Below are 219,845 nucleotides of genomic sequence, written 5' to 3'. Positions count from 1 at the left end.
TGGTTTCTCAGCAACCACTGCAGAGAGGACACCGCAGCGCGGGGATGTTTCTTGGAAGAGTTTCTTGTGGTCCCAGGAGAGGCACCTCCCCAGTTGGGCAATAACTAAAGTCGGATGGAGTTTACATGTCAGCTTTCTTTCAGATTCATGATCTGCAAACGGCTTTGAAAGAAGGTGTAAACCTGGTCCGTTATCCTTCCTTCCGCATCTGCAGACACCCATGCGCATCTTTCTCACAGCTAATAACTGCACACAGTGGATTCAGCAGGTAGAGGCCCTCCTGTCCAGTGAGGCGCGTTAAGATGTTTTTTGAACACACCCACTCTATGCAAAACATGCTCCAAATGCATAGAGATGGGTAAGGCACAGTCCTGGTTCTGGGGAGCTTGGTGTTATAATTGGCCAATTTACTGTTAGCAAAGTCTAAAATAAGCTTAGCCCACTATCTCTGTAGGTTTTATAAAGTTTACAGGAGTGATGCTTTCTCAGTAAATTTAAATCAGACAAATGTATATGAAAAAAATGAGCTGTCTCTTCTTCCGTAGTACTGCTGCCACCCCAGGGTAGCTCCTGTAACAGTGTGCTTATGTGGTCCCCGTGTTTTCCACGCCCCTGTAGTATAGTGGCCTACTCCACAGCCAAAGTACTGCTGGAGTATTTATTAGGATTTCCTTGGAGTCAGTGGTACTCAGAGGACTGACCTCTTGGTTAGTCTTTCTCTCCAAGAATGTGATGAGTTTATCAGTTTGTCTGTGGTTTAGTGATGTTTATACAGGTCCTGCACTTTTTTTTTTCCTGTTTTTTCTTGGTCTTTTTAGGGCCGCACCTGCGGCATAGGGAAGTTCCCAGACTAGGGGTCAAATCAGAGCTGCAGCTGCTGGCCTACGCCACAGCCACAGCAGCACGGGATCTGAGCCATGTCTGTGACCTACACCACGGCTCATGGCAACGCTGGATCCTGATCAAGGCCAGGGATCAGGAGGTGCATCCTCATGGATACTAGTTGGGTTTGTTACCATGGAGCCACAATGGAAACCATGATTTTTTAAAAAATTATAGTTCATTTACAATGTGCCGATTTCTGCTGGACAGCAAAGTGATTCCGTTATGCATACATAACCCAGGAGATTGGATATAGCTCTTTTCTTCTGTTACATTTCTTAACTGTTAAGTCTGACAAGTTTCCCCCATTTGTTATTAAAGATAATAAAAAGGAAAATCGTATGAAATAGATGGGTTTGATTCTGTTTTTGTCATTTTATTGCACACTTGTGTGTTTTTCTTGTATTTATCTTCTGCATTTTGGGGTTTTCTTTTTAAAAATTTCCTTCTTGGTAATTGTCTATTTGGGAATGAACAGGTCTATCTACTTATAGTTAGTTTTATAGTTTATAGGCTAAATTATGTGATAAGACTACTACTTCTGCTTGTCAGCCAAAGAAAATAAACTGAGTTTATTATTCCATGATTGAGAGAAGAAAATTAGCATATGCACCTGTTCTCATTCTACCTCTCTCCACATACACTGGTATTTTCTGCATGAACATTGGGGTACATGTATGTTTACCAATTAGTGTTTTTGTTTTCTTCAGATATATACCCAGGAGTGGAATTCTGGGGCACATGTATTTCTATTTTCAGTTTTTTGAGAAACCTCTATTATTTTCCACAGTGGCTACACCAATTTATGTTCCCAATAACAGTGTATAAGGCTTCCCTTTTCTCCACATCCTCACCAGCATTTGTTTGTGTTCTATTTGATGATAGCCATTCTGACAGGTGAGAAGTGGTACCTCATTGTAGTTTTGTTTGCATCTCCCTGATGATTAGCAATGTTGAGCATCTTTTCATGTGCCTGTTAGCCATCTGCATTTTCTCTTTGGAAAAATATTTATTCAGTTCTTCTGCCCATGTTTTAATTGGCTTGTTTGATCTTTTGATGTGAAGTTGTGTGAGTTGTTTATATATGTTGGCTATTAGTCCCTTATTGGTCATGTCATTTGCATAATATTTTCTCCTGTTCAGTAGGTTGTCATTTTGTCAGTGGTTTCCTTTGCTGTGCAAAAAGCTTTTAAGTTTAATTAGGTTCCATTTGTGTATTTTTGCTTTTATTTCCTTTACTTTAGGAGATGGATGTAAAAAAATATTGCTGCAATTTTTGTCAAAGAGCATTCTGCCTCTGTTTTCCTCTAGGAGTTTTATAATATCTGGCCTTGAATTTAGGTCTTTAGTCCATTTTTGTGTATGGTGTTAGAGAATGTTCTAATTTCATCCTTTTAATGTAGCTGTTCAGTTTTCCAAACATCAATTATTGAAGAGACTGGTTTTTTCTCCATTGTGTATTCTTGCCTCTTTTGTCGTAAATTAATTGACCACAGGTGTAGGGGTTTATTTTTAAGCTACTTCTCTTGTTCCATTGATCCAAGTGCCTGTTTTTCTTCCAGTTCCATACTGTTTTGGTTACTGTAGCTTTATAGTATAGTCTGAAGTCAGCATGATTCCTTTAGTTCTGTTCTTTCCTAAGATTATTTTGGCAATTCAGTCTTTCTGTTTTCATACAAATTTTAAAATTATTTGTTCTAGTTCTGTGAAAATGCCATTAGTATTTTGACAGGGATTGCAGTGAATCTGTAGATTGTCATGTGTAGTGTGATGATTTTAACAATATAAATTATCCCAGTCTAAGAACATGGTATAGCTTTCTATTTTCTTGTGTTATCTTCAGTGTCTTTCATCATTGTCTTATGATTTTATGAATACAGATCTCTTGCTTCCTTAGGTAGGCTTATTCCTAGATATTTTATTCTTTTTGATGCAGTGGTAAATGAGTCTCCTTAATTTCTCTCTTTGCTAGTTCATTGTTAGTGTAGAGAAATGCAACATATTTCTGTGTATTAATTTTGCATCCTACTACTTTACCAAATTAATTGATGAGCTCTAGTTTTCTGATGGTATATTTAGGATTTTCTATGTGCAGTATCTCTGCAAACAGAGACAGTTTTACTTCTTCCTTTATAATTTGCATTCCTTTTATTTGTTTTTCCTCTCATTGCTGTGCCTACTACTTCCAAAACTATGTTGAATAAAAATGGTGAGAGTAGGCATCCTTGTCTTGTTCCTGCTATTTGAGAAAGTGCTTTCAGCTTTTCACCATTGAATAGGATGTTAGCTGTGGATTTGTCATATATGGCCTTTATTAAGTTGAAATATGTTCCCTCTATGCCCACTTTCTGGAGAGTTGTGGTTTTTTTTTTATTATCATAAATGGATGTTGAATTTATCAAAGCTTTGTCTGCATCTGTTGAGATAATTGTAGGGTTTTTTTTTATTCAATTTATTAATATGATGTATCACATTGATTTGTGGATACTGAAAAACCCTTGCATTCCTGGGATGAATACCTCTTGATTATGGTGCATGATCCTTTTAGTGTGTTGTTGGATTTGGTGTGCTAATATTTTGTTGAGGACTTTTGCATCTGTGTTCATCAGTGGTACTGGCCTGTAATTTTCTCTTTTTTGTGATATCTTTGTCTGGTTTCGGTATCAGGGTAATATTGACCTCACAGAATGAGATCAAAAGTGTTCCTTCCTATGCATGTTTTGGAAATAGTTTCAGAAATATACATGTTAGCTCTTCCTTAAATATTTAGTAGAATTCACCTGTGAATCCATCCTGTCCTGGACTTTTGTTGTTGGGAGTTTTAAAATTACTAATTCAATTTCAGTGCTGGTAATTCGTTGGTTTATATTTTCTATTTCTTCCTGATTCAGTCTTAGAAGATTGTACTTTATAAAAATTTGTCCATTTCTTGTTCATGGTAGTCTCATATGATCCTCTGTTATTTCAGTGATGGTTATAACTTCTTCATTTTCATTTCTGATTTTATTGATTTGGGCCCTTTCCCTTTCTTTCTTCATGAGTCTGGCTAAAGTCTTTTCAAATTTGTTTATCTTTTCAAAGAACCAGCTTTTAGTTTCATTGATCTTTCTTTTTTTCTTTTAGTCTCCAATTCATTTATTTCTGCTCTGATCTTTCTTTCTTTCCTGCTTCTAACTTTAGGCTTTATTCTTTTCTCTAGTTCTTTTAGGTGTAACGTTAGCTTGCTCATTTGAGGTTTTTCTTGTTTCCTGAGGTAAGCTTATATCTCTATTAACTTCCCACTTAGAACTGCTTTTGCTCTATCTCTTGGGTTTTGAATCATCCTGTTTTAATTTTCTTTCTTTTTATTTCTAGACCTGTGGCATATGGAGGGTCCCAGGCTAGAGGTTGAATTGGAGCTGCAGCTGAAGCCTATGCCATAGCCACAGCAACACCAGATCTGAGCCCCATCTGTGACCTATGCCTCTTGCAGCAATGTTGGATCCTTAAGCCACTGAGCAAGGCCAGGGATCGAACCCACATCCTCATGGAGACTGTTGAGTCCTTAGCCTGCTGAGCCACAGTGGGAACTCCTGTTTTCATTTTCATTTGTCTCTAGGTACGTTTTTATTTCTTTTTTTATTTTTTCAGTGATTCATTAATTGTTTAGTAATACATTGTTAGCCTGCATGTGTTTGTGTTTTTTGCAGGTTTTTTTTTCTTACAGTTGATTGCTGGACTCAGCATTGTGGCTGGTAAAGATGCTTGGTACAGTATTGATTTTATTAAATTTACCAAAGCTTGTTTTGTGGACTAGCATGTGATCTGTCCTGGGAAATATTCCATGTGCACTTGAAAAGCATGTGTACTCTGGAGTTCCTATTGTGGCTCGATGGGTTATGAACCCAATTAGTATCCATGAGGATGCAGGTTCAATCCCTGGTCTTGCTTAGGTTAGGGATCTGACATTGCTGTGAGTTATGGTGTAGGTTGCAGACACAGCTCAGATGCTGTGTTGCTCTGGATATAGTGTAGGCCAGGAGCTGAAGCTCCGATTTGACCCCTGGCCTGGAAACTTCCATGTGCCACTGGTGTGGTCCTAAAGAGCAAAAAAAAAAAAAAAAAAAAAAGAAAGTTTCTTCTGCTGCTTTCAAATGGAATGCTCAGTGCTCTCTATATATCAATTAAGTCCATTTGGTCTAATGTGTTATTTAAGATCTTTGTTTCCTTATTTTTTTTTCTTTCTTTCTTTTTTGTCTTTTTGCCTTTTCTAGGGCCGCTCCCACGGCATATGGAGGTTCCCAGGCTAGGGGTCTAATCGGAGCTGTAGTCGCCAGCCAACACCACAGCCACAGCAACGTGGGATCTGAGCTGCGTCTGCAACCTACACCACAGCTCACGGCAACGCCGGATCCTTAACCCACTGAGCAAGGCCAGGGACCGAACCCGCAACCTCATGGTTCCCAGTTGGATTCGTTAACCACTGTGCCATGACGGGAACTCTTTTTTTTTTCCTTTCAAAGCCTTCTAAAATCTGGCTCCTACTCAGCCTCCAACCTTTTTTTTTTTTTCACTTTTTAAAAAATTTTATTGAAGTATAGTTGATTTACAATGCTGTGGCAATTTTTGCTGTACAATGAAGTGATTCAGTTTTATATGAACACACATCCATTCTCTTTCAGGTTCTTTTCTCATAGAGATTATCACAGAATATTGGGAGAGTTCTTTGTGTTACACAGCAAGTCACCATTGGCCATTATTCCATATACCTTATTGTGCATATGCCATTCCCAAACACTCAGTCCATTCTCCCACCACCCCCCAACCTGTCCCCTTTTAAGCTTAAGTTTTTCAAAGTCTGTGAGTCTGTTTCTGTTCTGCAAAGAAGTTCACTTTTATCTTTTTTTTAGCCACATATAGGAGATATCATGATATTTGTATTTTGCTGTCTAACTTCACCTAGTATGAGAAGCTCTACTTGCATCCATGTTGTGCAGATGGCATTATTTTGTTCTTTTTATGTTTGATTAGTATTCCATTGTATATATGTACCACTTCTTCTTAATCCATTCATCTATCAGTAGACATTTAGATTGTTTCCACGTATTGGCTGCTGTGAATAGTGCTGCTATGAACATATGGGTGCATGTAACTTTTTGAATTGGTATTTTGTCCAAATATATGCCCAGAGGTGGGATTGTTAGATCATACGGTAGTTCTATATTCAGTTTTCTGAGGAAGTTCCATACTGTTCTCCATAGTGGTTGTACCAATTTACATTCCCACTAACAGTGTAGGAATGTTCTCTTTTCTTCACACCCTCTCCAGCATTGTTATTTGTCAACTTATTAATGATACCATTCTGTCCATTGTAAGGTGGTACTTCATTGTAGATTTGATTTGAATTTCTCTAATAATTAGTCATGCTGAGCATTTTTTCATGTGCCCACTGGCAGCTTTGGTAGTATCTGGTTTTGATATTAGGGTGATAGTAACTTCATAGAATGTCTTTGAGGGTGTTTCTTCTTCAATCTTTTGGGGAAAAAAAGTTTTTTTTTTGGAAAAATTTAAGAAGGATGGGTTTAAATTCTTCTTTGTATGTTTGGTAGAATTTGCCTGTGAAGCCATCTGGTCCTGGAATTTTGTTTGTAGGGAGTGTTTTATTACATATTTAATTTCATTTCTAGTGATCATTCTGTTCAAATGATCTTTTTCTTCTTGATTCAGGTTTGGTGGGCTGTATGTCTCTGTATTATTTGTCCATTTCTTCTAGGTTGTCAAATTTGTTGACATATAATTGTTCATAGTATTCTTTTATGGTTTTTTTTTTTTAATTTCTGCAGTATCCTTTGAGATTTCTCCTTTTCATTTCTGTGTGTGTGTGCGTGCACATGCGCATGTATGCATGCGTGCGTGCTGTCTCTTCTTGATGAGTCTGCCGGGGGCTATCAATTTGGTTTACCCTTTAAAAGAAGCAGCTTTTGGTTTTATTGATTTTTTGCTATTTAAAAAAATCTTTATTTTATTGATTTCCTCTCTGATCTTTATGATTTCCTTCCTTCTGCTAACTTTAGGTTTTGTTTGTTCTTTTTCTAATTCTTTTAGGTGGTAGGTTAAGTTGATTTGAGATTTTTCTTCTTTTTTAAGGAAGCCCTATATTGCTATGTACTTCCCTCTAAGAATTGCTTTTATGGCATCCCATAGATTTTGTATGTTTGCGTTTTCATTATTATTTGTCTCAAGGTATGTTTAAATTTCCTTTTTGATTTCCTCATTGATCCATTGCGGTGTTTTGTTTTTGTTTTGTCATTTTTTTGTTTTTGCTTTTTAGGGCTGCACATGTGGCATATAGAAGTTCCCAGGCTAGGGGTCAAATCCGAGCTACAGCTGCCAGCCTATACCACCACCACAGCAACTTGATTATCTGAGCCATGTCTGTGACCTACACCACAGCTCACAGCAACACCAGATCCTTAACCCACTAAGTAAGGCCAGGGATTGAACGCACATCCTCATGGATACTAGATTCATAACCTGCTGAGCCACAATGGGAACTCCAACCCATTGGGTTTTTTGTAGGATGTTGTAGGATGTAATCAGTTTTCCATGTAGTCAGTGTACTCCCGGGCAGCGGTACCAATGGTCTGTGTGGCTTTCTCTCTGCTTAGACTGGCTGCTGTGATTTTCTCTGAGCCTTTGAGGTTCCCTCTCTGTCCCAGTGAATCTCCTTATCAGTTAGGTGGACTCACAAGTTGCAGATTCCTTTCCTTTTTCACAGCTCCCTCTCAGGAGTGCTGGTCCCATGCTGATTGCTTTTTTTTTTTTTTTTTTTTTTTCTCTTTCTTTTTTTACCCCTTTGTCCTACCCAGTTATGTGGAGGATTTCTTGCCCTTTTTGGAAGTCTGAGGTCTCCTGCCAGCATTCAGTAGATATTCTGTGCAAATCGTTCTACATGTCGATGGTTTTTTGATGTGTTTCTAGGAGAAGGTAAGTACCACATCTTACTTCTCTGCCATTTTGATCCCATCCTGGATTTCTTTTTCTTATTTGTGTGTGTATCTGTTGTAGATTTTGGCTTGTAGTTACCGTGAGGTTTTGATATAGGACTCTATGTATGTATAAGATTGTTTTAAGTTGCTGGTCTCTTAAGTGCAAACACCTCTCCAGTATCTGTACTGATACCCTCCTTTTCACATGATTGCTGGTTTTGGTGTCATCTTTGTGTGGATGATTTCCTGCATTTGGTATATGTTTGCCTTGACCAGTGAGCCTTCTCATTTTTAATATTTCTGGTTTTGGTCTTGTCTTTTCCACCTAGAGAAGTTCTTTAGTATTTGTGGTAAAGCTGGTTTAGTGGTGCTGAATTCCCTTAGCTTTTGCTTGTCTGTTAAAGCTTTTGATTTCTCCTTCAAATCTGAATGAGTGACTAGCTGGGTACAATATTCTTGGTTGGTGATTTTTTCCTTTCATCACTTTAAGTATATGGTGCCACTCCCTTCTGTTCTGAACAGTTTATGCTGAAAAATCAGCTGATAACTTTATTGGGGCTCCCTTGTATCTTATTTTTTGCTTTTCCCTAGCTGATTTCAATTTTGTCTTTAATTTTCGTCAGTTTCATTAATATGTGTCTTGGGGTGTTCCTCCTTGGGTTTATTCTTTTCTTTTTCTTTTTTTTTTTTCAGGGCCACACCCACAACTTATGGAAGTTCCCAGGCTAGAGGTCAAATTGGAGCTACAGCTGCTGGCCTACACCACAGCCACAGCAGTGCAGGATCCAAGCCACATCTGCAACCTACCCCACAGCTCAGGTCAACACTGGATCCTTAACTCACTGAGTGAGGCCAGGGATTTAACCTGCATCCTCATGGATACTACTCAGGTTCATTACTGCTGAGCCATGGTAGGAACCCCTCTCCTTGGATTTATTCTATATGGTACTCATTGAGCTTCTTGGATTTGAATGAGTGATTTCTTTCCCATATTAGGGAAATTTTTAGCTGCTATCAATTCTCCAGCCCTTTCTTCTGCTTCTGGCACCCCTATAATGTGAGTGTTGGTACATTTAAAGTTGTCTCAGAGTTATCTTAGACTGTTCTCATTTCTTTTCATTCTTTTTTCTTTATTTTGTTCTCCATCAATGATTTGCACCAGTCTGTCCTTCACCTCGCTTGTTTCTCTGCCTCCTGTATTCTGCTATTGTTTCCTTCTAGTGAATTTTTTATTTCAGTTATTGTATTTGCATATCTGCTTGTTTAATCTTTAAATCTATTTCTTTGTTCAGGGTTTCTTGTAATTTATCAATCTTTGCCTCCAGTTTTTTTTTCCCCCATGATCTTGGATCATGTTTACCATCATTACCCTAAAGTCTTTTTCATGGCGATTGCTAATCTCTAGTTCACTCAGCTGTTTCTCTGAGCTTCTGACTTGTTCCTTCATCTGGCTCTTATCTCTGTCTTTTCATTTTGTATAGCTTTTTGCGTGATCTCCTTTTTGCAGGATATGGGGTTTTAGCCTCTCTTGCTTCTGATGCCTGCCTTCTTGTGGGTGAAGTTGATACAGAGACTTGCGGCAGTCTTCTTGATGGGAGGGACTGGTGCCTGCCCACTGCTAAGTGGAGCTGAATCATGTCCCTCTGGTGGTTGGGACTTTGTTCCTGGATGTGATTACAGGCAGTTCAATGTCTAGGATGACTTTAGGCAGACTGTTTGCTGATAGGTGAGGCTATTGGTGTTAGGCTTGGGGCCTCTCAGCTGTTATGGGTGGGGTGAGATTTTTCCAAAATGCAGCCTCCAGGGGAGCTCACACTGATAATTATTCCCAAGACCTCAGCACCAAAGTCCTATGAACACAGCACTTCACAGCTGCTCCCTGCTTTCCCAGAGACCCTCCAAAACCTGCAGGTGGGTCTGACCCAGATTCGTATGGAGTCTCTTCTTTGCCCTCGGACCCAGTGCACATGAAATCCTGTGCATGCCCTCCAAGAGTGGTCTGTTTCCCTCAGTCTTGTGGAACTCTTGTGCACAAGCCCCTCTGGCTTTTACTGCTAAAATGCGGGGCTCCTCCTTCCCTAGGCTGGGTATCCTGACTTTGGGTTCAGAACTCTTACTCCTGTGGGAGGCCTCAGTGATACATTATTTTTCCAGTCTATGAGTCATACACCCACTAGGTATGGGATTGCTTATTTTGCAAAAGTATTGCTCCTTTCATCTGGATGTGGCAGCTTCGTCTTTGGTTGTAGAATATCTTTTTTAGTAGGGTCCTGTCTATTTTGTTGTTGGTTGTTCAGCAGTTGTAATTTTGGTGTTTTCATGAGAGAAGGTGAGCTTAAGTCCTTCTACTTCACCGTCTTATCCCAATCTTGTTTCTATATTGATTTTTCTGTCTGATTTGTCCATTGATGTAAGTGGGGTGTTAAAATCCCCTACTATTATTGTATTACTGTTGATTTCTTGTTTTATGTCCATTAACATGTGCCTTATCTATTTAGGTGTTCCTATGGTGGGTGCATATATATTTATACTTGTTATACCTATTTCTTGGATTGGTCCCTTGATCATTATGTAGTGTCCTCCTTTGTTGCTTGTTACAGTCTTTAAAGTCTATTTTGTCTGATATAAGTATTGCTACTCTGATTTCTTTTGCATGGAATACGTTGTCCATTTCCTCACTTTCAGTCTATGTGTCTCTAGATCTGAAGTGAGTCTCTTGTATACAGCATATATATGGATCTTGTTTTTGTATCCATCAGCCACTCTATGTCTTTTGGTTAGAGCTTTTTTTTTTTTTTTTTTAACATTTAAGGTAATTATTGATTTGTATGTTCTTTTTGATAGATTGTTTTGGATTTGTTTTGCAGATCTTTTTTTAACCTTTTGTTCTCTTGTGATTTGATGACAATATTTAGTGTTATATTTGTATTCCTTGTGTGTATCTAGTGTATCTATTATAGGTTTTTGGTTTGTGGTTACCATGAGTTGTTTTTTATATGGCAGTCTATATATGTGGTTGTTTTAAGTGCTGATCTCTTAAATTTGAAATGCATTTTTAGAAGCCCTGCATTTGTACTCACTTCTCTTCACAGTTACTGTTTTTGACATCATATTTTACATCTAATTGTTGTGTGTATCCCTTAACCACTTATTGTGGATCTATATGATTTTTACTGTTGTCTTTTAACTTCCCTACTCGCTTTGTGTGTGGATGATTTCCTACATTTACTGTATGTTTGCCTTTATTAGTGGGCTTCTTCATTTCATAATTTTCTTGTTTTTTTTTTTTTTCCCTGTGGCTTTTTCTTTTTTGCCTAGAGAAGTTCCTTTAACATTGCTGTAAAGCTGGTTTTGTGGTGCCAAACTCCTTTAGTTCTTTCTTGTGTTTTGATTGCGCCATCAAACCTGAAGAAGAGCCTTGCTGGGTAGAGCGGTGTTGTTTGAATTTTTCCCCTTTCAGCATTTTACATATACCATGTGACTTCCTTCTGGCCTGCAGAATTCCTGCTGAAAAATCAGCTGATAGCCTTATGGGAGTTCCCTTGTATGCTGTTTATTTCTTTTCCTTGCTCCTTTTAAGTCTCTTTTTTAATGTCATTTTGCTTATACTGTGTTTTGGTGTGGTCTTCTGTGGGTTAATCCTGTATGGGACTCTCTGCACTTCCTGGATTTGAGTGACTTTCTTTTCCGAGGTTAAGGATGTTTTCAGCTATTATGTCTTCAAATATGTGCACAGGTCCTTTCTCTCTCTCCTCCTGGAACTCCTGTAATGTAAATATTAGTGTGCTTGATGTTGTGCCAGAGGTCTCTTAAACTCATTTCTCCTTATTCATTTTTCTTTTTTCTTTTCAGCACCAGTGATTTCCACTACTCTGTCATCCAGTTCACAGATTTGTTCCTCTGTATCATTTAGTCTGTTTATTCTTTCATGTGCTTTCCATGTCAGTTATTGTATTCTTCATCTCTGTTTGGTTGTTCTTTATATTTTGTTAAAAATGTGTAACTTCTTCCTCTGAGCATCCATTCTTCTGAATTCTTTGATCGTCTTTATTACTCTGAGCTCTTGCTTAGGCAGATGGCCTGTCTCCACTTCACTTAGTTCTTCTGGGGTTTTATCTTTTTCCTTTGTCTGGAATATATTCCTCTGCTGCCTCATTTTGTCCAAGTTGCTGTTTGTATTTTTATGTATGTGGTAGGTCAGCTGTTTCTTGACCTTGGAGAAGTGGCCTTTTCTAGAAGACTTCCTACATATCCTGGCTGTGCGCCGCCCTCTCTTTACCCAAACTACATGCTCTCCTGGGGTTTTCCCTAAAAGGGCTGCATGGGTCCTTCTGTTGTGATGGGCTGACTATATCAGTGGTCTGGTAGGTTTGGTTGCCCCTAGCCTGGTTGGTTGCCAGGCCCTGCCTTGTGTGGATGCTGCTGGCTGCTGCTTAGCAGGGCCTGAGCACAAGGCCGCTGGCCACAGAACCCTGGAGGGCCCAGGGCTAGAGCTGGCTCACCAGTAGGCAGAGTCAGGGTCCAGAAGATTCCAGAGCTGTCCCACCCACTGGTGGGTGAAGCCAGGTCCTGGGATCAATGTCAGACTACTGGAAGACAGAGCTGGGTCCTGGGCTTTGGCTGCAGGACCTGAGGATCCCAGAGCAGGGTCTGTCAGATTGCGGAGAAATAGGGATGGTGTTGGTTCCCAACAGAGTTTGGGAAGGGGTCTGGTGTGTCCGAAGCTTGTGTAGGGCTGCTAGTGAGCAGGGCTGGGGCCCCAGCACAGAGTCTGGCCTTTTGTGGGTGGACTGGGTCTGCTGGCTATAGAACTATGGTTTTCTTATGACTGGTGTCTGCCCCCTGGTGGCTGAGGCTGATTTAGAGGCTGGTGCAGGCTCCCTAGAGGGCAGGGCTGGTGCCTGCCCACTGATGGATGGAGGTGGGTTCTGGTCCTCTGGTGGGTAGGGCTGTGCATAGAGGAGGCAGTTGGCTCAGGTTTTTAGGCAGCCTGTTGATGGATGGGTCTGTGTCCCTGCCCAGTTAGTTGTTGGCCTGAGGGGGCCCCAGCACTAGCACCTATGGGTCTTGGATGGGGTCAGGCCTTGGCACTAATGAGCTAGAGGGAGGCTCTCATGATGGCACCCACCCCAGTGCCTTTAGGTAGAATGCCCCCCAAAATGGCTGCCACCAGTGTCTGTGTCCCCAGAGAGCTGCAGCCTCCTCCCCACCCCCACCTCTCCTCTGGGGGGCCCCACCCCCAAATGCTCTGGGGACTGTCTGCCTCATGAGGTACCATGAAGCTGGGGAGCCCAGTGTCAGGCCTAGAACTAACTCCTGTGGGAAAACTTTTGCAGTATAATTACTCTCCAGTTTGGGGGGTGCCCGTTCAGGTTATAGGACTTAATTTTATTGCACATCTGCCCCTCCTACCTGTTCCATTGTGGTTCCTCTTTTATGTCCTTAGTTGTAGCAGATCTTTTCTGGTAGGTTCCAGTCTTGTTCATCGATGGTTATTCTGCAGACGGTTGTGATTCTGATGTGCTCATGAGAGGAGGTGAGCGCAGGGTCTTTCTACTTCGTCACCTTGCTGGGATCGCCTATCATCTTTGACAAACTCGATGCAGCTTTTCTTTCAACAACTGTCATTGTTTTGTTGCTACAGTCAGCTTATACATGGAATTAGGTATGTGTTTAGTGAAATTTGCTTGCCATGACATCCTTTCATCCCAGTGTGGCTTACGGTATCCTCATTTTCATGATGTGAAACAAGCTAGGACCTCTGGTAGATGAAGAGGGGTTACTCACTGAAGTGGTTCTATTGCCCCGTCGTTATCATCAAAGAGCCATGAAGACAGCATCCACTCTGACCACCAGGCGTCCACTGGGTGTGTATATGGCTGCTGATTGGCTGAAAATATGGGCAGGACAGCCTCACTAGAGGTGAGTGGTGCTATTGATAAAGTTGAAAAACAGCAAGAATTTCAGTCTTGGGGAGGAGCATCCTGGTGCCTGTCTCTTCTGGGTCAGCAGTTTGAGATCGGAATAAACAGCTGGGAAGGGGACTGGGCATCTAATACAGGTTATCACTGCAGCTGTGAGAAGGCTCCATTTCTGGGGCCTCACACCATCAGCAGAGCCGTCTCTCCTTTCAGGCTCAAACGAATTCTTTGGGATGATCATATCACACAGAAATGAAAAGCAGGTGGAAATAAATGAGCTTTAAAGAAGTGAAAAGGCAGATTTTCCCAGGCACATTTGCCCATGAAAATAATCCTAAGAGAGATGGCGCTTTCAACGAATTAAACATACATCGTACAGAAAAGATTCAACTGTTTTCTCTGAAAAAAAAAAAAGTTTATTGCATTTGGAAGTCAATAGATATCTTTTACAAAAAAGGTTAGAATAAAAGATCTCACATTTGTAAAGGCACATATGAAACATTTGACAGCAATGACAAGGGCAGTGAGAACATAAACAATACACAACTAGGACCGGTATCGAAAGACTTTATAAAAACAGACAGATAGGAAACAGTGCAAAAATACTGTCAAAAGTCAGTTTCCTACACCTCGTAATGGTGTATAAAACTGGCAAGCATAAGCTTATTTACTGATATAAAAAAGCACATAGAATAGCATGCATAGTTTTATTTAAGGCTTTTAATATTATTAAATGGAGAGGAAGTCTATACCATAAGTAAAGCTGACATGACTATTAATCACTCCCCAACTTAGGGAATGTCCTATAAATGTCTTGCCTCCTCTGCCCCCTTAAAACTGTTTGTAGTAAAAAGACGGGACTTCCATCTTTCAAAGCAAGTGGCCACCATGGGGAGAAGACGAAATGTGTTCTCAGGATCCCAGGTCCCCGTCTGGAATGCATTTCTCACAGAAACAGCAGAGCAGGCGGTTAAACATCCAGGTCAGCCCAGGAGAGCCAGCCAGGTCTGGCTGCCACTGCCCCGCCATTCAGCTGGATGTCAGGAGGTTTCTGTGAGCTGACCCCAAGAGCCTTAAGAACAAACTGGTTTCTATGCTGGGGACCTGTCTGTATATCTGAAATGAACTCGTATTAAATGTCAGTTGCTTTGAAAGAGACAAGAAGTCACGACATTTTCTGGAACACAGAACCAAGGAAAGCATCAATACTGAATAAAGTAGCACAAGAGTCCAGTGAAACATAATAGATGAGGCTGTTACTTGATGTAACTCGTTACATAAGATTATACATTTAACAGTCATCTGCATGTGTAAACCTTTCTTTGCCATTTAAGTATCCTCAAGCAAGCTTGCTGACTACTGAAGGAACAAAGAAAAAGACACAGGAAATCATCTCCAGTGAAGAGTAACCTTACTTTTTGAAAGGATACGGTTAATAGAGCTTTGAGATTCCAAACTGGTGAGAAAGTTCAAAGGAAATTGCAGTAACGTTTTACAGTGTTCACGTTGGGAAAAAAAAAAAAAAGCCTCTGAATTACAGCTTTCAGTTCTAAGCTGAAGGTATTAATTAGCTCATACGGGCAGTTCAGGGAGGTGGGAGGTCCCTGAGTAATGCTGAGAACACGAGGCACCTCTGCTCTGCCAGCCAGCTGAGCTCCACTCAAAGCACGATTCCTGAGATGCTAGCGAAATGGTTCCACCCTAAGGCACAGAAAGATCGCAATGCCATGCTTGTCAGTTTTCTCCTGGACACCTTAGCAGGGGACGAGGCATCTGTGTTTCCCTGGAGGAAGAGGTTGTGAAGAAAGGACAGGAAGCATCACAAGACAGAGGTTGAACAGCACATCCTGCCCCTCCCTAGACAGCTGGGAATGGACCACAAGGCAGCTGTAAATATTCCAGGGGCAGCTCGGAGCATCATTCATTTCACCAGATTGGCCAGGCTCTGCAGAGGCGAAGATGAAGGGAACAGGGTTGGCAGGAAGAAGCTAGAAACGGATTTGTCTGACTACACGTTATTATGCCCGATGCAGCCACCATGGAGCCATCTAAATTCACCTCGACTTATATACATACATAGATATGTAAATAACATGTAAGCATGAGGTACTGCTGCAGTCTTTGTTCTAAACAGGACTGATAATCAAATCCAACTTTTCTTTCATCCCTTCTAGTTCTGAGACCTAGTGTCTATCACCAAGGGAAAAAATAGGGTGCGTAAGGTGCCAGCTCCTGGTTGCTGACAGCACCTAGCTATTTTCATTCTGGTTATTTCCATCTGCCAGATTTTATCCTTGCAACTACTATAAATTCCAGATTTTAGTTTTTGAAACGATCAGCTCTTTAAAATTAGATTTCCTAATCCCATAATTTGGAGAGATTTAGGAGAGATGCAGCCGTTTTGCTGCAGGGGTTGCACTGAAAGGACAGGCAAAGAACAGGTCTGCTGCCGAGATCTGATCCACAGAGCAAAGGAAAAGCCAGCAGAGCCCTAAGTGAATGAGGTGCACTTGGAAGAGGGTGACATCACAAAGCAGTCCTGCCTGTGCCCCCCGCCACCCTGAGTGAGACAAGGAACGGCACTTACAGTATTGATATTGACGCGGTTTTTAGAGATACCGCGTGCTAAGAAGGGGCTGCACTCTGCAGCCCCCCAGGAGAGGGCACTGTCGAGGAGCTGTGATTGCTGACTCCAGGGTCACATGGAGGAGCAAAACCTTCTGCAAAACCTGCTAATAAGTCTGTGAGAGCTGTGTGGGTTTGATCCCTGGCTGGGGACATGTCCCAGGCACAGCCAAAAAAGAAAAAAAGAAAGAAAGGGGAAAAGCCTGTGAGGAAAGGAAGGGCTGCAGACAAGCAAGGGGAGCAGATCTGTTTTCCTGAGCAGCAAATGTAGGCAGAGAGCCCAATACCAGGCATTCATCGAGGTCTCTCGCAACAGTGAGGACACAGCTGAACACCCTGAGAAAGAGTAAACCAGATCCCTCTGCAGGGCAGCACTGTCACCTCATTTCCATCCCTCTGGCCTTACAGAAAGGGAATAGAAGCGACATCCCCAAGTTCAGAAAATTGTTTGTGAATCAATGCACTTTTTAAAGTAATTAAATTTGGGGCCTGCATCTGCGGCATATGGAAGTTCCTGGCCAGGAATCAAACCCGAGCTGCAGCTGCCACTTATGCCACAGCTGTGGCAACACCAGGTTCTTAATCCACCTTGCCACAGCGGGAACTCTGAATTAATGCGCTTTTTGAGAGCAAGTTCAGGGCTGATCTAAAACCTCTACTCCTTCCATTTAATAACTCGTCGCTGGGCAAGCTGATGGCATTTTTTGGAAAGAGTGATCCTGATGGCTCAGAGTGTCGCAGAAGGAACAGTGACATCTAGGTAGATCATCATATGGAGGCTGCATCTCCGCTCTTGCCCTCCTGTCATAAAATGAAACGTCCTTGAATTTACTTTTAAAGCTGGCGGGCTGAGCAAAAGCTCCGAATGGTAGGAACTGATGCACATCCTCCTGGTTACAGCACCAAGCAAGAGTAAATTATGCAGACCTATGAAATCGACTGATGCCTGACATGCAGCGCCAGGCTCATGGACATTTTCATAGAGAACTTTTTAGTTCAGCCGTGCAGCTGGATTAAGCTGGAAACGATAAGTAAGGTAGTGAGCTGAATAAAAAAAAGAATGCTCGGCCGTCTGAGTTTCTAAAGGAAATGCAAAAGCTGAGAGCAGGCAGGATAAAGGTGGAGTATTGAGGAAGCATGCCATGGAGTTTCCCAGGTCCCCCTGAAGAACTACGATTGTCAGGGCAACACATGTGAGTTTGCAGAATTTTCTTTTTTTCTGTTTTACGGCTACACCTGCAGCATATGGAAGTTCCTGGGCTATGGGCTGAACTGGAGGTGCAGCCGCAGACCGATGCTGCGGCTTTCCGCAACACTGGATCCTTAACCCACTGAGTGAGGCCAGGGATCGGACCCGCATCCTCACGGACGTCAAGTTGGGTTCTTAACCCACTGAGCCACAGTGGCAACTCCTAGTTGGCAGAAATTTGACTGATGACATCTGCACCTTTTTCTCAGGCATATTGCTGTCACTTTCAACAGGTGCATCTGTGAGGTCTTTTGCCACCAAATGTCTTAGAAGGCACGGCAAAGACAAGAATCATTCTGCTTCATGCTCTGAGTTCAGGGGATGTGTCAAACATAATTTACCATCCTAGAGACTTCCACCCTAAGGGACCAACTAGGATTATTTCATCCCCAGAGAGCCAACCGGTTGTCACGCATAAAGCTGTAGACCAGTGGAAAATCTATACAGTCTCCAGGAAAACCCCAAATATCTCCATTTGGAAGCAGTGCTAGATGTGTTGTTACTTTGCTCACACACAAAAAAGAAATCATTAAGAGTGTCTGATAAAGTCCACAGGCAATAAAACTAAACATAGTTGCAGAAGAATCTTTGGTAAAACAAGAGGAAACCGAACTCCCACAAAGAGCCACCTGAAGAGCCCAACTGGAATTGGTGCTTCTAGAAGTTTCTAACTCTAGGACCCTGACAGTTTCTCCCAACACAGAGGAGGAGTGAAGGGTAGATGAACACTGATATGGCTCTGACCTGGTCCCCACCCCTTGAGTCTAAGCGCCCTGGCACGCCTCTGGGAAGGTCTCTGCATTTGCCTACCCGCTGACTTCTCCCCCCAGGGAAAACCAATAACCGCACTGCCTTCTCCCTCACACCCTACACGGGAGCAGGGAGGAGAATTCAAAAGCACACTCTGCTTGGCGACTCAGATGCCTTTGGGCCCACAGATCATGTTCCATTACCCCTGGGGCAGAGGCCAGCTCATACACACTGAGCACTGGGAAAGGATGGCAGCTGGAGTTCCCCGGTGGCCTCGTGGTTAAGGACCTGGCATCACTGCTGCAGCATAGGTTCAATCCCTAGCCTGGGAAAAGGCGCAGCCCCGCGCCCCCACAAAAAAAACAAACTGAAAAAAAAGAGAAAGGACAGCAGCTGAAAGACCCCACAGCGATGTGCCAATGACCACCCTGCCTGTTAGAATCTCAAGTGTACTCACATGTCGGCAAAGAGTGACTCCAAGCCCAGGAGACAGCCCGCTCACCAAGCGAGGTGAGGGGCCGCTCACAAACAGAGCCACGCTGCCCACTGAACACGCCCGTGTTCGTGTGCATTAGCACCTGCTGGGAGAGATGACACAGGGTGCGGCGGGAGCCATACTGATGCGGGCGGGGGGCGATGGTGGGCGGGGGGAGAAAAACTGGGCATGTTAGGTTGATCCAAGTGAATGCTCCACCATTGTCAATAAAATATGGTCCAAATACTGAAAAACGTCACACGGGTCAGCCCTTTTCAAGCTGGGAGAGATAAGAAAGATAGGCAGCAGGATAAACACGCTGACTTACTGGACCCGCCGGTGTTCATAAGTGAACTGCAAGAGCTACGTAGGCAGGATGAAGGTTAAGTGAGCACCGGGCAAGCCAGCGGGCAGGCCCTCCCCCGGCAGAGCCCACCGAGGAAGCGGCCAGAGGGCCAAGGGACGCGGAGGCAAATGATGCCTGATTACACTCACAAACGCTGCAGACGTAAAAAGTAAAATTCTCTCGATGCAGGGTTCTTGGAAATGCAATACTCAGAATATTCCAGGTGGAGGTGTTTTCCACCTTCCCCAACCCTGGCCGTTCCCTCCAGTAGAGGGGAGACACACTCACTCCCCTCTCCAGCCGAGAAATCAGGGTTTCACATCCCTCCCTAGTGCTGCCAAATCCTCCTTTACTTCCTTTCCAGGGAAAAAGTGGTGCATAAATGTAGATGCGACTCAGAAGAGGTGTCGCCTTGGAGCCCAAGGCATCCATAAGGCTCCGAAGGACAGGGTTCGGCTTTATCAGCTCCGCTCAAGGATGAAGACATCAAACCCAGCCCCCACCTCCCCGCCCACCCCTCCCGGGTCCAGGGACCACAGTGTAAACAAGGCTGAACGCTGGGTCAATACATCCAAATGAGCCTGGACGAAAGAAACAAAACAGTTCAACTGGAAAGCTTCAACACCAGAGGCCTGAAAGTGCTGGATGGCTTTGTTGTGACATGGTATCTTCCCCACCCGCCCCCCGCCCCAAACCCCTGCTCCATTTTTGATTTTCTCCCCTCACATCCAAACTGCAGCAACAGACCCTGACAGCTCCAGCTTCAGCCTTGATACAGCATCAGGAACTCATTCCAAAAGCTCTAACTAGATAACTAATTTAATACACTTTGCTTCAAGGTTTATTCCTTGGCTTGCTTCCCAGATATAAAGCATCTCTGGGCAATTATTATGCAGATGCCACTGAAAGGACTTTAAATGGCTGCTGCTAATTTACCAGGAGATATGCTGGCATTTACTGGAGCTGTGAAAAGGAATGCAAAGTGGGCTGAAGGACCAAAAGCACTTGTTTTTAAAAGCAAAATGGGTGGAATAACTTTTAAATGTTTTCCTTTGAGCTTCAATATAAACTTTGGCTGGGAAATTGGATATTGAACCTGCTTCTTCTCTGCATTCTGTGCATTCAGGAATATTCCCATAGCACCAAGTGGCAACTGGTGGATGAGTTGAAAGGAGGGCTTGAGTGATGAGCTCAAAGAGAAAGCTAATCTACACTCTGCCCACACGAGACATTTGAACAGTGCCCACGCTTCGGCCTGAGAGACAAAAGAGAAATACTGACGTTGCTCATCACACAATAAACCAGTAACTGCAGAGACCAACTGTTAAAATATCCCTAACAGCAGAACGGTCCCGGATGGAAAGTCTCTAGTGAAAAGAAAACAAATACCTCTTTGCCTGTTGGTGGTCCAGAGTTCTGAGCATCTTTAGAGTGAGGGTTATGAGATCTGAGCCATTGAAAATACATGTCATACGCATGGTTTTCTTTCTCAGATAATACACCAAAATTCCAGAATCTCTGCAGCTCCGTTGAAGTTCTCCTTGATGGGTTCTTTAGACCCTGGAGTAGACGGGAAGAGGCCTCCCCATCGCTGGATTCTTTTGAGTCCAATACAGGCCACAGCCACCGTTAACACCTGGCCAGGTGTGCAACCACAGAGATTCAACTTCCAAAGTAGTTCCTGGGGAATCTGCTTCCACGCCCGCCTGTCGGTATGTGGTGCGTGCAAGTCACGAAGGCACACTCTTTTTGGCTGCTTGGATGCCATTCTTTCTTTGCATTGACAGCTCAGAAAGAAAAAAAAAAGAAAGGCAGCAGTGGAGAAAGGCATCATGAAACAGCCGCCAAGGCCGCGTCTAAGAACAAAGCCACAAAAAGTGGCATCCAGAAAAAACCAGGAGTGGGGAGAAAAATGCCCCAAAGTTCAGCAAGAGGGAGAACATGCAGAACATGATGTATCGTGTACTAAGCTACAGAATTCAGGAGGACCAGTGATGGATGAGGGCGCAGAAAGCAACACCGAGAACCGCACTTCTTCCCCCGGAGGGCAGGAGCCACACCACCACTCACCCGAGCGGCTTGTGCGGAGGCAAGGAAACCTGCAAAGCCTTCATGCGAGATAAATCCCACCATCTTTCAGCAAGTGGGCCAAGACTCGGACCACGGGGTCCTGAGTGGGCTTAGCTCTGCTCCTGCAGACCCAACGCTGGGGATGCTGGCGCACAAGAGGAATCGGGTCGGTGTGGCTCCTGCTACCTGAGTGCCAAAGAGCGCCCGGGCCTCAGCTTTCCCAGCTGCATCGCTTTAGAACCTCTGCCATGCCTTAGTGATGGAGGGAAGGACAGAAAGCCCCCAGCACCTCGGCCCTCAGACCCTCAGCAACACGCACGTCCGTTTCAATAAGCAACAGTATCAAGGGCCTGCCTGCCTCTTTTTCCCTCCCGCACTGATACACTGTCTTCTCTCAATCAGGCAAGAGGCCCAGCTGCACAGACGGCCTGGCCCAGGGCCCCAAAGGCCCCCAGACTCGGGGACAAGCAGCACACACGAAGGGAGCAGCCCCCAGCAGGGAAACAGGCTCCGGAGCCCAGAATAAGGAGGGCTTGACAAAGAGCCAACATGGGGGCCTCATTCAGCCTGGGTCATGGCAGTCCCTGCATCACACAGGGAGCATGTCCCCTGGCTGCTCCTGTCCCCACTCAAGCTTGGGAGGAGAAAGGAGACGCCTAAGGGAGAGGGCACAGAGGAAGAAGGGAGAGCTGTCCATCAAGCCTCAGGAGCCCCCATTTATAAGAGAAGAGCGTCTTATCTTCTAGCAAAGGGTCTTCGCCCCTACCTTTCTATCTGAGGACAAATTCACTTTCTTGCCATCTTTGATTTGGACATGAGCAATTCAGGCTGATGAATTTCACGGCTGGCTACCAATCTGGCTGCCCCTTCACTAGAGATGTGTTCCCTCAGGCCTCTGTCCCTGACAGGATCCACCAGGCATCCTGCCTACTGACCTATTACACTGCAGATCAGTCAAGATGTGGTTCAAATGAGAAGTACTATATTCTTGTGAAAACTGCATTACCATGATTCACAAAAGTTACTCCCGGGGGGGGGGGTGGGAAATAAATTATCGCATATAAAATAATACATGATGTTGGTGAATGATCCTGGCTCCCGTCTTCAGGGAGCCAGTGGCTTGCCTGCTCCGGCCATCTGCACCCGGCTTGGGGGAGCAGATGTTGTCTGGAGGTGTGTCCCCATCCGCAGGACGGAGCTGGGTCCCTCTTCCAGGAGCTGAAGGGGGCGGTTAAATGAGTCTGGAGTTCTGGAGGAACTGGATGAGGACCTGGTAGACAAACTTGTACTGAGCGATGGTCTGGATCATGAACATTCTTTGCTCCCTGAGGAGCCTCAGCATCATGGGGACGTCCACCTTCTGCAAGAAAAGAGGAGGAGATTCTGAGATGGGGACCTTCCCTGGGGTCCTTCATCATTCCCTCGCCCAGGAAGCATTCACTCACTGGCCCTGGGGAGGTGCAGGAGAAAGCCAACGCCCCCCTCCAGGTCATCCCAACCAAGAGGGTACCAGCAACAGCGGAAGCTGGTCATCCTATTCCCTTGATGAGATTTTAATACAGACCAGAAGTGAAGAAACACAGAGCGGAGCTAACCCCTGTACTTTCATGCTACCACCCCATGCAGGATTAAGCCAACTTGGGTCTTTGTTTCTTCATCTGACACATTATCTTCTGCATGCTTTGCTCCAATGGCAATATGACCTTGGCCAAGGTAGCGAGATTGCCACAGCAATAACCAGGGGTGACAGACAGGACAGGACCCACCTCAGAGGATCGAATGAAGCCATGCATGTAAAGCGCTCAGCACAGGGGCTGGCCCACAGTAGCTCTTTATAAAGTCTCCTCACGATCTCATTAATTGTAATGAACTAAGAACACTCACACCCATCCTGCTCCCTCACAGGATCGTGGGCATAACCTAGTGAGATAGTTTATGTAAACCTTGAAAACATCAAAGCACAATCGCTGGACACCAGTCACGTTTGGAGTGAAACCTTTAATAATATCTTGGGCATTCAATGAGATTGCCGAAGTATAACTCTCTGAGAATCTCATACAGAATTAATGTGATGGGTCACAGTGCCTGATGTCCCCTCCCTCGTTTCACTTCCATCCTCCAGGACCGGCTGCACCAGAAGTTCCACAGGGTCCATCATGCCATCATGGGCTTGGCACCCTTCCCCCTGCTCTGGGGGCTCTTAACCCAGGCAAACACCCACACCTACGAAGTTATCAAGGACTGAGCAAGCATCGAAAATAATAAAAACTCAGCTCTAGGTGTTGTCTTACTTTACTTTCAAAAGTCATGTCAGCTATTTGCAAACAATGTGTAGCTACGATACCGTACAGGCCATTATTTTAGCTGCTCTTCTCCAGAATGAGTTAAGTAACACACACCCTAATTTTAAAAGGGACAGCCTAAGACCACAGATTTCTGGTGGCAACGAGTGGGTCTGTGCCTAAACTCTACTCCACAGTGACCAATATCAAGATATACAACACAGAGCACCTCGTAGTGAACTTAATTCACAGAATGCATGATGAGCATTGGACTCTGGCAAGCACTGAAGGTACTGCAGAACAAGGCTCTTCCTACCTCATACCCATCAAAGGCTTTGACAAGAGGCAGGGCCACACGGGAGCTAGGAACTCATCTGCCTGTGCCTCAGTTTCTCTTTGTTAGATAAGGGTTCGAACAGGACCTTTCTCACCGGGTCACTGTGAAGGCTACTTGAGCTGTAAGGTTCTTGGCACAGTGCTGGCACACGGTAAACACTGAATACAGGCTAGCTGTGGTTATTATAAATTTTCATTCCTGTTGCCACCACCACCATCACCAGCACAACCATCGCCTCCCTCCATCTCTGCCTCCATCATTTCCATCTCAATAGCCTGTAAGACTCAGCCCCAAGGACAGCATACTAGCTGATGGGGGGCAGTTTGGAGACAAGCTAAGGTTTCCCTGGTCCTCAGTGTGGGAGTCCCAGGTGCCTCGAAGACGCACTCCCACAGGGTCTGCTGTCCACTGTTCCCAACCCAAGGAATCAGGAGGGAATCGATGCTTGTCATCTTGCTTAGAAGATATTTCCTCCCCCCTTATCTCTGAAGGAAGATGAACCAATTCAGAAAAGCAGCCAGATCAAGACCTCTTGCTCTTTGGCTGGTGAGAACTTGACCTTTTGAGTAACTTAACTAATCAGGGACAGGAGGCCGAGAGAGGATTGCAAGCCATGAAACCAGTGCTTTCTGAAAAAAATGTATGAGCATTAAAGTTCCCTGGTGGGTTAAGGATCTGCTGTGATTCAGGTGGCTGCTGTGGCATGGGTTCGATCTCTGGCCTGGAAATTTCTGCACGCCAAGGACACGCCCCCTCCCCCAAAAAAACACAAACCAACGTCACAGCCAACACTCAGTGACCAAAAGCAATGAATCACAGAGACACTCTCAGGACAGCGGGGGAGAGGCCCCACCAGTTCCTACCACATAGCTCCTTGCCCTCACAGTAAGCATCTTTGCTCCAGGAAAAAGAAAAGGCATTTCACTGACAAAATTAAAATTCTCTGGATTACAGATGAAAACATAAAGTACCTTTTTTTGGTCTTTTTAGGTCCACATCTGCAGCATATGGGAGTTCCCAGGCTAGGGGTCGATTTGGAGCTGCAGCTGCCTGCCTACGCCACAGCTCACAGCAACTCCAGATCCTTAACCCACTGAGTGAGGCCAGGGATCGAACCCCCATCCCCATGGAGACGGGTCAGCTTTGTTACTGTTGAGCCATGACAGGAACTCCGAATAACATAACGTATCTTAAATCCAGAAGCTGGAGTTGGCACAGTGGTTAACAAATCCGACCAGGAACCATGAGGTTGCAGGTTTGATCCCTGGCCTTGCTCTGTGGGTTGGGGATCTGGTGTGCTGTGAGCTGTGGTATAGGTTGCAGACGCGGCTCGGATCCTGCGTTGCTGTGGCTGTGGTGTAGGCTGGCGCTACAGCTCCAATTCGACCCCTAGCCTGGGAACCTCCATGTGCTGCAGGTGCAGCCCTAGAAAAAGAAAAAAGAAAAAAATTAAAAAAAAAAAAATCCAGAAGCCATGGAAAGAAAACAGGAATATTTAGACAGGAGAAAAATGGCACACCCAATTTCATGTTGATTTAGCAAAATCTTTGGTTCAAAATATAAACAAACACGGTTCCACGCTTCTCCTAATTATAAGGGTTGGAGTTTTACTAGCCAGGCCTGAAGCAGAACAAGTAGGGAACTTTTTTCTCCTAACCATCTCCCAGTAGCAATTATGGGAAACGGGAGCGATAAGGCTGGCTATATTTGTGCTCGGGGAAGGGAAGTGAAAAACATGAGTCATCTCGCTATCTTTGACTATCAATGGGAACAGAAGTCCTTTTTGGACTGACCACGTTCCCGTAAAGAATGTTCTGGCATGCAACTGGGCATTGAGGAAATCCGCTCTGTCTGGACACACACAGAGGATGGCATCACCCTGAACCCTCCCCACGCCCACGCAGGGCCCTGGTGGCTGGAGGCCTCCGTCCGCTCCACGCCGGCTCTGGCATGTGTTGTTTCTCTTCCACGGGGCCAGGAGAACATCTGGTGATCAATGAGCCTTCATGTCATCGCCTTCCTGAGGCTCAGCCTTTGATGGGTCTCCAAAGGGCTCTCAGAACAGAGCGAGCCTTCGTGTCAGACAAGAAGCGCAGGACAGCCTCTCAAGTTGAAAAGGAGGGAGGGGAGCAGAGAGGCAGTGCAGGGGGAAGGAGGAGAGGAGGGGAGTTGGCAGAGAAAGTGCCTGGGGGGGGGAGAAGAGCTCTTCGTGGGGAGGGGATGACGAGGCCCTTCTTCCTCCCCTGGGGGCCCCTCGGTGCCCCCCCACTGGAGCTTGGATACGCTCGAGCCACACGAGCCAGAGTCCGCTGTGTCTGAGTCCATCGTCCCAGCACCAAGGGGGTCTGAGACTTAGCGGCAAGCTGTCCCCTCTACTAGAAACTTCGAGAGACTCCTAGAAGGAACAGGGAAGCAACCGATCAAGAAATCTCATGTGAGACAGAAAGATAAAACCTCAAAGAAGACGATGACATTTCTGTTATGCAGTCTCCATGGATGCCCCGAAGGGCATATTGCTCTTCAACAGAAGGTCTGTTTGCTTGTTTGTCTGAACGAGAGGCCACTTTTTGGCCACAACCCCTCTTCTACTTTGGAGCAGCACAAATATGCACAGGTACCAACTCAAAGTTTCCAAAATTAGCTTTCTATAGGCAGGGAACGTAAAACCCTTTGAGCAGGTTTGAACTCAGCACTTACTGTTTTCCTAGGAGTTTTTATACAACAAACTCTGTGATGCAGTATTTAACCTGATTTTCAAACCACGGAGGCCGTTGTGTAAACACGTTGTATATACGGTTATATAAATTCCTTCGCGGAACGAGCATCGTAATATTTCCGGATTTTAAAACTCCCGAACCACCTCAAAAGTTTCCTTTGCTTCTCCAAACTGTACAATTTGGAAGTTGCACTAGAACCAAATGACACATGGTGTGTGGAGGCAGAGTAAAAGACAGGAAATAACGTAGGGTCGGCAGGGGGAAACCTCGCTTCAAATCCTGGCACCATTTGCTTAAGAGCCATCTGGCACTGGACAAGCCACTGCCCTGTTTCTGGACCTCAGTGTCCTTATCTGTAAAATAGGAGCACTGACATTTGCAGCTATGAAGACGCCCGACTAAGAACCAAAACAGTGAAAGCCATTTAAAACCGCGAAAGTCCCATGTGAATGGAAGGCAGGAGGATTGTTCTTTGGCCTTTGCTTGCCATTTGCCTCATCTCCACAAAATCAACGCCCCCTCCGTGTAACTCCCTGACCTACAGCAGGAAAGGGCTCCGCTGAACCGCAGTCCGAGTCTCTGCAGGGAGAGCCAATGTCCAGTCTGTGTCCCGAGATGATGCACCAGCCCTGCTCCACCCCGCGGCCACGCTGGACAAGAGCAAACAGCGCCCTCTCAAATAAAACCTCCCTCGGAAGAATGAAAAACGTTTTTAGAGTGTACACCTCTTCACATAGGATTGAGGCCAAAACATCCCAGATTTGAAAGACGCATGTGACGCCACATCCCAACAACATGTGATGGAATAACCGACTGTGGAAAATGACCCGCAATAAAACCAGACTGTCTACAAAACAGACTTCTGGGATGCCTGCAAAGCTCAGACTTACTAAATGTTTCCTTCCTTACACTTTCAGCTCTTCTCTATTACCTGGGGCGCTACACCGAGCAGGGAAAGGCAAAAGACAAGGAAGGCTGTCAAAGTCAGAGCGCGACTAGGCATCACGGGTCTGGAAAGGTCTTGTTGGGGGAGAGGAAAGAATGCCCTGGCAATGGACGGGCACGGGGGAAGGCCTGGGCACGGTGTAGAGGGGTGCCCCCGGGCAGGACTCAGAAGCCGGGAACGACTCACTTCATTATGCTCCAGGCAGTAGATCATGAGTTCAGAAAGGATGACCACGCCCGTCCTTCCCACCCCGGCACTGCAGTGCACCACGATGGGGGGGTGCCGGTTCTTGGTGCCTTCCAGCATGCTGTTGGTATGGCGACGGACCGACTGGATCTCCTCCAAGTAGGCTGCAAGACAAAATGCAAATCTTGTCACTGAAGTCCTACACGGCTTTGCATATAAGTGAGGAGGGGGAAAAAAAAAAAAAGCCCTGATGGTGAATTTTTTTTTAAGTGACAATAATTTACAGTTCTTACAAGACACTAATTATTTGGCTGGTACCCACTGTATAGTCCTGGATCCAGAAAGGACCAGCTGGGAGTCAATTAGTCCATGGGAGAAGTTGTTCTTTAAATTAAATAGTTCTTTTTTTAAAAATTAAATTCTGTTTTCCCCTCTGCAAATCCCAAAGTCCCCCAAGCAGATGATTCTCGACATTACTTGCAGCAATTCCTACTATTAACAGACTGGGATCAGAACACCAGCTCAGTCCCCTTGAAACGCCCGCCTGTCAGAGCCAATTTCTGGTGGGAAGAGCGTCCATCTGCCCTTTCTTCCTCCCCTCACTGAATGAGTGAATGTCAGCCGAGGCTTGACTCCATTTTTATTTTTATTTCTGGCCATGCCCATGGCAGGTGGAAGTTCCCCGGCCAGGGATTAAACCCTCAAGCTTCAGCAGTGACACCACTGGGTCCTTAATTCACCAAGCCACCAGGGAACTCCTTGACTGTATTTTTAGATTTTTAAATAGACCTGGAGGAGAGGGGCTGGTTTTTGTAGCTTGAATCCCATGTGGTTATGTGAGTAGCTCAAAATAACCCCCCTCTTTTGGGGTAACATATGTTTCGGATGGAAATGTCCTGCCACCTCCGTTCCTTTGCAACATCTGCCTGGTCCCACAGGGCTGTGCAGGGCACTGTTCACGCCTCCACTGGGCACAAATGAAAGATTACTCAATACACGTCCTGAAGATTTTTTTTTTCATGATCATGGAAAAAAAAGACGAGTATATACATGTAATCCTCAAATAGTCCAAGAACCAGAAAAAGTCAATTAGTAATTGAGATTTTACAGAAGATGGATGGTTCAGAGAAGCAGATTTGAAAATTCTTAATACTCAGAAAATCTCACCCCTATGCAGGGGGGGGAAACACAATGAGGACGGAAGCTCAAACTGCTGAAGAAAAAACACTGCATTCAAATCATTTACATACAACGAATAGGAACTCCTATCTTCCTTTATAAGCTTAGTTAATTAGTAATCTGAGGTCGTTTACGCAAATAAACGTTTACCACCACCACCAATGATGTAAAATGAGATGGAACGAAACAAAAGAGGGAAGGCATTCTGAAGTGACCAGATAAAGCGGCTGCTCTTGGTACCAGACACAAGCTGAATACCGAGCATGGAATTCCCTTCAGCTTCTGTTCAAAGGGCAAAAGACATGACATTCTCAGATAGCAGGCAATGTTCATACACAAGAGACAAAGTTTTTCTTGTGCTAAATTTAAGACAATTTAAAAGGAATATTGATTGGGGAGTTCCCGTCGTAACGCAGTGGTTAACAAATCCGACTAGGAACCACGAGGTTGTGGGTTCGGTCCCCAGCCCTGCTCAGTGGGTTGAGGATCCAGCATTGCCGTGAGCTGTGGTATAGGTCGCAGACGCGGCTCGGATCCCGTGTTGCTGTGGCTGTGTAGCAGGCCCTGAGGTTCCAGCTCCAATTCGACCCCTAGCCTGGGAACCTCCATATGCTGGGGCATCGGCCCAAGAAATGGCAAGAAAGACAAAAAATAAAATAAATAAATAAAAGGAATATTGGTCAATAAAGCAGATGCCACCATCAAATGGAATTTCCTAAGACACACAGAGACTGGATTTAAATGGATGCCTTCTCCAGCAATCATATTAATAAAATTCCTTAAGCTGTAACTCAGTGAAGACTTCTGGAGGCTGGAGGACAGTTTGACCCAGTTCTTGTGCATCAGGTAATCTAAGCTAAACACGGGCAAAAATCTTCTAAAACTCTTCAAAAGCTAGAGAGCCAACATTTCTAAGACCCTGCCCAGCACACCAGACCTGAGTTTCTTAGAAACACAAATTAATAAATTTATACTGTTTAAAAATATTTTCTACATATTTCAGTAACTTAGATTGGCCTGGCCTCAAAATGGTTCTGATTTAAAAATTTTGAATACATTTTTAACCATTTTGGAGTTCCTGTTGTGGTGCAGCAGAAATAAATCTGACTAGGAACCATAAGGTTGTGGGTTCGATCCCTGGCCTTGCTCACTGGGTTAAGGATCTGGCGTTGTCACAAGCTGTGGTGTAGGTCACAGACACAGCTCAGATCCTGTGTTGCTGAGGCTGTGGCATAGGCTGGCACCTGTAGCTCTGATTCGACCCCTAGCCTGGGAACCTCCATATGCCGTGAGTGGCCCTAAAAAAGCAAAGCAAAAAAAAAAAAAAAAAAAAAAAAAAAAAAAAAATTTGAAACCATTTTGTAAACTCAATCTTTTTTTTTTTCTTTTTTTTGGTCTTTTTGCCATTTTTTGGGCTGCTCCCCTCCCGCGGCATATGGAGGTTCCCAGGCTAGGGAATCGAATTGGAGCTGTAGCCCCCGGCCTACGCCGGAGCCATAGCAACTCGGGATCCAAGCCGCGTCTGCGACCTACACCACAGCTCACGGCAACGCCAGATCCTCAACCCTCTGAGCAAGGCCAGGGATCGAACCTGAAACCTCATGGTTCCTAGTCGGATTTGTTAACCACTGAGCCACGACGAGAACTCCCCAAACTCAATCTTTCATTAAAGCTGTTAATCAATCATTAAACAAACCTACTTTTTAAATTTTTTTTATTCAAGTAGAGTTGATTTACAATGTTGTGTTATAATGGATCTACTTTTGTTTTCATTTTCTGAATCTTGCCTCTCATAAAGCAATGAGCAACCGATGACCAGAAAGGAATAAAAAGAAAACTGTCATCAGGAAAGAAAGTTCTGCAGACATCACTGTGCTCCTTACTAATATTTTGAGCTACAGGTAACTGACCTCAGGCCAACCACTAACCCACTCAAGATCTTGCTCTAGATCCTTTGATTCCAATCATCTTTCTTTCTTTTTTTTTTTTTTTCCTGGCTTTTTAGGGCCTCACCCGCAGCATATGGAAGTTCCCAGGCTAGGGGCCGAATCAGAGCTGCAGCCGCCGGCCTACACCACAGTCACAGCAACACCAGATCCAAGCCGCATCTGCAACCTACACCACACAGCTCACGACAACGACGGATCCTTAACCCAGTGAGCGAGGCCCGGGATTGAACCCGCAACCTCATGGTTCCTAGTCAGATTCATTTCCACTGTGCCATGATGGGAACTCCCACTCATCTTTCTTATTTTCAGTGTCCAGCTCCTCAAGGACCATCATCACTTTAGTGGGAAATGAAATACCTGTGCTGGTGAGTAAGTCTGCCTCGAAATCTCTCTCGGAACGTGTGAAGTGGTACTTCCAGGTACTTGAAAACCTGTGCGCTCTCTCTCCTCCCCCCTCCCCTCCCTACTCAAAATAAAATCTTTCTCTAACATCCTCCCGCTGCGGGGGTCAAGCTCTCTTGCCAGTGGGTGAGTCAACAACACAGCAGGCATAACCAGTGTGCAGGGAACCTTTGGGTCATCTTTTTAGCTGGCTCAGGAAGGAATGGGGTTTTCCACAAGTGCAGGATGTTTCAGGCAGACTGTGGAAAGGAAGGGGGGGTGGGGGGCAGACTGACCGCAGCATCGGATCTCACCCCCGGACTGTGATCATTGGCCTGCCTTCCCCTGGCGACGTGCCTTGAAGACTAAGAGTGTTTCATTTCCGAGTTTGAAGCGCCTGACTCAGTGCCCAGCACGTGGTAGGCACGCACGCAGTTTGCAGTTGTCCAAATACAGTACTGCATACGATTTGGGTGAATTAGTTTCTAAGCTAATGATAATCTTGAAAAACTATGTATGCGTTCATGAATCAAAAAATGATCGTTTCGAACACTACCAACCAATTGCAATAATTCTTAGTATCTTTAATCATGGGTACGAAAAATTACTGACTGGGATTTACTGCTATAGTAAATACGGGGCTTCTGAAATATAAGTGTCCATGAGACATCTTTTTTTACTTGATTGCTCTGTGTTTTTTCTTGCGGTAAAATATACAGAAGATAAAATTTACCATTTTAATCATTTGACAAGTGTACATCACATGAAGTATACATGAAGTGCACAGTGGCGTTACGTATATCATACTGTTGCGCAACCACCATCACTGTCCAGGTCTAGGACTTCTTTGCGGTCCCAAACAGAACTCTGCATCCATCAAACAAGAACTTCCTATTCCCCTCCCGCTTAGCGCCTGGTAACCTCTATTATACGTTATATTGTTATCAAGTTGCCTATTTTGGGTAACTCATATATAAGTAGACTTACACAATATTTGTCCTTTTGTGTCTGGTATTTTATTTAGTATAATGTTTTCAACGTTCAGATGTGTGACATGTACCAGACTAGTTATGTATTAATGATTAGCTAAAGGTCTATATCAAAGGAGAACCAATTAGTTTACTATAGTTTTAGTTTATTGGCATAAAAGTAACAAGAATATGATAAATGCTATGTAGTAGCCTTTGTTCTACACATACTCTGTGAAGTATTACATACTTCAATGTTATGATACTTTTGCCACTTAAGAGAAAGTTTCCTCTCTTTCCATTTCACTTCCAACTGATAAGACCATTGATGCTGCTGCTAAAAATCCCAACGGGGAAGAAAAAACTTACACAAAAATCCTTGGACATCCTCTGGGCAGCCGTGATCTGGCCAGTCAGTGTATTGCAAATGCCACACCGTCCTCTCCTGCCCGGACAAGAGGTGCTTGACCTTCAAGCCTGTGGTTGCATAGCAACCAGAATCTGTTCGGAACTTTGTGGTGACCTTGAACTTGCCATAGGTGGCTGAGCTGTGCTTGGAACCCAGCTTGGGCCAGTATCGGTGGCTCTTGGTTCGTCCGCCTTCCTGAATCACACACAGAAGCAAAATCGGACATGAGTCAGGGGAAGCTCTTAGCCTCTTCCTATTAAAGTCTGAGGACAGCAAAAGATGCAAATGGCTTCTAAGTCACTGACTCAGGAGCATCGGGCAGCATCTATCACAGTAGATCCTATGCATTTTAGCCAAGCCCAATAATAAGATTTACCACACAGTTACGTCAATGGAAAACTTTAAAGACTCACAACAGGGCTGCAAGTGCATGACAGAAAGAAGAGCCAGCACAAAGGACAGAGGCAGGAACAAGCTAGGGTGTTCACAAAACAGAACGGTCCTCAGCGTGGATGGCCGAGAGGGGGTCAGAGGGGCCTCCTGCTCCACAGCACAGGGTTGGGATTTCACGTCATGGACAGTGGGAAGCCACAGGAAGGTGACAAAGTGACCTTAAACAGAAGAGTGACAGGTCCCGGTCATCATTCTAGGTCCCACTTCTCATTCTCCACCGTCAGCCCTGGGCTCCCTCCGCTACACCCCATGGACCGCGGACACGGGCTCCATCCTCTAGTGTCAGTCTCACGTTTTTCAGCCTCACTCGTTGTTTTAGTTCCACTGACCACTGAGGCAGGAGGAAACTGGCCAGGCCCCCTTCCTCACTCCCTCGATTTGATAATCTTTTCTGAGGATGTGCATGCTTGACCATTTACAAAACGGGATCCTCCGTGGTTTTGCGATTACAGGAGTGGGGGTGCGGGTGGAGCGATGGTGGCTTAGAAGAGGGCTCAGGGCAGGACACAGGTGGAGACAAGAGCGGAGGGTACAGAGCTGGGGGAGTGGGTGGCAAGGGCTGGGGCGGGGGCTTGCTCTCCAGAGGCGCCCCGCCAGCTGACCCACTCACACACACAAAGCGACACATCTTCGGGTGGCACAAGGAATCTTCCCTGAGTCTTCTGGTTGAACGGAGTCTTCTTAAGTTAGAAGCCCCCTGCCTCTTTTATTTAATAATCCTGGGAAAAGCAGGTTTATCTTAGGCCTTTAATCTATGCCACTGCTGAGTATCGAAATCAATCACAGATTTCAAAAGACTGGAAGCCTCAGCTGCCTCCCAGATCGCTGGACTTTGTGTGCCGAAGCCTGGCCCCTTCTTGTCATGCAGGTTTCAGCTCATATGCAGCCTCCTCAGAGGGCCCTGGGCTGCCATCTCATCTGAAGTAACCCCCGCCCCAGTGCTCCCCCCATCCCATTGCCTGGCTCCATTTTCCCCACAGCACTTAGCCGTCTCTGAGCTGCCTTTATTTCTCCGCTTTGCACTGTAAATCCCTCTAAGATGCAGGCTCTCTGGGGACAAGGATCAGGCCTGTTGTGTTTACCACCACACCCCTGGGGGCAGCGCAGATGTAGGTACACTGTATTAAGTTGAATGCATCTCTTCCACGGATGCAATTCAATAAAGTAAGAAAACTGAGTTTTCTTTTGTTTTGCTTTGCTTTTTAGGGCTGCATCCCTGGCATATGGAAGTTCCCAGGCTAGGGGTTAAACTGGAACTATAGCTGCTGCCTATATCAGAGCAACACCAGATCTGAGCCAGATCCATGACCTACCCCACAGCTCATGGCAATGCCAGATCCTTAACCCACTGAGCAGTGCCAGGGATCAAACCCACATCCTCACGGGTTTGTTACGCTGGGCCGCAATAGGAACTCCAGAAAACTAGGATTTTTAAGCAGCATTTACTCTCTGTGGGAAGGTGGGATAGAAAATCAGCCTAGAGAAGTATAATGGGCTTTATAGAGCCCAAGTCCTCTCACCACTACCTTCTAATGGGTTGTTCTGGAAAGCACCTGTTCAGAATAGTCCATAAAAGGAAGATTACTTTTTTTCACTTCTTTCTATTCCCTACCCTTTAAAAATTGTTAGGAAACAGGTATGCAATACTATCAGTATGGTTTAAAAGAAGGATGAAGCTTGTCCCTTAAATGACTTTAAAACATAGGTTAAAATTTAATGAAAGGAGTTCCTGTTGTGGCTCAGTGGGTTAAGAACCTGACACAGTGCCCATGAGGAGGTGGGTTTGATCCCTGGGCTCACTCAGGATCTGGCATTGCCACAAGCTGCAGCGTAGGTCACAGATGTAGCTCTAATATGACCCCTGGCCTGGGAATTTCCATATGCCACAGGTGCAGCCATAAAAGAAAATAAAATTTAATGAAAGAAACAAAAGGAAGTGGTTAAAATCTAAAAAAAAAAAAAAAAAAAAAAAAAAACCTGACAAGAGAAGAAACACAAAACTTCTCCTAAAGACAGCAAACTCCAAGCAAACTGCTAGGATGACTGGTTGTATATGCCAGTTTTTGTAACACCACAGAGAGTTCTCTAGTTACCAGCGAAAATTTATGTTTGACTTGGCAAAGGAAGAAAAAGATTTTTTTCCCTCCTCTCCCCAGAGAATAGAGGCTTCTACAGGAACAACCACTTCTGGTCTCTTTTCAGCTGATAAGCAGGATGGCATGTGAGCTGGCCGTGCCTGGGCATACATGCCGGATTATCCAGAGCCGCCCAAAGTTCTCGAACTCCAGTGCAAAGATCAGTGCTTTGTTTGGCATATACAAGTGAGCTGGCTGAACTGATAGCTGGTTCGTTTTTGTGTGTTTGTTTACTTGTTTGATTTTAGCTCATGGTGATCTAAGGATAAGCCTTAAAAGCTGGATGAAAATGGGACACAACAATCAATTACCTTTGGAGAAAAAAACAAAGCTATATGGAAGGAAGGAATGAAAAAAGAGGCAGATCAGAGAGAAGAGGGTTTGCAGAGAAAAGGTGGGGCAGGAAGGAGGGGACAGCAAAGCCGCTGACACAAAGCCCATCTTTTGCCCCCCCCCCCCAAGGGACAGATGGCTGTGCGGCCATTCCCCTTACCTCCTCCGCGGTGACCATGGCGATCACGTTGGCTCCCTGTTCCCACACCATCTGCCAGAAGTCATGGCATGTGTGTGGCAGGGGCCCCTGAGTGGCGATGTAGTGCCATTCTGCCCCACCAACCACCACCTGGAAACCAAGGAAAGCACTGGTGAATAACCCCAAATCCAGGACAGACTTACTTGCTGACCCTGGGTCCTTTTGCATCCACCTAAAAACCTCAGATAGTATTTTTTTAGACCAAATGTGTTATCACTAAGAAACCTGAGACCATGATGGCTAGTGACACATTCTTATACTTTTTGCCACTTAAGTTTATTAAAATATATCTCATCATTTTTGGTCTGAAACCCACAGTAATTATGTGCAAACGAGCGCACACCAAAAAACATATATATGTGGGAGTTGCCTGGTGGTGTAATGGTTAGGATTCAGGGATTTCACCTCTAAGGCCCAGGTTCAATCCCTGGTCTGGGAACTGAGATCCCACATCAAGCCACTGGCCCAAAAAACAACAACAACAACAACACACACACACACACACACACACACCTACATACACAATATTACATGCATATATGTGTGTACAACCTAACAATTTGTTACAGAAGTAAGTTATGTTTCCAATGTGCAATGTACTGATAACTGCCATTCTTTTCTCTTTTTTCTAGTCTATTCCATTAAAAACAAAACAGGAGTTCCCATTGTGGCACAGCGGAAATGAATCGATTAGCAACCATGAGGTTGCGGGTTCAATCCCTGGTCTTGCTCAGGGGGTTAAGGATCCGGCGTTGCCGTGAGCTGTGGTGTAGGTTGCAGACGTGGCTCGGATCCCGCGTTGCTGTGGCTCTGGCGTAGGCCGGCAGCCATAGCTCCGATTAGACCCCATAGCCTGGGAACCTCCATATGCTGCGGGTGTGGCCCTAAAAAGACAAAAGACAAAAAATATAAATAAATAAATGAATGAATGAATAACAAACAAAACAAAAGACGGCAAAACCCAAACTGCTCCTGACGGCTAAATTGATTTCACACCCAACAACCACAGTGTGGTTCACAGTTTGAGAAACGATACGCCATGGCATCCTTTAAAACGTCTACTATGGAATAACACCCCTTTGGGAGTAATGTCTTTCTATCACTGCCCTGATATGTGTGTGTCATAAATCTCTGCTGTACCTGCCACTCTGTGAGTGCCACGTCCAGGAGAGGCACGATGAAGGCACGCAAGCCGATGGTCTATGCTATTTTATCATTACCTTCCCCCCGTGCAGCCCCACAGCGTCCAGGGGAACTCTGGCGTCCTAAGAGGATTTTGGATGAAATCATTACCCCGTGCAGCTCAGGGTGATCCTGGGAGGATAACTCTGTAGCTATAAATAGCCACAGCAGAGACTCCCTGATAAGTTGTGCCCCACATGCTGAAGGTCGTGCGATCAGGATGACAAGGTGGCCCTTGGAGGGACCTTTCCAGGTTTCCCTCGTTCTTGTGCCTGGACATTGCCAAGCAGGCTCCCTTACTCTAGACAGTTCTAGGGGTAATGGAGTGATCGCTGGTCGGAACTTTTCCCCTCATTTATTTTATGAAACAATATACTAACTTGATTTGAACAAAAACAATGTCAGTTATTGTCTCATTACACAAGACATGTTTAGGTCAAAGCTGGCAAGCGAAACCCATTTTCCAAGTACTGGTGGGAGATAACATTCACATATTTGTTGGCTGGCTAGGAGTTTGGCTTATCTGTGGAATTGTGATTTTAAACATTCGCCTCCCTGGCACCCAACATATAGGAACCATAAATACTTCCAGAGCATGCTGCTGCCTGGGGCTTTTCAGCATATTCCAAGTATTGACAGGAGGGTATTAAAAACGGCATTAAAAACACCACTGCCAATGCTACCGAGGTAGATTTCGCAGATGTGATTCTACCTCTGGAGCAAATAAATCTCTGTTCTGTGTTAACGGCTGCTTGGAACCCAGGGAGAAAACATTGGCGAGATATACAGCCCTATTCCAAAAACACGAGGACAAGTTCTTGCAAGCTCTCTGGGTCTATTAAATGCACTCCTGTCTAATCCGGATCCACAGGATGAAATGCGGACGCTGGCGAATGTGGAGGAAGGGACATGTCTGCTAACACACCCGTGGGTACCGCGCACACGGAGTGACAGCTTTTTCCAGAGAGCAGATGGAAAATGGGGGCGGCGATTTGGCCAAAGGAAGAAGATCGTATATTTATAGCTGTGGAAGATTTCTGCAGACACTCCAGCAAGAAGCAGCTGTGTGATCTGCCTCTTCGTTGGAAGACATTATTTTGGTCCTTGTTTCGTCATCTAAACTAAGCCCAGGAAACGCACCACGGTCAGTGTCCTTCGAAGTTTCCTGGGGCTCAGTTTTTATTGTTTTAGTTCTCATTCTCAGATATAAGAGAAAAACACACATCATGACTCGTGACAGTGGTGCCATCCTGCTCCTTCCGACGGGACTTTCTGATGCTTAAAAAAATAAATGTGGTTCTGTAGGCTCTGTGAACAAAAACCATACACCCAACCATGGTACATTTTCCATATTCTGCACCAAATCTGTGAGAAGTGATCACACAAGCCAGACACCTGGCTGTATTTTAGAGGCTCAAAGGAACCTACCTGTAAGTCAGCTACAGTTGAAAAGTCCAAAGAAGGAAGGAACTGATGCTGGGTGAGGCCAGAGGTAGGATTCTAAGGTTACGGATCCTAACAGACTACCGATATCAACATTGTATTGTTGAAAAAAATCCTGTAACAACTGCTTGCACCTTAATATATGAATAATTCCTCTTCTTCAGAGGTCAGAGCATCTGGTGACATTCCCAACAAAGCTGTTCTGCTATTAGGGGCCCTGAGGAAGGTAAGCCATTTAGGAGACCCCTGCATGTACAATGTATCCACAACCCTAAATTCTACCTGAAGGGAAGCTAAGCTGACGACTGATCGTCTAGGAAAGACCGAGACAGGAAGTTTTAGGGTGTCTGAAATAGTAACAAAAGTATAATGACCCCAGTGCACTGAATACTGAGGCAAATCTTGCATGATTCATTAGCAGCTGCACCTTTATGGTCTATGTTTACATTAGCCTGCGCTTCTAAATGTCATGCAAATTTGGGACTTGAGCTGTAAAATGCCCAACTGGTAACATTACAAGGGAGAAATGGTTACGTTTCTGTGGCTTAGAACATCCCCAAAATGCCAGTGACAGAAATACAATGCCTGTGACTTCCAAGGCCTCCACTGTCTGCAAATTACAAACCGAGAGGGACAAGCCTCAGCTTTACTTGCGAGTTGTTTTGTTTTTTGTCTTTTTGCCATTTTCTTGGGCCGCTTCCGCGGCATATGGAGGTTCCCAGGCTAGGGGTCGAATCAGAGCTGTAGCCCCCGGCCTACGCCAGAGCCACAACAACTTGGGATCCAAGCCGCGTCTGCAACCTACACCACAGCTCACGGCAACGCCGGATCCTGAACCCACTGATCAAACCCACAACCCCATGGTTCCTAGTCAGATTTGTTGACCACCGCGCCACGACAGGAACTCCTACCTGTGAGTTTTAGGGACAGTTACCATGCACAGAGAGAAAAAAAGTTAAATCCTCTGTAAGCAAGCAAGCTGCAGAAATGGCTGACCTGATGTCTTCCCAAGGCCACCAGGCTTCTTCCTCTCTGCAGGAGCGGCACGGCCTTGCCACTGACTAAGAAAAGCACAGGACCCTCCCTTGGGATTTGGGGACAAGCCGGGATGCACAGGGGCGGGCGGTAGGCTTTTCTCCTCCCTGCATTTTACGCGTCAGCCGGGCCATCCGTAACCAGCCTGGCCAACAGGCCCGCCTCCTCACCTTGATGTGGGAGGCGTTGATGTAGCCTGTGCTGTTCTCTTTGGTTGGTATTAGTTCCACGCGGTTCTCCTCGTAGGGGACGACCTCGCGGATTCGGCTGCGCTCCGCGTTTTCCGGTAGAGCCGCGGTGCTGAAAACGCCGTTGGCCTTTTTCTTGGGAATTTGCTCGTACTCTGTGAACACCATCCCCTCGTCCAGCTTCTTCTTCAGGGTTCTGAACTGCAACAGAAACTGGTCTTCAGCTCTCCGAATGGCCTTAGCCCAAGCCTCGGACGAAACCCCCCAGATTCCCTAAAATATTGCCAAGGAAAGTGTGTGTTAAGGAGTTTCAGGATGTACAACGAAGGCTTGACCATTTGGGCTCACTGTTCACCACAGGGCTAGTTTCTCTGGTCCAACAGCAACCACCTTCTCCGTCATCCCTTAAACAGAACACATCTGCAAGACCAGGCAAGAGCTAAAGCTCAAAATCAGTGTTTTTTTTTAAATGAGCATCTCTGTTTAAAGGTCCAGTGATAAGGAGACGGTGAATCATTATCCAAACATCCTTTTCGCCACTGACATAACTATTTTCACTGTATTTTAAGATACACTGGCCCACGGTTCTCTAGGTCTAAGGATTAGATGCCCCCTCTCCCCACTCCCCAGGCCAAGTGAGTGATTACAATAACACGGTATTAATCGGAGGAAACGATTCCTCTTAAAGACCCTTCTGGCTCTGAGAGCATTCTGATACTTCATATATGCTGGCAAAAACTGACAACCTCATCTTGTTCGCAACCTGTTTCTTAACCTGACAGCAATTTCAAGAGCTAAAGGAACACGTTTCTTCCTCTGAAGGAAGACTACCATGCAACCTCTGTTTGCTTTCCAAAACCCAAGTTCTCACAGTGCATTACCCTAACAATTATACATCAGCCATATGTTATAGCCACGTAAAGGGCCATAAAAGAATCCTATAAATGCGTGTGCAAAATAATCAAAAAGAATCACCCCAATAAAGGGTATGTGTCCCCCCGCCCCCGCCCAGAGAGCATAGCAATGGAGAGCTACAGCAATAGTTTTGTGAGAAAAAGAAAGAGGCCCAGAGAAATTGAGTGACTGGACCAAGGCCACACAGCTCGTTAGGGGCAGGGCTCTTCAGGTGGTGTCATTGACCCAACCTGACCAAAACCCCATGAGATGTTGGAAAGGATCAATTTTGTGCAGCACAGACCAGGTCTCACTCACCTTCAACGTGAAGAATGAATCCGTCAGAGAAACCTTGGTGCCGGCATGTCTGAACAAGGAGAGAGTGCTGGAATCCAAAGACCCCAGAGAATGAGTCACGTGTTTGACGAGCCCAGCGCTTACCCTCTCGTCCATGGGAACGCGAGCGGCATCAACGCGGCTCTCTTCCCTCCCCGAGCCCCGAGCAACTGAGAGTCCGTTCAACGCTGCCAACATCAGTGGCCTCTTCTGCGCCTCCAGGCCTGCCATCTTCTGCTTCTCTAGATTCTTGCGGCAAGAAAAGGCATGTTTTCATTGTTTGTAATAGCAGGAGAATGCTGGAATGTGTTTTAATCTCCCCAAATCTGCAACTCCCCAGCCAAGGAATGCAGACAATCACCATTAGCGGGGCACATTCAAACACAGCCTTCCCACGGCTCCTCCAGGCCTCCTGAGCTTTTATTTTAAAATGTTGGAAGGAACAAACACACAAACAAACAAGAGCAAAGACTCCCTACAAACACACCCTGCCACGGGGCTCACAGAAAAACAATGCAGAGTGAGACACTTGAGGAAGATGAAGGCTGAAGATGAGACAAGGGAAAGAGAAACGGTTTCAAACCTTATCACAGTGATGGACCTTTTATGCAGAGGAAAGGGTTAAAACCTTATAAAAACTATGTGTTGCTCTTTGAAGACGTGAGATACATACATAAGTGGAGAAAAACCTTCCCAAGTTTCCACTAGAGGGGCTAAGACTGTATTGAATCTGGTCCCCAGGAAATCCTAGCCCCAGAACGAGGGCCAATGTGGTTTAGCAAACTCGCTAATACCCAAGCCTGGGCCCACCTGAGATGACCCAGCTGGCATTACCCCTCCTGCTCCATCCAGCGGGCCCGAAGGAATGCAGAGCATGACCCCTGAGGGCCACAGTGGGCATCACCAGATGTGACTGAGCTGTGGGAGAATACGGACCCGAGGCAGAGCAGAGAGACCACACTGGGAAATGCTCAGAGGCTCACACCTGGCCCTTGCTTGTGGCGGTCTGACTCCTCTCTCTCCTCACCTGCAGACGCCCCGAAACGGGATCAGTGGGCGCCCCGGGTGTTTGGTCTCACGTCCTCTCTGCTGATGGAGGTATGAACGAATCTCCATTTACTCACTTCAGGCAAGGAGCATTCCCCCCGTCCCCAGCACATCATTTTGGCTTACAAGACAGAAGAACACAGGGACTTCATAAAGCATGCCAACAGATGGGTCCTGCAGAGTTTAAGAGTCTGATCCACACGGAAGTGAAGCCAATTTGCGGGGTCCTTTGGGTTCCACGGAGGAGGGAGTCATCCTACCCCTGGTTTCTCATCACACCTTCAGGCACCTTTTTTTTTTCTTTGTCATTTAAAAGTTTACTCCCCAGGAGTTCCTGCTGCGGCGCAGTGGGTTAAGAATCCAACTGCAGCAACCTGAGTCCTCACCGGGGACCACCTCTGGGATTTGGCTGCGTTCAGCATTTCTGGTAGAGCCGCTGTGCTGCAAATGCCCTTTGCCTTTTTCTTTGGAATTTGCTTACACTCTGTGAACACCATTCCCACATGTGGGATCCCTGGCCCGGCGCCGTGGGTTAAAGGATCCAGCAGTGCCGCAGCTGTGGCTCGCATTCAATCCCTGGCCTGGGAACTTCCAAAGACACTGCAGGTACAGCCATAAAAACAAACCAATAGAAATTAAACATTAAAATTTCCTCGCCAGAGAAGCATCTTGACAAGACCATGGTGTTGGTAGATGACAGAGTGGATGATTCTAACCGTGGGTGGAGGGGATTGTGTTATACCCCCCGCAAGCGTCCCTACTTCCCCTCAAGGCACCTACAGTCAGAATGGAGCCCTGGCCTTTGTGAGTGATCCTGTCCGTGAGATGCTTCGTCCAGTGACGGGGCTGAGCCCCATCAGATACAAGGGGCATCTCAGAGGAGGATGAACTATGAGAAAGGGGAAAAGTGCCAATATCGACAAAAAAGTATAATATTCTTAAGAACTGCCCTGGTTTCTCAATCCCAGGCAGCTGTTGAGAATCTGGGGGGTTTTGTTACTTTATTTGCTTATGAGTTTGCTTTTGTGAAGGAGAATCCCACCCCCCACCCCCGTTATCTCTTTAAGCATCTGTTTCACTCATCTCCAAAGTTTTGAGAAAACACTAACTTCGAGGGGGAGGAATGGTTCTAAGGCCCTCCTGACAGTCCTCCAGCTTCCTTCTCACCCCCACCGTAAGGTGACCCCAACTGAGCCCGAAGCAAAAGGCAGCTTGTCTTTCTCTTAGCAGTTCCTCACTTACCCTATCAGCTTATTACCAGAGATAAAAAAAAATAATAATTCATTCAAAGATGTGATCTGGCCTTTTCTCTTCCCTGTACCTGATTTTGAGTTAGGGGACTCCAGACACTGAAGTGTCTTCAAGCAGCCTTAAGAGCCAGAAGAAGGAGGTGTTAAGACAACAGGCCTGAATCGTCCATCAATTGGACAAGCAGCTCCAGAATTGCGGAGAGGTGCCTGCAGGGCAAATTCCCACCATGGCTGCCCCTCCAGTTCCACTGAGTTACACGTTCTCATTGCCTTCTTATGCTACAGAGGCCCTGACAGCCTCCTCTGGGAGGGCAGACAGCATCTGAGATGTGGGGAGGGCATGGCACCGTTTCTTTCTTTTTGCTTTTTAGGGCCGCACCTGCGGCACATGGAGGTTCCCAGGCTAGGGGTCCGTCCAATCAGAGCTACAGCTTCCGGCCTACACCACAGCCACGGTAACCCCAGATCTGAGCTGTGACTGCAAGCTACACCGCAGCTCACAGCTACTCAAGATCCCTAACCCACTGAGCGAGGCCAGGGATCAAACCCACAACCTCTTGGTTCCTAGTTGGATTTGTTTCCGCTGCGCCACAACAGGAACTCCGCAGTGAGTTTCTTGATTAAAGAAAACAAAGACCCATTCCAAGCTTCAGGGACAGTGGCACTGCCGCCATCCTGCCTGGCACACTGGAGCCACTGGCCCCCTGAAGAGCCTCTGAGACCTGCTCTGAGGTCGAGATGCCAGCCAAGGGTGGCAGTCCTTGAGCTCACAAGTGCGTAGAATTTGGGGAAAAGTCAGGGAGGTGCCATAGGGATGGGTACTGGCATTCCTGCCCTAGCGAGGGGTAATATCAACTAGTCTCTATTCCCCAAATGGATGAGATGGGAAAGCACATGCGACAAACAGTGGAAAAGGCTCCCGCTCCTTGGTGACAATGCATGAAGCTGACGTAGGGCGCCAGGGCTCTGAATTTAGTTAGCCATAGGCTTTTGTTTCATACAGGTAACCAGAGAAGAGGATGAAGACAACCAAAATGAGGCTAGGGGACCAAGTAGGTGGCAAGAAATAGGCAAGAGGCAGGGTAATTAGCAAAGCTGAATGACTAGATTGATGAGATTGACAGGTTCTCAATGCAGAGTTGTGTCAAAGGGCCTGAGGCCAAGCAGTGCTGAAAATCCCTTTTTTTGTTTTTTACCAATGATTACTTTTTCCAAACTCGGAAAGCTCTCCCCCAAGGCACCCACCCCCGCATTTTATTCCATCCCTCAACCAAACAGTTTAATTTGCCAGAGGCACAGGCACATCTTTCACAATTTCCCTCTAGGTTTGCGAAAAGTGGAAAAAGTTATGCCGGTACCAAAGTCTTAGCAACACTCTGCCAAAGGCCAACACTGTGAGGCTGCGAATGTTCTGAAGGTTTGTCTAAAGTAGGACGTTGCTATGGGTTAGATTCCTAAACCTAGGAACTTGGCTTCCTTAAAACTCTGCCTCCTTCCTCTTCTTTACAGGTTGATTTTCAGTGGAGCACTGGGGAGACTGAAAAATGAGCATCTAAAAGAACTCCATCAAAGCAAATTTTCAGTTCCCACTGCTCTGTGGTTCCTAAAATAAGCCCTGGCTATCTTATGGTACAGGTGTGGTACCTGCAGAGAGAAGTCAGTCTGGGTTTGAGTCGATTTTATAATGAGAAGATTTCTGTTTTTTTAAGAGAATGAAAATTTCCAGGGCAGGAGTTCCTGCTGTGGCACAGTGGAAACGAATCGGCTAGGAACCATGAGGTGGTGGGTTCGATCCCTGGCCTCACTCAGTGGTTTAAGGATCTGGCATTGCCAAGAGCTGTGGTGTAGGTCACAGACGTGGCTCGGATCCTGCGTTGCTGTGGCTGTGGTGTAGGCCGACAGCCATAGCTCCGATTGGACCCCTAGCCTGGGAACCTCCATATGCCACAGGTGTGGCCCTAAAAAGTGGAAAAAAAAAAAGAAAGAAAAATTTCCAGGACAAGCAACAATGGCACTGTGAAATAATTTTTAAAGTGGGAACTACGATGTAGCAATTTTCTCAGGAGTGAGAGATAAGTGACTTTGCTGTACCAGGCCTCCATCTGTTTCCTGCACACCCTTGCTCTGGCCACACACCAGCCTTCCGGATGACACACACCCTGAAGAAGGGCTACTTATGTCTAATATCAGGCATCCTCACATGTTGTGTGTGCAGGTGTGTGTGTGATTATGCACGTGTGAACTCTTGATAGAATAAGCTCAGTGGTGAATTGAAGCTCAATGCTTAAGTCTGAATTTCTTATAATCCATTGAAAGGAGATTTGAACATAAAGCCAGACACAGCATCGTCTATATCGATGAGCCACTGTGCCATCTAGATCCACACAGAAAGCTGTGCTTTGATGGGATACTGCTCTTTTAACATCACATTGGGGGCAAACATGGGTTCCCCTGACAAAACCAAAACACCCAGAGATGAAGGAAGGCAAGTCCCTAGCGGCTCATGCAATGGGAAGTCTGACCGTGAATAAGCACCCAGTGGCTTGTCCAGACACCAACTGCAACACCACCCACCTCCGAGACCCTAATTCCATCACAAAACCTGGCACCATGCACACCTAGGAGAAGCCATGCATGAGAATGGAATGTGGATTTGAAGGAACAAAAACGAAGTTTTGGGAAATGAAACACTACCCGTCTGAATGCCAAGTGATTTTTAAATCCTTGCCACATGCCCTGAATAAACCTCGTGCCTTTTCCTGGCTGCCAGAGGAGGTACGCTTGAGCCGTGGCAAAGCAGCGGCGGCGGCTGTGCTGGGGGGGGGGGGGGGGGGGAAGGCGGGGTAGACCAGCTGTTCAGCTGTCTGCCCAAAGGTGCCCCGGGAGAGGAGGCGCTTACCCGAATCATCATCTCTCTCTCTATGATGCTGTCCTCCAGGGAGAACATCTCCGACACGGGCCTCTCCTTCACGGGCTCCTTCTTGGCCCGCTCCTTCACGCTCGTCAGGTCAGGCTCTGAGAGGGATGGGCCGAGTGAGGCCCCGTTGACGGCCAGCTGGTCGGCCCGGGAGACACTGATGGCCGTGGCTGGCCCGTGCCTCAGGACCCTGGCTCTGGCGATGGCAGGAGGAAGGCACCCCTGGTCTTGCCGGAGCGCCCCGTTGCTCACGCTTTTCCTGGGCCCGGGGTACTCGGGTGGGGGCTTGTTTGGAATCCGGGCTAAGGCGGCCTGGAGCTGGGCGCTGTACTCCATCTTCTCCCGGAGCCCGGGGATCTGGGGCACCGATTCCGGAGCCTCCTCCTCCTCCTCCTCGCTCTCGCTGCTGTGGATCAGCATCGTGGCATCTGAGAAAGTCTTCTTGTGGTGATACGGGGGCAGCTGGGGGACCTCGTGGCTCGCGGGGACCTCCGCGGGCGGCCCTGGCTCGCGGAGCGTGTTGCGCCGGGCCATGGGGATGTTGAGCGACTTCAAGGTCATGGCCTCCATGCCCCGCACCATGCTGCTCATCACCTCCAGGCTGTGGCGCTTGTGCACCGTGCCGTGGTGCTTGGAGGCCGTGAGGGGCTCGCTCACCTCCTGGAGAGACTGGTGCACCACCGGGGAGCTGTCTTCCTGGAAGGTCTTCACCGACAGCTGCACTTTGCGAGTCACCAGGTCGGGGCTGCTGCCACTGACGTACTTATGGCGGTGGCTGGCGAGGTCTGGGGTGCTGGTGGCAGGGCGGGGCCGTGGATAGGGGGGTGGCGGCCGGAAGAGATAGTTTTTGAGCATATGGGCCGTGCTGTAGTTCTGGGGGCCCTGCAGCTGCATGTTGGCCAACTCGGGGGTGCTCACCGTGTGTGAGATGGCACTTGCCCCCGGCTTGCTTGGCACCGTGGTGCTCTTTGGGCTGATCTGGTCCGAGGGACTGACCAGTTTGTTCCCATAGCCCCCTGGGGGCCCGTAAGGGACAGTGTAGGGGTGCCTCTCCCGCATCTCGGGCTGGCTGTACACCAGATCCTCCGGCTGGTTGTAGGCATGGGTGTTGATGATGTTGAGGTTTCGCAGGGACTGGCTCTGGCTGTCCGTGTGCACCATGCCCCTCTTCATCTGCCGCATGACTGTCTCATAGTCGGGGGTCGGCCGGTAGGACGGCACGATGATGGCGCTGTGCCGGTGGCTCGGGATGTAGTCGGCCCGCATGATGTCACTCCCAGGGATGCTGAGGCTGGAGGACACAGGAGAAGCCTGGATGAAGCTCTGGGAGCAGCTGAGGGAGTTGACGCTGTGGACGCTACACACACTGCCATTGGTGACAGTGCCATTCAGATAATTTAAGTCCAGGCTGTTGTGCGAGTTGCAATACAGGGCTTCTTCATTCCCATGGAAGATGCTGTCTGCAAGAAGTCAGACAAAGGCATATGAACCGCCATGCCATCCTGCTTCAATCAAGTTCATCTTCACCGTCATGGGGTTAATTTTTAATTAATGAAAGTCATAGAAAGTAAAACCTATATGCATGACTGGGCCACTTTGCTGTACAGCAGAAACTGACACACTACTGTCAATTAACTGTACTTTAATAAAAAAAAACAACTTTTTTTTTTTTTTTTGGTCTCTTAGGGCCTCATTCTCAGCATATGGAAGTTCCCACGCTAGGAGTGGAATCGGGGCTACAGCTGCTGGCCTATGCCACAGCCACAGCAACACGGGATCTGAGCCCTATCTGTGATTTACACCACAGCTCCCGGCAATGCCAGACCCTTAACCCACTGAGCAGGGCCAGGGATCAAACCAAGTCCTCATGGATCCTAGTCGGGTTCGTTACCACTAAGCCAAGACGGGAACTCCAAAAAACTTTTTAAATAAATAGAGATATCAAGTGAAAAACATAAACCCGCTGAGCAGTAAAATGAAAAAAAAAAAAAGTGAATCTCAGGTCTCCACCCACAGGTTCAAGGAAAAACTGGTCATTTCTTGGGCAAGATGCCAACATACAGAAGGTACACTTTAAAGAACACTAAAAAGAGAGAGTGAATCTAGACAAAGAAAACGCTATGCACTGTGGAAACATTTCACCTGCGTCAAGTTCTCCATTTGACCGTAAGCTTTTAAATCCGACACCAGCCACAGACCTCACACTGGAAAACCTGTCCTCTTATTCAGACCTCAGCGATAGGACTGGATATTCGGCCCCAAGTCAAGAACTTTAATGGGGCATTAGATTTGAAGTTACTGCTACTTGGAGCTGAACTTCTGGCTTGCAAGAGAAAAGGTCCCTGTACGGGAGGGACTCTGGAGCAGCCATCAAGACCCAAGACAAATAACACAATCAGGATGTCAGCACACATGGCTGCTTTGTTCTGATCAGCGACCAATGGAGGGCAAAGTAAGAATCACACTTTTTTTTAGCCATTGTCTAAAGCCCTCCTCTAGAACTGGTTTCATCCCTCAGGTCAGTTTCATGTGAAAACTGGTAATACTTTAAAGAGGTGCCTAAAGAGATGCTAAGCAGATTTCTCAAGTCAGACCCCTTCTAGGCGTCCAGAGTTCCCTCGACACACAAACACACCCCATACCATGCAAGTGTGCCGCGCGCACACACACCCCTAGGGAGGCAATCCCTTACCAATACACTTTTCTGTGGGCAAAGTATATTCATTATCACACTATAGATTTAAGCATGAGCAAAGCAGAAGGCAGAAAAGGTTAAAAAAAAAAAAAACACCTAGAAGGAGTTCCCGTCATGGCGCAGTGGTTAACGAATCCGACTAGGAACCATGGGTTGCGGCTTTGATCCCCAGCCTTGCTCAGTGGGTTAAGGATCTGGCGTTGCTGTGAGCTGCTGTGGTATAGGTTGCAGACGCGGCTCGGATCCCGCATTGCTGTGGCTGTGGCGTAGGCCAGTGGGTACAGCTCTGATTGGACCTCTAGCCTGGGAACTTCCGTATGCAGCGGGAAGCAGCCCTAGAAAAGGCAAAACAAACAAACAAAAAAACTAGAAAAGGTGACTGAAAATACTCAGCTGTTATCTGAAGAGTAGCAGCACAGACCGGATGAGATGAGATGAGGCAGGCAAAAAAAAAAAAAAAGAGAGAGAGAGAGAACACACGTCTAATGGGGTTTGAAGCAGGGCAACTTTGCTACAGTGCTTATAAAAAGTCCTGTTTTATTCAGAAATAGAGTCACAGACATAGAAAACTTATGGACTCCGTGGGGGCAAGGGGGAGAGAGGGATAAATCAGGAGTTGGGGATTGCTGTACACACACTACTGTCCATAAAACAGACAACCAACGAGACCTGCTGTATAGCACAGGGAACTATACTCAATATTGTGTAACAGCCTATGAGGGAAAAGAAGCTGGAAAAAAGATCTGTCTGTATCACTGAATCACTTTGCTGTAACCTGCAACTAACACAACATTGTAAATCAACTATGCTTTTTAAAAACAATTTTTTTAAAGGAGTGTTTTGCTACATTGAATCATCTTGATTATCTCAGTTTCTGCACTCATACTTCAACAGTGCAGAAAGATTCAAAACAGCTAGCCTACGATAACACAGAAACTAATTATCCATTTTGCATTCTGTCAACATCCAATGTTTGATCCCACCCCTTTCAGGAGATGCAGTTAGGAGAAAGATGAAGAGCACAGGCTTGAGAGTCAAGATACCAACTTTCACATCCAAGCCCCTCCAATACCCTTTCCGTATCCCCGTTTCTTTATCTGGAAAGTGGAAATAATAATAGGACATATCGCACAGGTTATTCTGAGGATTAAATGAGACAACACGGTGCAAGTGCTTAGAACAAATGCCTAAGGAGAGGACTTGCTCTATAAATGCTAACTGCTGAAATAATTTTTATAGGAATGGGTTTTTTCCACACATTTTGCATGGGAGCATTTAGGGAGAAAAAGAGGAATAAAACAGTTTCACAAGTACACGGAGAAAGGGGCTGGTGGCAGTGATGGGAAACAAGAGCTCAAATGCAGGGCTGGGATTCCGTGTGTATTTCTTTCCATTATTCTGGATGCCTGTCTTCTCTGCGACCAGGAAACCCTGCCTGCCTGTTAGAAGCTCTCTGATGCTGGCAATGCGGGTGAAGACTATTCCACTCGGCTTAGCTGTCTCTCTCTCTCTAACCCTCCTACGTGGAGGAGGAGGAAAAAGCAACTGGCTCACTGCCTTCCCCCAAACTCCCTCTACTCGGGAAGTTTACCTCTCAGGGGTAAATGATACTGTCTGCCTTTCGCAAGTCCAAGCTGCTGCCTGCTGCCATTTAGACAAAGAGAAAGTTAACACATCACTGTCATCTAAACTAAATAGCATCAGTAGCAATCACGGGTACTCAGGTGTGCATCGTAAGAAGGGACAACGGCCAGCCAGGATTACCTTGCGAGGTGTGCGTTTCCGAGTAGTGTTCGCCACACTGGACGTGCACGGAGGCAAGATGTACGGCTGCTGCCGGGGCTGAAACAGAGAACACAGCATAGGTGGGAGGCCTTGACACCAAGGCCAAAACTCACGAGAACCAGCCCGTGCCGGGGACAGGCCCCATCACTCACCCTGACTGCGGGGAGGGGAGGCACGCTGTGGCTGCTCCGCCCTCCACCCTCGACCCCACCCTCTGCTCAGCTTCTGCACCCCATCTCATCACTGAGCTTGGGACAGGAGAAACAAGAAGGGGGCTGTGGGGAGGCTGGTTCAAGGTGAGAAAGAGGCTGCAATCAACATGGAAGAACCGATTTATAATCTGTTTTGTGACACACTTGATAAACTCCCAATGCCTTTTTTTGCCACGCCCACAGCATGCAGAGGTTCCTGGGCCATGGATCAAACCTGTGACACAGAAGCAATCCTTGCCACTGCAGTAACAATGCCAGGTCCTTAACCTGCTGAGCCACCAGGGAACTCCCCTATGCCTCTTTTAAAGGAATAAGTCAGAACACTCCCTCCTGGAGCCCCAAGCTCATGACATCGGCACAGCTGTACCTAAACCCTATCTCACAGTGTCACATCAACCTCAAATAGGGACAGGGGAGTATTAACCTGGGCCCAATGGCAAATTTACCCAGAAATCTGAAATGTGACCCCTGACAATGGGATACAGTTCCAAAGACCATGTACTGAACCTCTCATCTCAGAACCAAATGTGGAAAAGCCTCTCAGAGAATCCAGTTCGCCCACCCATCTGCCTCTTCGGTGAAGACTCTTTACCCGAAGACTCTTACAGACTCCACCCGCCTAAGGCCCTGCTGCAGAGGAGAGTAAAACTTTTAGAGAATAAAACCAAAATGCCTAATGGTGTCAATATTTGGGGAGCCAACAAAGGAAAGACGGTAAGTCGCTCATCTAGAGCAAGTCATTTAACGTCAGCAGGTTTCAGCTTCATGTTAATCAAATCAAGCCTCCTCCCTCCCACATTGCCCATTTTATTTATATATTGGGGTTCCAGGTAAGCGTCTGTTTGAAGAAAGAGTTTTGATGCTAAAAAATAAACTTTAAGCTTGTCAACGACCAAACAGGATGATCTTTTATATTGCCATTTGATTATTTTAAAATTAGCTCTATAGAGAATTAATGTACATAGTACTTCTTTGGGAAAGCTGAGATCAAGCCAAAAAAAAAAAAAAAAAAACCCCAAAAACAAAACAAAACAAAAACAAAAATAAAAAACCCCAAAGCCAGCAGGGGTCACACTTTCTCAGAAGAACACTACACAGAATCTGAAGCTGGGTAAATAATTGATCTATTATTTCCTTTGATACAAATAATGTTTAAGCATCAAAAGGGCATAATAAAGAAGGTAATGAAGATAAGAAATCCAAAAACTAAAAAGACTCAGGGGGAAAGAAATAAAGAATTGAAATTAATCTAAAAATACAGTTCAGGGTGCCAAAGAAAAGGTTATTTTATCAGTTTACCTAAATCGGCTCATGGTAAGTTTTTGAGAACTAACTTAAAAACAGGTTTCCTCTTTTGGGTAATATCTAATTCAATTCAATTTTTCCGTGATTTGACAGCCAGTTTTTAGGCTTAAAAAAAAATTCTATACATACAGGATTCATACAAGGGAGTAGAAACACACAGCAAGGCAAAGTTGGCTCACCTCTGCCTTCTTTGCTCTTATTTAACAACAAAAAAAAAAATCCTATAAGTTAGTAAGTAACTATTTAGGAAAATAATAGATAATCCTTCAAACACCATTTCAGGATTATTTATTTATTTATTATTGCTTTTTTATTTTTTATGGCCGCACCCATGGCATATGGTCATTCCTGGACCAGGGACTGATCCCGAACTCAGCTGCAACCTCTGCCACAGCTGGGGCAACGCCAGATCCTTTAACCCAATGTGTCAGGGCAGGGATTCAAACCTGCACCTCTGCAGCATCCGAGCTGCTGTGGTCAGATTCTTAACCCACTGTGCCACAGCGGGAACTCCAGGATTATATTATTGAATCCATCTTTTACATATTCCAATATATTATTCTATTTCTTTAGAGACCAACGAATACAAAAACAAATGAGATGCCACAATATAAGAGCCAGAAGGGCCAGAGTAAAACAGCCATCAGCAGCCCTCGTTATCAGCTAGGAAGCCAAAAGGAAATAATGTTATCTGGTTTTACTCTCACTCATCCCAAGGAAGTCTTGGTAAATAGTTTAATCCTAAAGAGCAGAGGAAAGGGAGAGGCCAGGAGTCTGACTTCTCATGGATCAGCTTCATCCAAATACAATAGGAAAGCCTCTGTATCTTTTCCAGGTAATCAGATGAGATCAAGTCACGAGATAGCCCTAAAATGCTTTGCCTCCCCTGGTGATTCATGGACACAGTGAACATTCATCTCACTAGGAAGACACGCACACTCTATAAAAGGGAAAAGGAAAATAACTTCAACAAAGGAGAAGAATAAGGAAACCACTGCCATCATCGGTACTTGAGAGGAGAAGCCCAAAGCAGCCTTCTGCATCTCTGAGGCAAGGACCTTTTCTGAGATTCTGTGCATTAACATGGAGTTAAAAACATGCACACAAGGTCTCAGGGATTATTATGTGGTGATACGATGCTCAAACTCCAGAACTCTAAGAGTTCATGCCAATGCATTATCCAGAAAAAAAAAAAAACCAAAAAACAAAACCTCAAAACTTTCCTTTTAAAAGACAAGTTAGAACCATACCATAGGGTATATATCGTGCACGAAGAAAGATTCAACTTTGCTGTCAACTTAAAGGAACTGTCCACCTAGAAACATTTAAAGGTTACATGTTCACTTTGATTTTGTGTAAAACAAAAATAACCTAAAACGAAAAGAATTATGACTTAAAGCAAGTAGATACGTTAAAGGAAACCACTTCTCCCACATCTTGCTCTACTATCCTGAAGCTGTTCTCAAAATCAAACGCAGTTTATGGCAGAACACAGACACCAAAATGAGAGCTGTGTTTCCTTACTCAAATGATGAGGCGAGCAGTTAAAAAAAAAAAAAAAAGCTAAGGTAGGTAGAAAAAATGAATCAATTCAAATTCTGTTGGCCTGAACATTAGAAAATGTGCAGTTCACCTACCCCATTGAATATTCTGAGACCATCAACTAGACACATTCAATTTTTGCCCATTTAAAGTAGTCACTGGAGTTCCCTGATGGATCCAGGGTCATCACTGCTGTGGCGTGGGTCGCCGCTGTGGCACAGATTTGATCCCCGGCCCCAGAACTTTCGTGTGCCATGGGCGCAGCCAAAAAAGTAATAATCATTTTCTGACTAGTTTACTAGGCTCTACCTATGGCAGGAAATGCAGAATAATTAGGTGATTATAACTGAAGACAGGTCTATATGCACTAAACAGAAACAGTGATAAAAGCCAGTGGGGGGGGGACCAGTGGAGGTGCATGCTGATGGAATGTCTCATGTCCTGGAGCAGATCCGGGGGGGGGGGGACCCTGAGTCACACTTAGAGAAATGACAGACATGGGTGGGCGTAAGAGGGACAAAACGGGTGTGCATCACACCTGCAAGGCAGACTGATACCCTTCTGTGTTCTCACCAGATCTCACCTGGCCATGATGCCCCAGACACCCCTCCCCTCAAATTAACAACAGAAGGACTCTTGTTCCCCAAGAGTCTGAAGACTTGAAAACAGAAGATTTCATACATACCAGGGAGGACCGGCTCCAGGTGGGCTGGCGTCTGATAGGGGGTGGAGAATTTGATTGTCTACACAAAAAGGTGGAAAAATGAGGATGGTTATTAGTAACATTTGTATTAACTATTATTAACAGTTAATCATAATAGTAGTTACCCTGTACAAGGAGACCAGACAGACAAGAGAGGCAAAGTAGACAAGATGGGTTAAAAATTACAGTAAAACAGAAACAACTTTCTATTTCTGGGTGGTGAAGTTCCCAGGCCAGCAGCAACCTGAGCCACTGCAACAACAAAGCCGGATCCTTAACTGCTAAGCCTCAAGGGAACTCCCCAATTTCCTTTTTTGTTCTTTTTTTTTTTTTTAATTTTCAAAATGTTTGGAACATGCGATGCTTATATAATAAATTTTACAAAGTAATGTTAGAAGAATGAGGCTTACTTCTAAAGACGAATTACAGGGGAAATAAAATTCAATGACAATCTTTTAGAGGTGAGAGAGCAGAGACCTCTGGACAGGGATGCTATGCAGATGCTGCTGATTTCATAGAACTCAGAGGGCTATCTCCCAGGCCCATGCGGAGACACTGAAATTATTTGCAGAGTTTATTGTCTATGTCGGGGAGAGGGGTGTGCTTTTTAGAGAGTCCCACTTTTTTATCAGGGAAGAGGTTAGGATATATAGGAAGACGAAAGGAATGGTTATCATAGAAGCAGAAAGGCAAATAGAATTTCCTTAATTTGCCGTCCTAATATGGGATGCGTACTCATGTAAAAAGAAAAGGCCACAGAAGAAATATAAATACTCAGAAACTTTATAATAAAGCCACGTGCTGAGACATGGTCAAAGCAGAGAGTACAGTTAAATTCACTTCTCAAAACAGTTTTCTTTTTAAATTCACCCTACCCAAGTCAACTAGAGAATTCTTGTTAATATCAAAGACACCCCAACAAATCAAGGCAACAGCAGAGAACTGTAAAGACGTGAGCTACAGGGAATCAGTTAAAAGAATGGCATGTGTGTGCGCATGCGTGTACCTATAACGCAGACATGCCTGCTTAAATTGCTGCTCCCTCATCAGTGCTCTTCTGATTTACATTTGCAAACTTTACTGGCAGACCTAACAGAGTCATCCCTTGGTATTCAAGGGGATTAGTTCCCGGACTCCCACAGATACTAAAATCTATGGACGCTCAAGTCCCTTATATAAAACGGCCCAGTATTGGCATATAACCCATCCATATCCTCTCACAGAATTTAAATCAGCTCTAGATTACTTATAATATCTAATACAGTATAAACACCTGACCGTACATAGTAAATTCAAGTTTCGCTTTTTGGAAATTCCTATAATTTTTTTGTTGTTGTTGGGGGGTCCAGAGTTGGTTGAGTCCATGGACATGAAACCAACAGAGTCAACTATAATTTCAGACTCAAGACTCCGACAGTGACCAATGGCAGCGAATGGTTTGAATGAGCTGTTATAGCATAGAGAGAACAGTCTGCCAGGGTCTGAAGCTCCCGTTCTAAAGCACAGCATTCTGCATCAAGAACTGCTCTAGGACAGTATTCTCCCGCTCTTGATGTGTCCGCTGGGGAAGAGGGAAAGCAGTTCTTCGCTTGCATTTACATCCCTGAAGTTCTTGAAACAAAATTAAGCACTTTGGGCGCCCCAACTGCCGACGCGCTTTGTTGAGGAATGTCTTTTGAAGGCAACCAAAGGCAAGGCAGTGATAGCGTGAGTCCCGGCACGTTCCATCCAAGGTCAGGTCAAGGTTGAGTCCCCTCATCAGACTCCCTTTATCATCTTTATTTCCAAATTAAATTGGAAAAACACACGTGGATTTGTGACATCTATGAGCATCTTCCAAGTCTTCCTCTAATTACCCTGGCCTCTCATTTACAGGCGGGTGACATGACCCGGAGGCACCCGCAGGGTTAGCCAACTGTGTGAGCGACCCGGGGCTGAGGATGATAGCGGCTTCTTCTCTTTCAAGCTGGCTCATCACTGGGCTACATGCTTCTGAACACACTCCACATCTGACATGAAGGGGCACCCTGGCAAATTGGGAACTGTTCGGCTCCTCCGAACTCCTGGCAGAGGTTGGGAGGGCACTGAGATGGGCCAGCCCATCCAGCAAGTCAGGCATTCGCAGTCAATTTGTGAATTATTTCTCTCTAGGTGTATGGACTACGCCTGACAGTTCATCATGAAAGCTCTTTTCCTCCCACCCAGCTTGAGCTCCCCCTTTAGCTTCTACAAGGAATGAGGGAAAAGAGTGAGTGGAAAAAATGGATCTACAACATCCCCAAAGCACAAGAATTTAAACTGATCGAGCCATCCAGAGAGAAGGCAGAAGAAACGTTGACTTACTCAGTGCAGATTTTGTTTTGTTTGTAAAACTTGTGCCGCGTAGCAAACAATCGTGATATGTACTTGGCATTTTCGATATCATCCTTAGAAAAGAAGAGACAAGGGGACAAAAATACACATTGGTCAAGGTGGCTTAATTGTATATGCATTTCTCTAGGACTGTCTCTGAGTGGGGACGCATCCCTTCCCGACTTCATGTCAAGCACACAAGAACCCCCCGTGCCACAAACCAATGTGCTGAAATTCAGCAGCAGCCATGGTACATCTAAGGATAGAGGACATATCTGCTAGAGAATCCTTCATGCCCAAGGCTCTGGGGTTACACTGACGATCAGGTATGATTTTACATAATGCCAAGCCCAGCACTTTAAAAACCAAAACACAAGTCAAGGCAGAGCGTAGTATGTATACCAAGCATCATTAAACGAGAGGCAGGGCGATGCATGAACTGTCTTAGCTCTTAAGGAGTCATTTGGTAGAAGGGCAATCACCCAGTCTGCTTCAGTTTAGGCTTGCCCCATGATGGGCAAGAAAATCCAGATCAGCCTGCAAAAGAGAACACCATGCAGCCAAGGTGGGAGGACAGGGGCTGGGGGAGGATGTGTGTGGGGGGGAGTGGGATGGATTGGGAGTTCGGGGTTAGTAGATGCAAACTATTACACTTAGACTGCATGAGCACTGAGGTTCTACTACATTGAGCCAAGAACTATATCCAGTCTCTGAGACCGAACATGATTGAAGAAAATATGAGAAAAAGAATGTATACCCAGAACGACTGGGTTACTTTGCTGTTCCCAGCAGAAACTGGCACAACATTGGAAACCAACTATACTTTAATAAAAGAAAAGAAAATACCACGCAATATCACGAGGGGTGACTAGTCCAGGGCGTGCCCAATGCGACCCATCACAAAGAAGGCTGGTGGAGGAACCCCAACCCTAGAGTCAACACTCAGCTTGGACACCTGGCATCGTGAACCCGAAGCCACCACCACCCTCTGGAGATGGGTGATGACAGCATGGGGCAAGTACCGGAAGGTCATGGGTCCAGAGAGTATTTCTTCTCTGGAGACATGGAGGCAGGGAAAGGATGTGGCGAGTTGAGCAGTCAAGCGGCAAGCTGCTTGTGGCCCTGCCTTCACCTGTCCGTTTTGCTTACTGTGTGAAAGAGGGCAGTCTCGTCTTTGCTGATGAGCTCCACCAGAATGGTCGACTTGCTGTGGGTGACGTTCCCCATGTCATTCCACCTGTGCAGACGAAATCCAACCGTGTTTACCCAGAGCCGTGCCAGGCGTTTACGACGGCACGGCGGGGCCACGTGCGATCACTGCGTCTCATTTTACAAACTGTGACGTAACCGTATTTTTAAAAGCTAAATGTTCCTTCTCTCAAAGCAGAAAGGGAAAGAAACGGCCACATGCATCTATTTAAGCATCGAAAAATCCCGTGTAGACTGCAACCAGATATTTCCGCTGAGAAAGCCTACTTTCCTTGGTGAGCTAGGAGGAAAGTGTGTAAGAGACCTCAGCTGCCTTGTTCTTCCTGTTTCCAAACTGCCAGAGCACTTCCTGTGATCCCCACTTGATGATGGAGGAGCTTAGTATTTAAAAGTCAAGTGTTTCCAGGAGCCTAGGCTGAGGAATCCACAGCGATTCTGTGTTGAGACGTACAACACAGATTTGGTTGTGTCATTTAGAAAAAAAATGCCTAGGTTTAATGTGCCTACGTTTTTGTGATCTAAACACACACACACACACACACACACACTCACAATTCCTTCTCTGTCCTCATGGAGATTTAGCCAAAATGAGATCCACAGAAAGAACCATCAGACAGGGAAGGGAAGGTCTTGCTTCCCATCCTACTTGGAGCCAGTTTCTCAGCATCTCTAACACTACCTGCGTTCACTCAGTTCCCCAACCTGTAATTCCCTGCCAGGGCCTTTTCTCTCCCTCTTGCTTTTGCTCATCACACCTCCCCTTCTGCCTGCGTGACTTCTTTAAGACACAGAGGGCGTCACCTTCTCCAGGAAGGCTTTCCTCATCCTCAACCACCTACAACCCCTCTACCAGTCACCACACTGTATTACAATTATTTATGTCTGCGACCAGTGTCCTAAACTAAACCAAACTTGGCCATAATCCCATTCGCCGGGCAGAGATTCTACCTTCTTCATCTCTGTATTCCAAGCACCAAGGACCAGGCTCTACACAGCATCCAACAGATGTTTGCCGAAATAATTAAAAGTCCTAACACTGCCTTTCATCTAGAAAGAGTACAGCTCTCTTATCTACTTCTATCTTAGGTAGACAGGCAGTTATTTGCGTTCTTACTTTGGAGGTGAGGCAACTCAGGCACAAAGGAGTACGTACGTGGCTTTGCCTCATTCATTCTGCTCATCAGGGACGGATGGGTTCTATACCCCCCAGGTTTTCCTCGGCTCACCTTGCCCTTGCACGGGTACCAACTGCGTCTACATACATCTGCTGGGGCTGTACTCCCTACAGGTGCTCTGCACAGCTGTCTGCCGACGTACAATGCCATCGGATCGCATCTACGTGGACTCATGGCTACGTGGTTTTCTCTAGCTCTATTCCTTCAAATCAACTGCCAAATTCTGGATCCACTCCTCAAGACTTCACCTAGTGGCGTGAAGAAGACGATACTGTAGCAGAAGTAAATCCTCATCTTTTAAGGGTTTCCAGGCCAGAGCTAAAGGAAGCGGTCTGGAAGCAGTTCCTAAGGAAACGGAACCAAACCTATGAGGGGCTTCCAATCAGGGAATTTTCAATGGCTCGTTTCATCTAACTAACCTCGGGAGCGGGAATGCAAGATGTGTCTATTTTTCCTCTCTACACTCAAGGAGAAGCGTTGATTTAGCTAGAGAGAACCGTGTCGGGGGAAAAGTGCCTGGGTAGCTTTAACCGGGCATAAAAAGGTACAGTTACCACTCCACACATATGTATATATTTTACTCAAGTTGTCAGAGGTATACAGAGTGGACTAAGTGTGTCCAAAAGTCAAAAGGTTTCTGCTGTAGCCCTAACGATCTCTCTCCCCACTCCCACTTCAATAATGTCTCTATTCAAAGAGCAAGAGAAAAATAAAAGGGCAAAAATCATGGCAGAGTGGGGACCTAGGAAAATAAAAGCCAATTAGGAAGCATTTCGTGGGAAAACTTTCTCAAAATGACCTGTAGGACCTGCTGATCCAGAGAGTACAAGGATGGCCAAGAATGCACTCCCAGAAGGTAGACGGTGCTTTGCCTCTAAGAGCTGTCTTTGATCGTCTGCCCTGGACGTGCAGCTCTGCCTATGAGATGCATACCCAGGAAAGCTGTTTTTCCAGTCAATAAGAAGCCATACTGCCCTCGTAAACAAAAGCGAGGATGCAGTTTTTCAGGCTGTTGATACCAGGATGGGATCTGTGGGCACCAATACGAAGCAGGCTGGTTGACATTTAAGGCAAGGGACACTCTGCCACTTTCCTGTGCTGCTCATGTAAAATGGAAAAGAGGGTTGAATTCTCAAAATAGTACACAGTACCAAAGGCCTTTCACTTAGGAGAACGAATTGATTGCTTTTTCAAGACACTTTCACAAATAGCCCTCTTTTGTTCATATAAGAATTAGTATGAACTTTTCTAGCAATGTGGTCAGGCAGAGGGCGGGCAGGATGAGGGAAAGAAGCCAGTTGGGATGTAATGACTGGTCCTGGGTAATCTCACAAAGATAATTCTGTGGGAACCTGACTCCTGGAAGGGCTCCTCGCCAACCAGACTCCTAGAGTTTGGTTCTACTCTTCCGGCTCAGTGGGGGGGGGGGGGGGGGGTCAGCTATGCATTTCTCGGAGTCAGGTGGAAAGAAAGAGCTTCCTCCATCCCCCGCCCCCCCCCAACAAACCCCAGGGAAAGTGGGATGATTTCTCCATAACCACTGAAATCCTGCAGAGGGCTGATCTTATCTGAGTTGAGGAAAGCGCAACTCGGAGCCACGGGACGGACTCTTCGAGCATCTGTATAACCTTCACCCTCCATGGAGTTTTCTAGAGCACCTCGAGGAGAAAAGGGAGAAAGAGACAAATCCGCCTACCTGTATATGACGGCTTGTCTTCCGATTCTGTTTCTCACGAAAATCCCCATGAAGAAAATGCCCAGGTGCACGCTGTTTCCATGACTGTCCTGCAGGAGATCAAGAGAGAGTTGTGACGACACAGATCCCCAGCGGCCTGGCGGTCTGCCCGCGGCGACCGCACCCCATTTCTCACCCGTACATGGAATGAATCACATCAGGGCAGTAAGGCAACTAGGTCCTGGAGAACATCCTAATAAGACGACACAGATCGTGTTTTTATCTCAATCTGTCACGACACATTTCCTGTTTAAGAAAGAATGTCAGGGTTTTCTCGGATTTGTTGGTGGTTAAGGCTTTCTCTTCCAGGAACAATTATTAATGTTTGAACCTTAGTGTTTGTTTTTTAAACTAAAACTATACACACATGTAGTTCGATTGTATACATACATTGCGTATGTGTGATGACAGATGCACACAGTTTGAACTTGGAACATTCTGTAGATCTTGCTCCAAAGCAGCCGCAGATGCAGCCTCACCCTTTCTTCTTCCTAAAAGCACCCAGTCCCACCACTGAAAGGCCTAGTGTGTGTCCATTTGCATCTGCTATGCTTGGCCTTCCAATTTAGAACCTGATGTTCTTCAGTTTGGGGATATTTCCTCAGCTCCCCACCTTCCGTTTCTTCTGTGCACTCCTTCTAGAACTCCCATTATTCAGATGATGGACACCCTGGGCTGGCCCTCTCATTTCATCTCCTGCCTCCCACATCTATTACTTTGTTTTTGGATGCGATTTCCTTGACATCATCTTCTAACCTATCAAATTTTCCCTTTTGGAGCTGACTTTTCATTTCTGGGAGTTCTTTTTTATTTTCTGAACGTTGCCTTTTACAAGCCATCTATCTATTTCAGTCAGGAGGTAAGAGGTTTATTTGTTATCACTGAAACTCATAGGATGTGTGGGGCAGGGGGATCCTTCCCCCTGCAGAATCTCTGCCTCGCTCAGGCTGCTCCTGTCTCGCTGCGTTGACTTCTGTTCTTCCTGCGAGGGCCTCGTGGGGGTGATGAGGCCTGTCTGTCTATGGTCTGGGCAGGGGTGGGGGGTGGGGTGCTAAACACAGGCCAGGACCTTCGTGAGCACAGGGAGGGCACATGGACAGCAGACGTCACAGTCAGGCAATCTTGGGGGCCCGTGTGGGGGAACCCAGAGGTCTTGCCTTGAGCCTGGTCTCTGGGGCCAGTCAGGTCCTTCCAACCTCCTGCCTGGGAGAGCGTCACCCGGCTGCCAGTGTTTCTGACACTCTGAGTCAACTGTGAGCAAACTGTCACCCAGCCCCCTGCTTTCACTTGGGGGACACCCTCTTTGTGCAGTGAGAGGAGGGCCACACCCCACTGGGCCTAAGATGGAAAAGATAAACCTCTACCTTCCACAGAATATGCAATCCCTTTTGAGACCCAAAGGTGACAGTTTCCCTTCTCAGGGGACCTCTTCTCAACCCACCTCCTAAAGCTTCCCATAAAGTAGGAGTCTTCTAATGGAGAGAGAGGATAAGACCACTGCTGGTGGGAAGCAGAGAGAGACAGGACTGGGAATTGAGTGGGGGGGAGACCTCGGTAATTAGGAGACGTGAAGATTCTATTACAGAAAAAGGTATCTGGGAAAAGAAGACAGGCGAAGTAGCGATGGAAAGAGGAAGGAAAATTCTGGGGAAAGACTGGGCACATCGCCAGCAGATGGGCAGAGAGGTTTGGTGGGGATGGCGACATGGGAGGAGCCGTCCACCAGGGCAGGACAATGGGGAAAACACAGAACAGGTGCCAGGCGCTGCATCGCTCAAAGCTTGGCCAGGGACTGAGGCTCCAGACTCTGTCTGACCCATTCTGGAAGGGTTCTTCTCCCCTATCATGTGCTCTGACCATACGAGAATGACGGAGGCTGCAGCCACCCCTGTGTTTGTGGCGGAGGGGAGCACATCTGGCAGGAAATGGCCTGGTACCCACCCTCCAACCTTGAACGTTTTTGAGAAAGCATGCATGGAAAAACTCACGCTAAATGTCCTTGTCCTTCCCTGGGACACATCTTAAGATACGTTTTTAATGTGAGGTGGTCAGTGAGGACCTGTGCTAACCCAAAGGGCCCCATCCCCACGGGCAGTCGGCCCCTGCATACTTTCCTGGCTGCTTTTTCACTTAGTTCAGAGCTGTCCCCATCCCTGCCCCCGCGGGTACAGCTGCCACACCCACCATCCTTGGGTGGCCAGGAGGCATGTGGTCTGTAGGTGGTCACCTTAGTCATGAACAAATATGCGGGGGCAAAGAAAAAGGAAGCAGCCCAGCTAGGTTACACCCACCAGCAGTGAGTCAGCCGTGCCTGTCTGCCCACTCGGGGCAGGCGCAAGGATCCCCTCTGCGCTTTTTCCCACCGGAGGACAGAGCTAGAAAATGCACAGAACCAAGCACAGTGGCTTTCAACACGGTGTCCACTGCCCCTCTTTCCCACAGTTCAGAACTGCTAAAAACAACACAAGCCAATGACCACCACAACAAAACCTCCAACGTCCAGAACCCTGAGAAGTCAGTTTTCTAGACGTGGAGAAAAGTTTACTCGGCTTTTCCAAAACATCATGACTATATATGGGCTGCTGAAATGGAAGTGGGATCCAGATGGCTTCATAAGGCATTATTGCAAGGAAAATGGATTACAATCCTACGAAGGGCAGCCATTAGAGAAGCAAAAGAAAATTAAACAAATCTGAAAAAAGAGCCATTTAGCCCTTTTTGCAAGCTGCGGCCACCCTGCTCGATTCCACTTGATACACATGGGCAGTTCTCATTAAAGCAAATGGCAAACGGTGCAGCAGAGGGGGAACAGAACACGTATAAAGCAGCCAGCAGAGCCAGTGTGAAGTGAGATGTTGAGGCTGAAATTGCAGGCGTCTCCCAAATTGCTGAAATGTGCCAGTCGCTTTAGGTTTCTGATAAAACTCCGTCTTTTGTAAAGTGGGTCAGCAGAGAGGAAAAGGCGTGTGGATGACGGGCTCAACCCTGTAAACGACCATGCACCATGACCCCCAACCACACCCACTTCAGGAGATGGATCTGTTGCAAAGGACGGATGTGCTGTAACAGTTTCCTAAGCAGAGTTTCCAGAAAACACGAAGGGGGCTGGAAACCCACAACAGAGGCTCTACAGAGCTAGAGAAATAAAGTACAACTGCACACAGGAAAGGCTCGTTCTGCCTCACCAACAATTATCACTGCATCAGCCTGAAAAACAAAAGGAAGCACAGCGAAGAAAACTGCCAGGGGGGATCGGTATTAAGGCACCCATGACGCTCGCTGCTCATCCCATCAGAGGCAGCCTGGATAACTTCTGATGTTTGATGCTCACTCAGAAGGGTGTCTTACCGAGGAGATATTCGGCTAAAGACCACGGAGAGCTTCAAAACCTCTCCATGATGAAAAAGTGTTTGCTTTCCTAAAGGAATTTGGACGTGCCAACTAATGCCATGGAGCGATACGAAAGCCAAGCCTCTGGCTCTCTGCTCTCGATCAGCACTGGTTTTCCAAATGCCTGTGCGGTTCCGAGATGGCTAAAGCAAGGGCAGGGTATGCTACCTTCACAGGGAAGACTTCCTGTCCAAATCCATCCAAACGTTCCACTTCGTTGATGTACATAAGCTCAGCTTCTGCTGGCAGGATTCCACTAAAATCAAGAGCATCAAAGGAGGAAATGGTTAAGGGCAATAAAGTCAGTGGATGATCCTACCCTCCTGGTGGCAAATTCCAGCACCTGTGGTTCTATTTCTGGGAAAAGCCATCATCACCCAACTGTGCAGGCATGGTGCATTACTAAGTAATCCATTAACATATTCCCCAGTAGCCTTTCACTCAACAGGGAATAATAACAGAAAGGTAACATATTGAATAAAGAGCCACAGCCCCATAAGTACTAAATAATTATCCCAGACATCCTGGTGAATAATGCTGCCTGCCTTAAAAAAAAATTTAAAAAGTTATTTTTTCTCTCACTGGGGGAAAAAAGTCTCCACTGTTAAGAAAGAAGGAAAAGGGGGAGTTCCCGTCGTGGCTCAGCGTAATGAACCCGACTAGTATCCATGAGGATGCAGGTTTGATCCCTGGCCTCAATCCATGGGTTAAGGATCTGGCACTGCCGTGAGCTGTGGTGTAGGTTGCAGACATGGCCCAGATCTGGCTTTGCTGTGGCTGTGGTGTAAGCCAGCAGCGGCAACTCTGATTCTACCTGTAGCCTGGGAACTTCTATATGGTGCAGGTACAGCCATAAAAAGCATTTAAAAAAAAAAAAAAAGGAGAAAGTTGATGAGGATGATATTTTGGGAGCTAAGTGGCCGAGATCAGCGAGTCTAGGACCGCTGCACTTGTCCACGTGGCCCTGATCATGCTCTCAGCGCTGCCTTAAGTCTCTCTTCCCTCTAGACCTTCACTTTCCCACCGAGAGCAGCTCTTGAGGGCTGCACTCAGCACGTGCAGCCCAAGGCTCTCCACGTCTGGTAACAGAGTTTTAAGAAGGTCACAGAGCGGAATTCCTCTGGCCAACAACCTGCATGTGTGTGGACTTACTGGTGCTAAAGAAAAGGGAAGAAAAAAGACAAGGAGGGAGAAAGGCAAAGAGAGAGCGAGAAGGGGAGTGGGGGCAGAGAGCGCCGTTTTCTTTTTGTTCTTTTTTCTTTTTTCTGCTGTACCCGAGGCACATGGACGTTCCCAGGCTAGGGGTTGAATCGGAGCTGCAGCTGCCAGCCTATGCCACAGCCACAGCCAACACCAGGTGTCAGATCTGAGCTGCATCTGCAATGTACACAGCTCCGGATCCTCAACCCACTGAGCGAGGCCAGGGATGAAACCCCCATCATTACACCATGGAACCGCCCATGGGAAAAAAATAAAAATCCTTATAGAAAGAAAGAAAGAGGAAGAAAGGAGAGAGAGAAAGAAAGAAAAAAAGGAAGGAAAGAAGGAAAGAAAGACAGACAAACCCCACATCCTCATGGATACTAGTCAGGTTCTTTACCCACTCAGCCACAACAGGAACTCTGCACAGTTTTCAAGTCCACATGCACCTCTCAGCACAGAGCTGAATCACTTGCTGTAAGAAACAGAACTGTGCTATACAGCACAGGGAACTAGAGCCAATCATTTGTGATAGAACGTGATGGAAGATGATACGAGAAAAAGCATGTCGATGTGTATGACTGGGTCACTTGACGGTACAGCAGAAACTGACACAACAAAAAACCCAAACGTAACCATGTGGACTCAAGGCAGGGCTGGGGGCGGGGGCGAGCATCTCCTGCCTCCAGGAGGACCGCGGCCGCAGGCTGGGCCCAGCAGCCCCTGCCTTACCTGTGGGCTTTATGCTCCTGGGCCACCTTCTGTGTCAGCTCCTCCAGGACAGCTTCTTCCAGGGCCAAATCCTATCAAAAGGGAAAGCAGCTAAGGTCACACACAACTTGCTGTTTTGCTCGCCAACCTGAAAAGCCCTCTTGTTTCCAGAAGATGTGCCTGGTGGCTGTACTTCCTCCATCTCCCTTTACTCCTTTGAATGGAAGGTTGTCATTTTGGGACAGAGGTTCACTTTTACTTTTGTCACCGGGCTTTCCACGATCACTTGGGTCATGCCAGGGCCCATTTGGGGTGCCCGCCTCAATCCTGGAGGGCCCCGGAAGAGCTTTTTTCCATCGACCTTCCTCTTCCCTAACTGCCTGCCTCTCCCACTCCCCTTAATTAAAAACGTCTGTAAGAGCGTATGTGTTTCTAACAACGAGGGTATACAGGCACCTGAGTTTCCCAGGCCGTCATCCCTTCCAAAGTGAGCCCAGGAAGGGACTGGCCATTTTGTCCGCCAGCACCTTCCCAGCAAACCAACTCAGGGCTACCTGAAGGCAGAGCAGGTTCATGCCGAGGTTTTTCGATGAGGCCTTGGGAGCAAAGAGGTCATGACAGCTAATCTGCCTCCAGGGAGCTCCGGAAGGTAACAGCTGGGGAGCCGAGCAGCTGGTGTCTTGAACAACCGAATCTCAGGCTCCTGGACCAGTGCTGCGCCAGCTTCCACGCATGAGAGCCAACTGCAGCAACTGCTTCCCAGCCGCCCTTCAGCCACGATGGGGCAGGTACAGGCTTTGCGAAACACTGCCCAGGAAAGCGGGATGGAGTCTGGAGAAACAGATCCAAGACGGAGAGACCAACCAGTTCTGGAGACACTGACAGGCGACGTGGTGATTCTAAAGCTCGTCCTGTCCCTTGTGTGTCACTCCAGCCATGGGGCCCGCTGTCTCCACCCTTCCCAGACGGATGAGCGCCAAGGAGGGCACACATGGCTCCAGTTTCCTCGGAGCTCCAGAAGGGAGTCAGAAGGAGCTCTGAGCTGTGTGTTCAGGGAGGCCCTCCGAGGCTCATCACAGACATTAGAGGCGGGAGGATGGGGCTGATGTTTTTGCAGAAAACGCTCAAAATGCCTCACTCCCTTGGTTCTAAAATACCGTCTACATAAAGATTACCTGCAATTTCGCAGCTTTTTGTGAAACACTACCCCCCAAAAGGTACATCCCCAAATGGCCAGAAACACCTCATCCTAAATCATGAAATGGGAGAAAAAAAAAATCAGTATTTTCCAAAGCTGGAAAACACGAGCCTAACTATATATGGGACATTCTACAGCTCTGCAGATGGTCCTGAGACGCCTTCGAGAAGACAGAGGGAATTACTGGGAGCTCTTATTTTTCCTGTGTTAACTGGTTAAGTTGCTGTCTCCTGTTCAGCCACCGCCCGAAACAACTCAAGTCCATGAGAGGAGCGAACTGGCCATTTTCAGGTTCAGGCTGTGGATTCACAAAGTTCCCACATGGCTGGGCGCTCCAGCTCTGTGTGTCTGATCCGGGGATGGAGAAGGAGGGATAACTCAATATTAATTTTGAAAAGCTAATGAAAGGCATGCGGCAACAGACTAACAGAAAGGTAAGTGAGGATCAAAGAAGGTGCCATTCCACCATCACCTCCTCCTTCGAAGGGAGAAAAAAAGGTACCCGATGCTCTCGGATGCAAACCCCCTCCTCCATCAGCTTCGGGAACCTTCCTCAGGCACAAGGCCCGGGGCCGGTGAGAGTGCCACACACGGATGAAAAGCGCGGAGTGCGTGCCTGCACACAGCTGCACACCTGGGGAGGGCCCTGTGAACTTTGTTCTCCGCTCTGCTGCAGAAATGCCGTTTTGACAAATTCGGTTCCTTTGGAAGATCAAACACAACCCTTCGGCCCCCCCCTCCCCTCTCCCACCAAAGGAATGCATTCTTCTCTTGGAAAGCGCTGGTGGAACCAAGCAGAACGTTGACAACCTTCCATGGCTCCCCACTGCCCACTCCCCGAGGTCAACACCTGGGCCTGGCATTCGGACCGTTCTTCAGGTCCTGCTGAAGGGACCCGGCTGTCCCTTCCGACTTCCTCCCTCAAGGGTTCGGGAGCCCAGGCTGCATCTTCCTAACACGGACGTTTTCGCACCTGCACCCACACTCATGGAAGGCCCACCGAGGCCCACCCAGGTGTGCAATGTCACCCCATCCTCCAGGTCCCAACACCTACCTCTCCCTGGAGAGGGCGTCCATATTCCCCCCGGGCTGGGCAGGAGCTCCTCCCCCTCTGGCCCTACCTCTTCCGCCCCGAGCGTGACTCTTCAGTCCTTAGCAAGGTCTGCCTACAGCCTTTCCTACACTCATGTGTGTGCTCATCTCAACCTTTATCCTCACCTCCCTCCCTCCATCCACCCTGCATAGGGCTCTGAACGATGCCAGCTCATACACTCTCAACCTATAGTAGGTGATCAATAAATGCTGACCGAGCCGAACTCAACATGCAAAGGTGTCAGTTTCATATTGTCAAATAAGACATCTGACTTATGCAAAGCCGCTGAACGATCGTTTGTACCCTGTGCGTGTCCTCTGCTCACGTTTCAAAATGCATCCAGTACGGTTGCCTGGAAAGCACATTCCTCAGCATCCTGGTGCCTGCCTAACAGAAAAATAGTGCTGATGCTAATCATAAAGCAGTGATGACAAGGACGAGGGTGACCCCTCACAAACACCTGCTGAGAATGCACCATGTGCCAAATTAAGTACTTCTCATACATTTTCTCCTTTTCCCCTCACAATCAGATGCGCTTGTCATTCTCATTTTTTCAGATTAAAAAAAGGGGGGAGGCTTTGGTTAAACAACTTGCCTAAGTCCGTACAGCCATTCAATAGCACAGCCAGGATATGAGCACAAACCCTTGACTCCTATACTCTAAACCTGATCACGTGGCCACAGTGTATCCAGGATGCAAGGGGGGGGGGGGGCGGAGAAGAGGACACATAACAGACGGCAAAAGCCTAGAATAGTTGAGATTCGGAAACACATGCTGACATCAGCTCCTGCCACAACATCCTCAGCCCTGTCCAATAGGACTTTCTATAATGACAGAAATGTTCTACACCCAAGCTTTCCAGTACCGTAGCCACAGGCCACACGTGGCTGTCGAGCACTTGAAAAATGTAGCTGATGCACTTAGGAGCTAAATCTTTTATTTAACTTTAATTAATTTAAATTTGAATGTAAATAGCTGCCCATCACCAGGAGCCACTACCCCAAAGAGGAGAATTTTAGACCCCAGAATGACAACACTGGTATTGTCCTTGGTGAGATTAACGAGATCTGTGGCTGTTTTAGTATCTGATTTGCTTAGAGCCCGGAGAGACCTGATCTTATTCTGAAGATGGTTTTATACACAAAATAACTCCTTTACAGCTTCACAGCATTTTAAGCTGTCAAGACATTCTGCCATCTGCAAACTCATACATCCCATCCTGGAAATTGTCTGTGAAAACTTCTCTGCTCTTTGCCTAAAGGCTATGTGCCAAAGACCTTTAATGAGAGAAAGGTGGAAAAAAAAATTGTGGAAAATTATCAACTTAATTCACTGTCTCCATTTGACACACACAGAGGCATACTTTCTAAAATTCTGCAGTTCCCATCGTAGGTCAATGGGTTAAGAACTTGACTAGTCTCCATAAGAATGTGGGTTCGATCCCTGGCCTCGCTCAGCAGGTTTTAAGATCTGGGTTGCTGCAAGCTGTGGCAAGGTTACAGATGTGGTTCAGGATCCAGCGTGGCTGTGGCTGTGGTGTAGGCTGGCAGCTGAGCTCCAATGTGACCCCCTAGCCTGGCAACCTCCATATGCTGCGTGTTCAGCCCTAAGAAAGCCAAAAAAAAAAAAAAAAAAAAAGCGCGAAACAAAACTAGCGAAAATAGCAAAAAAGAAGCAGACTCACAGATATAGAGAACAAACTAGTATTTTCCAGTGGGGATGCGGAGGCAGGGGGGAGGACTGGGGTGGTGGGGGTAGTGGGAGGTACAAACTGTTGAGTGCAAGACAGGCTCAAGGATGGATTGCATAACCCGGAGAATAAGGCCAATATTTCATATTAACTGTAAGTGGAAAATAACCTTTAAGAACTGTAGGAAAACTTAAAAATTTTATTTTAAGTTTTGGACCAATTCAGATTCACCCCAGGCACCGACACAGATAATAACTGCAGCCTTGCTCATCCTAGTCTCTCAAAACTTCAAACCTCTGTCATCAGACACTCTACTTTCTCCCATAGGCCAGAGCAGGTTAGATGCCAAGCCCTGCCCATTGTACTTCCCAAATATCTACTGTGTTGCTCTTTTGCTTTTTACAGCTGTAGCTGCAGCACACAGAAGTTCTCGGGCTAGGGGCTGAATTGGAGATGCAGCTGCATGTTTTCCCCGCAGCCACAGCAATGCCAGATCCAAGCCGAATCGATGACCTACACTGCAGGTTTAGGCAATGGTTGATCCTCAACCCACAGAGCGAGGCCAGGGATCGAACCTGCACCCTCACGGACACTATGTTGGGTTCTTAACCCGCTGAGCCACAATGAGAATTCCCTGCTTTCTTGTTTTTATCTTCACTGCCAACACCTAGCTCCTATGTCTTGCCAAGAACACCACAACAGAGTCTCATGCCTGCCACAGAGTCTCATTGCTCCAATCCAGCGGTTCTTGAAGTGTTGGGTCTGCAACCCCATGGCTGGAGCCCATGCATTCTAACTCCTCAGATGTTTCGGCCTGATCCGCCACGCTCCCCTCTGTACCCCTGAGCAGCCATCACACTGGCCGGCTGACTCCTCACTAATCATGCCTGCTGCCTCGCCTCTGCTCCTCCGCCCTGAAGGGCATCCCTTGCTCCCTGCGCTCCACCTGCTGCAATGCCTCCTATCCTTTAAGACACAGCTCACATGCCATTAGTCTTTCAACCTTCCCTTGACCCCCAAACACATGTAACCTCTCCTCACATAAAATCCCGATCAGACTTTATGGCACGTGGCTTCTTTGCATTCGATTTGGCAAACTTCCTATTGACTCAGCTACTCTATCGTCTCCCTGAGAACAAGCATTGTTTCTTATATACCTTCACCCTCAGAGGTGAGCTACCCAGTGCTTTGAGTATGTGTGCACACACACACACACGCAAAATAAGTGGTGAATGATTGTGACTTCTAAAATCAGAGCCAGAATGTTGCAGTGGGTAAAACTTCCTAAAATGCTTTTCACATGTTTTAACTTTCCCCATGAAAACTCTTCTCATTTCCTCCAAACCTACCAAAAAAAAAAACAAAAAACAAAAAACAAAAAACACAAACAAAAATTCCCCAGGGATAAAAACCTAGCCTTATCCCTAATCTAACCCAGGAATAGACATTTTACTTCATGGATGACGTCAACAAGCTTTTGCGAGTGCAAACTATGTGCCAGACAACAGTGGATGAAACAGGGTCCCTGCTTAGGGACCACAGAGCTGACGTTCCAGCTGGCCATGGAGATGAAAGAAAGAATGAGCAGGTTCAGACGCTGAAAGAGCTCTGCAGGACACACAGCAGGCGATTCAGCAGGAAGAGCTGGATGGTGAGCAGGTCAGAGAGGCGGTCAAGGAAAAGGAAGGCTTCCCTGAGGAGGTGACACATGAATGACGGCCTGGGGCCAAGCATTCCAGGCGGAGGAAGCTCGAGAACAAAGACGACGGGTTGGAAAAATGCTGGGTGTGTTCAGAAAGGAAGGGAGAACCTCTTGCTAGAGGGCCGTGTGTGGTGTGAGTGTGTGTGTGCGTGTGTGTGTGGTGGGCAGGCGGGGAGGGGCAGGGAAGTGTCTTGAGGTGAGAAGAGGATCTTTACATTTTTTGAGGGTCTCACCACACTTGTCTCTACTTTATAAATGCAAGACATTCTCCCCGGGGAATACGTGCATAAAATTCTCTGAGATTTTCAAAGGAAAGAATTAAACATTCAAAGCAGGCCCAAAAAATTAATTAAGAAAAAGGAAATCACACTTACCATAGGAAACAGCACATATTCTCGGAGGAAATCTTGAGAATCAAACTGATTATAGTCTCCAAAATCAGCTGAAAAGAAAAGGCGGAGAGGAGGGGAGTATTTATTATGTGACATTAGAGATGCAAACAAATAGGGTAAACTTATCACCCCATTTATTCTTCCCCCCTCATCCCACTTCTACATTATCATTAAATCAAAACGGTGCCAAGAAGGGTTTGATGTTATCACCACCTTGACACGGCAATAATGTAAGCATCAGCACATGAGCCCTGCTATGCAGTCTTCTGGAAGGAACAGGAGAAGGTGAAAGTGACACCTAAGCTATTTAAAAATGTACCACAAACCTGTATTTCTCTTTTGTTAAATAGGCACCAACACACGTCTTAAGAATATCTGCCAAGGGGACTTTTTAACTCAAGGTTGAGCCAAACCCATCTGCCTCTTCGTTTATTTGCAGCTGGAAATTCCCACTGCAAATCACCCTTGGCAAGCAACATTGTAGGTTTTTACACCTCCTAAACATCTCCACATGTTACAAGATGCCCCAAATTCCGTCTGGTCCTGTTCTCATTTCACGATGGTATGTTTGAGTGCTGGCAAAATGAAGACTGGGAGCCTCTATCATCAATCAACACCTTGCTTCTACTCTCGCTTGCTCTCAAAAAATAAAATTAAAAGTAAAAACCGCATGAAATTTTCATTGCATGTAAAATGTTTAGCATCGGTAGCCATGGATTCAGGTATCCTGAAGGTAAGAAGGGCTACAGAGTGAGGGATCCACACAGAAGACCAGGTTAAAGACACACTGAGAAGGCAAAAAGGGGCGCCTACACATTCTGCATGTTACTGATGAGAGGGGAGGCATTCAGGACACCAGAGACGGCCAGCTCTGCCCATTTTCAAGTTCACTCATCTGTTAGCATATTTCATCACAAGTGACATCTCTACTGATGTGGCTGTATGATTGCCTGATACGGCTTCTCAGAAAAATTATTTGACAAATATCATAGCCTGAGATGGTCGCATCAGACTGAACAGCGAGCTTCCAGGACCCTGGGGAAAGGCAATCCAATGTAAGTTCACCAACTTCCTTCAGCCTGAAAGCTATCACCAGGGTCCTTCAACACCCAGGACACCCATAAGGGTGTCAATGAGTGAAGAATGAGGGGAAAGAAAGAGAGTAAATAAAGCAAAAAAAGCATTTTCTTCAAAGAAAGACCCATTTGAAGATGAGGGACACACCATCTTGTCTCTTTTCTCCCCATTAAGGGTGTCTTCTACACTGTTTTAATGATTTTTCCATTATAACCACGGATGGGTCTGCTCCATCCTGCGGCACTGCTCAGCAGTCTCTAGGTGGACAGATGGAACACGACATACTGTGCGTACTTCCAATCACAAGGTCACGAGAAGCTAACCACTAGAGGTGTTACGTCCAACAAACATCTCTAACCTGCTAATACCCCAGGAATGAAAGCAATCCAAAGGGAAGGCTGCCTCTTTAGATATTTTAGAACCCGAGATGTTTAACGTTAATGCAGAGTTGGGAATGGGGAGTTCAGTTCACAGCTTCTAAAATGACCATCCACACAGCAAGGACTCGGCAGCTGGCAGGCTTACAACTGGATGGCCACTCATTTTAAAGAAAAACTGAAAAGGAACAGGTTTCCCTTTAAAAATGATACTTTAAATATCTTGTTTTGCATATGACTAAAGACAATGAAGGCACCGCTTAGCAAAGAGTCATGTATAAATATATGTTTAAGAGTTACATAATATGTTTACACAAGTATATGTAACAATTCAGGGAAGATTAAAAAAAAAAAGTAGCTATCTGGTCAATCTAGGTAGGACAGGTTGAAAGGCAAATTTACCACAAAACACATATGTTCCTTCACATTACAATGATGCATTTTAAATTTCTCCCTTTAATTGTGTCAGAATAAATTATACGGTAATGTCTTAAGCCATCACACTTGAAACTGATGTGAGAGCCACACAGTCATATAGCGTCAAGCCGCAAAATATGACCACACTGGGCAGTGAAAAAAATTCTAAGAAAATATTCCACAAACCCTGCAGTGTAGCTTTAATTAGAGGCAGGATGAAAGCTGCTATTTCTTCAAATAAAATGAAAATTATACCAGCATGAGCCATTTGCAAGCAGCTTACCATCCCGCCACCCAAAATTACCACTTCAGCATTTTTAACACAAGATACCTTAAAATGAGAAGCAAGAGTTACTAAAGGATTGTTTAAGTACATTTAACTTTCCCCTCTGAGAGGCCAGCAACACCGTCATCCAACAGAAGGGGGAACGTCACACCAGGTCCCCCTCTCTCTTACCTTGCACAGCTAAGCCCGCCAGCCGGATCACCTGCTCCAGCGTACACCGCAACCGCCCTTCGAGCACATCTTTTTTGACTTGCAGGTAATACTGATATCTGTTCATGGAAACAGAGAAACAAAGAACCTTAAAAACACATACTTGGAATACATTCCCACGGCATCAATGTCTCTGGGTGCGAAACCTTCTGTCCCCAGCAGGATACACAGGTGATATTGATAAAGGTCTATAAAAGATGGAAGGTGACCTCTGCCTGTGTTTATCTTTGTTTGATGTGGCAGATGTCACATCCCATCCACTCTGAGCTCGAGAGCGTGCTCATCCCAGCATTTCCTTGGGGGCTGGCAGGATGAAGTACTGATCAGGACTAGCTCTTCGTAACAAGAACCAAGAATGCAACTGCTCTTGCACACCTGGACGCCCACGACAACACAGTGGCCAGAGCCACGTTCAATGGTGTGCATTCTGGAAAACATTCTGGAAAGGCATCACTTTTAAACACTGAGGTTTGGAAGCGTCAAAGATAAAGAAGCCAAATCATTGAGAATTCTGCTAATGGATAGGATGAAGCTTTTCAGAGCCAGGTTTACTCTTCATGTCTGCGACTCATAAAAATCAAATTGAATGTAATACTGAGCCTTCCAACCCAAAGCATCTTCTCAAAGCAGCACGGTCAGCCTCAGACTAGACCACTATTCCAATAACAATAAGTGTATTGTTCCCTCATCAATAAAATCGCACTTAGAATTAACCAAGGGTTTAGAAATCTCACCCCAAACTTACTTTCCAGATTTCACTTCTTTTGACCATACTCTTAATAAAACACAAGGCTCTACAACAGTCAGGCTTTTCTAGCATTAATTCTCGGCAAATGCTAACAATCTTTTTGCTCCTGGCAACCGTAATTCTCTACTCTTCAAAACTTTGGCATGTCACCACTATGTTCATAGCAGCACTATTTCCAATAGCCAAGACATGTCCATTGACAGATGAGTGGATAAAGAAGATGTGCTAGACATACATACACACACACACACACACACACAGAGGAATACTACTCAGCCATTAAAAAGAATGAAATAATACCATTTTCAGCAACATGGATGGGCCTAGAGATTACCATCCTAAGTGAGATAAGTCAGAATGAGAAAGACAACTACCATATCACTTATATGTGGAATCTTAAATATGGCACAAATGAACACATTTATGAAACAGAAACAGACGCACAGACACAGAGAACAGATTTGTGGTTGCCAAGTGGGGAGAGGGGAGGGGAGGGAGAGATTGGGAGTGTGGATTAGCAGAGGCAAACTATTAAATCTAGAATGGAAAAACAGCAAGGTCCTACTGTATATTACAGGGAACTATGTTCAGTTTTCTGTGATAAACCATAATGGAAAAGAATATGAAAAAGAATGTATAACAAAGTCATTTTTATAGCAGAAAATGACTTAACATTATAAATCAACTCTACTTCAAGGCAATCATTTTTAAAAAGGAAAAAACCAGGAGTTCCTGTCGTGGCACAGTGGTTAACGAATCCAACTAGGAACCATGAGGTTGTAGGTTCGATCCCTGCCCTTGCTCAGTGGGTTGACAATCCGGCGTTGCCGTGAGCTGTGGTGTAGGTTGCAGATGCGGCTCGGGTCCCGCGTTGGTGTGGCTCTGGTGTAGGCCAGTGGCTACAGCTCCGATTCGACCCCTAGCCTGGGAACCTCCATATGCCGCGGGAGCGGCCCAAAGAAATAGCAAAAAGACAAAAAAAAAAAAAAAAAAAAAAAAGGGAAAAAACCACATCTTTGGCATGTCATCAAGGGAAATCAGGAGTGACCCAATCTGCCTCACTCTCTCGGAGAGAGGCAGTCAGACCTGAGAGCTAATTGCTGCTGTCCCTACCTTGACATCAGGGGTATCATTACATGTCAATCTAACACCTGTCTAACCGGAAGAATCAGACTCTGTAGACGCGTCTTTACTTCTCTCCTCTTGCATCTAAAGGTCAGGATCAAGATAACCTTGCCAGTGTCTGGTGGGAACAACCTCTACTCAAATCAGAAGAACCAACACTTGGAGTTATTTAAAGATTTGTTTTAGTCAAACTTAGGTCTAATAGAAAAACAACCCATCTTTCCTACTGCCATTCTTTCACCTAAAATATTCAGAATCTTTTTTTTTTTTTCTTTTTATGGCTGCACTTGCAGCATATGGAAGTCCCCAGGCTAGAGGTTGAATTGGAGCTGCAGGCCTACACCATAGCCACGGTGATACCGGTTCCAAGCCACCTCTGTGACTTGTGCTGCAAACTTGCAGCAGTGCCAGATCCCCAATCCACTGAGTGAAGCCAGGGGTCAAACCTGCATCTTCACAGACACTATGTTGGGTTCTTAACCTGCTGAGCCACAAGGGGAACTCCTACAATCATCTTATAGGGTCCCCTATTGAATCAATAATTTCACTTTCTGGGGGTTTCTGGTGGCTCAGTAGGTTAAGGATCTGATGTTGGAGTTCCCACTGTGGCTCAGTGGAAATGAATCTGACTAGTATCCACTGGCATGCAGGTTCAATCCCTGGCTTCGCTCAGTGGGTTGAGTATCTGGCGCTGCCGTGAGCTGTGGTGTGGATAGAAGAAGAGGCTCAGATCCGGCGTTGCTGTGGCTGTGGTGTAGGCCGGCGGCTGCAGCTCCTATTCAGCCCCTAGCCTGGGAACCTCCATATGCTGTGGGTATGGCTCTAAAAAGACAAAAAAAATAAAAATAAATAAATTAAGGATCTGATGTTGTCATTGCTGTGGCTCGGGTCACTGCTGTGGCTCAAGTTCGATCCCCAGCCTGGGAACTTCCATATGCCATGAGTGTGACCAAATAATAATAATAATAATAATTGCACTTCCTCTCAACATCAGTTGACTAAATCAATTAATATCTATAACTAGTGTCTTTGCTCATTTTCAGACACAAGTCCCTGGTAAGTGCTAAAAACCTTTGTGTGCACTCACTGCTCTGAGCTCAGTGGATATTGCCCTGCCCTCACCTAGTCATCATCCTTAGCCAGTTAGAGGCATCATAGATTCTAAATCCCCACAAACAGGAAGAGAGGTTACCTGTAAGAACTTGTAAGTCTTATGCTGCTAATGCAGTAGCAATTCCGCTCTTTCTGAATGTCTTCAAACAATACAGAGCAAATACCAGGGAGGCTTCCTTCTTCCCCCTGTTCACTAAGACCAAGTCCCCAAGCTCAAGGATATTTCCAAATGCCTCTTCCAAGGGGAGTTACCATCATGGAAGGGTGGTCACACACCTTCCCATGATCGGAGTGCCTGCTGTTTGCCAGCCTGTCTTCCATTCCAAGGGGGAAGAGACAGCCAGTCTGCACATGGTGCGTGTCAAGAATCTCGGATTCCACGTTTTCATTCAGCAAGCCAAGAGCTCCCACGAAAATGCTTTACATTAGCACCTTTGTTTCAGGGAGTGTGCACCCTAACAAGCAGGAGTTAACAGCCTTACTTAAACAACAGATCAAGGTCTACAAACGTGATCTAATGATGCACACTCTCAGCCTATTTCCTGGGAGAGAGCATGGTAAAAATCTGAAGGAGGAGAGAAAACACGGGCTTCAGAAGCTTTCTTCCGGTGAAGCTACAGCACCTGTTTCCTGTGGTGTCCTCTACGCGTCCTTCAAGGTTCATCCTGGGCACCCTCACCCTCACCCTCTGCCATGCTCTTTCCCTGTCCCCAGCCTGCTTCTGGGTTTTCCTTTGGCACCAGTCAGAGGTGCCCTCATTCATGTGAGGTAATGTTGCCTTCAAGAGACTTGAGGAACTACCTGGAGACTTTTGTGGAGGCTCTTTTATATTTATAACCCAGCCGATTCATGGGCAGGAGCACATCCTCTGGTGGAAACCCAGGCAAGAAAGGGGTCCTCAGTCAAAGATCTTTTAGGTGCCAAAACACCTGAAGATCTGTGAAAGCAGACAGGTCTTTGGAGAGGAACCACTTAGAATCTGAAGATCATACATTCAAAACTGGGGGAAGAAGAAGAAAAGAGGGATGAGGAAAAGTCTTAGCTCCATCCTCCTGCCAGAGGATGCCGTTGTGTCTTTCTTCAGAAAAGTTAAAGGATGTTAAATAACAAAACAACAACAAAAATCAACCAAAGAACTTAAAAACAGAATCTCAGGATGGGCAAGAAAGTTAATGTTTATTGGAGAGAGATACAATGGGATTCTCAAAACAGCAGCAAGAACAGCACACACAGAAAAACCCAAAACCCTCCAAACCAACCAGAAGACACAATTTCAAGGTAGTGAAGTGATGAAAGGTTCACTCCTCCTATTCATACAATGTTGGCAACTCTTCCGTATGCATTCATTCCTTCCCATCCCAAGGGGCTTCCAATTATTTTCTGCTCTACAAGCTCAGGAGACACATGGGTCTTAATGCATATTCATTAAACACTTCCTGAATGTCCATACTGGCTAGACACCGAGGACATCCTGCAGAAGTCCAAGATAGCCTCTGCCCCACAGGGATGCTTACCAGCTCTTGGACCACTGCTGCCATGTTCCTCACCCCAGTGCATCATCAAGGGTTCAATGTTTCAGAACCAACAAGTAAAGTATTTTAAAAGGTGTTGCCTTAGCATTATCTACCATAGCCAGAGCTTTTTTCTATGTCACCCTGGAGACAAAAATGACTTGGGACATACAAAACATAGGATCCAGCAAAGCAATAGTTGTAGTTTTCTTACCCTGCTGATGCCAACTTTCATCTGCCATTACCACTTCCATGAAATGTAAGAGCAATTCTATTACAGATCCACCCATTCTAGGCAACAAGGAATCCCAGCCCACTAGCAAGGAACACCAAGGCTATTCCTGGTCATTTAGGCTATATATGGGCTTGCACTGGGAAACGAAGCCAAGGAGCTGAAGAAGGCAGTGCTCCTTCCTGGAAGCCATCCAGACTAAGGAATCTCAACAGCGTTAGTGACATGGTGCTATTACCATCGGAGATTGTGGATGTTACTACATGAGCCCACAGACACGGCAATGAAATCTGGACCATGGTGGAAATTTTTTGCTACATTTCTGCTCAAAAGGCACTTTTTATAAAATAATAATTCTATCCTATGTGAAGACCAAATTAGAGAAGATGAGCCAAAATTCTACTTCTAGAATGTTTGGGGTTTGCTTATTTCTGATTAGAGATTCAATTCTAACAGCAGTAAAATATAACAGTGATTCCTATTTTGGAAACGTGCAATTTCATGGAAGTATACTCCGCTCCACCCTGTCATAGCTTTGGGTGGAGGGGAAAAGAAAAAAAAAAAAAAAAAAAACAATCCTCATGCCAGGAAAGTAAGTATCTGCCAACTTTCCAAAGGGATCCTCTTTGAAAACCCAAGCCCGCAAGGAAAATTTTAAAATATTTTTTTAATCTATTCAAAGACTTGGAAATAGTCCATCAGACTGCTGAGGTCCAATGAATGGTTTTAGGTGATGATTTTGCTCGCCCTCTAAAAATTGGTGCACATAATTATGCTTGTTGAATAAGGGTAGCATTTCTATTTTCAAAGCTTTTTTTTGTTTTGAATCTCCAGAGCAGATTAATTTGTGGGTTAAATGCAGGTTTCTCTGGGTGAAACAGCAAAGGCTTCCTGATACTCAGTGCTGTTAAACATCAGCCCTGGGAGTTCCTGCTGTGGTGCAACACCAGGACTCAGGTTCAATCCCTGGCCTTGCAACAGTGGGTTAAAGGATCTGGCATTGTCACAGCTGCGATGTAGGGTACAACTGTGGCTCGAATCTGATCCCTGACCCAGGAACTACACATGCCACAGGAAAGCCAAAAAGAAAAAAAAAAAAAGCAACCAAAAACCAAAAGCCATCACCCCTGAAAACTAAGCCTATGGACCCATCCCTAGAAGTCTCATCTATCTGGAATATTTCTGACTTCAAGAAAATAAATGACTTTTCTGTGTTCCTTCCTCCCCCTAAAATTTTGACAAGGAGGTTTGAAAAAAATTCCATACTGAGTTAAACCAACAAAGCATTCAGTCCTTCTGCCACGAGTATCAAAGGACTCTTTCAAAATTTCAGCCCATAGCATTATCCCCAATGCTTATAGGCGCACTTGCTAAGATCCCTCATCTCTGATTTTAATTCATATATGAGGACTTCAGGCACTTAGGCAACGACGTTTCCCTTGTAGGTCTGCTAATTCCGCTCAGATTGGGAAGTTCCATGCAGTGTTCTGGAAAGTATGGACTGCACGGCCACAGAACCACACATAGAGAGAACAGAGAGGCCGAGGACGTGCTGCTTTAAAAATATCCTGTGCCCCCCCCCCCCACCAAAACACACAAATGAAATATTCATTCCAAGGCCAGCACAGCGGAAATCCCTCAAACAGAGAATAGCCTTGAAAGTCTGAAAGCTTTAACATGTGATTTTGGTCATGCTTGTACCCAAGGACTCAACATCCTCGGCCTAAGTTGTGGGATGGTGGCGACAGGAGACTGGCAGGCCATTACCAATGCTCCAAATGCCTGTTGCCGCTCCCCCAGGACCTCGCCTCCACGTCACAGCCACCTACTGCATTCAATCTGCAGTTAGCATTGGGGTCAGTGAAATGGAGGTGGAAGTGACAGGGACAATCCCAAGAAGAAGCCTTCCGAGCCCGCGCCTGGCTCCCGACGCAGTTTCCCTCTGCCCCGAGGCCTGCAGGTCCTGCTGCCTGGTTAGCCTGCATCCAGGGGAAGGAAGGCAGGTGACATAGTGGACACGTAAGGTGGGCAAGAAACCAGCCTACGGTTTTGAAAGCCAGTGGAGAGCTGGAGGTCATATGCTGTGGTGGCAAGACTTAGCCTAAGCTATTGAATAAGGGAAGGATTTCAAAAGAGAAAAAACTCTGTCGATGATAATATAAGAAAATAGAATGTGTACATGTATGCGTAACTGGGTCACCATGCTGTACAGTAGGGGGAAAAAAATTGTATTGAGAAAAAAAATTAAAAAAAAAAAAATTCTGTTGAGGGAGGAGAATGACCTGCCCAAGGTAACACTGCCACCAAAGGCAGGGCCAGACCGAGCAGGGCTTGGCGCTCCTTTTCTGTGCAGCAACCACGGAAGCGATGGTTGGATTCCCAGCCACCGTGGGCAGGTCATCAATTTCACTGAAGTCTAAAAGCAGAAATGAAAATACAAACACCACTGCGGAGTGGTTTTCATGACCCAGCGCTCCCAAGAAAGGGATTCTATAACCAAGCTGCCCTCCCTCCCCAGTCACGTCTGCACCACAACACATGACACAAACAATGACGTAGAAGCTTTTCTATAAAAACTCTTAGGTGATGTGTTTCAGAGCTCGGCCCATGGGTTATTTAGATCTGTTTTTTTCTCCCAGCAGCAGCCTCTGCGATGATTTACTTTCCCTCCCTAGAGGTACTAGGAAGGGAAAGGAGACAGCTACACATTCTAACGCCTCGCTGACAACTTCATAACACGCATAGAGGCGAGAAAAGTAAAATCTAGAGATTGGGGTCTCCACTCATAAGCTCCTACCTAGAAGGAGAGGCTATGCCCTAAGGCAGCTGCAAACCGGGCCCTTGAATTCATATGTTTCCATGTGCAAAGTATTTATGTTTTTAAGATTTTTATTTTTTCTGTTATAGTTGATTTATAATGTTCTGTCAATTTCTGCTGTACAGCAAAGTGACCCAGTCATACACACACACACACACACACACACACACACATACACACACACACATTTTCTCACATTATCTAGAAAACTCTAAGGACGCCACCAAAAAACTACTCAAACTGATTAACAAATTCAGCAAAGTAACAGGATATAAGGTTAACACTCAGAAATCAGATGCATTTCTGTATACTAACGATGAAATATTAGAAAGGGAACACCAAAAATACAATACTTTTTAAAATCGCACCCCCAAAAATTAAATACTTAGGAATAAACCTAACTAAGGAGGTGAAAGACTTACATGTTGAGAACTGTAAAACATTAATCAAGGAAATTAAAGAGGATCCAAAGACACTGGAAAGAGGGAGTACCCTTCGTGGCTCAGCAGTTAACGAACCTGACTAGGATCCATGAGGATCCGGGTTCAATCCCTGGCCTTGCTCAGTGGGTTAAGGATCCGGTGTTGCTGTGAGCTGTGGTATAGGTTGCAGACACAGCTCAGATCTAGCATTGCTGTGATCTGATTTGACCCCTAGCCTGGGAACTTCCAGATGCCATGGGTGTGGCCCTAAAAAAAAAAACAAAATGAAAGAAATGGAAAGATACTCCATGCTCCTGGATTAGAAGAATTAATATTGTTAAAATGGCCATGCCAACCAAAGTATGTTCAAAAAGTAAATAGCAGGACATCATTGGTGTCACGCACAATCTTGACTGCCTTGCATTGAGTAAAGACACTTCTATATCATGGACCAATCTGTTAAGGCATCATTAACACCTGAAGTTGTATGACTGGCACACACCACCCACGCATTGATCTCTTTTATCCCCAGTGCCCCAGGAAATCTGGGACAGGGAGGAAACGGCTCTGCCGGAGCTCAGACAGGTCAGTGAAAGTGCTCTGTGCGCTGTAACGATGAACCTGCAGTGTCACAGCTACCGTCAGACAGCCCCTGCCTGCCGACCCCTCCTCTACAGTTCAAGGTCAGTCAAACCAACTTACCTCTTGCCATGGGCATGATCAGTAGGGAGGTGACAATTTATGGAGAGGAGGCTTATGAGCACCATCCTTAAACTCCTCAGGCTGTGAGGCTTTTCCCTAAAACTATTGGGGTAGGAGGGCCAATAGAGAGAGCACGAGAGACTGTCTTGTCATTGTTATTATTAAGAAAAGAGCGGAGTTCCCGTCGTGGCGCAGTGGTTAACGAATCCGACTAGGAACCATGAGGTTGCGGGTTCGGTCCCTGCCCTTGCTCAGTGGGTTAACGATCCGGCGTTGCCGTGAGCTGTGGTGTAGGTTGCAGACGCGGCTCGGATCCCGCGTTGCTGTGGCTCTGGCGTAGGCCGGTGGCTACAGCTGCGATTCGACCCCTAGCCTGGGAATCTCCATATGCCTCGGGAGCGGCCCAAGAAATAGCAACAACAACAAAAAGGCAAAAGACAAAAAAAAAAGAAAAGAAAAGAAAAGAGCGAGACTTAAAATGTCCTTTTCTCACCAGAAAACTCCCTTTATAATCAGCGATAAGAGAAGAATCTTGTTAGAATGGGCTGGAAAACCAGTCCTCCCAAGACAGTGCAATTGGTCCCAAAATGCTGGCACTGCTTTCTGCTTGATATTTTACTGGGCAAAGGAGGAATAAATGTGCAAGTTTCTCTACTATAAAAAACAAAAAAAAAAAAAAAAAAAAAAGAGGGGATGGAAGACAAGCTGCCCTAGAAGTCTGGGGGACACAGAACGGCAAAGTGCGTAATTCTGACTCTCAGATTGACTGGGATGCAAACACAAGAGAAACAGCACATTCCAGCCGTTCCAAAAGGCAGTCGCAGCTGTAAACCCAGATAATGGACAGGGTGGCCCATCCTGCTCTCTGCCCACCAGAACCAGATAAACAAACAGTACATACATAGGCAAACCTGGGGGCTCCTCTCCCTCGGTCCCCCGTCCTCAAAGCCAGTCCCCCGAGACTACAGTTCGTGATTCTTCAGGTATAATAACGCACTTGGTGCCCGACCCATGCACTATCTCAAATCTTTTCTACGTGATGAATGCTCACGTTGACAGTTAATTAAACCTCTGCATCATCGGGCAGCCAACACAGCCAGCATTCCCTGCAACTAGGCAAAATCGAAATAAACAGAAAGGAAAAGGCTAAAACCATAACTCGACAAAGATAACCTTAAAAGGGAAAGTTCTTCTTGCCTTTTCACACCACAAGCCAACACACGGGCATGCATGGAAATACAAACACATGTGCATAAACACATACAGACAAGACTGTCTTGGGAGACGTTCAAGTCCAGAGGTTTTCAGCATTTATTGATCAATATCCTACTCTGCCAGAGACACCTAACATCTTACAGAGACTCCTTAAGTTTCAGTGAGTCAAAGGATTGCAATTCTTTCCTAAAAAGGATAATGTTTGTTTGAATGCACACAAACACATACAGGCCTTAACTACTAGTGAAAAAAGGCCAATAATAGCCAGGTGTTGCAAAAGAGAAAAGCATGCCACAACCTGATCCCTGCTTTCTGCTCTTGAACTCTTGCATTAATTATAACAAATTACAGGGAATCCAAGTACACTTTATATGCACAATAAACTCCCTAATAACAGCCTATAATTTAATCAGAGGTTCTCTTTAAAATAGGGAAACTCAGAGGTCCCCCTGTGGCACAGTGGGTTAAGAATCTGACTGCAGTGGATCGGGTCACTGTGGAGGTGTGGGTTCAACCCCTGTCCCTGGCACAGTGGGCCAGCATTGCCACAGCTAGGGCGTAGGTCACAGCTACAGCTCAGATTCATTCCCTGGCCTGGGAGCTGCCATATGACACGGTTGTGGCCATAAAAAATAAAAAGAACAGAAAAGAGGAGGAAACGAATTCAACTGGCATCCATGAGGTTGTGGATTCAGTCCCTGGCCTCGCTCAGTGGGTTGGGGATCTGGCGTTGCCGTGAGCTGAGATGTGGGTTGCAGACATGCCTCAGGTCCCGTGTTGCTGTGGCTGTGGTACAGGCCGGCAGCTGCAGCTCCAATTCGACCCCTAGCCTGGGAACTTCCATATGCCATGGGTGTGGCCCTCAAAAAAAAAAAAAAAAAGAAAAGAAAAATTCATTCTCTACAATACATCTTAGAGAGACAGCATGAACGCCCTGTCAGCACTTCTTTCTGTCACATTCTACACTATTGGGTACAGATTCCGTTACAGCAATCACACCGCTGGGATTTAAAAGAGACAATTAGGGTTCACTGCTGTCGGCTGTGAGGCCCTGAACTAGGAAAACATAGCAGCAGCAGTAGAAATGCCCAACCTCAAAAAAAAAAAAAAAAAAAAAAAAAGTCCTCAAGTGTGTGATGTTAAAAAGAGACCCTGAGTCTGTTTGCTCTGGCTTAAGAGTCTCCAAGGACCGGAGTTCCCATTGTGGCGCAGTGGTTAACGAATCCGACTAAGAACCAAGAGGTTGTGGGTTCGATCCCTGGCCTTGCTCAGTGGGTTAAGGATCTGGCGTTGCCATGAGCTGTGCTGTAGGTTGCAGATGCAGCTTGGATCCTGCGTTACTGTGGCTCTGGCATATGCCATGGGAGCAGCTCAAGAAAAGGCAAAAAGACAAAAAAAAAGTCTCCAAGGACCTGAAAAAGTGTCTGGCAGTTCCTTGAAGGTTAAACATGGCGTTCTCATTTGAACCAGCAATTCCACCCCTAGGTACATACCTGAGAGAACTGAGAACACACGTTCACACAGACACTTGTACATGAAGAGCAACCTCATTCATCATAACCCAAAAAAGAGGGAACGATCCAAAGGCCCATCAAGTTATGAAGAAACCAAATGTGGTCTATCCATAAAGAGAATATTATTTAGCCACAAAAAGGAGCAGGACATGATATACTGCTACAAGGCGGATGGACTCTGGAAATACCACGCTAAGTGAAATAACTCAAGACACAAAAGGCCACACACTGTGTGATTCTATTCACATGAACTGTCCAAGGACAGGCAACTCCAAAGAGATCAGAAGTAGATTAGCGGTTGCCAGAGGCCAGGAGATAAGAGGAGGGGGAGTGACGGCTAAGGTTCTAAAATCGGAGAGTGGTGACGGTTGCGCAACTTTGCGTGTATAGTAAAACCACTGAGCTGTACAGGGTAACATGATTAAAGGAGTGAATGTTAGGTTATGCGAATTTTATCTTGACAAAACAAAATAGCCAATGACCCAAATCAGGAAAAAATGCAAACTCCTGATAGAAGCACACCAGGCTCCTCGGGATCCACTCAAAACCACTTTCTTTCTCATTTCATGTCTCACCCCACAGCCCGTCCTTGAGCTGTAAGAAGTTTCCTGTGGTTCCCAACACTTGCCATGTTCCTTCCCGCCCCCTCACGTCTCCTCTGTCTGAAGGCCCTTTGCCCAGCCCCCTCCATGTGGGCAAAATCATCGACTCAGTCTTCAAAGCTCTGTTGACACGTATCTCCATTGGCAAAGCTTCCCCAAACCTCTCAACCAGTGACTGACCCCCTCCCAGCCCTGAAAGCATTTTATCCAGGTCTCCCCCGCTTTGTCATCAGCAGCCCCCCCACCATAAGCTCCTTGTCAACTGCAGACCGGGTCTTAACCATGTGATATCATCCTGGTGCCAACTAGACATTCCATAAATGTCTCCGAGTAGATGAAATACTGACAGAGAAACAAAGGCAGAGAGAGGAAGCAAGACTAGTCACCTCATGGTAAGATCATGGGATGTTATTTCTATGATATAAAAAAGGCACCTACAAGTTTCAGAAACGTAACCCACCACACTACCAAGCAGGAAGCCTTACGGACCTTGTGTTTTTAGGTAAAGGGGAAAAAAAGTTCCATCAAAGACCTAGAACAGCCAAAACAACGTTGAAGAGAAGAACAAAGTTGAAGGAATGACACTACCGGACTTGAAGACTTGCTCAAAAATTACAGTCATCAGGACAGTGTGGTATTGGCAAAAGGACAGACAAATAGATGAATGCAACAGAATAAAAAGGCTAAACACAGACCCACATATATACAGCCAGCTGATCTTTGACAAAGGAACAAAGGCAACACAACAAAGATATTACTTCTTCAAGCGGTGCCTGAGCGATTGTGAATCCACATGCAAAAGAATGACTCGAAACACAGACCTTACATCTTCACAAAAATTAACCTTACAGATCTTACACCTACACAAAAATTAACTCAAAATGCAAAACTCAAAACCATAAAAATCCTACATGATAACACAGGAGAAAATCTCCATGATCTTGGGTATGGTAATGTCTTTTGGGATACAACGACAAACCACGTTGCTGTGTCCCTGGCACAGGCCGGCAGCTACAGCTCCGACTAGACCCCTAGCCTGGGAACTTCCATATGCCGCAGGTGCGGCCCTAAAAAGCAAAAAAAAAAAAAAAAAAAAAAAAAAAAAAAGAAAGAAAGAAAAGAAAAGGAAAGAAACGCAAATTAAAACAACAATGAGACACTACTGCATACCCATCAGAATGGCCAAAATCCATAACACTAACACCACCAAAACCTGGCCAGGATACAGAACAACGGGCACTCTTACATTCACTGCTGGGGGAATGCAAGCTGGCACAGCCACCTTGGAAGAGAGGCTGGTGGTTTCTTACAAAACCAAACACACTCTCACCATACAATCTAGCAATAGTGCACCTTCGTATCCACCCAAAGGAAGAGAAGACTTGTGTGGACACAGAAGCCTGCACAGAGACGTTTGCAGCGACTTTATCTAGAATCGCCAATTTGGGAGAAAGCAGGATGTCCTTCAGTAAGTGAGTGAGTAAATAAACTGCGGTACGTCCAGACACTAGAACACTATTCAGGGTTAAAAAGTTAAAAAGAAGTGAGCTATCGAGCCATAAAAAGACAGAGGAAACTTATGCATATCACTAAGTATACGAAGCCCACCTGAAAGACTACATTTTATATGACTGTAATTATTATGACACTCTGGAAAAGGCAAAACCATGGAGACAGTGAAAAGGTCAGTGTTTGCAGGGAAAGGATGAATAATAGACCCTAGGGAAAGCACACAGATTCTTAGGGGAGTGAAAACACCCTATATGATGATATAATGGGGGACACATGTCCTTACACATTTGTCCAAACACTCAGGATGCGCAATGGCAGAAGCGAACCCTAAGGTGAGCCATGGACTTTGAGTGATGACAACGTGTCGATGTGGGCAATCGCAGCAAAAATTCTGGGAAGTGATCCTGATAATGGGGGAGGCTTACCTATGTTATTAGGGCAAGGGGTGTAGAGAAATCTCAGAACCTCTCTCAATTTTGTTGTCAATCTAAAACTGCTCCAAAAAAGTAGACTCTTACACAGAAAACAAAACTCCTTCAGCATGGGAACCACTTGGGTATGTGTGAATTGTTTAAACGGCTTTCTGAGCTACCAAGCAGCAAAGAAGAAACTTGGGGATGAATTGCAATCAAGGACCAGCAACAGCATGAAGCAAACCCTTGGGAGGGCAAATAGAGCACAAATCAAGAGGAACCAGGCCCACCTGAGTTGCACTCTATGCTGCTGCTAAACCAGGAATGAGTGTCTTAACTCATCGGCTCCAACTACACACCTGTCTGCCCCCAAACCAGGTGTTCATGATGTGACCTTCGGATTGACTGTGGGGAAAAGAGCACTAAATTGTATCTGGAAGCTGGGTGACTCAACTGCCCAAAGATCTGTCCTCCTGATAAAGAGCCAGGTTGGTGGCTAAAACATTGGCATAATAGCATTAACACTTCTGGTGAGCTGGCAGATGGAAGAACAGTACTGTGGATAGCTCTATGCCTGGTCTGAAGGAGAAAATAAAAAAAAAAATCAATGAGTAGGAGGCAAGAATGTCCTCTCTATGGGTAGGCTATCAAGCTATGAAGGGGCCATGGAGGAACCTTAAAGGCATAGCACTTAATGAAAGAAGCCAGGCTGAAAAGGGTAGATACTATATGATTCCAACTACCTGGCATTCTCAAAAAAGGCAAAACTATGGAGACAGTAAAAAGATCAGGGGTTGCAGGGCAGAGCATAGATAAGCTAATCAGAGACACTATCCCTAATTAGAGGGAGCGCCGACGTTGCCACCATTCAGCAACTGCCAAAAGAGGCCAGTTCTTCTGTCAATGAAGTAACACCCCAGAAAGGAGTACGAAATACCAACTATGGGCTTAATAAACGTTTGAGGAATAAATGATGGAATGCAAGTAATTAATTAATTATATATTCCAAGAGACTATGATAAAAATAGACGTCCCCAGCCTATATTAAATCACATGGTTGGACACAGAGGGTAATCTGATGGTTACTGGTGATCAGGAAAGTGAGGACGGATAGAAGCGAATGGGGAGACCACAGGGGACTAGGATTCTATTTTCTTCAATCCACCTTCCTAGCATCAGAGCAGGACAGCGTGAAGAAGATGCCTTCTTCAGCTGTTCTAAGCGAGATGTGCTAGTCTACCCAACTCACACGCACCCACTAGACTCCAGGAACAACCCACTCCAGGAGTTCCTGGTGGCCTAGTGGTTAAGGATAGGGCATTGTCACTGCCATAGCTTGGGTCACTGCTGTGGTGCGGGTCCAACCCTGGCCACGGTACAGATGCCATGGGTGCAGCCACAACAAAACAAAAACAAAACAAAAAAGAAACAATCTATGATTCTATATTGGCCCAAAGTCAAGTGAAAAACCAAGCCTAGGGAACGCCCTCCAGCTGTGGAGACCTCCAGACTTAGATAAGTGTTGGAAGGGAATGATCTGCCATTGATTACATTTTTTTTTTTTTTTTTCTGTTCACAGTGACAGTCTGAGAATCCTTCCTGCCTTTAGTTGTCTTCTGCCAACCTCGTCTCTGGGTTCTGACATCTCTGTCCTCTGTATGATCAATACAGCGGCCACATCCTCCCTCCAGTGTCCCTGCCATGGAAATTATGACCTAACCAGGTTTTGTCCCTAACTAAGAGCTAACCAAGTCTAATTTTACACTCTGGCTGCTGTTTTTACTTAGCAACCAATTACATTTTAAATATTTTTCATCACTGGGCTTTAGGCTTTAATGATTCCAGCTGTAGACACCCACTTATCCCATGCTCTCTTGGTCACTTAATGCATGTTTCCTTGTATTCACAGCTTAAAAATGTCTGAAGACTAACAGAGTGACCCATAGAAAAGTATATTTTAAAACACCGGCAGACAAACAAACAAACAAAAACCCAATAAGCTGGATGGGATATTCATTAGAAATAGCAAAACAGCTACTACGTCTGCTTAGAAGTCAGAAGTATAGGAGATACCTTGAAATTCTGATGGACGACCTAAATTTCCATTGTGTGGACCTTTCGTGCCCATCCCAGCCCACTTTCTGTCTGGCCAGCAAGATCCATGCTCACCTTCTCCCCAGTCATAGCACTTCAATATCACAGACTTTGTATGTTTCTAATGATGACAGACTCAACCATCTCTATCAAGCCATAAGCACTTTGAGGGCAGGGACCACCCCTCGACTATCCACAGACCCAGTAAATGATCCCAGACCCGGTAACTGTGCAAAAAACACTATATAATCATTTACTGACTCAGAGAAGCCCCATGGGTGAAAGAGAATGCTTTTTTGGAAGGTGGCCACCCAAGGAGTTGGCATAAAAGAATAGTAGACTCAGCAGCAAAACAAAACCCGCAAATCACCTATACTCCAGGTATTGCTTAAGATAAAGCCTTTCCCAGCCACCAAAGTGGAATAATTCATCTAGCCTCTGTGTTCTCACAGCGTTTGGCAACTCTGAGGTGGTACTGACGGGGCAATGTGTTTCATTAAGTGGATTTATTTCTGCCCCCTTGGCTACTTTATAAGCTTATTTTGTACATCTTTGTATTTCACCTCAATGTCTAGCATGAAGTGGGTCTGTGCCGCATCTTTACATTAGAGCAAGACATCATGGCAGCCATACATGATGGGGCCTTACCTTAAAGCCAGTTAATTACAGACTAGCTGCAAGGAATCTTTACATTGTTCCTAGGGTCCTCTGCAAGAAATAATAAAAACCCACCGCATAGCCATCAAAAACCATGGAAAATTTGAATTGTCCACAATCGAAATCTTAACCAATTTCTCTAGATGTTAAGAAAGCAGAAGACGCACACAGTCCTTGACTGTAATAGTGCTTTACATTCGTAGAGTTGTTTTCCACGTGTTTCATGTTCAGGATGACATGTCACTTCATATTCACAACCCTCCAAGCCACTCACTACGGTTTCCCATTTACCTGTGAGGAAGGAGAGACCCAGACAAGGCAAGGGGACTTGCCAAGACTCCTGATGTTGCTGTCAAGTGCTCTTGCCATACAACATTGTAGACTGTAGTTTCCCTAAGTCTGGTGCATAAAACTTAAAGGAGAAATTGGAAGGAAGGAAAAAACTACAGAAGGTTGTAAACACATTACAACATGAAGCCACTGACCATTTACTGAGTTTTTACTGCTAGAAATGAATCCTGCTTTTCTTCTGCGGAATCTTCAAAAGCAGCTGAGAATATCAAATGTGGCAACAACTGCCAAAGATAAAATACCAAACCAGCAAACATCTCATTGCCCAAGAATCTAGCATCGTCCCAGGCTGTGCTTTCTGCCAAAACTGTCCTTGATATTTTGAGGCATGAAAATGTCTCTGTGCAATTCTTCCTCTCAAACCCCTTCTGGGGCTCAAGGATTAAAGGACTAGAGATCCCATTTGGTGACTGCAATTTTAAAATATTTTTGGAGTTTTATTTTTCTTAGAATTTTATTTGCATAGAAAGTGAAGTTTTAAACAGAGCTTCTGAATAATACTTATTACAGAAAAACGATTAACATAGTATTAGACGTTCTTTCTTCTTGTAGAATTTTAGTTTCCTAACTGCTCCAGTCTCTACACAACCCTCAATACTTAATAAACTTTAAGACAGGAGCTTTAATTTCCTAGAAGAGAAAATGATGCCCCAAAGTGACAAGGAACTATACACAGGTGCAAAGAAGCCCTTTGTTTAGGTGTGGGGGCAGGGAAGGGGGGCTGTCAAGATGGAAAGTGCAATTCCCACATCAAAGGAAATCCCTCTTGCCTTATTTCTTCTACTTCATGCAGAAGGTGCTAGAAACGCATTTCTCTTTTGCATTCTATGTTTAAGAATTTAAAAGTTATCTCATTAGAAACCAGAATAAAAACACATCATATGTTTTTTTAGAAACCAAAGACCCAAGTACATAAAACTAAGAAAGGTGCCAGTTCTGGAGAATCACTGGCTGCACTGGGCCTGAGGCCATGTTCAATGGACAGGAGTCCTACAGAAAAGTACTCAAACTCTCCCTTAAACAAAAAGCTCAGTGGGCTTCTCCAAAAAAATTAAGACTGCAGAAAATATATGGCCTCCTGTATTTTGTTAATACGTTCATGAAGCTAGCACAAAATCCATTGGTTAGTAATCATAATAAAAGCTGTCAAATTCTATTAATAGAATTTTTTTTTTTAGTCTTTTTGTCTTTCTTAGGGCCACACCCACAGCATATGGAGGTTCCCAGGCTAGGGGTCTAATCACAGCTATAGCTGCTGGCCTACGCCAGAGTCACAGCAACTCTGGATCCGAGCCGTGTCTGTGACCTACACCACAGCTCATGGCAACACTGGATCCTTAACCCACTGAGCAAGACCAGGGATCGAACCCGCAACCTCATGGTTCTTAGTCGGATTCGTTAACCACTGAGCCATGATAGGAACTCCCCTATTAATACAATGATTTCTTAATCTCGTATAGCACTTCTGTTCAAGTGAAGCCAACACAGAATCGATTTTGTAAAATATTAGATATGTACAAGTAAATATATTCAATTATTCATTATCTTTAAAAACTATAAGTATTTACTACTATCAAATGATGTACAGAACCATGCCACATTGCAAGTACATGTCATATATACGTGTAGAGTCTATATCCCCCACCGATATTCCAGTGGCTTCCTTAAAATGAGGGCTGCCCATGTCTCAGGATGTTCTCTTTTAAGACCATGGTGAATGAACTGGAGTCATACGCAGCTCAATGAACTGGAGTCATCACGACTAGATGGAGCTCCCCCACTGCCCGCATGAGGCACAAAGGGACCGTGTTCTCCGCTGTGGCAGCTGTTGGCATGCGTGGGGCTACATTCGTCCATTCAATAAAACTCAACGAGCATCTACCACAGGCCAGCGGTGGTTCTTGGCACTTGGGAGACAGCGGTGCCTAGAAAAATCCCCATCCCTGCTCTTGTCCATGTAGGTTACATTATGGTGGAGACAACAAGCAATAATGAAGTAAATAGAGAAAATCAGAGAAGAGGTACAGAGGAACAAAGGGGGGCAAAAAGGAATACGAGTAGCCAAGGGGAGGTGGTCAAGAGAGGTGTCTCTGATAAGATGAACTCTGAGCAGAGACCTGAAAGAAGTGAGGAGCCAGCCATGGAGGGGCTGGTTCCAAGCAGACAAACAGCAAGTACGAAGGCCTTCAGGAAAGTGTGCGGCGATGTGTACAAGAACGGCAAGATGGCCAGGGTGACAGAGACTGAGACAGGGGACGACACTCGGCAGGGAAGGATGGGCGAAAGACAGGGAGTCGTACAGATCCTAAAGGGCTCCCCAGGCAAAATGTAAGGATTTTGACTATTCTAAGGAAGGTGACAAATCCGGAGAAGGAACTGAGCAAAGAAGCCACATTAACTGCCATATGTTTACAAGGATACTGGCTGCTGCGTAGACCCCGGACCTGTAAGGGGTAAGGGTGGAAGTCAGGACATGAGTCAGGAGAAACGCTGGACTGAGCTAGAAGAAAAGCCCCGGACCTGGAAGGAAGCGGTCAGTCTCTGAACAGATACCAAAGGTTGGCTACAGGGTGTACAAGAAAGAATTGAAGAATGACTGCAAGATGTGGGGGCCTGAATAACTGCAGAAACATTTTCAGATAAAGCCTTCTTTCTGGAAAATTAATAGATTGCTCTTTAACAGCTCGATGTGGGCAAAATGGATTTAACTTTTGGTTAAAAAATTACAATCAGATAATCTTTCCCTATTACAAGCTCTTCAAAACACTTCAAACATTTGACTTAATCTTTTTTTCAGTTTGGAGGAGGTGTCTTTGACATAGGAAGAAATTCACTCTTTTTTCATCATTCTGCTTCCTCTCCCACGTCCCCCCTCCCACCCCCAATCCTCTACTCTGCATGTCTATAGAAGAGATACCTCTACAGAATGAAGGTCCTAGATATTTCCACCTGTTTTCTGTGATGTGCATTTTGAGTTCTGATCAAGAACAGCGAGGAGGACCACGTTTGTAGCAAACATGGATTGAGCAACGGGTCACGTGGTAGGAAGTGAGAAAATAGCACTCTTAACCAGTCTTTGCAAAACCCCTGGGAAACCCAAATCATGGGCACTTCCCATTGATCCCCATTCTAAAACCACCATACTTGAAAAAAAACAAGTTCACCAGCACCACCGCCATCACCAAACTAAAGAACAATAATAATAAAAATACTTCTGCAGTATAACCTGATAAAAAAAACACGTACTAAAAAGATTAGGAAGAGAAAAAAAAAGTTGTTTGTGTAATTAAGAGTTACTAGTCCATGCATTTTCTGTTAAATTTTATCTTTATGAAAACTCAGAGCCACTATCGTCTTTACACTGGCAACTAAGTCCTGTACCCATTCCAAACAGAACTAAGCCCCAAGAATTTTTGCACTTTCTCAAGTTAGGATATTCTATATCTCCATCAAGTCTTACATAAAGGAATGACCAGCACTGTAGACAGGTATTTCCTCATCAAAGTCATAATCATAGATTTAACTCAAGCGTAAAGAGGAATTTGATCAAAAGCTTATTTGAAGAAGTACGAACATAGGGGACCTTCTATAGTTTATTATGTGCACATATGTCTATATAAATACCTTGTATATGCTTATCATCTTCTCTGTAAAGAGACATGTAATAACCATTATGTGGAAAGAAACCATTTGGTGGATATGAACAGCACTGTTTCACAATTTTTTTAGAGAGTTTGGCAGCTGATTTTAATCATTCGGATAACTAGGTACCATACGCTCTTACAAGTCCCAGAATTTTATAAAAGGGAAGGAAACATTCATAAACTACTACAAGTATTTCAAAAATATAAGGTGAATGAGGGCAGAGACTGGCTATTTTGTTAACTGCTGCATCTCTGGTTACTAGAAGACTCATGCCATTTAACAGATGCTCAGTAAATACTTACTGAATGTATTTATACACGCATACATGAATGAATGAACGAATCAATCAAAAATCTAATTGATTGCTACATTGCCCCAAATGGGTGTCTAAGCCAACTAAAATATAAATTATAAATGTGTATTTTTATACTACTACTACTTATCCTACTTGCTCTATGCTAAGGATAAATAGGTGGTATTTAATAATAAAATATTTTTAGGAAGTACTAAAGGTGGATAATTGTTTTCAAAACATAGCATTTGAGGATGAGAAGAAAAAATACAAGTACTCCCATTACAATGAAAATATTGGGTACTCCAGATTTAGAAGGTAATATTTTTCCTTAATGACTTCCAAATTAAAACTCTAAAAAAGAAATGGCATAACTTAATTCCAGGATAGAGAGATTTCATACCAGGAACCTGTGACCTAATTAGTAACAGGAAACTCTTGAACGTCAGGAAATTCTTTCTTCCAAGAAATCATAGGCTTATTCAGAAAGATAGATTTCCAGAAGACAGAAATTTTCAAATTCTGCTGTGGTATAAGGAGATATTATTTCACAGATTAAGAAAATCACAGAGAGGGAGATCCCATCATGGCTCAGTGGTTAACAAATCCGACTAGGAACCATTAGGTTACAGGTTCGATCCCTGGCCTCGCTCAGTGGGTTAAGGATTTGGTGTTGCCATGCGCTGTAGTGTAGGTCACAGACGTGGCTCGGATTCCGCGTTGCTGTGGCTGTGGTGTAGGCCTGCAGCTACAGCTCCAATTAGACCCCTAGCCTGGGAACCTCCATATGCCATGGGTGTGGCCCTAAAAAGACAAAAAAAAAAAATCACAGAGAGGCTAACTCGTTTCACCAATGTCCCACAGCAAGTTACCAGGGGCACGAAGAACAATGCAGGACTGCTGACTCCTGGTCTTCACTACTTCTGGCTGAAACCAACCTGACTTAGTAGAACTCACTAGGTAGCTCTGTCTGGATTGGCAGTAGGGAGACGCGAACCGCATCATCTCTATTTTATAGACATGAAAGTGGTTCTCAGAGGGAAGTCCCCTCGTACCAGCGAGTAAAGTGACGGAGGCAAAGTACAAAGCCAGGGCTCTTTCTGCGGCAAGGAAGCTGCTTCCTACCACCGCAGAGAAGGCCCCAGAGCAAGTTACACAGCAATGCTCTTCTGGCATAGAGTTTCCTCTGCTGGGGATGTTCTCCCTTCTAGATGCTCCTCCCTCACCCATCCGTGAGCACCCTTAGGTACCCTGGGGAGAAAACGACTTACCTCCTTGTCTTCCCTTCCAACCGCCTGGACACACTTACCAAAATCTAATGTCTTCTTTTTTATCACTCAATGAACTATATTACATTTATAGTTGTGCAATGATCATCACAACCCAATTTTATAGCATTTCCATCCCAAACCCTCAGTGCATCTCCCCCACCCCCCAACCTGTCTCATTTGGAAACTGTAAGTTTTTCGAAGTCTGTGAGTCAGTATCTGTTCTGCAAAGAAGTTCATTGTGTCCTTTTTTTTAGAGTCCACATGTCAGTGAGAGCATTTAAAGTTGGTGTCTCACCGTCTGACTCGACTTAGCAGGATAATTTCCAGGTCCACCCATGTTACTGCAAGTGCCCCAATGTCGTCTTCAAAGTCCAATTCAACAGATGCTTCCTGCGACAGTTACCTTCATGTGTCAACTTGACTAGACCGCCCACCCCAGAGGTGTGGCCAAACACTATTTTACGGGTTTCAGTGAAGCTAATTTTTTGATAAGAATAAACCTTGAAATCAGTAGACTTGGATTAAGCAGCAGCTTACCCTCCCTAACTGGATGGCCTCATTCAATCAGTTGAAAACCTTAAGAAAGAGACCTTTCCCAAAAAAGAAGGGATGCTACCAGCAGACCACCTTCACACACAAACTGCAACTCCTCCCCGGGGCTGCAGCCTGCAGGCCTCCTCTGCAGAGCTGGGGTTTGCCAGCCCTCTCACAGTCCTGCGAGCCGATTGCTTAAAAAAAAAAGTCTCTCTCCACATTTATACATACCATGAGATCTGCTTCTCTGGAGAACTCTAATGCACCTTCCCAACCCTTCCCCCTACCGTGTCACCCATGAAAGGGGCCCCCAGGTGGCATCTACCAAGGCGTACTACCTTAGATATTGTTATGTGACCATCGAATCTTCCCCAATAGATTGCAAAACCCCTAGAGGACAAGTGTGCCATCTCAAGCCACTCTGCATTTTAGAATGCCTCATACTTAGGGACTAACCAATGTGCTGAGTGACTGTCCAGAGATGAGTCTAGAAGGCAGAGGAGGCTTCCAAGGCAGGAAGGAAAAAGGAAGAGGGAGATACTTCCAGCACTGGCAAAGAACAGAGGAAGAACTGAGCAGCCCAGGGTATCAAGAAACACTGAATAGACCAGTCAAACAAGTACGAAAGGTGAATGGAACGAAGTAGACGGCAGTAAGGAAGACAGAGCCTTGCAATGCTCCGAATGCCTTTGTATGTCTGTCTTTATCTTCTAGGCAATGGTAAGCCCTTACCTTCTAGGCAATGGTAAGCCCTTATCTTCTAGGCAATGGTAAGCCCTTACACCTTTTGGATGAAAGGAACATGATGAAAACAACCACACTTAAGAAAGATGCTTGCAGTTGGTATGTAAGTGGTATGTATCACACAGATGCGTGGGAGAGAGAAACGCCAGGAGGCCAAATAACCATCATGATACTAGGGTCAGGCACTCTCACGTAGGGTTTTCCATTTACTATCTGGTTTGATCCTCACGAGATCTGTTCATGAAGAAACTCAGTCACAGGGAGGATAAACACCACACCTGACGACATACAGAGAACAAGCGGCAGAGCTAGGACCCTAATCCAAGTCTGTGCAATTCAGCAGCCTGTGCTCTTCACCACGTCACTGCATCCCGGCCAGAAGCAAGAAACCGTAAAGCAGGAACAGAGTAGGCGGGAATGGATAGATGGAAGGTGGGCGGGCACACAGGAAAACATGGACTCTGGGGCCACACTGCATGGGTTTGAACCACTGCTCTTGTCACTTATCCGGGGCAAGTGACTCCACCTCTCTGTGCCCTGGCTGCCTCTTCTGGAAAATCAGAAAAATAATGGTACTAACGCTAAGAGTTGTTGTAAGGACCAAGTGTCTAAATACACATAAAGAACTTAGAATTGTGCCCTGGCACATAGAAAGCATTTAATAAGTGTCAACAGTCGTCATTGTTAATATTTAAAAAGATCAATAATCGTAATGATCTGCAACAGAGTAAGTGCCGGAGCACTTGCTTTTTTATATTTACTGATGTGTCCTTGGGGTCTCAAACACAGTAGGCACTCAATATATACATATTTGCTTAATGAATAATCAATTCAATACAGGGACCAAAGAGAAAGCAAGATCGAGTAGCTAATATATTTCAGCCTTAAAATTTGCTTTTTACTCTAGGTAGTAATACAAATTTTGCAGAATTGTTAGACTAAAACTAATGTAGGCATACTCAGTAGAAATGAACACACCCATCAAAGTGATATGCACGAATGTCCACAGGATGTGTACTAGAATGTCCGCAATATACACACTAGAAACGTTAACAGCAGCACAATTCATAATGGCCCCAAACTGGAGACAATCCAAATGCCCCTACAGCAGAATGTGTAAACTGTAGTATGTGCCTGCACTGGAATATTACACAACAATGAAAAGGACCAAGTTCTAACCATACGTATATTGTCATACGGATGCCTCTCACAAAACGGTGATTAAAGAAGACGTCAAAGAGAACAGACTGTTATTCCACTCAAAAAGTTAAAAAAAAAAAAGGTAAAACTAATCTGTTGTTAGAAGTCAGGATGATGGTTACTCTTGGGGGACAGAGACAGAGAGGGAAGGATGTAAGCGGGTGATGATGTTCCAGTTCTTGATTTAAGGACTTGTTACGTGGGTGGGCTCACTTTGCAAAGATTCAGTGAACTGTACACTTTGATTTCTGCATGTGTCTGTATGTGTCACACTTTAACAAAGAGTTTACCTAAAAAAAGGACTACTGGGGACTTCCCTCTATGGTGCAACAAGATCAGCAGCATCTCTACAGTGCCAGGATGCAAGTCTGATCTCAGCTTGGCACAGTGGGTTAAGGATTCAGAATAGGTCACAATTATGGCATAGGATGCAACTGTGGTTTGCACCTGATCCCTAGCCTGGCATCTCCATATGCGCAGGGCAGCCAAAAAAGAAAAAAAAAAAACGACTATTGATGGAAAAGGTGACAATGTGACTCCACAGGAAACGTCTATCAGAGTTGGGAGAAACAGTGAGGGTCTGGTGTAATAAATGATATAAGGCAAGAGAGCCCCAGAAGACTAATTGTCAATTTATGACAGCGAAAGAATCACGGAGCTACTTACAGAAAACAGGGTATTCAGGCAAGGATTTAAGGTCAGGAGAAAGTAGCAGAAGGGTAATAGTTCATCACTGTCTGCTTTTCTGGTTCCTATGAGAACAGGTTGAGATAGTGTGCAGAGCACCTTGGGTAGAGGTGACCAAGAAACGGTGCTGTCATCATCACCCCAAGAAGCCTGAAGCAAGACGATAACGCAAGCAGAGGGGCTCCCATGAATGCAGGCTTCTTAAGAAAAAGGCTGTATTTTGCCTACACTTTCAGTTCCATGCACATAGCAGATGCTCAATATATTCATGAAATGCATTCAAGACTGTTCTCTGTCAGCAAGAAATCCAGAACAAGATGTAGATACAAAGTGGTACAAAATAAAGATATAGGATAGATAAAGGAAGATATAGGAAGATAACCGCCATCGTGGTTCAGCGGTTAACGAACCCGACTAGCATCTGTGAGGACACAGGTTGGATTCCTGGCCTTGTTCAGTGGGTTAAGGATCCGGTGTTGCCGTGAGCTGTGGTGCAGGTCGCAGACACAGCTGGAATCCTGCGTTGCTACAGCCCTGGCTTAGGCTGGTGGCTACAGCTCCAATTGGACCCCTGGCCTGGGAACCTCCATATGCTGTGGGTGTGGCCCTAGAAAAACAGAAAGACAACAACAACAACAAAGGAAGCTATAGCTGTCAAAAATTACCTCTAAAGGCTGAAGATGACTAAGCTCTACTGCAGATCACATATAAAGGAAAAGAAAAATTTAGAAGGGCTGAGTTTTAGCAGATATAGGATGATAAAGGAATGACACCAGGAGCCCAGGAGGGAGAGAACTTTAGGAGTAGACTTGCCATGTCTAGCGTTGACCGGGAGTAAAGAACAGGAATGGAAAAGTTCCCTGGGTCTGAGGTGGGGTGCCCCTTAGTGAATTTCAAGGGCCCCATGTGACCAAATCAGTGAAGGACATGATTTCTCAAGGGCTCAAGAAGAAATGGGTAAACAAAGAATGATGGAAACAGGTACATTATATAAAACAGAATATAGGCAGAAACACTAGGCACCCAGAGGAAAAACAGATATTAAATAGTAATTAGGAAGTATAAAGGTGTGAAATGAATATTGCAGGTTTTTTTGAAAATTTATTTTACTGAAGTATAGTTGATTACAATGTTATGTTCATTTCTGCTGTACAGCAAGGTGATTCAGTTATACACACACATATTCTTTTTCATATTCTTTTCCATTATGGTTTATCACAGGACACTGACTATAGTTCCCTGGGCTGTACAGTAGGACCTTATTGTTTATGCATTCTATATGTAATAGTTGGCACCTGCCAATTTGCAGTTAATTCTTAAGATAGAAGAAAAATATCTGGTTGGAAACAAAGGGCAAGCAATCTATGAGAAGCAGCTGTCAATGGTATTTGAAAACGACTAGAAACTGGAGCCAGCCTGGGGAAAGCACTGAGAATCAACAGAAAAGATGGAAGGGCTGACCTTCTTGCAGACAGCAGACAGCCAGTCTGTGGACCCCAGTGGAGGGAAGCAGTAGCTAGAACTTGTTAAACCAGGAAGGTGGGCAGGAACACCACTCTGGAAGCAGACGCCTACCTGGGCTTCTTTGCTCTGGATCTGATCAGGCTGGTTTATTTCAAGAGGAGTCAAATCTGATGACTCGTACTCTCCTTTACCATGACAAAATTCTGTGTTTCTTTTCTTTTTTACTTCGTTTTAAAAATTAAAGTTAGTTGATTTACAATATTGCATCAATTTCTGCTTTACAGCAAAGGGACCCAGGCATACATATATTTATATACATTTTGATTTGGTGTTTCTTAAATGAAAACCCTAAAAGAAGAATCTGTACAATAGCAAAATGAGACTGCTTCACAATATTACCAAATATTACTCTAGACAACTGAATACATGTAACAGTATTTCATTCCTGGTGATAAAAAGCTAGAATGAGTCCCTCTCAGTTGTTTGAATGCTTTCTAACCCAGTTTATATTGGGTCAAGGATAAAGGGAGGTAAATGTTTTAGTCCTGGGGTGTGTGTGTGTGTGAGTATTCAGGTAAAATACAAGCATCACAAAGCAATGAATAATTCAACAATCCAACATTACTCTCCTGCAGATGTTCAAAGCTCTAAAAGGATTTCCAGTCATATTGCAGTTATAATTACACAATGTTACAAATTAGCAAATAATCACATTAAATCAGAAAGGAAAAATGTCTCCTTTAGTGTATAATGGTTACATAATTCATGATGCCCTTTTAAAAATGAACCGGGTGTAAAGAATACAGCTTTCCTTTATCTGGTATTTTCCAACTTCCTGTGGATAAAACATTTCCAAGCCATTTTTTTTTTTATAAGAGTGGAATTTTCTTGTGAAAAATTGTCAGAATATTAGCTCTCAGGATAACACTTTAAGTACTTGTAATAAAGGGAAGCACATCAAAAAGCATGGTTGTGTGTGTGTGTGTGTGTGTGCACTTGTGTGTGAGCGTGTATGCAACACAAAAGCTCTCATTGCTTCCCAGAAGCCTTTTGAGAAAATTAAGATAACTGCTTTCTAGAACTAGGCCTTTCTATCATTAAACTTTTTTTTTTTTACTTAAATATATTGTGTTTCTGATGGGTAGCTGGAATCAAGACTTCATGAACCAGTCCAAAAAATAATATCTTGTTTTTAAAAATTGACTATGGGAGTTCCTGTTGTGGCTCAGCTGAAACGAACCCAGCTAGTAACCATGAGGATGTGGGTTCTATCCCTGGCCCTGCTCAATGGGTGAAGAATCTGGCATTGCCAAGAGCTGAGGTGTAGGTCATAGGTACAGTTAGGATCTGATGTTGCAATGGCTGAAGCAAAGGCCGGCAGCTGCAGCTCCAATTAGGTCCCTGGCCTGGGAACTTCCATAGGCCGCACTTGCGGCCCTAAAAAAAAAAAAAAAAAAAAAAAAAAAAAAGTCATGAAAACTTTAATGTTTTCACAACTTTGGAATTTTATTTGGTTGAAATGATTTTATTATTGTTACTCAATTTACCTACTGCTTCATGTTACATTTACCTAAATTCAGTAGAAATTGACAAACCAGAAAAGCCAGAGAATTACTGAAATCCATAGACAGTATTCTCAGTTTTGAAAACAATATTCTCTTTTTTTAATTAAATTCACAATTTTAAAGCCAGGGTAAATGGTGGAAAAGGTTCCATATGAGGGTTTCAGGTCCCAGAGTAGGACAATTCAGGTAAGTTGTTGTTACTACTTTTATTAAGGACGTACATACTGCTAAATTCTTGTGCAATAAGTAATATTTAATAACTTGTTTAGGGATATATCATACATTACATTATGCATAGTCTATTAGGCATTATCAACATTTAACAAACTGGAAGACTAAAATGCTAGACTCTAAAACAGGAAATAGGAGTTCCCGTTGTGGCTCAGTGGTTAATGATCCGACTAGGAACCATGAGGTTGCGGGTTCGGTCCCTGCCCTTGCTCACTGGGTTAAGGATTCAGCGTTGCCGTGAGGTGTGGTGTAGGTTGCAGACGCGGCTCAGATCCCGAGTTGCTGTGGCTCTGGTGTAGGCCAGTGGCTACAGCTCCGATTGGACCCCTAGCCTGGAAACCTCCATATGCTGCGGGAGCAGCCCAAGAAATGGCAAAAAGACCAAAATGAATAAATAAATAAAACAGGAAGTAAAAACTGTGGAACCTTGGGTTCTCCATGGTGATCAGGCCAAGGCCCCCATAAAGATGCCCATAGTTGTTCCACAAATAAGATCACACTATTTTCTAGGTTCCTCAGCCTAAAACAAACTTTGCTATTTTTTTTTTTTTTTTTTAATTTTTTGGCCTCATCTGAAGCATGTGGAAGTTTCCGGGCCAGGGATCAAACCTGAACCACAGCAGCAACCTGAGCCACAGCAGTGACAATGCCAGATCCTTAACCCACTGAGCCACCAGGGAACTCCTGCAACTCTTTAATTCCTTCCCAATTCCTACAATCCATCCTGAGAGAGAATGTCTCTAACATCTATTTACAGACATAAAACAGCAGCTGCCACTGAAAGAACATCAGGATAGAGCTGTCTTCCATTTAACCAAACTTCGCAAGTGTAAGACGCACCTGTGGCGCCAAGGAAAAGATTCTGATTCAGGCAGTCAGGAGTGGGGTATGAGAATATGCATTGTTTGCTTGTTTTTTTGTCTCTTCTAGGGCCGCACATGTGGCATATGGAGGTTCCCAGGCTAGGGGTCTAATCTGAGCTGTAGCCGCAGGCCTATGCCAGAGCCACAGCAACTTGGCATCCGAGCCGCCATCTGCAACCTACACCACTGTTCACAGCAACGCCGAATCCTCAACCCACTGAGCAAGGCCCGGGATCGAACCCACAACCTCATGGTTCCTAGACAGATTTGTTAACTACTGAGCCATGACGGGAGCTCTGAGAATATGGGTTTTTTAAAGAATGTCACAGGAGATTGTGGGGCATGCAGGATAAGGACCCCACTTAAAGATTCGACCAACCCAATATCTTAGTTTCGTCTTGTTTTTAATAGTCATCACTTACCAAGAGTCTATCATCTCTTTAAATAATCTTCAATTGGAATCTGTTTATGTTATTCCAACAACACCCTCTTCAAGTTACAAGCACTGCAAGATTAGCATCAGGTCATCCTGGCGCTTGCTACCGCAGCCAACCTGGCTTCCAGACCCTGAACAGCTGCTCTGACCATCTGTGAAGCTGCAGGGCCAGGCCTGCCTTGTCCTGCTGCCCCGTACTTGCCTGATAACCGCAGTGCAGAGAGGAGGACCAGTCTGGGCCCTCTGGGCAAGATCTGCTCCCTTGCAAAGGACTGGGGTCAGGGTAGGGAGCCTACTTGGGAAATACATGTTTCTGATAACAACATAGTTTTAAATTTGCCTTTGCAACTCTACCTTTGGGAAGTGCCTGAGGAAATAAGGAACAAATTTGAACTTAATTTCAATGCCATCAAATCCTTTGTCTTTCGAAATTTTAATTTCCAGCACTCATGAGTCAGTATCAAATTTATACACAGCAGAGTTTCTAGCAAAGCAGGGTTTATGGCGATTTAGGCTCTGCTTATCATCAATTAGGTGCCAAGCCCCTTGGTGGAACTGTAATGTGCCAACTTGGCGAGGCTGAACTACATTTCCCAGAATGCTCTTCCCAGTATGTTTCCGGCTAGGTGGGGCCAGCGTGGATTCTTCTACCAGGTGACTGACAACTACTGCTCTGCAATTTCTCATTACCACACAGAATATCTCTTTTATTTAAAAAAACAAACATTATCTGCATACCCACTCTGTGCTGAACACAGTGATGGGTGCTTTCTGAGTTAATCACCTCCGACCGACTATAAACACAGAAGCTGCATTTCGGGGAGTTTACAGAGCCTGACCGAGAAACAAACACCTGCAAACTCCGTCTTCTGACTGCACGTCTGTGCTCCTAGTGCAGCACAGTTTTGTTTTTGAACTACATTTTATTCCCAGCTACTATTTTCCTTGAAGATTAGACTGACTACCAGTTGATGCCATCCATGATTGATTTTCCACCAATCATTCAAAATATACACAAATGCAGTCGGGCATCCACATAACTTGCATTGATATTTTCCACCAGCGTCTGTCTGAGTTTTCACAATTGGTCATTTATTTCAAAGATCCAAATCACTGGCCTTGTCCAGTTTTCCTTAGATCTATAGGTTTTGCTCTTTAGTTATTACTGTTAATGTCTTCTGGTGACGTTCTTCAAAACATTTGTTGTCCTGGTCAAAACCATTTGTTTTGTCTATGTTTTCTTTTTTAAAAAATAAATTTGCTTGGAGTGTATGTGACTTACAATGCTGCATTAGTGTCAGGTGTACAGCAGTGAATCATACGCATACGTATATATATCCATTCTTTAGCAGACTCTTTCCCCGACACAGGCTGTTACAGACTACTGAATAGGTTTCCCCGAGCTCTACAGCCGGTCCTTGTTACTGACTGATTTTGCATATAGTGGGTAGTGTACTTGGTATATGTCAATCCCAACCTCCCAATCCATTCCTCCTCACATCTCCCCTTTGGTAGCCATCAGTTTGGTTTCAAAATTTCTGAGTCTATTTCTGTTTTGTGAATAAGTTCTTCTGTATCATTTTTATTAGATCCCACATATTAGTGATCTCATACAATATCTGTCTTTCTCTGACTTACTTCACTTAGTATGATCATTTCTAGGTCCACATTGCTGCAAAAACAAAAACAAAAAGCCACATTTATTTCTAACATTGCTGCACCTCTCTGATTTTTGGTTAAAGTGTCTTGTGTCTGCCTTGCAATTTAGTGAAACATACGTCAAATGTGCTAGGCTCTGCTTTGAATAACGGTTAATACCTTTCTATGCTGGCAGGAACCAGTTTTACGCTGGTGAAATATCTACTTGCTCTCGCCAGCTGCAGGCACAAGCTTGACAGGCTAACCTTGATAGCTGGGCTGCTATGAACTGAAACATGTGGTGACATGTCCCTGCCACAATGACTCCCCCGCTGCTCTCACAGATGACACCAGAAAGCAGCAGTACCATCCCCTCACTGCCACACCTGGCAACTTGACACCTGCTGACACCTTTCTACTGTTTATTTCCAATGTCTCAGTTTTCCACTCTTCTAAAGGGCTTAGTGTCATCTGAAAGCTAGTCACTTTCACTCTGTGCCCAGGGCGGCAGATCACTGATTAAAAAAACCCAAAAAACAGAAACGTTAAATAACACCCATCTTAGTTCCAATCTCCACATAATGCTCACTATTTAAAGGACGCCATTCAAAGAAATGCCTGTTTTCTCTCACTCTTTGATTCTTCTGTCTAAACGACTTCCTTCCCTTGGACAAAACACATCTCTTCCAGTCCCGCAGGGTGTCTTGGTGGTGGCAGGGGGTGGGAGGGGTGGATGGGCAAAAGGCTTTTAGAAGTTTAAATAAACCCTATCCCTGGGCTCTCCCACGCCTGCATTCTTGGTTCACCTAAAACTATCCCAGTACAGGCTTAAGAGCCAGGCTTCTGTCCCTAAGCGGCTGTGTGACTGTGGACAAAGTCCCTTTACCTCCCTGGTTCTTTCTTCATCGGTACAGTAAACCAACTGGACTCCGCAATCTGTGGCATTTCACACCTGCATAAAAAACTATGATTCTAGAAAAGCCTAATCCGTCTCGAAACCGTACTTTGTCAAATAGGCTATGTTTGCTTAAAATTTGGTTTTTTTTTGTTGTTGTTGTTGTTTTTTTTTTTTTTGGCCTACAGGACATTAGCTTTTTGCTGATGGATAGAATTTTCTACGAGTAATCAGCACTGAGGCAGGTACTGAAAGCAATAAGGAGGGAAAGCACGAAAACCTTGAGCCCTGTCTGCACAGCGTCAAGTACAGGAACATGTCATCTAGCACCTTGGAATGATGTGACACAGAAACTGTCAACTGAGAAAAAGGGTACAACCTAAACCTTGGGAGTTATGTTTCATTTAGCAGACAAAACTGAGGACTTAAGCCCGGGACACAGCATCTCAGATAACCCCGAGGGGCTGCTCCAAAGACGCAAGGAGAAGAGCCAGGATATAGGAATCTTTGCAACAAAGACCAGGCGGTCGGAACACCAAAAATCACTGTGAATTAAGGAAAACCAGACATCTCAAGTTAAGGAATGTAGCCCTTTTCTATGTATGGGAAGATGCAAAGCCTGGGCTCATTCCTTTGATACACACCTCAGATATCTGGGGCCAGTATGCTGTTTTCCCATCCTGAGTCTCCTGGGGGCTGCAGTGGTAACTGCTAAATCTCTAGCGGGCATTCTTTATGTCTCCATTCTGAGTTCCCTCGAGGCTCACTGTTGGGGTGTCTGTAAAGTGATGGCTTGATGGCTGCAACATCCTTTGTTTCCTGATATGGCAGGTGATATTTTTCATTCACAGAACAAACTTTTCCAACTAGAATGTAAAGAAAATGATACTGTCATACCCAGCTGGACCATCTACAGTTTCGGGTAGGTGGCTAAAGTGTTAAGACAGCTGGACTCTGAGTGGCATAAAGGCAACAGAGCCAATCCAGAGATGTGGGTTGATCCCAGTACTGAAACACACTTCAACTTATATGGAAAGTACAAGTATTATCGATCACAACCTAAATACCTGTAGGGCCAGCAGGTCACATGAAGGACTTGGCGTTGCTGACTATAACACCTCAAGGAGTTGGGGAATTGGGCAAACTAGAGAGCATGTGCCTCTTTGCAAGGCATCTCAATTCAATTCTTTGAGAAAATGGTCCAGGTAAAACAAAACCCACCAGTAGGTCAGAATCAGCTCTTATGATGCCAGTTTATAATCTCTGACCTTACAGGTTACTTCAGCCCTCCGGGTTTCTTTGCTGGCACTTTAGCAGGAACTAACCCGCCTGTTTCTCTGGTAAAGCTGGGGCGTACAGGAGATGTGCACAGAAGTATTCCTCTGGCCAATGTGAAAGATTCAACTAATTTGATGGATGAAATCTCCACTCATTAGCAATAGAGCTTCTATTAGGAAAATATCCACAGAGAATGATAATAGTGCCCACTTCCTAGGGTTCTAGTGAGGACTGCAAAAGATCATCATCACTTAAGACACGCGGTGCACACAATGCAGATGGGCCAAAGAACACCTGAAAAGATGTTCAACATCGCTAATTATTAGAGAAATGCAAATTAAAACTGCTATGAGGTACCACCTTACACCAGCTAGAAAGGCCATCATCAAAAAGTCTACAAGCAAACACCAAATGCTGCCAAGGGTGCAGAGAAAAGGGAGCCTCTTACACTGTTAGTGGGAATGTAAACTGGTACAACCACTATGGAAAACAGGATGGCGGTTCCTCGGAAAACTAAAAACAGAACTGTAGTATTATCCAGCAATACCACTCCTGGGCATCTATCTGGAGAAAACCATAATTCAAAAAGATACATGGACCCCGATGTCCACTGTAGCACGATTCACAATAGCCAAGATATGGAAGCAACCTAAATGTCCATCAACAGAGAATGGATACAGTAGAAGCGGTCATGTACACAATGGAATACCACCGTATTCCATGAAAAGAATGAGAGAAAGCCATTTGCAGCAACACGGATAGACCTAGAGATTATCACACGAAGTGAAGTTAGTCAGACAGTGAAAGACAAACATCATACGCGATCACTTACAGGTGGAATCTAAGGATACAAATGAACTCACCTGCAGAACAGAAACAGACTCGTAGACTTTGAAAACAAGTTTATGGTTACCAAAGGGGACAGGTGGGGGGTAGGCAGGGATGGACTGGGGGTTTGGAACTGGCACATGCACACTGAGGCACATAGAATGAGTGGTCAACTGGGACCTGCTGTATGGCACAGAGAACGCTACCCAATACTCTGTGACCATCCATGTGGGAAAAGAATCTGAAAGAGAATGGGTGTGTGTCCATGTGTAACTGAACCACTTTGTTGTACAGCAGAAATTATCACAACACTGTAAGTAAACTATACTTCTTTAAAACTTTAAAAAATGGAGGGGGGGAGATACTTAGTGGAGCACCTTGTCCATAAATGCGGGCTGCTCTTATGATCGCTATTGTTTGATTCTATCAGGTGACAGGATACAAACTACCTTCTCCCACAGAACCTCACAGCATTATCATAGTCTCAGCCTGCCTAGGTTTAGAGGTCTTGTATTGGGCCAGAAAACAGCTATAATGACGTAAAGCACAAAAAAAGGATTCTGGGCTTTCTGGATGCTGCTTTACCGTGTGAATATGGCACACCCGGCCCTCCTCCTTCCCCACCCTCTCTGTCCCAAATTAAGGTCCCAGCACAGAGGTCCCAGGGACAAAGGGTTCTAACACATCTACTTCCTGTGCTTCCCCTGCTTCCCAAGACTTTTAAAAACCCCAATGTTGAAATTAACACACCGTTCCCAATCCCACCCATTATAATGATACCCCTACAAATCCCAGGAGTACTTTCTAAAGAAGTAGATGTCTTTAAAAAATTCATAGAGCATAGCCGGCAGGCTCTGACACGACAAAGCACCGCTTCCCATGCTTCTGTTTATTTTTCCCCTCACTCCACCCCTCAGTTAAAGGTAAACAGTGCTGTGTGGGATTATCACGTTCTCCTCGGCTTTTGAAAAAATAGAATATTCTAAAATTTTAGTCCACAGTCCATTATAAATCTTTATTATTTCATGAGTCAAATGTCGGATCCTTCTCAGTCTTCTACAATGTAACTCTGATAAAGAACTGATAGGGATGGAGTAGGCACAGGTAGTTTTAGAAGTCCCAATAAAGGACCACAGATAATGAGGGAAACTTAGGGGACAATTGGGAGATCACTCTAAGTAAATAAATTGCTGAACAAAAGCCATCAGAACAAGGCAGAGCTTCCTTGCCTGCCCGCCTGCATCTCTCACAAGTGTCCTTTCCTAATAAACCTATTTCTTGCCTATCCCTTTGTCTCTCGCTGAATTAATTCCTTCTGCACAGAGACATGAAAACCTGAACCTTGGTGAGTCCACACACAGGGCGAATGATTCTAATTTAAAATGGTGGGTTCAAGTCCCAATCTGGGTTTAGGCTGGGTTCAAGTCCTGGCACGTGGGTTCAGGTCCCCATCTGTGTTCTGGCTGGTTCAGGCTGCTCGTGCTGTCAGTTTCAGAACCATGTGGGATCAGTGAACGAGTGCATACACAAATGAATAAATGTACCTTTGAAAATCAAGGAAGGCACAAAGAACCAAATGACTACCCTTGCCTAAGAAATCAAGTCATTTTCAAAACAGCTCAAGAGAAACACATGATTTTTGTTTGATTTTGAGAATTTCAGACTAGATCATCAAGTACTAATACTCATTAACCATATGATTGAAAATGAGAATTTGAACACTTTAAAAGCAAATGGTTTTGTACAACATTGTAAATCAACTGTACTTCAATAGTAAAAAAAATTAAAATCCACACACTAGTGAGCAACATAAATGGTTTTTTTTTTTTTTTTTTTTGCTATTTCTTGGGCTGCTCCCGTGGCATATGGAGGTTCCCAGGCTAGGGGTCTAATCGGAGCTGTAGCCACCGGCCTACGCCAGAGCCACAGCAACGCGGGATCCGAGCCACGTCTGCAACCTACACCACAGCTCACGGCAATGCCGGATCCTTAACCCACTGAGCAAGCGCTGGGACTGAACCCGCAACATCATGGTTCTTAATCAGATTCGTTAACCACTGCGCCACGACGGGAACTCCCATAAATGGTTATTATTTTTAAGCAAAAAGAAAAGAAAAGAAAAGAAAAGAAAAAAGCAGCAGAGTTTTTTTTGAAGTATATTAATTACTTCACCTATTTTGGGGGAACTTTGCTTTTTACTAATGATTAAAACATAAATAAGCATATCTTGTTTTATAAGGGTGAAAATTAAATGTCAGATGCACTGAAGAACCCTAACAATACATGAAGTCTCCTTTTGAAATTTAGAACTTTTAACACCTACAAGTAATACCAATAATGTCAAGTGATATTACTAAAGAATACTGATTTGTTTTACCATTTTTTTTCACCTGCCTAAAGGGAAAGAACATCAAAGAAAAACCTAGATTGTATCTAAGTGTGAATTTCATTTTATTTGTGTACACCTCATTATTCTCATGGAAGAGGGTTGCCTACATAGCTATCTCCCTACATAGTCTTGCAAATGAGATCTTTTTGCCAGGCAAGGAAAGAGAAGGATAAAAAGTAATTCCATGCATTTGGAAGACTTGGTACAATGCGGCAGACATGAAGGTGTGCCTCTGATTTAATCAGAAAAAGTATAAACTTTGTGGAGTCATCTTCACGGCACAAACGTGAGGAAATCCTCGTTGAGGATTGAGATAAGCGAGTTGGCCAGCTTTCCTAAAGGAGATTCAATTGATTTTGGAGTTCCCGTCGTGGCTCAGTGGTTAACAAATCTGACTAGGAACCATGAGGTTGCGGTTTGATCCCTGGCCTTGCTCAGTGGGTTAAGGATCCACATTGCCGTGAGCTGTGGTGTAGGTCGCAGATGCAGCTCGGATCCCATGTTGCTGTGGCGCCGGCGTAGGCCGGTGGCTACAGCTCAGATTAGACCCCTAGCCTGGGAACCTCCATATGCCATGGGAGCGGCCCTAGAAAAGGCAAAAAGACAAAAAAATAAAAACCAAAGGAAATTCAATTGATTTTATAACAGCTCCCCAGACTCTGCAGGATTTTCCTGTAAGTCAAGTCTAGGAGCAGAAATGGTTACAAGAGCTTTGATCCTATTTTCATATTTGCATAGACAGTGAAAATTTTGTTTGTGTTCCCCTATGGGGGTTTTTCGTTTTTTTGTTTTTAAATTTACTGTTTCTCTTTCATCGCACCCATGATCCACTCAGATACACTTATAGCTAAGAGTAAGTTACAAGGTAACAACGAAACAAGCAGAGATGAATGACCAGAGATGGACGTAGGAGGCTGTCCTGGGAAGAGGATCAGAAAATGCAAAGGCAGGGTTCATTATTCAAATTGATTAAGGATTTCCGAAGGGCAACAGGGATACACTAAGCAAAGCACGGGGCCTTTCTGATGTGGGGTCCTGAGCAACTGACCACAGAGGTCACAGGCCCAGGAAGCTGGTCCTGGAAGGCCCCCCGGCAGGCTCTCCTGAATTCACGAAAACATCTCGAAAGCCTTCTCCGGGAAGTAAGCAACGTCGGCCACGGAGGCCTGACAACCTTAAAGCTCCAATAGGCCAAATAGGTGGAAGCGAAATAAAAGCTGCTTGGAGACACAGCTCTTTTCGGGAGACAGAGGTAGTGAGATCTGTTCATTTTTACACTCCCCCGATGCGCAACGTGGCTAACACGAAATAGGTACGCAAAGCTCGAAATGAAAAAATAGTGCAAATGGCAACGAGCATTTTCGTCACCTAACCTCCTTTGGGAAAGCAATTCCTCCTGCCTTCGAGATGGCTCTGTTTCTGGCAGACAGCCGTTCTCCTCTCTCATCTCATCATACAGGACATCAGCCACACAGAATACTATTTGAGATTAAATCCCAATATATCAACAGCATCTTAAAATATCTGGCAGAAACAACTCTGTCCTCAGCCATCATCAGAGAGAGAACAAATTCCCATTCACCCGCAGGCTGGCCAGGAAGAGGATGTGCCCTACTCAGCAAGTTATATGATCCACGGGGAATTCAGGCTGAATCTCAAATCTGCCTTGAAGGGAGTTCCTATTTCCTGGCCCACTAGGAAACTTTCAATAGCCATTAACATGACATTTCCAAATAAGAAAAGAACTCAGAGAACCGGAGGAACCAAATAAATGCTGTTATAAAAGGAAATGGAACTATTACCATCATTAGAGCTTTTTAAGAGACGTTTTAAACACGGGTGGAACACTGGCTGGTTTACAATAGCACTCGAGGCAGATGGCGAGAAACTAAGGGGGAAACCATAGGTATTTCCAAGGAAGGTATGGTGCTGAAAGCACTTCTAAGTCATTGCAACCACTTCTTGAAACCTAGTTTAAAAAAAAAAAAAAAATCCAAACATCATTTTGACCTTTAGGGGGATGGGAGGTTTCACCTCATCTGGCTTTGCCGTCCTTATGCCAGAGGCCCAAAATAGGTAACAGGAAGAAGAGGGGGGGTATGCACCCACCCCCCCTGCACCAAAGGCAAACAATGGAATAACGTGACTCCCTGGTCCTTCACCGTCACATTGAAAATGCACTCACGCTCTCAAGTTTCCAGTGTGGGCATTTCTTGCCAGCTAGTGGCATGACATCTTGTCCACTAAGTTCTTCCCAAACAGGAACAACCTCTAACATCGGAGTATGCCCCATACAAGCCCATACAGAGATTGGCAGTTTTGTCTGTTTGTTTTTGCTTTTTAGACTCTCACCCAAGGCATATGGAAGTTCCCAGGCTAGGGGTTGAATTGGAGATGTAGCCGCTGGCCTACGCCACAGCCACAGCCACGGCCACGCCAGATCTGAACCACATTTGCAACCTACACCACAGCTCATGGTAACGCCGGTTCCTTAACCCACTGAGCAAGGCCAGGGATCAAACCCATATCCTCATGATACTAGTCGGGTTCATAACCTGCTGAGCTACAATGGGAACTCCCAGGATGAAACCTTTTTTTAAATCCTTCTGGAAAGAGCTGTTAGGCAGTATGAGCAGACTAAACTATAGCTTCACAGTCCAGTACTTTAGAGAAGTTGGAAGATGTACAGAAAACAGTGATTCCCAAGAGCAGAGCGACCCACAGAGGCAACACACTTGCTGGATGGAGGGGGCTTGGAACAAACAGGTCCCGCAGACCTGGAGTTGCCACCCAATGAACACCGTGGGCTAAGACAGTCCGTGGCCAGGAGAGCCACTGCACTGGCCACGGCAGGGGTTCCACTGCTTTGCATCTAAACAGTGCCCACCTCTAGGAGGTGACAGGCCGCCTCCACAGCAGGCTACAAACGTAGCCCTGAAAAGTTGGAAGACGCTCCTGGGCCCTGTGCAGACCGACCGTTCAACAGGGATGATGCAAAGACAAACACATTCTGGCAAAAGAAAAATGCTTCAGAATTGAAATTTCTTTTTAATTTTTAAAATTTCTTTTTGTGCATGCCCACAGTATACAGACGTTCCTGGGCCAGGGATCGAACCTGTGCCACAGCAGTGACCTGAGCCTCTGGAGGGACCATACCTAAGCTTAACCTGTGGCGCGACCAGAGAACTCCCAGAATTGAACATTTTAAAAACCAGGCATGCAGTCAGCAACTTCAACCCTGAAACCAATTAAATGCCCTCTTCAAAAATTACTTTTTCTCGGACAAGTTTTTGCTTCAGTCTTGAAAAAAATGAAAGCGGGACTTCCTCCCTGGAGGAAGTCTTGGAAAATCCCCAGACCTAAACTGAAAGCAGTGATCTTGGCCAGCGGCTTTCTGGCTTCCCCTGGCTATTATTAAGGACCCTTCTGTTTGACTAAGAATTTCTCCACCTCTCACAAACCATCTTTTTTCTTTCTGTGTCCAGAAAAAATGCGAAAACCATGTGTTTATAATGAGCCTGTTGCTATGCACATCCTTAAAACACATGACAAAAATCTTTCCTTTGAGTCAGGAGGAGGACAGAACAGGGGAAGACGGAGTGCTGGCCAGAGTCCCTCTGCCGAGCAGAAAAGCTGGCCAAGAGGCATAGAAGCAGCAAAGCAAAGTGGAAAAAATTATGGTGGTCCCGGTCCCTTGATTCATTTCAACCCATGGGGGAAAGCTAACATTTTCAAAGCTCCAAGGTCATGTATCCCACAGTTTAGAGCAGGACGAACAAATTCCCTTCCTAATCTCTTTAATGCCTATGGTTTCGTGATTCCTCCTCCATCTGTCCACTAGCGCGTCCTTTTTCACCAGCTTTTCCATACTTCTGCAAGAATGTCAGGAGTTGGGTGGGGTTTTTCTCCTTTCAGGTGGACGTCTGTGTGTGTTCTCCTTTGCATATTTTGGTCTTCTCATTCAATCACCCCCTAAATGCTGGTGCCAAACTGTCCATTTGGTCCCCAACTCAACCACAGTATCCTGGCAGATTTCCCTCCCTTATGAAACTATTTGTTCTTCAAAAGTCCCATCCGGGAGATGAGATGAGACGCAGCACATCAAAATTCATGTCAGAAAGACAGGGCTTCTCATGAGTTCCTGCTGTGGCTAGCGGTAACGAACCCAACTAGTGTCTGTGAGGATGCAGGTCCAATCCCTGGCCTCGCTCAGTGGATCAAGGATCCGGTGTTGCCGTGAGCTGTGGTGATCCAAGCAGATGGGGCTTGGATCTGGCATTGCTTGTGGGCTTGTGGCTGTAGCACAGGCTGGCAGCTCTGGCTCCAATGCAGCCTCTACCCTGGGAATTCCCATCATATGCCCCGGGCGTGGCCCTAAAATGCAAAAAGCAAAAAACAAAAAACCCCAGAGCTTCTCAACTGTCTACCTTAAAAAATCTGGACTTGATCATCTTAATAAAGTCAAACACCTTCTTCAACCGTTTGCAATCAACATCATTCTCCAATTTCTGATGCTTTGTTCCAAATACGCTATGGACCTGCAAGTTTTCAAGTGTGGGACAGTCTGAAGACAAGAAATGAAATACACATTGTTTAAACATATTTTTCTTTCACTACCATGTGTCTTTACATGGGTTCACACACACCAAAAACAAAAAACAAACAAACCAAAAAAACCCTCAGAATATTCATTCTAACTTCTCTGTCCTTATTCAGAGAAGAAATGGCTGGATCCAACTAATGCTATGGACCCTGTTTTACTGTCAAAGAGAAGTAGCCAAAACCACTGCTGCAAACATGCGTTGGGTGAAAACAAGTTCGGTTGGCTCCAGACAAAGGCTTATTTTTTAAGCACAGATGGCTGAGTGGTTGCCCCTCCAAAGGGCTGCCCACAATGAAAGACAGATTCCTATTTCCAATCTACGCAAATATCTTACTCTGCAGGGCATCACAAAGACCAACTGTTCTGAGTCCGACTGCGGATCCCAGGTGCTCGCAGAGACGCCAAAGCCCATGTCCACCTGAGATGCCTCGTAACTCTGATAACAGGCTGACTGGCGAGCGAGTCACGAACCCGTCTCCTAAGGAATATGCTGCTGGGGCCTCCTGTGAAACATTTCTCTGGAATTCTGCCCCCTCATCCCGGCCACTGCTTCTCCTTGGCTCCTCTACCTGGAACACTGTGTCAGGATTCGGATGGGACCCTCAGATGCTGCTAAAACCTCCCAAGAAGATTCAGGTTCCCAGGGGCTCCTAATGACTATCAGTGGCATTCTTCAACTTGAACTCAGCTCCTCTGTTTGTCTCAAACCCAGAAATCCTGGGCACTTAAAAATGTTCTTCTGGCCAAACCAGGCCTCCTTTATATTCTAATCTATATGCCCCAAACCCAGAGTAGGTCTCAGGGACTCACACCTGAGGCACTGCTGGTGACCTGCAGCCTGCCCAGGTATATGCATTCCTCTTTTCTTTCTCTATCAATTTCCCTTTATTTACAATCCTTTTCTCTCTTATTTCTTCATCTTTCCAGCGTTGTCTTTGACTTGCTCTGATACCCCTTGGCACATTCCAATTTTAGGGCCCCTTGAGACAACAAAAATTCCTGCAATTTGAAAGGAAGGGCTGGGACCAAGAAAAAAATTTCTCAGGCAAACCCAACTCCGAGCTTTAGACATCTTTTGCCATAAAGAGAAGATTATACCTGAAATCTCCAGAATTTAGTTCCAATGTCCGAGCCTAAAAAATGTCCTTCAAAGTTTTCAACTGTTTTCTGTTAGTTTTTCTGATCAAACAACAGGAACAGGGTTCGCTTCAAAATCCTGTGTTGAAAAAACTTATATCAACCAACCTAATTGAGAGAAAAGAAATTCTAGAGGAAAAGGACAGAAGTCCTTCCTTTTTTTTTTTTTTTTTTTTTGTCTTTTTGCCATTTCTTGGGCTACTCCCATGGCATATGGAGGTTCCCAGGCTAGGGGTCCAGTCGGAGCTGTAGCCACAGGCCCACACCAGAGCCACAGCAACGCAGGATCTGAGCCGCATCTGCAACCTACACCACAGCTCATGGCAATGCTGGATCCTTAACCCACTGAGCAAGGGCAGGGATCGAACCCGCAACCTCATGGTTCCTAGTCGGATTCGATAACCACTGAGCCACAACAGCAACTCCCAGAAGTCCTTCTTAATCTCTAGCCTCAGTCACCACTACTGCCAAAAGTTCCTACTCTAGACCTCAGTTTTTGAGATTTAAACAGTTTTTGATTCAGTTTATGGATGCAAATACTGACAGTCAATGAGGCAGCATTAAATTTACTTCTCTGGAAAATCTAAGACTGTAAAGAGCCTGAGAGGTTAACTGCCTTTTTGGTTCCCAAGTCTGGATGAACATCAGAACCACCTGAGGAATATTGTTTATTTTAAACAATACATCCTCCTGACCCCCAGTCTGAGACGTTCCAATTCAGCCTCCCGGTGTGGCCCTAGAATCCACATTCATAACAAATGCTTCAGGTAATTATGATACAGCAGGCCCTGGTCTGTCTGAGAACCACTGGTGATTCCAACACCCTCCGCGATATGGCAGTCTCCTCTTCAGGACACCACACCGACTATGCAAGGCTGCTACGGCACTTGTGCAGACCGAGGCTCTTGCCCTTTCATAAGCCTGCTTGTTCCAATTTCACATGGTTTTAATGAGTAGAAACTGTGTTCTTATGTTGAGCCAAAGCACCAAAGTCTTTCAACCCCTGGAGCTTCATGATTACCAACCCTCATTCTGTGCTCCGGAGCTGACACAGGGGTCCCTCCCCGTGAGAGTCCAAAGGCAGCTACGGCACCCTTGCAAGTCTGCATTTTCCTAAGCTTAAACAACCTTTTCTCTATACCTTCATAAAGCACAATCTCCGAGTCCCTCACCGTCTCAACTGTTCTCACTCCACAACAGGCCTTACAGAACAGACCTGCCTAGAGGAACCACAGCTCATTTCTTTCTCTTACAGGCTGAACTTTCTCCAGTGTGCATTAACATTTCGTCCCTGTTTCCTTTCATCCTTGTCACTCACGCTCCCGCACGTAATGGTCCGAGGGCCATGAATCACCGGGTATTTATGAACCTCTGCTGGGTTCCTAACACTGTGTAAAGTACCAATAAAGGGTTCAAAAGCAGGAAGAAATCATCTTGATTTGCTTTGAATTGATTTAAGGAGATAATTTCTTGTATAGAAAGGGATAAAGGAATGAAATTCACTTGCAAACAGTGCAAAATGCTATACAATCAAGTGCTTCAAAGGAATGACACCTGCAAGACTAACACAGGTTTCCTGGGTCAGACTGTGCGCTGCCCGTGGCCTCTGCTTAGAGAAACACCAATAGTTTGGGTGAAAAAAGGAAGATGGAAACTCTCACCTTGAACTGTATATAAAGACTTCACTGCCTCCTTATTTCAGAAATTTAAAATCTAAGAATGACACAGGCAATCATCAAGTAGAAGACTGTTCTTCCCACCCAGGCGTCGTGGGCATTGCTTCCCAGCCACGCTGGAGGCCATGACCCAAGTAAAAAGTTTAAAAGAGAGGGTTATTTAGAAATAATCATTTGATGAGACACCCCCCCACCTGCATATTTTAACCAACACCACCAAAAACACAACTGGCTCATTCACAGAATCACAGACTATCAGAATGTTTGGGACTAATGCAAATCCCTCACTTTACAGATGAGGGAGAAATGTCATTTCGAAGCTAGCAGGTGGCTTTCCCAGGGGAGGCAGCCAATGAGCAGGAGGGCGGGGCTGGTCCCCAGGTCTCTCTGCTGCTGGCTCTCCGTCCCCTGGTATTGAACCCACGGCACCCGAACTCTTACTCTCCCAGCAGGTTCCTCAACGACATTCCCATCTTCAGTGACCTTCTCAATCCTCAAACCCAAAATCTGCTGATGCATGTCATTTGGGGACATTTTGAGGGAAGGAATAGACCAAACAATATTAGGTGGTTCCTTTTCCATTAAATTCTAGCATATTTATTTTACCCGTAGTCTTCAACGAATACTTCTATGTTTGCTAGACACAAAATTCCACCTGCCTTAGGAGCACTGCTACCTCACTTGCAGTATAGGGAACCATTGGGTTTAGTCCCATGCATTCAAACAAAAAATCCGAAGGCTGCAAAGCAACTGGGAAACAATCTGCAACAACCCCACCCTCTCCCCCACTACACACACATACACACACACACACACACACACACACACACACACAGGCACCCCTAAATCAACCAGCTCGTCTACTTCATCTGAACCCTCACAGTTAATCCACACCCTTATACAGAACATGGATTTAAAAAAAAAAAAAAATGCACCTACCTCGTGGCCTCTTGCTGAAGCCATGACACATTTGGCACATAGAACATGACTCCAAAGAAAAGCAGAGGCTCATTAGCAAATTTGTCCAGATGCTTCTTCAGAGGCTTCTCCAGCTCCACCCATCGTGCTTGCTGGCTCTTGCTGAGAAACCAAAGGCCGAAGTAGTGCGTCTAGATAAAAGGGTAAAATAGCATCAGTGCACGCTAACCAGGGGCATCTCAAGACCACACGGCAGGTAAGATGCCGGCCCCTTACCTCATCTTTGGATCCCCAGCCCACACACAAGGATCCAACTTTTCCTTTTTAACGATGAGTCAGATGAAAGGAAACCAGAGGCCCACAAAACTGTAACCCACCCTGAGTCTCCAGATGCAGGGCTCTTCCCCACTGCTGCTGTCTGTTCGTGTGGGTGCTGATGCACCTCTGCTAGGTAGGGGGACGGTGCAGAGTGGGGATGGCGCAGACTTAAGTTCCCAAGGCTGACTATGCTGTGCTTTCTGGATGCATCACGGTGGCATGCGGGGCTCGCCAGCAGAGGCAAACACAGCTCTCGCACCTGCTGCAGGGTAACTTACCGCTCAGCTCCTAACATGATACCTTCTGCCAACTTTAAGCTTCCACCCTGTAGAAGATTTTCACACAGCAACAGATTTCGACACAAAGCTGACCCACCCTTTCTGAGCTTTAATGAAATACTTCATTACACAAGAACGATGGCAAATCGCTCCCCCACAATAAGTGTGGAGAGCAGAAGATGCCCCCTTCACAGCTGCCACAGGAGCCCCCGCAGTGGTTGTTCTTGGCAGGTTCTGGGGGGATTTGATAGATGAAAGTGAGATTTTCACCCTTAGATTTGAAGCTACACCGAATTTAGTTTTAAACAATGTGCTCAATGATTAAAACAGGTATTTTTATACATCCAATCCTGTCTTTATATTAACTCACGCCAGGATTTCAGGATTAGCACAACAGTCACCAAAAAAATAGATCACCGCTTCTGAAGCATTCTTTTATATTTCAATTATAGCCTAGAATGGTTTACAGCACACCTGGAAATCTGCCTTCAAAGGAATGATTTCATGACAATGTTTCATTTCCAAAGGCATTTTTGTGCAGACGGTCCCACTCCAGCTGTCTGCCCCCTCAACCACACTACAGATCCATCTCTGCCACCAGCCCCCCCAAATCTGTAAGAAAGCCCCTAGAAAGCCAGACACGTCCTTGCCGACGTAAAGCTGCAGACCCAAATACTCTAAAGGATATTTTTAAACAGGTGTACTTTCAGATGGGACCACACCCTCCAGGACATTCCACAGGGCAAGTCCACACCAGAAACCCTTGTATTTCTGGAGCAGCAAAACACCTACCAACAGAGCCAAGGTTATATTTCCATCAACTCAGACCAACTTGCTTGAGCGAATTCTGACCCTATTGTTCACTTCGCAGCTCCAGTGAGCCCACGCGCTGTTCCAATGGAGCTGATGACATGGAAGAAAGGAAACGGGGCTGAACAGAGTGAAACCAGGCTTGGAAGCCAGCTCACCTCCAAGCTTTTACAGCTCGCTATCGCACTACCTTTGTTTGAGTGACCGAGCCTTCCAGCGTCTCAGAGCTTTCCCAGCTGTAAAATGGGTTGGTGGTTACAACCATCACCCCCAGGCTGTCAGGGGTGTAAGAGCGAATGCCGGTCCACCACGCATGTGCCCATGTGACGTAACTACCTCCTCAACAGCGCTTTCTGCTACTCCTCCCCTCGCCCTCCTCATCCTCAGCAAACAAAAACAGGCAAGCCTCAGGAATCCCTGGCATGAGCACTACCAGCAACCCTTTCAACCACAGATTCAGAACACAGACGTTATCTGGGAATAAACAAGAGCGAGCAGGCAATGGCAGAAGCTGAAAGGTCTATAACTAACATGAAAACCTAAAAGGTAAAAGAAAAAAACAACCACGAAGCAGTGCCTCCCTGAAGATCTTCTTGAGTCTCATTACAGGTGTTTATGGGACGCTGGAAGATCACTCTGATGCTCTCCTAGGGGATCGATGATGTAGGCTTAGGCTAGCCTTCCAACGAGGCAATCTGGGTACTTAATAAACCCTCAGGAAACGGTCCAGGGCGGCTCTGCCTCATACCGAAATCCTCTGCAGAGCACAGTGTCACCTAAGGACTTCCCACCGCAGTCAGGATGGCTGGGAGTGCGTTTGCATACAATAAATGAGGTAATGCATGTCAACAGTGACAGGGTCTGTGATAGTTCTTTCAGTTGGCAAAGGGCCCTTTCATAAGCATGGCTGGAGAGATGGAGGGCAAACGTTGCAATTGCTAAACAGGCCGAAAATGCCGGAGTATCTTTCACTGAGCGTAGTCTTGACATTGGAGGTATGATTTCTTTTTTAATTAAAGGTATATTTGATTTACAAGGTTGTGCCAATTTCTGCTATACAGCAAAGTGACTGAGTCATATATATACACACACACACACACACACACACACATTCTTTCTTTTAATATTATTTTTCAGCATGGTCTATCCCAGGAGACTGGATATGATTCCCTGTGCTATACTGTAGGACCTTATTATCTATCCATTCTACATGTAATAGTTTGCATCTATTAACCCCAAACTCCCAGTCCGTCTCATTCCCTCCTCCTCCCTCTCTTGGCAACCACAAGCCTGTTGTAGATAGCTTCATCTATGCCAGATTTTAGATTCCCCTCTTCTGCGATATCATATGGTATTTGTTCTTCTCTTTCTGACTAACTTCACTTACTATGATAATCTCTAGTTGATTTGATGTTGCTGCAAATGGCATTATTTCATTATCTTCTATGGCTGGATAGTTGGAAACATGACTGCATGACCCATACTTCATTCAGATTATAGCATTCACTCAAACTGGTAACATTCAAACTATACAGAATCCACGATGATGGCATAAACATTCTAAAATTGATTTTGAGAAAAAATTAAAAAAATTTTTTTACTACTTCTATGCTTTGAAGGCCAGTATTTTAAATTCCCTTTTCTTGGAGTTCTCTTTGTGGCTCACTGGGTTAAGAACCCAACTAGTATCCATGAGGATGCAAGTTCGATCCCTGGCTTCGCTCAGTGGGTTAAGGACCTGGCACTGCTAAGAGCTGCAGCATAGGTCACAGACGTAGCTGGGATCTGGCGTGTCTGTGGCTGTGGCGTAGGCTGGCAGCTGTAGCTCTGATTTGATTCCCAGCCTGGGAACTTCCATATGCAGCAGGTGCAGCCATTAAAAATAAATAAATAAATTTCCTTTCCTCATTCCCACCCAATCATTAAACCAGACCTGATCTCCACCCCACCCCACCCTCAAAAAGCACCCTGAGAAAGAATACTGCACAGAGTACACATACACCCACATGCACACATATAAAAGGAGGATGACGAGGGTACAAGAGAAATCAAGGCTTGGTTATAGTCTTGAACCATAATTAACAGTATAGAACTTCAAAGAGGAGTTCCCGTCATGGCGCAGCAGAAAACAATCTGATAGGAACCATGAGGCTGTGGGTTCAATCCCTGGCCTTGCTCAGTGGGTTAAGGATCTGGTGCTGCCCTGAGCTGTGGTGTAGGTTGCAGACGCGGCTTGGATCCTGCGTCGCTGTGGCTGTGATGTAGGCCAGGAACTGTAGCTCCGATTTGACCCCTTGCCTGGGACGCTCCATGTGCCAGTTTAATTAGAAAATTAAACTCCAGGAGTTCCCGTCGTGGCGCAGTGGTTAACGAATCCGACTAGGAACCATGAGGTTGTGGGTTCGGTCCCTGCCCTTGCTCAGTGGGTTAACGATCGGGCGTTGCCGTGAGCTGTGGTGTAGGTTGCAGACGCGGCTCGGATCCCGAGTTGCTGTGGCTCTGGCGTAGGCCGGTGGCTACAGCTCCGATTCGACCCCTAGCCTGGGAACCTCCATATGCCGCGGGAGCGGCCCAAGAAATAGCAACAACAACAACAACAACAACAAAAGACAAAAGACAAAAAAAAAAAAAAAGAAAATTAAACTCCAAATAACAAGGTAAACCACTTCTAATGCCAAAACCCAATTCATGGCCTAAGACTTTTTTGTTGCTGCACTGCAGCCTTTTACAGAGGACAGAGTATTTCTGGGTGACTTGCCATGTGTTTATCCAATGAAACAATTATTTAATCATTCATGAAATGAGATTCCAGTGCAGGGGAGGCAGGGAACCCGGAGCACACCATTTCTACCTACTATGGCCAGAATGACCTCTGCTTAGACGTGCTGGATTCAGGTATCTAGGAGGAAAAAGTCCATCTATGAGCATTCCATTCGCAAAGTCTGGTGAAGCTCCGCCCCAAGTAACCTTCCCCACTCTCCACCCCACCCACTTCCTTCTTCCTCTAGCCATATCCCCACTCTGGAGTACATCGTAGAGGAGAAAGACCCAGTCTCAAAATTCTTACCCTGCTCTATTCAACTTCACAAGGCAGCACAGTTATTCAGCCATGTCTACACAGTTCTCACAGGAAACGGACTCAGAACCCAACCTTTCACTTAAAGTAAAATGTGCACCAATGAATGTCCTGGAATTCAGCCAAGGGGCCATCAATCCCATCAGGCCCAGAGGAGACCACACCAGGCCTGTTGCTGTGAATTCTGCATTGAGTTCGTTGCAATGATAAAAAGATAAAAAAACTGGTTCCCAGCGTAAGGATTCAATTGCTTTGAGAAACAAACAAACAAACAAACAACGTAAGAAGAGCCACACTAACCTATCATTTTCATGTGAGAAGTTTCCTGTTTTATTTGGTTTGAAGTATTGCATTTTAACAGAGAAACATAAATGTATGCAAAAACTCAATAATCTGTTTCTTCAATGGCAGATTGGTGTGCAAATACTTCAGTGTCAAAGTAAGATCCCTCTCTCAGTATCACGAAAAAGACAATAGTGACTAAAGGGCTTGAGAAACAGCTTGGGATGTTTTGACTCATTTGTTCATTTGTTTGTAAATACAGTCTTATCCCCCATAGTGGCTATTACTAGGGAAAGATTTTTTCTTTAAGAGTTTTGTTTTTCTAGTTTTATGACCAATGACACAGCTTTACTGCAAACTATTTGTAAGGGTTACAGACACAGTCTTGGCAATTACCAGGGATTAAATCCACAAACTTATCTCAAGCATTCTGAAGAGTTAATTATCCAGAAGCAAAAGTTTAAAATATCTCACATTAAGTTGTAATAGGTTCCCTGCGGTAGTCAGTATATTTTGGTTGTAAATTAAGAATCAGGAGTTCCCATCGTGGTGCAGTGGTTAACGAATCCGACTAGGAACCATGAGGTTGCGGGTTCGGTCCCTGCCCTTGCTCAGTGGGTTAACGATCCGGCATTGCCGTAAGCTGTGGTGTAGGTCGCAGACGCGGCTCGGATCCTGTGTTGCTGTGTCTCTGGCGTAGGCCGGTGGCTACAGCTCCGATTCGACCCCTAGCCTGGGAACCTCCATATGCCGCGGGAGCGACCCAAGAAACAGCAAAAAGACAAAAAAAAAAAAAAGAATCAGAGGTGGAGGTGCCTCCATATAAAACATACAGGAATTACAAACAAGCATGAACCCTTTCACTGAGGCATGGAAAACTCTTCAAAAGATGACTAGACGCAGACTGAAACAGCACTTCATGCCATCACATTCCAATGCTTTTGGAAAATAAACCCTGTACATCAGTTGGAAAACTGCAGAAAACAACTTGTGTGCAACCAACCTCTGCTCTGGGTAGGTTTTTGGGATTTCCATAACTGACACATCTGTAATTACCAACTGCACCATCTTCATTTTCCTAGGCAATCTCTTCATCAAAGTACAGGAAAAGAAACTGCAGACTGACACTGACCCCAAAAGCAAATCTCAGAGCCAAGAAAAACCACTCTCCTGAGGCTGCAAACATCATCTGGAATATACAAAAAAAAAAAAACAACAACAAAAAAAACCAAGACTTGGGGATAATTTCACCTACAATCTCTGTATCTAGAAACTAGGCCCTGGTGCCAGTTTACCTGATAGAATTGACATGAAGCTAAAAAGATTTCACATCATAATCTTTACAAAGACAAAAGGCAATACAAAATTCAGAAATCGCCCCAACAGACTACTCTTCAATGGGTTCTTAATCATGGCTGATTATTTTAGTCCGCTGCAAATATAAACATACAGAGATATACTTAAGCAGGCTATAAAATACAGCAAATTCCACTATTATCTGACAATGCCAGGGAATGAGATGTTCCATTTAGACGAGTACTCCCATTATCACAGATAAATTCCCAATTCCCCAAAGATTAACATAAAAGCAAGCCACAGAAACATTCTTAATGTGAGTTAGCTTTTCTTTGATGATGGGAAATGCATGTTAAGTTCCTTTATCTTTATAAACCCCAGCCATTACGAAAATAGAAAAACATGAGACACTTCTACCATAGTTGATAGCTGTGGATAAATCAGCTTTCAGCAAAGATGAAAATATAAATTTGCAAAAGAGTAGGGGAATAAATTAGAGAATAATCACCTACCCTGTGAAATAGTCATGGATTTTTTTAAAAAGCCAGGGCTCTTTAGTCTAGCTTTAAGAAAGGACCAAGAGTTATCAAATTCGTTCTTCCTGAAAGTGTTGGATTTCCTAATAAAACAACAGTTCTCTATCTTGAATAGAGTTTAGCCTTGAAGAATATTCTCAGATGCCATTGTTATTTATCAATCCTCTATTTACTGTATTTCAATCAAAAATAGAGCCAAGATTATCCCTAAAGCAAGTAATTTTAGCATGTTCAAATTCTTTGCATTTCTTATTACTATTAACGTGGCCTCCTTGTTTTTCTTAAAACAGCAGTGTTTGGTAGAAGTATAATGTGAGCTATATGTTTGGCATTTTCTAGATCCTACTATATAGCACAGGGAACTATACCCAATCTCTTGGGATAGAACATGATGAGTGCTCACTTCGGCAGCACATATACTAAAACTGGAATGATACAGAGAAAATTAGCATGGCCCCTGTGCAAGGATGACATGCAAATGTGTAAAGCATTCCGTATTTTTAAAGAAATCAAAGACGACACAAACAGATGCAAAGAAATACCATGCTCTTGGACTGGAAGAATCAATATTGTCAAATGGCTATACTACCCAAGGCAATTTACAGATTCAATAAGACCCCATCAAATTACCAAAGACATTCTTCACAGAACTAGAACAGACTATTTTAAAATTTGTATGGAAATACAAGAGACCCCGAATAACCAAAGCAGTATTGAAAAAGAAAAATGAAAACGGAGAAATCGAGCTTCCTGACTTTAGACAATACTACAATGCTACAGTCATCAAAACAATATGGTACTGGAACAAAAACAGAAATATAGACCAATGGAACAGGATAGAAAGCCCAGATATAAATCCAAGTACCTATGGGCACACACTAATCTATGACAAAGGAAGACAGAACATACAGTGGAAGAAAGATAGCCTCTTCAATAAATGGTGCTGGGAAAACTGGAAAGCTACATGTAAAAGAATGGAATAGAACACTATTTAACACCATACACAAAACTAAACTCAAAATGGATTTAAGACCTAAATATAATGCCCGACACCATAAAACTCTTAGAGGAAAACAAAGGCAGAATACTCTTTGACATAAATCACAGCCACATCTTGTTTGATCCACCTCCTAGAATACTGACAATAAAAACACAAATAAACCAATGGGACCTAATCAAACTAAAAAGCTTTTTGCATAGCAAAGGAAACCATTAAAAAAATGAAAAGACAACCCACAGAATGGGAGAAAATCTTTGCCAACAAAGCAATAGACAAGGGCCTAATCTCCAAAATATACAAACAACTCATGCAACTCAACAACAAAAAAAAACAAACAACCCAACCGAAAAATGGGCAGGAGACCTAAATAGATGTTTCTCCAAAGAAGACATAAGGACAGCCAACAGGCATATGAAAAAATGCTCAATATCACTAATTGTTAGAGAAATGCAAATCAAAACTACAATGAGGTACCACCTCACACCGGTCAGAATGGCCATCATTAACAAGTCAACAAATAACAAATGCTGGAGAGGGTGTAGAGAAAAAGGTACCCTCCCCTCCAGTGTTGGTGGGAATGTAGATTGGTACAACCACCAACCACTATGGAAAAGAGTATGGAGGTACCTCATGAAACTAAATATATAGCTACCATATGATCCAGCAATTCCACTGCTGGGCATATATCTGGACAAAACTTTCAATGAAAAAGATACATGCACCCCTATGTTCACAGCAGCACTATTCGCAATAGCCAAGACATGGAAACAACCTAAATGTCCATCGACAGATGAATGGATCAGGAAAATGTGGAACATATATACAACGGAATATTACTCAGCCATAAAAAAGACAAACGAATGCCATTTGCAGCAACATGGACAGATCTAGAGACTCTCATACTAAGTGAAGCAAGCCAGAAAGAAAAAGACAACTGCCATATGATAGTCCTTATTTGTGGAAACTACATGAAGTATGAAATATGAAACAGATGAGCCTATCTAAAAATAACAAACAAAAACCAAAAACAGATCATGGCCAAGAAGAGCAAACTTGGGGTTCCCAGGAGGGAAAGGGGAAGGAGTGGGATGGATGGGCATTTGGGGGTTTTTTTTGGATGCAAACTATTATATTTGGAGTAGATGGGCAATGGGATCCCACTGTACAGCCCAGGGAAAGGTATGAAATTGGGTCACTCTGTTGTACAACAGAACTTGACAAAACATTGTAAATCAACTATACTTTAAAGATAAAAAAATTTAAAAAGAACATGATGAAAGATTATACAAGAAAAAGTATGTGTATATATATGTATGTATGACTGGGTCACTTTGCTGTATAGAAAAGATTGGCATAGCAATGTAAATCAACTATAATTTTAAAAAAATAAAAGTGTTTTAATTAAGTTCCTTCAAAAACAAAAAAAAAATTTTTTTCTAGCAGCTACATTTTTTTGGGTTTTTTTTGTTTTTTGTTTTTTTGTTTTTTTAGGCCATACCCATGGCATGCGGAAGTTCCCAGGCTAGGGGTCAAATTGGATTGGAGCTACAGCTGCCACTCTATGCCATAACCACAGCAACACCAGGTATGAGCCACATCTGCAACCTACACCACAGCTCACAGCAACACTGCATCTTTAACCCACTGAGTGAGGCCAGGGATCAAACCTGTGACCTCATGGATACTAGTCAGATTGTTTCCTCTGAGCCATGACAGGAACTCCTCTAGAAGCTACATTTAAAAAGTACAATGAAGTAACTTTTGCACAGCAAAGGAAACCAAAAAGACAACTTAGAGAATGGGAGAAAATAGTTTCAAATGATGCAACCGACAAGGGCTTAATCTCCAGAATACACAAGCAACTTATACAATTCAACAGCAAAAAAGCCAATCACCCAATGGAAAAATGGGCAAAAGACCTGAATAGACTGTTCTCCAAGGAATATATGCAGATGGTCAACAAGCATATGAAAAAATGCTCAACATCGCTGATTATAAGAGAAATGCAAATCAAAACTACCATGAGATACCACCTCGCACCAGTCAGAATGGCCATCATTAATAAGTCCACAAATAACAAGTGCTGGAGGGGCTGTGGAGAAAAGGGAACCCTCCTGCACTGCTGGTGGGAATGTAAACTGGTACAGCCACTATGGAGAACAGTTTGGAGATACCTTAGAAATCTATACATGGAACTTCCATATGACCCTGCAATCCCACTCTTGGGCATCTATCCGGACAAAGCTCTACTTAAAAGAGACACATGCACCCGCATGTTCATTGCAGCCCTATTCACAATAGCCAGGACATGGAAACAACCCAAATGTCCATCAACAGAGGATTGGATTCAGAAGATGTGGTATATATACACAATGGAATACTACTCAGCCATAAAAAAGATGACATAATGCCATTTGCAGCAACATGGATGGAACTAGAGAATCTCATCCTGAGTGAAATGAGCCAGAAAGACAAAGACAAATACCATATGCTATCACTTATAACTGGAATCTAATATACAGCACAAATGAACCTTTCCACAGAAAAGAAAATCATGGACTTGGAGAAGAGACTTGTGGCTGCCTGGGGGGAGAGAGAGGGAGTGGGAGGGATTGGGAGCTTGGGGTTATCGGATACAATTTGGAATGGATCTACAAAGAGATCCTGCTGAGTAGCATTGAGAACTATATCTAGATACCTATATTGCAACAGAACAAAGGGTGGGGAAAAAAAAATGTGTACATGTAAGAGTAACTTGATCCCCATGCTGTACTGCGGGAAAAAAATTAAAATAATAAAACAAAAAAAATTTTAAAGTACAATGAAGTAAAATTAACTTTAATAAATTTTATTTAAAGTGGTATATTCAAAATAGTACACTTTCAACATACAACATAAAAATGATTTAATGAGGTATGTTAACTATTTTTCGTATTACATCTTCAAAATCTGATGTGTAATTTATACTCACCACACACCTCAGTTCAAGCTAGCCACACACTTCAAGTGCTAAATAGCCACAGGTTGGCAATGGCTCTCATGCTGGACAGCACAATCTGAAATTTAGTAACTCTTCAAGGAATGGAAAGATTTGGGCTCAAGATAAAAATCACAGTTTCTAATGATTAAAGCCATCTAATAACAGAACAAGCAGACTTATGCAAGGTGAGAGCCCAGACTCTGGAAGGGCTAGAGCAGGAGAGTCTAAATCGCCCAAGTGGTGTCTTGTAGGGGAGGCCGCCATATTGAGTGCCTTTTTGTGCCAGGCAACTTTGCAAAAACTAACCCATTTCATCCTCCCAACAATTCATGGAGGTTGCTACTATTACCATCTCCATTCCCAGATGAAAAAGCTAAGGCACAGGGTGGTTAAGTAACTGGCAAAGCCAATCAGTGGCAGAGCCAGAACTCGCACACAGGCAGTTTGCTCCAAACTCACCTTCTAAGCCACCACACACTACTGTTTCTCCATTTTGGATTTATTCTTAAGATATAAGAATTAGTCATAAAGCAACATTATCTTGGTTATTTCTCTCTTAATCCAGGACAGTGGTTTTTCAAACCATGCTGGGGGTGGGGGAAGGGCGGTCATAAGGAGTTGGGGCTCCAGATACCCATTCCGTCAGCAAACAGAGCAGCTCGCTCTATTCACTGAAGTTCCACCCAAAATTTCATTTGGGACAAAGGAAGAAGGTGAAATCCACTCATCCAAATAGATTACCAGAATTCTCATTTTCTGAGCTTCCTGTATCTTTTGAGGCTCTTTCTTCATAGAGTTCCTGGCCAGAAACTCATACCTCATGTTCCTCTGAACTTTTTAAAAATAAAAAAGTTTTTTTCCTAAGGAGTTCATTTTATTTCCTCTTGCCAGGTTATTGCCCTGTCTACCTAATTAGCATCTGTTCCCTCTTGTCACCCCAATTCCCATCCTTTTCCTACTAGTTGGTTCTTTTCCTCAAACATACAGTGACTGTGTCCTACTCCACTTTGAAATCTTTTGATGGCTTTCCATCTAGAGGCAGTGTTGTCTTCCTCAAAGGATTCAATGAGTATTTACTAGAAGGCTAAAATCATTGTGAACCACTGAGCTGATCGCATGTTTTTTTCACACTGCAGAATGTATGAGAGTGTTTCCCAGTGCATCCAACCATGGCCCCTTTTCCTGCCACTACACAGCCCTGGGAAGTCGAGCAGTGGAGGCAGCCTACTGGGGTCTGCACCAGCCCAGTGACAGCACCACACGTGGTCTCCCCGTCTACAAAAAGGGGCAGCAGGAGCCACCACCTCACAGACTCGTTAGAAGCCTTCAATGACTTGAGATAGGAAAGGTAACTCAGCACAACAGGTGGTACCTTGAAAAGTGGCAATTATTTTCAATATTTTTATGGTACATTTTAGAAACAATGTCATACAGAATCTAGTGAAAGCTCCTTAGGCAGTCAATGCAAACCCTTCAAAAGCAGACTCATCTACCTACCCACACTCCTACCCTCCCCACCACGACCTCTACACACACGCACACGCGCGTGCACACTCGCACACCCACACACACAGAGCCATCAGTGCAAACTGAACTCTGCCCTCCCTGAAAATTCCACACCTTTTCCTGTTTCTGTACCTTGGCACGGGCTGTTCCCTTTCTTGTTTTCCTATTCTCCAAACTCCAGGGTTTCTGGGAGGCAGGATCCGGTCATTTCAGCTTCCCCAGAGTGAGTGACTGCATTTGCCGATCATCTGAACCAGGTCAGGCTCTCCGGATACCATTTGAAATGGCAGCACAGCAGTGCGTTCAAAACCAGATTTGACCCTCAAAAAGCTTACCATATGGACGTGTCACTATACATTTGTCAAAATTCACAGAAGGGGTAGTTCCCATTGTGGCTCAGCGGAAACAAATCTGACTAGTATCCATGAGGACGCAGATTTGATCCCTGGCCTCGCTCAGTGGGTTCAGGATCCGGCATTGCCATGAGCTGTGGTGTAGGTCGCAGATGTGGCTCGGATTCCATGTTGCTGTGGCTGTGGTGTAGGCAGGCAGCTGTAACTCCAATGCGACCCCAGCTTGAGAACTTCCATATGCTGAGGGTGCGGCCCTAAAAAAAGGTTAAAAAAAAAAGCGCACAGAATGTAGAACACCAAGAGTGAACCCAATGCAAGCTATGGACTTTGAGTGATAATATGTTCAAGTGGGTCCATCGACTATAACAAATGTACCACCCTGGTCAGTGGGGGAGGGGCAGGAGGTCTCTGGACCTCTGCTTCCCACTCACTTTTGCTGTAAACCTAAAGCTGATTTAACAAATTAAATCTATGTTATCTAATGAAATTAGCAGCAAAATGCAAAGGGTAATTAATGTAGATCAAAAATTAAAGCAAAATGAATTTCCCTTTCCTAACACAGAATCATCATCAAGCTTCGGAGGCACCTGAACCACAAAACACGTCTAACGGCACAGCCAGAGAGTCGCCATGCTCTGCTTTCCTGCCTTCAGACAACCCAAACCTTTCCTTTCATCTTAGATGGATTTTTATTTTCTCCTCCAAAGCACCATCGTATCTGGAAAGTCACTCACATACCCAGTCCAGCGCGTGAGGCAGACCTCGCGTTCACCTCTCCCATGTCTGCTCTCGGGTAGAAAATGCATTCCTCCCCAAGGAGTGGGCAGGCAAAGGAAGAAAGAGTGAAGTATTAGATTGCGCTATCTCATCCCTCAATTCAAGACTTTCTATAGGACTGTTTCGCCTTCAATGTGATCTGTCCTAGAATGAAAGCGTAAAACCAAAAAAGAAAGGTGACTTGCTCTACTGTGGATGCACCTGTTCAGAGAACATCCAAATAAAGCCAGCGTAAAACGCGAACCCCACCTTAGCGCGAGAAGATGGATCATCCTACAACACACACTTGACAGCAGAATCTGGATTTCACTGCTTCAGCCTTTGTAACAACCCAGGTGTAGGGGTAATCCAGGGTTGACCTCTGCCCTCTCATGGAGAGAAGCAATAGTCTGCTGAAAGTTAATTTATTATGGTACACATCTCCAGACACCCTTCACGTGAGCCTTCCATTCTCCGTCTACCTGGTGAGTCACAGAAATGCCTTCCCACCCCTACCACCCTGCAGAACGGTGCCTGATCCTTGGACACCCTTGGATCTTCAAAAATCCAATTTTCCATCCCAAAATGACCAGCCTTCTTTTCTACCTGCTAAACTCTTGGGTATCTTTCAAGTCTCTTTTCAAAATGTGAGGGCTCTGCTCACCTTTCACTGAGGCTTCTTCTCCCGCCGCTAGGGCTGTGGTGTTCAGTCAGGCAGGTTGTGCACTGTGTAATTCTAAAGAGAGCCACTGCCTTTCAAGCCAGCCCCTGCATTGCATTTTAGTGTGGATCATATTCAGTCTTAGCTGCTTTGTATACGCTGGATTCCTCTACTAGTCTGTGCATATCTTGAAGGCAAAAAATTATAACTTATTTATCTTAGTTCCACCAAGTCCTAGGTCAGTATCTGGAATATTGCAGTTGTTCAATATTTTCTTTAATGAAAAAATATCTTCTAAAACTCTCAAATTGGAATATATAAATATATAATATTCCATCTATAAATTATTAGATGCAGCACTATGCATTTGCCACACTATATCTCTTTTAATATTTACAACAGCCCTATAAGGTAAGTATCATTATTCCCATTTATAGGTGAGAAGGCTGATGTATGGAGAAGTCCAATAACTTTTCCAAAGTCAACTAATGATAGAACCATAACTCAAACCCAAGCCCAAGACCCCAAAGCCTGCACTTATAATTACTTAATCACATACTCTACTGCTCCAATATATGCAGACAATACTTATTCTCATTCGAGTTACTGGGAATACTCCAAAGTAAAACTTTGCAAAGGAAAAAACATTTTCAAATATATATACTTTCAAATGATCTATCATTAAAACTTTCACAAGAATTTAGACCAGCCTCCTGCCCCACTAAAGTATTAAGGTTTCTCCTTTCATGCATACGTTTAAATATGTATACCCTAATGTGATCCCAAGAAGCGAAAAAAAAGAGCCAACTATCAACCAGCAAGGTCAGAACCTTGTACACGTTTATTCTACTGTGTCAGCTACCAAACTACATGTATCCAGGGGGCAGCACCGTCTCCTCTACAGGAAAATAAACTTCAAAGGAAGATCTGAACACTGCGACCAAAGTGTAAACATGAAGACCCACGGGAGACAGGGGTGCTCAGTTGCAACAGTTCCCCAGAGGATGAGAGGCCGCGTGTTTCGATGCCAAGGGGAGAGGAAGACCTTCCTGACCCCAATTCCTTTGTGCAAATGGAAAGAGGGTGGACCAGGAGGAGCGAGGAAAGGAATCAAACGTCATCACTTCCAACAGGGACCGGCACCCACGTCCCCATCACCCTGAATCATGGGCAGGGGTGTCACAGGGCCCAGGACAATCACAGAGCTCTTCCTTGCCCTCAGGAAGGCTTGAATCTAGGGGGTCAGCAATTGTTTCATCACTGGCAACCATCCAACCATGCCCACTGACCTACCAGCCCACATGCCACATGGCTTAACTAGTAGATCTAGGATGCTTACCTACCAGCCCATATGCCACGTGGCTCTCAAGACACAAATGCTTAACTAGTAGATCTAGGACAGATAAACAGCAAGGTCCTCCTGTAGAGCCCAGGGAAGTCTATTCAATACCCTGTGATAAACCATAATGAAAAAGAACATAAAAAAGAATATCTCTATGTATAACTGAATCACTTTGCTAGACAGCAGATATTGGCACAACACGGTAAATTAACCAAATATCAATACAATTAATTTTTTTTAAAGACGCAAACATTGGAGTGGGTCTCTCACAAGTTTCTTCTCCTGAATGACTGTAAGACTGAAAAAGAAGCAGGGCTTGCCGGTTACAAAGGGCACCACTGGACTAAGCGTCTCCTCTAAAGAGAGATAACGTGACTGCCTTAACTTGAGGTCAACCCTGGGTTTGCTTAAAGCCCAAAGAAAACAAGGGTCATGAGGAATTTTAAAAGGAACAAAACCCCCATTTTACAAGCTCCCACAAAAGAAGCCTCACTGGTCATGCTCCCTCTAAATGCCTTCTCTTTTTTTTCTTTTTCCTCTTTGGAGAGGAAAATATAGAAACAAACAAAAAACAAAAGCAGCTGCATCTACCCCACATGTAGGAGTTTTCTCCTTGACGTGCAGCCAGAATGACAAATCCCCAGCTACCCACTCTACTGTTTTAAAGAGAGAAACCGCATTGGGGAGGACAGTCTTATTACAACCTCCAGATTGACTGAAAGAAAAGGGGCCCCAGCGGGGAGGGAGTAGGATGGACTGGGAGTTTGGGGTTAGCAGATGCAAACTATTGCCTTTGGAGTGGATAAGCAATGAGATCCTGCTGCAGAGCACTGGGAACTCTATCCAGTCACTTGTGATGGAGCATGATGGAGGATAATGTGAGAAAAAGAATATATATGTGAATGTATACATATGAGAAAAAGAATATATACATACATATATATATGACTGGGTCACTTTGCTGTACAGCAGAAATCAATTGACAGAACACTGTAAATCAACTATAATAGAAAAAAATTAAATCTTTAAAAAAATAAAGAAAAAGAAAGCCACCTCTGCCCCCCACCCCATGCCAGCTCTAGATGGTATCCTCGCATCTCACAACACGAGAGCAGGTCATGCTAAGAAAAACAGGATGCTTCGAAATCAGGCTGAAGCTAAAAAAGCCTGGCAGGTGCCCAGAGAAGGCGGCTGGTCCCCGGGTGCGTTCTGGCACAGCCACCCACCTCACATGCACGCTTACCTCCCGCAACTCCAGCCTCTGGGCCACCGCCTCCAGACACTCCTGCCCTGTGCTCTCCACCGACAGCGTGCACTCGATGACATTGCTGTCCAGCAGGCGGATGCGGGTGACAAAGCAGTTCTTGCTCAGGACATTGTAGCGCCGAGTCCGGCGCAGCTTCAGGCCGAAAGGCATGGCTCTGTGGCCCTGGGGCGCTGCCCTCCTGTCCTGGCACCCACGCCCCTGCGATGGCCTCAGCAGCTTCGTGATGGGGCGACGACACTACCACCTGTGCTCCTCCGGGTGCAGAAGGCGTCCATGCCCGGCGTGGCGCTCCGGAGGGTCGCTGCAAACAGAGAAGCAGCAGCAGGGTCATCGGCTGGAAGGGAAGCTCTAGGCGGCAGAGCACACACTCCCCCACACAAGCACACACCCGGCCGGATGAGCATCCAGAGTCAGAGCCAGCGGACTCTGTCATTCCCAAGCATCTTGGTGGAGCTCACGCTTTTGACCTTATAAAGGTGATCTAAGATCCACTTTATGTCCAGAGAAACTGAGGCTCAGAGATTAAAAGGACTCAGCCAAGAATGCACACGGCAAAGCCAGCATCCAAACCAGTATCTCTGTGACTCTGATTCACATGCTTTTTTCACTGTTCTTTTTTTCCCGGCTGCTCAAGAAAGCAGGAGTGGGAGTTGCTGTCGTGGCACAGCAGAAACGAATATGACTAGGAACCATGAGGTTGCGGTTTCAATCCCTGGCCTTGCTCAGTGGGTTAAGGATCCAGCGTTGCCGTGAGCTGTGGTGTAGGTTGCAGACGCGGCTCGGATCTGGCGTGGCTGTGGCTGTGGCCTAGGCTGGCAGCTCCAGCTCCAATTAGACCCCTAGCCTGGGAACCTCCACAAGCCACAGAAGTGCAGCCCTTAAAAAAAAAAAAGGAATGCAGGAGTGGAATTTGTTGTCGTTTTTTTTTAATTTTTAAATACATTACCTCATTTCAACCTCACTAATAACCCTCTGGTGTAGACTATATGATCCCTATTTTACAGACAGAGAAAGTGGGGTTCAATAATTTAAGCAACTCGCGGATCCTGAACTTAAAATCTGATTTTGTTCCTCCTTACTCTTTACAATACTGCCTCTTTCCTTTCATTAATATCATTTGCCCTTATTTTTAACATTTACACTTTCTTTTTCATTATATTAGACTGGATGATAGACAATGGAGTGGATACACATTTAGTTATTAATTATAAATGAGTAATTAATGATTAACTAGTCAGCAACTTTCTAACTTATAAAAAAAATTTCTAACACATGAATTCTATTTAACGCACTTAAAAAATTACGACACTTTATCTTTTTTCACCAAATATTTAAGACAGGGTGGGTAACCACACGACCATCATTTTGCTTCTTTACAAGATGCTTGATGCAAAAGCCCATCACCAAATCACAGATACGTTAACTAATAAGGAGAGTTACTGCCACCCTGCTGTCCCACCAAATGCCAGAAATGACATTATTGCCATGGAGAACACAAGAATAAAATACCAACCACACAAGCAGCTTTAGCATTTAGCCCTGGGCCAACAACAGTCTCCCCAGGAGGCTCCTTAAACGTATCTTCCAAAGAAGCCAGACATGTCCACACAATCTCTCTGTTCAACTTTCTGTTCTCCATGAAGTGCAAAGGACCATCTCTGGCTCATAAGATTGTTCTGTTAACCTGATCCCCTAAGTCAGGCAGCCTTGATGGCCTCCATCCCCAGAATCACCTCTGAGCCCTCTGACACCTGAATGGACAGGCAGGAATAATGACTTGAAGGAATTCCGAGTTAATCAAACGGCTTCACTATTTCAAAACCACTCCCTGTCAGTACCCCAGGCTTCCCGGAGGTTGTCAGGACACAACCCTACAACACAGCAAAACACACTCCCCGGCCGGCTCCCTTGGCCAGTCTTTGATGCCTGCCCTCGGCACATTCCTTAGTGTGACAGGTACTTGTTTTATGAAGCTTAAAAGACATAGGCTAGAGACTTGGGCTTGGTAAATAGATGAGCATTTCTAAATCACTTTGTGCTGGCAGAGTATCGTGTTTACCTCCAAGAGAGGCTGACCTGATGATCTCCTGATATCAGCAGAAAAAAAAAAAAAAAAAAAAAAATAGGGAGGGACCCACCCAAAAAGGGAAAAAAAAAAAAAAAGTAAAAAAGCATATCAGAATTTTTGTGTGTGTGTCTTTTGTCTTTTTAGGGCCACACCCATGGCATATGGAGGTTCCCAGGCTGGTGTCCCATCGGAGCTACAGCTGCTGGCCTACTCACAGCCACAGCAACGTGGGATCTGAGCCACATCTGTGACCGACACCATGGCTCAGGGTAACGACCTTAACCCACTGAGCGAGGCCAGGGACCAAACCCGCGTCCTCACGCATACTAGTCAGGCTCGTTAACCACTGACCCATGACAGGAACTCCAGAATACCAGGATTTCAATACAGAGCCCTTAAGAGTTTCCGGCTCACAAACTCCCTCAATGTGCTGGAGCCCAGGGCAGACGACACCAAGACTCAATACCAGTAATAGCCAGGGAGCCTGAAAGAGAGAAAAGTATTTGCTCTGTGGGCACAAGTCACATTTCTCATCCTGGGCCGGGCACTTTACCTCTAGGTGTGTCTCATCTGGAACACCTAGGAAGGAATGTGGCTGGCTTGGTGCACACTTATCCCAGCCACGACTAGAAATAGTGCACAGTCCCCAAACCAGTTACTGAGATTAAAAGTAAACTGCACAACATGCAAAGACGATCACAGTTTGTATAATAAATAAACAAAAACACACAAATAAATGGGAAAGAATGTAAGTTCACCAAAATAATTGTTATCTCAGGGCTACGTAGCAGAGGTATTTAATAGAATTCTCACTTCATATTTTATGTACAATCATCCCTCATCCTGCAAGAGATTGGTTCCAGGATCCCCAAACTTGATGGAGGCTCAAATCCCTTATATAAAATGGCACCATGTTTGCACAGAACCTATTCCGGACACTTAATTCATCTTTAGATTATTTACAATAATATAATGTAAACAGTTGGCCAGCATGGCAAATTCCAAGTGTTCTTTCTTGGAACGTTCTAGAATCTTTTTCTCCAAAATTTTTTGTAATCCAAGGTTGGTTGATGGCAAATTCAAGTTTTGCTTTTTGGAACTTTCTGGAATTTTTTTTTCTTCAATTTTTTAAAATCTCAGGTTGGCTGACTCCGCATACATGGAACCTGTGGAAGTGCCAACTGTATTTGTGAGTTATTCTAACATTTGACCACTGTCTTACCTTTGTAAATAAAGATTAGTTTAAAATACATAAACTACAGAAGATGGCTTATCATGTGCAACATAAAATATATGAACTACAGAAAATAGCTTATCATGTGCAACATCTAACAACCTGGCAACACATCTCCTAGAAAAACACCTGACTGTTTGAAGTCTTGGAGAACTTTTAAAATCTTCCATTTGCAAGACACTTGCCAAGCAAGGTATCAACAAAAGGTTATAAGAAAACTGGTCCAGTCCCAGTAAAAGTCAGCATCATGAAACAAAAACTGAACAGGGGGATTGGAGGCAGGCTGCTCTAGAGTAACAGAAATTGTGGAGTTAGAAAAACAAAATGCAATGTTGAACCCTAAGTTACAAACACATGAGACCACAGGGAAGCCTATTCAACGCTCTGTGATAGCCTATGCGGGGAAAGAACCTGAAAAAGAATCGATATGTATGTGTATGTGAATGGCTGATTCGCTCTGTTGTACACCTAAAACTAACATAACACTGTAAGTCACCTACACGCCACTAAAATTTAAAAGAGAGAGAGAGAGAGAGACCATTAGGGAAATTCGAAAGAGCGAGGAGAAGTGAGACGACGTGACTGTTCACCGTGAATTCTTCCTCTGTTCTTAATAGTGAAATCATGGTTATGTAGGAGAACGGCTTCAGGATATATTGAGGACTCACTGGATGGAAGGAGAGGGGCTCCAAATGAGCTGAGTGGTTCTAAGAACCAAAGTTTAACCTCAGGAAACAGAACATGTGCGAACTTTGGTGTGAGAACTGCATTTACCCAGAGAGGCCTGGAGTGAGGGCGGAGTTACTTAGCCTGGCTCAGCCTCAGTTTATTCATCTAGAAAGATAAGACCCACCCAGGGTGGTGGTGAGGCATCCGTGAGAAAGTGCTTGGGGGGCGGGGTACTCAGTAAGGGTGGGCGCGTTCCCTTCCTTTCCTAAGCCCTCATGGTGAGCTGGGTCTGCTCAAAGGACGGCAGAGAAGGTGTGCAAAGGACTTGGGCATCTTACCACCTGCTGCGGACGAAGCCTAAAACAGGCAAAACAAAGAATACATGGTGTAATGTGAAGCAATGAGAATTCCACAGGGAAACCTGACCACGTGTAACACGGGACCACGCTGCTCTCCAGCACAGCTACCGGGCCCTCCCCAGACCGCGACACCTGGAGCAGAAAGGAACCAGTCATTAGGCAAAATGTCCCATTACAAGCCCATCCTCAGGGAGTCAGAAGACTTCTCTCTCTCTCAGTCAATCACATGCATACAGTGTCTGGTCTTGACAACGGGTCTCTTTGTTTTTTTGTAGAAAATTGATTCTAAACCGCCTTTGTTCTTAGAGTCCCCTTGGCTGTGTCTCTATAGCTGCTGGCACATCCAGTCTCTCTGGCACAGGAAGAGCTCCCATAGGCATCTTGGCTCCCAATGAGAATCCTGAAGGGAAAGATCTCTGTCTGGTTCAGCCCTGTGGTCTCCGAGGACCTGAGCTTTGTACATGGCAGGAGGCTAAGTAAATATTTATCGTTATGATAAAAGAAAGAATGAATCCTGAACCTAGCTGAGATTTTGACACCAAGGTAGGAGAGGGGCCTCCAGGTGACCTCAGTGACAGCTGAGGAATGTGAAGCCTCAGACAGACTGACGTGGGGGCACTTAAGAGAGGCTTCAACTATGTAGAAACAGGATAAGAAGTTATTCAGCTCACGGGTGCTTTGGGGGAAAACACTATACTCTGATTTCTAGAAGAACCTGCCCACCACCCACGTCTCCCTTCTCCAGCCCTTGATGTGCCTTATCCTGGGGGGTGGTCTCAGCGGCCAAAAAGATGCCCCATCCCCTGGAAGTTCTTTCCAAAACCTACAATAGAACTGCCAGTGGGATGGTGTGCCCGGGATTGCCCAAAGCAATTTGTTGGGATATTTGCTCTGTAAACAGCGCACTTGAAAGGCCTTTTATGGACGAGGCAACAGTGAGAGAGAACATACAAAAAGCTTCAAAGTCACTTTCCAAACCTTCTCCTGACCAACTCATCAGAGTCCCCAAGTCACCACTGTGTTCCTGCCTATCTGTAACTATCAGCTGTGCATTTCCACTAGCTGGTACTCTCCATTTCTCTTTTTCTAGACGGATCCATGAAAAACCTGCACGGTGAAAACACAAAGCAAAGACAGCTTTCTCCTAACATAGAAAAAATTGTTTGGCTGCTTTAATAAATCTTTAAATACGATAGGTAAAAAGCAAAGGGATCTTTCATCATCTCCACCAAACAGAGCTTAATCTTCTTGACTGAATTACCTGTACAGTCTTTAGAAAAATGAAAGACAAATTAAAATCCACATCTTCACCACAGTCATCACATTTTCTCTTGATTTCCCACGCTCCATTACAAAGACTCATCTTTTTCCCCCGTAAAGGTAAATTCGGAAATCACTAGCAGAAACTAACCGCGGTTCAGCTGCATTCTCTATTTACCAACAGCCTCTGGAATTTTTCCAGCATTCCCTGTTATTACAATCCCAAGCACACCTCACAGAACTATGTAACCCAGGTCTGGGTTTGAGAAAGGAAATCCGATGTAACTCGTTCATCTTGTGTATAAACCTGCACGAGGCACGGCTGAAGTTTTGAAAGGTGCTATGTCATTGTCCCAAGGATATGTCATTGTCCCAAGGAGAGTTTTTGGAAAGGATCAGGTGAGAGCGGATGGGAAAGAAGAGGGTACTAAAAATAGCTTCTCTCCTTCTCCCCTTGAAGCATGGCAGAAAGGAAGTTCATTTTGTTTGCTGAAAAATCAGACTATTCATTTCTACTATAAATGTAATTTATATCCACACAGCAAACTATTTCTAGACAAGGAAAATTTTTGTCCCATGCTTAAAACACAAATCTCTAACTTTCAGTGGCGACATAACTACAACAACAAAAGTAGAATGGTCACTTTATTTATTTATTTATTTATTTATTTATTTATTTTTGCTTTTTAGGGCCGTACCTGCAGCATCTGGAAGGTCCCAGGCTAAGGGTCAAATCGGAGCTACAACTGCTGGCCTACCCTGCAGCCACAACTACAGGGCACCCGAGCCACATCCTGCGACTTACACTGCAGCTCACAGCAATGCCAGATCGCTGACCCACTGAGCAGGGCCAGGGATCAAACCTGCAACCTCACGGTTCCTAGTTGGATTCGTTTCCGCTGTGCCGCGACAGGAACTCCCTAGAATGGTCACCTTTTAACATTCCCTCATTTCTCTCCTACTAACTCACTTTCAAACATTCAGTGGTGAGATGGAAAGAAATGTGTCCAGAAATGCATTTTCCAACTTTCTGGGGTGCGTTAACCATGTAACTGACTTTTCAAGGCTTTCTTAAGCTGTGTTGAAAGTGAGAAGTTCCCACGTGGCACAGCAGGTAAAGGATCTGGCATTGCTGCAGCTGTGGTACAGGCTGCAAACGTGGCGCAGGTTCAGTCCCCAGCCTAGGAACTTCCACATGCCTTCGATGTGGCCAAAAAATAAAAATAAAGTGAGAAGATAGATTCCTGCTATAGGGCCCTCTCACAGGGAGAGCTACCTACAGGAAAGGTAGCCACAGAACAACCACATCTATGCTGAAAATCGCTGAAAATCAGGAAATGGAGCCCAAACATCCTTTGAGTCATCAAGTGTCACAAAGCCTTTAAGTTCAACACCATCGTCAGGAAACAAAAAACCCTGTCACAGTCCATTCACTCTAACCTTGTGTATCTTCACACACCTTGCTTCTTAGCCCTTAGCAGATGAGATAAGGAAAAGCACCTTGACAGGACATACAAGTGGCAATGAGGAAGGTGACAGGTCAACTATAAAACTGAGTCCTCCACAGCATGGAAGGCTGTGTTGAAAATGACCCAGAGTAAACAGAAACAATTAAATAACATCCAGTGTGCTCTGGTTAAGAAGACAGAAAAATAAACATATTATTAAATAGACCCATTCATGGTGGTTAGAAAGAACAACAACAAAAATGGTTCTTGAGAGGTAAAGCATCCGTTACCTAGAATCAGGTTTTCCCCCGAAGGCAGGCTTCCCTATCTTTTATTCCTGCTCTAACGCTCAGAAGCAAACCAGTTCCTTGAAGTAGCAAAGGCTGCCATTTCTAACTGGGGCGTGTGGTTGGGGGAGGTCCTGCAGAAGGCAACTCTGGGAAAACAAGTAGTTCAAAAAGCCTCCCAGGGAAGTGTTAAAAAAAGGAAATCCCTCTCCCACCCCCTGCTTTGAGGATTACTGCCCTGTGGTTTTTAGAGACACAAGCTCTTCCCACCAGAAGGACCTGAAAAGGTCCATTTTTCATGTTGCTAAAACTTTTAAGGCATTCAAGGTACATCTTGATGTGGTATGTATATACACCACATAAAATACTACTCAGCCACAAAAAAGGAACAAAATAATGCCATTTTGCAGCAACATGGATGGAACTAGAGACTCTCAAACTAAGTGAAGTCAGAAAGAGAAAGACAAATACCAAATGATATCACTTATATATGGAAACTAATATACGGCACAAATGAACCTTTCCACAGAAAAGAAAAATCATGGACTTGGAGAATAGACTTGCGGTTTCTGGGGGTGGGGGGAGAGTGGGATGGACTGGGATTTTGAGGTTAATAGATGCAAACTATTGCATTTGGAATGGATAAGCAATGAGATCCTGCTGCATAGCAGGGGAAACTATATCTAGTCACTTGTGATGGAGCATGATGGAGGATACTCTGAGAAAAAGAATGTGTGTATGTATGCGTGACTGGGTCACCCTGCTGTATAGTGGAAAACTGACAGAACACTGTAAACCCGCTATAATATAAAAAATTAAAATCATTTAAAAATAATAGGAGTTTCCGTCATAGCACAGCGGAAACGAATCTGACTAGGAAACATGAGGTTGTGGGTTCAATTCCTGGCCTCACTCAGCAGGTCAAGGATCTGGCGTTGCTGTGAGCTGTGGTGTAGGGTGCAGATGCAGCTCAAATCTGGCATTGCTGTGGCTGTGGCTGTGGCCCTGGTGTAGGCTGGCGGCTACAGTTCCGATTAGACCTTTAGCCTGGGAACCTCCATATGCCATGGGTGTGGCCCTAAAAATACGAAAAAACAACAAAAATAATAACAACAATAAAGACACATGGTGTTGAAAAAAAGAAAATAAAAGGCATATCAGATTAAAAAACCAAGTAGATCTTGAATATTTATAAATAAAATAATATGTCATCTGGGATTTGCTCAAAAGGAGTGACGTGGGGACTGTGCAGGGCTACAGATGAAGCAATACTGGCCGCAAGTTGCCAGCTGTTGAGGGTGGGAGCCAGGATGTCAGGCCTTACTCCACTCTGCAGTTTTGTGTCTGCTTGAAATTTTCCATACGAAAAAAACTAGGTTTATTTATTTATTGCTTAAATACAGAAGTCTTCCTTACATGGTACTTTGTAAAGGAACCTGGTAAGACAGCTAACAGTGCCCCCTTTGCAGCGATATGTGACAGCAAGAAGAGGGTCTGTATTTTCCTTCCCCCCAAACCCCTCTGGCTCCGCCACTGCCAAAGTTGCATTTAACCTCATCAAACGGACAGGAAGATGTTCTATTTGGAGGTAAAGTGACAAGCCAGATACAACGCAGGCAACAATCAATCGGGCCTAAGATAAGGGATTCTTCTCCGTCCAACTTGCATAATCAACTGTATCAAAATACCTGACTCTGGCTTACTTCTCAAATGAGCTTTCTCTGTCGATTCATGCCAGCAATGCTTTGTCCTAAGAGACTCCGCCCTTCTCTGAGAGACCGTAAAATCAGCCATGCTCAATTCCAGTTCTTGCTGCTGTCAAGTGTCTACACCCAGGGTGGTGTGTGTCCTGGAACGTCAGAGCGAATCACAGCCAGGGGCCAGAGGGGAGATGCCTGCAAGGGTCAGCACACCAAGAAAGCAGCGATGTTCAAAGGAGATGAGACGCCAGGACACGCTGCTGAGCTCCATCTCCAACAGCCCCGGGAGACGGCTACTCCTAAGGGCCCATGTCACGGACGAGGACGCCGAGGCTGGAGAGGTTAAGAGCTTGCCCGAGATCACACAGTCACTAAGGCCACCACCTGACCCACCACGTTCTTACTCAATGAACCATTCTAATAATATCCAGAAAGCAGGTGGAAAACTATGACCTGGTGATATAAAAATAACAATGACAAAAGCAAGCCACCACATTCTATAAGGAAGACTGTGACATGCCGTCTGCAATCTGACTGCTCACCCACAATGGACTTGGCTCAGGTAGGGTGGAGATGGACCCCATTTTTAGCCCCACAATGGTCTAGGCAGAGGGCACAACAGCAGCATCAGGGTCCTGTTCGGGCCACAGCGCCTCCCACCCCCAATGCCTCTTACCTAGACGGCTTTCCTTCTACAAGTCCTGGGCTGCGGGCTGTGCCGCCCAGTAGGGTAATGCCGGCAGGTCGAGTACAACCTCTTCAAAAACCACTCTCAGAAAGGATCACACCAACAGGAGAAGAGGTTTTCCAGCCTGGTCATATGACTCACTTGTCAAAACAAAAGAAACTGGCTGACGGTAAACACACCTTTAACCTGCTTCACCCTCCTCTGGGATGTGCGCCCTAAAGGGACAAAGCTGGTGAAGAGAGGGGCTCTCTGTGACAGGCTGCTGCTGCAGGAGACCGCCCTCAGCCAAGTTTCCACACCTCCCTCTCCCCCGCTTCCTTCCTGCCCTGAGTTCCCTCGACTTCCCTCACCCGTCCAGGGCTTTCGGATGGGAGCACTCAGCTGCGTCACTTCCTCTCCAAACAAGAGCAGCGGCCAAGCATCGCTGCCAAGTCGCTCCCCCTGATCTGCCCGCCCAGTGCCCAGCATCCCTGGGTCATCGCCTCGTTCCCTGGTTTTCTCCAGCCCCACCAGTGAGCCTCACCCGATGTGAAGTCATTTCCATCCCTCAGCCGCGTATAAGCTGTATCGCCACGGCTCAGAGCTGCCTCACTGTCTGCATGTGTAATACGGGGATGCTAAGAGCCTCCACACAGAGTTGGTGGAGGAATTAGAGAGAGGTGAGAACTACACAGAGCGCATGGGTGGCACTACGAATTTGTCTGCTCTCACAGCCCTTACTGCTGTTGCTATTTCACTGAGTACTGCAGGAACCCAAGGCAACCCAGGCTGCCTGCGGACTCCCGCAAGGGGAAACACTCCTCTCCAACAAGCCAGTCGTTATAGGATGTTTAAGGTTAAGGCTATTCACCATGAGGAGACAGAACATGAATGCAGAACAAGCAGCTACAGGTCCACTGACAGGGTGCCCAGCGGGTTTCAGATATGTGACCACTCCGGTGAGTCAGGAATACAGCCAAGCGGGTTCTGAAGTGTTATAATGCAATCACTTCTCCGGAGCCAAGATGCTGAATCAGGGGGAAGGAAGAATGAAAACAGGTATGAACTAGTGTCAGCTGTGAAAGAGTTGCATAATCCCAACTGATGTAACCAAGTGTTAATTACCAATGGCAGAAAACAAAGCCTCGAAACAAGACGGTCATGTGACACGCACGTCCCTTCATACAGGAAGACGACATACACACATGCCCACGGGATGGCAAACCCATCTGAACTATCCTTTCTTTTCTTTGTCCTTTGCCTGGTAGACGTAGATCTTATACACACACACAAAGTGGCTACTAAGTGGGTACTTGGTAAAACATACATTGTACAAAGTAGCTCTCAGTGACATTACAAAGAAAGGGCATCTGTCTACAATTTGTTCACATACTAGTATTCCTGTTACCATTGGTGACCTCAAACCTGAAGATGTGCTCAGCTGCCTGCATCTTGGGGAGCAAGTCTGGGCCTCTCTAAACAAGACGCTGGCTGTGGGGCTGGTTCTCCCCCTGTATGGGGGTCATCTGTGCCCTGTGGGGTGTGAGCCCGGGAAGGGCTAGGAAGGCAAATTTTAAGTGCTTCAGCTCTTAAGTGGGACTCTAAGCACTTAGAAATTGAAAAGCTTACACATGCACCATTTCTAACAAATTCATGTCTAATAAAAGCAGCAAAGACTACACAGAGTAAACCTCATTTAAGAGGCTCCCTTTGCCCTCTTGATTTATACATGTTTCAAGATGTTAAAGATTTCAAATGCCCCTGGAAATAAACACCATTTACTAAGATCTTTGTACCTATGCAAAAAAGAAAGGAAGGAAGGGACCGTGGGAGGAAGGAGAGAAGAGAGGGAGGAAGGGAGGGAAAGAAAGAAATCCACCCCTGGGAAAATAAATGCATATCTGTTCTTCCCAGAGATTGTAAGAGGGCAAGAACCAACTGTTTCACACAACTTTTGTAACCCCAAACCCTTCTGCACTGTAATTAACATATGCTCTGACTGAGCAATGCCACTTTGGGGAAACTAATTGGAAATAAAGCAAGGAATCTTAAGGATCACATAGAAAGATGCTGAACTAAACAGCATCTATGGTAGAGGATGGGGGCCTACAAACAACCCTTAGGAATGTCCAAACAAATTTTTCCATAGCTACAATATTTAGGATATTATGCAGTTATTACAAATTAGTCAAATCTGAACCTATGAATAGAGCAATTAAAAATGTTGTCACTGGCGTCCCCGCCCTGGTGTAATGGGGTAAGAATCTGACTACAGAAATTCGGGTCACTGCAGAGGTGAGGGTTGGCTCCCCAGCCTGGTGCAGTGGGTTAAAGTATCGGGCATTGCCACAGCTGTGGCTTGGATTCAATCCCTGGCCCGGGAACTTCCATATGCTGTGGGTGCAGCCATAAAATTAAAAAAAAAAAAAAAAAAAAAAAAAAGTCTGTAACTACTGGCTTGTTGGAAAAGTTGCAGAGTAGTACCTAAGGGAAAAACAAAACAAAAACCACTCATTTCGTATGTGTTCACGCTTACATAAGCTTGGAGAAAGGTGCAGAATATTTCCTTTCTTAGAGAGATGAGAGGGGCAGCAGAACGTCTTTGTCTTTATAGCCTTCGGAAAATTAATATTGTATTAGAAAAAAAATTTTAAACCACTTAACCTCGCCTCTCCTAAATACTATATATAAGGAAATTTGGAAGAAATGACTTGTGGCTGCCAAGGGGGAGGGGAGGGAGTGGGATGGATGGGGAGCTTGGTGTTAACAGATGCAGACAATTGCCTTTGGAATGGATTAGCAATGACATCCAGCTGTGTAGCACTGGGAACTAGGTCTAGTCACTTGCGATGGAGCATGATCATGTGTGAAAATAGAATGTACCCATGCGTGTGTCACTGGGTCATCATGCTGAACAGAAGAAAACTGACAGAACACTGTAAACCAACTATAATGGAAAAAAATAAAAGTCAAGATACAAACTAAATGAATAAATAAATAAAATGCTGCCAAAAAAATCTTCCTTCAGAGTAGCATTGTATCAGCTATCACGTATTACTTCAGCAGTAATATTTTCTGAGTGATCATTATGTGCCAGAATTGTGCTAAAGATTTTTACATGCAATCATATCATTTAATCCTCACAATCCCAATTTACAGATAAGACAACCAAGACTATAAAATCTGGCCAGTCCCAAGACAAGCAGGAGGCACAAGCTCCCTTCGAAGCCCGGTCTTTGTTAATAGATGCAAACTATTGCCTTTGGAGTGGATAAGCAATGAGATCCTGCCTTTGGAGTGGATAAGCAATGAGATCCTGCCTTTGGAGTGGGTAAGCAATGAGATCCTGCTGTAGAGCACAGGGAACTCTATCCAGTCACTTGTGATGGAGGATGACGGGGGATAACGTGAGAAAAAGAATGTATATATGTATGTGTGACTGGGTCACTTTACTGTGCAGTAGAAATTGACAGAACACTGTAAACCAACTATAGTGGAAAAAATAAAAATCATTAATAAAAAAAGAAAAGAAAAACAGAAAAAGATTACACTGTAAGATGCACATTTACCATATTATGTTCCCGGTATAAATATCAATATTTAGAACATTATCTCATCAACCACACAGCTTTCAGCATCATATATAATCATACCTTGACTAATTGCAAAGGCAAAAAAAAAAAAAATCATTTGGGATGAAGTGTTCGTTTTCAAAATTAGAGATGATTAAAGCCACTTAAATCCTGGAACTTGATGAGTTTTCGTTCTTTTGAATCATTAGTTAGATATATGTCATTGTTTTTCTATTTTGGTGAAAACTTTTAATAATCTTCAATACTTTCTGATTATAAATACATTATAAGAAAATTGGAAATTATAGAAAAAAAGGAGAAAATAAAAATTATCCATAATGTCACTACCCAGAGATCAATTTAAAACCTTTGTATACTTTATTCTTTTAAGTATATTTTAAATTTGTTTACATAGTTGGGATTGTACAACACTGATATTTTTCTTTCTGATTCCTACTTCTTATTTTCCCACATTACTGAAAAAGTTTAAAAAACAAGTTTGAACTGCTACATAATATTCTGTGGTATAGATCAACATGCATGTACCCATTCTCCATCGCTGAAACGTCAGGTTGAGTCTGGTTTCTCCCCATCACTCAAAAACACTTGCCTCGGCCTCTGATCCCTTCTTTAGAGTATATTCTTAAGAAGGAGTGTTACCAAGTCATAAGCTCTCCATTTTTGGAAGTCTCACTGCACACTCCTAAATCGATTCCCAAAGGACCGTCAAGGCCATGACAAACTGCTATGGCTTCCAATGCTTAACTTGCAAAATGACAGAAACACAGTGTGTTCTTAAATACCTTAATAAAAAGCTGCAAAACATAAAGTGGAAAGGAATCAAATTTGGAGTCAAAAGAACCAAGATCAAGTTAAAGCTTTTTCCTCTTACTGGATTACCTCTGGCATGGCTCCCCAAAAGGCAGAAAAGCTGCAGTAAAGGAAAACTTCAACCCTAAAGGGATCCGTCAAAGCTCCAATGCCCCACGTGTCAGGAGGGTTGGGCAGAAGAATGCTTCCCCATATCCAGTCTGAATAAATGGGATCCCTTCTTTCCACAGCTACAGTGCTATGTCACACACCACGACTTTAGATGCAGCAGTTATTAAGGACTGCTTCTGAGAAACAGAACACGTTATCAAGTGGTAACTATGGAAATTACTTTGCCTGAACATTAAATGACTATACTTGGTTATATTTATATATCATTTCCTCAAAAACTACTATTCACTCAGCACAGACTACTGATTGTAGGAAATCCCAGAGAACAAGTCAAGACACCCTCTCTGCCTACCTAGTGGTAGGAAATGCTAGGTCAGGGTACAAACAAAGAGTAACAGATGCACTGGGCAGCTGGGAAGGGATTAGTCCAGACAGAACAAGGGCAAGGGGGAAACAAGCCAGAGATGAAAACGCACACCATCCACCTGGAGACTGTTCTATGCTTTCGGGATAACCTACAAAAGGTAGAAAGGAGAGGACAAAGATGCATGGCTCAAGAAGAGCTTCACGTATGGAGAGGTTTCAGCTGAAGTTTATGCCCATGCTCATTTTCATTCATGTGAACAGAATATTTGAGACAGAAGCCATGGACAACCCAAACACAGGTGGCACAAGAATAAAAACTGAAATACTCTATACTACTCAGCCATAAAAAAAGGACAAAATAATGCCATTTGCATTAAAGCCAATGATGCAGCAACATGGATGCAACCAGAGATTATCATACGAAGTGAAGCAAGAGAAAGACAAACACCACAGGACATCATTTAGATGTGAAATCTAAAATATGGCACAAAAGAGCCCATCCACAAAACAGAAACAGGTCATGGTCATGAAGAAAGGATTTACGGTTGCTGGGGGGAGGGGGAGGGAGTGGGAGGGATGGGGAGTTTGGGGTTGGTAGATGCAAACTGTTATATTTGGAATGGATAGCAATGGGGTCCTGCTGTACAGCACAGGGAACTATGTCCAATCTCTTGGGTTAGAACAGGATGGAAGATAGTATGGGGAAAAAAATACTCTAGTGATCTTACCATCCCATGTGATATTTTGACACTGGTCCATTCAATCAAACATTGGAGCCACAGTCAGTAGTTCTCAGGAGTATTCCAAGCACTCAAGTCAGACTGGAAGGTGAGGATTCTTATACAGCAACTAAAATAGGCAATTGTGAAGAATGTCGATTCCACTCTACTACCTGCTCCTGGACCCTCTCAAGGGAGATTGCATTGATCTGGAAAAATTGTAATGGCAATTAGTCCTTACATGCAAGGTTGGAACTCACAGACAGTGGCTAAACACAACAAAGAAAAATTACCCAAGGTGACCATACTTCAGGAACTCATTCCAGTAACAGTCTGTGCTGTGTTGAAATTTCATCTTTGTAAAACATACTTCCATCTCTACTTCTAATTTTATCCATTTCCTCTTAAAGTCTCTCATCTTGAAAAGGGCAACTGGGAACCCTCAGCTCTACATCATACCTTCAAATATTTAACACTCATTATATACTCACTGCCCCAGATTCTCCAACTTAAATAATCTTTCCTTTCTGACCTCCTCTTTTTAGGCACTAGTTCATCATCTTGTTAATTATGTCTGGGGCTCCCTATTAACTGTAAACTCGCCTTGTTTTCTTTCAGTTAGTTGCAGAACTAAAACAAGACAAGTTATTTTTACAATCTCAATCATTGAGATGATTTTATTATTCAGCAGAAAACAGAGCATAGAAGTGGGATTTTCCCATATCTTCACTTGAAGGAAAAAATCTCTCATTAGAAGACTCCAAAACACAAACAAACAAACAAACCTAACCCTGTTCTCATTTGTATCCGACGATAAAGAAGAACAGAATGAAGGAAGAAGAAAATGTAAGATGGAACTGGAATATCTACATTTATTCCCTTTCTCTGCGTGGTTGCTTTAATCTAGCCCATAACGAGAAATAAGGAACTAGAAGCAAGGAGATTGCTGAGTTTAAATGACAAAATAAAGGTTTTACACTCTTTTCTCAATTGAAAAATCATTTTAAACTGAGGAGAGGAACAAGATACAAACGATTAAAGCTCCATGACTGATGAAACTAGGGGATTTCAGAATCCCAGGAGAAAAAAATGCAAATCAGGAGGGGAAACCCTGGGAGAGGAAGCTAAATCGGTCCTTCATCAGCTTAGAGGCACAAGGTACCAGGTGTTTCGTTTTGGGAGGCAGGTAGGTTGTTTTGTTTTGCAAAGTGTGTAGGTTGTGAGTAGGGAAGATGTGAAAGTAGAGAAATTGTTTGAATGTCTTTATGAGTTAGTGTTACTCCTCCCAGTCCGGGAGGAATGGGAAGTCGGGGCTCTACAGGGATGTGTCCAGGAGGGAAGGGGGAAGGAAGTGGGGGGGGTTAACAGACAAGACTGGATCATGTGCAGTTGTATAAGTTTCATAACACAGTTGGAGGTGTGTGGGAAGACTGAGATGTTTAAAGAAAACCAAGCAAAGGAAAAGGTGAAGCACTTGCCAACTCCAGGAAAAACAAAAATCCATTCAGGGAGTTCCCATTGTGGTGCAGTGGTTAACGAATCCGACTAGGAACCATGAGGTTGCAGGTTCGGTCCCTGCCCTTGCTCAGTGGGTTAACGATCTGGCGTTGCCGTGAGCTGTGGTGTAGGTTGCAGACACGGCTCAGATCCTGCATTGCTGTGGCTCTGGCGTAGGCTGGCAGCTACAGTTCTGATTAGACCCCTAGCCTGGGAACCTCCATATGCCGTGGGAGCGGCCCAAGAAATGGCAAAAAGACAAAAAAAAAAAAAAAAAAAAATCCGTTCAAAAAAGAAAATGCAATCTCAGCACCACATTTGGCTTAGCTATGAACATTACTGACATTTATTTTGAAGAGAAAGCACTGCACTGAGCCTAACCATTATATTAGTGCTGCTCATCATCCGGGGGGGGGGGCAAGGAAGATGCAGCATAAGGAGGCTCAAGTCCTTACCTCCCGCCACCACCATCATCACCACCAGCGGTCTAGCTGGCACTAATGAACATTTACTGTGTTTGATATTTTTTTCTTCTGAGCATGTATTCGTTGGCCTCCTGTCTCTCGCAAGAGTCAGGAGGCTGCCATAGACAAAAGGCACTGGGAAGCCTCCCAGACTGCGAAAAGAGGGGTGTTTCCCTTGAATGCCCTGCAGTGCCTTTGGAATTCCCTCAACACAAAGAGGAAGGAGCACCCCACTCAATCTTTGGAAGTCTGTGCTAACTGGCCAGGAGCAAGGCCTCACTAGAGGAGACTAGAGGAAGAAGGAAGGGCCACTGGACACTGAGCTGAAACGAGGGAACCTGAAGAGAAAGCTAAAGTACAACTGACCTACAGTCTCCCAAGGCAATAGAAACAAAAGCAAAAATAAGCAAATGGGACCTAATCAAACTTACAAGCTTCTGTACAGCAAAGGAAACCGTAAACAAAAAACAAAAAGACAACCTACAGATTGGGAGAAAATATTTGCAAATAATGTAACCGATAAGAGATTAATTTCCAAAATATACAAACAGCTCATACAACTCAACAACAGAACCCAAAAAACTCAAATCGAAAAATGAGCAAAAGACCTAAATAGACATTTCACCAAAGACAACAGGCACATGTAAAGAGGCTCCACATCACGAATTATTAGAAAAAATGCAAGGATGTATCATCTCACACTGGTCAGAGTGGACAACATTACTAAGTCTACAAATAACAAATGCTAGAGAGACTGCAAAGAAAAGACAATCTTCCTACACTGTGGGTGGGACTGTAAATTGGTGTAGCCGCTATGTAAAACAGTATGGGGCTTCCTCAAAAAATTAAAAGTAGAGTTATCATATAATCCAGCAATCCCACTTCTGGGCATATAACCAGACAAAACTATAACTCAAAAAGATAATGTACCCCTCTGGTCACAGAAGCACTATTCACAATAGCCAAGACATGGAAACAACCTAAATGTCCATCAGTGTATGAGTGGATAAAGAAGATATGATATGTATATAAAATGGAATACTACTTGGCCATAAAAAGAATGAAATAATGCCATTTGCACCAACAATGGATGGACTTGGAGATTATCATACTCAGTGAAGTCAAAATAAGAAAGACAAATACTTAGACAAAAAAAAAAAAAAAAAAGCGGGGAGTTCCGTCGTGGCGCAGTGGTTAACAAATCCAACTAGGAACCATGAGGTTGCAGGTTCGATCCCTGCCCTTGCTCAGTGGGTTAACGATCCGGCGTTGCCGTGAGCTGTGGTGTAGGTTGCAGACGCGGCTCGGATCCCGCATTGCTGTGGCTCTGGCGTAGGCCGGAGACTACAGCTCCAATTTGACCCTAGCCTGGGAACCTCCATATGCGGCGGCAGTGGCCCAAGAAATAGCAAAAAGACAAAAAAAAAAAAGAAGAAAGAAGAAAGACAGATACCATATGATATCACTTACAGGTGGAATCTAAAATACGGCACAAATGAACCTATCTACAAAACAGATTCACAGACACAGAGAACAGACTTGTGGTTGCCAAGGGATCAGGAGTACGTAGGGATGGACCGAGGGTTTGAGGTTAACAGATGCAAACTCTTATATAGAATGGGTAAAGAACAAGGTCTTACTACATGCACAGGGGTCTATGTGCAATATCTGTGACAAACCACCACAGAAAAGAATACAAAAAAGAACGTACACACATGTATACTGCACCACTTTGCTGTGCAGCAGAAACTAATGCAACATTGTACATCAACTGTAAGTCAATTAAGAAAGAATAAAGTTGAGAATCATCAAAAGTAAATAAATAAAATACAACTGACCTAGACCTCCAACTCCTAGTCTCTGCCACCCAAACAGAAGCTAATAGATTAGACACAGGCTAATCCAAATGCACATACAGATGGCTTTTATGCTGAACCTAAACCCATGAAGGGGGATGACCACGGGGGGCTGAAGACGTCCAGCCTTTTAAATGGAAGTGGCGATTCGTTGAGCAGAGACATCTTACAGATGCTGGCACCACTGTGGGTCAATGAGGGAAGGTCAATGAGTTCCGGTCACTACATGTTCATGGCCAAAAACCAAACCCCTAATTTTACCAGAAATTACAGTTACTATACATGGAGCATTTCTTTCACGGTAAACTCTGTACATATATTATTTCTAGCATTCACATCACCAGCCCTGCAGGAGGCATCAAACCCACTTTATAGATAAGTAAACTGAAGCTTACAGAGTTTAAGTAACCTACCTACGACAACAGCTGGCTGGCAATGGAGTTGACACAGTCTCCATTTGGCCATGTGGTTTCCCATCTTCCATGATATCTTACAGTAGGAGCCTTTATTATGACTTTTCTATAGCATCTGGAGGGATCCAGCAAAGTCAGTCTCTACCACTGGAAATATAATTCAGAGCTCAGCACCTCCTGATAGTATTATATACAACTAGTAAACCCTCTTAGAGAAACACACTCTCTGAGTTCCTAGGGTTAGGACAATAGGGACACAGTTGCCAGATGCCCCCGTGTCAGGAGGAAAAGGAAGCGCCAAGATTAGAGAGTGCAGAGGTCCAGAAACCAGGGTCTTTACTCACACACGCCTGGCGTTTGCTCGAGACACATGCCTGGCATTTACCAGTACTGTTCCTCCGCTGTTTCAAAAACAAAAACAACCTCCCTGGATCCTGACACTCCCCTCCCACTAATGAACAGAGGCCAATCTTGATATTGGAGGCTGGAAAAATAAACCAAAATGTGGGAAAGTTCTCAGATGTGTACATGGCACACTGGCACATCCCAAGTTTTAGCGTTGGCACTTCTCAGGAAATCTGGAAAAGCTGACCCACTGTCACCCAGAGGCACCAATCTGTTCATGTTCACTTGGGCACGCTGGTCAAACTCTCCAAAGCATCTTTTCATTCTACCAGTGGAATAATAAACACCAGATAAATATGTGAGGTGATGGATATGCTAATTAAATAAGGGGAATGTTTTTACAATATACGTGTATATCCAATCATTGCAATGTTCACTTTAAATAGCTTACAGTTTCATACATCAGTTATACCCCCAACAAAGCTTTTTTTAAATTTTAATAATACCAGAATAAACTATATGCTTTCATATTCTCATGGGTAAGTACAGAAGTGAACACAAATTGCACCACACCTGCTCCTCTTAAGCCAATGCCAGAATTAAAACAAATGCAACCAACAAGGGAACTAGACTCAGAATTCTGTAATAACCTATAAGGAAGAAGAATCTAAAAAAGAATAGCTATCTATTATACAGGCATAGCTATATATATAAAACTGAATCACTTTGCTACATACCTGAAACTAACAAAACACTGTAAATCAACTATACTGCAAAAGAATTACAATTAAATTAAAAAACAAATTCAAGTAAATTATGCCTATTTTCTAAGGTATATCCTAAAGTCACTGATTAGCGAGTAGTTCACATATGACGAGAGAAAGGAAAGGTAAGTGAAAAAAGGACCAGGCAGAAAACAACTTACTGAGAGGTCTCAAAAAATAGACTAGACTTAAGGAAGGTGAATGAAGGACTGTGAAATCCAGCTATGAAAGCAATGGGGTGGGGGGGGGTGAAGTGCTTGATCAACCTATACGTTGCAAATAACAAAGGAAAAAGGTAGGAAAGCATTGTGTGGGGAGGTCCCATGCTAAACAGTGACTTAAAGAGGAGCCAGCTTCAGGGAGAGTTTGCTTTCGGACATCCTGAAAAGAGGAGGCAGAGGATGCTATGGGGTCATCTGCAGGCCACCTCATCTGCTATACGGGAGAGAGGACGAGGGGAGAGCATTGCAGGATGGCTTTCCCACTCTGCCACCAACACCCCTCCAATATTCCCGCCAGAGTAACGGGAGCAAACTGATGCCAAGCAAAGCTGGGACCTTAGTCCGCACCCTCAAGCAGGGAGTACGTGGGGATGGTCCGAGGGTTTAAGGTTAACAGAGGCAAACTCTGTCCAAAGACCTTACCTTTACAACAGGACAGTAGTGGGTGACACAGGGGGGAATATAAAAGCTCTGTGTACACCACAGGGTATTTAAGCCAGCGTTTTGAAACAGAAGGGCATTTTTACCCAAACTTGAATTTTGTACTGACCTCCCTCTTGTGAGCCAAAATAAGTAGAGTCCAGTTTGTCGTCTCTTTTAAATTAAGACTATATTTCAAGACAATGTCCTAACATTTTAAAAAAGAAATTCATTACTGCAAGTATTTATCAAAGACCTACGACGTGCCAGGTACCATGCCAGACAGCAGAGAAAAAACTATTTAAAACAGACACAGTTGTGCTGTCCTCAAGATGCTCACCTAGCATAAAAGACCTTCATTTCTAAAACAACTGTCTGTACAGGCAGCAGAAGATGGAAATTACTAAAGTATCCAGGCAGGGCGGTATCACAGCTGAGCACATAAAAATCACCAACCAATGCACGGGCTTAAGTCTTTTTTTCTTAACACTATCTGCCTTTCTTTAAATGTCAGGTACCAGAACATGAAGGAATACCATTAACATGCACTCATTCAACTCATTGCCACTGTGCGACCCTGAAGATGCTGCAGACACAAAGATGAAGACAACTGGGCTCTTGCCTTTAGGAAGTTCATAATCTAGTGAGGAGGAATTCTTAAGAATCAGAGAGGGCAGGGAGTTCCCTGGTGGCCTAGGGGTTAAGATCTGTTGCCACTGCTGTGGTTAGGGTTCTATCCTTGACCTGGGAACTTCTGCATGCAGGCACTGGCAAAAAAAAAAAAAAAAAAAAAAAAAAAAAAAAAAAAAATCAGAAAGGGCAAATAGCATTCTCTGGAAAGAGGTTTGAGTGCTGTGTTTAATAAGATTTTTGCAAAACTGATACAAAGTAATATTACTTCCTTTTTCTCCTTACAAATTTCCCCTCTCTGCTATGTTGGAATGTATTTCATCAAAATGAGTTTGCTGCCACTTTCCAAAATATGAAATGCCCTCTCCCCTCCCACTATGAAATTCAAGGACATTTGAATTTTCTCTGGTCTATCGTGGCTTAAGGCTGCTCCCAAAGACAAAATAAGGTGGTGTGAGGAAGGCCTTTAAGATCTGGTCTTTGCTTTCCCAAATACTGAGGAGGAGGAAAAAGATGTTGATAATGATAACAGTGGTTAATAACTGCACCTGCAATGGATGAAGCATCTAACTACGTGTCAAGCACTGTACTAAGCAGTCTCAGTTCATTGTCATTTAATACTCATAACAGCCAGTGGGACAGGCCTCTTATTTATTCCCATTTTACAGATGAGAACACTGAGGACTGAAGAGATAGAGACTTGGCTCAAGAACACAGAGCTAGGAAGTGGCAGGGCCAGGTCCAAATGCTTACCCAGCATACTAGGTTCTCCCTTAGCTGCCCTTTCCCCACATGCACCACCACCTGCAAGGGGCAGGAATCCCCCACTGCATGCCCTTAAGTGCCATACCTCAGAGAGGTCCTACTTTCCAGCTTCATCCAGTCAACTCCTACCTGTCTTTCAGAACTCACTGGGTATCACCTTTTCAGGAAACTTCTAGACTGCTCCTCTCTCTCTGGATTTTCCCAGCCCTGGGCATGAGCACCGCCCCCCCGCCCAGTACTTATGCCCATGTGCCATTCAGTCATGAGCAGCTCCAGGTCATGGGCCATTTCATATTCACTTCTGGAGCTGCAACAGCACTTATGTATAACAAGCTTCAATTCGCTGGTGCCGGTTGGTTGGACAAATGATTAAAGAAAGAGAACGGAGGGTAAGGGCTTATTCCAGGACATGCTTTGGAACCAGAGATAGCCAGGTTCAAGTCCTATCTCAATTTCTTACCAACTTGACCCACTTACCTAACTTACCTAAACTTCAGTCTCATAATATAAAATGAAGGCTAAGGGGAGTTCCCAGCGTGGCTCAGTGGAAATGAATCTGCCTAGCATCCATGAGGGCGCAGGTTTGATACCCGGCCTCAGTCAGTGGGTTAAGGATCTGGTGTTGCCACAAGCTGTGGTGTAGGTCGCAGACACAGCTTGGATCCCAAGTTGCTGTGGCTGCGGTGTAAGCCGGCAACTGTAGCTCCAATTGGACCCCTAGCCTGGGAACCTCCATATGCCGTGATGCAGCCCTAAAAAAACGGAAAAATAAAAAAATAAAATAAAATAAAAATGAAGGCTAAGGGAGTATCCCTGATGGCCTAGCAGTTAAGGATTTGGCACTGTCACTGCCATGGCTTGGGTTCGATTCCTAGCCTGGGAACTTCTGCATGCCCTAGGTATAGCCAAAAAATAATTAATCAATTAATCAAAATAAAATGAACGCTAACAGTAGCATATATCACAAAAGGCTATTCTGAGGACTTAGATTTGGCAGCTTAGCTAAGTGGCCCAGCATATGCATTCAAAAAATGTCAGCTACTAGTAGCACAGCACAGGTCAAAACCAACCCTCTATCAGTGAAGGACTTCACCCTGGTTCAGAGCCCCTCTCTCCTCTCCAATCTCAAAGCTCTGAGCAGATACAAAGTTCCTCTTCCGACACTGTGGCCACAGGGTGGGAGGGGTCATTTTCACAACCAATCCAGGTCCCTTCCAAAGCTAAACATTTAGCAAGCATTTAGGTTTTTCCATAAAGCTTTGGGGAGGAGGGGGTGGGGAACGTTTCACACCTAACCTTGAATTTAACCTCTTCTCTTAATCCAAGCATTTCCCTAGGAAGTGATGACCTGGCTCAGAATAAAGCAGTTGCTACTGTAACACTGACCTTTGACAGAGCACTGCTGGTAACTGCAGTGCCCTGATCACCAGATCAAAGTTTAAAATCTTAGTCATTTCACGCCATATTGGTCAAAACATCCTGGGCTATATATTAGACAACAGAATTGTTTCCCATCTTGCATGTATAAATGACAATACCATGAAGGATGCCAGAATTCCTAGTTACAGTTATGCTACTTTAAGAAATATAGTTTGCTTAGTATGGTCTAACCCCAGACTCAGTGCCACAGGAACAATTTGCTTTTAAGATTACACCTTAACAGGTTTTTTAAAAAAATATAGATTTCATTATAACCATTACGTAGGACTAGGAATGGCCTGAAAAAATTCTCAAGTCAAGTCTCATTTTCTATGTTCTCATGATATTGTACTGTCATATTAGTTCATGGATAAAACTTCGATGGAAGAGCTCTCCAGCGGCTGCAGAACTGCTGGTGCTGCTGGAGGATTCCAACTTTCATTCACTGGCCCTGAGAAGGCTCCCTCTAGGCTCACAATGAAAACTTGGGAACCTCAGAGTTGGTTCTGCAGAGAGACCAGATGAGATGGGGCACAGGCGCACAGCCTGCCGGAGCAAACTTGCACCTTTTTCTTCCCTGCTTCATTGTTCTTGGACACACCGCCGCCTCCAACAAAAGGCTTATCTACCACAGTGGAACTTAGTCTGAAAAAGCAGAATATGAAGCCAGAAATTTACCTTTAATACCTAATTTTAACCTCCTCAGAGGCACAGTGAGATCAGCGAGGATGATATAAGTTGATACGCTGGCCCCAATGTCAGACTCATGTTATGTACAAGCGCATGACATACGAGTTCACATATACATGATGAAAAGCTGCTTAAATCTGAAATACTGGCAGAATGCTTATCCCGGAAGGCGCTTTTACCGAGCATATTCTTATAGGCACGTGTCAAAGAAAAGAGGAACAACTTCTGGGGTGGGGGCTCTCAACCTCACCCACCATGAAGACAACCAAACAAACTGCCGGGACACTCCACCAGCGTCCTCTTGTCCCATCTGCAGTGCCTTCCTTTTCCTCTTTCCTCCTTCCCTCTTCCCTACATGACACCAGGAGTCTGGGCAGCCTCCTGCATGGTCTAGCAGCCCCCAGGGTTACTGAGGTTCCTGCCATACAAACTTAGGCTTCCATGCTTCCTGCTCAAAACAGGGGCTGGTTACAGTTAACCAGCAAACACTATGCTGCTGTGCTCTCTGCACGCCCTGCTGTGTTCCACCTTCTAGATTTAAGAAGTTAGTGCTGTTCTTTTTCCTGAAGGAGTAGAAAGAGAAGATGCTAGAAAACGGGTCATGTAGGGGAAGCTCTTACCTGAATATGAACAAGGCGGAGAGAATGAAGGCTGACAAAATACTCGGGGGCCAAAAGGAACAAAGACCTCTCCTGACATTTCTAAGGCCAAGAGTCACTACTACACTACCGGATGGAAGCGAGGGGGTGAGGGCGGGTGATCCTGTCCCCTTGACAAGACTCAAGGAAAAAGAGTGAATATAATTAGCAAGATGACCACGTGTCATCTTCGTCACAAGTAAACTTAAGCGAGATGCCTGTAAGACTTGGGATTCCTCTCGTCCGACTCATGAAACTAAACAGGTCTTGAAGATTACTCAATACTTGCTTTGGTCCATGAAACAACTGTCTGAGAACTGGGACCAGCATGGGTGGTGAGATGTTTTCGCCTCTTCTTAGGCTCATTCCAGAAAAGGATGACGACACATTCAGTTACTCATTAAGGTGAAAAAAATCTAAAGACATGAACAAGGGCTAAGAGCTTGCACTCTGAAGTAACAAATTCCTGAATCGGAGTACTAAGTTGGAGTTTTAACTAACTGCAAAATCTTGGGCAAACTATTTTAAACTTCTGAATCTCAGCTTCCTCATCTGTAAAACGAAACTAGTGGTCACCACATTTCACAGGGTTATTCAGGATTAAATGAGACAAGCACATAAAGCAGTTAAGGTATTCAGACTGCACTGGAGTTCCTGTCGTGGCGCAGCACAAAGGAATCTAATACCCATGAGGGTGCATGTTCGATCCCTGACCTCGCTCAGTGGGTTACAGATCTGGTGTTACCGTGAGCTGTGGAGTAGGTCACAGATGCAGCTCTGACCTGGTATTGCTGTGGCTGTGGTGCAGGCCAGCAGCTACAGCTCCGATTCAACCCCTAGCCTGGGAACCTCATCATATGCCACAGGTGAAGCCCTAAAAAGAAAAAAAAAAAAAAAAAAAAAAAGAATTAAATGGTCAAAAAGCCTGCAGTAACTCAAAGAAGTCCAAATAAGAAAGAATGTGCCATTAATCTAACTCTGGGAGAAAACACATTTAAACAAGACTGAAGTTTTCAAATTAAGATAGGGCAGGAGGAGTTTGCACTGTGGCACAGCAGGTTAAGGATCCTGCATTGACTCTGCAGTGGTGGGGGTTCAATCCCCAGCCCAGCAGAATGGGTTAAGGATCCGGCATTGCTGTAGCCATGGCACAGGTCACAGATGTGGCTTGGATTCCATTCCTGGACCAGGGAACTTCCATAAGCCACGGGTGCAGCCAAAAAGGAAAATGTTTTAAAAGATAGGGCAGGAACAAAGCTTTACAACATAGTTATCAAATGCTATTTCAATATATTTTTCACACCCACAGACAAACAACACTTCGTGTTTCTTTTTTAAACACAAAAATAAAACTCTCCTGGCATTCTTGGTCCTAAGCTTAGAACGTCCTCAGTAATTTTCCATCTCACTTTTGTGCTCACAGATTTAGAAATGTACTTCAGTTCTTAACAAAAATATTTATGCTCTGAGGTATTTATTGCTTCGCTTCGCTATACCCCAGCATACAGATAAGAAAGGCATTCGAGAGGAAATGCAGAATAATAGCGCACGAAGTGTTCTAGAGCAGAAGGTCAAGCGACGGAACACACTTCACAACTGTAACAGGACAGGGCTGCAAACAGAGCGAGGCTTAGCCCAGCCCCGCCCGGGAGCCCAGCCCATGTCCTCAAGGGAAGGAATTCCAGCTCCAGGACCCACTGGCCAAAGGCAGGACCAACACCAACGCACTGGAGCCCCCCAGGGGAAATTGGGGTTCTATTATCTGTCGAGTTCCCAAAACTTTATTAGCAAATCACTGGTTTTCTGTTTCTTTTTTAAAGCAATACCTTTCTTTTCTTTCTCCCCCCCCCCCTTTTTAGGGCCACACCTGCAGCATGTGGAAGTTCCCAGGCTAGGGGTAGAATCGGAGCTGTAGTTGCTGGCCTATGCTATAGCCGCAGCAATGTGGGATCCAAGCCACATCTGCAACCTACACCACAGCTTGTGGCAATGCTGGATCCTTAACCCACTGAGTGAGGCTAGGGATCGAACCCACGTCTTCACGAACACTGTGTGAGGTTCTTAACCTGCTGAGCCACAGCAGGAACTCTGACACCTTTATTTTCAAATGAAACATCACAGATAAAAGCAGAACTGACTTTTTAAAATTTTTTTATTCTATTTATTTATTTATTTAGCTTTTTAGGGCCGCACCCATGGCATATGGAAGTTCCCACCCTAGGGGAAGAATTGGAGCTGTAGCTGCCGCCTATACCACAGCCAAAGCAACGCCAGATCCGAGCCATGTCAGTGACCTACACTACTGCTACGGCAATCCTGGATCCTTAACCCACTGAGGGAGACCAGGGGTCAAACCATGTCCTCATGGATCCTAGTCGGGTTTGTTACCACTGAGCCATGAGGGAAACTCCAGAACTGACTTGCTGGCACCCATTTATCCTCTATGACACCCATACCCACAGACTTAGTCCCAAGTCCTAGGATCCCTAAAGGGACCAGAAAACCGTATTTGAAAAGACAAACTAAATGGGAGCTGAAGCAAGATTTGAGGATCCTCAAGAAAAATGTATTTGGAACATGTAAATTTCCCTCATTCAGTTTTAACTTGGTCTATTAATTTACAGAATTGCTTTGGTAAATACTAAAAATTCTATACAAAAAATATGAATGTACATGGTTACACTACAGGGGAAAAAGAATGGTAGAATTCAATCCATCTAGCTAATCTAAATGTAAAATATTTTAAAGGTTATAAATCTGCCAGAAGAAAATACATGTGAAGGTGTGGATTTTTCCTAAGATCCCAGATTTAGAAACCATATCAGATGTCATTATATCATCTAAAATCCCTGCATGGCTAATGACAACAGAGAGCAGGTGAGAAGACAACCACCTGGGAGAAAATACTTGTAACATGAATAACAGACAAAAAGCCAGCGTCCAAGAAACCTTCTTCCCCAGTAAGAAACTACAAAAACAGACGATTTTTAACTTAACGATAGGGCGAAAGAGCATACGAAGACATTCAAACTCATTAACTATCAGGAAAATGTAAATTAAACATGCGTAAGAGGCTACTGTTTTTAATCCTTCAAACTGAAAAAAGAATTAGACGTTGATCATTTCCAGTGCCAAAGAGGATACGGTGCTTTTTGTTGGAACAGACACAAGCATGACGTTTTTAAGGGAAATTTGTCGTTACCTGCAAAAACTTCAGTGTGCAGGACCTTTAACCCAGTAATTCTACTTCTAGGAATCTATCCTACAAGACTCTACATGTATTCATAGACAAGGATATTCATCTCGGCATTATTTATCATAGAGAGAACCCGATACAACTGACACTGGGTACAGAACATGGTACAAACATTTAAAAGAACTGGGATCTAAACATACAAGCCAAGGAAATAGTACCGCACATCTCTGTATGACAAAAGCCTAATTTTGTTTCTAATTTTTTTTTTTTTAAACTTTCTTTACATTTCAGGTCGTGCATATATGTGCATAGAAAAAGTTCCAGGAGGACATACTCCAAATTGTCAGCTGTTGGCAGGGTGAACAAAGGACAATATAAAACTATGTCAGCATGCTGTTACCAGTTTAATTAAACACACACACACACACACACACACACACATACCTGTGCATATGCACAACACAGAAAAAGACAAAAGAGGTGATACAGTGATTATTCACAGGTAGTAGGATTCTGGATGATTTTTTATTTTCTGCTTCATAAAATTTTCTACCTTTCTCACATTGTCTAGAATGATCATTATTACTTTTATTTGCAGAAAAATATTAAGTGTTATAATGAAATGCTTGCAGGGCTTTAAAAAGGTGAGAAATAGCAGAGTATTTATTTCCTGTCCCGAGTATAATATAATAGCTGTAATAGTCATTAAGAGTTCTGTCCCAAGAACTTGACCCAGGGTAAAGTCTTCCTTCCTCTTCCCATTCTATCTGATTCTCCCGATGTGATTCCCACCCACAATACACATTAATTTTAATAAAAGCATATAATTAAGTACAGGCTCTAAACACTGTCCCAGGTCAATAGGACCTAGAAGAATTATAGAAGGTGTCACGAGAAGGCAACACTGAGCTGAATCTTAAAGAATTCAGAGGAGCTTAAGAGAGAGAGGATGTGAATCCAAAGTCCTTCAAATTACCTTATTATTCATCTCTTCTCCATCTGATGGCTCTCAGTGTTGGAAAACTGCCTCAACACCAAGTATCCCAGGAGACGCATATATGACTACAGAGTACTGAAATATATCGAAACATATTTAAACGTGCACACGAATATTTCATTGCGTGTATTTTTAAGTTTTCAAATTCCTACCCCACAGAAAGATTTCAAGGCCAACACTCTGTAAGGTATCCCAGGAACACTGCTGGTGGCGTAACTTTCACGGCAAGCCATTTGGCAACATTTTTCAAAATTACAAGTGTACAAACCCTTTGACCCAGCGATTCTATTTCTGGAAATTTTTTCTAAGACTCAGACATGTGTGAAAAAAGTCTTTGTAATTGCAAAATCTGGGAACAACCTAAAAACCCCATCACAGCACAGAGGTTAAATAGTGATGGGTACATAAAATGGAAAAATGATTGAGGAGGCCCTATGTACGCTGAGATGCATGGCTTCCAGGATAAGAGACACAACAGGAGTGGCATATCAGGTGTGTGGGAACATTTGGGGGGAGGGATATATACATTTGTTCATATGCAAAGTATGTCTGGAAGATCACATTAAAAACTAGTAACAGTTAACCTCTAAGAGGGGTACTTGAGGCTGAAGATCAAGGGTACCTATAAAATTCTTCATTACGTTTCTCTTTCATCCATTCAAACAAAAATACGTATCCCTTAAATTTCCAAAGAAATTTTATCCATTTATCTCTCCCTCCAAAGAAAACTTCAAAGCCAAGACTTTACATAATAAAATAGCCACTCATGTGAACTTGGAAAGTCTGCCAAAGTTCACGGAACTGTCATCCTGTCATTTTTTAAATGGTTAATATGTCAAACTCTCTGTAAAGCCGTTACCTGCTTTCTAGTTTAAGTATAAAATTTCTAAAAATGCCTATGAGACAGCTCCTAAAAAGAAAATAATACTCGGATTTTGTTTGATGTTCTCCAAATACAGAAAACACTCTTCCTATGACAGGAAACTCAACTTCAAAAGCCACTGTGTGGGAACTCTTGTTCCTGGGGACCCATGTGTATTAGCCACTCGGGGAGGGGAAGGGCAAACAATCCTACCTGCCAGTGTGTCTGCCAACAACGCTGTGTGACATTTTCTCACTGCAGGCAACCAGTCACAGCTCTAGTTGATGGTATTTTGGCTTCATACTTAATTCTAAGACATCCCTGAGGCTGCGCCCAAGGATAAAAGTTCTCTGCAGACCATTCTCCCAAATAAGCACCGAGTAGCCATGTGCCGGTGTTGCTATAGATCTGTGGCAATCAGGAAAGACGCCTGAGAAACAATCTTTGAGCAGCTTGGAACAAAGGTGCAGTCAGGCCCCAGCTTCCCAGCTAGAAGGGGCCATGGGGCTACCTCACTCCCTTACCAGCCACATCTGCAATCGCCTCTACAACATCCCCGAGGCCACTCGAATTTTGTTCACACACTCCAGCTTCCCACATTCTTCCATGTGCACAGTTTCACCTCTGCTTGAGGCTTCTCAGAATCAGGGCCATCCTTGCAGCAATGCTGTCTTCCTGCAACTCAGCAAATGACAACGCTTCCTGGGTTCCGAAGACAAGCGGCTCCCTGTATGCAGTGCTTACCCATCTCTCAAGAAGTACAACATCCTAAGGCATCAGGACCACCAAGGGGCAGACTGAAATGAATACTCAGCAGTCAATCCACCCCAGGTCTCATCCCATTTCAGTGTCTAGAAGGAGCCTTGGCTGTCACAGAAGGGGATACGGGATAACTTGCTATAGTCCATCTAAGGTCTTTGTTAGAAAGTCTGAGGGAAACCTGAGCCAGCCAGGACCGCCCTGGTCTGAAAGCACAACATCTGCAGGACACGTGGTACCTCGGGTCTCAGCATCGCTAACATGAGGAAAACACAGATCCATTCCAGAGACGGCGGTGAGCATTAGAGGAGAGACTAAAAACATCTGGCCCTTGGTAATTACGCATTACTGTGAGAAACTGCACAAAACACTAACAATAAAGGATTCACCATGCTCAAGAGTAAGTGGAGAAAACGCAATACAGTAAAGATTAAAATCTATTCTAACGGACAGGCTGTGCAGTTTTAAGTCAACACCAAAGTTCAAGGACTGTTGTGGCAAACAGTGAGATTCGCCCGGCAGAACTAGGCCAAAAGGTTAAATTTTCTTTTCATAATTTAATAATATTACAATGTGACTATAAAAATATTACAGCCTCATAAACCCTGGAGGGCTGGTTAAGCAGAAAACTTAATCAATGAAAACACAGTAAGAATTATATGAATAAGTAGCCATAAACTCTTTTTTTGCCACAGCAACGCAGGATCTAAAATGTCCTGTGATCTACACCAGAGCTCACAGCAACACCGGTTCCTTAACCCACTGGGCCAGGCCAGGGATCAAACCTGTGTCTTCAAGGATACTAGCTGGGTTCATTACTGCTGAGCCACGACGGGCACTCCCAGCCACAAACTCTTGAAGAAGGGATTCTATTCATGTTCATCCCTGTTGAGTTTCCACCTAACACTGCCTGGAAGGTACTAGGCGCCTAACAAACATTTGTTAAGGAAATGAACTGGGAACACCAGGTGTAGTGTAGGAAACATTAAAGTCATTTTTCATGCCATATACTCAATTCTAAGAGCAATTATTGTGAAATTATTTTATTGTTTGGTTGAGTCTGGGCTTGAAAGACGGAGATCTGGGTTCATCCAGTTGTGTCCTTACTAGCCAGGCGAATAGTGTACGCTCGCTAAGTCGTCGTCCCTGAGGCAAGATAAGCTTCATCTTGCCATAAGTCAACTCATAGGATGGCAAGAATTAAGTGAGAAAAGTATATTTGTAATATTAAGTATTTTTACTTAAAAGCTAAGGAAAATGACAGGCATTTTAATCTAAGCTTTGAGGAAATACAGCCTCTGAAGGTGTGGGAATTATCAAAAACAAAGGCAGAGTTATTTGATTATGTGAACGTGTGACATAATGAACCATAGCACAATAATGTTAAAAATAACAATATCGGAGTTCCCTGGCGGCCTAGCGGGTTAAGGATCTAGCATTGTCACTGCTGTGCTGCAGGTTCGATCCCTGGACCTGTGAACTTCTGCACATGATGGGCATGGCCAATAAATAAATAAATAAATAAATAAGACTTAAAAAAAACCAGTATCGTAGAAAACAATACGTGGAAAACATAAATGGAATAGTGATATCATTCTTCTATCAATTACTTACATAAGATACAAGCAGACTTCCCTCAAAGCTTTTTTAACAAGACAGTACAAACATTAATGAGAAGTTATTGAAATTTATAATTTAAAAAACCTCCTAACTACTATATATAAAATAAATAATGAGGTTCAACTGAATAGTACAGGGGACCACATTCAATATTTTTAATAACCTAAAATGTCAAAGTATATATGTGTGTGTGTGTGTGTGCACGCACGCATGTGTAACTGAATCACTTTGCTGTATTCCAGAAACAGAATACTGTAAACCAGCTATACTTCAATTAATTTCAATAATCTATATTATCAACAATCTATATCAGTAGGCTAACTCTACAAAAATAAACAAAGCATCTCAAATGAAAATTCCAACCAAAAAACCCAAAATCCAATTAATGGAGTCACTTTGAGTTTTAAATTCAAACCGTGAAAAATAATCACCTTGATTTCTATTTAGAGAAACATACCACTAAAATAAAATTTACATACTTTGTGTTCAAAACAATACTATTAGCAATAAGATGGCAAGCACTAGTTAGTGTTTACTGTGGCACTATTTTAAGTACTTCATAAGAACTAATTATTATATCTTCAAAATAATCTCCAACGGTAAGAGGTAATCTGACCTGAAGACATACTGAGTGCTGGGGTTGGTGGGGGTTAAGATCTTGAAAGGTATTTTAGACACGGCTTCTTTGACACAGCTCAGTAATCAGAAGGACTAAACCTTATTTAAACACAGCCATAAATTTATCATCAGCTGCCCCCTTCCATGCTTATCTCCACTGTGCAGGTGTGTATTTGCAAGACAAGATAAACTCTACAGTTTAAGGAGCAAAAAATCAAAAACACCTTTGCATGTTCACTTCAAATCATCTCGTTCAGGATTGATGCAGTTCCGCCAACTCCCCAGGAGCCCATTCTTTCCTCTCCAAGTGCAGCACCTCAGTAAGTCTCTTGGGCTCCTACTATTGTAACGTCGATCAATGAACAACCAGTGGGGGCAATCGGCAAAAATCACATGACATATTTAGCTGCAGGAAGAGCAGAGACTAACATCCGCAATGATCATGAGTTATTTCATTTTAGCTGCACATAAAATATTTCTATCTGTTCAGGGGCAAATGTACCCGATGTCACCTACTCCAGTAAGGTTTGCCTTATGTCTTTTCAGTTGTCTATTGTAGTTCACGGTTGAGTCTCTGAGCTTTTCCAGTAAGAATGGCTGGTTTCTGGGACTCTACCAGATTTGAATGCAGCGCATTCTCATTCCCGGGAAGTGTCTGAAATAGTTGGAGACTCAGGGACCTTCCCCCAAATGGAGAACTGGGCAATGGGGCTTAGAATGCTTCCAGTGATGTCACTACTTCCCAGTTCCTTCCCAGTACTTCCAGAAAGGACGGAGGGTCAACGGAAGACTAAAGGCCTCCAACTCACATTGCAGAACGTGCAGCACTGCCACGGGCTCCCCCGAGCCCTGCCTCTGAGATGTTCTTCACACTGCGCTGTGGAAGTGACAAAATATATGAGGACTGTGTCCCCAGGCAATCACCAGGTATCCAGACAGGAACGCTTTCTCTCACTGCTGCATCCAAGCCCCTCGCCCAGCCCTGGCAGTGGGCATCTACCCCAACCTATCATGACTGGGAGCTCCTGATGCCTTAGTCTTCCTGAATCCCTACAGCAAGGTTCTGGAAGTCTGATTTCTTCCCACGGAACCCAAACTGCCTCCTGCCCCCTATCATCTTCCCACAGCTGTCACATCCAACTTAAGGCAACCAGAAGACAGGCCACATGGAAACAGGGCTTTCGGAAACAGGAAGTTCACAGACTGAGGTCCCAGCCCTGTCTCCAAATGTAAAGGGGAGCACACCCATCGCCACGGAGCAGTCCTCTCACCCCTCCACTAGACTGCATATTTCCAAGGTGCTGCTCTGCTCCACCTCGGAGTGGCTGGTGAATGAGGCACAGCCCCAGCCACGGCTGAGTTTCACGGAGGGGAGACCAACAGGTAAATAAGACTTATTACACTCCAAGAAAAGGGTCCAGAATTCTGGAGATTGTTTCTGCAGGAAATAAGGTCCATACTGACCCTAAAGGATAGGAGAATCTAGAATCAGCTTGGTTTAGGAGAAAATAGCTCTCTTAGGGTAAGGAAGGGGGTTTGGTGTTTACACACGTAGGTGGTGAGGGAAGATGGGAGTTCAGGTTGATTCAAGCCCCTAGTGTGTTGACCTCGATAGGAAGTGACACCCTCCCTCCGGGAGGGAACACAGGAAAAGGAACAGGTTTCAGCAGAAAGCCCTTGCATTTTGCGTGTGACATTTTGAGTTTAAGATATGTGCAGTCAACCACATGGAAAATCCAGTGGGCAGCTGGAATGTGGCTGCCTGATGAGAGAGGGGTCTGAGCTACAGACGAGCTTAGAAAAAAGTGTCAGGAGGGCAGAGGATCACAGGCTAGACCACACCTGCATTCAACAGGTGACCAGCGGCGGCGACCCTCAAAGGACAGTGAAAAGGAACATTCGGGGGAGGAGGAACGTCAGGAGAGCCCAAGAAGGGGATGCTTCCAGGAGGCGGGCATGGTCCAGGTGCAATCCAAAGGAAGTGCAAATCAGATAAGGACTGAGGAGTATCCACTGCAGCTGTTAGGAGACGGCTGGCCCCTCGCAAAGGAGAAGGGCTGCCAGCCACACGCAAGGAGCCAGAGCCTGAATGGGAGAGGCAGCCAGCCCTCAGAACTGTCTCAAAAACCTTGGCTACGAAGGAAAGAGCGCCCCATCTCTCCCTCTTCTTCTCCCCTCTCTTTCTAACTTAAGAGTTTGTAAAAAGCATATTTATTCCAACTTGGACCAAACTATCAGTTCAGAACAGACTGACAATGAACTCTCAAGGGTAAATCCAGGTCAGTCAGACACTGACCATATCAGCCATGGATCCTCAGCTCAGACAGCAGACAGAGTACCATGGAGAAAGGAAGTGAAAAACAAATGCCTAGAAGGATCTCTAAGGAAGGATGCCAGGATGCTGATAACCAGTGTGGGACCATTAGCACCATTAAGGACCAACTTCTTAGAACTGGCAAAAACTAAATTTTTTTAAATTTTTATTATATTATTTTTTTTTTAGATAAAGCATTTCTAATGTTTATAGAATGTTCTTGAGCAGGCAAGAGCACCAAAAGCTTCAGGTAAATCTGAAACTGCATCTTCGCGGTGGTGGCATTCTGCCAGGTGACCATCGCTCATTAACCCGGAGTGAGGTGACTGACTCCTTGCAACCCACCCAGCCCAGAGTGGCCCCTGTGAAGGGAGGGAGACCTCAAACTTTTTCTTCGCTCCCTTTGTTTGCTTTTACTTTTTATCTTTTTCAATCCAGATGACTGCTCACCGTAAATAAGAATGTCTCCCTATTACGTGCAGCACAGCAGACAAAAAGTCACATCTGCTCACAAGAGCATGCTTTTTTTTTTTTTTTCCATGTTTTACACCAAGGAAAGGATGGTGCATTTTAGATGGAGCTCTAGCTACACAGCTGTGATTAAATGAAAATCCAGTAGCAATCACTCTGCTAGTCCCGAAAAAAACACCGAACTATTCATGGAGAGCACCTGCTTTCTTTGCAAGGAATGAGTCATAAAACTTCTGTGCCATGTCAATTGTGTTTGCAAAAGGAAGAAAAAAACCTTTCACAGTCTCCCATATTCAAGAGAACAAACTATGGAAGGTATATGGTCTGAGTCAAAGGTAAGGAATGGTTAACCATTATTCATGCTGAGCAGCAGGTCTCATCAAAGATGAGGTGTTATGTCTGGCATGTTGCGGGAGTTAACCATTAACCTTCTGCCTAACAAAAGCCCCATCAAACCTTCCGAGCCCTCCTGTCTGCAAACCAGACAGTGAAAAGGCAGGAATGCCTCCTGTTTCTAAGGCTGCAGATATGGTTAATCCCACAGCGATGTTCTATCAATAAAGAATATCTCAGAAGTCAAGACCTCAACATACGTACCCTTTGTCAGTTATTCCTAAGAGGGTTCACCCTAAAATACGGAATTCTAGAACGAAAATCTCAAGAGATGTACACCTTTTTAACCCTGACACGACAAATGAGCTCTCACGGAGTCAAATTTACTCTTCTCTGGGATTTGGGATTTTAGACATTACCAGGATTTTCACCACACTGATTCCATCAACTTTCTTTTTTCCGTTCATTCAGTGCCAACCAGCAACAGAATAGGAGGAAACATCATTTACTTTCCTCATACGGCTGCTTTAGTTTATCGGTCCCTTCTGAGTGTGCTAAGCTCGGCCACTATGAGATGGGTCAGCTTTGCGGGAAGGGGGGGGCTCACAGTCACTTCAAATTGTCCTTCTTTACCTCCCTTGCCCTCAAAATCTCACCTCGGATTCCACAGAGTAGTGCTCGCAGGGTGAAAAATGACCCGTCTACATTGGGCAAATAGCTAGAGATCCTCTCAATTTGTTTACACAGTTTCTGGGTAGTTGTAAACCTCACCCAGGACACAGGTACTCTGAGAATGAACGATATGTTTTCCAAGCAGTTAAAGCCAGAAGCCAGGGTTCCTATAGCACCAGCTTCTGAAGCTTTAAAGGCTCCTGGAGTTAGGCTGCTTGGCATTTCTGTGCAGAAGAGAACACACCATCATCTTGAGAAAATTCTCTCATACGACACCAAAGCAAGCTCACAGACTTCAAGCTACTAAAGAGTAAACTACAAAACAACGACCAACAAGCACACAAAAAGATGCTTAGCATCCCTGGGCATTGGAGAAAATGAAAACCAAAACCACAAAGAGATACCACCGCTGAGCCATTCAGGTAGCACTATCGAGAAACCAGAAGATGACAAGTGTGGACAAGGATGTGGAGAAAGTGGAACTCTTGGACACTGCTGATGGAAATGTAAAGTGGCAGAGCTGCCAAGAAAAACAGTGTGGCGGATCCCCCCCAAATTAAAAATAGAACACCGGAGGATTCAGCAGTCCCACTTCTGGGTATATAACCAAAAGGATCTCTGAGAAATGTCTGCACACTCATGTTCATAGCAGCACTATTTACAAAGTAATACAAGTAATGCAAGCAACCCAAGTGTTCAGCAGCAGGTAAATGGATAAACAAGATATACAGTGGTGTGTGTGTGTGTATAAAATGAAACATGATTCAGCCTTAAAAGGAAGGAAATTCTGATACGGCTACAACCCAATCAACCTGGAGGACACTATGCAAAGTGAAATAAGCCAGTCACAAAAAGACAAATACTGTATGATTCCACTTACAGGAGGTATCTAAAATAGTCAAATTCATAGAAACAGATGAGGGGTCACCAGGGGCTGGGGGAGAAAGAATGATTGTTTAGTGAGTATAGAGTTTCAATTTTGCAAGATGAAAGAGTGCCGGAGATCCCTTGCACAATAATGTGGGTATACTGGACACTACTGAACTGGAAACTGGAAAATGGTTAAAGCAGTAATTTTGGTTTTTGTCATAAATTTTAGACGATTTTAGAAAACAAACCAACCCCTGCCCCCACCCCCCAAAACAAACAGGATCAGTGGTTCAAACACCAAACTAAAGGGATTTTAACTTTTGAAGTACATCTAATCTTTATATTTAACTAAAAAATGATCTTGTCTGGGACAGGAAACAGCAGAGAAACCTGAAAGGTAGTTGGGAAAAGCAGCAGAGCAGAGGCTGAACACTGGCAGCCCAAGGGTGTAACACAGGCCCCCCATATTCATTCATTCATCTGTTCAACGAGCACTTACTGAGCACCAACTATATGCCATGCACTGTTCCAGATGTTGTGACTATGGCAGAAAACAGATCAGAGACTGTGCTGACATTCTGGGGGTTTTTTGACTCAGAGAGTTTTATTTTAAAATTTGAATTTGTGGCCCCCATTGATAAACTAAGGTGTCTCACCCCCAAAACAATAAATTTCCATCAGCTCTTGAAAAACACACACACACAAAATCTGATAGCAATGGCCTGAAGTTCAGCCTAGCAACAAGGAGCTGGGGCTGGAGTGACTACCACACTGACAGGGGAAGGGCTCTCCGCACTGGCTCTGGTCCCCACCGCTCCCTGTGTCACTGCAGGCGTGCTTCATTCACTTGGTCTCCCTGCCTTCTTGTCTAGCCCCAAAGGCACTGAATCTACAATCTGCACTGTATTTTTGCGCCCAAGGTGCCAGGTCAGACTTCGAAGAGTCTGAATTCCACATCTGCTACTACCTATGTGATGTGAGTGAAACCCTCTGCCTCAGTGGCCACGGAGTGTCCTCAGTGTCCATTTTCATAGAATAGCCTATAAAATGAAGTTATAATAAGGGTACTTACTTCATAGGGTGCTCACAAAAATTAAATGCGACCACATATGCAATGGGTCTAGTTCAGGGTCTGGCACAGAATAACTCCTCATTAAATACTTGCCTTTTTTATTGTTTTTATGGGTTTGTTTTACTCGCATCATCATCACCTAGAAAAACAATTAAAACATGCTGGGAATTCCAGGACCCATCCAGTTGGGAAAGACTCGCTTCTTGCACAACCCTCACCCCCAATAATTTATCTTTTTTGTCCTTCTTTAAAAAAAAAAAAAAAAAAAAAGGATAATTTTCAGAGTTGACTTAGGAACCCCAGCTGGTCTTTTCAAACTGGTTGCTCCTAGATTATAAATTCCAGGGCAGCAAAGCATAGTCAACATATTCAGCATATAAACAGGAGTTCCCACTGCGGCTCAGCAGATTAAGAACCCAACATTGCGTTCGTGAGGATATGGGTTGATCCCTGACCTCGCTCAGTGGGTTAAAGATCTGGCAGTTGCTGCAAGCTGTGGCGTAGGTTGCAGACGTGGCTCCGAGGCAGCGTTGCTGTGGTTGTAGTGTAGGCCGGCAGGGGCAGTTCTGATTTGAACCCTAGCCTGGGACCTTCCATATGACGCAGGTGGGGCCCTAAAAAGAAAAAAGAAATAAATAAATAAAAGGTGATAAACCCGTACTTGAGACAGACTCTGGAGCTCTCTGCGAAGAGATCACAAAGGAACCATGATTTCGGGACAGGCTTGCATATATGAATGAGCCCTGCTGGCGCCTAAGAACCACTCTGGCCACTCCTGCACCCTCTCTCCATAGCTGGGTCATTTGGGGAAAGATCTTTCAAAACTGTGCAATGGGTTTAGGGCCACTGCAGGTAGGGACATATGAAGCAGCAATTTTCCAAGGGAAAAGCTACCTAGGGAGTTTGTTATGCAGATTCCAAGGCTCCCCATCTGAAGAGTATGCTTCCCCATGTCCAGGACCCTTTGCAGGAACCTAAGTGCCAATGAGCTCCCAGGCAGGCTGAGCTGGAACTCCAGTGAAATACCAAAGTGCGCCAGCTCCTCCATCGTCAGGTCCAGCCTTCACCACCCCCACCTCACCACCTGCTGTACTGCGTGCAGAACCACACGCCTAAGACTCAGAAGGGACATGCTGTGTGCCCTCGGGATCTTCAGGTAACAGCATCCCAGGTTCAGCGTGGGGACCAGAGCAGCCACCAGAGGCATTAGAGTAAGTCACACACCAAGCAGAAACCCCTCTTTACCCTCTCCTGCAGCCAACAACAAACACGCACCCTCTCCGCCACCATCCATGAGGCGATGACTGAGAAGAATTAACAGCAAGAAAAGAAATCCTTCCTCCCCCTACATGGTCTACTTTATCAAAATGGCAACATGGCCCGGGGGGATGGTGTCCCTTCAACGCCCTCTGACCAATCACCTCTCCAAAATTCTACAGAATGATCCTTCCTAAAAAGCCTCATCTCAGGGATGAAAAGACAATGAAATCTTACACAGTGTGAGTTTTTTATAAATGTGTTCGGGTAAACCAGCTATAATGCAAAAAAAATTAAGAATCATTATATAAAAAATAATGATAATAAAATAGATAAAGGACTTACTGTATAGCACAGGACAGACACTCTGCTCAGTATTCTGTAATAACCTATATGGAAAACCATCTGGAATACGTATACGTATGACTGATTCACTGTGTTATATACGTGAAACTAATACAACATTGTAAATCAACCCTACTCCAATATTAAATAAAAATTAAGTTAAATTGGAAAAAAGAAATAAAATAGACGTTTGGTTTAAAAAAAAAAAATGTGTTCAGAAATTCCCTCTGTGGCTCAGTGGGTTAAGACTCTGTCTGCAGCAGCTTGGGTCATCGCAGAGGCACTGGTTCGATCCCCAGCCCCATGGATTAAAGGATCCAGTGTTGGTGCAGCTGCAGCATAGGTCCCAGCTAAGGCTCCGATTCAACCCCTGCGCCCAGGAACTTCCATATGCCACAGGTGTAGCCAAAAAAAAAAGGGGCTTTTGAGCAAAACTTTTTTATAAAGAAATTGAAAGTCTGAAAAAAGATGCATTCAGCATACTCTGAATTTTTCACCCAGAAAAGGGATTTTCTGCTTTACTTCCCTCTCGGAGGAAATGTCTCGCTATATCACTGCCCTTGGAAAAGTAACACCAGGAAAAAGACAACTTCTCTGGCCAAACTGCAGTTAGGCTGATGGTCTCCCTCAGGCCTTGTCCTATATCTGATAAAGAGGGCTGTGTCCAACTTTTCAAAGAAACTCCTACTTCTGGGTCTAATTCTCCTGACCTCCTCTTGCCAAACCATAAAAACAGGAAGGACACCTCCACCTCACCCCAGGTTCTCAAGAACAGCCTGCCTTGTTGGCTCACACACAGCTGACAAGCCCAGTCACTAAGAAGACCAAATCATGTGCCTCCCCAGTTTCTTCACCTTCCCTACCACCCACTTCTAACAGGTGAAGTCACAGTGCCGAAGAAGTCATTTCGGTATGATGTTTTCTATTCTGTTTTTGTTTTTTCATGCTGACAGTGTAAGAGGCTGAGGCACGCATACAAATTGAAAAGTCATTCCCAGCGCCTCAGACTACCCTTTGCAAGGACACAGTGACCAATGAATTACGCTGCTGTCCCCACGGGAACAAGTTGAAAAGAGTCATCCCTAGAAAATGTATGCCAGGCAGATAGGATATTTGCCAGAAACCCAGCATTCCTGTTCGACAGATGGTTTATTAAGATATGTCAACTTTCCTGCTGGTCACCATTCTTGCCAGATCACCACCAGGGCAAAACAAACAAGGAGGTTTGGTAAAGTGTGTTTGAAGTTACCTGCTACTAAAAGCTGACCCAGGCAATCCGCACTGAGATCTGGATTATAAGTATTTTTCTCTGGGGACAGAATCACATGGAAATAGAAAGGCAGTTTATGTTTGAAAACACAGGATTGACTTGAATACAAGAAAAAAACAAAACAAAACAAAACAAAACACCTGAGATAGGCAGGTACCAGGTGTCTCATCCAGGAAAATCTGTAACTTTCCAAAAGAAACCTCACACATATTCCTTTGTTACTATCATACCCCAGCTTGAAAGCAATTCCCATTCCCACCCAAGCCCACCCACTCTCAGAACCAAACCATATTGGATTCCTAGCTTCCTGAATATGGCCTGCATTTAAGGCATTCATTCTGTACCACTCTCTCAACTCTTCTCTCTCTCTTCCTGGAGATATTTTTTCTAGTCTTCCCAACAAATACGTCCTAGTCATCCTTCCAGACCTAGCTAGCTCTTTCTTCTGCTAAGGTTGTCTCACATCACCCAGGTAAATGCCATCAGTCCCGCCTCTAAGCCTTCACAATATTTTAATCATGTCATTTATAGAGCGATGATCAACCTGCACATCTTGATCCTGCTGCCTCTGATTCTGTGAAAGCATGGTAGGTGCACTGCAAAAGTTTTCCCAAAAAGCACATTTTATGTGTGCATTACAAAATGCATTAATATTTTCTGCTTCCTGCCGTCACCAGAACTTCAGGAACCTAAATGGAGCAGGAGACCCCTTCCTCAGGTACATCTCATTGGAACACCACCCATCAGGATTAAAACTAGTTAGGAGTCCTCTTGTGGGGCAGGGGGTTAAGGATCCAGCATTGTCACTACAGTGGCTGGGTTACTACTATGGCTCGGGTTTGGTCCCTGGCCCAGGAATTTCCACACACATGTGTGCAGGGGGAAGAAAAAAAAAAAAAAGATTACAACTAGTTAAAGGCAAAGTTAGTCCATACACTGAATCTGAAGATGCTTGAGATGCTGCTGCTAGGTCAACCCCCAAACTTCATGAGGCTAACACAGCGAGAATAGATCAGGAAAGAAATGTCCCTTAAGCACCCACGACCACTTAACCACAAATCTAACGTAGCACTAACCAGGAGACACAAATGAAAAGACACAAGACCATACCAGCAGAATGAAACCTATCTTTCTTCTGAGATCAAATGCAAAGGAAAAAAGAAAAACTGAAGGCAAGGAGAGGAGGGAAGAAAAAAGAGACCTAAAACAAGTAAAGCTTATAACAAAGTCCTCTAAAGAAGGGACTTAGGAGTTCCCGTCGTGGCGTAGCAGAAATGAATCCGACTAGGAACCATGAGGGTGCAGGTTCGATCCCTGGCCTCGCTCAGTGGGTTAAGGATCCGGCGTTGCCGTGAGCTGTGGTGTAGGTCGCAAACGCAGCTCAGATCCCGAGTTGCTGTGGCTGTGGCATGGGCTGGTGGCAACAGCTCCAATTAGACCCCTAGCCTGGGAACCTCCATAGGCCGAGGGTACGGCCCTAAAAAGACAAAACAAAACAAAAAAAGAAGGGACTTAAAATTCAAGAATGTATAATAAAATCCCCTAAAGAAGGAAGCATGCTTCGTTATCTTCTCATCGCCCCTCATCTGCCACTGCTACTTCACCTAGTACACAATAAACAACAAATGTGTGCCACAAGACTGACCTGGGGCTGAAACTAAAAATCCAGCCACGATAGGTTTCTTTTCCCAAGGAACGAGTTACTGTGTTCGGGGAGCAAATGGCAAAGCATCGTATCATGTAAAAGTGTTAGAGATATTTCTATCCAATGAAAATATGACTCCAGCATAGCCAATCTCTGCTCAGCAGGACTAACAAACGACCCATCCCAGAAAGACTCAGGACAGTCTTCTTTGGGATTTGATCATTTCTGAGGACAATACTTTATTTCACTTATGTATTCGTTCGTTAAAGTCATTAAGTGATGTAAATGCTATATGATAGCCATTGTTCCAAATCTAAGTTCTTTTATCTAGAATACTTTTTCTCGTCTTTTTTTTTTTTTTTTTTTTTTTGCCTTATCTAGGGCCGTACCTGAGGCATATGGAGGTTCCCAGGCTAGGGGTCCAGTTGGAGCTATAGTCGCCAGCCTACACCACAATCACAGCAACGCAGGATCCGAGCCACATCTGCAACCTACACCACAGTTCACAGCAACGCCAGATTCTTAACCCACTGAGCAAGGCCAGGGATCGAACCCGCAATCTCATGGTTCCTAGTCGGATTCATTAACCACTGAGCCACAACAGGAACTCCAAGAATACTACTTTTTTTTTTTTTTTTTGCTATTTCTTTAGGCCACACCCTCGGCATATGGAGGTTCCCAGGCTAGGGGTCCAATCGGAGCTGTAGCCACTGGCCTACGCCAGAGCCACAGCAACATGGGATCCGAGCTGTGTCTGCAACCTACACCACAGCTCACAGCAACGCCGGATCGTTAACCCACTGAGCAAGGGCAGGGACCGAACCCACAACCTCATGGTTCCTAGTTGGATTCGTTAACTACTGCGCCACGACGGGAACTCCTGTATTTTTTAAGTCCCTTCTTTAAAGGACTTGACTATAAGCTTTGTGTATATCTTTGGTCTCTTCTCTTCCTTTCCCTCCTCTCCCTGCCTCCGATTCTTCTTTTCCTTTCTTTCACAAAGAAGGAAAACCAGTAGATAACGATCAAGTAATTCATTCACGCAGAGAAGATGAATTTTCAAAAATGAATTCCTACAGGTTCTCTTGAGCCAAGGACTCCAGAGAAACTATCTAAACCAATCAAACTTCCACTGGACCGATGGGGCAGCTGGGTCCAGGGAGAAGAGAACGGGGAAGGGATACAGTTATCTGTTATCTGCTCTGCCTCGAATAAAGCAAACACCTATGCATTCTATTTTAAGTGAAGTTAGATTCAATGACGATGAAACAAAACGAAGTTAAAATTAAAAAGCTCAGCAACAAAATGTATAGTCTTGACACTCAAACAACAAAATAAGAGGTAACCCAACAAAAAATATCCTAAGAATGCCTGTCTAATGTTCTGTTTTATAATCCAGATACGTTGGTCATAAACTACTCTCCCTTTTAGTTTAAAAAAAAGGGGGGGGAGTTCCCATTGTGGCTCAGTGATTAATGAACCCAACAAGGATATGTGAGGATGTGGGTTTGATCCCTGGTCTCACTCAGTGTGTTCAGGATCTGGCATTGCCATGAGCTGTGGTGTAGGTGGCAGATGCGGCTCAGATCCAGAGTTGCTGTGGCTGTGGCGTAGCCTCAATTGCAAGCCCGTATCACATCCTCAACATTCTAGCAAAATGATCTGACTCTGAGTCTGTTCCCCACCCCCACCTCATCGCCACCCCAGCTGGGAGCACCTTACTCATTTTTGCAGCCTCTGCAAAAACACAGTCAATTCTCATAATGTTTGTTGATCCATCATAAACTGAAATAACTTGCTAATATGAATATTTCCCAGAATCAGTTTGAAGAAAGCAATGTCCAAATAATAACAACATCTTATTCCAGGTACGAAAGCACTCTTATTTGTCCAGTAGGCTAACACTAAATTTTTCTTATGTCCTCACTAAATCTTGCCTAGACGTCTTCAGGGTGAGAAAGGTAATTGCTTGACCAAACTGTTTCTCTAGTAGCACATACAATGAAATTGTTCTCAAGTTAATCTGGGTTACTAACATGCATGAAAAGTTTAACTCTTCTACCCCATGAAAACTTGGAGATATCAAAAAGCAGTGCTGTCAGATAGGAATTAATAAAGCCCTGCCCATCATTTGGTGGAGCTGCCATGAGAAGATGCAATGGTAAGATGAACAGGCTGCGAGAAGGACAGGAGGAAATGTTTATCCACCCTAGAGCTTACTCTGTGACTGGCCTCCCGGGTAGAAAATGTGGGGGACTGCTTATTTAGATGCACCAGCCACGTCCCGGTTTTGATTCTCTACTACAAATGTGCCTACAACACCCAGACACATTTTTTAAAATAAGGTAACAGTAAAAATGGCAAAACTTAGAAGGTATCTGAATGCTTTTACTTTAAACCAGCCTGTAATAAGCAATGAAATTAAGTCAGCAACTTCAGCACCCCAGAAAATACAGAATACACCAAGAACAGGAGAAGAGAAGGTTTTAAAAATTGAGAATTGGGGGTTCCGTTGTGGCTCAGCAGGTTAAGAACCGGACTCGTATCCACGAGGATGCTAATTCGATCCCTGGCCCTGTCAGTGAGTTCAGGATCCAGAGTTGCTGCAAGCTGTAGCAAAGGTCACAGATGCAGCTTGGATCCCATGTTGCTGTGGCTATGCTGTAGGCCAGCAGCTGCAGTTCCAATTCAACCCCTTGCCTGGGAGCCTCCATATGCCAGCGGTGCAGCTAATAAAAAAAAAAAAAAAAAAAAAGAAAAAAAAATTGAGAATTTTTAGCGTAACAATTCAAATACTTCTGGATGTCTGGAACCTTAAAAGCAAAATGCCAAGGAGTTCAGCAGCAGGTGGCATCAGAACGAGTCCAATTACATTCTTCATCAAATCCACCCATGCCCACTGTAGCAGAGATTCTGATACCCATCACTCCACAATGGGAGCAGAAAGGCAGGCTAAATACAATCTAAACGCCCCCGCCAGTCCCCACTTTTACTGTTCTGCATGGCTCATATACTTTCCTCCATCACTTTGACTTGTTGAGTTTATCAGGATCAGTCTTGTGATTAAGGCCTTGTAAATAAACACAAAACATTTCACCAGTTCACTCAAATGTTTTACTGCCTGACCTCCTGCTTGGAGGTTACACATGGAGCCGAAGAAAAGAATGTCATAAGCATTCTTTTCTACCCACCTGGACAAAATGGTTATTTACCCCCGGCTAGTGTCTCCTTAAAGGGGCTAAAATGCCTCCTGCTTCATATAATACAAGGGGGAAAAAAACGGATTCACAATGGCTGCTGAGTCCACATGTCATTTCACAGAAGGAATTTTAGGGAAAGAGAATCATTTGTTTCCCTAAGTAGAGTATAAAATTTATCTTTGTAAGTGGCAGTCTTTAAAAAAAGAGAGAGAGAAGAAAAGCAGTCAAAGCGCAATTCTTTAAAAAACAGTTTTGTTGAAAAGGCATGAATCAGTGCAAGGTCCATGGCACACATGGCATGTTAATAGCTCAAACAAAAAGACCTCTCCTATAGGAGTTCCCTGGTGGCCCAGTGGTTAAGGACTTGGCATTGTTACTGCTGTTGAGCCATAGAAGCAGGTTACTCTGTGGCTCAGATTTGATTACTGGCCAGGGAACTTCTACATGCCATGGGTGCAGCCAAAAAAAAAAAAAAAAAAAAAAAGCAAAAACAAAACAAGATGAATAAACAAGAAAACCTCTCTTATAAATGCATAGACATGTATGTCTGTTTTCATAAAATATTTGACAATCCCTTAGTTAGTGGCAAAAGCCACCTACTTTAGCCCACGTATGGAAAAGAACTTCCTGAAAAAAAACAGCTGACAGAATTAACCTACCTAAAACAGTAGGCCTTGCCATATGAGAAAAACACATACGGAGTACTACATTGATGACAGTATAAATAAATAGAAACAAGAAAGAGCAAAAAGAATTCACCAAGAAATCTATTAAAAGAAGCAAAATAAGCATTAGGAACAACACCGATAAGCAGTTTGGGCAACACCGATCCCCTGAATTGTGTCCTCCCAATGGTGTGTCAAAAGCACCTAAAACTATGTTTCGTAAGATTTTTGGTTTGTGTGGTTACTTTTAATTTGCAAGAAAACACAAATTGAAGCTTCTTAGATCACTTTTCTCACAAGTATGAGAGATGTCATATCAGTATTGTAGCAAAGATCCAAAGTAGCTGTAATTAAATATGGGATGGGGGGAGAAATACAATCACTGGTAAGACGAGCTTTAAGCTAAAGAAGTGTCTCCTTTTCAAAAAGTGTAACTTGCAAAAGAACTGCCCAATGGTTCGCTACTTCAACAGACTCAAATAATTCTCCATGTTGGGAAAAGGAATGAGCAGTTATACACACACATCCAGGCCAGCAGACTGTAACCAAGAATGCGTGTGCAATGCACGTTTTATATCAGGTTCTGAAACAAACTCCCTTTCCTAATTACATTTGGCTTAAACCAGCATATAAATAACTAACATTCCTTGAGTCTAAATGGTGCTCAACGGAGAAGGTTGCCTAGAAGTGCAGTTAGCAGACTCCAGGCTATTTTAAATAAAGGACATAGAAAGTGTAAATGAAGAGGAAAAAAATAGTAAGAAAGCTGTAAAAACTTTCCGTGTAAACAAAAGATAACCAGTTGTGGAGGAAAAAAATGCCACGGTGTCTTTAATGATTTACCATGCAACTTCATGTTTAATACTTAATAAAATAAAATTGCCAGTGATACCAACTACAGTTAATACACTGCCAAGATAAGACAGAGGAAACAGGCAACTAACAGACCCATTAGGAATGTGAGAAAAAAGAATGTATACATGTATGTGTGACTGGGTACAGTGGAAAACTGACAGAACACTGTAAACCAGCTATAATGGAAAAAAATAAAAACATGATATAAAAAAAAAAAAAGAAGCAGGGAAATACCAAGGTAATATTTTTTTTTTTTAATTGCAATGGTGATCAGGAGGCAAGTACCAAAATAAGGGAAATTACTCTGATTTGACTTCTTCACACTTTGAGGCGTCTACGCTCTAGGAGTCTAATACACTATTAATCCTTGAATGATCCTGACAATTTCAGTGCAGGACAGACAGGATCTCCTGCACATCAGCTACAGCCCCCTTTTTGGAAATCCCTGACCCCCCCCTCCCGGTCTCCTCTTGCCTCTCTTGTCTATCACCTACTGCTTTCTAGATGAGATTTCCAGCCCAGAATGTGAAACACCCTGAGTGTCTCAAAGTATTTCAAAATAAGTGATGAAATTCTGAAAACAACTCAATGCAATAAGCGTATGCTATAAAGAAATCTGCCCTGGAGAACTTTGGGGGAAACCTAAAACCCTGGGAGACGATGTTGCAATTCCCAAAAGGATACAGATCACAGCTCAGGAGATGGCGAAGAAGAGGCACACATGGAACATCCAGCAACTTCCCCCTAGCCCCCACCCCCTTGCCACACCCCCCTGCCCAACACTTTAAAGATCTACACAGTAACAATACTCACCCTAAACCTCTGAGATTTGGAATCCTTTTCCATAATACAAAGACTTTTTTTGGCTGCGCCTGGAGCATACAAAAGTTCCCAGGCCCGGGATCAAACCCACGCCACTGCAGTGACCCAAACCGCAGCAGTGACAACACCGGATCATTAACCCACTGAGCCACAAAGGACCTCCCTAAGACACTTGGCTAAATTCCACTCATCTTCTTACCCCAATGGTTTCCAAGCTTTGACAGGGCAACACCTAATGCTATCTAAAATGACCTCAACGACTAGGGTGAAACTCTAAAAATACATCCAAGCAAAATTAGTGTCAATTTAAATGAATACACGTACATACAGGGCATACATGATAGCCCCACTTTTCATGGGAAGGATCAGCAGTAAATGCCACAGAGTCATTTAAATAAAATTATCACTGCAAGAAAAAGTTTAATATTTAAATGTGCTCCTTGAATCTTTTTCCTGGACAAAAATAAACCAGGCACAACTAGTAATTTCTTCTGAGAAGAGCAACAGCACAGACGTTTCCTGCTTTGCTCTGACCACAATCCCAACCGCAGAACTGAAGCCACCGAGTTTTCCAGAACTATTAAATGTGCAAAGAAGTGTGAGCCTAGGAACCTGAGAGATCCCACTCTACTAGACCAACCAACTAATGATGAAGGCAAGGAAACTGAGTCATGAGCGGCTCCGTAACTTGCGTAAACCCAAAGAGCTAATTAGTGGCAGAAGCAGGACTCAGGTTTCTGAAATGCCACGGCAGTGCGCTTTCCGCTAGACCACATCGGGGACGAAGGGGGGTGGCTGGAGAGTTTGCAAAAATTCAAAATGGACTTAGCCCGTTCCACATCTGCCCAGTGTGGTTTCGTCTTACATGGCCTAAGAGACGCTCATGTAACAAGCCAGAGTCACTTCATAATGGTGCTGCCTTTTTAATGCATAGTGGCTTTTTCAGACATATGTGTGATCAAAGGGATTAAAACTCAAGCTGCAGTTCAAGTGTACACACACCAAATACCATGCCAAGAAGTCACCATTTGGTTTCCAAGGTCAAACAGTAATATATGGGCAAGTATCATTTTAATGTATTCAATCACCAATAAAATACGCACTATAAGGAAAACTATCTTCAGAATTTTTTTTTTTTTTTTTGGCTATTTCTTGGGCCACTCCCGAGGCATATGGAGGTTCCCAGGCTAGGGGTCTAATCGGAGCTGTAGCCACCAGCCTACGCCAGAGCCACAGCAGCGGGATCCGAGCCGCGTCTGCAACCTACACCACAGCTCACGGCGACGCCGGATCATTAACCCAGTGAGCAAGGGCAGGGACCGAACCCGCAACCTCATGGTTCCTAGTTGGATTCGCTAACCACTGTGTCACGACGGGAACTCCTACCCTCAGAATTTAGTAAAGACTCAAGGTAGGTATCCAGATACCATATATATGTGTATGTATGTATATATAATTTGAGATAGACAGAGCAAACTTTAGCAGAGAAGCAATTCTTTGAGCACAGCTGCCAAGAACAAATCAGCAATGAAAGGTACCCAAGATCTTAACCCAGCACTTACTGGGCCAGATACAACAAAGAAGGGGCATTCTGAATGGCACGCCATTTGAAAATCTAGAGGTTTTTGTTTGTTGTTTTGTTTTGTTTTGTTTTGTTTTGTTTTAAGCTTGAGATATGTGATGAAAGAAGGGAGAAGGCAGACAGAGCAGAGTCAAAGAAAGTAACAAAGTGGTAAAGACAGCAAGCAATGAAGCTGGGAACGGCCAAACAGTGAATGTCACCCAGCAGCGCAGCAGGAAAGTCCTGGTCAAGACAAAAGATTCAGGGAGTTCCCTGGTGGCTCAGCAGAGTGGAGATCCGGAATTGTCACTGCTGTGGCTCGGGGTGCTGTCATGGTGCGGGTTTAATCCCTGGCTCTGCCACAGGTGCAGCCAGAAAAAAAAAAAAAAAAAAGACTCAGACCAAAGATTTCAGGATATCTGGAGATTTCTGTCTGGGTGCCAACAGAGGCTTCTGTCTACATATCAGGTCTGGTCTTTTGTTTGCCTGTTAGGGAACTTGATTTTGAGTTGTACCAGGTGCTAGTGCGACCAAGGACCTAAATGCAGCAAAGAGAAGATGACGGGTGACTCAAAAGGTAGTAGCCACCACCCAAATGCACTCGTATTTGACGACTGAGCACACCAGCATACCTGAGTGTGTTGCCTCTGGGGGATCTGCATTGAGGAGACAGGAGGAAATTAAAGTGGTTTTTGTCACTGCTCCCTCATAAACAACTGCCAGCCGCTCATGGGTATCAACAAACATGCACTAATTACTACATGACAAACAATGGGTTTTAAGAACCCCACGTCTGTCTTCTACCTAAAAAGCATTAGCATTTTAAGTGAAAGAGTCAGCTGGACGCAGGCAGGTTAAAACTGTCTAGTAGTGGCGAGTCTCCTTAGGTAAACAACCAGAGCATTTTGTCTGACAATCACCCATCAGGTTAAGCCGCATGTCTTCGTCCTTTCCAGCTGCTAGAACAAAATATCACAGACTAGGTATTTATAAACAACAGAAATTTATTGCTCACAGTTCTGGAGGCTGGAAGTCTGAGATTAGGGAGTCATCATGGTCAGGCGAAGGCTTCTCCCTGTATCCCTGCAGGGCAGAAGAGGCTAGGGAACTCTAGGGGGTCTCTTTTATAAGGGCTCTAATGCTGTTCCTGAGGGCTCCAGCCTCCTGACCTAAGCATGTCCCAAAGTCCACATCTCCTAAGAGCATCATCCCTGGGGTTAGGATTTCAACAAATGAACCTTGGGGACACATCAGACCACTTCGCTGTCTAAGTAGATTCCACTTTTAGGCCAACACACAGGTGAGGCAGGGAGAAAACTCGAAGAGAAAGGAAAAAGTACCAGGGGGTCATCAGGGTACCTTAATTTGGGGAAACACTATACAGGGTCTCATAGGTGGGACCATCAGCCCAGACCTAAAAGCTATATGCTACACTCTTAGCCCCAACTCTCCCAAAATACAGAAGTTGGTGAAGAGGAACCACTGCAAAGATAGCATTTCTTTTGTCTTTAAAACTATTAGCAGTTTAATGGAGTTCCCGTCGTGGCGCAGTGGTTAACGAATCCGACTAGGAACCATGAGGTTGCAGGTTCGGTCCCTGCCCTTGCTCAGTGGGTTAACGATCCGGCGTCGCCGTGAGCTGTGGTGTAGGTTGCACATGCGGCTCGGATCCCGCGTTGCTGTGGCTCTGGCGTAGGCTAGCACCTACAGCTCGATTGGACCCCTAGCCTGGGAATCTCCATATGCCAATGGAGTGGCCCAAAGAAACAGCAAAAAGACAAAAAAAAAAAAAAAAAAAAAAAAAAAAAAAAACAACTATTAGCAGTTTAAGAAAACATTCACAACCAGCATGACAACCTTTGAGATAAGCTCAGTTGTAACTCTCTGCTTAGGAATTCAACCTACATATATAACCAATATAAACAAGCAACTTACTTTATTGCACTGATTTTTAAAAGCTTCTGTTCTATAATTACTTGGTTTCTTCTATATTAACATAAAGCATCTTGATTCTCAATTACTCTCAGCCTCAGAATCCAGTTTTCCCAAAAGATTGACTTAGTACAAAATACAACCTTCATAAAGCAATGAATTAATCTTCATCTTCCAAAGAAATGTGCAATGGATTCCAAGAAGCCTTATACAAAATGAACTTAAATTGAAAGAAAAGGGAGTTCCCATTGTGGTTCAACAGTAACAAACCTGACTAGTATCCATGAGGACTTGGGTTCAATCTCCAGCCTCACTCAGTGGGTTAAGGATCTGGCATTGCTGTAGCGGATGGTGTAGGTCGAAGACATGGCTCGCATCTGGCTGTGGCAAAGGCCAGCAGCTACAGCTCTGATTCAACCCCTAGCCTGGAAACTTCCATATACCGAGAGTGAGGCCCTAAAAAGATAAAAGGAAAAAAAAAGAAAGAGGAAACTCTCGGGAACAAAAATCCAAAGACTTTCATAGCAAATCTAGCCAAATTCCTATTTCTTTGACATTAATCTGAGTTGTTTCTGGTCACAATGTGAATACCCTCGAGACTCACACTTTCAACATTCTGCAGTCAGCACCTACTACTGTTCAAATAAACTCTGGTTCACACACATGTCTGGTTCACGCATCAACTTGCCTCCCATTGAGTTGTAGTATTTCTTGCAAGCTTCACCAGGCTGTGTCTCCAAACACAGAGAATGAGTTTTTCAGTTCTGAGGATTTTTGACATTCCTCCACTAAATGAGGCAGGAGGCATTTGCACTGCAATGGGAGTTGCAAAATCCAACCTATCCTTCCCAAATCCCCTCACCACTCCCCCTTGCAAAACACACACACACACACACACACACCACACACCCCTGCTTGTTCTCCTAGGAACTCCGGATGGAGTGGCCTGAGGGTTTCTTTATCTTTGCCTCTGCCGTGAGGTCTCAGATCCTTACACAAGAATTATAACCAACGACACTGATGGGCGTGTCTAGATACAACTATTTCTAAGCAGAAACCAAAGACAAGTGCAGCAGCAGGCAACATGACACTTGGAGAGTAAACCAAGGAGCGAGAGGATACATACAATTGGTAACAAAAAGTTTTGGTTTACAGTTTGAGGGGGAAAAAACCTATAGGAAAGACTGGTTCTTAAGTTTTAGTTGGTATTTTCTGCAGCATAAACCCTACGGCCTTAGGGGAATATGAACACCATGGAATTAGAGTGATCCGATGTGAGGCCACAGAAACATCCCCTCTCCTAAGACTTTGAAATATGCAGCAAAATTCAGCAATTGATAGGTTCGGCCGGTTACCTAGTTCCACAGTAACAATGGCGACAATGTGACTCACATCAAATCAAATCAATAAACCTCAAATCAAATACGCTTTCTTTTGGCTTCTGTCACTGCTTTGTTTCAATTAAGAATAAAGATGTATTTAAGAAACAGTGTATGAGAAAAACAAAGGACCAAGAAAACAAAGAGAAAACAAAATGAATTTTTTTTTCCATTGACTTTCAGAAACGAGGAAGGGAAATTATTACGTGGCCCTTGCTTGATTCATTTTAGCAGAAAAATAACAATATAACTTGTTCTCAAAGTTTCTGTTTTAAAATACCATCCTTAAGAAGCACAAAAATTAAACTATGTAAAATTAAGTAATAATGACGGTTGGATGGTTAAATATTGATGATGGCACTAGAAATGGATACCTTTGTAGAAAGCAATCTGGGCACATGTAACAAGATCTACAAGCCATTCATGTCCTCTGACCCAGAGAGCCTATCTTGGAAACAGTATCCCAAGAAATACTCTCCAAATAAATAACTCTAATTTGTTCAAGGATGTTAACTGCAATACTATTTATACTTGTTAAAACTGGAAACAATCCACATACCAAACCATAAGGGAATACTTAGGTCAATGATTGTATAAAAGATGAGATTACTGATCCCAGCTCTTTGCTCCCCCTCCTGTAACACATCCCATCCATGTCCCTGTGACTTGCCCGGCAATTCTGTGAGGTGAACGCAGGTCCCCAGCTCATTGATCTTGAGATACACTTTGGCCAATGCCATGTGAGCAGATGGCATCTTCGCCACCTCCAGGCAGCAGCTTTAAATGGGACTGCACGCTTCTCACTATAGTCCTGCCCTCAGCCAGGAGAAGAGCATGCCTCAGATGTGGACTGTCCTTTACTCTGGGTTCCTGAATAAGAAAACTTGTCTATCGGCACAAGCCCAGTCAAGCCCCCAAGAGCTACAGCATGTTGCACCACCCACGTCACGCAAACAAGGAATACCTGTTTGTTGTCATCAGCCACTGAGATGCTAGAACCTTTTTTGTTACCATAGCAAAAGCTAATACAACTGTCATCAAACTATGGCAAGTTATAGAGTAGCTGATATTAGAAAACATACATACGAAAAAGGTTGTGGAAAAGTAGAAGATAAAGCTAATAGGCATTTACCAAAGACATCTATATGAACAAGCCCCAAAAATCAACTTAGCATGACTTAACAGTTTATAAGTGTTTTTTAATCAATGATGTACTTTATCTTTTATTCCCTTTTAAATGCTACTTTTTCATCCATATATGTTCAGTAATTCTATACAGATCACATTCATAACAGGAATAATTCTATCAAATTTTTTTTTCTGTGTGAAATGATGTAAGGATTAGTGAACACTTATGCTAAAAAGGAAAGAAACTAGTGCAAAAGGTTATTCAGTTTTTAAAGGTATGAATTTAGGGTGCATCAAATTATTTTGTCAGACTGCAAGGAAAGGAACTGTTAAAAAAAAAAAGGGAGCACGAGTTATTGGCTGGGGTGATCATCAAACACTGTGCAAATAAAGCAAAATCTGAAAAAAAATCACCTAACTGAAAATAAAGCTGTCCTACCCTCACATTTATCTTTATGACCTATGTTTGAAATTCCATGACATTTGTATGATGTAAGAATCATGAAAGTGCTCATTACAACAAGCAATCTCCATCACAGAAATTTACCTTAAAATAAATTCCATTAACAATTTCGAAAAAAATTAATGTGAAGGTTCTCACTATCATATCTTTTGGGATAGCAAGAAATGTAAATGTATGTATTTTCAACAACAAAAATAAAGAGACTCATGGGGAGTTCCCATCGTGGCGCAGCAGAAACAAATCCTACTAGGTACCCTGAGGTTGAAGGTTCCATCCCTGACCTCACTCAGTGGGTGAAGGATCCGGCGTTGCCATGAGCTGTGGTGTAGGTCGCAGACGCAGCTCAGATCTGGCATTGCTATGGCTGTGGTGTAGGCCAGTGGCTACAGCTCCAGTTCAACCCTTCGCCTGGGAATCTCCATATGCCATGGGTGTGGCCCTAAAAAGACAAAAAAAATAAATAGATAAAAAAAAAAAAAAGGGACTCACAGTATATCAGTTATCTGTAGATATATAAAATATTAATTATTAAAACAAGAAGTATGAAAAGCATGCATATATGTGAAGGAGCAAACTATACAAACGTGTCTACATATGAACAAAGAATAGAAAAATAAAAAAATTAAATCAATGTGTAAAATATACCTTTGCCAATTTTTTTAAAGTATTATAGTTATGGCGTTCCCGTCGTGGCGCAGTGGTTAACCGATCCGACTAGGAAGCATGAGGTTGAGGGTTCGATCCCTGGCCTCACTCAGTGGGTTAAGGATCCGGCGTTGCCGTGAGCTGTGGTGTGGGTTGCAGATGAGGCTTGGATCCCGCGTTGTTGCTGTGGCTGTGGCGCAGGCCGGTGGCTGCGGCTCTGATTGGACCCTAGGCTGGGAATCTCCATATGCCGAGGGAAGCGGCCCTAGAAAAGGCAAAAAGACAAAAAATAATAGTAATAATAAAAGTATTATAGTTAGATCTAGTGCTCTATTTACAAAATCTGTACTCGCTATAAAATACATCAATGTCTCTCAGTTAAAAGGCAATCTGAAAGACACTTAAGCTTCTAAAATCAATTTCTGATATGTACCTTTTAATTAAGGCAACACTGCATTAACAAGGGGGAGTATTTTCAGCATAATTTCATCATTTCTTGATAGTGTGCAGTCATTCTGAGAAACATCGGTTGTTGCACTCTGTTCCCTAACTCAGAGGTCCTATCTGCCAGGGCTGGGACGTGTGTGTGTGTATCCTCCGTGGGCACTGAATGAATAAAAGAACTGCTCCTGATCAGTTCTAGGTAATGTTTTCTCTTTCGCCTTTGAGAGGCAGTGATGCAGAGTGGTCACAAGTACGTGTTTTGGATTCGTGCCCGGATTTGACACTGAGCTCTGTCATTTACGTCCTCAGTATTTGCATGCCAATGGGGTTACACAGTAAACTCGTATTTACTACTGTAGGATCTTGGGCTGTAGCCTTTTGAAGCCCCAGGTTTCTCATCTATAAAATAAGCCAAGGAGAGTGCTTACTTCACAGAGTTGTTATAAGGATCAAAAAGATAATCCACTTAAAGTGCTTGACAAAGTACTTGCACATGGTAAGTGGTAAATAAATGCCAGCTAACATTAGTCTCTCTCTGCTGGTCAACTGAGGCGTCGTCAAGCTTGCTTCTTACCATCACCAAAAACTATCTCTAATTTCTGTCTCTATCCAGTGTTTCCTCAGTCCTCAGGCATCATTCAGGGGGCTCCCAGGAAGAGCTGGATAACCATCTGTAACAGTCCAGTCCTAAAGAAATACGATGGGGGACCACAAATACAAACCACACGGGTAACTGAAAATGTTCCAGCAGTCACATTTAAAGAGCAAAAGAGAACACGAGAAATACTAACAATAGGTTTTCTTCAAGTCAATATATCGGAAGTATTACTTCAACATGAAAATAACTTTAAAACTCGTGATGCGATATTTGACATCCTTTGCTAAGTCTGCAACGGCTGGTATGTCCTTGATACTTACAGCGCATCTCAACTCAGACTCGTCACATTTCAAATGTCGAATGGGCACAATGTGCCCAGCGGCTCCCTGAGTAGCTGCTTTGTCTTTTACAGATTATGACTGCAGAAAAACACCCTACCTCCTAACATTTCAAAACGCATGTGTGAAACAAACTGTTGGATGGATGAAAGGAAGGGAGGGAGGGAGGAAAAGAGGGAGGGACGAGAGGGAGGAAGGGAGGACAGATGTTCCCAACCTGCAGAGACTTCCAGGCGTAAGGCTGTGGTTAAGAACTTGAGCCGTGGGGCCAGCTGCAGCTCCGACTGGACCCCTAGCCTGGGAACTTCCATATGCCGCAGATATTGGCCCTAAAAAAGCCAAAAACGAACGAACAAAAAACTGATGAAGGAAATGCTGAGCAAATGCGCTTGAGCTCATAAAGAGGCCACGGAAGAGAAAACCTGGTCATGTGACAGTCACGGCACCTTTGTTAAATGCCCGGTTACACAAACCACTGCAACAGTAGCAGCTATTAATAATTGCAGTGACATTTGTAAAGTCCTCATTTCTGATACCGCCTTAGTCTGCCTGCTTTCTTCTTGGCAGTACGGTAAGTAAGGGTGAGGGGGAGCGGGCCGACTGCCAGAATTTGGGGAATCAAGATTTTTCAGTACTGTAAATATTAATCACAGCTCCTGGCCTCAATCAGACAGACTGCTGGATATACCCGGCTCTTTCTTTGAAGGACAAAGTTCCTGTAGTGTCTCAAATTCAATGTGAACGTTATTCTTCCCTGTATTATAAATACAAAAAGTTAGACTAAATGTTTACTGTCCCTTAAACTTTCCCTGAAAGTTGGGTTTCTTCTGAGTAAATTTCCGACACTTTATTTTAAACCTGCTGTTGTTCTGTGGGTCCCTCCACAAAATCTTTTTTCAATTAATAAAAAATACAGAGTTATTCTGGTTTGCTAATGAAGACTTTAAATGTTTACTCATCTTAAGAATGCAAAATACTATACCCTCTAAGTTAGATTTTGAGTTTCTTAAAGACAAGAAACACGCCTTCTCTATTCCAGGGGCCTTCGAAGCCAAGCTTTTGCTATAAAGTATTCTGTAGCATTGTGTCCCTTAAGATTATATACGGTCCATAAAATAAAATTTAAAAAAATTTTTAAAGGTCTTTGCTAAGAAAACATTCAGCTCCAACACATTTTTGTTGGCTGCAAGTCTTCTTGGAGTCTTTAATATGCTCATGCACACAGATTTCAAACTGCTATGCTCTGCCATTATTACCATTTTACCTACCAGTCTACAGATGAGAAAATAATAATGTGACTCAAGAGAATCAAACAACAGGGAAAGAGCCTAATTATCCCCAGAAACAGACCTCTTCACAGACCTTTGCACTGAGTTTCTGGTCCAATGGGCTGTACACTGTGCATTTCTCCCTTTTTATCATCCCTGGTATATATACAGTAATTAACCTATCAGAATCCTCCAAAAGAAGGCACTTTTTTACAAAGGAAGGAGGGAGGGAGAGAGGGAGAAAAAAAGGGAGGAGAAAGGACTGGAGTAGGGAGGGAGGGAGGAGGGGTGACACGTCTTCAAATAACTTGGGAAGCGTAAATAAACATCACTTCATATTCACAGGCAAAGTTCAAATGCCTAAACACGTGCATAAGGATGAAGGGACATGAAACACACAATTGTACTGAACCTAGCACTTGGAAAAATAAGCCTCGTTTTGAAAACAACCAAACAGCTGCTCAGCAGAAGCACAGCACAAATCATCCTTCCCGGCCTTTATTTTTAGATGTCTCTTAAGTAAAACAGTAATTTTCGAAAGAATATAATTAAAACCGGTAGGTGTCATTTCATTATTTTGGAGTTTTAATTCGTTTCATATCAGCCACACTTTTTTCCCCCCATAAATCACGGCATTATGTAATATTCCATAACCAATTCCTTGCCTTTGAATAAAAGAATTTCTATATTCTTTTTTTAACGTGCAGGTTTCAAAACAGCACAATCCACCCAGAAGGTGAGTTAGTGTAATCTACAGATTAAGACACAGGGAGTCTAAATGGCAGCCCCATTTTTCCAATGATAATTTGGAGACTTGTGCATGTCTAAAAAAAAAAGGTGTACCCTCATCATCATGTAAAGCATAGTTTACAAAATGTCTAATGAAAACGAATATGCTTAATAGATCACAGGATTTCATTGGCAGAAACAAATGCTAATTGCCTGCTGGCGTCTTTAATGAAACCTAATTGCTGGCTTGAGCTGTCACCACTGACCCTGCGACCAGCCCAGTACACCCTTCATAAACCTAATACAGCATAATCCTCCTTCATTATGGTTATTATAGCTCTGCAGTGGGACACGTCTGCCACAAAAATAAACTCTGCTGCCTCTCCTCTACAAGGATGTGTCGCTTCTCCATCCCAGAGCAAGCAGTATTGTAGCAGAAGTCATCCGTTACAAGTGGTACCACGTCACAGCCCAGATCTATTTCCAAACCAAGACTCACACACACCCCCGGACACTGCTACAGAAACCACGACGCACTCCCTGGTCATGAAGGGAAAAGGACTGAAAAATAAGAACAAACCAAAATAATACACCATCCCTCATCACTATAAGGTAAAGGGGAAAAGCAGAAGAAATAATTTCCAAAACTAATCATGGGTTTGAATTAGGAAATGCATGTGTAAAATCAATTCAATTTATAGTTTACATTTCTGATACTGATCTCACAAGATATTCCCCCTTCAATGTGCTCTGAAGTTTTTTGAACATGCTCTTTAAAAAAATTACTTCAATTAAAAACATCAGTCATACATCTACTGCTTAACTATTCCAAGCAGAATGGATAAATAAATCACAAGACACGTCCCCAAAGAGCTCGAAACTTTGGAGAGAAAGATGAACAAAGAGCTATAATCCAACGTGATGCTTATCAGTAAAAATGGGAAGAGTACCAAAGGAAGTCAGATGACAATGAACTCTAAGTGATAAAAAGGGAAAGTCAGACAAAACATCTAAGATGTAAAACTTTTTAATATAGACTGTAGAGAGGAGTTCCCATCATGGTGCAGCAGAAACAAATTCAACTAGGAACCATGAGGTTGTGGGTTCGATCCCTGGCCTCACTCAGTGGGTTAAGGATCTGGTGTTGATGTGAGCTGTGGTGTAGTCACAGACGCGCCTCGGATCCTGCATTGCTATGGCTGTAGTGTAGGCCAGCAACTGCAGCTCCAACTGGACCCACAACCTGGGAACCTCCATATGCTGAGGGTGTGGCCCTAAAAAGCAAAAATATACAGATAGAGACAGACAGACAGTAGAGAATTGAGGAAATTATCATGTGACCAGATATAGAAAGGAATTCAAAAGGAAAGTAAGTTATAGCATGAGTCAAAGCTACAATGTTTTGAGTTCCCCTGCAGCTCAGCAGGTTAAGGATCTGCTATGGCACAGGTTGGATCTCTGGCTTGGGAACTTCTGCATACCTCCTGTGCAGCCAAAAAGAGAAAAAAGCTATAATGTTTCAACTGAGAGACATGTTTCCAGCTGGGGCTAGAGGTTAGGTGGGAACAAGAGCAAAGCCTGCAGAGCTAGGAATGCTCTAAAAGTCTGCAATTGACCATGGGCAATTTCATGTGTTGGTGAAATTAAATATTTTAGACATACAGGAGAATATAATAAATATACATGTTCCCACCACCCAGCTTAGGAAATAAAACCACACCACATCCTTCTTTTCACCTCCATCACTACCCCGTTCCCCACATTTGGTATTCATCTTCCTGGCATTTCTTAACACAGCTGATCCTTGAACAAGAAAGTTTGAACTACAGGGGTCACTTGTACTTGAATTTTTTTTTTTTTTGATGGTAAATAACTACAATACTACATGATCTGCAGTTTGTTGGATCTATGGATGTCAAACCACAGATATGAGGGGTACAACTCTAAGTTCCATGAGAATGTGCAACTGTTCAGAGGGTTGGCGTCCCCAACCCAAGCCACATTCAAGGGTCAACATACTTTACAGCAGATACACATATCTCTCAACAATACAAGAAAGATCTGAAGCAAGAGAGGAAAAATATCAGATGTATTTAAAACGAGATTTTAGTGTGGATTGGTCTCTGCACCGGCAGTAGTGAGACAGGTGAGTGGCTGGATCTGCTGAAGGATCATTCTGATGGAGACAGAAGGGGCAGCTGCAGCCTCGGAGGCACTTTCCAGGGCAAGTGGGAGGCAGACCCGAATGAACAGCTACAGGTGACCAGCAGCAGAAGGGAGGTGAGAGTCTGCTGAGCACAAGGAGGAACCCAGATGGGAGCAGTCAGGTGGCTGCTCCTGGAGCTGGGAGGCTAAGGAGAGGGACAGGCAGGTTGAACAGGACACAAACCACCAACAGCAAAGCAGCAGGGGGGCCGGGCCCGGAAGGCTGCCCAGAGAAAGGGTATTCCAGTGGCTTTTGACAGGTTGGGATCCCAGGGCAAGCAAACAGCCTGACCTAACTGTAGGTGGAAAATGACTGGGCCTGTTCAGGAAACCGCTGCAGCTTGGCAGAACCTTGGGGAATAGGGACATAAATCTGAAGAAATCAGAGGCCCACTGGGGGATTATTTTTGTTGAACCTGAAAGAGCAAGCTGAAATGTATATCTTGTATATACTGTAATTCAAAACAAATGCACTTTCATAACTATGCAATCTGCCTTAATCTCTTTTACTCGAGAACTGAAATAATGGCCAGAGCCAATCTCGTGGTCTGCGGGACAGTATCAGTGTTATCATCGCTGCTTATCACCTAGCTCTGTATGCAGGACAGGCCGTCTTGGTCAAGGGTAGGCTGGCATCCTCTGTCACACAGGGTCATGGAGGGCCTCTCTCTCCTTTTTTTTTTGGCCACCCTTCGGCATATGGAGTTCCTGGGCCAGGGATCAGATTCGAGCTGCAGCTGCAACCTAAGCTGCAGCTGTAGCGACACTGGATCATTAACCCACCATGCCAGGACGGGGATGGAAACTGAGTCCCAGCACTCCCAAGACACCACCGATCCCATAGTGCCACAGTGGGAACTCCCTCTTTCTCATTTTATTCATTGTGGCTGTGCCTGTGGCAGGCAGGCTTTCCTAGGCCAGGGATCGAACCCAAACTGCAGCAGTGAAAATAACAGATCCTTAACCCACTAGGTGACCAGAGAACTCCTTTCTCATTTTAAAAACTAGTAAATCAGAGATGGAATAATGAGTGATATTGCCTCTTCCTCTTTAATATAAGGTACAAAAGAAATAATGAAATTATTAAAATAAAGAAAGAAATGAAATTAAGCGTATTCTAATCAATAGCGTATTTAAACTGGTAAAAATAATTTTGTTTTATGCCTTAACTCCCAAAGGTTCCTATTTATTTACCTTTCTGTGATATTTATATTTCCTTGATCTGCATGGTTTCCTAGGTTTTAAAAATGAGAGGAGTTCCCGTCGTGGCTCAGTGGTTAACGAATCCGACTAGGAACCATGAGGTTGCAGGTTCCATCCCTGGCCTCGCTCAGTGGGTTAAGGATCCGGCGTTGCCGTGAGCTGTGGTGTAGGTCGCAGACGCGGCTCGATCCTGTGTTGCTGTGGCTGTGGCGTAGGCCAGCGGCTACAGCTCTGATTCGACCCCTAGCCTGGGAACCTCCATATGCCAGGAGAGCCCAAGAAATAGCAAAAAGACAAAAAAATAAAAAATAAAAAAAATAAAAATGAGAGAAAAAATGATCATGTTTTTGAAAGTATCCAAGTAAAGCCGAACAACATGAAGAACCAGAGTATCAGCAACCGCAGAAAACAGTTTAGGGATGTGATTCATCTCCTCAAATGAACAAAAAAGATGTATATGATACATGGCACTGATATCCATTTAATTTTTTTAAGTCACATATAGTCATGAACATGATATACTCTCCCCAGAGCACCACACTCCTATTAAAGAATAAATAATAAATTCCAAACCCAACTGGGCTCTACATCTTCAGTTCAGCATTTCAGAAATGCATTCATTCACTGATTCTTTAAATACATAAAAAAAAAAAAAACAACTCCGTTTCATTCTCTGCAAAATAGCAACAATCATGGTACCTACTTCACCGATGGTAATACATCTTCTGACATACTGAGAACCCTGAGACAGAGTCACCCACCTCCATATCGGGTAGATATTCTGATTCTGAACCAAATAAAATATGAATCCCGCCAAGAAGCAGCTTGTAACTCAGTAGAGGAGAGAGGGAGGTGAACAGATTTAATGAGGGTAAGACAAAACTTACCAAGACAGCTAAGTGCAAAGTACTCAGTGAGTATGAAGAAAGGAATGGCCTCATGGGATAGAACATGATGGAAGACAGCACGAGAAAAAGCATGTCTATCTATGTATGACTGGGTCGCTTTTCTGTACAGCATGCATTGGCACCACATTGCCAATCAACAGAAAGGAAGAGAGGAAAAAAGAAAGAAAGAAAGAAAGAAAGAAAGAAAAGAAAAGAAGAGGGGAAGGAGGGAGGGAGGAAGGGGAGAGATTGAAAGAGAGAGAGAAAGAAAGGAATGCCTAACCAGTTGTGGGCAGGATTGTCAGGGAAGGGCAAGCTTTAGCTAAAGGCACAGGGGCTAAGCAAGCAGCAGGGGAAGAGGTCACTCTGGGTTGGAATGTAAGCAACAAAGGAGAAGAGATTAAACACCACCACGTCTTAGGGCCCAGAGAGAGGGAGAGGGAGAGAGAGAGAATGGAAGGTAAAACAGCAGACAGGAATGGGGAGGTAGTCAGGCTAAAGAATCCTTATCACACAGGTAAAAGGAAGCAAAATTAGAATTTAAACAGTACAAAAGAGGTGCGTTTTTAAAAATTCTTTGAGGAGTTCCCTGGTGGCCTAGTAGTTAAAGATTCAGTGTTGTCACCACTATGAGTCAGGTTGGCACAGACACACACACAAACACTCTTTGAAAGAGTAGATAAAGAATATATGAAAGCCTTCGAAGCTCTGGAACAATCCCAAGAGGCGGTAGGGATGGAGAGAAGAGAACAAACTGAAAATATTTTAGAGGGGACCTAAGGACTAACTGGGTTTGTTACTGAGGTTTGATGATAGGGGGTGGGGCGCTAAGAAAGAGTGACAAGGTGAAGAGAACTCCAAGGGCCTGGCGTCCACAGGTAACTCAGTTGATGGCACCAAGACAGGAAATACAGAAGCAGCACATCTTGCAGCAAGAAACTAATGATTTGAGACGGGAAGCATCCGGCAGGTGTATTGGATACCCAGACACAAGGAAGTACCAGATAAACCAAACTGTACAGAACCAAGCAGAGAGGTGTGGATGGGAGAGGAGAGCCAAGGAAATTCATTAAAATGGAAACGCCTCATTCATACTCTCCACAGGCCTGGCTAGGGCTACGTGCCCTTTAATTCTTGGCCCCTCCAGAGCTCTAAAACCACCAGAAGTAGAGTCACTCACACCGACGCAGTGAAAAACTGAAGTGACTACCACACCAAGGCTGACAGGGGCGGATGGACCAAAGAGACTCCTGGACTCAGTGATTCTCAAAACAAGGCCCAGGTCAAGGACCAGGAATATCAGCATCACCTGGGAGTTCCTTAGCAAGGCCAGTTCTCCGGCCCCACCACAGACCTACGGAATCAGAAGCTGGGGTGGGCGCGGGCAATAGCAGCAGGCTGTAACTTAACTAGCTGTCCAGGTGATGCTGAGGCTCACTAGAGCCTGAGATCTATTGCCTTAGCTAACACCCCAGGTACTTGAGGGGAATGGACTGTGAAAGAAAGAACGCCTGGGAGATGAATTTCCAAAGGCTCGAGGAAATTAAGTGTTCGAAAAAGATATGCTTTCCACAAAGACAAGCATCAGGAACTTCTGCCAATTTTCAGCACTGAGCCAAGCAGATCAGATCGGTGGGCCTCACCAGAAAGTTTCCTTATTTCGGAAGATCGTTCAGTGCGGAAATCTCAGAGATTACAAACATGAAAAGGTGACTCTGCTTCTCAGAGGATGCCACCCCACCAGCAAACTGGCTCTCACTTTCTCACCGGACATCTCCCTGGGGACCGACACCCAGCATTTATGGGATGGCGGCCTAGGGTTACAGGACCTCTGGATATGCAACAGACCTCTGGGTCAAGCCAGCTGACCAGGCTCAGGATAAAACCCTAGAGCAGGGCCTCCTCGAGTCCCCTAAGGAACTAGGCTAAATCACCCACATATCAAATTTTACACACAAGATTGATTTAGGCATGGCCACAGTGTTTCTTCTTCCAGTAGCTAAAGGACCATAAAGCAACAAAAGCGTCACTGGAGGGTGAAACAAAACCAAGCCGAGGCATATGGAACCAACAGGAAAAAGGGAAAGGAAATTAAAACAATGTTAATATGCCATTTATAATCCAACTCAGACACACAACCACCCCGATCCCACAAAGGCTACTCAGTCACCATCACCTTTTACCCTCGGCTACTCTAAATCTTCATGCACAAGCATTGCATCATATCCTTTCATTCAAAATTATAAATAATTCAGGGATTATTTTCATAATCAGCACGCATGCAATGCATGGCGAAGGCATGGCTGGTGTGGGCAAAGCAATTTCCTCTCCACCCTCACTGCAAAATTCCTAGCCCATCTGCATTGTCTTAAACTTTCCCCCTTTTAAGCCCCCCAAGGGGTCTTTCTCGACCTGGGACCTGGCTAGCAATCCTGTTTGCAGGATTTCACCAATGCTTGGCCGTAGTAAGAATCCACCCTGCTCCCAAAGCAGCTACCGCACACCTGTCCTGCTGACCTTTTAGGAGCTGCTCCTGGCTTCTAACATTCCCTCCTGCTGGGACGTTGATATAAAGATCAAGGAGTTAATGTTTGCCGAATACTTAAGGATTCTCAGATGAAAGGCAACATTAAAGTTCAAGGGACCTGAGGCTGGCAGGAGAGAGGCGTTACAGTTGACTCCTTAAACTTAGGCTTCAAAGAAGGAAAAGCAAGGCTGCAAAGACACTCATGTGCGCAGACTGGCTAGCTTTTTGCACTAATCCTAGAGGCAGGCGGATTTATTCTAACATCATTTAATTCACTGGATTTCAGCATTACAAATACAAGGATCCTTGTATTAGCACTGGACTCGTGTTATGGGAAGCAGTATACAGGGGAAAGGAGCCTTTTTTTCCTGCCCTTGCCTACGTGGCTTTCCCTCCCCAAACTACCCTACTGCCTGGTCCTGCAACTCTCAACCTCCTCCTACGTGAGAGGCCAGCAGCTGCCAGCCAACACATTTGCTTTGAGCCAACAGACCAAAAGAAGAGAGAGGAAAAAAAAAAAAAAAAAGTCAAAGACAAAGCTTTATGTGTATGTTGGCATGCATGTGAATTCAGGCTGCTGGGGAAAAAATGACACACACAAAGAGCACATTCATGGCCACATATAACTCCTGGAACATATAAATAGCCATCCTTGACCCAACACCTACTCTGTGTGAGGGAAGCACTGTTAGCAGAATTCCCCACAAATATCCTGGCAAGTTCAATACTCCTGGCCTCAACTTAGAGATGAAGAAATGGAGACACGAAAGGGCTTCGAAGTCTGGCCAACATCACATAACTAAAAAAATGGCAGAGCTGGAATACAAATTTAGCTCCATCTCGAACTCCCAACCCTGGACCCGCGGCTGCAGCACACCAATTTCCTGGAAAAGCTGCAGAACTTGCTACACACACCCCTTGGACGACTCAGAAGCCCTCCCTGGGGCTCAGCCCGGGAAAGGGTAAATTCAATCAGTAAGGGGAGATCAAAGAGTCTTATTTTAGATAGTAATTTTAACCTCTTCTCCACCAAAACTTGTTTGCCCTCGTTCTTTTCCAATCAGCACAAGCAGCAATCATTGAATTGACTCAAGAGTTCAAAAAAAAGGTCATTCATCTGACTTGTAGTTCACAGTCATCCCTTGCTGGCCTCATAGCGAACTACAGCTCCGATTCTAGCTGGAACCTAAGCGCAAGGCAAAAAAAAAAAAAAAAAAAAAAAAAAAAAAAAAAAAAAAAAAAAAAAAAAAAAAAAAAAAATCGCTAACGAAGGGCACAGCACCTTCTGAGGCTTAGAACAAGTTCCATTTGGTGACTAAATAAAGAAGTTCGAATGCAGGATCGTAGACAAAAAGGCTAAGAATCTGGAACCCAGGTGAGAAACACGTACAATCAAAGGGTTTCTGTTTGCTTCCTTCCAACAAAAACCAGAAACTCTTAATAAGGAGGGAAGCCTGGGGCAGGGGTGGCACTTGGCAGAGGGGATTCTTACTGTTCTTGACTTTGGGCTCATCCATTCAGACAAGTAGATTTCTCCTAAATTCCTGCTTTTTCTCTGAATTCTTTAGGTTCTTCCATACAAACATAGTCTAACTACTCTCTTTCCATTACAGCTGTCCACAGAGTCTGCACAACCTGAGTCACCAAAGTGTATATAATAAGTATGTGTTTAAGCCAGCAATGGAGGCTGGGTGGGTACCTGGCATTATCAAGAAAGAGCTTCTTTCTCTTGAGCCTTTTCTCGCATGCAGGTCCAATACCTTCAGGAAAACCCTTGTCAAGGGGCTGATCTTGAGATAAGGGAAGATGCTGGGGGCAGCAGCGGCGGGCGGGCGGGCAGGAGGGGGGGAGCTTGGGTATAAACACCTGATAGTGTAGCAAGTCAGAAATCTCCTCCCTCTCTGATGTACTGGCCTGAGGTCACTGAAAGCTGGACCTCTGCCACCTCAGCAGGACTCCACCTCTACAAATGATGCTGCACCACCACTTCAGCCCAGCAGAAGAGGCAGCCTCGCAAACCTCGTACAAGAGGCTCCTGCGCTGTAAGGAACTGTTCCAGGCAGAATCTGCTGAAGCCTGGACCAAGAGGCTACCCCAAGTGACCAGAAGGCAGCCAGCTTTTCCTAAAGTTTCGGGGGAATGAAAAGCCGTCCTTCCAACTGCGCCGAAGCAGTCATGACTTTGAAAGGTGGAGAACACTCCAACAAGCACAGTGACACCGAGGAACCCACTCTGTACATCAGGGCTATCCGTTCAGATCAGGCAAAGAGCATGAGGCTGTTCGTTGAGGCTTCTGTTTCTAAGGCACGAGCTATTAACTTCAATACGAGGTTCTGTAATGCTGCAGTATTAGCACCTATCACTGTCAGGTGGCTTTTTAAAGAGCGTCAATACCATTCTAATGAAACCAGGCATGGGCCAATTAGGGCCAATCAAAATTAAGATTGTCGCACAACCCCTGCTTATTCTAGAAGCAGCATCGGCATGGAAGTGTGTCCAAAAAGAGAGACGTGTGCTCCTCGGAAGCTACGTGGTTCCCATAATTGCTTCCGGTTTAATTCCATATACATAACATGGAGTTCCCACAATGGTGCAGTGGGTTAAGGATCTGACATTGCCGCAGCTGCCATATAGGTCACAGCTGCAGCTCAGCTTCGAACCCTGGCCTAGGAACTTCCATATGCCGCAGGTGCGGCTAAAGAAGAAACAATGATAATAAAATACATTTTAAAAAATAAAAAAATTCTAGCCCCATTACATTGAACCAACCCGGCCATACATCCCCTTCCAGGGCCCAGATACCTACTACTAGGCACAACCGCTTTGCACTCATCTTCTGGAGGACTCTCACTTCGCACAAGCTGCTTCCTCAACCTGGAAAGCACTCCAGGTGAGCATCACCCCAACCCTCTAAGTTCAGCACACCCTTGCCCCTCCCCTCCAGGACTCAGCCTTCTCAGGCTCTCTCACTACATGGTACTTCCAGATCAGCCTGTGGGCTCCCTCCAGGAGGCTGCAGTTAGATCTAGTTTTAGCAACTTTTTCTCCCCATAGCCCCTCTTCCCAGCCCGGTGTTTGTTGAATGAATAGGTGAACCAACTCATTTTAAGAAATTAACACATTGGCGGAAACCCTGTAACCTCCCAGCAGCCTGCAGTCCAGAGATTCTTCACTTTCATAAAGAGCCTGCAACAGCCAGTCCCTGGACAGACTGAAGCCAAAACCCCACAATTTCCTTAAATTGCGGGGGGATGGGGAGGTGCGAGGAACTGGAGGACGTGGAAGGAAAAGGGAGGCAGGGCCAGCACTACCTCACTGCTCCCTCAAAAAAGGTGGAACACCCTTATGCACATTCACACTCCAGATTTAGGGGTCAGGCCAGGAGAAAGGGGAGACAGTCTATTAACAACGCGCTCGGAACCGGTTAATACTCAGAACTTCCATAGTTTGGGATGGAGACCTGTTCTGAAATGATGTGGCCACAGGTTCTGCCTTTAAGTCGGTCCGACCACCCAAGCAGGGGCCAAGAAGCCCAGGAGTTCGGTGGCAAGGCTGGGGCCTAGTGAGAAGGCACGGAAACACCTCTCCCTCTTCTGCCGTCCCCCTGGGGTGCAGAGAAGGGTCGCGGAGGGAGTTTCTCTCCCGCTCGAGAGACAGCACTGTCTTTGGCTTTCAGCCTGCGGCCCCCACCGTCTGGGTATCTCCAGCTGCCCTCACCAGGCCCTCTCTGGTTCCCAAGAGCAAAAAGGAGCGGGGAGGAGGGGGCGAGAGTGTGGGTTTAACCACAAACGCTCCAGACGGCGTTCGTCTCTCACCTTAACTCCCCAGACAAGCTGTGCGCCCCAGCGGGAGGCTCCCACTGCGACTTAAACTCTGCGGCGGCCCTGCCACCTCGTGCCCCGGTTGCCCTGCCAAGCGTCCCGGGCGGCCGATCCCAAGTCGGCGTTGCCAGCGTTTGCCCAAGTCATCGGCAAGGCGCCCGGACGTCCAGGCAGCCCCCGACCTCGGGCCGGACTCCCTGCGCCAGACGCGGCTTACCTGCTTACATGGCCCCGTCGGTGCCCCGGAGACCCGCGCGGAAAAGCTGTCCTCCGCGGCGGCCGGCGGCGGCGGAGCCCCAATTCCCCCAAGAAATTGATTCCAGTGGCTGGCGGAGAAGGGGCGGAGGGAAGAAGCCGGAGGAGGCGAAAGGGGAGGGAGGTTTCCGCCGCGATCCCGGCGCGAGAGTTGGCGCAGGGGCACCGGGAGAAGGGGGAAAGCAGAACCAGCCCGGATCGCGGCTGTCCCGCGGGAGGGGGGCCGGGACGAGGAGGCCGGGGAGGATGGGCGGGTGGCAGGCGAAGATCGCCAAGGGGCCACTTCGTGGCGTCCGTTCCCCGAGGACCAGCGCCGGGAGGGCAGGCAGCGGAGCGAGGAGGAGCACAGCAACCTGCCTTCGCAGTGTGCCCGCCGCGCCCGCCCAGGGGAGAAAAAGTTGGGACGAACTTTCAGGGGCCGGGAGAGCCAGAGCGGCAGGAAATGCGAGCGGCCGGGAGAGGAGGGAGGAAGGGGCCGTGCGAGTGGGAGGGGACGGAGCAGGCGCCGGCGGCCGCGGCTCCCCCACCCCCAGGTCCGGCTCCGCGGCTCCCGGGCGGCGCGGGGGGGTGCAGGGCGCGCGCCGGGGGCGGGGAGGAATGCGGCCCGGCGGGCGCGCGCGGGGGCGCCCGGGGCGGGCGGGGGGGGAGGTAGGCGCGGAGCCGGGAGCCCCAGCTCCCCAGCCGCGGGCGAGCGTCCTTGGGGACGTCACAGCGCTGGAATCCGAGGAATGCCGGGCTGCTGGAGCTCCTTCTGCAGGCCCCGGGGAAGTCGCGCACTTTGAATGTGGTGGCTTTGGAGAAGGTTTTCAAAGGTGACGGCTGAACCGGGAGGACGGGATGCAACCCCCCGGGGTACGAGAGTGGGCGTGGGGAAGCCAGAGCCACCGCCGCGACCCCACCCAGCGCCTCTGAGCGCGGGGCCGAAAGCGGGAAGCAGGAAAAATCCCACCGAGATCTCCGCAGCCCTCCGAGGCGGGGCAGCGGCAGGAACTTGCCCTCTCAGCCCTGGAGCTAAGAAAGGCAGTCCTTCTTACTAGGGGAAACCCTCCGAGCAGGACGTCCCCGTGCAGCCACGTCGCAGGGAAAGACCAGGAGAAACGAGAGTGGCTTCACCGAGCGAGCAGTCTGTCCAGCCCACCCGGAATCTCTGGGTACGGGCCTGGGGTTTTAGCAACCCCCGACCCCCTCCAGGGATAGCAAAAGCCGTTACAGCACGCAGGGAGTTAGACTCTGTCGCTTCCCCGGTTCTCTCCTGCCACAGAAGCGCCCCACCCAGCCTGGGTGGGCACAGGGGGGGAACTTCCTTAGCATTTTCCGAGGTGGAGTTAATGAGAGGCAGCTGGTAAGATGGACCAGGCACGGAGCCAGGCGAGGGAACCCGGGTTTGGGGACCTGCTCTGCCAGGGACCGGCCGGGGTGTGTCCCAGTCCCTGAAAGCCTTGACCTCTGTGGCTGCACAAGCAAAGGATTTGCCCTTTTTTTTTTCCTATGGTCCTTTGCATTGCAAAAGTCTGCTACCTTACTCAGCCCCAGTCCTTTCAACGTTTCTTATGTTGAATAGGGCTCTTGAAGTCATTGCCACTGATGATGTTGTCCCAAATTCCTTCATGTCCCACAACGCTGGGTCTCTTGCGGAAGAGAACTGGAAACCCCAAAGCAGAGCCTCTTAGATCCATCAGGTACAAATCTGTGGTCACCACACTGACATCTTTGAGCAATTGCCCATCTCCATATCTACGAAGAAGCAAAGACCATAAAGGGCTGGAAGGAAGAGGCTGAAGGGAATTAAAATCATTTTCTCCGGGATTTCTCTTATGACGCAGCAAGTTAAGGATCTGGTGGTGTCACTGCAGGGGCCTGGGTTGCTGCTGTGGTGCAGGTTCAATCTCGACCCTGGGCGCGGCCCAAAAAATGGAAAAAAATATATCCGTTTCAACAACTTTCAAGGAAATAGCTGAATAGCTTCAAAATGGACTTCCTGGATGTCCACAGAAAATGAGGGAGTGCCTTACCGTGTACCAGGAAGTATGGAAAGCACTTTAGATGCTCTTGCATTTTTTTCCCCATTTTCTGGATGAGGAAAATGAGGTGTAAAGAAATTATCACCAAAGGTCACACAGCAAGAAAAATATGCTAGTGGACCCTACTCTGTCTGCCTCCCAAATGCAAGCTTATAACCCTTCCAAATGTAACCAAAACAGGATTACGATTAAAGATAAGGAAGTACCTGCAGGCTGTCAAAGCGGGAGAGGTGACAGATCTTTTGGGGTCTTCGAGGAAAGGAAGTGACATTTGTGTCTTGTCGCTCCAAAGTCACTGTGACACCATCCTCTGGAGCTCAGGAAGCTGAGACAGTCTTGGTGTGGAAGAGAAAGAACTTGAATGCAGACATCGGGTCTGGTTCTGCCTTTGACCAGCCCTGTGACCCTGAGCAGACCCCTTTAGTTTTTAAGTGGAGAGCGACACGGAGGTCCGTGGTTGGTTGAATGAGTTCATCTCCGGGGGACTTTGCCAGTCTGAACTGGGCTGCAGGTGTATACTCCTCCAGGCAGATGGCATGCCTGTGGAGAGAGCTAAGTGATAAAGCCAGGAGGTCTTGAGGAAAAGACTCTTTTCATACTGCCCTCAGAATCAAAATGAATGTGTTGCCGAGTGTTCAACGGCAAAACAAAAAATAAAAACAAAAAACCCAGGAAACCACCAGATAAGATTTAGTGCTACTCCTGTGGACTCATTTTTATTTTAAATAATTGCACTCCTTTTTTTTTTTTTTTTTTTTTTTTTTTTTTTTTTTTTTTTTGTCTTTGCTAGGGCCGCTCCCACGGCATATGGAGGTTCCCAGGCTAGGGGTCTAATCAGAGCTGTCACCACCAGCCTACACCAGAGCCACAGCAACTCGAGATCCAAGCTGCGTCTGTGACCTACACCACAGCTCACGGCAATGCCAGATCCTTAACCCACTGATCGAGGCCAGGGATCGAACCCGCAACCTCATGGTTCCTAGTTGGATTCGTTAACCACTGAGCCATGATGGTAACTCCAAATAATTGTACTTCTTAACAACAAAAACAACCTCACATATTATTAATTTAAAAGCCCATTTAAAAAAAGCCCATAAAGTGCATCTGACCAGCCACATGTCTCTTTCTTTAGAATAGATCCCAGAAAGGCAATACCAATAGGACTTTCTAAGATAGGCAGTCCAACCTAAAATTTTTGGTTTGTTTTGTTTTTAGGGCCCCACCTGCAGCACATGAAGGTTCCCAGGCTAGGGGTGGAATCAGAGCGGCAGGTGCCCGACCTACCCCACAGCCACAGCAACACCAGATCAAGCCGTGTCTGCGACCTACACCACAGCTCACGGCAACGCCAGATCCTTTAACCCACCGAGCGAGGCCAGGGATGGAACCCACATCCTCACGGATACTAGTTGGGTTCATTATCGCTGAGCCACAATGGAACCTCCCCAACTCAAAATTTAAAAAACCTTCCCTTCTCTGGATAAATGCATTAGAAACTAGTCATAGGCTTCTTTCAAAATAGAAAAAAAGTAGCTCATTTCCTAAGTCTGCATCCCACTTGAGTCTCCTCAATATCCATCAGAGTGAATAGGAGCTTGCTTGATGGGTCAGGCCCCAAACAGATCATTACACGTTTATTTAAAGCTTTGTAATGTAGGAACTTGCCAATATTAAATACCCCGCCAAAAAATCTTTCAGTTGGCTCTAAGTCCAAGTTAAACTACAAATACAGGCTGAATCTCGTGGGCCTCCATGACTCCACCCACCTCCAGTGTGTTCCTCAGATGAATTTATTAATTTGTTTTCTTTTTACAGCTGCACCTGCAGCATTTGGAAGTTCCCAGGCCAGGGGTCGAATCAGAGCTGGAGCTGCAGCTGCTGGCCTAAGCCACAGCCATGGCAACAACAAATCCTTAACTCACCAAGCAAGGCCAGGATCGAACCTGCATCCTCACAGAGACAACATCAGAACTCCTTCATGTATTAACGCTATACTTTCAAAACCACTGAAAAGCAAAATAAACTAAGTTCCCCAACCGAAGAAAACTGGAAAGTAAGCAGGCTCTCTTAGGAAAATGGCAATGGTCTCTAGGGGCCTTTAACAGAATTTTCAAGTCCGAGGAAGAGAGGTTGTTTTCATCCTCAGTCTAATTTTAATTCCTAAAGGATATTTGGCAGTTTACGGTAATGGAGGGAAAGGGAAGTGGGAAGCGTGTTCAAAATACACATCCTCTCTGTACCCCCTGCTCCTCATGTCTCATTCATCTTCTTCCCTGGCTCTAGCATCGAGACACTTGGGTTGGTGTACATGTGTGTGTGTGCATAGTGTTTTAGGTGGTATTTAATCGAGAAATAAATTACATTCAATTAAAAGTGTATGTACAATTTGATGACTTTTTCACAGGGATACATCCATATGACCCCCACCCAAAGCAGGATATAGAAAATGTCCATCACCACAAAAATGTCCCTTATGTGACTTTTTCAGTCACTATCACTTCTCTAGGCTAACTTCTACTCCCATAGAAGAATGTTGCCTGTTCTCCAACTTCGTATCAGTAGAATCATATAATGTGGGTGTATGCATGTGTGCGTGTATTTCACCATTTGCTTATCTATTCTCCTGTTGCCATATTGGGCAAGTATATTGTGAAAACATGTCCCAAGGCATCCTGACCCCATCCAATTCAGAACCATTGACTTGCAACAAAAATAATCACAGCATTCCCACGGTGGTGCAATGGGTTAATGATCCGGCTTGTCTCTGTGGCATTGTTGCTTTGATCCCCAGCCTGGTGCAGTGGATGAAGGATCGGGCATGACCGCAGCTGTGGCATAGGCTACAGCTGTGGCATAGGCTGCAGCTGTGATTCAGATTCAATCCCTGGCCCACGAACTTTCATATGCTGTGGGTGTAGCTGAAAAAAGAAAGAAAAAAATCATAAAATAAGCCTCAGTTGTTAACACCCACAAAAAATATTAAATAACAGAGAAGGAAAACAGAGAATGTTTTTTGTTTTTTGCTTTTTAGGGCCACACCTGCGGCATATGGAGGTTTCCAGGCTAGAGGTAGAATCAGAGCTGCAGCTGCCAGCCTACAGCACAGCCACAGCAATGTCAGATCCAAGCTGCATCTGCGACCTACACAATTCACAGCAACACGGGTTCCTTAACTCACTGAGTGAGACCAGGGATCAAACCTGCATCCTCATGGATACTTATCAGGTTCATAACCCACTGAGCCACAACTGGAACTCCTGAGAACGTCTTAGAACCACCAAATGTAAGAGTGTTTTAATGGCAGTACACATTCAGAGTTTCTGATCAATAAAAGCAAATTAGGAAATTGACTAGGATATTCATGTCTTGTTATCGCGTGACTTTTTTTTTTTTTTTTTTTTTTGTCTTTTTGCCTTTTCTAGGGCCGCTCTCGCGGCATATGGAGGTTCCCAGGCTAGAGGTCGAATCAGAGCTGTAGCCTCCGCCTACGCCAGAGCCACAGCAACGCGAGATCCGAGCCGCGTCTGCAACCTACACCACAGCTCACGGCAACGCTGGATCGTTAACCCACTGAGCAAGGGCAAGGATCGAACCCGCAACCTCATGGTTCCTAGTCGGATTCGTTAACCACTGCCCACGACGGGAACTCCTATCGCGTGACTTTTTAAAAAGCCATTTGATTATGCAGAGCCATCACATACAGCCACACACACAGCGCACCATACCTCATGGGGTCTGATAGTCTGCCATGTGAGTGGCATCTTCTGGGGTTGCGGCCTGTGGTGGCCAGGATATCGTGAGTTCTCGTTTTAGAGATCACTTGATGGAATCTGCCCTGGAAGAGTCACTGCTGACACAGAAGCCTGAGCCCTTCCCTCCTGGGTGTATCTTGAGGCCTTTCAGTTTGAGGGAGGAGAAGTGGCCTTCCAGAGCTCAGCGCCCAGTCTTTCTGCACGTTGACCAAAGCTAGGAAGTCACGCAATTCCCAGATATTGGCAAAATAAAGGAGACTTTTGCAGAGGCATCAATGAAAAGAAATTACCAAATATCTGTTTGGGTTTGTGCTCCAGGCTCTTCTGGCGACCAGCCACACCTGCACCCTATTCTGTCTCATACTGTCTCTATTTCACCATCTTTCCTAATGTCTTAACCCTGTGATTCCTGATGCACCCTCAGTTCTGGCCACCAAGCCTTAGGGGCACCACATTTCCTCTCTTATCACTTCTCTCCCTTTATCCATCTCTCAGGAAAAGGCTCCCTGCCTTCCGAAGGGATTATCCCCTGGCCTGAGTCAAGGAAGAGAAGGCCCCCAGACCCATGCCTGTCAACCTAGGCCACAAATGAATTACTGCCTTGTTACTTCCTTCTGGAAAGAAGGCCAAAGATTTTTAGGTTGTGTTTTTTTAAGCTGGGAGGAGAAAGATCTGTCCTCTGGGACATCATGCCAGCTCCTTCGGCCAGTGCGGATGACCACGTGGACAGCGGTATCAGTTAGTCATGTACTTGAGGCAGGCTCTCTCCAGGCAGATCACTAGTTTTTCCGAAGAAAATGTACAAGATGCAGCCAACTGTTTAGTCTTTAAAATTCCACACGACTGCAGTGTGTGTTCATCAAGTACACTCTAGAAAGGGTAAGTCACCCACATTACCATCATTTGCAGCAAGATTTAAAAGAAAGAAAACTGAGGCCCTATTAAGTATCTTGCCAATTTCAATGTATTCATTAGCATTCTCTGCTAATTTCACCTTAGATCACAAACACCCTTTGAATCTTGTCTTGAAGGAAGCTTCCTGATCATGTTTACCAGTCTCAGCTTGCTGAGTTTCCCCTCCTCCCTCGGTTCCAACCTTGCCTTCCAGCTTTTCCAGGCTTGATGGGAATACACAGCTTACCTCCCACACTGGCATGTGTGCACACACACCCAGTCATCACTGTATCTTCAGTGGGCACGCTGCCAGTGAAGAGGTTACCCACCCTGCACTGCAGAAAACCAGCCATTATCCAGAAAAGAAGGCTTTCACGACCTCTGAAATCGCTTTTGGAGGGGTTTCTCTATTTGATTGAACCCATTTTAAACTTTGTAATGGAAGAGAGTCATAAAAAAAAAAAAAAGGAAGGAAGGAAGGGAAGAAAGAAAGACTTCACATTTATATGTGGTCATCAAAACATACGCTGGAGTTCCCGTCGTGGCGCAGTGGTTAATGAATCCGACTAGGAACCATGAGGTTGCGGGTTCGGTCCCTGCCCTTGCTCAGTGGGTGAACGATCCAGCGTTGCCGTGAGCTGTGGTGTAGGTTGCAGACGCGGCTCGGATCTCGCGTTGCTGTGGCTCTGGCGTAGGCCGGTGGCTACAGCTCCGATTTGACCCCTAGCCTGGGAACCTCCATATGCCGCGGGAGCGGCCCAAGAAATAGCTAAAAAAAAAAAAAAGGCAAAAAAAAAAAAAATACGTTAATGTTGGGGACAACAGAACAACAGATCTGGTGCTCAGGGCTAGTCGTCTTGGTACAAGTATCTTGGGTTTACAAAGAACTAAACCCAACTTCAAACTGTTCAAGCAAAAAAGGGACACATGGGCAGGATACTGGACCATGTCGTGGGATCCATGCGAGGAAGTGTGGGACCAGAGAACCTTGAGGGTGCCCCGCTCTTCTCCCTCCGGCTGGGGGATGCTGTCTTCCACTTTTGCCTGTATCCAGGCTTAATAGCTCTGTGACCATGGACAAAGTACTAAAGCTCTCACACCTGAATTTCTTCAGCTGTGGAAAGGGGAACAATGAACACATCTATCCCCTAGGGTTGTAGCCGTGGGTACTAGTGAGGTTGTGGACAGTCAGTCGATATGCAGGAGACTCTCAGTGCACACCGAGCTCTTACTATGTTACCTAAGAATATTTTCATCCACCCCATTCTGTCTCTGCAGAATGGATTTCTTGCCTTCAGCAGGGACTGAATCGCCAATCCAAATTCCCAAGAGAAAGAATACAGCTTGAGTTGTCAGTCTAGGGTCTTGGCCGAAGAATAGGCTGTTGCAGCTGGGCTCAGTCCTTTGGGTGGGAAGAACAGTTCTCAGAAAGGAGAGAGTGGCCAGGGAGGCATCTAAAACCACAATGATAGGGGAAGAGAGACATATTTTTTTTTTTTTACCTAAGTCAAGTCTTGAGGAGCCTTCTGTTCATTCTCTCTGTCTACACCATCTACGCAAAGGCCCAAGCCTGACTTCTCATGTGTAGGGAAGAAAGTGACCCACTAGGAAGAGGAGTGACGCAGGGGGAAGAGAACCAATTTTCATTGATCTCAGCGAGGCTCTAGGAACAAGGCTAGATCCTGTATATACACAACCTGAAGTAATGCTTGTGATGGTGTTGGAGTGTTAGGAACCAAACTGTGTCTCTCCAAAATTCTGTGTTGAAGCCCTAACCCCTAATATGGCTATATTTGGCAATAAGGACTTGGCAAGAGATAATTTGGGTTAAATGAGGTCATAAGTGGAGGAACCCTAACCCAACAGGACTGGTGTCCTTATAAGAAGAAGAACAGACGCCAGAGCTCTGTCTCTCCATGTGTGCACAGAGGAAAGGCCACGTGAGGTCGCGCCCAGAAGGAGCCCACCTGCAAGCCAAGGACAGAAGTCTCTCCAGAAACCAGACCCAACAGCACCTTGATCTTGAATTTCCAGCCTCTAGAACTGTGAAACAGTAAATTTCTGTTGTTTAAGCCACATAGTCTGTTATGGGAGCCCCAGGAGATTCGCACATTGAAGTTAGCGGTGTTTTTGTTACTTAACAGAGAAAGAAACTGAGCCCTCAAGACATTTAGTGCCTATTCTTAGACAAGTACCCTAAGTACCTAAGTAAATGGTAAATCAAGATTCAAACCAGGACTTTTCTAATTCCAAAGTTCATGTTCTCTGTAAACCATCATGTTGGGAGTTCCCTGGTGGCTCAGGGGGTTAGGTATTGTCACTGCTGTGGCACTGATTCGATCCCTGGCCTGGGAACTTCTGCACGCCATGGGCACAGCCAAAAAATATCATATTGCTGCAAATTTCTTGAGCATCACTATGTTAGGAAGAGAGCTGGGTGGTTGCTGAACTTATATGATAAAACAGGGGAAATAAAAACTCCAATGCAGTAGTGTCAAAATTCTCTGTTATAGTGGGTGACCAGAGGACAACTATGCTGGGCTGACATTCAGTTTTACTAATAAGAAGACACACATCCAGATTACATTTCTCCAACTAATTTAAATCCTTCTCTTCTATGTGAACCTAGTAAAAAGGGGAGAGGAAGCTGATGCTCTATGATCAGGGAGCAAATCATTTCAAAGAACTCTAATTCTTACTCCTATTTATTTCATTAGCTCCCAAGGTTCCTGTGAGTTAATTTCCTCATTCACTAGCTGTGTGAAGTCCAAGAAGTGGCAATTTGAGTCCACGGTCTTTCCAGCACACAGGAGGTTGCCTTCAGTGGGTGAGAAGTCACAGTTTCTGGGTGTGTGGAGTCATTTCTGTTCATAACTTCAAATCCAAAAGGTCAGAAATACCCTAATTTCTAAGTATAGTTATGAACCTCTTATGAATCCATGAACAGAGCTAAACTGTTCTTCATCCTATTTGTACCCTACCTGGCCCAGCTCTTAGGACAGTACACAGCTATAGAATGCAGCCAAGGAGCCATCTAACATGGGCAGCTATAGCCAGAAACGCCCCTCTGAGAGGTGTGGCACCTGAAAGGCATCTTCTGCTGTGATTGGGGCTGGGAACAACCTTTGGGGAGGCAGGAGGGAAGGACCAGGTCATGTTTGGGATGCCTTTCTAAAGAACAGGGACACCCCAGACTGCAGGGGTGAGATAGGGTCACCCCTGGGTACGGGCAGGGCGGCGTAAGAGAATCCAATGGAACTACATCAGAACCTCCCTTAAGACCCGGCCGCTTCCTGGCTGCCTCCCCTAGAAGGAGGGTGACTCAGATGTGACTGGCTCTGGGACTTCAAACATTTCTGAGTAATTCCCATGGACCTAGACAAGGGCAATTAGAGGGCTGGTTTGGGAAGACCACGGAGGATCGGAAGATACTTCTTGTGGCCAGCAAGGGAAAGGCAAATTGCTCAGGAAGCTCAATTTTGAGATGTCCTCTGCTGCAACAAGGCGATGGAGGTGCTTTCTGACATACTAAATCTTAAACGCTAGGAAGAGTTTACTGGGAGTTCCCGCAGTGGCCCAGTGGGTTAAGAATCCAACGGCAGCAGCTCAGATTGCCGGCAGAGGCGCATGGTGGATCACTGGCCTGGCACAGTGGGTTGAGGATCTGGCATTGCCACAGCTGCGGTATAGGTCACAGCTGCATCTTGGATTCAATCTCTGGCCTGGGAACTTCCATATGCTGAGAGTGTAGTCATTAAAAAAAAAAAAAAAAAAAAAAAGTTGACTAACATAGGAAGGCACACACAGGGCCTCCCTCCATGATTGGCACCTCTGATTTCATGGGATATACAAAGATAAAGTGTTTAAGTAGTGAGAGAGAAAGTGAATTTCAGTGACAGCAAAAAACCCAAATGATCTATCCACTGGTTGGCTGCCTTTGGGATCTAATTTCCAACGTCCCTTCCCTGGCTCCCTCTGCCCTTGTGATGCCTGCCTTCTGCTGGTCCGTGAACAGACATTCCAAGTGCTCGCTCACCCCAGGATCTTTGCACGTGCTGTTTGCTCTGCCAAGAACTCCATGTCTCCAGGTGTTTCCTGGACATTTCCTCACTTCGTTCCTTGGCGAGACCTTTTCCAGCCATCCTGCCTGTCCAGACAGAACCTCTCCATACTCCATTCTCTACTCCTCTAACCCTCCTCTGATTTCCTTGGTAGCACATACACTACCTGACATGATATCATCTTTTTATGTTTATCTGTTTATCGCCCCCACCTTGGCCCCTCCAGAAACTACATCACAAGTAGAGATTTTGTCTGTTGATCAACACTGAATTCTACTGCCTGGTGCATAGAAGAGCCTCCACAAATATTTTTTGAATGTTTGAATTAATAAACAGTGTACTATTTTCATGTGATTCCATGCAGTTATTTTCCTGTGCTCAGAATTCTACCTGTACTGTGTGATTTAATTTTTCCAACAGCCCTGTGCGGTAGGGATTACAATCTCCCATGGACAGACGAAGAAAATGAGGATTAGAGAGGTGAAATAATTTGTCTGTTTTTGTTGCTATTTCTAGATGGTGGTTTCTGTGTTTGGGGGGGTTTGATGTTTGTTTTTAAGGACCCGAGTCACATGGAGTTGAGACATCCAGCCTTATCCCCATTCCGAACACACTTTCTTCCTCAGTTTATACACTGACTCGCTTTTGCTTATTTTGTAATTTCCCTCCTTTATGCCCAATCCCTCACGTGGTTCTCCTCCTCCAGACTTGCATCTGATACACTGCATTTAAGGCAGTAAATAACAATTAGGGGCTTATGGGTTTTTTAGTCCAGCTCGTTCGCCTGGGCTGAACTCCTGGCTTTGCCACTTATTAGCTGTGTGACATTGGGACACTCTTGGTCATTATTCTTGAACTATTGGCCTTCCTCCACTTCCTTTTTTTTTTTTTTTCCTTCTGGTGTTCCTAATACATAGGCTTTGACACTCACCTGATTCTCCATGTTTTTCTCTCTGTTTTCCTTTCTTTATTTTTATCCCTGCCTTGCCTCCTGAGAGAAACTCCTCAGTTTAATCCTCCAGCTCAAATATTTACTAGATCCTTCATTATTTAGGAAATCTATTCAATAATTACAGGATTTTTTAAATTTTAATTTTTTTCTTTTTCTTTTTTTGGCTGTTCCTGGGCCAGGGATCAGATCCAAGCCTCAGTTGCAACCTAAGCCACAGCTGCAGCAACACTGGATTCTATTTTTTTTTTTTTTTTTTTTTTGTCTTTTTGCCTTTTCTAGGGCCGCTCCCATGGCATATGGAGGTTCCCAGGCTAGGGGTCCAATCAGAGCTATAGCCACCGGCCTACGCCAGAGCCACAGCAACTTGGGATCTGAGCCTCGTCTGTGACCTACACCACAGCTCTCGGCAACGCTGGATCCTTAACCCACTGAGCAAGGCAGGGATCGAACCCACAACCTCATGGTTCTTAGTCGGTTTCGTTAACCACTGAGCCACGACGGGAACTCCCAACACTGGATTCTTTAACCCACTGTACTGGGCTGGGGATCAAATCTGTGTCCAGGTGCCTCAGAGAAGCTGCTGATCCCATTGCACCACAGTGGGAACTCCAACACTTAACTTTGTAAAACCCATGCACCTATGGTCAATTAATCTGTGATAAAGAGAGCAAGAATATATAGTAGAGAAAAGAACAGTCTCTTCAATAAGTGATTGCTAGGAAAGCGGGACAGTTACTGTAAAAGAATGAAGTTAGAACATTCTCTAATACCATATACAAAAATAAACCCAATATGGATTAGAGACCTGAATGTAAGACCAGATACTATAAAACTCCTAGAGGAAAACACAGGCAGAACACTCTTCAACATTAACCACAGCAATATACTTTTGGATTTGTCTCCTAGAGTAATGGAAATGAAAACAAACACATGGGACTTAATTTAACTTAAAAGCTTTTGCGTAGCAAAGGAAACTACAAAGAAAATGAAAAGACAACCCACAGAATGGGAGAAAATATTTCCAAATGATGCGAATAACAAGGGATTAATTTCTAAAATATACAAATAGCTCATACTGTTCAGTATCAAAAAACAAACAAATAAACAACCCAATCAAAAAATGGACAGAAGACCTAAACAGACATTTCTCCAAAGAAGATATACAGGTAGCCAACAGGTACATGAAAAGATGCTCAACACACTGCTGATTATCAGAGAAATGGAAATCAAAAC

The 219,845-nt window shown here is 44.7% G+C and overlaps 1 protein-coding gene across 1 annotated transcript; it reads right to left on the bottom strand.

The window, feature by feature from the left end:
- PTPN14 (protein tyrosine phosphatase, non-receptor type 14) lies at positions 14,165 to 148,395 on the bottom strand. The gene is given in 21 exon segments (XM_003130398.6): positions 14,165 to 22,646; positions 27,755 to 27,918; positions 32,601 to 32,835; positions 35,722 to 35,850; positions 39,591 to 39,809; positions 40,944 to 41,087; positions 46,035 to 47,512; positions 50,512 to 50,559; positions 50,562 to 50,589; positions 54,277 to 54,334; positions 56,638 to 56,720; positions 57,796 to 57,883; positions 60,727 to 60,815; positions 64,324 to 64,411; positions 66,088 to 66,158; positions 72,125 to 72,192; positions 74,471 to 74,568; positions 119,854 to 120,023; positions 136,270 to 136,594; positions 145,322 to 145,513; positions 145,995 to 148,395. Coding segments are annotated over 19 exon segments (3,561 nt in total). The 5' UTR covers positions 136,444 to 136,594; positions 145,322 to 145,513; positions 145,995 to 148,395; the 3' UTR covers positions 14,165 to 22,517.

The sequence above is a fragment of the Sus scrofa genome, chromosome 9, assembly GCF_000003025.6.
Source record: "Sus scrofa isolate TJ Tabasco breed Duroc chromosome 9, Sscrofa11.1, whole genome shotgun sequence".
Lineage (NCBI taxonomy): Eukaryota > Metazoa > Chordata > Mammalia > Artiodactyla > Suidae > Sus > Sus scrofa.
This window is presented reverse-complemented; position numbering and strand designations above follow the sequence as displayed.